Source organism: Simochromis diagramma, unplaced genomic scaffold (genome assembly GCF_900408965.1).
Source record: "Simochromis diagramma unplaced genomic scaffold, fSimDia1.1 OVJJ01000344.1, whole genome shotgun sequence".
Taxonomy (NCBI): Eukaryota; Metazoa; Chordata; class Actinopteri; order Cichliformes; family Cichlidae; genus Simochromis; species Simochromis diagramma.
In genome coordinates this window covers 1,693,408-1,955,433 of record NW_024387375.1, presented here as the reverse complement: position 1 = coordinate 1,955,433, position 262,026 = coordinate 1,693,408, and the positions used below count along the sequence as shown (strand labels likewise).

The following is a 262,026-nucleotide window of genomic DNA, read 5'->3' as shown; positions in this document are numbered from 1 at the left end:
TATGGACCCATGGTTGTTAACTGTTTGTGATTTAAGGAGTACGGATATTTTGATTTCGATTAAGGCAATGAGGGGGACATTTTTAATACCTGATCAAATAAAACTTAAATACATAACAAAGGTCAAAGAGTGTTTTCTCTCTGTAGGTAGATTGTTGCTCCTATGATCTCTGCTCACAAGAGTTTTTAGTCCACCAACTGATGGAACAATTAGACTTTACAAAAAAGCTTTCTCTAGAGTTCATGTTTAAGGTAAATGTTCATAGAGGTCTGTTCATCATTTCTACTAAAGTTTCTCTCAGAGTATTTTAGAGAAAAAAAAAATTGCTGACTATACATTTACCCACTCCGAAATGAGGTTGTTCCTTAAGTGGCTCCTTTTTTCCTGGCTGTACGATGGAAAATAATGGCTCCCCTCACATTTTCCTTAAGTGCATCCAAGGCTGTCTGCCTTTGTTATTTAATAGTAGTTTTTCCATTTTAGATTACAGCCTACTTTGCAAGAATTAGAAAGCGGCTGATTTATTTGTGACGCCCAGGATTGCAACATTTTGTGATTACTTGGACTAAAAATTAAAATAGGCAACTGTTATTACGAATGGCCAAGACTGATGGAGATGGGTGGTGCAGTGTTTCACGTGGAGTAGGTGTGCAAGCAAAGGAAGGCAGATCTGATCACATTGTTGCTTGGCATGATAGCACATCTGGCACGCCATGTGTCCAGTCCAGCTGCCTTTTCTTGTTCTGTGTGCGGAGGGAGGGGCGCGCGGGCTACATGCTTCTGTGGTCAGACATAACCAGTGGGAACAAATTTTCCTTGCACAAAACATTTATTATGTTTGCACAGTTATGTGCACAACGATGAAAACTGTGCATTTTTTGTTGATATTACTATTGTAATATAGAATTGCTGTCACAGCTTGCCTTGTTATCGTCACCTGTTTAAACATAGATTTTGGATCAGCAGGCTTATACAGCAGGCCGAAATAAAAACAGTTTCTTAAATTTCCACTGCATTTCTACATCTTATGTATGGCAAGATGTGGCCATGTGCCTGAAGGTTTGCCATGTGCTGGAGATTGTATGTTGTAGGAAAGCTATTGTTGAGTTGAGGCTGTATCAGGAATGTAGAAAATATCAACTCTATCTCAAGGCACTGACTTTAATATCAGAGTATCAGGAGGAAACTGCAATTTACCCTACAGCTTTTACAAACACCACATCCAGACTGTGCAAGATCACGTAAGATAGCAGTAAATATGAAGTGACAAGTTGAAATCTGCATTTTATCCTCTATTGGAAATGTGAGCCTGTATAGTTTTTATTTCATTTCATTTCTTACCAAAAAATGATGATGTTGGCAGACTTGGGAGTTGACAGCCTGTATTTAAAAAGTCTAGGAGTCCAAAAGTGCACTGTACTGTAGAAATTTTTGGGTCAGACATAGGTCAGTATGTCTGCTGATTTAAGAAGTTGGCTTTACACATCAATAAATTAGCCCCCTGTTTCCTGGTATTCAAGATTAAGAGGTTTTGCTCTTCGTCTCCCAAAAGTGGTTTCCAAGTTTGAGGAACTCATGCCTCATCTTCAGTAAGAACATTTGAATGACTGTAATTACTTTATGATCTATTTTAAATTATTTAAACTAATTCCTCAGCTGCCACTTGTAACTTGAGTTGACCTGACAGCATTCAGCTAAAGAGAAGGTTTAGATTTTTTTTTTTGTCAGTGAGGGAACAATCATCCTCTACACTCACTTGGCATTTACACTCGGCCAATAAAATGACAGCGGTTCAGTGCATTCGATCATGTAGACATGGTCAAGATAACCTGATGCTCGATAAATTCAAATTGAGCATCAGAATGTGGAAGAAAGGTGATTTAAGTAACTTTAAACGTGGTCTGGTTGTTGGTGCTAGATAGACTGAGTATCTCAGTAACTGGTGGGATTACTGGGATTTTTCCATGCAACCAGCATTCACATCTAGGGTTTACAGAGAATAGTCTGAAAAAGAGAAAATATCCAGTGAAAGGCAGTTCTGTGGGTGAAAATAACTTTTGATATCAGATAGATCACACTGCTTTGAGCAGGTAACAGTAACTCAAATAACTACTTGTTAAAACCAAGGTATGCAGAAGTCAATTTCTGAACGTGCAACATATTGAACCTTGAAGCAAATAGGGTACAACTTTAGACGACCACATATGCTGCAACTCCTGTCAGCTAAGAACGGGAAACTGAGGTTACAGTTTGCATGGACTAAACAATACTGGACAATAGAAGATCAGAAAAGCATTGCCTTGTCTGATGAGTCTTGAGTTCTCCTGTGGTGTTCGGAGGATAACCTCAGATTTTTGGCATAAACACCACAGATCCATCCATCCTGTCTTGGATCCATGGTTCAGGCAGGTGGTGCTGTAACAGGTGTAGGGGATATTTTGTTGGCAAAATTTGGACCCTTTTTGTACCAACTGACCATCATTTAAAAGCCATAACCTACCTTAGAATAGCTGCTGACCATGTCTATCCTGTCATGGCCACAGTGTACCCGTCTTTGTATGGCTGCTGCCAGCAGGATAATGTACCGTGTCACAAAGCTTAAATGATCTCACACTGGTTTCTTGAACATGATAGTGAGTTCAGTGTGCTCAAATGGCATCAACAGTCACTAGATCTGAGTCCAAAAAAGCACCTTTGGGATGTGGTGGAAAAGGAGAGTTGCATCATGTTAACATGCACCAAAATCTCAGAGGAATGTTTCCAGCACCTTGTTGAATCTGTGCCATAAAGAATTAAAGCAGTTGTGAAGACAAAAGAGTATTCAACGCAGTGTAGCAAGGAATACCTAATAAGGTGTCTGGTGTGTGCATACTTGTAGCGTATGTTTCTGTTATACCCATGCTGATTAGATAATATGTAACATGCAGCTTTATGCGGTCCATGACTTCATCTTTTGTTCATTATAGCATTATTTTTGCACATTGAATTGCCTTTCTAACAATTGCAGAGCAACTGCATCAAAGGATTTTTCCTCACAGCAGTCAGTTGTATCTAAAAGTAGGGCAGTGTATCAGCATTTAGGCCATTTATTTAAGTGATAAATATTAGTTCACTATAAGTTAGTTTAACAACAGTTCTGTTTGAAATGAAATGGAGACATGAGAGAGAACAGTGAACAAGGTGTTGCCTGCCCAGTGGCATGCTGAGAGCAAATGTGCCCATTGTCTGCTTATGAAAATCCATATTGAAATATATTCAAATATAAATTGTTCTGAGAAATGGTTTACCTGCTGAGAAGACTAGAAATTCATTTGCATGCTCTACTCAACCATGGAAAGACCCAATCATAAAAGAGTGAATGATACTCTGCTGCACATATGTTGGAAATCCTGCCCTCAAGAGCAAAATTAAAGCAAAGTCAGCACACTGTGCAAGCCACTGGTAACTACCAGGAAACCTTTGAATATCCTGTAGTTAGGAAGCTGAAATAGTTCCACATTTGTGTGGATGGATGGGGGTACCAATGCATGTATTTTTCTATTATTGTGATTGTACATCCAGTCTTAATTCATAAAGGTGGGCTTGGTATCTGTGACAGTGGCTGGATCTTTGGAGCAAATTTAATATATTCGGTTCTGTGTATATTTCTTCACATATTGCTACCAGCTGCTAGCAGGAAAAGCTACCCTAGCATGGAGGAAGATAACAGCAAAATTTTATTTTTGACAACTAAAAACTGTCAAGTGAGTTAACAGGACCGAGAAAGTCAGATGACAATGCTTCCCAGTTTACTGTCTTTTTCTCAAGCTCTTGGTAGACTAGTTTAGGGTATCAGGAGATATCTGAAGTCAAGGTGTCACTTTAAAAATCTCCGACAGACCACCATCAATCAACTGAGGAATGCTGTCGCTGATGTTTTCAAATGTGTGAAGTGTGAAAGAAAGAAAAAGAAAAGAAGAAAAAGAAACATGTCTTTTATCTTGTCTTCCTTCTCTCACCCTCACTGGTTGTGGCAGATGGCCGCCCCTCCCTGAGCCTGGTTCTGCCGGAGGTTTCTTCCTGTTAAAAGGTTTTTCCTTCCCACTGTCGCCAAAGTGCTTGCTCATAGGGGGGTCATATGATGATATGTTTCTCTGTATATATCTCTGTATATATTATTGTAAGGTCTACCTTACAATATAACGCATTTGGCAGTGATTTGGCGCTGTATAAATGAAATTGAATTGAATTGAATTGAAATTATTCCAGAACTATGCAGAAAATACTGTGTTCCCTGTGAATAAAAATGGTTTCATAAAACTAACCATCTTGATATTGTTTGGAATCTCTACACCCAGACCAGAAATGCTTTATTAGACAGTAAAGGTGAATTTGTAGATGGGTGATTCCAACCACTGCACTCTCACAGCACTGAAAGAGCTTTTTGCATGCTGATGTGCAGAACAGTTTGGATTTTTCTCAATGCACATTGCTTGCGTCTTGGTAGATGATGGAAAAGAAAGCTACAGATCTCAGAGGAAGATGGCGCTCTACTCTCCTGCACAATGCAAATCCCACTTCAGGCTCTTACACTAGAGTACATATACAAGATGTTGTAGCCACTGTGACATATTGGTTGTTGGACAGCTGCTATGAAGTCATCAATTTGTGCATTTTAACTGTTGCAGTATGGGTGGATCTGACTTGGAGCCAATGGGTAATGCATGACCAGGTGGTAAAGAGTTGTCAGTCACAATGCTGTATTAAAGAAGATCTAAGACTAGCAATTGAGGCCCTAAACTGACTTGTAAAAAAATTTTTTTTCTGAGGTGATAAATCTAGTGGGGCTTTTTTCTCACTGACTTCCAAGCAATCAGACTTTTGCAATCAGAGGAGTTGCTCTTTGAGGGTCATTCAGGTTTAAGGCTCGAGTCCTTAAAGGATTTTAGTGAAGTTAGAAAAATAAAGTTGTACTGTGATTTAGGTGTGGCTATAGACTGAAACGGCTCGTATCCTTTGAATTTAATTGAGTTGGATTTGAAGATGTGTCTGAAAGAAGAAAAAAAAGGAAATAGGAGCAAAAGAGAGAAAGAGAGGAGCTTTTATCCACTGTAACTCATCACTGTGGAAAACAGCTCATTGCACTGAACATCAGTCAAACTGTTTTTGAGGACTGTTTATTTTCTGTGATATTTTCATGCATTTACTATATTGTGACGTGACAACAAAAATATTCTGAAATTGGTATCAGGCGCATTACCCTTTCGCCTTTTCCATCGGCTCCAAGGAAAACAGTTCAGCTGATGGACACCTTCTTCAGTTTATTGACCTTTTGTGTAGGTGAGAGACGGAAAAAGAAACTCTTTAGTAGTAATATGGAGATGAAATACAGTGGACGTTTATGCATTTTTGTACCTAATAAATTATTGAGTAGATTTTTGTGCAATACAAAGCAAACTCTGCATATAGCATTTTGGTTACGTTAGTGTGTTCATGTTCACGGCTCTCCTAATTAATAATAATAATAATCATCATCATCATTATCATCATCATCATCACCATCATCGTTTTGTACAAAAAATTACCCACATTTAACATTTAAATAGGCTAAAAGTTGCAGATTCTCTGCTAATATGCTGGGAATATTTCTCAGAACATCAGTAGCTTATCATTTAAGTAGTCAAATATGCTAACAGACTCTGTCCCATTGAGTTTTGTTTGCTAACACCTAATACTGTTGTCTCTGGGCTCCAAACTGCAGATAATTATGGGGACAGGGTGTTTTCAGATAAAAGGTAGCTTTTAATGGGATAGTGGCAGTGTGATTCAATATTTAGCTGCCTCAAGGCATGTTTGCTGCTTATCTTTGACCTCTTGTGCTGAATTTGCATGTTGCAGTGTCCCATCAACACTGTCATCCAGCGGTTTGGATGGTTTAAAAGTGCTCAACAACGATATATATTTGAATGCTTGTTTGTTGCAGCTTCATGAGTGATTCTTTGCATCTTGCAATTGTTTTATCGGGGATTTAATGAGAAGGATATACTCTTATCTGAAAGGAAAATGAATGTTAAAGGACATTTGATTGGCTTTTGTAAAGATTTCTTGCATTTTTTTCTGTTTAAAAATGTTTTGAATACACGTTGTACGCAGATCTCTAGACAGCTTTTATTATTATAACAGTTTTTACCAAAAGGAAGTGAGTTCTTACATGATTCAAAGAAATAATTCCTAAATGATGTGCTGTCAGCAAAGCAAATTTTTGTCAACCATGTCTTAGTATTTGAATATACAGCTGCAACCAATACAAAGTCTATACCTCAAGTAAAAAACAAAAAAACTGTCACAGTTAGCTGCCAGATGGCTGGAATTATTTCCACGTTACACATCAAATGCACTGAATGATTCCATGGAAGATGACAAAATCTGTGAGTTGGCAGAAGGTGGATAAATTTGTTGCGTGGTGAGAACCACAACTAACCACTTGTGCACATGCCAACGTGGTGCTATGCTGTTTGAAGAGGGACTTGGAAATAAAACATCCCTACAGAAAGATACTTGATCTAATTCACACGAAAGCTTGCTTTAAAGTAGGACGACTGTGTGAAAATGTCTAATATGGTGATGGAGGCAGTATATATGCTAGTTGAGCTTATTGCAAAGTGCCAGGTCCAGATGCCACAAATGAACTATTAAAAGTGATCTAATAATGCAGTGAAGGGAGGATTGTTAATATGATAGACCCTATTTAGCACTTATATGAATCCAGGATTGCCTGAAGTGCAAAGGAAAGGCAATAACCCACGTTGCAAGGTGTTATCCTTTAATAGTGCTTTAATATTTTTCAATTAAATAGTTAAATTAAACAAAAAATGAGAGGCTTAAAACAAGGAGTGCACATGAAAAAGGTGAATTATGAATTATGCGTTTCATAATTCAAGGAACACTTCAAAGAAAAAGTCATATTTCCCATGGCGTACAGACACCCAGTGCTTCGAGGTAAACTGTGTGTGGTGTCACAGTATCCCAACCAGACTTAATGTAGTGAAAATTTGAAGAGTTGGGGACTGATTACATCTATTGAAAAACTTTGTGCATCATCTTATCTGATTAAGTTTTAACACATCAGATTGATATCTGTATCTTCAAGCTTTTATCAGGAATTGCCTTTGAAATTCCTCCTTTAAGAATAGTTTTTGAAGACAGGGAAATATATGAAGTGGCTCTGTTGGGCTGATTTGCTTTGATAGTGTGATTAAAAATGCGAGTTTAATCACAAAGATATTAAAGAAGTTTCAAAAGTGTATAGTTCTTCTCTCAATCAAAAAAAACCACTACATTTCTCAGTATCATCAGTGGCCCTCTGTAACACCACTGCAAGGTACGACATGTGTGGTGTAAAGTATCACTGCTCTTCAGTGACAAACTGATAAAAACATATTTTATTTAATGAAACTCCAGCCATGACCCTGAATTGGATAAGCTAAAGAAAATGGATGGATGGTTGGAAACTTTCATTGGTGAGGACTTTAGAGATCACGGTATTTATCTAGTACATGATTGCGTAGGCTGTTAGCCTGCAAGCAGGGATGGTCTCATTAAACCAGACCTTTAATTAACAACACTGTCTTTTTATCACGAGTGTCATGAAGCGCATAAGCACAGCCACATCCAACTCCTACACATTTACACACTGTCAACATGACAATACACCTGGATGGCTTCGGCTGTGATCTAAGAACCAAGACAGTGTTTAATTCAGTCTAAACTTAGAGCCACCACAAAGCCCTATTCTTCCTTCAGAAATACTGAGTGCCAGAGGGCCTGGTCACTTTCATTATAATAGACAGCTGAGAAGATTTGGTGTCTGCTGCAGTCACCAGGCAGCTGCAATCAGTAGCGCGGCCCTCTCACGCGCTTGCTCAGTAATTAGAAACAGGGAGGATGGAGGAAAGAGCTTGCATTTAACCTTCACATCTCCTTGTTTTATAGGAAGTGAATTTCCACTTCTATTTGGGCAGTACGCCTTAACACTCATGTCTTTTTTACTGCTTTTATCTGCCTCAGGTCCTTCTTCATATAGACACGAGAAAGATTTGTGTTAAAAGCATTTACTAATATTTGTTGTTCTCTCTATTAATACACATCTAATATTATAGGTTATTGATCTCTGAGCATTTAAAAGATTAAAAGATTAAAATAAATATATATAAACACTTTAAAAGAGTTCATCTTAATGAGTCGTGAGGTGTTTGCTTCTTATACACACCACAACTAATTGAGTATGCCAACTGGGATGTTTGGCTTGCTGCCCTCCACTGTGTGCACAGAGGGAATCCCAAATTCCTGTCGTAAAAGCACAGGAAGCTGTGACCTCTTTTGAAAGACTATGAATCATCCTGTTATCTCCATCTCTTCAGCGGCAGGGACTCTCGTTCCAGCGTATCACTGTCGACTCAGGGCTTGGTAAATGAAATGGGAAGGCAGTAGTAATGACATTGAAATGGCATTCTCAGAATTGTATTGAGGAATCAGATTTGCATGGCTTCAGGTATTTGAAAGCAATATTACACACCAAACTTAAGAGAAAGTCAATGCAGGAGGGAGCTTAAGTCACACAAAAGGTAGAATGATGGAAAGATCTGTTCAGTAATACCCTTTTCAACACTGTAGTCCCTGGCTGGAGTAATGAAGCGCAGGCAGTCATTAGTATGCCCTATGTGTGTCTAGTCAAATTACCTCTTTGCTTTGCTGCTGTGACTCAAAACAACCAGCTCTTCAAACCATCTGATTAAATGCAGCAAATCCCTGCATTGGCTTATTCTTTTTTTCCTCTTAATTGGTGGTGAAACCTCAAGCCAAGTTCACATACAAAATATTATTGTTGAAATTCCCTTTTAATATGCTCCATATTTAAACCTCGCCAGGGATCTAATTTATCAAGAAACTCTGGCTGTTAAATGGTGAATTTGAGGTTGCAAATGGAAAAAGTTCAACTATTTTCAGGGCTACACAACATTTCACTTACATTTATTTGATTTAGCATATGCACGCTGCAGCCTCATGCAGAGATTTGACTGTTTCACTTTGATCGGTTTTATTCTTCCCGGCATGCACATTAGGTCTGAATTGTCCCTCACATTCCTCTGAATAGAATGTGATTTAGACCCGTGCATATCTATGAAATGGAAAACAGTCACTGGCAAAAGTAGTTATTTGAGGCATGATAATGGGCATATTGCAATGCAAATTTTTCTTTTTTTTTGCTAATTACTTATGTTTTTGAGGCCTCAAAAAAGGGCCATTTGTGATAAAAGGATGAATTTATGATCCTTCTTCTAATCCGTGTGCAGAAACAGAATGGATTTCAAAGGTCATTTCCCTGCCTCAGACAGACATAATGGATATGTCACTTCGGTCCGTTTGTCGTAGCTATGACCTGAATGCATACACGCATCACACCACACATAATACTTGCATCCTGAAGCATGAAATTATCTAACTACCTTAAGTAAAACACTGTCACATGTTAAACTTGATGGTTTTGTTATGCTACCTAAATTGAAGTTTACCACCCAGAGACAATGTAGTTGTTGGCCAATATTTTTGTTTGCCTTACAAAAGCAAACTGAGACACTGTCTCTGAAACTGTCAAATCACGGTCAGAAATGTGTCACCAGCAAGCCATTTGCAGGTATAAATCACCGTGTTCATACATGCACCTCAGGGAAGGACATAGTAAATCACAGGCAGTGTTCACAAGTGGCATAATTCCAAATTGAATTCTCCTGCAAAAAATAGGTTGAGACTGGCCCTCTGCCAAAACACTAAGTAAATCTTGCTTGTGCCAAATTATGGTGTTATCCAAGCTAGATTTGATGGCTTATGCTGTGTAAAGATGGCTTATAATGGTTGTTATAGATGAATTACAGGATAGATTAAGAATTTGTTGAATAATGTACCATAAAAGCTATAATATCACTTCATGCATACCAGCCTCTCTTTCTCCACCCCAAAGATAGGTTAGGTTAGGGTTTTCTGCTGTTAATGACTGTGACATTTCTAAATGTCTTGCAAAATGGGCCACATTGCCTGTCTTTGAAAGGGGAGCTGGGACACCTGGTGGTCCAGAGCTGGCCAGGGGCCCGAGAGATGGAGAAAAGGCTAACCTTTTAAAATAAAATGAGATTAGGTCATTCATCCTTGTCTCAGCATTCGCATTGTACTGTTTTGTGCAGGGAAAAGATGAAATCACAGCAATCTCAAGGCCTCTCACACAAAGCCTAAACTGTAAGATTAGGTTTCATGCTACGACATAGAGCACAATACATATAGAATAGCACAATATTTGTTTAGCTCCTTTCTGGTATGACTTATGGCCTGGTCATCACCTGCAGTGCAAAGTCAATCCTTATCTCAGTTAGATATTGATTCTGTAAATTCAATTCAGTGTAAAGACTAGAATTATGACTTCCCTTTAAGTCCACTTCCAGGATTATAGTTGCTGTATGCGCAGAATGTTGCATACCACTTTATTGCCTTACTATCTGCTGGGTGGGAAATGTGTAGAAATGGTTGTCGTCATCGCAAATCACTAATGGTTATAGATTGGATTGCTCAGAAAAATGTGGATGATTTCCAGAAGTGATGAATAATTCTCCATAAGGCTCAAGAAGCTTCCCCATCACGGCGCAGAACCACCAGAACCGTTTTGTGTTCCTTTGACTTAATATTCATGTCTTTACTTTGATCAGCTTGCTGTCAGTGAGGTCTCTTGAAGTTAATATTCATAAAATTTAAATTCATGGCTCCACTGTGCTCAAATAAAGGACCTGACATCAGTGCAGAACTAGACTACAAATTTATGATTTTTTTTTTGTCCTGGCTTGCTTTTAATTCCCAAATGTGTCGCTTGGTGACTGCGGCAGTAATTATCACCTGACTAAATATCCCACAGTGTTGAGCTAATACTGAAATTTATAATATTACCTGGAAAAACAATGCCACCGTGTAGCAGAGATAAAACAATTCTCTCCACATCAACACCCTTGTTATTCCCCAATATTATTGCTCATCATGGATACTGAGGTCGCATGTTCTGTTGTATATATCAGTTGTTGCTCAACTGAAATGCCGTTTCTTTTGACATTATTATCGTTTATTAACTACTTTTTGATTCTGCAGTTGTTCGGGGGGTAGCAATTAGAGTAAATTGCTGCGTGAGAGGGAACCAAATATAGCTGGTATATTATGCATAATTTAAGAGAAAAAAAATAAATGAAAACTTTCTAAATTTTAAACTTGCAGCTCTGCTTTTATTCTTCAAGTTGCAGCAAAAAGTTACAGATTAAGACCAAGTTTGAGCTTTAATGCGCAAATGAAAATCTAAAGAGGAAGAAAATGTTTTTTTCCTAAATTTTCTACTTTGAGAAACCAAAACAGCTGCAGGGAGTAAGAGCCCTGGTCTGCATGGGTGAGTCAGAAGCATCAGAGCCTGCAGTCTTAGACCTTATGTCATTCCCATTTAATATTTCCATTACAGTGATTACACACACACTAACACACACACACACCTTTATAAAACGCATGTCATTGTTGTAGTAAATCTACTTCTTTGCCCTCAGGAAATTAACTTTGTGATGTTAACCTTTGGTATGATAAAGATAAATCTCCAACTTGGGTGATACTTCCTTTCATGAGGACACCACCATCCTAAAATAGAAGAAATCTTTTTATCGTGCTCCGGTGGTGTTTGAACAGTAAAACAATACTGCAGTTAGTGCTCGCTGCTCTGCATCCACCAGCTCTTTTTTCAATCGCTCTTCTTTTTCACTTCATAACCTACAGCTTTCGCCCACAGCCTGTCCTTATCTTGATAATCAATGTTAAATTCACATTAGGGACCATTGTAGTAAGTCAGGAAGTTGGGAGACACTAGAAATCCTGTAATAGAATCTTTGTAATGACCACTTTATTCAGTTTAAGGGCAATATAATCTAAGTAGCTTTAGCCTCAGTCTGAATGGTTTTCCTTTTCGATCTCTCACAGCTATATGCACTCTGGAAAAAAGTTTGGCCACGATTCAAAACCCTTTAACACTTTGTAATTGGGTTTCTTTTAAAGTTTCTTTAATTATTAAGTGAACTAAAATAGACTGAAATCTTTCTACTTATTAGTGTTATAGCAAGAAAAACCAACAACTGTGCAGGATCAAAACAATCAAAGAGCAAAAAACTGCACTTTCCTTCAAACACTTACGACCTTTTATAGTTAAAAAGCCAGAAACCACCAGTGTCAAGTATCTTTTAACACACGAGTCCACATGCTGAGCTCATTTGCTTTGATGACAATCTCATCGAAACAGGAGGTATCCAAATACCACATTTTCTTACTTCGGGGTCCCGATTCAGTCTTTTGTACCTTCTGAGCCAAGTTGCCACAAAGTTTAATATAAATAATTACAAGTTATACTGTGGAGACTGCACAATGGCAAAAGAATAACAAAGGCGACGTAGACAGGATGCTAATGCTATTTGTAATTTGATAGTTGGGTATGGTAATTGGCCCTTGCATCAGCAACAACAGCAACAATGAAAAAGCTGCAGGTTTATGATTTGAATTATGCTCCTGAAAATCTCCACGTACCTTTGCCTCCGACGCTGACCAAAAACAGCTATTATCAATTCTTCTCCATAAATGCAGAGGCTCATTACTGTGCATATCAACAAGGCATTTTTAAGCACATGAAGCCATTTTATCATAATTGCAGTTGAATTATTATTAGCAGGGTTGCAGCGTAGACAGTGGCAAATGGAATTATGAATATCTATTAGTTATCTACACAAACTATAGCCTATGTGGAAAGCCAGCTGACGGTGTGATTTAAATAAATGTATACATGCATCAGGAATTCCGCTTTTAATTGTACAGTTCGACCAAGATGCGTTTAATTGAAAAATTATCTTTATTGTACACTGTATAGTAAAATACATGTGCCCCATCTAGTTATTCTGTTATATGTTAAAACATATTAATCCCTTGTTTTATTACCAAACTGCACAAAATGCATAATTCAAACTCCAGCCTTGTACCAAATCACTGAGGTTAACCAGGCCATGCTCATTTTTCTCTTGCTGGCAGGAAAACCTGTACAGTAAATTAAATGCTTCCTGTCTAGTTTCTCATTACTGCATCACCCTTTAAAACCTAGTAAGTATCCTAAAGGAGGACTGATCACTTTTCATGGCAGCATCTGCAGTGCCTGATAAGGCAAGTCTAGCTGGTGTTAGTGAGTCAAGACCCTTGACTATCTCCATAAGCCCTGTTGCAGTGGCTGGCTCTTAGATATGGGTCTGGATAAGCTCTGGCCCGCACATCATTGACAGCTTTCGGACAAGGATAACCAAACGGACGAAGAAAGAAAATCAGTTATGATACATGTTCTACAGTTCACCACATGGACCTCCCCCTTCATTCAGCTACTTTGTATCCAGCTTTATAATGTGGCGTGCAGTCTCTGGGCACTGCAGCTGTAACATGCCCTCTAGCAGGTGTTATGACAGGACAGTGTAATACAGGATTTTCACTGACCTCAAACACTAGCTTGTTGACAGCATAATTCAAGGTTGTGCACATGAGAGGTCTAGTACAGAATGCCTGGTTGAAATATATATATATATATTTTTAAAAGCCTTGGTTTGTGGATAAGTCAATAACCCAAGTGTTGTAGCTTCCATCCTTCACAGACATCATTGTATCATAAGAGTAGATTTTATTTGTTAAATAGAATTTAAATTATTTTTAAATTCACTAGAATCAATATTTTTTTAAGGCAACCCAGAGAGAGACAATACTCAGATGATTGAACTGCTACACAATTCTTCTGTAACCATGGCCTTTAGGATACTTACACTCAAGGGACTGTCCAGCTGCTTGTTGACACAAATCTATAGTCAGCAGCAGCTTGAGGTTTATAGGCATGTAAACATGGTACATATGACCTGTTGAAGTTCAGATCAAGTATCAGAATGGGCAAAGAAGGTGATTTAAATGACTTTGAATGTGGCGTTGTTGTTGGTGCCAGGCATGACTGTATGTGGTGTTTACGGGGAATAATCCATGAAAGAGAATATATCCAGTGAGCAGCATTTCTGTGCATGAAAACACCTCGAGGTCAGAGGTCAGAGGATAATGGTTTGATTCCTTTGAGTTGATAGGAAAGCAACAGTAACTCTGTTTTAGACCAATTGCTTGGTCTAATTGCCATGTTCATCTCTAATGACCACAGTGTACCGATTTTCAGATTCCTGCTTGCAGCAGTATAATGCAAAATGTCACAGAGCTTCAGTCATCTCAAACTGGTTCATTAAACATGTGAATGAGTTCACTGTACTTAAATGGACTCCACAGTCACCTGATCACAATCCCAAGGTCATGTGGTGACATCTGGAGGAGCAGAAGATTTATATCTTGTATGTGCAGCAAGTGTGCAATGCTATCATGACAAAATGGACCAAAATCTCTGAGGAATGTTTCCAAGTGAAAATGGTTTAATTATCTTTGCACAAAAACTAAAGTAACAAAATTGCTGATTGGAATGACATTTCCTTGTAGAAAGCATGATAATAAAAATTATACTTAAGCTTTGCCAGCTCTTTCTGTTTCAGTCACAAGAATCAGAGGCAGACATTGTGTATCAGAAATAAGTGCTGCCATGGAATTCTTCTTTAGCTGTGGCCTTCAGGACACACCTGACATTTGAAAAGGTTGAGCTGTATATGACACCTCTGAAAAAGTTGAGAAAAAGACCTGAAAGTCAAATACAGGCTTTTCTTCTTGATTTAAAACCGAAAAACAGATAAATCTTTCTGTCACTTTTGTTTTGTTCCCGTCATGCCAAGTTTTAAGTACACAGCCTTCAGTCTTCATTAGGATGTTGTTTAAAAGAAGTGCAAGAGGGAAGATTTTGTATCTTGGTTAAAACATATGTTTAAGTCAGTGGAGGTAGAAAAGAAATGCTTTTGCTTCATATTGCAACTGTATCAGCTTTAATCACCGAGGTAATGTTTGCTGTTATTTTTGCTGGTATGAACTGAATTTCTCTTAGATTGGTTTTCTTTTTTTTTTGAAATTGCAGTATTTTTTAAAGTGTATTTCTATTTGGTGTTGCAAAGACTTGAGTAATAGTCCTATAACCCGCCATAAGCAAGTGCATTTAAAGAGATAAAAAAATGCACGCTTGATACTGTCTGTTTAGGATGCAATTTTTCCAATAAAGTAATGCTGAAGAACGGCTATGCGCAACTGTTTTCATGTGCTGAGCTGTTGGTGAGTGCGTATGTTTGCTAATGAGGAGTTAAATCATGATGCCTTTATCACCATTCTGTGAATTGCCTTAGTGCATGGTAGTTTGGAGCTTTTCTGCTGTCTATTGAGACTCTGGCAGCACATTGTCTGGTGCCATCTCTGCTTTCTATAAGGTCTCCTACTGAAAGCCAGATAAAGCACACACATTCGCACATCTGTTTATTTTTTGAGATGTGCTTTGCTGACAAAATTGCTTGAGCATCTGCTGTAAAGAACAGAGCTAGACTGTAAAAGATTTAACAGATGTTATTAGTGTTTCATCACAAAGGCATTTATGAATATTCATCTGCATATTTTTACAGTTATTAATAAATTATATGAGCAGTCACCAGAAGCATTACTTTCAGTAATTAGGCTAATGTTGAGCATCCGGTTTTTTTGGCTCTTTGGCCTTATGTTGTTAATGTGAATGTGAATTTAGTGATACTTCTATGAATTCTGGCATAGATGACCATTTGTTTTTGTTCTTCGGTTGCGTAACGAAATAATCACAGTAAGTGGAAGAATATTACTGTGTATCTCTCAGAGTTCCTTTGATGCAAGACAGAGAATTAGATCCCAGTTGGGAAAATCTCTTTTAAAGATTTAAGAAATATTTATTTGAAGCGGTGACTGGACAACCGTGCAACACGCGATTAGTGTTGCGTCACGAGTAGCATGTTGAAAAATGAAAATAGTGCATGATATATTGCTACGGTTTTGAAACTGAGAGATATGTTACCTCAAAACATTGTGCAGCTTTGGGCAGCAGGCTTTGATTATGCTTATCGTTTAGTGTGTGTCAGAATTGCACACAATGAATGAATTGTTTTAAGTGCAGTTCTTGGAGTAACAATGCACCAGTGTTTTCCAGAATAAAAGTTTTGCTGGTTTTAGTCTGGGCTTAATGCAGTGCTTTTCTCTTGGAGAAAGGTTTCTGATGTGACCTGTTGCTTTTTTTTTTTATATATCTAACTGTGCAGTCTTCAGAAAATTCTTTTTTTTTTCTGGTGAAGCTACACAGAGTTGTGTTACAGCCACACGGTAAGGCTGTTGAACTATAGTTTCACTTCTTGAAGAAAACTGGTCAAAAATAAACTTTGGCTCAAAACAAGCTGACATGTCTGTAGTTATTATTTATATATTTCATGGTATAAGTATTCAGTCACCCATCCAAATCACTGAGTTCAGGTTTTCCATTCCACTTCACACATGCAGACTGCTTCTACAAACACTTGTGAAAGAGTGGGTCGCTCTCAGGAGCTCAGTGAATTCCAGCGTGGTACTGTGATATGATGCCACCTGTGCAAGAACACCACTGGTAAAAATTTCTCACTATTAAATATTCCAAAGTCATCTGTTAGTGGTATTATAACAAAGTGGAAGTGGTTGGGAATGACAATATCTCAACCATGATGTGGTAGGCAAGTGGGATCAATGTATGCTGTGGCACATTGTCTACAGAGGTCCCCAACTTTCTGTAGGGTCAATAGCTACAGACCTCCAATCCTCATGTGGCCTTCAGATCAGTTCAAGTAAAGTGCGTAGAGAGCTTCATGGAGTGGGTTTCCATGGCAATGACAATCACCAAGTGCAATGCAAAGTGTTCGATGCTGTGGTGTAATGCACGCCTCCACTGGACTCTAGGGCAGTGGAGACGTGTTCTCTGGGGTGATGAATCACACTTCTCCGTCTGGCAATCTGATGGACGACTTTGGTGGTTGCTGCTACTTATGTGACTTTTGTAAAGTTTGGTGGAGGGAGGTGTGGGCTTAATGCTTCACCATACCGAGACATTTTGGACAGTGTTTTGCTCCCAACTTTGCGGGGAACAGTTTGGGTATTGCCCCTTTCGTGTTCCAACATTACTGTGCACACGTGCACAAATCAAGAATATATAAATGAATATGCTTTTCAACAGTTGAATATTTCTGTTTTGTAAGTCCTCTATAAATCGATGTCATCCAGGTCATTGTAGTCTAAGGAGCTTGGAAAGAAAAGCGTGGTGATGAGAGGTGATGAAAGGTGATAAGAGCTGAAATGTCTTCAAGGTGTCACGACTGCCGAGGCGAGCCGTGTGGAGTTGGAAGAAGGACCCAAGATGCAGGCAGTGGATGAAATGCTAGTGAGGTTTATTAACAAAGGTGTAGTGGCAAACAGGCAGTGGGGCATGACAAATAACTAAAGACACCTAAACTGGGAGAACTAAAAATAACAGACCTGGGAGCATACAACAAAGGGGACAAGAAGCAGAGCGACACAGCCGAGGAACAGGACACCATGGAACACAGGGTAACGCAGACGAACCAGCAACAGGCAGGAGAACACACAGGGCTTAAATACACACACCAGTAATCAGGGGATGAGAGACAGGAGGGCAACACGGCTGGGAGGAATCAGAGCTGACGGGACAGGGGAAACGTAAACTGAACACACTCACATCAGACAGAGACCTTCACAATAAAACAGGAAACTAAAAGACAGAGAACCAGACAGGACACTGAACTTGACAGGCGGACTCATAAGTAGACACAATAACACCATGGACAGACAGAGGGAACACAGAGAAGTGGGAGCAGGCAGGCAAAGAGCAGAAACCTAACAAATGGCAAAATCACAACAGAATACATACTCTGAATGAACAAAAGCATAAGGAAACACAAAACACTGAGTCCTAAGACTCAGGACCATGACACAAGGAAGACATTTCAAAGTCCTTGGACTTTTAAATCAATCTTGGTAAATATTCTGATAACTCTGAAAGAGTGGTGTCATTTATCAGCCATAATCACTGATATTGAAACGAAAAAGGCTTCCAACAGTTCACTAAACATGCAATGAATATATAATTTAAAATGTGAAAGTTTTGTTTTTTCATTTAAATTATTAAAAAGAAGAAACTATTACAATTTTCAGATTTTGGATCAGTGATACCACATGTAGTTTGAAGGCTCTGTGTCTTCAAACTGCTAGTTTGAAATGTGGCCTCATTCACTGTATTGTGGCTACATTATATAAAGAAGATAGTGTTGATTTTGAAACAATGACCAAATTGGTGACACAGACATTCAGTCTTGTTCCATGCTAGGACACCAACCACCTCAGCCCACTGCGCTGGTGCAAAGACCATGTGTGTAAATGTAGGATGAATAATAGCGGTTGAGAAAAAGCATATTTCACAAGTACTCATAATGCCTGATTAAACATGAAAGAATGCTATCTGGCCAAAGCTGTAATGTTTAAAGATTATTCTAGTAAAGAGTAATTTGAAAATACATCACAATAATGGAGTTTTGTTTTTGTTGACATTGTGCTCTAAATACTGATTTAAACCTATTTGGTGTAATCGTTTTTACAGTGCGGCTGGATAGATAAAAACTCTTATAATGAATTGGCTGCTATACTAATGCAAAACAAATTGGCAGAGATTTCTTATGGTATACCAATTTATTCACAAACAAACTGATGTTATTCATAAATGATACATGAAGGCAAGATTATATTGAAAATGTATTTTGCCCTGAGGATTTGCAATGCATTAGTTGTCAGCCAAACTGATCTTTAAGACCAAATAATGTTGTCCATAGCCATACTGTGAATGTCTGTTTTTTTCTGTCTGTGTAGAGTGATGCAATTATTCATACGGCTCAGTAACGCCTGAAAATGATAACAATCACTGAACCTTTCTTTTGTAGGTCTGGGCTGGAAAATAGTGCGTCACTCTGCATTTTCAATCTCATCAGGAAAGGTTCGAAGTGCTCATTCTGACATGCTAGATAAACATGAAAATGCATGCAAATTTCTGGAGCACTGCTGTCAAACTTAAGACTTTCTGTACACATTTGCTCTGCAGGGATGGATTCTGACCCTCGTGATTCAGTGGGTAAGTCTGAAGCCTCTATAAGAAGTCCTGTTGCTGATCTGATGAAACCAGAGATGAGAATGAGATGAGGGGCAGAACAAGGTTCTTTGATCTCCATCTGCTTGAATGAGCAGTGGCGTAAATTGCCGCATCTTCTATCAGCAGTGAAAATCAAATGTGATCTACAAAGCAATGGGCCTAGTTGGCTGATGTGCCTTAACCACCGGCAGCATCCAGAAAGATGCTGTTAACATCACTGTAGAAGGAAGACACAGATAAGACAGACAGATAAGACAGACTGATGCAGAAATGTGATAGCTGCTTGTTTATGCCTTTGTTTTGATTTTGCCTGTTTTGACTCACAATCTGAATGGTTGTAATGATTGGAAGTTTATCTGGTGTGTGTTGATGAGTAGTTAGGATGATTTTAAATTGGACGATTACTGAAGTGATCAGAAATAGACCACCAGTAAGCTCAGGAGCATTCAGTACTGCCATCAGTATCATCTATGTCAATGTTTAATACAATGTTTAAACTGCTCATGAATACATATTCGCTTCTTATAGTGTTGCATAACTTTGTCATGATCATGTTTATATTTGCTGGGCTACAGACTCATTGTACAAGTTAAAATGCTAACACAGCTAACTGTAACAATGCTAAAACAATCAAACACAGCTCATGCTGGTTAGTAGGGGTGCAACAATACTCTTATTGATATTGAATCGTTCGATACAGTGCTTTCGGTTCGGTACGCATATGTATCGAACAATACAATTTTTTTTATTTATTTTATCAACTTTTCTTCTGACGATGCTGTCTGTGTTGAGCGCTCAGTGGATCTGCGTTCGACTACTCCGCCTAGGCTGCACTGTCGAGTGCAGATCCACTGCGCAAACTAGCAAGACAGAAGCTAAGCTCGTTGCAACATGGCAACTGCCTCAATGCTACCCGAAACATTCAGAGGTTTTCATGTGAAGCATGATCCTGATGGTTAGCACGTCATGGACAAAAGTAAAACAATATGTTGGATGTGCCACGCAATGCTCAATTGGTGGGAACTAGTGCGTTAGCGTAGTTAGCTTGTTAACGTGTTGACGCTGTCCAGCCCCACGCACGGGGCGATCTGCAGTAACTTGTTAACGGAGATTTGCGGCGTTATGGCGTTAATGTCATTTTAACGAGATTAACGCAGCACTAGTGGGAACAGAACGAATATGACTGCACATTTACACCGACATCATCCTAGTGCAAAGACAAGTGGAAGCAGACAAAAACAACAAGCATGCATGATACAAACTTCATCCAAGTCATTTAGACAGCCGTTAACACATGATTCTCCTTATGGAGACCTGATATGTTTAATATGCTGCTGAGAATATAGCCCAGAAGAAGCATATAGTATAGCTTTTATTTTGGAAAGAGACATTTCTCTGTAATAAACTCTCTTTTCCAAAGATGAGTGATTTCTCGATCAGAAAGATTAATTTTATTTTATTATTTTGTTGTTTCAGCAACATTAAATTTAAAAACTGTACTTTTGAGTTAAAATATATATTTATAATTTTAATAAATGACAAATTAAAAAAGCATGAACATTTTTTTGTATCGAAAAAATATTGAACCGTGACACCAAAGTATCGAACTGAACCGAACCGTGAATTTTGTGTACAGATGCCATCCTCAGTTCTCCACCCTGGAAAAGTGTTATATAAATGCAGTCCATTATTATTATTATTATTATTATTATTATTATTATTATTATTATTATTATTACTTAATTATAAATTAACCATTTCCTCGTCAACAACATTTTCAGTAACAATAGTTGACCATTTTGCAGTTTTTCTGTTAGTCAAATTTTATTATGAATTAAGGAAGAAAATCAATAAGAGTACCAGTGATTATTGATACCTATAGGTAGTACTGATATTGGCACTTGGATGCTTAAAATCCTAATCTAGATATTTACATAAGAGCCACTGCGAGATAGGACTAACAAACATGTAATGTGCTTTAGAGGTCAGCACTTTCGCAGTAGTTTAACTACATTACACTGTCAAACCTTCACCATAAAATGTCACCACACACTTAAAAGATTGTTGGCTGATACACACTAGCCTCGAGCAAACACAGCCACAGACGGATGTATTATTTTCAGAGAAAACAATGATTTTTCCATGAGAAACCCACAACGTGGGCTGCCTAGAGATTTTTTTCCTTCTTTTTTTTGTAAAAGATGTAGCACAATCAATCTCTGCCATCGCCTTTCCCTGATGATGAGATCACTATCCAACTCTCTGAAATTTGGTTTGGGATTTATATCTTCTTCACATCAATAAGATATGTTGCGAGCGCTAAGTAATTATTCAATGCAAACTTTATGATTGTGACGGGGTAATACTCTTTTCCACAGTTATCTTGCGAGTTCAAGGAATCTCTTAAAGATGAAAATCGTGCAGATGAAAGATGAAAATGATGTGCTTTAATATGTTTAGGTGAGACATTGCTGCTAGAAGCTGAATTTAAAAAAATGCTCCACATGTAATTGCATAAAAATCTATGGTCCTAGCTAGAAAATGCTTTTTAATACGTCAAGGTTGAGTTGTCTTGGGTTTCTGTCGGATTAAACATAATAGAGCTTTTTAATTAAGCTTTAACTACTGCTGACCTGTTGGTCTTTAAGCATTCAGCGGTATTTTATCTCATCGCTGCAGTTTATCTTTGCGAGCAGGTATGCAGCTTGATATGGCTGAACTACATTTCAGCAACACATGAACGACGTCTGTGTTCTGCTGGTTGTGGAAACAGTTTCACAGTGTCTGGTCCTGCATTGAAATTCCAGTCCTGTAAAAGACACAAACATGGTGTGGAAAGATAACAAGCTCACTCCTAATCTCCCTAAATGTGTTTGAGGCAGGTGTTTCCTGTAAAATGGGGACAACACGCCAAGATCAAAGCGCATTGCTTCATAAATTCTGTCATCTCATTCCACATTCAGAGGGAAATGACCTAGAAGCCATTTTCCGTTTGGAACAGTTAAAAAATATAGAGAGGATATGTTTACATCTTCAGTTTGACTGGAGTCAGTGTCTGACACTGACAGGGCCATAGGTTTCACTTTAGGTTCGGGCTGATGGGATGTCTGCACGAGCCATTTACTGCTAGATCCAGTTAATGGATTACACGGCACAGCATCTGGAATCATTTACAGCAGCAGGAACAAAAGTTGTTTTCAAGAAGTTATCCTTGCCTTAAGAAAGGTCAATGGATAAATAAATGTGATGTTAACAGAAGTGGTGCTAAATCGTATCTATCAGAAGATACGGGCCACCAGGAAAAACAAAATTGAGTGTGTTGTTTTCGGTTGGCTGACGCCTTATCTGCAGCCACCACAAATCTTCTATTTGGGAGGAATGTAGCACTCTTCCTATGCCGGTTCCTTCCTCACTGATCAGTGTGAGACTACATATTCCTGTCTAGATGGGATATAACATCTTTGATCAAAAAAGACAAGGTACCAAGATGTCTCTGACCCAGTTTCAACCTTGCATTTACCTCATAATTACTGAACTCTACTGCAGTGAATATCTGAAACTGAAAGTCACCATGGTAAACTTTTAAATTCATACTGTATGTGTTTGGTCACATTATTTAACCCATTAAAATTCTCTTGTTGACTTTTGGTATCTGAAAAGTTAGTCTTTGGAGTCTTTTTCGCTTCCTTTTCTTTGTTTTAAACACAAAAGGAATATCAAAGAATGACTTCATTTGAAAGACTGGATATGCAACAAAGCATCTTTTTAAATAAAGCCTCTGTAATGAGAAAAAGATTTGATTTCACGCTACAAAAATTATTCTGGCATCGACTCATCAAATGCACAACATGTTGCTTTTTCCAAGTCACAAAATTAAATCAGTTCCTGTTTGCATTACATCATTGGTATCCGGAAAGCAAACGGTTGCTTTGAGGTGCTTTGCTTTGTAAAGGCATTACAATGATGGTGACAGTTTCAAAATTCAGGTCATGTCCCAGCAGACAGTATCGGAAATGGGTGACCATATGATCCTGTCTGCACTGATTACCTGCAGCATTGTAAAGTGATTACTTTGGTTAATAAGTTGTGTAAAGAGAACAGTGTGATATGCAGCGGAGTCATTTCTATTCCCCCTGATGGAGAGATCAACACAGCTGTCGGTTTTTACTGTTCTTGTTGCTGCTATCAGTGCCTATTTGCGCCGTGTTTATTAAGCTGTATACTGGTTTGACAGGAGGCAAAAGCCATGTGTCTGTCTGTGTTTGTAATTGTGTATGTTTGTCCTGTGTGTGTGCGTGCAAGCAGAGTGTAGAATTATGTATGAGTCTTGTGGTGAATGCTCGTGGGATTGCAGGATTAAATACGATTGTTGATTACAGATTCGACACCAGGTTTATGGGCAAATATGTGTTTGAAAATCCTGCAATATTTGTGGTCTGGACCGGTCGCCACAACATCTGGGATTAAGCAGGTAAATAAAACTTTATTCAGTAAAGGAGTATTAGTTTAGAAGAACAATACGGTACAAAGTGAAACACTTGGAGTTTTTAATTGTTATAATTGTTCTATACGGTTTTAATGAGTTACTGTTAATGCAAAGCAACAATAAAACTGCCATTGTCAATAATTACTAACAAGTACTCAAATTCAGTGGTTATTTTACCTCATTAGTGTTACTTGGTTAAAGTTGCATAACTACAGCTGGCTCCCATCTCAACTGGAAAGCTACTAAGGTGCTGAATAACTTTCAATTTTATAATCGTGTATTAAGAGAAGACCAAACGCTAAAACGATTGTGAGAAAAAGAGGCCACAGAAATTAGACTACTTCTACTTATAATGAACCCTCGACTTGTGGTAATTGTGATATTGTGTGATCTAATTTGCAGGTCTTCTTACTGTGCCATTTTTATTTTTAATTCTCTGTACACGGACTTCCTGCTTGATGACTTTAAAAAGCTGGTGTTCATTGTTGTGTACAGTTCTATTCTCATATATACAGGGAGTGCAGAATTATTAGGCAAGTTGTATTTTTGAGGAATAATTTTATTATTGAACAACAACCATGTTCTCAATGAACCCAAAAAACTCATTAATATCAAAGCTGAATGTTTTTGGAAGTAGTTTTTAGTTTGTTTTTAGTTTTAGCTATTTTAGGGGGATATCTGTGTGTGCAGGTGACTATTACTGTGCATAATTATTAGGCAACTTAACAAAAAACAAATATATACCCATTTCAATTATTTATTTTTTACCAGTGACACCAATATAACATCTCCACATTCACAAATATACATTTCTGACATTCAAAAACAAAACAAAAACAAATCAGCGACCAATATAGCCACCTTTCTTTGCAAGGACACTCAAAAGCCTGCCATCCATGGATTCTGTCAGTGTTTTGATCTGTTCACCATCAACATTGCGTGCAGCAGCAACCACAGCCTCCCAGACACTGTTCAGAGAGGTGTACTGTTTTCCCTCCTTGTAAATCTCACATTTGATGATGGACCACAGGTTCTCAATGGGGTTCAGATCAGGTGAACAAGGTGGCCATGTCATTAGTTTTTCTTCTTTTATACCCTTTCTTGCCAGCCACGCTGTGGAGTACTTGGACGCGTGTGATGGAGCATTGTCCTGCATGAAAATCATGTTTTTCTTGAAGGATGCAGACTTCTTCCTGTACCACTGCTTGAAGAAGGTGTCTTCCAGAAACTGGCAGTAGGACTGGGAGTTGAGCTTGACTCCATCCTCAACCCGAATAGGCCCCACAAGCTCATCTTTGATGATACCAGCCCAAACCAGTACTCCACCTCCACCTTGCTGACGTCTGAGTCGGACTGGAGCTCTCTGCCCTTTACCAATCCAGCCACGGGCCCATCCATCTGGCCCATCAAGACTCACTCTCATTTCATCAGTCCATAAAACCTTAGAAAAATCAGTCTTGAGATATTTCTTGGCCCAGTCTTGACGTTTCAGCTTGTGTGTCTTGTTCAGTGGTGGTCGTCTTTCAGCCTTTCTTACCTTGGCCACGTCTCTGAGTATTGCACACCTTGTGCTTTTGGGCACTCCAGTGATGTTGCAGCTCTGAAATATGGCCAAACTGGTGGCAAGTGGCATCTTGGCAGCTGCACGTTTGACTTTTCTCAGTTCATGGGCAGTTATTTTGCGCCTTGGTTTTTCCACACGCTTCTTGCGACCCTGTTGACTATTTTGAATGAAACGCTTGATTGTTCGATGATCACGCTTCAGAAGCTTTGCAATTTTGAGACTGCTGCATCCCTCTGCAAGATATCTCACTATTTTTGACTTTTCTGAGCCTGTCAAGTCCTTCTTTTGACCCATTTTGCCAAAGGAAAGGACGTTGCCTAATAATTATGCACACCTGATATAGGGTGTTGATGTCATTAGACCACACCCCTTCTCATTACAGAGTTGCACATCACCTAATATGCTTAATTGGTAGTAGGCTTTCGAGCCTATACAGCTTGGAGTAAGACAACAAGCACGAAGAGGATGATGTGGACAAAATACTCATTTGCCTAATAATTCTGCACTCCCTGTACGTAGTACATACACTACATACTATAATACATTATTAATAATATCTATCCATACAGCTGTCCATCCATCCTCTCCTGCTTTTCCAAATCTGGGGTCATGGTGTGGTTAGAGCCTATTCTACCCAGTCTGTCCAGTGATGCCCCAGCTGTCATAGGGATGGTGGCCGGACACACCCTGGATGGGTTGTTAGTCTATCACATGGGCTAACACAGAGTGACAGACCATTCACACTCACATTCACACCTATGGTAAATTTAGACTCACCATTTAACCTAACATACATGTCTGTATGGGATGACTTTAAGAGGAAACTGGATACTCAGAGTACCTGGAGGGAATCTAAACAAGCTTTTCTGATTTGGATACATGAGAAATTACCCAGCGGACCAAATGTATTAAGTTTAACCAGCTGTTCTGACAATACACAACCTTAATTTCTCATTAATATTTTTAAACCCCCTGTAGATTTTGACAGTTAACTGTGTCACAAACTGGTCATTTAATTTTTTTATTGGCTTTTAATTTTTTCTTTTTACTTATTTTAGATATTTTATTCTACGTTTCTAGTCAAGGCGTAGGACTGATTTTATGAGGTCATTAAAAACTGTTTTCAGAGATATTTGGTTCCTCACAGGACAGCCACACTATGATTAATGACCAAATCAAACATAATATAAATTATTTTAAATTAGCTCAGCCTTTGCAGCAGTGGTCACTTATTCTCCATGCCTTCATGTAAACGTCTGCGGTTTACATTAAAGTTTTGCTGTAGCACTGCTATATGTGGTAGTGTTGGTACAGTGATGGACCTCAGAGTAGAGGTGTTTGTACTTCACTACTGTATTTAAGCTGAAAAGTCTTTCTAGCTTTGCTTTGCTTGAGTATTTATTTTTCTGATCTTTGCTTCCTGGATTTTTTCACAGATACGTTTACTTTCTACTGCTTACTGCACAATTTCAAAACAGCTCATTACGGTGAGTTAAGTTATTATTTCACATCACTGTGCACCTTCCAGGCTTCAAACCAATTTGACCTTAAATGGAGAAAACATTGACACATAAAAGACAGTCCTGTTGCTGTATCCAGCTTGTTGACAATGTTAATACGCTGCAGTTGCAGTATCTCAGCATTTAGCTAATGCAACAGAAGAGAAGGAAGTATATAGGGAGTAACATGTAACAAGTGGCAAGTAATATTAAATCCATTGTTTCTAACAGCTCATCAAATCCCAGCAAACATACAGTTTCTGTGTATTTCCCAAGGCAGGGGGGGGGGAAGTGTTATAACTCCACTCAGAGGTGGAGAGAGATGTAAGAAAGATAGGACAGGAGAGATTATTTTTTTTAAAGGTAAGGAGTGCTCAGTGACATCCAATAAATAGCAGACTTAAAGCTTACATGCAATGTAATGTTAGAGTGTTGTTGTTGTTTTGACATACTGTACATTGTATGCATTCGTGAAGTGTTGCCAGGTTTTCTTGGCAGTGCTTCACATTCCTCCCTTTTCCTGAAACATTTTGTTATTCAAATGTTGCATTAAAATATCAGCCAGTTTAGTGCAGCCTTTACAGTTTTGTTAGTTAACCTGTAAAGCTCATTAGTTTGCAGTATTGTAGTTAAATTTACAGTAATGCAGCACGTTGGACTGGTGCAGAGCAGGTGTGCATGTACATGGTCAATGTAACAGTGTAACAGACACAAATTTAAGCCAATGTACCATTCATCAAATTTCCAGTTTTGATACTTTTTGTTTTGTATAATCTAGTCATGATTAAGCTGACCTCAGCCATGATTGCTCATGCAACATCTGCTTGTATTTGTTGAATTCTAAGTCCACAAAGAGCAGCAGCCCAGTTCAGCAGATCACAAATTATCACAGAAATTATTGTGACTTAAAAGCTATTTTTCCCCTTCCTGTACAACTGATCTTAGCTTTGCCACACCTGCACAATCCCGCTCTAACCCCGACTATATTTGTTTTCCTGTTTTGATGTGTTCAAATAGTCTTCAAATACAATAGAAACAGATGAACTTGCAAACAGCAAAATGAACTTGATTTGTACATGTGCACATTCATTAGAATTAGAATTTAGCTTGAGATAAAGTTTAAAATTTGTCTTTATTGATGTTGGTTTTTTACTATGATAAAAGAGTGGATTTTATTTTTATACTAGTTTGTGCCTTTTCATCTTTACTTGAGTAAAAGTGAAAGTTACAGGTCATTTTAATCTTTTTAAGCATATGACCCATGATGCTAGGTTAATTCAGTGAAGGAGTTCAGAAAGGTAAAGTAAGGTAGGAAATTATCCTCTTAGTCAAAAACTATAAATCTCTGACAATTTGTAAACTGAACTTATAATTCACATATGAGCAGCTCATGCACTGAATAAAAGCTTAAAGCTTTTCAAGCTGCAGTAAACATGTAAGATAAAAGTGATTCAGAGTATTTGTATTATGTTAATACATTTCCTGTCTATCAAAGATTCAGCTGAAGCAAAAGGAATAGTTTTGACAAGGCCACTTTACTTAACTGTGTGCTCGCCTCCATTAAAATTCATATATGAACATAGCAGTTGCTCTTTGATTAAATCGACATTACAGCATGATTTGATACAGAGAAGCAACAAATTATAAAAGAAACCCAAAGCCTTGATCTTTGCAGTAAGAGGAGCATCTCTGTTATGCTAAGGGGCATTTTGCTGGTTTGCTTGGTCTGGGCCTTTAAGAGCATGCATTTCTATGCTGACGGGAGTGGTCGCTTCTAGAATGACAATGCTCCGATCCATAGGCCATGGGTGTGATTTTTATTTGCCATGACACTTGCAGTCAGATCCAAGTCTAACTGAACACTTATAGCAGATTTGAATCAACATGTTAGACAGTGCTCCCGGCAATGGTGGAATAAAGTGGATAAAGCGTTTTGTTGCTCTGGTAGAGTTCCGGATGCTTAATGCCATCATCCTGTTTTATCCAACACCTTAGATAATTTGCAAAGGACAAGCACAAAATGGGAACATCTACAACAACTTGTGCTAAAAGTGCAGGTTACCTATGAGCAAAATGGAAAAAGGATGAGATTGATGACGTGACTGGCAGCATATGGTAAGATGTTTAGCTGTCTTTCAACAGATTCAGCAGTTATGTGACAGAATATTAACGGTAATAAAAATATGGATGCCTTTACTTTAATTTGCCTAAGTGCCCAGTGACACAGGGTTAGAGACTAGTAGGTGATCACTTGACAACAACCAGTCAATAGGGGAAAATGTATATTCCGCGACTTGTCTTAAATGGATGCTGGAGGTTGCTATCAGACATATACCAGTCTCAGATAAACTGGTATATGATGGTGCACTGAAAGCCTCTGTAATCTGTTTGCTGTTGTTGTCAGCCCAAGTACGACAGACACCAGACACTGTTCTTGCGGGGCGGCTTTCACTTTATTCACTTTATTTATTCAGGTCTCCTCCCCTGACCGGTTACTGAAATAGGAAAGGCATGATTAGACAATTGTCTCCAGCTGCTGCGACAGCCTCCACTGCACCACCCTCCTCTGCAGCTGAGATGCAGACCGCATCCCGCCACATGCTCCTTGCTGTGATTTCCTGTAGTTTGTATGGAAGATGGCAACTTGTCTGCAAATCCTCGTGTATTCTGCAGTGAAAACAGAGTCTGTTCACTTTCACAGTAAAAGTTACATGTTACTGCAGCCACTAGCATGTTTCAAATAAACAACTTTTGCTTTGAAGCTGAACATTGTCCATCTCTGCTTTGTATTGTGGTTTTTCGAGGTTAACTACTGCTTTTACAGTATTTGGTTTGTGTTTGCAGACAAATCACTGTTTTTCATGCAAAGTATGGGAGACAGGGACAATGTGCGACCAACCAAAGCATTTAAAAGGAGATGGTGCAGCACCTGCTTTGAAACTGATATCACTCAGGGACACCCATGAACCTCCACCTCGCCAACCAGTTGAGGAATACACATTTTTCCTTTGTGACTGATGGTTAGCAGGTGACCAGAAGTCACCAGGTAGTCGGAGATGGTATCTTGGCCTGAGGAAACAAAGAAAGCCTCAGAGCTAAACTCATTTATACCTGTGCTCACCCTCTACATACATCCTAAAAAATAAATATGCTGCACTTAAACATACATTCAAACACATTTCTGGTCACGAGGTGAACTTGTCACCAATTATGCCGCCAAATCTGAGTAAAACACAGGTTTTGCATATTTTTTGTGAATGTGCTACATTAAAACAAAGATAAAACAAAGGGAGGCAATATTTTAAAACAATGAAGTCCCCTGGGAATATTTTCTCCCAGAGAGACTGGTTGCTTTGAACACTTTTTGGTGTTTTTTTCTCCTTTTATTTTGTCGCCCGTATGTAACTGCCTTTGTGCAGCGGAGCATTGAAAGTCCTCATCTATGGGAAATATCCAAAATGGGTGAACTGAGGTGACAGCTAAGCCAGCTTGTTTACCAGACAGATGGAAATGCTGCTTTCTATTTATGCTGGGCATGACACACCAACCCCCTGAAGCAACTCAGAGAGTGGGAGAGGGAGTGGGGAGAGGAAATTGTTTGGCAGTGATTATTCTGTCTTAAGCAGAGGGGTGTAAGCATTAGAACTGTTTCACTGCAGCTGTTCAGGCCTCTCTCATAACTAGGCTGTCCTCAGTTATGAGGGGAAGTCCTGACACAGAGAAGCCCTTCTGACAAATTGAAGGAAATAAATTTGCAGTGGTGGCCACAGAGCTATGACATACTGCATGCAGCAAAACAACTGCCTGGTATATTACCAGTATTTGTGACTTTACTCTGAAGTTCATTCAAGCATCCGTTCAACATATCTTATCTCCAAAACTCCCTTCATCCTTGCCCTGGCTCCCTCCAGGCCACGGATTAGGACTGTTGTGAGTCAGGGAGCTCTTCCAGACCTGTCAGAGTTCTTTCACTAACTGACATCGGGATCCTGCCAAGAAATTCAAGATCTAAGCGGCCAATTTTTAACTGATACACGACACAATGGTAATTGGGCTTGACGGCTCATCGAGAATTAGAGAAAACTTGCCTTGAAATCATGTGTGTGTACAGTGGTTATAAGCCAGTAAAGCATTTGTGACACTTGCCTCGTGGGCAGTAGAGTAATACATGCATACATAATACACACACGAATGTCCTTCAAATGCTCATACTGTCTGTGTGTATGCCCATGGTGAAGTTGGTGAGCATCTGCTTTGCTTTGCTTGAGTGTCCTTGAGCGAAAAAGTCTGACCCTGCAGCAAGGCCTCGCTGAACTAAATGAGAAATAAGAAAAAAAATCTAGCCATGAAGAAAAAAAATCATATTTTGCAGTCCTTATTATCTGAGATGCAATAGTTATGCTCTTGTAGCCTAAGTGACCTTTGTAGTGTAGAACTGAGTTATTCACTTAGGAAAAAAGTGAAGGGACCCTGGGTGACACAACAGAAAATGTACAGACTTATTGTAGCTCAACCTACAGGAAAGGCTGAACAGAAATTGCTGTTATTGGTAAGCTTCATTTGATTGAATATTGGAATTTGTTTCCTATCAATAAAGTGGTGCAGCATTATTATCTGCAAGCGGACAAATTATAATATGTGTTTGTTCTGGAGGTGGATGGGAGTTGCTTCTGTGTGGAGAGTTTGTCCTTCAGCTTCGAGTGAAAGGGTAGTGAGGAAACTAGTGTTATGCTGTAGTGATTCATAGTGATAGTTCATGGAACCTGACAGCGTAGTGCTGCCTCCACACAGGTACAAAAAAATTGTAATTGTATAAAATTTTGAAAAACCAAATTGTAAAAGAGGGGTATTGATGAGGAGGTAGCAGTGATGGCGGATCTCTTTTCCTGTGGAAAATAAATCCACTTTAGGGGGATTTGACACAGGAAAAAAAGATTCTGAGATTTGAAGACAGATGAAAGAACCGAAAATGAATTCAACATGTCAGAGTTGAACACATGAAACCAAATCCTACTTTTCAGAAATGAGCAGATGCTGTACTGTGAATGCTCTGACCTTATTCCTCCTTCGTGAACAGTATTTTGTTGTATTAAGTGTTTTATTGCTAGCAGTGGCTGTGCTGACCCTTACCCGTCAGCAGTAGCCATTCATATTGCGGTCTTGTGTTCTAGTGTCAAGTCGCATTTTAAAATGTTATTTTGTGTGATTCTTAAGATCACATGCAGATGGCTATGCTTTTGTCACTTTTCTATGCCTACCTGTGAAAAAACACCTCACATTTTCACCATTATAAAAATAGATAAATGCATACTGACTGGCTCAGAGGTTATGTGCCTACTTTACTTTCTGTGGAAGTTCTTTTTTGAGGTGCTTTGCTCCACAACCAATCAATTAGTTGAAGAGTGCAAATGATTTCAGGTGAGATTTTCTTTGTTTGATAAAAAAACTGTAATGATTTGTCATGTGACCGTCTGGATGTTTAAACAAGAAAACTCATGCTTATTAGACCAAAACATATGATAACATATGGAAAGACAGTCATGGTCAGCCATAGAAAAAACTGACATGTCTGTTTTTGGCACTTTGACTAAGTTTGTGCTGTATCACCTGTAATGTATTGAAGAGAGTTACTATATATATATATATATATATATATATATATATATATATATATATATATATATATATATATATATATATATATATATAAAAAAAAAAAAAAACACCCAGCACGCCCCTGCGGGCGGTTTATCCTTCAAGCTCGGGTCCTCTACCAGAGGCCTGGGAGCTTGAGGGTCCTGCGCAGTATCTTAGCTGTTCCCAGGACTGCGCTCTTCTGGACAGAGATCTCCGATGTTGTTCCCGGGATCTGCTGGAGCCACTCGCCTAGCTTGGGAGTCACCGCACCTAGTGCTCCGATTACCACGGGGACCACCGTTACCTTCACCCTCCACATCCTCTCGAGCTCTTCTCTGAGCCCTTGGTATTTCTCCAGCTTCTCGTGTTCCTTCTTCCTGATATTGCTGTCATTCGGAACCGCTACATCGATCACTACGGCCGTCTTCTTCTGTTTGTCTACCACCACTATGTCCGGTTGGTTAGCCACCACCATTTTGTCCGTCTGTATCTGGAAGTCCCACAGGATCTTAGCTCGGTCATTCTCCACCACCCTTGGGGGCATCTCCCATTTTGACCTCGGGACTTCCAGGTTATACTCGGCACAGATGTTCCTGTACACTATGCCGGCCACTTGGTTGTGGCGTTCCATGTATGCCTTGCCTGCTAGCATCTTGCACCCTGCTGTTATGTGCTGGATTGTCTCTGGGGCATCTTTACACAGCCTGCACCTGGGGTCTTGCCTGGTGTGATAGACCCCAGCCTCTATGGATCTTGTACTCAGAGCTTGTTCTTGTGCTGCCATGATTAGTGCCTCTGTGCTGTCTTTCAGTCCAGCTTTGTCCAGCCACTGGTAGGATTTCTGGATATCAGCCACCCCCTCTATCTGCCGGTGGTACATACCGTGCAGGGGCCTGTCCTTCCATGATGGTTCCTCGTCTCCCTCCTCTTTCTTGGGTTTCTGCTGCCTGAGGTATTCACTGAGCACTCGGTCAGTTGGGGCCATCTTCCCAATGTATTCTTATATATATATATACCTACTTCATATATATATATATAGATATATATATATATAGATATATATATAGATATATATATAGATATATATAGATATATATATATATAGAGATATAGAGATATATATATATATATATATATATATATATATATATATATATATATATATATATATATATATGAAGTAGGTGGATACCTAGAGAACATAAGCAGAGGGTTACAATGTTTAACTGCTGCTTTGCTTCCTATACAGGGAGTGCAGAATTATTAGGCAAGTTGTATTTTTGAGGAATAATTTTATTATTGAACAACAACCATGTTCTCAATGAACCCAAAAACCTCATTAATATCAAAGCTGAATGTTTTTGGAAGTAGTTTTTAGTTTGTTTGTAGTTTTAGCTATTTTAGGGGGATATCTGTGTGTGCAGGTGACTATTACTGTGCATAATTATTAGGCAACTTAACAAAAAAAAAAATATATACCCATTTCAATTATTTATTTTTACCATTGAAACCAATATAACATCTCCACATTCACAAAACAAAAACAAATCAGCGACCAATATAGCCACCTTTCTTTGCAAGGACACTCAAAAGCCTGCCATCCATGGATTCTGTCAGTGTTTTGATCTGTTCACCATCAACATTGCGTGCAGCAGCAACCACAGCCTCCCAGACACTGTTCAGAGAGGTGTACTGTTTTCCCTCCTTGTAAATCTCACATTTGATGATGGACCACAGGTTCTCAATGGGGTTCAGATCAGGTTCAGAGGTGAACAAGGTGGCCATGTCATTAGTTTTTCTTCTTTTATACCCTTTCTTGTCAGCCACGCTGTGGAGTACTTGGACGCGTGTGATGGAGCATTGTCCTGCATGAAAATCATGTTTTTCTTGAAGGATGCAGACTTCTTCCTGTACCACTGCTTGAAGAAGGTGTCTTCCAGAAACTGGCAGTAGGACTGGGATTTGAGCTTGACTCCATCCTCAACCCGAAAAGGCCCCACAAGCTCATCTTTGATGATACCAGCCCAAACCAGTACTCCACCTTGCTGGCGTCTGAGTGGGACTGGAGCTCTCTGCCCTTTACCAATCCAGCCACGGGCCCATCCATCTGGCCCATCAAGACTCACTCTCATTTCATCAGTCCATAAAACCTTAGAAAAATCAGTCTTGAGATATTTCTTGGCCCAGTCTTGACGTTTCAGCTTGTGTGTCTTGTTCAGTGGTGGTCGTCTTTCAGCCTTTCTTACCTTGGCCATGTCTCTGAGTATTGCACACCTTGTGCTTTTGGGCACTCCAGTGATGTTGCAGCTCTGAAATATGGCCAAACTGGTGGCAAGTGGCATCTTGGCAGCTGCACGCTTGACTTTTCTCAGTTCATGGGCAGTTATTTTGCGCCTTGGTTTTTCCACACGCTTCTTGCAACCCTGTTGACTATTTTGAATGAAACGCTTGATTGTTCAATGATCACGCTTCAGAAGCTTTGCAATTTTGAGACTGCTGCATCCCTCTGCAAGATATCTCACTATTTTTGACTTTTCTGAGCTTGTCAAGTCCTTCTTTTGACCCGTTTTGCCAAAGGAAAGGACGTTGCCTAATAATTATGCACACCTGATATAGGGTGTTGATGTCATTAGACCACACCCCTTCTCATTACAGAGATGCACATCACCTAATATGCTTAATTGGTAGTAGGCTTTCGAGCCTATACAGCTTGGAGTAAGACAACATGCATGGAGAGGATGATGTGGACAAAATACTCATTTGCCTAATAATTCTGCACTCCCTGTAGAGCAAACACACATGAATTAGCCTATTGTGCAAAGTGTCTTAGATGACAAATTTAATAATATAGGCAATATTTTTCTGTCTTTCGGAACAGACACACATCCAGATGTGCAGCTGCTTAGTGATCTAGAACACTGCTATCAGAGAGCCGCAGGCTTTGTAAGACATTGGGCTGTCTAGCCAAAAAAGCTAACCAAAACAACATCATTATAGTATTTAGCATCATTATAGGAATGTAACCTTTTCAGGTCTGCAATGGAAAAGTAATCTTGTTTCTGTAAATTACGGGCCACCGTGAGCTGCATTAGTCACCTGTTGTTTTTATATGTTTGTCTCAAACAAAACAGTCAGTCATCACCGAGCCACAAATTTGTCTCTTATACACCGGCAATGGGAACTCATTGCAGAGAATAAAGCAAGAGACTCCTCAATTTAAAAGCTATTTGCCGTTCTCATTCTCAGGCAGAATAAACGAGTAAACATGAATAAGCTATGTGCAATTCACTGATATGACATTACATAATTTCTAAGTGCTAAAATTTTCAAATGGTTACATCACATTACCATTTGGAGCTGTCTCTGTATGATTGTGGGAAACCATTGTGTATTGCTTAAAATCACGTTTGCACGGGCAGCAAACTGAACACAAAACTGAACTTGGTGTCATAAGCTTTACCATGTGAAGAACTAGACAGTGACGATTACCAGCAAGAGGAACGATAGAACATGCATGCAAAGCATCGCTGAAAAATGTAAAAGTTTAATGTTTTTGTTATTTTGAAATAAGTTGGTGTCTCCAGCATTCTTAGAAGATACAGCACTGAATTTACAAAATTACATAGGCATCATTATCCTACATCTTTATATCTTCAGAATTTCCTTAATTCTTCATGCTATAGATTTAACAAAGTGCCGGAACATTCCTCATACGGTATGTGTGATACTATCATATTGACATGCAAGCATCACACATTTGCTCCAGAGCATTTTGAGTTCTGGTGGAATCCATTTGAGTAGTGAACTCAGCATAATGTTCAAGAAGCCAGTCTGAGATGATTTGAGCTTTGAGATGATTAACCATTATCATGGATGACATTAGAAGATGGGTAAACAGTGGTCATAAAGGGATGGACAACAATATTCAGGCTAGGGCAACTAGGGAGCTCAAAGCATGGTAAGAAAACATCCCCCACACTTTTACATCACCACTTACAGCCTGAACCATTAATACATAGCGGGATCAAGCCATGCTTGTGTGTTGTTTATGATACATTGTGACCATTTCATCCGAATGTTGCAGCGCAAATTAAGACTCATGAAATCAGGGAACGTTTTTCTAATTTTCTGCTGTCCAGCTTTGATTAGCTTGTGTGAATCAAAGTTGTTTCTGTTCTTAGCTGACAGGTCTGGCACCTGGTGTGGTATTCTGCTGCTGTAGGTTCAATATGTTGAGTTTTCAGATATATGCTCTTCTGCATATATATTTTGGTTTTAACAACTGATTATAGTCAAGATAACCACTTGGAGCCATGCTTCTCTGTTCTCTGGCATCAACAAGGCATTTTCACCTGTCACCCACCAGATATTTTCTCTTTTTCAGACTACCCTGTACACCCCAGAGATGGTTGTGGAAAATTCTAATAGATCAGCAGTTTCTGAAATAGTCAGGCCAGTAGGTCTGGCACCAATGCTACATTCAGTGTCACTTAAATCACATTTCTTCTGGCTCGGTTTGAACTTCAGTGGGTTATCTTGACTTACATTCATGCCTAAATGCACTGAGTTGTTGCTATGTCACTGCCTGATTAGATATTTGCATTAATGAGCACTTGAACAGATGCACCAAATAAAATGTTTAGTGAGTTTACACAGAAATTAAGCACATTTCTTTCACATTTTAGAAGTTCAAACCTAACATATGCCATATCCTCATCATAAATGACAAAATGTACTTATTTGGGATAAATTTACGTATTATCCCTTTTTCTGACTTGGGCTGCAGTTGACTGACAAGGGAAGTTCAGAGATAGCCCAAACTGACCCCCCACCCACCCCACTCCCAGATAACCAATTTTTCCTAATCGGTTCAGGCCAACATTTGCTTTAGTGAAGTTAAAAAAGCAACGAGTGAAGGAGGACTCAAGAGTAAGCAGCACTCTCACAGGACATCCTTATCATCTATTCTTTCATTTGTCCAAGTCGAATTTTGAGACCCTGAAATTCAGGGGATTAATGTCTGCTGTGATAACAGACAGGATGTGCCATGGGAATTGGAGCTGCAATCCACAGGACTGCTGGACCATGACGCCCTTGCAAAGTATTTCATTTATATTTTAGGGATGACATAAAAAGAAATAACTAAATCAAATGAGTGATAAATGAAAGGATGAGGATAATAATAAAGAGCACATTAAGTTTAACTTCAAATGCTGACAGTGTAAGTAAAGTAAAAATTGGAATTGCAGGCAGAGGTAATGCTAACTTTAAACTCTTTGCAAGAGCTGAGGCACTTGATTCATCAAAGAGGGGGTCAGGCTGCCCTCATCACCGCCAGGTGGGTTTCATTAAGTTGTCATCCACAGCAGCCGGGAGTGTGCTGTTTGTGTGTTGGTGGCTCGCCTGAGTGCTCAAATTTTTGACATGGGCTAACTGGGTTCAGTGCAGCATGCAGTGAAAATGTAGCTGACATGGTTGGATGTTCTCTTGCCACATGCTTATCTCCAAGTTTAGTGAAAAATTTACAATTATATTACTTATGCAAAACACTTTCCAGAAACACACACACACACACTCCTTAAATGAACATTCTGTAATTTTTATACTGAAATACAGTAGAAAATGTGTTTCAATTTTAAAGAAAAAAGTCTCTTACTCTGTATATTTGCATTTAGTTACCGCTCACCTATTTTATGTAGGTTTCCGTCATGGTGCCAACACACTTCCTGTCCTTCAACCCACGAACATGAGAGTATCTTGCAATGTCTGGAACTGCAATACTAGCAATGGATCCTTTGGGTCCTGTGCTTTGTGGGTTATGGCTTTGGTTTATCCAGCTTATTCTTGCTCATCCTGCAGATATTCAGTTCGATTGGGATCTGGGGAGTTTGGAGGCCAGATAAATTCCTTAGGCCGTCATTGTGATCGTCAAGCCATTCTGAGCTGCTTTTGCAGTATGGGGAGCAAGTGTCAAAGTAAAAGCCAGGACCCAAGGTTTTAGAGTAAAATATTGCACTGTAACTAGATAATCAGTGTCATTCACTTCTCCTGCCATGGCTTTAATATTGTGGCTGAGTGGTGTTCGTGTGTATGCACTTGAAAATCCAATGGCAATGCAAAAGCCAACACATGCCACTCAGGGTTCCTAAAATTGTGTGGTTGATACCAGAGAGACTTTCACAAAAAAGCAAAGATTTGAATGACTTGATGGGATTATTTTTAAATGTAGCTTCAATTTTAATTGTTAGAATTTCATTTACCTTGAACGTGCTTTCATTTAATTGTGATTTTAACTGGAATTCTGTGCACATCATTGTGGGTGAAAATATCCTCAGTTTATCCAGGAATATATATCAGTAATAGCTGCCCAATGCTCTAAAGATCCTCTCATGTTTGCAAGTTACCCACAATAGCATTACATATCAGTTTGAATTAGCTCATGAATTGTCTCTACAATGGAGATAATAATTTAAAGTAAAAATCAATTCCAAACACAGCTGCACTGATGCCTTGTTGATGTCAGTGATGACTATCTGACCTTTTCATGCAATTTACAAAAATCAGTGGAAACCTACACTCATCAAAAAAAAAAATAGAAAAAAAAAGAAACACAAGTTTTATCTTGTAAAACACATTTTCCATCTCTGCTCTAAAACCGTTTCTCAGTACATAATTTTACTTTCTTAGAAAACCTAAATAACTTTGCTAAAGTTGATTGGTTTCAGTGACTGGCAGGATTGGTAATTCATTTACCAAAGACAAATGAACTTACTTGTACACCTCAGAATTGGTTCAGTTTATTGCATTCTCAAAGCATTGGTCTCAGAACACAAAAAAACAGTCTGCACAACATTGTCATTAGTGTAACATACTGTGACTAACTAAAGTTGACTGAAGCATGCTGGATGCTGGCAGGCGTGTCTGGGATATTGCTTTATCCTCGCGTCTTCATGAGCGTACCATCTCTGATCTGACTGGTCTTGGTGGAAATGATCACTGGACAGTAGAGGTGCTCCGACCTGTACTTATCCCACTGTTGCAACAGTACCCCACCCATGGCTGTTTTAGTAGGACAACCCCCACCAACACACTGCCAGAGTAGCGCAGGCCTGAATCAGAATCATATCCAGACACTTTCTTGACCAGTATTTAGTCCTAGTACATCTGTTATGCTGGTACATCATAATTAGCCACAGCTGATGACCACTCACAAATGCAGCCTGCACCCATCCAGCAATGGAGAGAAATTCCTCACCAACAGATCTGGACACTTATGCAGTCCATGTGGACACAGATGACTTCTTGCATCATGTCCATGTCAAGGCCATACCTCGTTTTAAATGTCTGTGCATACATATGTTACAGTGTTTGTCTAGGAAATCTAGTTAAATTAGACAAACTCGTGTTTTTATTGTCTAAGTATAAATGTTAAGTAATGGCTTGCATAGAACTAAGTAATATTTTGTGGTTTAAGAGTAGTAACAATACATAAAATCTGTTTCCAGTGTGGATGAAAGGATTTCCTACAGTGTTTATACTGTATATAGAGATGTGCTTCTACTGAAACAGACTATATCTGCTCATGTTGTAACAAGAATCAATACCGTTATAGGATAAAACATTAACCTCCAGGGCAAAACACTACTTGATACACACTTGTAAATGAGTTTGACTCTTGTTTGTGATGTAATCTACCAACAAAAATATGCTACAGAATGTAGCTCGATTTCTGCTGGAAACCCTAGTGAGTGTACCACCTAACTCTTAAAAAAAATTAACAGCTAAAAAAATAGTGATAAAGTCTGTGCTCCTAATCTTGAATCCTTCTCTGAATATTAACTTCATATTTGGCAGACAGGAGAAAGCGATGCACACAAAGAAAAGCAAACAGTCAGCATTGAAAATACAGATTTTGTGGCTCAGAGACACTGCTAATGGAAATTTCATGCTGCCGTTGGACCCTTAACAGAAGATGAATATATTCCTGGCTGTGGTGCTGTGTAATAAATGAATGGTAAGGTGATGATTGAAGCAATTAGTGCCATTTAATTTAATTGTCCACAAATTCCTATTTAATTGCCTTGATCATGCATATCAATCCACTGGGTCTAAGAAAAGGAATATGCTTACAAACTGTGAATGTCACTTGAGCCTTGTATAAATTGATGGTAATATTGCAGTGCAGTTTCTACATTAAATAATAATGAACTATTTCTTTTTGCAGGATAAACCCATAGTACAAAGGAATGCCTGAATTTAGACAGTATGGATAAATATCTTTTATACAATAACATAGATAATATTGTCCTATGAGCAAAGAAAACACACCTTCCCCTTTATTTTTTTTTCAGTTTTCTCTCATTTTTGCATATAGTGCAAGTGCAGTTATTAAAAGCTAATATGCGTGCTTTATATACCCAAGTTTGTGTATGCCATGCTATACTTGCACAAGAAATACTGCACAGTTCATTAGGGAGCATTTGGCAAGGGGCTGCTGGCTTATTTCTAGGATCCACAGAGGCTATATTTGTGACAACACCACAGTGACATCATTTGATAAACTAAACCGCATCATTATAACAACTCTGTGCTCAGACTTGCTTTGTTTATGGGTTCTCCACTGTGACACACAGAAATAATGAAGACAGTGTTGCAGCAACGCGTTGAGGTTTGTCCGCACTAATCACACTGCCAAGACTGCTTATTACTTGCACAATAATCAATGTGACACCTTCAGTGGAAGTACATAAAGAATAGAAATTTGCACCATCTATGAAGGAGTCTTACCCGTAACACACTCACCGACCTATTGATAAGACAGGAGAGGGGTTATATTTGTCAAGACTTATAATTACATTTTTAAGCAGCAGTAAATCAGGTGTGCCTATGTTTGTGGTTGCAGCCACCTATTGGAAAGAGATCAGGATGAAATATTGGTGCTGCTGCTCTGGGCTCAGAAGATGCTTGTTTCAGCATGTTGTGCATGTCACCCTTCCTTCCACAGTTCGAATCAATGCTGCCTTGACAAATCTCAGCAATAGTGGGAATGATATTTTCAAGCATTTCAAGGGCTTTTGCTCTTGCTGGTCCTCATAGTGACCCATCTCAGCTCACATTTGCAACCATTTCACACCGCATGACACATATAATCCACTCTGTATTCACAGACTAACTCGAGGGTGTCTGTAGGGCCTGCTAGACTCCAGTTATATGATTTGCACATACAGTATGCATTAATAATCTATACAGTTCTATATTATATTATGTTTACTGGTGCCAGTGTGTGCCCACATGACTGACATGGCTTTACCAACTCATCCTACTCTGTACCCATGACTACTTCTGTAAGGCTATTTTTGTCTTCACGTCCTTTATTCTCGATCACAGTTGGATAACTTTAGCTAAAACCTTTGCTAGATGTATATTATAATCTGCAAATATTTCATTTTAAAATGACCAATTAACCTAACCCCACTAACTGAAGGTCTTTTGGACTGTGGGAGGACACCCATAGAGAACCCACGCAAAAAATGGGGAGAACATGCAAACTCCACATCAAACAACCTTCTTGCTGTGAGGGCAACAGTGCTAATCACCGTGGCACTGTGCTGCCAATGCAAATGTAAAACCAGAAAAAATTAAATCAATTAAATAGAAACTTAAATAGGAAAACAAAAAAATAATTAAAACGCAAAATATTCATTAGGAAAGTGATCTTCATTTTCAGAAATATGAAGAGCACTTTTAATCTGTCATGTCATATTAAAAGTTGGGAAGCGTCATGGGCAGATGTTGTTGCCAGTCTTTGAAAAGATTTCTGCAGTTCTCCTGGGGAAACAGTTAATGAGATAGCATGAGTTCATTTTACCCACTTAAATAAACCAAACAAAACAAGAAAATGAGATTCAAAATAGGAATGTGGATCATGTAAAGCTGTTATCAAGTCTATAAAAACAGAAGTTCTGTTTCATAATGACACAATGCTACTCACAACTTAGATATCATTCCACTTGTCATAGGTCGAGGACTGAAGGGTACCCTATTAGATTATTCCCATCAGAAAAGCATGGTTACATTATTAGTAACATTTATTTTACCCAGAAGAAAACCTTTTACATTCTAACTATCTAATGAAGTTTTTCAAAATTATAATACATTAAAATGTTTAGGAACATAATGCAGAAGTGAAGACCACATGTGTTATAAGCTGTTAACTGACTGGTGACCTAAAGGTAGGTTATCAACCATAATGCTTATGGTTTACATACAGCATAGCTTCAGCTCACTATACTGAACTGAAGGCTCATTCAAGGTAAATTAAATACTTATTGTGATCTAAACAGTTACAGCTGGCATGAATGTTACCACAGCTCTCACATCGGCAGTGGAAAATCTTTAAAACAATATTTCAACATGTTTATCAGGATATAATTGGTAGTTGTATCACACAAACAAAAATAGATTTTTATCAACCTGTCCTAGATGAAATATCAAGTGCTCTTGTAGGCCCCCTGCTGGTGTGGGGCCCCAAGCAGCTGCTTATGCCTCAGGCCGGCTCTGAAAAAAAATGTCTTTGTAAATTGGTATTTGACTAGTAAGACAACAGCAAGATAGAATCCAAACATCTAATAGCGTTATTAGAAAAATATACATACATAATGGTGGCAAATGTAGCTAGTAGTATTTTGCAAGAGAAAAAAAATTGCACCCAAGTGTAGTCATTGTCATTTGGGCAGTGTGTGGGATATTTTTTACAAATAAACTGAAATGTCCTGGATTAACTTGAGCTGTTTAAAAAGCCCACAAAGCCCCAAATATGGCTGCACGTCTCTTCACATTCAGTGTATTTTGACAGATACTGCAGACTTTTCACTGCTCACTCTTTGCACATGAATGCACCTGAAGTGCAAGCGTATAAGTGAATATTACAAACCCTCTGACCCATGATGATCAGCCAGCCATGTGAACCAGTTTTGATGTTCAAATCTTTCCTTTGTTGTTCCTTTCTCTTTTTTCATTTGTAGTGTTTGCCTCCCTATGTAATATCTAGCACATGCTAACCTTTGACACGAGAAGACCTTGGGCACTGGATAAACCTTTTCATAAGGGACCTACAGTAAGAAAGTGTTGCTACTACAGCACAGTAGGAGATGTAACACACAGGGATATATGAGTTGACAAAGGAAGCAGATAGGGAAAACTTGAGACTAATAGGGTGAAAGTCAGTGAATAATGATCAGTGTGTGTGTGTGCGTGTGTGTGTGTGTGTGTGTGTTTGCAGGTCAGATACAGAACAAGAAGAGGCTGGAGAGATGAAAAAAATCAATGCCTCTCTCTGACTTCATTTTTTGCCCGTTGCCTTTTCACAGAATTGCAGTGCATATGTTTACACACAAACTTGAGTTTCAATTGAATCTAACTGAAGCGCATGTAACAAATGACATGTTTCATATCCTCAATTATCTGCCAGAATTACTGACAGAAACACTACAATAATATTCATTTGCAGATTGCTGAATTAATGCTCTCGGCTTGAGATTGACAGATTGAGTTGCATGTTTTTATTTCTCTAATTACAGTATAAATGCAAGAAAGCACAGACTGAATGAGTTGACATATGTAATTAGTGAAAGCTTTTGTGCAAAGCGGATTTTAATCTTTTTAAAATCAAACTTCAAAGCAGATGCAAACATTTTTTATGAGACTTTGAATGACTTGTGATTGACAGGTAAGATTCACTCATCCGGCTGTGAATGAGGATGATTTTTTTTTTTCCTTTTTGCTTTTTCTTTTCATCGAGCAGTAACCAGAACATAATATATATATATGCCCCAGAACACGCACAATTTCAACAAGTGTAGAGGAAATACAGATAGAGAGGAAAGAAATGCTGTGCAGATGATTTCCACTTGTTTGTTTGGTTAGGGCCAAGTCAAAGGGTTAACAACACTGTTATATTATATTTTGCAAAATATCCTCATAGTCATCAAATATTAGTGGCCAGATGAAAAAAAAAAACATTGTTCACATTCATTTCTTAGACATATTCCTTCCTTAGTCTTTTTTCCACTCATGGACATGGGACCTCTGGGGATGTTCTGCGGTTCATTGTTAGTATAAAAATGCTTTTTTCACTACAGGTTTCATCTATTAACTAATCTTTACCACCTCTGACCAGTCACTGCGCTGCTAAAAATCTTCTGCACAGGTTTTTTTTTTTTAATGTGCTACATCTGTTCTTCTTCTGGGAAAGGTCTCTGCTCTTAAAAATGGTTATAGTGTAACTGCAATCTAATTTATCTTTTTAAAAATACAGCAAAGATGACCAAGATTAGGCTCTCGCATAGAGCCTGGGTTTAACATTTCAGACCGGCATATAGATGTTGCATTCACACAAAAACAATCACGCTTATCTTTCACTGAACATGTTTTATTGGCTAGCAAAACAACCTTATTAGAGTGAAGTAGAAATGAAAAATAAGAAAGAATATGATAAAGCCATCTGTTTCACAGAGCTTTAATATTGTTATGTTGCTGTTTCTTCAGTGTACACAAACCTGTGCAAATGTGTGCAATTTTCCATCTAAACACTAAATGTAATTTTTTACTATACTATACCCTTTTTTTTTAAAGTGTCAGACAGGATCCATTGTATCAAGTTTTGAGAGTAGAGCCAAAGGAAGACGAGAGGACAGAGTTGAACAAAAGATGAGCTTTATTGTATAGCTGATGGCTTTACAATAAAGCTCCCCCCCCCACCAAAAGAACACAACCTAAAAACAAGAGAGTTCACACAAGAAACACAGCAGGGAAGCATCAGACAATCTGACAAATAACACAGGAGAGACAGTCAAAATAGAGTTAAAATACACATACATAGACAGGCTAATCATGGGAATAAGACACAGCTGGGGAAATGAAGCACAAGTGAAACTAATAAGAGCAGCCCCACAAGGGAAGTAACTAAAACTAAAACACAGGAGACAAAATGACTACCAAAATAAAACATAAAATAAAAAAACAACATGTGAAACAGGGATGAAGAGGCAAGAACGTCACAGGATGAATAACTCTAAAGGACCACACAGAGGGAACAGTGAGGAACAAATAAGCTCTATAACTACTAACAGAGAATATGATAATAAGCCTGAATAAAGAATAGAAATCAAAACCCAAAGAATAAACACAATTCCTAAATTTCAAACAGTAATAAAACCCTGAATCCAAAGCCCCGGATCAGGACACATTATTCTAAATGTACATAGGGTGAAAACCTCCCTTGCTTCCTTCTTTCTTCACCTATCCGATAAGCATCTTGATTTCACATTGAGTGAAATTGAACTGCTCTTTGCTGTTATTTTTATTACTATGTCTATTTTGACTGTCTCTCCTGTGTTATTTGTCAGATTGTCTGATGCTTCCCTGCTGTGTTTCTTGTGTGAACTCTCTTGTTTTTAGGTTGTGTTCTTTTGGTGGGGGGGGAGCTTTATTGTAAAGCCATCAGCTATACAATAAAGCTCATCTTTTGTTCAACTCTGTCCTCTCGTCTTCCTTTGGCTCTACTCTCAAAACTTGATACAATGGATCCTGTCTGACACTTTAAAAAAAAAGGGTATAGTATAGTAAAAAATTACATTTAGTGTTTAGATGGAAAATTGCACACATTTGCACAGGTTTGTGTACACTGAAGAAACAGCAACATAACAATATTAAAGCTCTGTGAAACAGATGGCTTTATCATATTCTTTCTTATTTTTCATTTCTACTTCACTCTAATAAGGTTGTTTTGCTAGCCAATAAAACATGTTCAGTGAAAGATAAGCGTGATTGTTTTTGTGTGAATGCAACATCTATATGCCGGTCTGAAATGTTAAACCCAGGCTCTATGCGAGAGCCTAATCTTGGTCATCTTTGCTGTATTTTTAAAAAGATAAATTAGATTGCAGTTACACTATAACCATTTTTAAGAGCAGAGACCTTTCCCAGAAGAAGAACAGATGTAGCACATTAAAAAAAAAAAAACCTGTGCAGAAGATTTTTAGCAGCGCAGTGACTGGTCAGAGGTGGTAAAGATTAGTTAATAGATGAATATCATGACCTGAATGCGGGGCAGTGCAGGGAGGGGATGAAAATAAAAGCCTAAACCTGACAGCTAAGCTATAGTTTCCTCTTGAAAGTGATGGTGCAGCTGCACGCAAATGAAAACACCAAGGCTGCCAACCACACTCTTAAACTTTCAAGGTGATACCTGATCCTTTGTATCAGCAGGAAACTGTTGCCAAGGGAACAGAATTACTTGACTGTTGATAAAGAATGTCAGGCAATCAAGAGGGAGCTGGAGGCGCTGAAGCACACTCTGATAGGGCAGCGGCACCTCCACCTCTTCTCTGAACGAGGATTTCGGAAACCTGACAATCCATCAGCTTTTCTACAGATGCTGGTCAGATTCACTGTGATCAGCACTGTACCACTGTTGCAGTCTAAATGTCTGTACCTGAGCACGGCCGCTGCAGCACAAGCAATGTAAAGCAGATGCATTCATAATGATAGTCATTACCTGACAAAAATAGACCTGGGAAGGTCACCTGCAAGGCAGAGCCAGTTTTAGAGAGTAGTGCAGCTAACAAATGTTACTATGCTGTTCTCAGAAGACTTGGGCTGGATAGTCAGTTAAACCAGACATCTATAGGCTGACATTTTATCCTTTTTACAGTGTAGTTGATGATGCAGTTTCAGGGGAGGCTGTCAAATCTGCACGCACAAGCCTCTTGTCTTTACGTAACACGTCTAATTTAATGCTACTTGTTTCAAGTGGAAACCATCGTGTCCAACCAGTGCTCAAGTGCGTGTAATCGAGCTGAGAAATATTTTTCCAAGCTTATATATATTTTTACTTCCCTGGTATACTGCACTCCGGGGGCTCGATGCATAAACAATGCATAAGCACAAAAACCATGCTTACGCTATGTCCCACATATCACTTGGTATTTCTAAAAGTACATCTTATGCTAAGGTTAAAACCATCTGTAAACATGGTCTTTTACACCTGCTGCCGAATATGTAAGGTAGAAACCAACAGATGTAACCTTTTACTGTTACTTGTACACAGTAATTTGTGAAATGTCAACCGATAGCTTATATTTCAAATGTTTTTCTTTTGGTTTTTGTTTCTGTTTTTAATTCGTACTTTGTAAACTCTGCTTTAATATTTTAACCAGATCCCTGGGTAATCAGAGAGTTTTGCCTCAAGACATGGAGCATCACCAAATGAGTTTCCTCCCTTGAAATGGTCTGCTGGGCCTTTACTGCAGCCACCCGCAGTTGTTGCTTGTTTATTGGTGTTCCTGTTTTCCTTCAGTAACTAAAAGAACATGCTCTATTGAGTTGAGATCAGATGAGTGACTTGGCCATTGAAGAGTAACCCATTTCTTTGACTTGAGAAACTCTTGGATCGCTTTGGGTCATTATCCATTTGCTCTGTGAAGTGCTGTCTCATCAGTTTTGCAACATTTAAATGCATCTGTGCAGAAAGCATAGCCCTGCAGTCTTCAGCATTCATCATGCTGCATCTATCAGCAGTCACACCATCAATAAACACCAGTGACCCAGTTCTATTAGCAGCAATACATGACCATGCCATAACAGTGTATTTGACAGATGATGTAGTATGCTTTGGATCACACTGTGTTCCTTTCCCCCTTCTTTTATCTTCACATCATTCTGGTAGAAGTTGATTTTAGTTTCTGTCCAAAGACTTTTTTCTAGAAAGTTTCTGGTCATAAAATAAACAATATTGATGAAGTTGGATAAATGCATCGTGTTACTATTTAGTAGGGTCACTACTGAATCTGTTATCAGTTATGGTATCACTACATGGTTTTGCAACTGCTCTGTCAGGCTAAGATCCCAAGTTCAAAATTTGATTAAACGGCAAGACAGATAGTTGGGATGGTCCCCTCCAGGAGATATTTGAGGGGTCAGTGATAAAACCGGGTCTGAAAATTACTAAGGGCAAAAATCTCCTACTTTCTAATAAGTCAGTGCCCTCAAGAAAATTTACAGAGTATCAAACTGTAATTTTAATAGGTATCAATTTTATTTGGTGAAATTCTAAATGAGTGTTTTTATGTATGTGTTATTTTATATGATGTTTCCCTCTATTGTTCAAGATAAATCTCTCCCAACAGAGACCTCCCAAGGGAGGAAACCAATGTATTTTCATCACTGCAACATCCTTAGTAAATATAGTGTTTTAAGCTTTGAGAATTTAAATCTCAATCTTGATGTGTGACTTATTTCTGAAATTGTTCATAACATTGTAACCCCATTTCCCATCAAAGTTTTTTTTCCAGCTCTGCACAGAAAACACAATCAAAGCTTTGAGATCAGCAGCTCGAGGGGACTGTTACATTCTTACAAGGAACTCCACTTTCTCTCAATCCGCCTTTTCTTTAAAAGCTATCAGGGAATGTCAACATTATGTTTTCAATTCTCTTGGTTCTTTTAGATTTAGATATTGTTTTAATGTTTTTATTAATATTTATTTGCAATAGTAACAGATGTTTGAGATTTGGATACTGTGTTAGGGCTTTTCAAATAATTTAGCTGGTGTGTTTGGCCTGTTATTATTAACTGCATTTGTATTAGTTGAATTTGTTTGTTGATGATGTGTTTTTATGTATTTCTAACTATTATTTGACCTGCCCAGGAACTGTGGATAAAAATTAGCAAGCAGCTAAATCTGGTACAATTCATTTTATGATTCAGGCATTTTAACTTTTGCTTTACAAAAACGGGTAAAATGAAATGAAAAGGCTCTTTTCCATCTTCTCGGGCTTTCTAATTGGGCCTTCCTGTTCTTATGTGCAACCAGTGGTTTGCACCTTGCTGTTAAACCTTGGTAAACCCATTTCCTACTTGGTAGATGTTGTGAATGTGTTTCTTTTATTTATTTTCTTTTTGTATTCTTCTTTTTTTTAAACATAGAAATAATTCACTCATTAAGCATTTTAGTTGTCTTCTGTGGTTTTCCAGGCCTTGTGGTGTTTCTGAGCTGGTTGGTTTTGTTGGTTTTGGCCAATCTTAAAGGATTTTCTTTACTATTTTCTATAGTAGATTTATTTATTTATTTATTTAGTGTAATTATGCCCCATTCACTTACACTGGCATCTCTTTTGACTTCATACTGAGAGTTCCAGTAAAATGGTTCTAAATATAAGTTCAACACTTAGAAACAACTTCATATCTTTTATCTGGTTAGTTTGTCGTGGAATAACAAGCTAACAAAACTCACCTGGCCATGAAACTGCTTGTAAATCAATTGTCTGAGCAGGAATTATAATCAGAGGTTCAAAACTAACAGTTTTAAGAATAGTCCTGTTAGAAACTAGAATTAAAACAGATTTTTTTCTTCTTCTTATTATTATTATTATTATTGGGGGGGTTTTGAGTACAGAGACAATTTTACAAACTTTGCATCATTGTCCATAAACTTATGGAACTAACTGTAAACTGTTAAATCATCCGTTTTTGGTTTTTTTTAGTTATGGTGATAATTGAGAACTGATGAAAGGTCAAATAAAAAAAATCAGTCTGAATTATGTAAGGTGCTGTGCTCTACATTTTCATCAATGAACCTGTCATATGAGATACATTATTTAGCTTTCAGTATCTTTTATTAAACTCTGATTTGCATAGAGAGTAGACACATTGCATTGCCAGTTTTGTCTCTTCAGTCCTGTAAAAATCTGTATTCTTCTTAACAAGATGACGAAAGCTTTTCACTCCAGAGGTTCAGTAAGTATCAACATCCAGTTTCAGTCACAGATCAACCTCTGAAGAGTATCAAATTTTTTTTTTTTTAAAAACAGCGTGTACGTGGGATTTCATCAACTATTTTAAATTATGAGAAATGATACATTTATTATGTCTCAAAAGATACTTTCAGATTTATGAAAATGCTACAGAGGTCCACTTATTACAGATAAATTGGATTTATTGCCATAACCGAGTAACTGAAATGTACCGATCTGAAAAAGACCCTCCTTTTTTTTTCTTTGAATGTTTTTTTCTGAAGTCTGAAAAGTGATGGGAGCAGAGAGTGTTTGAGCGCTAACTGCATACTCATCTGAATCATGTTCAGTTCATAAAACTCCAAGCTGCAAATTGGAAGTAATTATGCTCCACTTACCACAGAATCACCTCTCTGAAGACTCTTACAAGCTAAAATGTTTGAATAACATCTGAAGACATTTTATTTCCATTTTGTTGATATAATTTAAAAAAAAACTAAATGATAACGTTATACTCAGTGAATGCTCTGGAAACAACCCTGCTTTCTCCTGCAGTCCTTGGATAACATGAAAGCAACAGTTTAGGTAATACTGGAAACTGGGAAAAAAAGAACAACTCAAGGATTTTTTGCAGGGAATTCATTGACAGTATGATGCAGTGCCATATTTCTAAGATTCTTGGCAGTACTGTTACAGAAATATCTGTGTCTAAGAGAAAACGCTGCCAATTTACCACCAGTTCAGAAACTGCCAAATTAATAACCTTGACTATCTCACAGTTTCTCAGATTTGGATTCATGCAGAGCTTAGTTGGGATAATCTAAATGAGGTGTATAACTTTTGTTACAACACAGGTATTAAATGACTAAAACTAACATATTGTCTCATGTGTATTTTGGGATTTTTGATTTTATGTATCTGTTGCCATATTTGGGTTAAAAAAATGCTATTATTAACATGCAAAGCCTGCCTTGTGGGAATAAATGAACATAAGGGACACTGTTAGAGTACACACTTAATAGCTAAAAGTGCGCACACACCTTCCTTTGAACATCTCTTTCTGAAACTCTGGGTAATAACATGGCCCTACAGCAGCCTTCACTCCTCTGGGACTGCTTTCCACTACATTGCCGAGATTTGCTCTCATCCAGACACAAAAGAATATATGAAGTCAGCCACAGATGTCTGGCGATAAGGCCTTGCTCAAAGTTGGTGTTTCAGTTAAAGGAAACATTTTTAATGTCACATTTCTTCCAGAAGGTCATGAAGGGGGTTGGGGACACGGTGTAGCTCCTCCACATTAAACTTGGAATGGGAGCTTTACAAATCTTTGTGTACAGGGTATTATGACGAAACTGAAAATGGCCTGATTTCCTAACCACAAAAAGTTATAAACACACTATGGAAAAGAGTGATTGAAGACTGTGGCACAATCAAAATTGCTGTGACTGTCTGCAATGAACTTGTGATCTTGTTGTCTTTGAAATGGTTGCTGGGGAACAGTTACCATCAAAGCAATGATAAAAACAAGACAGAGTCAGTCTGCTATCAGTCTGTGAGTTTGCAGTTGAATGGGTTTAAGTTGGGGAAAAGAACACCAATGTATTTACGATAAATTAGAAAAACAATCACAAATCTGTTTTTGTCTAAATACACAGAAATTCCCAGTAGAGATTTACATCAACCTCTTGTCTTCTTTTTCTTTATTTCTGACGAGATTACCACATTCAAATAGCACATAAATTTGTACACATAGTTCATCGATAAGAGATGAAAAGTTGGAGCATTACTCATGACAAACATTGGATTTGCAGATGTCCATCTTGGATGTCTAAGGAAAACTCTTAATGCATCCTGAAAAGCCACCTGCATTTTTTTCTTTATGGCTTTACTCTAATTAACCCACAAATGAGCTGTATAAAAAGAGGTCCAATAGGCTTGAAAATGGGCCACTTTAACTCTTATATGCCGACATATTCACTTGCATGTACAACTTACAGCACTGTCGCTTCATTTCATTATCATCATCATCACAAATATAAGATAACTTCTTAACATATGACCTGAGTATTTCACCAAATTCAATACTTTGTCTGCTAAAAAAGATGGAAAATGTAGCTTCTGGTCCTCCTTAGTTGTAACAATCACAATAACACTCTTTTTAGTGTAGGTTGATGCCTTTTTACGCATCAACTTACACCAGGTAACGTGCAGTTGCTACATAATGGTGATTTAACAGCAGAATAGCATGGGTGAAACCTTGGTTACCTTGGTTTTAAATAACCAGAATACAATCAGTTGGCAACCAGTTACTTACTGACAAGTTATGCTCATTGGCACAGACTTGGATTAATTACAATGTGTGGGAAACCTGTGTACATTTAAAAAATAGATGGCACGAATTTGCAAACCTTCACTGACGAGAGCAGTTAATCCAGGTCAGAGTGTAGGGACCTCCTTCCTTAGTTGGTTGCAAGTACGATGCCATGCTATTTTTAAACTAGTGGATGGATTAGGATTTCTCAGAAAAGCCTAAAAACAAATCCCAAATAACATCCTAAGACCAACTTATATATATATATATATATATATATATATATATATATATATATATACACACACACACACACACACACACACACACACACACACACACACACACACACACACACACACACATTTGACCATATCATGAAATACTAGTTACCAAAACATGAAAAAAGTCCTAGGAAGTGTACATTTTCTTAGATTAGCTTTTATTTTTCTAAATACATATGTAACTTGATCACACCGGAAGAATGTTGTTCAGCTGCAGCGTTGTTGATACAGTATTTGTTTTTAAATCAAGCATTAAGCATTTAAATAAGAAGATATTTTTACCCACATCTTGGCCTTTGTTTAGGTTCCTTGGCTGTTATTTACTTCCTAACAAAGATTCATGTGTAGGCAGATGAAGTATTAATTTTATGTCATCTTGCCCTACTAGAGGTGTCCCATTTTGTTTATTTGCCCACTACCAGTTGCGGGTGCTATCATTCGTTTGTTTGACTGCTGAATTAAATATAGCTCCACAAATGTTGCCGATTGCAAGTCAGAATAATGCAGGAAGCATTTTTTTTTCTGTTTCAGTTAATGTTATTACAGATTAAGCACTTAGTTTGAAAAGCTGTCTTTTTCTGTCAGGGTTAGTCACCCCCAGTTATATCTTATACCCAAACACTAGTTATAACCGTTGCTATTTATTTCCATAATTAATTTTCATTTTTCCCCTCCAGGGGTTCTACATAAAACTTAAATGTTTCCTCTCATATTAATTTAGAGGAATACCTGTCAAAGTGACTGGCTCCTGCTGTATGTTAACTTGGCAAAGCTGCTTGGAATTGTCTCTTGATTGCGCTGCAGCAAGCGCTTTTCAGCTGCGAATGTCAGAGTGAAACCGAAAATTGAATGTTCAAAAAGTGTTCATGCTTTCTAAATTACATTGCAAGATATTTTCAGCAAGTGCTACAATAATATAGTGCAGAATTGACAAACTTCCCACAGATTCGAAGTTAAGCTAAATCTCTCAAAGGGCCATATCAATTTTGCTGAACAAAGAGTGATATTTTTCTCACCAACTCATTCAAAAGAGGCAAATCAAGCATATTTTTCAAAACTATTCTTTTAACACCAATCCTGAAGCATTATGTTGTTTTTCCTGTTTTTAAGCTGATGCTGTGCCAGTGCATGAATGTTCTCGGTTTCATCTGCTGTCGTACGCTGGGGCACTGTGAGTACAGGTTAGTCGGTGGCTAAATGAGATAGCAATTCAGAAATTGTACTGAATTTGACATTGTTTCATTCATGTTGGCCATCGCCAATGAGCGAATGGAAAAATCAGTTAATGCGAGGGGTTGAGAATGAGGAGTAGTCTGAATCGAACACAGGCGATTTACGCCCTACCTGCCCTTCCAATGACTCTAATCTTGGCTGCTCTCCAGTAACTGGTCCTAATCACTCACTAACTCTGAAGCGCTCTGGTGCGTTCAGTTCTGCTTGAAGTTGAAGTGGCTGCTGCCAAGAGTCTTCCACACATCCAAGATAGTCTGAGCAACTTGGTTAGCAAAAACGATGAGTAACTGTTGCAGAATCAAGGAAAAAGTTGCTGGATCCAGACAAGATCACACAACTGAATTCCTCAAACTAAACCAAATGCGACACATTAGGGTAACTTGTACAAATGTTCTTAGTTCATCATATACCTGATGTAATATTAATTAGATTCAATTTCAACATCAGGATAAGTTGTAGTTTTTCCAAGGTTAGAGCTCAAACACCTCTTCACTCACTCTGCACTACAGATACTTTACAGGCATATTTTTTAACACTCTCTATCTGCAGTTTCCCCTTCAGAATTTCTCATTTCAGCCACCGAGCTCTCTCTTTTGTCACTTGAAGTAAACACCTTTCGTGCCAGCAATATTCCATGCATGATAAAAGCTCGAAAAGAATCCCTAAGTTCGTCAAGATAACACACGGAATTGATGATAGCCCTGCATGAGTCAGACCTTGAGCCAATAATTTTGCTGTGTGGAGCGCTCTCTCTGCAGATCTCAGGTCTGGGAGTATCATCAGTGGCCTCGCGGCACAGAGAGAACAAAGTACGATACTGTGTAGTTTTACTGTGAAGTAAAAACTAACGTGCTTCAGATGACTTTCTTATTAATTAAACTGTGCTTGATGCTCAGGCAAATTAATGATATATGTTGGGTAAATTCATTCAAGGCCCTTAAAGCAATACTGTGACAAGACTTTAAAATGTTCAGTTCAAAGAGGATCTTGTTTAAAACAGCTAGTATAGACTTTATAATGTGTAAAACAAGCAGAATTTACCCAACGCCTTGTCCAAACCAATCTACTTGAAACTGCAAACACATAATCAAGACCTTACCCAGGTCCAGACCTTTAAATCTGCTGATTTTTTAAGAGACTTTTCTGTGCAGCGAGTGCAGCGGGAGGACTGACAATTAGTCAACTGGGATATTTTAAGTGACCAGTGTTTGTTTGTTTTTCTCGCCCATGAGGCATAGCTGCTAAATACGCTAAACTGTTTTACTTCACTCAACTCTTCGTTTTAAACCCTGGCAAAACCAGTTTGTTGGAATGAGCATGCATCAACGCTGACGTAAAATCAGTGGAAATTTAGGCACATACACTAGTCTCCAGTGATCGGTTCGCACGCAGGGACTTTTAGACTGATATGTGCAGTCTTGTTATCAAGCTACCAAAAGGTCTTCAAATTAAAAAAAGAAAGAAAGAAGAAGAAGTTGTTAACGCATGCACTCCTGAACAAGAACCATTTTCTGACTTGTCGTTCCCATTTAGAGGATGACATTATTTATGAAATGCTTTTAAAGTCGTACAAATCACTGATATGAAGAAGCCGAACTACTTTCTAATCAAAAAGTTAAGATATGCATCGTGTTTGGGACTCTGTGTCCGATATCGTTCGCATGCTGTTGTTTCATCAATATCTCCTGTGCTCCAAATGAATATGATTTGTGATTCCCAGAGGGTTTTGACATATGAGCAGAAACAGATGTTGTTTGGAAGCAGCTGATGCTGTAATGTCTTTGGAAGGTTTTTATTTATTTATTTATTTTAATAAACACTTAAAAATAATGGACATTTTTAAGCAGCTGTGCTGGTACAACCACCCACATATAAACACTAAGGACACGGCACTTCATGGACTAGAATAATAACACTCCACACTGTGATCATATTTCCCACAGAAGCTTGGCAGCATATATACGTGACATATATCAGATCACATGTAGCTTTTAGGGGTTATTTTTTTTCCTATCAATGCATTTGTGAACATTTTAAACATTTCTAACGCTGTCATGGTGCATAATGAGATTTCAGTCTCTCAACCATCATTGCCAGAGTTATTTGCTCAATAGAGTCCCATTGCAGTTACGCAGTTATACCAAGACAGGATTAAACACCAACTGATCTTCCCCCTCATGCTTTAGACTGACTCCATTACCAATGAATGTATACAATAAAGGCACTAACAAGCATGAGTCGTGGTTTTTATTCACTCTTTGTTCTACAGAGCTACAGTTTGGCTAATATTTATTTTCTTTTTTTTTCTGAATGCAGCCCAACATGACATGTGTAGCCAGTAACTTAAACTCACCTTCTGTGTAAAACCTTGCTATTTGTGCCTGTACTTTATTTGACATTTTTTTCTTTTATTTAATTAAAATTAAAATTGAATTTTAATATCACTTATGCACTTCATTTTTGGTATTTGGATTGAGACACCAGTGTCTGCGTGTGCTTTCTCTTGCATAAGGAGCATTTTGAAAGAACATTTTGTGCATCATAAAGATGTCATTGCTAAACACACAATGAGAAAGATCAGCTCATTAAAATGGATCGCAGCCTGTCTATATTTTATCTAGTAACACTGTCACATTTTTCTCAATGTATATTAATGTAGAACAGACATATTTACAACCAGACTGACAACTCAAAGAGATACAGATTTTTTTTTTTTGAAACAAGGTTATTTTTCTGGCCTTAGTTTGATCTCATGATCCCCTCACAGAGATTGTTTTGAGCTCTGATGATATTGGTCAGGGGGAAAACAGCCTTAGTAGCTTGATCCACAGCAGGAGCTGCATAACACTAGGCACTGAATATTGAATGATCAGCCACTGGGGAAATTAATGGGGTATCACAGCAAACGGGCTCTATCACAAGTCTGGTTAAAATGACAGTGGCAGGAAGGAGGAAGAAAAAGTGCTTTGGGGGTGAAAACGCTGAGCATACTTAGTGTTATCTATTGAAGTTGCAGTGCTGTGGGTGCCCAAGGCTCGACCCCACCCCTCTGTCTCTCTCTCTTTCTCTCTCACTTACTCTCACTCTCTCTTCCTGTTTACATACTTGATTCCTCTGTAGAAAGAGCAACAACAGCTGTTTAACCCGAAGCATTATTGTCCAACTGAGGGGTTTATGGATAAAGGTGGAACAAAGAGAGTTGCTTCACTCACAACGTTCGATATTCCAATATAAAATGACAAGTATGGAGCCCGAACAGCTGCTCTCAAACTTACATTTTGCATAAGTTGTAAGATACCAAACAAAAGCATGCCCTGTGAGGAAGAAGAGTGAGTTTGAAAGGAATAATATTAAAAAGAGTTTGTGCGCTCAGGGATTTTTGGCTTTTTAAGCCTTCATTTGATCGGACAGGGAAGAGGGGGAAGAGAGAGTGAATGACATAAGTGTCCTGAAGTGACCTCAAACCCAGAGCTTTACAGTAAAGACTTGAGCTTTCAGTACAAGGGGCACATGCTCTATCAAGTGAACTGCATAGGTGTCCCGTTGAGGGTTTTGGTGTCTCCTTATTAGACTGCTGTTCTAGATAATGTATATCCTCCATAACTAAAAATAATTTTTGTGTTAGCTCAAAAACAAAACAAACAAAACGCTCAGTAATAAAATCAAATAAAACATCTCAATATACTAAAACCACTCAATAAAAAGCCCACAAAATAAAACAGCTCATTGTACAGAATAGAAAAATAAACACAGTCAATAACAAAATAAAAAAAGCTCCAAGTTGAGCAAATAGAGCAGAGTTTGTTTGATGCAGAAGTCTATAAAGCCAAGAGTTCTCTGTCAGATAGAGGTGCGAAGTTGTAAAGCATAACTGCTGTAGGCAGGAGAGATTTCTTGTAGCAGTCCTTGTGACAGCAACACTGGATCAGTCTGTCAGACAAAGTGTTTTGCTTCCTGTCTAGGAGGGAGTGGAGAGGGTGTTTAGAATTATCCATAATGGACAACAGTATGTTCGGTATCCTCCCCTGTACCGCAGCTTCAAAGGTGTATGCTTTGCAGCCAATTACAGAGCCAGCCCTCTCGATTACTTTATTCCATCTGTGATGCTGCTCCCCCAGCAGACTCCCACAACAGACTAGTAAAATATTTTCAACATCCTACTGCACAAGTATCCCAGCTTCCTCGGGGAAAAAAGCCTGCTCATCTCCTTCTGACATCCTCAGTATTGGTCTTCCAGTTCAGTATGTTTTTTTTCAGTGTGGGTGCCCAGGTACTTGCACTTCTGTTTGATGCTCAGAATACAAAAGAGTGGTGTAGCAATCTTATTCCTTCCTTGTGAAATCACCACCATCTCCCTGGCCTTTGTCACATTCAGCAACAGATTCACTGATCTGTTGATCCGTTTTCTTCCTCCAGTCCATCACTTATACATCCAGTGAATGCATAGTCATCAGACAACTTTATTGGATTCCAGCTTTACTGGAAGTCTGAGGTATTCAGGAGATGGTGGACATTTCTGCTCTAATTACTTGTTTCTTTCTCAGTGGCCAGAGTAAGTTCTTTCATCCAAAAGGAAATGTCTCTTTCACCTAAGGTCCAAGTAGGGTTATCAGTGGACTTCAGTTCTTCAGATCAATTCGGTTTTACTTATATGGTACTAAATCACAACAGTCACCTCGAAGTGCTTTATAAAGACACTTGTAAAGACACTACAATATTAGACAGAAAACCCAACGATCAGACGACCCCTATAAGCAAGCACTTGGCAACAGTGGGAAGGAAAAACTCCCTTTTAGAAGAAGAAACCTCCAGCAAAACTAGCCACAGGCAGGCAGGGGCAGGCATCTGGCGCGGTGAGGGGAAACAGAAAACAGATAACACAAAAAGTACAGTTTAATAATGATTAATGATTAGATGCAGAGTGGTGTATGAACACTTAGTGAGAAAAAAGAGGTACGTAAGAAGAAAAGGTCGACGCATTATAGGAAGCTCCAAGCAGCCTAGTCTATTGCAACTTAACTAGGAGAGGGTTCAGGGTCACCTGATCCAGCCCTAAGTCTAATCTTAAAAGTAGAGAGGGTGTCTGTCTCCTGAATTCAAACTGGGAGCTGGTTCCACAGAACAGGAGCCTGAAACATGAAGGTTCTGCCTCATGTTGATTAGGCTTAAAACCTTCCTTTTTTGCTAAAGCATATAGTTAGGGCTGGATAGGTGACCCTGAATCCTCCCTTAGTTATGCTGCAATAGGAGGAGACTGCTGGGGGGTTCCCATGATGCACTGAGTATTTCCTTTTCCGTCACCTTTCTCACTCAGCATGTGTTATAGACCTCTCTGCTGAATTACACTTGTAATTAGTCTCTGTCTCTCTTCCACAGCATGTCTTCCTTCTCTCACCCCAACCGGTCGCAGCAGATGGCTGCGCCTCCCTGAGTCTGGTTCTCCAGGAGGTTTATTCCTGTTAAAAGGGAGTTTTTCCTTCCCACTGTCGCCAAAGTGCTTGCTCATACAGGGTCATATGATTGTTGTTGTTTTTTTTCTGTGTGTATTAATGTAGGGTCTACCTTACAATATAAAGCAGCTTGAGGCGACTGTTGTTGTGATTTGGGGCTATACAAATAAAATGTAATTGAACTGAATTAAATCCCATTCTGGATTTAACATGAAGCCAACAAATAGAAGCTAATATGGGAGAAATGTAGTATTCCACTTTTCTAAGGTCTTGCTGTCACCAGTGGCCGTGAAGAAAGTGGGAAAGCCTGTCATCATGGGTCAGGTTAAATTGTGACCTGTATTACCGCCTACACTACATGTAACACAGAAAACTGTGAGTCACCACAGTGTCACAAGATATGCGGATGTTGATGGAATATGATTGAAACCACCAAGAAGGAAGGGAAAATACTGTGAAACTACTGTGTGAAGCTGAGGGAAAGTGGCAACGAACATGTGATATATAAGGAAACGTGTGACTCAAAAGAGAGCTGCATCAAAGATCACAGCTGCTGAAATAACAGTTAATATTAGTTTTAACAGTTATGGGAATAAGAAGAATATTGCTTGGGACCATAACAATAAACTTTGGTTTCTCTTGATGCCCTTTGTATTTATGTAGCGAGGGAGTTGGAGAAAGGTTTTTTGAAAATAAAAAGACTTGTCTTTTACCTGCTAAATGCCAAACTTGTAACCTCTACGGCTTATTTTTAAGTTGGATATACAATGTCTCTGCAGGAGTAACATATCCCCAACTGTCCCACACAACAACCTACTCTTTGCTGCACATTTTAAATGTGATTACTTTAGGTTCAAAGTGGGGGCAGCTTCTCAATAGCCAAATTGGCCTGGCTTCTTGGGAAGATGAACCATGCCAGACATTGTCCACGGCAGCATTATCTAATTCAAGCTTAAGTTCTAAAGGTGACTCCAGGTAGCAGACAGCTGGCTGGCACCAGTCCCCCAAACCCCAGGGGCTGATACTGCCAAAGTCTAAAGCCTCGCCTTAGTGGAGTCTCTCCAACATCTCCTAACCTGGATGGTCAGGTGGGGAAGAGTGCTTTTCAAAGGGTCAGGTCCTCACGGTTTGCCACAGGGGACTGAGGGGAGAAGGGCAAAATCATTACAGTGGAGGTGGGGGAGTCCTGGGCACTAATGGAATCTTGCATAGTCCCAGATTTACCCCCAGTAGAGACAAGACACTATGTATTTACAACTCTATTGCTCTATTGAGCCTATAGAAAACATGTGAGGAGAAATGAGTAAAGAGCCTAAAGGCAAATATTGTAGCTTATCTGTCAGTAGGGGAAAAACATACTAGAGCCAAGTCAAATGAGCTCAGTAATAAAATCCTACAGTATAAATTCTAGGCTGCCAGAGAGATGAGCAGTGCATTTAGATGCAAAATCTTGGTTGCAAAATCTTCATAGTAGTGGGCATTTTGTGTCCTTGAAAGTACACAAAGAATCAAAAATACTGACTCTGTTTTCTGTGCATTGTTGAAGGCACTTCGAATTCAACACAAAAGTAAGTGAATTTTAGCTCTTAATATTCTGCAGTACTGAATCTCGTCCATCCAGTGTAAGGAAGCAGGTAACCTGAGACTTAATCACTGGAGGCTCTGCAGTGATTTGTTGAAAAAACATCAAAGAGAAAGTGATGTGAAGGTGAGTCAGATAGTTCAGCCTTTACAAGGTGTTACAAAAAAGTTGTTGATGGCATAGTTACATCGTTTTTTTTTTTTTCTAACAAAGAAGCTACTTGCTGTCTTGCAATTGCTGACAGGCCCACAGAGACAAAGTAAGCAAGTGGTGAAAGTGATGGGGTTTTTTTGTGTCCGGTGGGTCTTCACTGTAAACCTGCACACAACACCTTCTTGACATGTCACAATGCACTACTGTCTTGTTTCCTAGCATCAACACATGTCAACTCTTAGAAAAAGAGAGAAAATATTTGCTCTCCAGACCCTATCTTACTATTTAGTTGGACAGCCTGTTAGTGTGGTGTGATGGGAGTCAAATATCACAGCCCTCGTTTTGCTTGCACTGAATGATAGAATGCAGTGTGAGTGTAGGTAGCATATGCCAAAACATGACGACAGTCGCCTCAAAGGGCTTTATATTGTAAGTTAAAGACCCTAAAAGAATATAATGAAAACCCCAACAATTAGATGACCCTATGTGAGCAAGCACTTGATAACAGTGTAAAGGAAAAAAACACCCTTTTAACAGGAAGAAACCTCAGGTAGAACCAGGTTCAGGGAGGGGCAGCCATTTGCCAGCCGGGGCTGAGGGGAGGAAGATAGGATAAAAGACACACTGTGGAAGAGAGCCAGATATTACTAATAACTAATGATTAAATGCAAAGTGGTGTGCAAACACAAAGACAGTGAAAAACTGTGAATGAAGAAGAAAAGCATCATGAGAAGCTTCCAGCAGTCTAGGCCTATTGCAGCATAACTAAGGGAGGATTCAGAGTAACCTGATCCAAGCTTAACTATATGCTTTATCAAAAGTTTTAATCCTTATCTCAAAGGTAGAGAGGGTGTCTGTCTCCTGAATCCTAACTAACCCTAACTTAATCAAATATCCAGCTTGAAAAAAATAATTATCTGCTTTTATAACCAGAGCGTAAAAGCACAAGGAACCCAAGTGGCCTCCGTAGATGACACACTGCTCATCAATAAACTGCTCAATATAATACAGTGTTGCACCATTGAACACAAGTAATGCATAAATCACAGCCTTACCTGGGGGTTGACTCGCCCTCCGCCCCGGAGCGTTCCCCTGTGATTCAGGCAGCTTTGACATTCACCTGCCTGCCTTCATGGGAAAAGAAACAGACCAGTAGCTTTAACCTTTTCTCAACCACTGATTTAGCCTGCCTGTCTGTACCGATAACGCACTCTATCAGAGCTGGCCTGAGAAGAGGAGATGAGTGTGGCTCTGAGGCGCCGTTATGCTCAGGTAGGGCCTTTAGTCACTGCCACCCATCTTCCGTGTGTTAGCCAGCATCCTCCTTTTATCTTAACCTTGGTAGCCTCTATTCCATACGCCCACTGAACCCCAACACTTGTCTATTCTACAGCACAAAACCACAGTGTGGAGCCTTGAAACTCACTTACATGAAATCACACAATGGCAACCTCCAGAGCCATCTAGTCAGATGTCCTTTCACAAAACTCAATTCATTTCAGCTGCGGGGAGATTTCAATGTGATTGGATGCTGGTATTTTGATGAGATTACTTCTTGATTTAGAGAAGAAATGCTTGAATGCTTCAGACATACACTAGACTTTACATTGATGGCAACTATAACTCTAGCAACAATGACACAATGCTTATGACTAATTTCTTGGTAAGTCCTGTCTGCGGTTCAGCACAGTAATAGGTGCTTTATATTACAGACCTTGATATACTCTGCAACTTGTCAGCAGCGCTTACAGCACCTTACAGACTTTGTGATTATATCTTTTAAAACCTAATTAAGATGTCAGACATTATTAAAATTCTCAGACAATGTGCACATTTTCAAAATGGCACCGAATGTCACTTGGATAAAGAAAACACATTAAGTGAACTTGTGATGGCTTTGCAGGTTTCGTCAGGCTGAGTGTCAGAATACGACTTTTAAGGATTTTCAATTACCAGTTCAAACTTGAGTGACATTAAATCTTTATGCCACTCCACATTTTCATGTAAAACATCCAACATAAATATTCATTCAATCCATGTAGCATCAGTGATTCCCTTTGAGTTTGCTAGTTTGCAAATTAAGTGTATGAGCACATATTTGTGGAATATTGTGTCTATGCAGAGCTTTCTGTCAAAGTTCCTGATGACTGGGACTTTTACATAATAGTCATAACCTAAGGTTATTTGTGGCTCTGAGTTGTGTATTCAGCACAAAAGGGTGTTCACCTGGAGTTTTTTCCACATTATTTCCCACTGACAGATGCTCACCGAATCTGTACTGAGTGATTATGTTTGTCAGGATGACGGTCTGTTTGCTGAGCACCGGAGAGTGAGATTGGGAAGTGAGAATAGCCACCTAAGATAGACAGCTGCAGCGCTGTGTTGATTGCCTCTTCCTCTTGTGTGATTTAAAATGGACTTTTTTTCAGGTTAAAAGAGTCTCTGCCTACCAGGCTCTAGCCTGAGCCCTTCATCTCCATGCCAAAGCACTATGACCGCACTCTCTCATCCTCTGACTGAAGGGTCACGATGGGGCAGAAAAGCAGTATTTTTTTTTCACTGTGGTTCAGATGAAGAAAACAACACAGTGATTGTGTATGTGTGCGCAATCAGACTGTGTTGCCCTTGCTGTTGAAGTAATAAATTGTCTCCCTTGTAATCAGCCTCTCTTTGCCTGCTGTTCTCATCAAAATTCTTTGAATGTTCTGTTGCCATGGCACCTTGAAAAATCTGCTGCTAAGATTTTTTTTTTGTCTTCCTGAGATAGCAATTCTCATTTTTCTCGCTGCTTACCTCACAGACAAAATCACTTTGGATCAATTTGAGACAAAATTAGTACATAATGTAAAAATAGATTGTTTTGAAAAAAATAAGAAATAACATACACTGAGAGTATAAAGGAAGAAATGTTTTGCTGTGTACCCGTCTGGATTTTTGTTGAATTAATTCTGTCTGAATGCATATACAAACACTAAGAAATATGGGTTTTCAAATTGCTCTCGGCAGGACTGGGGAAACTCCATCAGGGGTAACAGTTAAAAATTATGGTCACCTTACCCACAGCATCTACACACATCTTATGGTAAAGTATCTATATAAGGTACAAATATTATAGGTTTTAGCTCCCCCAGGGCTGAAAAGTAAAGCCAGCCTGAAAATGGGAAATCTGTGGTTCCTTGAATGGCCACTTGAGGCTGTCTCCAAGAGCAAGTCAGTGCCCTTGACGCTTTTTTTCTGTATACATTTATATGGCATATATATATTTATATGGCAGGCTTAATGTGGCATATTAAAACTAAGACTGGGCTAAATACTTCGTTTCAGTTTCAATTCATTGCTTTGCCTGAGATTACCACATTGTGAGGGCAGTAGCTCCCCACCTGTTGTTCAGACCTATTTGTGAAGGTCAGGCATCCAAAAGAAAGTAAGCTTAAAAGGTTTTTTTGAACAGTGAATCACACAAAAGTACTCAAAAAGAGTCAAGGTTTGGCAGTATGGTGTAACCCTGTTCATATTACAATCATAGAGCGGGTTTGTTGCCCGGACATTGAACTGTCTGCTGTTGGACTCAGGCTGTATTATTTGCCCAGGGAATATACCAATGTAATCTTGGTGGCGGTTTAAGTTCCTACCTCTGCTAACGCCACAGCTGCATATGACATTATCCACTCTGCCACAGACCAGTTACAGACTCAGCACCAGAGTGCCCTCATTGCTCTCTCGAGTGACTTCAACCATGTCACCTTGGAAACTATACCGCCAACTTTCACACAGTATGTGGTCTGTCCCACAAGGGGAAAGAGAATTTTAGAGTTAGTCTATGCTAATGTCAAGGACCCATACAGTTGAAGAGGGAATCTGTGACCACTAGATGTATTAGGAGGTGGTCGGAGGAGGCCTTAGCAGAACTATAGGGATGACAGACTGAGAGACACTCTGTGACCCTCACAGCAAGGCCATCAATGGGCTTACTGAGTGACTCCAGTGTCCCAGCTCGGACTGTCCATTGTTACCCAAATAACAAGCCGTGGGTGACTAAGGCTACGTCCACACTAATGTGTTTTAGTTTGAAAACGCATCGTTTTCTCTCCCTTTTTTCACCTCCCGTCCACACTGAGACAGCGTTTTCCCCAAGGAAAAACGCCGTTTTCAAATCTATCCGGGCTAGTGTGGACGTAGCCTAAGAACATCATAGCACTCCTCAATGACAAGAAGAGGGCTTCAGAGCGGAAGAAGGCCTCCTCTTCCGGAAGTGAGAATGGTTCTGGTGTTATTGAAGGGCAAGATCTGATAGTCTAAGGACAATTACAGGAGAAAGCTAGAGTAGAAACTCCAGCAGAACAGCATGAAAGAGGTGTGGAGTGGTATCAAGACAATCTCTGGATTCAGGCCATCCAGCAGCAGAGGACCTGGGGGCGGTGAGGACAGAGCTAATGGATTAAATGTGTTTTTCAACAGATTTGACACTGCAGTGAATGCTCACTCCTCTACTGACTTACCTGTAGTCAGCCTGCAATCCACATCCACACCACTCTGCCTCCCTCTCCACATTGCACCATTGCCTCCTGTGTGGGACACTGGAGACACTCAGTAAGCCCAATAATGGCCTTACCGTGAGGTTCACAGAGTCCTGACACCCTCCCTCACCTATCCCTTTCACTCATGACTCGCTTACGTCATTGTCATGAGACACTCTCGCAAAAAAAAGTCACAGTTTTAGTAACGCAGTAACGCAGCGTGCTTACGGGAAAGTAACAGTAATCTAATTACCTTTTTTGCAATAGTAAGCCCTTACTTTACTCGTTACTCGAAAAAAGTAATCAGATTATAGTAACGCGTTACTGCCCATCTCTGCTCATGACCAGGTTCAAAGACAAAATAGAATCCTCCACTCAGGCAAGTCTGCTGGCCCAGACAGGGTGAGTCCCCATGTCCTGAAGACCTGTTCCCCAACAGCTTTGTGGATTCTTTAATAAACTGTTTATGTTGAGTCTGAGTCTGGAGAGGGTCCCAGTGCTGTGGAAGACATCATATCTCAGTGGCCTCCAGGATTACAGGCCTGTGGCACTGACTTCCCACATCATGAAGACCTTGGAAAGACTCATCCTTGACCATCTCAGACCTATTGTTAGGCCACATCAGGATCCCCTTCAGCTTGATTACCAATCCCACCTCAGAGCTGAGGACGCCATCATCTACCCGCTCAATTGTGTCTATGCCCATCTGGACCAGCCGGCGAGAAGTTTGAGTGTCATGTTTATTGTATAATTTAATTTAGTTCAGTCTGTTACTGTTATTGTCTTGGAGCAACTTTGACCACATAATTTCCTTAGGGATTAATAAAGTATTCTGATTCTGATAAAGAGTGCAATGCAAACTAGAAAAGGGGATCATTTGCCTTCAGAGTAAAAGCTTTGCCATTCAATCACAACAAGGTTGTTGGTGCAGCATTCTCTTTGCAACCGATTTCACCCAGCAACAACCAGTAGCCTCCAGCAGCCTTCTGCCACCTCTAGCAACCACTGGGGGCAATGAATAGTCTCTAGTCCTGTCTGACTGGGGCCTTGGGTGGTAATGTAGGACACTACCCTTTTACCAAATATAGTAATTTTTACATTCAAAAAAATCGAGATGGCAACAGCCATAATGCTGCATTCAGAAGTTTCAAAATGAAACTAATCTTTCTTATATACACAGCCAGTTGGTCCTGAACAACTAGATTATTTATCAAAAATCCAGTGTTTTATAGTTTTGACTTTCTGGCCTGATTTGTTTTGAGTAGATATGTTTCAAAATAAGCACTTAAAACAGAATTAACCAGTAGTTTTATATCGCAGTGTTTCTTGTTAATGTGAAACCCACAGAGAACTGTCACCCCACTTTGAAGTTTCCCTCTGCTCATTGTTTTGGTTTTGCTGCCCATAACTTTAATGTTGTGGTTTCCTGTCATCTTTCTCATCAGCTTTGTTTCTAGATACAGCAGGAGGCATCATGTTTTCGAGCAAAAAAAAGAAAGCTTTGAAAACCCCATTATAAAACATCTGCTCCGAAACAAATGGAAGATCTAGTAACCACCCTGTGAATAGCAGCACAACAGTTTGCAACTTCAGAGTGAAATATATTTATTATATTCTCCAAGAATGGGTTAATGGTCATAATAAATGCTAATGTGACACCTGGATGTGTCAATAAGCATCTGCTTATGAACATCATGACAACCAATAATATACTTGTGTTGTGATTTCAGCTGTTTCTGCCTTTCCCGAAAGACTGATTATTAAATGGCTGGTGCTTTAAATTGAAACACTTTTTTGCACTTATCATCCAAAGGGATAGAGGGTCACAGGTCATTGATGCACATGTTGATCTCAGTGGTACAGATTGATACTAAGTATTCAGATTGTTGTTACTGAAAGTGTGGGTTTTGTTTGTCTGTGTATAACTTTACTTTTAGAAGTTTTGTTTGCTCTAAACAATCAGTATGAACTTATGTTTATTTTTATGTTCAAAAAACCCCTAAACAATCCCACTCGTCCCAATCTTGCAGCCCCTCCTACGCTCAAGATCAAAAGAAGAAGAAGAAGAAGAAGAAGACATTGCAGCTGCTGCTGAATAACAAAAGACAAGGCTTTAATGTCTAAACTGCTCATATTCAGCTTTCAGTTATGTTGTAATTTGACACTGTCATAACCAATAATGATAATTTTTTTCAAAGGACTCTGAAGCACGACCCACAGTGCTTAGTTTTTAAAATGTTTATTTTACAGGAATTCAGATCAGCAGGGGCAGAGCCTGGAGTTAGGAGAATCTCAGGCGAGTGTCTGTTCACTGAACAGAAGCAGACTTCTGCCAGAGAGGAGAAAGATTGGTTTTGGCCAGAGTTGAAACCAATATTGCTCTGTGAGTTCATATTTGAGTCTTTTCAGAACAGATGGAGGAGAGAGGAAGAAATATCAGGGAGTAATTTGTGTAGGAAGTAAAGAAAGCGGCAGAGGGTGGGCAGGCAGGTGAGTTTCAGGTAAGTTTCCTGTGGAAAGAAGCCTAATTCTTCTTTCCACAGGAACAGAGCATGTCAGGAATTCAGTGGAGTATTTCTTCTGGGAGATAGCTTCAGCTGACTCAGAGAAGAACTGAGAGACAAAGAGAGAAATGTGGTAATGACAAAATAAAGGTTTCACTAGAGATTGAGCAAATGCCAGAGAGCCTGATTACAATTACTAATAATATGAAAATCTGTCAAGGAGTAAAAAACAGAACAGGGATCACTGGTCCAAACTCCACGAAGAAGAAACTGATCAATACCCTAGCCGGGGCCCCAGAGGTGACCGAGGGATTTGGGATGAAGGAGCAAGCCACCCATGCCCTCCCTCTCATTGACACACCTGAACTAAGCAGGTGGAGGTTATCGGGCCAATTTCATAGAGATCAGTGTATCTAGGAGCCAATTTCTTGGAAACTTATTTCAAAGGAATGTCTATAGAAGATAACCAGAGTTTCTGATATGGAGAATAGCATCAGGCTGGAGTCCTCTGGTCTGTTAGGCAGTGATTGTGTCCTGCAGGGCAGCCTTGGTCTGTTTCCATATTCTGTAGCAGCGCTTTAGGCCATGTTGCTCAGAGGGCTCAACCATTTCTGCTTCAAGGGAAGGGAACAGAGGAGACCCGTGGCCCAGGTAGGCTTTAAGCGATGAAAGTCTGGTGGCAGAGGAGGTCACTGAATTCCAAAAGTAGGATTTAAGGCAATACTACAGTTTGAGAAAGGAATCTGGAGTCTAAAATTCCTTTATGATTATGTTCCTCTATCAGAAACTAGATCTTCTGCAATACCACACAACAAACATGCTGAACCAGGAGGTTAGCATTTCTGAAGCGACAAAAGAAGCTGACTTAGAGAGTATGTTGATGATTGTGAGAATGACTGTCTTTTCCCTCAGAAGCAATATTTTTTCTATTAGGTACAGGTAAAGGTTGAAGAAACCATGGCAGGGACTGGACTCTACTGTTATTTCTGGCACAGATGGAGCATCCAGCCATATGTTCTGTAACATCATTATCTAATATGGGTTATCAAAAGAAACATCTTGGAAAAGAGATTGTCTGACTTACCCCGGGGTGGCAGGTAAACTTGGTGGTGTGGGCCCAATGGATTACCTGTGTTTTTAGACGAAGGTCATGCGGTTGGTTAGGGAGGCCATTGTCAGGGTCTAGTTAATTTTGCAGTGCTTGACGAACAACATCCTTTTATTTCCAATACCAGGTTACTAACAACACAGAAAGATGTCTGTGAAGGTTCTCAGTCATCCAGGTCATCGTAGTCAAAGGAGCTTGCAAAGAAAAGCGTCTGGACTTCTTTAAGTTACTTGAAGACATTTCACCTCTCATCTAAGAAGCTTCTTCAGTTCTAAGGTCAAATGGTGGGGAGTCCTAGATATAAACCTAGTGGGAGTATCCCCCCACAGAGGGACAAAAGGACCCCCTGATGATCCTCTAATCGCCTGAGCCACTTCACAAGCGCATGGCACAACACAGAAGAGCTACCTCCACAGGACAAGACTCAGCTGTCCATCTGCATCTTAAGGATAAAGGACACTCTTTCGAGGATGCCAACGTTCACATTTTGGACAGAGAGGACAGATGGTTTGAAAGAGGAGTGAAAGAAGCCCTCTATGTCCACTGTGAGCGACCATCTTTGAACAGAGGCGGTGGTTTATGACACCAACTCTCTGCCATCTATAATCCAGTTTTGAGTTCCCTCCCCAGACGCCTTAACGCCCACTCACATCCTGGGCCAGCTGACCTCAGGAATTCGCATGATAAGGTGGGGCCAAGTTTCACAATGAGCTCACCCGAAACTCTGGCTGATTGGGACCCACACCCAGTTTCACACATTGGCTCAGGCGATTAGAGGATCATCAGGGGGTCCTTTTGTCCTTCTGTGGGGGGAAACTCCCACTAGGTTTATATCTGGGACTCCCCACCATTTGACCTTAGAACTGAAGAAGCTTCTCGGATGAGAGGTGAAACGTCTTCAAGTAACTTAAAGAAGTCCAGGCGCTTTTCTTTGCAAGCTCCTTTGACAACACAGAAAGATGGTAGGATTGTCTCGGAGAAAAAAAGATTATATTTCCTGTATAGAATGATATCATCTGGTTGATTGCAGGTGGGAAAGATTTTTATGATTAGTCTACACATTAAACAGCTGCTCAGCTTCCTCCAATCAATGCTTCCACTCCTCTAAGGCTAACTCACTGCCAGCAGCTCATGGTACTTCTGCTCAGTGGTAGTTAGACGCTAGGAAAAGCACAATTTGACCACTGAGAGAAGACTGCTCCACTCCTTAGTCAGAGGCCTCCACCTCCACACTGAACTGTAGTTTAGGATCAGGTTGAACAGGCGCTGGGGTGAATCTGTGTTTTAATTCCAAGAAAGCTGCAGCTGCTGGTGATTATCAATGTGACTCTAGTTCCTGATTAATCTTCAGTAAAAATGAACAAATTCTGTTACAGTTGTTTTTTGGAGGTAGGAGTTGGTCATTCTTCTGCTTTTATCTTCTACAGATCAATTTTTATTTGCTCACTATTGAATGTATTGTAAGCATTATGTAGCTCTAACTTCATTAAAATAGTGACTCCACAGAGTGAGCTGATCAATTCAGCAATTGTTTTATTAAAGTCATGGTAATCAGTGCAGGGTATGAGAGTTTTATTTCTCTTATCAAAAAAGAAGAAACCACTTCCTACTAAAGGAGAGACATATAATTCAAGCTGCTAAAGAATCACAGATGTATTTTTCCGTTGCTTCTCTTTTTGGATGAGACAGGTTATAAAGATGGCTGGTAGGTACCAAAGCTCCACGATGAAGGCTGATGCCTTGCAGTCATAAGGTCAATGAAGAGGGGGAGAGAGTGCTTTGTCCTTGCTGGAAGTTCGTTGCAGATCTTGATATTCTTTGGGGACCAAGGTTTTCAGGTGAAATATTAGCAGGTATTATGGATGATTGCAAACAATACAATTCAATTAATTCTTTTTAGATAGCAACAAATCACAAAAGCAGTTGGCTCAAAATGCTTTATACTGTAAAGTAAAGGCCCTACAATAATACAGTTAAGCAGAACAAATTCCAGCTCTATTTGTTTCTCATACTAGTTGATGTGAAGAATGTATTTTTCTAGCCACAGATAGCCTAAGATAATGGGAGTCTTTGGTGCATAAAATATATAAAACTCAAGGTACTTGTTTCCATTCTGTTTGTTCAGTAATGAAAACAAGGGTTGACCATTGAGTGCTCAGCTGAATCAACTCACCTGGACTTTTCTCAAAAAATCATGAGGTAGCAGATCCTGAAGCACAGGACAGAGCAAGCTGCAGAAGAGGATGGAAAGCTGTGTGTAGAAATTTGTCAGATCTTCTAATTCTTTTCTCTATTAAATTAACAAAACCAGTTATCAACTTCAATAGCTAGGGACACAAAGACTTAAAACTACATTGGCTCAACACAGGAAACCAACTTACTGTTCATTTAATCATTTAATAAGTGAAGGAAGACCCCTTGTATGGCTTTGGAATTCCACCCAGTCTCCTTAACAAAGTTTGGAATTCTGCTACGAATTCTGCAACGCTTTTATTGCTTTGCTTTTAATTCAGGAGACAATGGGCAGTGTCCTCCTCACAGAGGGGTGGTCACAAATTCTTTTAAACTCCTCAATAAACTTAGCAAATATATACGTCTCGAGATTTTTGAAGAAACAGTTCTATCCTTGTAGGCAAGATGTTTTCGAGGAGTCATCAGGAAAGGAATGGAATAGAGGAACTAAAGACTAGTGAGCACTGGAGCATAAAGTTCACTTTTCCTGTGAGTGGAACACTGCATCGGAGAATGCCGGGGACATTACAGGAGTCTTTGGACTTGATGACCAGGCAGCTAGTTCTGTTACAGAAGCCTGAGGTAACCCTGTGTGAATTGACTGAATCGTGCTACACATCTGATCAAGGCATTGATAGGTAACTTGTTTCTGCTCTACAAAAGAGTGGAGGACTTGATCATGTTGGCCGAGTAACAAGTCTTGATTAAATAATGCTGCATGGATAGCTGCTGGGTCTAAAGGGTCCATTTGGCCAGATTGTTCTGTCATTACAAATACTGGAAACTCTTTTCAAAGGACTCAGAAACAGGACAGAGACCACAGGGCTCAGTTTTGAAAAGGTTTATTTTAATGAAATTCAGATCAATTGGGGAAGGGTCTGGAGACAGGAGAATCTAAGGTGAATGTCTATTCACTAAACAAGAATCTCGGAGAGAAGAAAGATTTGTTATGGTGAGGGATATTGTGCTGTGATTTTGATGTGAGTTCTTACCTGATTCCTTTTCAAGGACAGTAGCAGGCTGGAGTTTTTCCAGAAAGTAAAGGAAGCAGTGAAGTCAGGTGAGTTTCAGGTAAGTGAAAACAAATTTTCTTTCTGCAGGAACTGATCAGTGTAGGATTGCAGGTGACTATTTCTTTTGGGTGAGAGCTTCAGCTGGCTTGGAAATTTTTTGAGAGGGAAAGACAGAAAAAATATTTAACTAGTGTTACATCCTGGGAGGCTGTGGGAGTGTGTGGGCGTGGTGTTGTCTTCTCCCTCTCCTCCTCCTTTGTTCTGGCCCCTCCCCTTGTCTCTCTCTGCCCCTGCCTTCTCCTTTAGGTCACACCTGCTGCTCATCTGCTCTCATTACAACCAATTACCCTCAGGGGTGATATGAGCTGGAGAAGAGCAGTGTGGAGGAGGAGGGAGAGGTTTCTGGTGGATTTCCTCTGTGCTGGTCAGAGTGTGCTACTGGCTTAGGTGTGGAACAGCCTGCTGCGTATGACCAGCCTTCTGGTGTGTGGCTCTTTGTGAGTAGTGCTTAACTGAGCAGTGATTGCCCATGAGTGACGGCGGCCTTCATTAGTTTGTGTGGCCTGCCTGGATATTGTTTGCTAGCAGCGTTGCTGTCTCTTTCTGTTGAAGCCTTATTGTTGCTTTCTTTGTTGAAGTGGTCATTACCACTTTGGGTTGACCTCCCTGATTTCTCATTAAAGCAGCGGTGCTGTCTCCTTTTGTTGTTGCCATTTATATGATTATTGAGGTGTTTGCCTACAATAAAGATCTATTTTATGTTAAATACCTCTGCCTGGCGTTCTTTTCATTCCACCTGGATCTAACTGTTACTGTCCCCCACCCTCATCGCCTAGACTTTTAAGTGGGGACGTAACAACTAGGAATTGAAACAAACATCAGAGATGACCAGATGAGTGAAGGCTCAAATTGGTCCTTACATACAGGGAGGTAATGAACTAATAGCAAATAGGTGCACTGGCTGAAGAGTGGAAAACCAGACTCCAGACAGACTCTAGAGGTGCAGGGCCCAAGGTGTGACCAGCCCAAACTCCCCCTCGGAGCAGCAAAGGAGACGAGCTGGAGACGGGGAGAAAGAGCGAGAGAAAAAAAACATCCGTCTGGATCATAACAGACATTTGATATTCAGCAACATCCAAAAGGTCTATCACCTTAAAATGACCATATACAAAAAATATATGGAAAACATTTCTGAGACTGCAAGCGTGCTGAGATTCATTAACTCTAAAACAACATGTGTGATGGATGATTTCATATCCTTGTGGAAAGAGAAACAGAGTGCTTTTTGAAAAAACTGAATTACTGAGTGTAGTAGCTCCATTAGGGAAGAGTGTGTCAAAAGTCATGTAGAAAGCCACTTTAAAGAGGCCAGACATCCCATGTCTGCTTTATTTTTCGCCACTGAGAAGGTGTCTCTTGGTCTAGGAGGAAGTGATTTAAATTTCATCAGAAAAGAAAGAGGATGACCTCCTGGATCTTTCCTTTTTAAAAAGTCTTAACCTGAGATGAATAAGTGGGGGGACCTGATTTTTAAGCATATCCTCTAGCTGTTTTGATATGGTACTGTGTCAGATCCTTAATTACACTTGGTGATATGATTTTTAATGTTTTCGAATACTTGCATCTAAGTGGCTGTTCTACATGTCCCTGGGAATTAATTATATATAACACTGATGAAAGCCTTCACAAGTGAAACTCTTTCATCTTAAAGCTTTGTCTTCTGTTTCTGAAGAGCAGCAGGATTCTTTTAAGATTTTCAGCCATAAAGACCCACCCGAAGGACCGCTTCTGAGTGAACTGCACCTCACACTTATCCAGATGGCCTACGTCTATCTTTAAGATTTCTCACACACGAACACACTTAAGAGTCCTCAACATTTCTGCCAAAAGCAGCACTTGTTTAATTTAAAGTAGAGCAAGCCAAGGCTGACATGCAGTACAGTACGAAACATGAAAGCATGATTGTACTTGCTATGCAACCTGAATAATGTATAATGTTTATGTCATTTGTGACACAGATGCTATGAGAATGACCCGTTATTTACACGCTGATCAAACAGCAAATGCAGATGATGCCTGATGTTTGTGCTACATGTTCTATGTAACATACACTATACATAATGTTTTTACTGAAGCTGAAAAGAGGAGTATTTTAAAGCATCATTTCTTTCTTTTTGTGTGTGTGTGTGGGTCAGAGGATAAACATGCTTGAATAAAACAAAGGAGCACTGAGAGCTCCATATAGATGCAATTCTGAAAGAAAAATCTGAACCCTTGACCCCTACAGTGAAGGGATCTGTGAGAGAAGAGTCACTGCAGTAGAAGGTTGTTCTGGAGATCGCCTTTATGTCATAATGGATCATCTTGACGAGAGAACTCTTTTCTAGGATGACAGTTTCACCACCCACAGGGCACGAGGGCTCACTGAATGGTTTGATTGGTGTGAAAATAATGTAAATCACATACTATGGCCTTCACAGCCACGATATCACAACCAGGTTGAACACCAATAGATTGTAGACGAATGTGTTGGAGCGCTCACCACTACAATCATTAAAGCACGGATTGTGAAAATATCTTGGCCAGACTATGTTGGCTTTGCCTTTAATTTGTCACCTGTTCGTGTCTATTATCTATGTAATTCTAGCAGGGTGACATCTGCTGAAACAGTCAGCCTCCTGCTGATGTCTGTTTTTTTATTCCCTTTCTTTTTCCTTTTTTTATACCATGCTAACAAAGCACTGCTCTTGTTAGAGACCTTATAGTGGAAATCACATCTACAGTGTTTCCGCTTTTGATGATGTGATGGAGGGTTTAAAGCACATTAAGAGGAACTTTTTGCACTGTGAGTGAGGGCACTAATGTACAGGGTGATTCAGTGGTATAAACAAGACTGCTCTAATCTGCACTGGATGTACTGCTCTGTAATGATGTTGCTGTTCCAGAGGATAGAGTTTTATTGTCTCTGTCAATGCACCAACTTTATTCCCAATTTCAGATACACATACACACGCGACATTTCTCTGACGTGCTAAACTGATGGCGCATCACACTTTAGATTTTCTGGGCTGAGTGTGAGTGTTTTACTGTCCATATGGAAAGTGATCTGCACAATTTGTTCAAACAAAGGGCAACTGTGTTGTGTTGGAAATGACATTTTCAGATGTGCACGTACAGAGACCATGTATGGTTGAATCTAAATTAAAGAACCTCAGTAAAATATTCCAAGTCATTAAGCACGCTGTCTAAGGGTATTAGTGGCTGGGTGGTACATTCAGGATCTAAGTGAAGACCCCCCACTCATGTTTACCATTTTAGGGAATGTCAAGTTTCCTGATTAGAGTGGATGGCTCACACTGACCTAATCTGCTATTATGCTTTCACAGACTAGTGTGCGGTAATTTCATCACTTTGGCAAGAGAGGAACGTTAAGATGGACAATATCTCAATAACACACTAATCAATCACTTTTAGAGTGCATTACTGCAAGAGGGAGCTTTGCCCCATGGAGTGCAGCCTGATATAAATAGCAGATTGTCTTCCTTCGTGGCTCTTTTTCAGTTTCCATCAGTATTTGCTGCTTGTGTCTTATGTACTCACCCACCTCGTTCAGACAGAGCTGAGAGAAATCATATCATAAAACCAAAATGCTCCAGCGCATACTAAAACACAATGATATTCTGAAAGACTGGCATCTGTTCAGAGGGCACAAAATTAGTTTAAAGATGTGTGAGAATCTGAATTCATATTGTTTCCAACCTTTCAAATATAACTGTTTTATTGATATTAACTGAGTTACACTTATATGCAGCACTGTGACAAATGTTTTGGGGGGTTTTTTTGTTTGGTTTTTTTCCATATTTGTCAGATTCTAGATATTTCAGATCAACAAATATACTTTAGTGTTACCAACTCTACGCTTGAGCCGAATTCACGGTACCATTAGTTACAGTAAGTCCTGCAGCTCCTGAAGCATCAAAGCAGCCAGCCCCAGACCATCACACTACCACCACCATGTCTGACTGTGTATATGATGTTTTGTTTTTTATGAAATGCTGTGTTAATATTATGATAGCTGTAACCGGAGTCAAACCTCCCAAGAAGTTCAGCTTCTGTCTCATCACTCTATAGACTAGTTTCCCAAAAGTCTTGTGTAAGATGTTTTTAAGATTTTTGTTAGTAATTTTGGTAGGCCAGCCCCTCTTGAGAAGGTTCACTCCTGTTCTATGTTTTCTCCACTTGTGGATAATGCCCGTAGTACACTGGAGTTTTGCAACCCTTACCAGACTGGTAGAAGTCAATGATTCTAATTGATTGTTTCATAATGTGTTGCTTTTTGAGATATTTCAGCCTAATTCACTTTGGCAGACACTTTGTCTATTTAAGTGATTTCTTTGTTCCGCAGGTCTGAAAGAAATCAGGCCTATGAATGGCTAGAGAAACTGAACTCAGCTTTTCAACTAATGTGGTTAATTGCAGTTCATTCATGATTTGAAAAGGGAGAGCTGTTACTTTTTCACATAGGGCCAGGTAGGTTTGGAAAGGTATTTTTTTCTCCTTAATACAGGAAATCATCGTATAAAAACTGCATTTTATATTTACTCAGGTTATCTTAGTGTAATATTAAAATATCTGAAACATTTACATGAGAAATATAAAAAAAGAAAAAGAGAAAAAGAAATCGGGAAGGCAGCAAATACAACAACCCTGTAGGTATAGTGTCTTCCAAAGTGAGCTTGTGTTACATCTCACTCTTCCTTATAAAACACCCTGGAGGTGTCCCACCCATTTTGAACTGCCCTTTAATTAAAACAGGCTGATGCTCTTGTTTTGAGTCAGATAATTGTGACACCTGTCATGGTGCAGTACCCAAACAAAGATGATAAAACGTGCAGCTGAAGCCAAGAAAAAGAATAAGTGTGGAGATTCACTGTTCTAATGCTCAAGACATTCCAGGTGTCTTTAGTACTCTGTGAGAATTAACCTTGTTATTTATTGTACTTTTCTTTCTCATACTTTTATTTCTTGTCATTTCCACATTATTATAGTTGTACATTTGGGGCCTGTTATGTGAGATACTTTCATTGTATCTTAAATTTTCTTATGTGATGGGATAGTTTTATTTGGTTAATCAATTCAGCCTGCAGAAGACACTTAAATCTGCTTTAAAGGTGAATCTCCTCCTCTGAGGTCTTGAATGCCAGGTATTTAACAGTCAACATTTAATGTATAATGTGTCCAAGTCTGTGCAGCACATGTGATGCTCCTGCAGCTAAATCAATAGGATTTTACAGGAACTGCCAAGTCCATCTTACAGTAATTCCTTGTTTCATGATGTCATGCAGCCTCCATGCAAGCAGACAATGCTCTTGGGGGATGAACACGGACAAAAAAGAACACTGGAAAACATGATGGCTTTATGTCGAATGGGCTGTCTTTGGCTTTCTTTTGCAACTCTGAGAGGATTAACTATTGTTTTTTTTACTGGTGGGAGGATGCTCATGTTATTTTTCTATAGGCTGGATATCCAATTTCTGCTGATCTGGGCTAAGAGGGGTGTTTGTCCCAACTGGAAAGCAAAGCAGTAGGTGCTGTCTGGGACATGTGTGTGGGCGGTCAATGAATTCATGTTTTTACTTATTATCATGCCCGTTCAAGACTGAGAAGGATACAAATAAAAAAAATAAAGGTATAGAGGGTTAGAAGTATTCTTTAGAGCCCAAATGCAAGACACTGAACACCTCCTACTGCCTATAAGGAGAGCGAGTGTGATTTTTTTTTTAAGTGCAGCAATGATCCAACACCTCCTCAATCCCCTCCCTCAGGGCTCTCTCCTCCGGTCCACTGTTGCAGTATCTTGTTGTGCTGGACCATGAGATACCAGCCCATCCCGGAGTATCACAAACAGCCCACAGCACCCCCTCTCTATTTCAAGCCACCTTCATGTTGAAACATTTGCTTCTCCTCACCACCACAGAAAAAGAAAAGCCTCCAGTGTTTCGTGTATTTGCTTTAAATGAAGCTCAAATGACATCACATTGCTGCAGTGCTGCACTGTCCATGAAAGGTGTCAGTCGTTTCCTCTGATATCAAGAATTTGTCCACTGGCCACTTGGCTCTGCTCTGCTCCAGACATCATGGCGTGACCAAATGTATTCTTTTATAGCGGGCTCGTGTTACGCAGGTGGACGCCTGCATGAAGAGTAGAGGCGCATTTTCAAAGGTTGCCTGTTCTCTGGGACACAGCAAGATTTCCTGCCACATCCCGCCCGAAGAAATCGACCGCATTGCTTTGTAGAAAGAGCGGACGGACCAAGTCGTGTATGAAAACTAATTGCTCGCATGGGTACGCATAGTGTTAGAGGAGAAAGAGAGAGAGCGAGAAAAACAGTATCAGTGCATGGGTGGGATTCCTTCATTGCGCTTCAGATAGGGGAAGTTATGGCAACAAACGTCTACAGTGAAGGTAAATAAATGTCAGGAAATTAGGCACGATAAGTGCGCTGTAGTGCTGTAATTAACAGAAACCCGGACTTTTCCGACCTTTGCTGTTTTTGATTGACTTGAAGCCCGAATTTGACGCCAACCTTCAACCGTGTGAGGCTTCTTTTTTCTTTTTTTTCAGGAGTGCAACCTATCGCTTCAAAAAGAGCCCCATGCTGCAGTTCTCCATCCCGACACCATCTGTACTGCAATTCATCACAGGCGTGAGATTTATTGGAAATTTAATCCATCGTTCCTCCGCGTTACAAACCCGTATGCGGGGGACCTGCTACGACCACGTACTCACGCTTTAACCCATTTGAAGACTGCTCGGACGCAACACTCGGACCCCCCTGAGCTTCTGGATTCAGAGATTTCAACCTAATTATATTCTGCCTGCCTTCGAGCCCTAATCGGATCGTACTGGGATTTTAGGTGGGGTTTTATCCCGATGCAGGTAACTGGGAAGGACTGTCTCTTGTTGATGACACTTAAGCAGCAGATTGTCGCTCATTGGGTCCCTTGGATTTTTGCAGCACAAGCCTGACCAGCGTAACAAGAAGGGTTTTACACCTGAATTTGGAATAAATGAACTCTCGTCGCCATCCGAGTTTCGTTGTGAATTTATCCGCTGAGACAAGTGTGTGGACAGCGAAATCATGTGCATTGGGATCAAGCCTTTGGCTTCTGCTATATTAGTCCCAGTTCCACTTCTGGTAAGTCTCTCAGACTTGGTGAGAAATGTAAATTAGACTTTTGCAGCTGTGACACATACGTGGGTGCAATGTGATGAGCTAAATGGTGTCCAGATCTCTGATGTGCGGCATGGATTGTGCAAACTAAATATAGAATAATAGGCCCCCGGTATCTATCTATCTATCTATCTATCTATCTATCAAATCATTTATGTATCTTGATGCATAATGTGCAAGTCTTTCTAGGCTATTCACAGTAGTCTGCTGGATAATATGGTATAAACCTGTCTGGCAGAGATGTCTTCATGTTACTTGAGATATCCAGTTCTCACGTGGTTGTTAGTGCTGTTATATATCTGCTAGACTGTGTCCGATGGGCTCACAACAGCTCTGTCATAGGGCTGACAGAGCTCCTAACTGCAATGAAGACGGTTTAAACAGTGACACAAGAGTTGAATTCCCACAGACAGAAGCGCGTGTGGAAATGGCCCGGGTGTGTCTGCATCAGCACCACTCAGAGACCAAGAGTTTTCATAAATTAGCAGCAGCTGCTGGAATTCTCCCATCAGGGTAAATTGCACTGATTGCTCAGAGAGTGGACCGTCTTACACTGGAGCCACAGAGCCTGAACCATCAGGAAACTTATAACTGTATTGTTAACTTGCAAGTTTAAAAAACATTCGGCCAGATGATGAATTTGTATAATGAGTAGAGGCCTTTTCAGGATGTGTGCACTGTATATTATTCTACTCCTGACCTTTGTTTTGGCAAATCAGCTAATCAGGTTTAGAAATGATGAAGGGATACAGAAGCACTGATGCAGCATTCTAATGATCTCATGGGCACTGTGAGTGAATTCTGCCTATAATGGTTGCAGCTGGAATTTTCAGCCCCTCTCATCATTTTCCAGTTACTTTATAATCACTGACTTGTTAGACTCAATGGAGTGGCTATCCCAATTTTTGCACAGTGCTTCAGAGGTCAGCATTTGTCCCTGAAATATCTATTTATCACTCAGAGGACATCAGTTACAGCTTGCAGGAAAAATGAGAACTCACGATGCCTGCATGGAGGTATAGAGGTTGTAAATCAGTTAGATTGAGGTGGGGTTAAATTGTCAATATCTTTCACTAAAGTCAAGTGAACATTCCTCGTATAGCCCCGCTTAATCCACACAATACCTTCTAAGACTTCCCCTGGGATACATGTAGACATTGGACAGCTGTGTGGCTACATTAGGGCAGGCAGTGAGTGTTACTGCAGCTTGCAGTGCTATTGGAAAACACTGACTGCCAGCTGTATCTATGGTATACACCCTCCTTTAGCATGTATGTTCCTACATGACAGAGCACCCACCTTTTTCACGGCTGTCAACTGCAGTAAAGTGAAAAAATAACAGTTGTCATATAGGAATTATACCATAGTCTGACAGATGACTAAAGGCAATAAAATACTGTACTGTATTTGTCATGTAAGGCTTTTATTGTAAGAAGAGCACAAACAGCTGTCTTAAGGGCTTGACTCACTCTTATTGTTTAGTTTGAAGTAAAGATTTAACCCTGTGTTTTTTGGCAAAAAGCAAATTGAAATGATGTTTGGTTAAAACTGTGCATCATACAAGTTTTGACATAAGAGACTTGAGAAGTCTCCTTTATCAGAGGTTAATGAGGTTTCTTCTTTGGAGGGTTGATACCCTTGAGCTTCATAGGATTTGTGATTTGAATTAGCAGTGCATGAAGCAGGGTTCTTATGTATTTAAATGCCTTTTTTTACTAGCTGTGTGTGTTGCAGTAAGTGGTGATGATCATGTTTTGTCAGTTTACTTGTCAGCGTGTTGCAGGATGTTACAGCAGAAGCTCAGAGCATTTGCTGTCATGTGTTTGCCTAATGAAATCAGACAGGATGGTCATTATCATTATCATGCATTATTGCCAACACTTCCATGTTCAGCAATGCTAATGCAGGCAGTAAACTGCTGCAGAACAAATTAATATCTCAGCAGGTAATGCCATAAAAAGAAAGTTACAGTGACATGTGTGCTGAGTTGTTTTTTTTTAAAATTTTATTACTATTTTGCTTTCTAGGTTGCTATATGCAGGCTGAGAGGTTAGATTAATGAGGTCTCTCTGCCTTGCCATTCTGTTGCATTGTGTTACAGCAGCTGCTCATGGTGCTGGTGTCATGTGTTAGCATTATGAAATCAGGACCAGTGGTGGGTTATCAGCCACTGCAGGAATGAGAGCAAACACAAGCTATTGATCTGTATTCAGGACTATAAAAGACTGTATAGGGCAGACATGTATTTGTTCTCTATACAAGGTATATTAAAATAGCCATTTACAGTGAGTCATGTTCTCAGCTTGACATTTTCAAAATGCACACATTTGCTGAAAAGATTACTTTTTCCAAGATACTCTAAGCTATCAATCTAAGAGTTAAAATAGTGGTGTAAGTAGTGACTTTTGGCATGATTTTTAGTCCTTTCTTTCCACAGTTATGTACCGTATCATGGTGACATATGATATTGTGGGCTGATTCCAGCATCGACTAACATGTTTTTCGACAAAAAAACTACCCAGTATCATAACATTTTATTTAAGGAAACAAAGAGCAAGAAAAGTTTTTGGGGGATAATATTGTGCATATCTCGAGAGAAATAAATGGTGTCAGAGAGTTAGAGAAAACTCCTCTACCCTCTTGATCATTTTTCTCGAAGTTTGGATTTTGCATGCAGAAAAGAACCAGTAAAGAAAAGTACCAATTAAGTTGTTATTGGTCAAAAGAATGAGATAGATGTTTCTCCCAAGGCAAGTCAAGTTATTTAGCACTCGAGATGCATGAAAAAGGTTCGAGAAATGGCATAATTACAACTAGCCACAAAGATCAAAGGAGTAGCCACCAAAGCACTGAAGCAATTAAACTAGAGCTGCTCTTGGATTTTATATTTGAGCGAGTAACAAAGTGACAAAAAAAGCAGTGGGGCTCTCAAAGGAGGAAACGCAGGTAAATAACATACAGGCCTTGAGATGCATAAAAGACTTTTGAACTTTGCGGCATGATGGATTTCAACAGGGAGAAAATACAAGAGCAAAAAAACATATTAAACTTAATGCCCACTGCAGTAAGTTGTTAAACAGCTTTTGGTGCTTATTTTAGATGTATAATTTATTCCGTAGACATTACTTCTTTTTTGCTCATCAGCACACGGTGTATTATGCTGCAGTGTGTTGAGGACACAAAACAGGTTTTTGTGCAGAAAGCTGATGTTCCTCCACTACAAGAAGGTCCTAACTCCTGGGTTTGTCTGCATGCAAGAAGCAAGATTTAAACATTACCTGTTTGAAGGTGAATGTGACTTTAGTAGTTTAGACGTTTGACCTGTCCAAAATGTACTCTGTGAATCTGCTGTTGCATGCTGGGATGTGTCCCCTGTGATTGTGAAAAGGACAAGCAGCACATATAGTCTCTTATTTGCTAAGTTAGTTTTTTTTTTTACTTTAGTTGTGTGACTAAAAATACATCACAATCAAAAGTTAATAGATTGAATTTGGAAAAAAAAAAGTCCTTTAAAAGCAGAGCAGGTGAAAACTGGCTAAAGCATTTCAAAAGCACAATTTAAAGGTGCAGAAGTCAGAGTAGCAAGACTTTGTAGCTTTTGCACTTGGTCATTTTTGATATCTCTTGAGAGCATTTGTATTCTGACTTGGTAACCTTTGGAAGTCATGATTGCGGCAATTCTCGTTTTACCCTGAAGGCTTTTAGCCTCTCGCATCTGCGTAGTAAGTCTCAATAAGAAGAGCTGTCATTTATTGTCAAGGAGTGTGAATCTGTGTCTGCAGTGCACTTGTTAACATTGCCGATGTTTTTTTCTGACAAATAACTGATGAAAAGGGTAGGTACAAGAAGCTCTGGTTGCTAAAGACTGACCTGCTTTGTGCTCTGTAACATGCAAAATGTAGTAACAAGGTGCAAGGGAGAAGATACTGTGGGTTGTGATATAGAGGGAAGCAGTGGATAGTAATTTTGAGGGCGGCTAACTGTCTAGCAGAGGCATACAGATTCATAAAAGAATTCATAAGGTGGTGAGAGAGCCAATTCCTTCAGGAATATTGTGGATGAATATGGTCAAGCTGATCCCAGTGGTATGCAGCAGTTATAATCCAAGCATAGCATATTCCACCTGGCTGGAGCAGCCAAATCCTGACGCAAACATTCAATTGGAAAAATGCTTATAACCTGCTATGGAGCACATGGCATCTAAACTGCAGAGGCGCGTCACTGCATAGTACCAGCCAGTTGCCCGTTCCTTCTGATGACTCAGAATATTATTGGTGACATCTATCTCCCTCAAGAAACAGTGCTGTGCAGTCGTCCTGCCACATGTGGCAGCCTTAAACTGTTGCACTCGACACTGCGTGTCAGAGCCTCTAAATGGTCATTTAGATGAAGAAATGTGATATCATTGTGCAAACCAGAAAAAAGCACTAGTGTAGAATAATAGCAAACCTCCAGCTTCTAGTATTTTGCTGTTTACCTGAAGGTGACATTGATTTAGATAATGCTTTCAGCAGCTGCATCTGGTCCTGTTGATCAATATCTTCTACTAGAACAGCATTTCACTTTGGCTCTCTTGAGCAAGCCAATTAAGGGAGCTACATGCTCTCATACAGAATTTGAAATGTGCACAAACACTATCATCCCCACAGTGCCATTAAATAATGCATAAGGACAATATATTATTGTGCTGTGCCTACTAACACAGGTCTTGCTGGTCCTGTTAAGACTTTCTCCTCTGAACTCAGAAACACTGGCCAAAATTTAGTGCCTTTAATGCACTATTCAATCTTGACCGATGATGCATTAGGAAAAAGACGAATTACTCCTCCCGAATATGCCACTGTGATGAGAGATCATTCGCTGCTTACTTATTGATTTGTTTGTCAGAAAGTCGTATGGTGTGCTCTTCATCAGCCTGCACCAGCCTCACTGGAGATGTGTGGCTGTGCTGCCTATTAAAGGCTGGAACACTACAAAAGCATTAACTGTTCTAGTGAAGTGATCGGTTAAGAGCCAGTGCAACAAAACAAGGATTCTGTGAAAAATATCTTGTCACTGACCATATTTTCTTCTAGTTGTCTTTTCCAAGTTTCTTTGCATGCTGTTCCAGGACAGATGTGGGTGCTGAATAAGGTTCTCTTCATGCGCTTTGATGATGTGCAAAATAAGAAATAGCATAAATCTAGTTTCTTTCATTTCCCCCCCTTTTTAATACTTAAAGTGCTTTCTGAGTTTTGAGAGATTTACGGTCACACATCTTGATTTCATGCTTTAATAGCTGACAAACAACAGCAGAAAAATCCAGCTCACCTTGACTAAATCTCTTCTTAGTCTTGTTGTCTGCAAGCAGAAATTCACAGGACTATTGCTGCATCTAACTAGGAGAGCTCATCACACAAAAGCACTGCTTAAACGAGATGGAAACTATATTAGCTCAAAGAAACAGCAGCAGCAGAACGTCACGAATTTGGCCTGACTCCATGAAATAAGTTTTACTTTGCTGCACTCTTTGGTGAATGTGTTATTTGATATTTATTTAATATGCACACACGATCCACAAACTGATAATTTACCGCCTTGGGCTTTTTGTGTGAAACAAAAAAATCAACGTAGCAGGTTTTTTTTCAAGGTGTGGTGCGCTATATTTGTGTAAAACTGCAGCTTATTGCTGTTTAAATCTTTGAGATCCTTGAAAGCTTTATAACGCTGAAATACAGAGAGCATTCCCAGCAGAATAGATTGAATGTACAGCAAGGCAGAATTGCTGCCCAAATAATTATTGATCATTGGTTTCTGAGAGTTTCCTTATGTTGTTTGTAGGTTAAATATTTACAATACCTGCTTTTATGTCTGACTTTTTTTATTTATTTATGTGCCTTTAAAAAAGAACTGTCAAGAATGTGTGAAAGAAAGACTTATCATAGTCTGCTTTCTAAAGTTTCTGTGCAGTGTGGTCGATTTATTTGGCCCTGCTTTTCTTCAAGTAAGCAGTATAACACTTTGATCATCACATTGTTGCACATACATGAGCAGAAGGACAGTTAAATAGTGTCTTGCTGACACCGAGTGTGAACTCTAGCCAAAGACATCTATTCCTCAAACCAACATTATGGGATCTTTCCATCCTTTCCAAATTATTCACTGAAGTTCACCTGTTAATTACAAGACCATTTGCTGCTGTACTGATTCCAACAGAGAGTTATTTTCAGCAACTTAATTTTAGTAATCCTCATGTGCTCCTTTCTTGTGACTGATTTTTCTATCTCTGGAAGATACCCAGCTTTTCCCATGAAACCAACTGACTGTTTAGTGGGCCATTTAAAGCCTGCAGAGCATTAAATCTTCACGTGTCACATGCATTCATGTGTTGCATGTACTGGATGATTGATCCTGCTGTGTGTAGCACAGAATAGCATATTGTAATTTACATGGTATAGCGCTAGGGTTTTTTTGTTGTTGGGTGAATCAGCACCAATTCTGTCTTTCTGTGGTTACAGCTATCTGCTATTTGTCAGGAGCAGATGTTAGGCATGCCTTACAAGGTAAAACTAAAGCAGTACTCAAGCAAGTTATATATGTAGGCTAAAGAATAAAAACATAAACTTGTGACTGAGAATTGACGCATATACAACATACAATACAATATACATAAAACGCACATTGTCCACTATTTTATGCAAAAACAATATCAGTTGACCCTAACTCTGTTTAATAATAGAAGATGACATGTTTTGTTCTCTTTGTATCAAACTGTGACTTTAAATCCCACTAGTGCCACAATTTTAAATTTTACAAACAGTGTGCAAAACAGTTTTTTTCTGAAAAGCCTTTTTTCCCCGGTTGTTTTCGAAGATATTTCTGAAGCGGTTCCACCATCATTCACAATTAATTTTTGTTTTATGCAGCTGAGAACAGATCCTCTACCTCCTTTTTCTTTGATCATTTCATTTTCAGAAAAGGGCTCAACACTGCACTCAAAAATCAAACATTTTCTAGTAGGCATTCAGATTCTTGTGAGTTTACCTCATTCTGTCACATTCCCGAGTATAATTTGGGAGTTCTTTGACCATTTATTGGTCCTAGTATTTTACTTTGAATTTAAACCATATGATGATTGTATAAAGCTTTAGTAATTCCTCCAAATGCCCCAAAATGTTTATAAATGTTTGTGCCTGTTGTCTAGATACTCTTCCATTTATCCTTGGCGTCTCTGCCACTCTAGTGCATTAGCCTGCTTTTGTTTATTTGTACATATTGGCATGACTAACTTTGGATAGTGATTCTTGAGACTATAAACACAACAGTAGTAAGTTTTACTCATCCCATAGTAATCTTTCAGAAAACCAAAACTTGCATTCGTGGAAAAGTAAAAAAAAAAAAAAAAAAAAAAATAACAAAGAGTATTTCTGTCAAAACCTTTTCAAGGACATTTCTAAGAGTACCTCAAAGAATTTTATTTCTTTTGGAACAAAGCCTCATCTTAAGTGGCTCAAGTGTACACTTCCTTTGCATAGTTACTGCTAAACAAAATGCAGCTCAGTCAAATATAGTATAGAACAGCCTATAACAGCACAATCTTTGTGTTTAAGGTTTGTGGAAGGGCAACTTATTATAGGTGTCAGGGGTTAAAGTAGAATTTATGCCAGGATGCTCTTTGGCGTAAGACCAAAAAGCAGCAGTGACAGGCAAAATATTTGCACATAAAAAGGCCTCCCGTTGAACCAAAGAGTATCTATGCTTTAAAGAATAATCCTCTGAATGTGACTGTAAGAATAGTGGAGTCCAGTCATTAAAAAAACACAAACATCTAAAGGAAATTCATTTAAATTCAGCGTTATTTTAAATACGCTCAGACATTAATGATGTTATTTATTGGAAATGATCAAACTGACAAATTTTAATTGCTTTCACATTCTGCAATTTTGACCTGAATTGGAGACTGACATGAAGCTCAACCTAATATATTGCTAGCTTATTTCAAATAGGCCAACGACGTGTTTGAAAAATAGTAAAAAAATTTTTATGTTGTTCCGGAAGAATATGTGACCTTTTGATATTGAGTTATGAAACAAAAAGAGGTCTATGTCCCTGCCCTATTTCTCTCGCTGCCTTGTTGTCCATTTATCAATATCTTATTTGGAGGAATAAGATCTGAAAGATTCGACCACCCTGTCCTACTGGCAATAACCAATACCACTGTCATTGGGGCCAAATAGGGGAAGGATAAATGTGCACCCCATTAAGGCAGTGTTGACTGTCCTCCATAATGCATGCTGTATGGACCAAATACAAAAAAAACCCCAACAACAGTGCTGTCTCACTAATGCCGGTGAGAGAGAAACCCACACATACACTAAGGAATATTTTCCTACTTTCATGTAGAGAAAGAAGGTAGGCCATATCAGCAGGAGAACCTTGTTCACATGCAATGACTTATTTAGCTGTAATTAAATCGTAATTAGTGGCCATATGTGGAGGGATATCAGCTGAACAGCTAACAAGTCATAACAGTTGCTGTGTTGTTGTTTTTTTAAAACTTGTTTTCCTCTGGCCTGTAGTTGTAGGAACGTCTCCCTTTGTTTTTAAATGTGTGTAAAATGGCTCACCTGCTTCTCCCCATTCCTCACTGTTCACACACAGAGTGCAGTCTTTCACTGACAAAGACAGACGCCCATTGAAGAAAAAAAAAGGGTTTAGGAGAGGAGATAAAGTAGTGCCTCTGCACGTGCACATTCATTTCAAAGGTTGCAGTGTTGCATGAATTAGTGCGCGTGTGCAAGTTCCCACACATGAGTGTTGGTTAAATGTGGAGATACTGACATGAGACCAGAGTGAGGCAGATTACATTTATGAATGTAAAAATAACAACAATATTCACTATATTAACAATAATGGCCAAACAAGGGGCGATAAGGCAATCACTCTCAGTATTTTTGATCCTTGAAATCATCAAGCCTAGCTACAACACCCAGCTCAAATAACCTCTGGATATAATAACTTTTATTATTAACCTTTGCTCACCTTATTTTTATCTCTTTTTTTTTTTTTTTCCCTTAAAGCTCTTAACAGTAAATCTAGTGTGTTTTGGGGGCAAACTGTTATCAGAACAGTTGACAACAAAACTTAACTAATAGTAAAGAGCCAGTCAAAGGAAACATTAACAGACAAGACTCAAAATATAGTCTTTTTGGCCAAAATTGTGGCATGCTTGTGGCACTTCTTCCCATCTACCTGCTACCGGGGGAAACACTTCAGGAACACTTGGGTTGTTTCATGCGTCAGGGACAAACAACATCGATTTGATGGCTTAGTTGCAGGTGTTGTTGGTCTACCCCGTTCATTGAGTGGCAAGCAGCGGGGGGTGTTTGCACATGTGCAGTATTGTTGTTGGGATTGTTACTAAGATGGAGACTGCATTGTTTGACAGAAAAAAATAGATGTATTGTAATTTTGTCCAAAGATGTTGTGGTTATAAAAACATGATCAGGATTAATGACTTTAATTAAAATTTCCAGAGTCCACAAAGTGTTTTTAGGAAAGCCCCAGTTGACTTACAGTTTCTTTTAACTATAAAGTGTGAATGTCAGTTGTGGCCTATATAACTTAAAATTTGTTCAAGGTAATGAGTTGAATCTAGCAAATCCAGCACATCGCTTGGACACTTGTAGTCACCTCAGTGCTGGGATGATCAGGCTCTGCCACTTGTCTTTATCTGACCTGATGATGTTGTCATATATATGAATGATGTACTCAGACAAAGGCTTTTCTTTCACTAAATATGTGCAGGGACTGATTTTTATCAATGGCAATATTGCATGCAAATCCTGCTTTCTTAAAATATTAATATATTTATGGAGTCATGATAAATCATAGCATTACCAGTGGACTAGTAGTGTGGTTTTTTTTTATGCTTACATAAGATGTATCAGCTGAAGGATGGGTCATTTGCGTGCCATTTTCTCAATTCAGTGTTTTGTGATGCAGGGAATCATTTGTAAGGGCCTGCACTCAGGGCAGGTGGGTGACATTGACTTACATGAGATGTGAAGTGGAAAAACAAAAGCTACACCAACTCAAACTTCACTGTTGGGCGAAAAACAGCAGTTGAATCACAGTCTCAACCCTCAGCCTGTCTGTCTGTCAAGATGCATTGAGACATGCCAACCGAACTCGTGTCAGAGAAAACAGTGCCCGGTAGAAGGTCAGCTGTATATCATGTTCATATGAGCGGCACTGAGACGTGAAACACGATGAAAGCTTTATGGTTTGATAACGACATCAATATACTATGTAGCAAAAATACCAAACAAACCAGCCCAGTAATGGAAAGTGATAATGTTCAAGAGTGATTATCTTCCATCTGGCAGTAGCTGTGTGCTTTAGGTCTTTCGGAGCCATCCGTGCATGCAGTTATTGATGATGCCCTTAGACGGGCTTCACCAAGATCAGTTGATTAGATTGGTTTGACAAACTACTTTATCCGTTGTGGGACTTGATAGATGATGACTGGATGTAGTCTTTGTTAGCTAGGTGTCTATTGACTAAAAGGACTCCATTTATGGTGGCCAAGATCAGTGCTGTAGGACATTTATAAAGTGTGTCAGCCTTCTTCTGGATTTTTGAATGGATGAATGGTTAAAGACTGCAGTCCTATCATCCATATTTGAACTGTACTGTAAAGACTTGACCTCAGGCTCACCATTCTGCATGAATGCACGCTTCAGAGTTTCCGAACACTTTTTACTGCAGAGTGAGTGGTTTTGCTTAGGAGACCTCAGTGGTAGTGAAAACTTTATTCAATAACTTATGTTGTCATTTCTTTACTCTGATCTGAACACTATGTCGATTTGTCTCACAGTTTGTTTGTACAATCTTCTAAGGATGCAGGGCTTTTGTGTGGTCAAAAAAGATGCAGCATCGAAATCATCCTTTTCTTCTGCCGATAGGTTTATATGATATTTATTGTCTTGCAAGACAATAACGTCTTTTCGAGCTGGACAGCAAAAACAAACAAACAAACAAAAAGAAAAACACCCAACACGAAAGACGAAATAAAGAAAAGAAAATATAACTTTTCAGCTTCCAGGAGTCTACAGTAATGAGACTTTTCTCCAAGGTACTTGGCTTAACATGATATGATATACTGTAAAGACAAACAGTCCTTTCAAATGTTTGCAGAAAAATTGCAAATAACTGTTTAGCTTTTTACATATGAGTGGAGTATTTGCATGCTTCTTATCTTGCATTGTTCAGCAAAACTTGAGGCCTTTTGTCCCTCCCCTATATTGAAAGCAATTGCTGATTGATCAGTCAGTGACTGAGGGCTGCTTTGTTCTTATAAAATGTGCATGGAAAAATCACACTCAGGCTCTAGTCAGCTTGTTTTTCCAGTTGATCAACTTTGTCAATCATTTTGGCTCTAAACGAAGTTACTAACACAAAAGAAATGAACCAGATCTTTCTAATAAGAAGTTGCTTATGTGGTGCTGAAAATTATTTTACTGATTATTGAAAAACTCTTCTTCTTTTATATCAAGAAGTTATACAAATATCTATTGTTAATAGCAAATAGGTTTGAAATCTTTGTTCTTATGCCAAACCAAGGAACGGCTCAGTTTCTTTTTTCAGTATAGTCTTAATTATCATAGCTGTAACTTCGGAAAGTAGACACTGAGACATCTGTCTCTCTAGTTTTAATAGCTTTGGAAAGATCATGAATCTCAAGAAAAAGATTGTCTTACAGAGGTAATATCACATGAATTTAAGGATTATGTTGCTGTTGGTGTATCTATTTATTAATCATCCTTTTTAATTTAACCTTTATTTAACCAGGAAGATCACATTGAGATTAAAAACCTCTTTTTCAAGGGAGACCTGGCCAAGATAGGCAGCAGCAAGTATCTCACATTTGCAACAATTACACAATTAAAAACAGGCAACAACATCACACACAAAAAAAGAAAATAATAAAATTCGATTTTGGAATATTTAGTGGTTAAGCTAAAAAAAAAAAAAAAAGGTCAATATCAGCAACAACTGTCGTCTCGGTTTGGCCTCAGTAACCTTCCCTTGCTCAGGTAAAGCTTCTGTATATGACACAAATCCAGTGCAGTTTCTAAGTGGTGAAATGCTGCATGTTAATATGACAGAAGGAGAAAGCTAAAATGCCCAGTCCTTTGTTTCATACTTTGTTTATTTTGCTGGATGATTGGGTGCTGCTTTGTGCTTAGTGCGTGTCTCAGAGGAAATAAAGCTCCATTTCAGGATGAAAAAGAGATAACGTCTAAGAAATCCTCAAACTGAAAGAGCTCATGGCATTCGCTCAGTAATAGCAGATGGATACCCCTTTGATCCACGGTTGGGGAGGAAAAGTCGATTGAGTGACTGTGATAAGACGTTCAGCAGTTAAGCACTTCTATTGTATCTTGACTTGACTGTATTTAGAGTACACGGGCATTTTTCTAACACTCTTGTTTAAATAGGGGATCAAAATGGAATTACAACGTAAAGTACATATATACTCATTGTCCAGTTTTTATTTGAAGTTTCTCTACTCTTCTTTTTCTCTTTAGAAATATCTCAAATTATTGTGTTATAGAGTCAGCAAGGTGCTGAAGAAGCACTTCTCAAAGAACACACTGAAATTGAGGAGTCTGAGATAATGTGAGCTTTGTGACAGGAGTGCCATCCTGCTAAAAGTACCCATTAGAAAATATTTCCCCTTAAATGTCCTAATCTGTGAGATACCATTTTCTTAGCAGTACGAAATAGGAAAACTGTTGCCTTAATATTTCTGGTATTAAGAGAAGAGCAGATAGTGTGAGAACTTATCATTACTCTGGTTTTATATAATTTAGCTCTGTTCCAGTTTAATGTGGGGCTTTGGTAGCAATCCTTAGTTTGCACTAAGAGGCCCAAAGTGTGCCAACAAGGTAGATATTAGATTAAGCTAAATTCCAACTTTACTATCTGAATACTGAATCACATTTGTTTAGTTTTTTTGTCCACTGTCCAATTTTGTTTTGCTTATACACAGCATAATCTCAGTGTTAAGCTGACAGTTATGGTACCCAGTGTAGTTTTCTGCAGCTGAAGACCATCTGCTCGAAGGTTTGATATGTTGAGCACTCACACAGAGGCTCCTCTGGATACCGTGACTGGTTATTTGAGTTACTGTTGGTTTTCTATCTCCAAACAGCCTAGCCATTCTTTTATGTCCTGTGCCATCAACACTGCATTTTTTTTTTTTTTACCAGTTTTTTCCCTTTTTTACACCGTTCCCACAACACCTTGTGATGGCTGTGTGTGAAAATCCCATCTGAGCAGCAGTTTTCGAAATAGGAAAAACCAGTTACTGCACAGTCAAAGTCACTTACAGCTTTTTTTCACCGCTATTCTAATGCTGGTTTGAATTTTAGCAGATACTCTTGAGCTTAATTGTGTAAAAACATGAATCGCATGTATCACATTACCGAGAAGATTTGAGAGGACCGTGTCTTCATCTGGAATGCGGAGTACGTTAAAACCTTTAACGGTCAGGTTCAATCATGAAATTACAGAATTCCTCATGAATATCTTTATTGCTGTGAAAGACTTTGAATTTTGACATGTCAGTAATTTTGAGATTAGACAGCCGAACAAGTGAGATGCTTGGCAGCTGGCTGTCACTTGTGCAGCTCTGCTGGAACTGACTTCATTATATTAGACAGTGAAATCTGCTGTGCATTGTACAGCCTTCAGTGGCTTTCCATTTAATCATAACAAATAAGCACCAGATCGTTTGGTTTGAAATCATACATTAAAGAAATCGTAGAGCTTATAATGCTGATGTCCACAGAATTCACTTATAGTGTGACCTGATAAAGATATTTTTTAGTCTGCTTGAAAAACTACAAAACTCCTATTGGAATATTGTGAGAAGCCAGAGCTTTGAGCAGATTTCCTTCCTGAAGCTCCCCAATCACTTGAGCTTGTTGACAATGCCATTTGCTTTTTCACTTGTGTTGCATTGTGGCTCACCTTCTCCGTTTCCCTTCCTTTGTAAGCTTGTTGATAAGACACGTTGGTCTTATTTGTTGTGTTGCCATGGCTGCAAACATCTCTCAAACCTATTAGGTATTCGTGGCATCCTGGTGGCTCAGCTGGATAAAGTGTGTGTCATGTAATCATCATATAGTGTGCTGGAGTGCAGCAAAATCACTACGATACATATATCTTTTATACTTTTCTTTCTGTCCATTCTTTTCCACTATATTTTAAACATAAAATGTTGCAAGTGGAAGTTGACCATATATGGAAAAAAGGCTTATTGTAGCAAACGCTGTAAGGCCTTTCAAAGTAGGTAATGCGTTGGCAAACCATGACACTTTAAATCAGCCATCCTTTTCAATTAAATATGCAATAAAGAGACTTGAAGGTATAAAAAAAGTCTTCTCAAAACAGATGCACCCTTGTGTTTGACTTGAGGGGTAGTGTTTCTCTCAGCATGGTTCTCGTCTAATCGGATGCCTAACATATGGCTGATGAGCCTACAGCACATTCTGATCCAAGCACACTTAATAGGTTCCAAATGATTTGGCTCTAGGTAAAATACCTTGTGTGGTAGCGAGGCCTATTACGCTGTAGATCACTTGATACAAACAGAGTTCTACTGTGGCACTGACGGTCCCTCCCACAGCCTCGCACTATAATGTTTCTGCTTAGTCAGTGAACACTTGCATCATCCTTACTGTTCATTTAGGTAACTTGATATTTTTCAAATTCAAGAACTGTGAATAGATTAATGAATTGGTTAATGTTAAACTAAGACTGAGCAGTATTGGAAATTCAGCAGTTGAGTGGGACAGCTTCAACAGCTAGGCAAAATTTTAGGCACCAGAACTTAAGTGCAGATGCCATGAAAAAAAACAAACAAACATCCAAGAGTAGTCACTGCACTATGTCTGTGTGGATTTGTGTATTGGTCTTATTATCAGTACATTTTATTAGAGTACAGTGCATTTAATAGCCTGTCTGCCATTTTCTTCTTGCATTCATTTTATAAGCGGCACCACCATGGGGCATTAAGTAGTGGCTCTTTTAAATCAAACTGGTGTCAGAAAGTCTGCATGTTTTAATAAAAATATAGTTATTTTCAATATTTGGTGCCAGTGTATTAATGATGTGTATCAAGAGGAAACCATATGATCAATTGCCGCGGGGATATTCCGTCCCGCCCGTACTTGACAGGTAGGTTGTTCCAAGCATCTTCGACAGATTGTGACAGTTGTCTGGATTAAATCTGTCTCAGTTCCGTCTCCATGCTGTCGATATCAGGGCTCCACGAGACCCATGCCATCTGCTGCGGGACCCCTTGTTCGTCTTGTTACTGAATATGACTCCGGGTCTATATCTGGGGTTGCTACCGTGCTGCAGTATGAATTGGAGCCTGATCAGATGGTGTTGTGTGATGGATATGAATCTAAATAGCCAAAGTGTCTGAAATATCTCTGTAATGTAATGTGATTTTGTTGATGTAAAATCTGCCGCATGTTGATGTTGTTACTGACAGAAGGCAGGTGTGTGCAAGAACCTGTAAACTAAACCAACGGAACACAAGTCTCGTAATATTCAGGCCTAATTCAAAGCTGCAAAAACGAAGGAAATGATGGAGAGCTTTCAAAATCATGTTTGAAATAATTTTTTTTCGGTTTTGAGTCGTACATAATTTAGCTCAGCTCAGACATTATTACCATCATTTGCCTTCAGAAAACTGAATCGTCTTACACAATGCATATAATGAATGCACTGTTCTGATGCACAGCAGAGAAAGGTGATTTTTTTTTTTTTTTTTTTTTTTTTTTTTTTTTTTGTCACTCTTTGGTTTTTTGCATAGTATTTACATCTAATTTGGCTGGCATCACCATAATTTTTATACATATTATATATATTCATACAAAGTGGTATCTTACTTATACCTAATTTACACCCCATGCACTGCGGCTTTCACCACTTTCCTACTGCCCCCGACGTTAGAATACGAGTACAGATGAAGTTCATTATGATTCCAATAGAAAGGTCTACCTGACTGTTATTCAAATCCATGATTATCTTCCCTGTATTATTTTGTCTTTGTTAGTAACTCTGTCAGTTGTGTTGCATTAGATTACTGTAGAATTTTACACAGACAATTATGTTTACTTTGCGCAACAGTGAACCTCAAAGGTGCTCCAATAGTCTTTCATAAATTAGGTTTTAGGTAATATGCTAATAACCAAAATGAAATTATAAAGTTGTCAGTATGGCAGGTGATGAAGTGGCTCAGCGAGCATTTTTCATACATGGGAAAATCAATGCAGATGTACCAGGAAAAAGAAGCTCGAGCAGGCTTTAGAATATAAATGCAATGAGGTATCTTTGCTGATGGTACGCTGTTACAGACCCATTTGTTATTTTGAAGCTTAGATGCAAGTGTATTTCAGCTGACGAGGAGAATTTCGATCAACTATTTATTTTATTATAAACACAGCACATGCGAAACTTTGAGAAAAAAAATCCAGTAACATGTTTTGCTCGTTATAGTGTATTACTGTTTTATCTAACATATTTACAGTCTTCACAAACTCGTAATAACTCCAAAATGATTTGCACAGCGAACCCATTTTCTGGTTTGAGTGAGCAACATAACTGAACAGCACAATCAAAGAAGGTTTTGACTTTGAAGTAACTAAATTAAAATGACAAAAGCACACGGGGAAGCCATATTAAGATGAATAACAATTAACAGTGTGAGTCAGCTCTTTGCAGACAGAAACCAGCTCTGAATTAGAAGACATACAAGAAATAACTGAAGGATGAAGATATAGTTACAAGACAGTTTAAGCACACAAAATATTGTGATTGACAAAAGCCCTATGTGAGACAACCTGTAGACTAATAAGCATATTGACACTTTTGTCGGGAGCAATCCATAGAGTACATACAATACGTTCCTGCAGTTCTTTTTGCTTTTCTTTACTAGGTAATTACACAGCTTCCATGTGTTGCACTGCCCAATTGCCAAATTTATGGTGCTAGGTTCTCATCCCTGGCTGCGTTCCATGAGACGGAGGTTGTCTCTGAATAATTAGCTCAATTTGAGCTTACTCGTTAAGGAGCTTAGGAGTGCTATGAGCTAAAGTATAAGCCGGCTTAGCGAGGTAAGTCTTGTACACTAACTATTGACCATATGTTCTTGTGGTACATGGATACATTTTCAGACTCTTTAATAGGTGGTTTGCTGTGGCCTGATCACCCATTGGATTGAGGTGCTTTCTGAAATTTAAAATTCCACAGACATACCAGGTACCAATCAAAAGGGCTGAACTGTCACCCACTACTCCTGGAAGGATTCCAACTTCCACATCCTATAAGAGCCTGAAATTATTTTGGTCCTGTAGGAGTAGTGGTTGGGATTAACACTGTATCAGCCTGCCATGCTCACTGGCAGACATCACTACATGAAACCACTACATGAAACTACATGAAACCTCTGTTTTTGACTGTACTGCTTATGAGAAAGTAATAATCTAGTGACCCTGTATCAGCTTGTCTAAGCTGTGATGGCAATGTCAGTAGGATAAGAAATGTATAATAGTCTTATAGTGCCTGTTGCTTTTTAAAGAGTTCAGATTTTCCAAGCCATTACCTTTGAGAGATGAGCTCCAGTAAAGAGTGAAATATCCTGTTTGAGTGGTGTGTTCCACACCAACATTGGCTCACTCAGAGGGGGACCTTGTTTTTGTCAGTAAATCAACATGGCCTGCGAGTCTTGTGGCTTGCGCACAAGGGAGAATCATTGGCAGGTCCCATCCTTCAGGTTGGAGGACTGTTTCCAATGGTTACCAGGAGTATCACAGACCTGCGAGGTGCTGCAGCAGAGGCCTAGTTACTGTCCATGAAAACAACCTTGTGCAATAGCTACATTTTGAATTTCTAATGTTATTGCAGATCTAATTTGTCCGCAACTACCTATTAAACGGATCAAGAATAGCAAACTTTCTATTTCCAGGAGATGTAGAATTAAGACTTTACCACCATTAGGGCAAATGGTGCATGTCACTATAGTGTACTTCGTAAAGCAAGTGCCAATAAATGGACTCTCTTGTAATTCAGGCAAAGACTTCTTCATCCACCATTTCCCCTTGATATGTTTTTTTTAGGATTGCAATAAAACTCCATCTGTTCTTCCATTTTCAAAGTAGTTCATACAGTGCAACAAAAAAGAAACTCGAGCCTTCGTTTAATGACGGCTGAAAAAGAATTGAAGGAAATATAAAGAGGTGCGCTTCAGACACCTCACAGAAGCAGCCAGTGTAGCAGAGAAAGAGAAGTGTATCCCTGGGTCATTTCATAAAGACTGAACTCAAAGAAAGAACTGGACCACTCATATTCATTTAAGACCCTGGGTTTATTAAATTGCTAAAATTTTAATGCACAGTGTGCCTTCATCAGCACTAAACCGTTAGTTAACAAGACTACTTTGGTGTCTTCTTTGGCCCAGATATGGTATCTCTTTGCTAAATTTTAATAGAGCGGTTCAGTTTTGTTTGATAATGAATGTTTAACTTGCTTGCTTTCTGTTTAAACTTTTGAAGAGATGTGAAAGGGGCCTCTCGCAAATACAGTTGGTTAATGTATTTGTTTTACACATAGTGTTAAATAACAATGTTCTGCAGGCTTGACTTCTCTTGCATTGCACTCAGGCTAAAATAAAATGTTTTTTGAGTACAGTCTTACCCTCCAATGAAGATGCATCGAAAGGTGGAATGACGCAGATGTTACTGGCTTGGTATGCAAAATTTTTTTCTGCACGTATCTGAATTAAGAGCTGAGTGTTGTAATAGTAGTCTAGCAACACATGCATATCACATCATCTCAAGGGGAGCTTTTGACTGAATTTGAATAGTAATTTGACTGGTCTTTAATTTTTTAATTTATTTATTTACATTTTGTTAAAATAGGATGAGAGTAAGGTAAGGAGTCCTTTGAGCTGAGCTTTGATGCTCTGAAAATCTACCGTGGCGTTAATCCACTGTATTCCTTCTGAAAATATCCCTGCGTAAATACAGTACGATTTTTCATTTATTTTATTTTACTGAGGGTGCCCATATTTTTATGAATAGATTTCACAGATGCATATTCTTAGGAACAGTTTCAGAAAAACGTGCTGTAGATATTTGTGATGCAGGCTCTGACTACATGTTCAAATTTCTCTGATTTCCCATATTCTCTTGCTACAGAAGCACGAGACAGGATCAGTTTTGAATGTGGAGAATTTAACTCTTATTTGTCCCAGTTAATTTAAACACACTCTATTCGAGATGTGGAGATGGAGAGAGGCACATTTTCAAACCCGGTGTTGCAGTTCACTGCTCTACAGATCTGCCCAGCCATTGGCATATAGTCACACTGTATCCATTATTAATCACACGGTTCTCAAGGACGACATCTGTGCAAATTAGTATGCAGAGAGCGTGAAGATCACTTACCAGCAGTGACTTCAAAATTAAGTATTAAAAACTGAATTCTGGCCTTTCTTTTTCTATGCCGAGGTCATATCTTTCTACTGCATGAATTGGCCTTGGGGATTTTTCTCAAAAATTTCAGGCTGTACCAAGTTTGCAGTGAAATACTCTGTGAATGACAGATAAAGATAATACTGTGACATTAATATTTTTACCTTCATCCTCTTGAAGGGCACAGGAAAAATCCCTCACTGAACGCTTTCATTGCAATAGATGAACAGCTGTATTATGATCCTTGCTAACAGGTTTTATTAAAAAAATTTACACTGATATTACAAAGGGTAGCTGTGTTAATGGGAGCATATGAGTGGGTAAATGCTGATGTTACTAGGCGGATTTAAAAAAAAAATCACATCTGGCAACCTTTAAAAATTTAGAATGGCTGTGAATAAAAGAAGCAGCCTGACCTGCATTGCAGAAAGTGTTAGATCCTTTAATCTTGGATAGACGCAAATTACTTAAAGTGCTTTGAACAATAAACTGAATTTTTAATTTTGTAAAATTTATCTTGACAATCGGGCAAACTCCATTTACTCCTGCTAGCTTGTTAAATATTGTAACAAATGAAGAAATTCATCTCACTCAACACTTAGTACATGTACACATAGGGCTGTGCGATATGACCAAAATCTCATATCCCGATATAAGACATTTATCGTCTTGACAACTATATTAATCACAAAAATGTAACATTTTCTGTGAATTCTGTGAATCTCGGGCAACTCAGCTTGCGTGAAGTGTTTCCAGCTGGGCGCCCTTTACCTGGAGTCCAGTCTTTTAACCGATGCATGAAACTATGCATTTTTAGACATAAGTTGTAATTGCCGCCGTTTTCTTTCACAGTTTGAGTCTAAGGTTTATTTTTTAGCACCTGACAGCTCTTTTTCGCTTCCCATCCGTAAACTCTCTGCATACTCTTTCACGTGATTCAGTTTATTTTGAAAAGTCTCAACAGGCTCTTGAGCTTTATTGTGAAAGGTTTACGTGGAAAACAAACAAGCGGACAGCGGAGCCACGTGATGGTTTTACCATCATTGTTGCTAATGACAACACGTAAAAACAGTGGCTTGTCCGTCAGTAGTGTGGTATATATAAGAAAGAGAGAACTTTAAGAAATTAATATAGCCACTACAGTGGCCATCAAAACCATGAAAAAATATTGCTGTAAACGGTTTATTTTGCAACACCACGAAACAAACGATAGCGTAATAGGAAACGATAGATGTTTTTATATCGTCATCCGATATATATCACTATATCGAACAGCCCTATGTACACATTACATTACCATTTCACAAAAAAGCACAATCAATAAAAATTTGATGTGAAAATATTACACCAGTAACCTAACAGTTTGGCTTAGTTGAATATTTTTAGATCTTTATAAATGCTATTACAGAGAGCTACTGACTCTGAAACACTGTCACTGTGTTATATGTAGAGATATGCACAGGTTTTTGTGTATAAATGTGTATAAAATTATAGTTTTGACTTTTTGACTGGTTTGTATTTGTTTATACTGTGTAGTTTAACTTTAAAGTAGCGTCTTGGAAGTTTGTGGGAGTTCGGCAATGTGTGAATTTTATAACTGGACCCTGAAAGTCCAAAGCAGGTGGTCTTGCAGACAGCAGTGCAAGAGAGCTGACACTTCTCTTACCTAATTTTAAGCAAATACAGGTATAAAAGAGCTTGGCATGCTGGGAAAGAGAATATAAAAGTATCTATTTGATTTTAAATCTATGATAAATGTGAAGCCAAAGACCTAAACAAAACTGTCAGATCATTGACACCTCTGCTCAGAGCTTTCAAATGAACACATGCGGAGGATAACATACCCTAGTAAATTGAATTCGGTTCGGTTTTCTTTATATAGTGCCAGTTTACAACAACAGTCACCTCAGGGTATTGAAATTTAAAGACCTTACAATATTAGAGAGAGAAGCTCAACAAGCTGAGAATCCCCATGACTAAGTACTCGGTGATTGTAGGGAGGAAGAACTCTCTTCTAGCAGCAAGAGACTTTTGGCAAACGAAACAGAAAGACATCATCAGGCATGAGGACAACACACAAACCCTAGGAGAGAGAAGACAAACGTTAATGACCTGCTGTAATGGCATAAACATGTAGAGAAATGCTCAGTGCATCATTAGAAGTCCTGCTGCATAACTAAGGGATACTTCAAGGTCACCTGATCCAGCCCTAAATGTAAACTTCATTAGAAATTAAAGTTTTAAGCCTAATCTTAGAAGTAGGCAGGATGCCTGTGTCCTGAATCCAAACTGGGAACTGGTTCTAAAAGAGAGGGTCCTGATAGCGGAGTACTCTACCTCCCATTCTACTTTTTGGAACCAAAAATAAGCCAGCAGTCTAAGAGCAAAATGCTCTTTCAGGATTAAATGACACCATAAGGTCTTTAAGATATGATGGAGACTGATCATTCAGGACTTTCTATGTGAGAAGAATGATTTTAAATTCAAATCTGGTAACCAACTAAGGGAATTAAATATTGGAGAAAACATCATCTGTCTTTCTAGTTCCTGTTTGTGCTCTTGATTCTTGTTTTAGATCAATAAGCAGTACATATATGCATTTTTTGGTCTTTATTTTATTACATTTTTAGCACAAAACAATCGACAAGCCTTAAAGACGTTACATGTTATACGACAAGCGAGTAATTCCTAAGAACTTTGGCAACATTAAAAATAGACTGTACAACCCAATCTAGGTGATATAATTAAAATCTGTGGAGCAGCTGCTCAATAGATATCAAGTTAAGACTGTTAGCCTTATACTGTAGCTATTTATGATAGTTCTTTGTTGTGTTCTAAGTTGTTTAACACATAAAATCCCTTTTCCTGGTTGCAGTCCATAATAAACTGGCAAAGATCCTTGTGGATCTGTGGTGTCTGTTGATTCTTGGACCAGCTAATATGAGAGGGTGGCTGCTCATAAACCCATACTCAGTCATATTCAGATAAGAAAATGAAAAAGATTCTATCACAGTAAAAAAAACAAAAAATACAAACCAAAAAACCCATCACTTTATAGAGGTCAAAGTGTCTCAGATTAAGTTTCAGCGAATATTCTTTATCTAAATACACAGTACTATTGTAGCAAGTTATTAAATTATCTTCTGGATGACTCAAGTATAACTCTGGGTCCTCTTTCATGTGGTGAACTATGGTTAAAAGGCAAGGCCCTGTCTGCGCACACATAGTGGTTGACATTCAGCTAATGAATCGCCATGCTGTAATATATTCATCCCCCTGCTGTTTCTGAGAACAGGTTGGATTTGGTTGCAGAAGGATTCATCATTTTCAGTGTATCAGCGGGTGAACAACATGAGCGAGAAGGGGCTGCTCACGCCATTGTTCAGAGGCAACAGGCTTACAACTTTTACATCAACAGCAGCGTGGCATACAATTCTCATTTTCACTCTCTCAGTGAAAATGAGAATCGACTTCTTCAAGAGGAAGGAAGGGATTTCATAAGTTCAAGTAGGTGAAAGTAATAGTCTGAAGTTCACTTTCCAGTGAAACTTCACCGTCCTCAAAACCTTTGTGGCACTAAAAGTTACTGACTGGACCTACGCAAGAACGAGACCATCTAATGGTGAAAGTATCTGCCCAGGATTGCTTCACCAAATTGTTTCTGCGCCCTTAGAGATGAGACGGGACTCTAGCAGCACTGTAACCATGTCACCTGTAAATGCAGTACGCTCTGCCGACCAATCTACCCTTGAAAATGGGAGATCTCCATATTTGGCATTGATGCAGTTTTGGAAGAGAAAAGTCTAAAATATAGCACATTACACGTCATTAGTCTAAAATTCGAATACACACTCTGTGGTAACTCGAGGAAGCTGCCATCTGTCACCTGACAGTGTGTAAGCGTGTTTCGAAGACTCACAAGAAAAAAATGCGCAATGCAAAAAGAGAAGTCCCCAGTGCCAACTCACTTAGGATCACAGTCAGCTACTGACTGAGATGTCTTTGAACTTGCGATTCAAATTGATTTCCTTTAAGTAGCTTTAATTGGTTGGGGCTGCAACCCTATTACCACCACCCCGATCTCTCCATGACTTTTTTCCCAACGTGCTCATTAAATTTGAATGTGAGTTGGGTGTGTTTCAATCCGAAAGGAATCATCACAGCATCTCTCCATCGCTCTGATGTGACACATTTCCCTCCATTTTACTCCCCAGTGAGGTTTGATCGTGTCCTCATTTTTTCCCCCCCTCTCATTCATTCATGTAGCCACAAACACAATCGCCTAATATGCACGATGTGCCACCAGCACCAAATTTGCCATGCTCCTCCTCCACTGATTTTGGAGATAACGTAATTTGTGGTACAGGCAACGCGATCCCAAGAGGTGGATAGTTTCTTCTGTGCCTCTGGTGCAAGGCGCTTAACCTGGCCAGTTAATCACCCATGCTAATGGTGTCTGCTGCGAGTCCATATGCTTTGCACGAGCAGCCAACAATGAACAGCTTTCATCTAAACCACAGATTAATGTGTACTGTATAATCGCTGTATGTGTCTTGTCAGATCAGGTGGCTTACTGTTAGTTAATGAGCTTTACCTTTTGACTAGGAAGAACAAAAAAAGTCTTTGGCTGTTAAATTGATTGTTTTAAACCCTGATTTTACAAGTCAATCGAGAAAGATTTATTAATTTGATTAGAATACTTTTATTGTATTATTGTATTGTATTATAGTATTGTTTTTTAAATGATTTTTTTTGGGCTGATTTGCATAACTAGAATTGGATGGATGGATGGTGTGATTTCTTCAGTCACCAATTATGATTTCATTGCCTTGATAGTGACAGAATGGATTCAGATAGGAGTGTGAAATAATGACGCGATGACTCATGTAGTGACCAAATTTCACATTTGGTTGGATACTGAATAAATATCCCTTTTTTATGTGCACCTCTCAGATTTGTCTGCAAGCGAGCTGAGTAGCCAAGTTTGGCACACAACTGCCTCGTATGCCCATGTTTGTATCCATATCCGATATTATCATCACTTAGCAATCGACTATAATGGCTTATTTCTAGCAGTTTTTTATGAAAGTATAGTATCATTTAAAATTCACAGCAATAACACCTAATTTATATCTGCGAAATTTATATTATGCACAATATATTTTGATGTTGTCATGTTGCCCGGCAACCACCTACCAATGGGCTACAGTGACCGTTTTTTAGCTTTCATGCACTTCCTGCACCTTATGAAAGTATCCTATCATTTTAATTTAATAGCAATTATATTTTGTTTATATCAACAAAAGCTGAATTATACATGCCTAGCAACCAATTAGCAATGGGCTGAAATTACCCATATTTAACATATGACCGGCCTATGTTTACTTTTCTCAATGTGATTAAGTATATCAGCTTTCGAACAGCATAAACAGGCCAAAAATAAAAATACTGTAGCAGCTGCATATACTAGCGGATGTGAAAAGTGGAATTTGCATTGCAGATAATTATTGATTCCAGGTAATAAAAATCTGACCTCATTCAAAGCTGATGGAATCCTTTTTTAGTTTTAATTGGATTTCTACAAAGTCATTTCAAAGGTAGTCATTAGTGTACCTCTAAATCGTTGCTCTGCATTGTTTGCCTAGTTGATCAAGTCTTATATGAAATCCTTTTAACTATCTGATCAGCTCAGAGAATCACTACGAAGAATCTCTCAAGACCTGTCATTACAGAGTTTAGATTAAAAATCCTCACTTAATCTGTCTTGTCTGCTCTCTTATTACGTGATTTGTGAAGGATTTTGACTGAATCGAAACCTGAAATAAGAAGCTTGTCGTATAATCGGATCTAAGTTTAATGCAGTTGTTACCCTTTAGTACAAAATATGCAAATTGCCATATTTCCACATGTGTATTGGGATTGTCTGTTTACTTTCTTGTGTATTTTTCGCCTTTCGTATTAAGTGTGAGAAGCCATTTCAGTTTTCCCTCTACTCCACTCTGCTTTAAGGCACTTCACATTTGTAGTGCAGTCATGTTTTCATTCTCCTGGTTGACATACTATCAAGGTCCTCGTTGTGCTTACGTTTTCTGTGGCATTTAGTTGGCAGGTGGTGATTTTTTTTTTTAAAAATGGTTTAGGAGAATTCATCCATTGTGTAAGTACACTTGTCTCCTATAATTTTGTTTCTACGCCCCTCCCACGCTGTGACCACCTTTTAACATCTCAATGACTCGTATGCTTTCTGTTTTACAATGCTCATGAAAGCCATTTAGAAAACCCACAGTTGTCTTGTGCTATACTACTCACACTTAATAGAAGATTTCCAGGAGCGTAACATGATGCCGTCAGGCCTTTACTGCAGAGGACTTCTCCAGCCCCATCCAGCAGCGTTGGCTTATACGCCAGTGCCATTCAAATTACTGTTTTAGGCAAAAACAGGAGCGTGCATCCCTGCGCTTACCCAGTGTCAGGCAATCATTATGGAGCACCGTTGTTCAATGAAAAAAAATACAATAAGAAAATTAGTCCAATTTGCCAGTGCATTTGTTCAATCATTAGCTTGTTTGGCCTTCCTTTCAATGCTGCTGAATGTCGGATTGGCTATTACAATAACAGAGGAGAGGACTATTTAAAAATAAAATGGACTAGGAGTGCAAAAACCTATGAGGAATGCTATTCTTTGTATAATAATAGTTATTTCCTCCTTTTTCCCATAAATGAAAACAAGGTGGTGGGAAGCTAAAGGTTAAAGCACCAGAGGGTCAACTCCCTGAATATCTATGAACATGTGGGTGAATAAGAAGTACTCTCCTCTCCCTCAGCAGTGACTAAAGGTGCTGTTGAGCAAGAATGGCAGCAGGGCAGCACAGCACAAAAAGAGTCCACTGAATATGTATCAGTTACATGGCTGCTTCTGTGTAGCTGCCCTTTTGTTCTGCCGTTCCTAAAGAGGGGAGAATGAGACTATGCAACGCCTCCATGGAGTCATGTGGGGACAAAGTGATTTGTTATCTGACCGAAGGAAAATCTATTGTCATTAATAATTTAAGGCATGCAAGCAAAAGTGGCATAACCTGGTTCCATCCTGGGGTTGGGCCTTTTTTACAATCTGTTATTTTTTTTATTAGAAATTATTATAAAGCAGTTGAACAATTAATAAAAATAGTTGCAGGCTGACATTATTAACATTATATAGTTTTATCTCCTTTTTATATTTCATATTGCATCAGCATTGTAACAATCTTCCATTGAAGTCTAGTCACATACAAATTGCTTGTAAGCGCTTTTCACAAACAGAAATACAAATTGTAGTTATAGTTGTGAATATTTGCACATTTCTTTAATTATGATGTTTAACATATATGTATGTGTTATGTCACTTAAAGTTATTTTGCAGGTAATTTTTATTTTGCTTACACTCTTGAGGCAAATGCATTCTTATGAAGTTTTAATCCCACCTTCCTTTTAGTGTTATATTACATTAGTAGTGTAAGATGAAACTTGAGTGCCACTTCTGTTTTAAAACCTCAGATGAAGTAGCAGTGATCTCCTGAGTGATTTTACTGCACAGTCTTTAGACTGATGATGATTTTTGTGGTGTTTCGTCTTCCTTGCTGTTTTTTGGTCAATCCAAATAAAGTCTCGCGTGCAGCATAACATTGCAATTACCACACATTCACTCCGGCGTTTCCTCCCTCAGACGCAGGCAGAAGCGTTAAATATCAGTAAAAATAAAGGTCAGTATAATTGTTTGTCTTACCTAAAAATACTTTATTCATTGAACTAGTTTTTCAGCTAATATTTTTCCCTTTTGTTATCCTCGCCCCACCTGCCTTGGCTCTCTGCCACACACTTTGAGTAGCACAGCACTTCAGCATGCATATGAAATGGAGGCTTTACCGTCTTGTTGTTATATAAAATGTAGCCATTGTTTTTTGCTTTCAAAGATTTCTCGTGGAAAATGTATTCAGCAGCCCCCACCCCTTTCCCCCTCCTCATTTGTCTCCCCTTTATTTCCCTATTGAAATTTTGTTTTTATTTTATCTGCTGACTGCAAAAGTTCTTTTTGTATAGAAAGCCCTCACTGATATCGTTTTTCTGTACAAAGCACGAACCACAAGCCACAAAATTGGATTGTAGCAGCAGAAATTCCTTTGAAGTGTAAAGACTTTACAGATCAGTTGTGACTTGTTGCCTCGATAGATGCGGGAGGCAGCGCGTGTTTAGGGTGTCATAGCTGAAATGCTGTCGCTCTGTAGGTGATGTGTAGGTGAATCGTGCATTTTAATTGTTCCTGTTTAAAAAAAAAACAAACAAAAAAAAAACAGCTTCCTAAAGCACTTACTGCTATTATAATGTTGCTGAGTTTGAAACCATGTGTGCTTGGTGTATAGATTAAAGGCGCTTGTGGGTATTGTTAAAATGGTGGTAATGATATATGTGCTTTATCATGTTTCGAAGGTAAAAGCCTGGCTGCAGTAAAATGTGTTGCATCTGACCTATTTGGCAATATAATAATGTCCCAGTGGAGCTGAGAGCACAGTAAAAATGACTTAACTCTGTGAAATGCCTGGATGTTATAGTGGCCTATAGTAGGAGAGTGAATCATTAAGTATTTAATTGAGAAGTGAGCCTTGTGATATTTGACTCTTGTCTCCTGAAAACTGATTTGGTCTACTCCAAGGTGTGTTAAATTTTATGGTTATATATGCCTGAATTTTTAAAGACTGATGGCTAGTTCTATATTTAAAACAATGGTGTTTGATGCAATGCAGCACCTTGCATTATATAACTTTAAGAACAGCATTGCTACGCTATTGCTTTAAAAAGAAATCCGTGTCGCGTCATCCTTTATCTCAGGAAAGGTGCCAGCACAAGCAGGACTTGATATATTTCAAATGATCACCTGCTGTCCAGTTCAGTTTAGCTATGGTCAGCCTTGCAGGGGTACCCAAGTTTGTTGTCACTGTAAATTCACTCTCCCTGAAGCGTCTTTGGCGTCATGACTTACACGCACGTTTTTTTTTTACCTCTCTATCCTTTTCACACCCCTGCATCTTTCCCGTCTGTCTCCTTCAGAATTTGGTGTCTGTTTATTCCTCATTACCAGTACAGCTCTTTGTTCACGCCTGTTATATCACCAAAGCTCTTGAAATTTTGACTGGGAAGAAACTAAACATCAACCTCCTAGTGTTTTTCTGGGTCAAGTGCAAAATGAAATACAGTAGGACTAGTCAGGGATGCACCAGTGCTGGTTTCTATGGTAACTGGAGGGCTGTATTTAGTGCAGTTGTTTCAGTGCGCCCAGCTCTCTGTTTTCAACCAGGCGAGGAGGGAAGAGTGAGGACCGTTCCCAAAGGGGCTGAGCAAAAAAGTGGGGCAACATCTCCCATCGCCGTCAAGCAAAATCTCTCAGCTTGAGGAGGGTTCTTGTCATAAATTCTTTACCTTTTTTTTTTTTTTTTTTTTCAGAAGGAGTTGATGCACAGAGAAGGAGAAACTTATAGCAGTCAAAGATGTAACAGACTTCACTTATCTGGTGACACAGCCTTCTGACCTTTCAAGTCAGCATCTTTTGTCAGTTTTCTGCTGGGATTAAAAAAAAAAAGAAAGAAAAAGGCTGAAAAGGTTTTTGTTATTATCATGCATGTCCACAAATGGCCAACTACTGCTGCTGTGATTTACTCAAATATTAACAGTGAGAAATGGAAAATATTATAATAAATACAGTGGCAGCTAACAACTCTTCTTCTGTTTAGTAATAAAAATAAGCATAAATAAAGGTTCAATTTTTCAATTAGAGGGTTGTTTGTAAAAAATAATTCCATAAAAGCACTTTATAGTAACCAGTGTTTCCAAGTTGTAAATGAACTACATTAAGTTTAGCAAGTAGTTTTTTTTCTTACTGTTAACATGCGATGAAATACTGGTAATATTTATTAATCATGAATGATTTTCTCTGTGTTATTAAAGCTGATACGAGATGAGCCTGGCACATATAAAATTTTATGAATTTATTATAGAACTCTTAATGACTCACAAATGTTATTACACTTTGTGATGAAGGTTTTATTACTGATTGTGAACCCATACTCAAATTTAATTGAAGCCATGTCAGAAAGTCATTGTTTGTTCACAGTAAAGCTGCAAAAGTAAAAACTTAATTTGCTATTAGTGATTTATTAGAAGTCAGATGTATTAGTGATACACAAACACAATTTATTTAAAGACTCTTTTACATATTTCTTGATCCCAAGTACTTGCACAGTGTTGTATGAGTGGGTTGCTGTTTCCTTTCTCTATTCCATGTGTGCCTTACCTGTTTGACGTGACTTTGATCTTCTCAATATTTATCATAAAAATATCCCCCAAAACTCAAATAAAATGCCCTAGGTATGGCAGGGATTTTCTCTTTTTTTTGAGATTGTAAGAGGAGTACAAACCAGAAGCAAAAGCTATGAGAACATGAACTTGATGGCTTTAGTAACGGCTTTGTTTTTAGATGTGCTGGCAAATTATTTTACCAAACATTACCTAATATGTTAGTAAACCTACCACCTAATTAACAGCATTTGTTTTATAGGTATTTATAAGAAAATCAATGAAAACATTTATTTGAACACGCCACTCACACTGAATAATTGCACTAATTTGCGGATGCTGAAAAGACCTTTTACTGAGCATTTTTCTATGCACAGTTCTTTTTCAAAATCACTGAATGAACACAATAAAAATACACTGAAAGTTGCGTTTCCAAGCAATTAGGTCGCTTTCAAATGATTTAGTCCCACATGAATGAATGATGTACAGCACATCTGGCCAAATGCATCACGTTTTCCCACAAGAAGCCACTGGCATAAAGACGCCATTTTCCACTTAATATTATATGGACCTGCTGCTCATGAGAAATGTGTCAAAACACAATAGCGCATTTCAGTGCCTGGTGACTGCGAGATGTGAGCAAACATGTGGAGAAAGTTCAAAGCGGGAGCACGCTGGGATGCAGTATTTAAATTAGGCTGCAATGAATGTCTAACTAGGGAAAGTCTACACCTGTTTGTAGTCTCACACTGTTTCACACACTTTGTGTAGCACCTATTTTCAGATCCTACAAGACCCCACAGGCATCTATCATAGACACACTGGTGTTAACTATTTCAACACATAATCAAAAATTAAGCACTGAATAAACCGCTCACAGCATTGTCATATTTTATTTTTTGACACAAGATCTCACTTTTATGTTGCAAAAATGGCTTATTTACCAAATTTGTTGTAAAAAAATTTTGAAATATGCCGTTTTATAAGAAGTTTCATGCAGCTGCAAAACACTGCAGTTCTTATACTGGTATTTATTGTTCCTTAATTAGAGCAGCAAACCTTTTATTCTAGTTAATTACTGAATTGTGTCCCATGAATCCAATAAACACGAATGATACCAAAAAAGTGAAATTTTGTTTGAATAACACAAAAGGAAGGTATAAAGATGAGGAAATAAACCATAAAGAAAAAGGAAGAAATCCATTGTGCATGCACAGGAACCAACTGTTAATGGAGAGGAAATGTACCAGACACCCCTGTGCATTGGCAAAAACAATAATCCCTATTTAAAAAAAATAAATAAATCTGGCTCACAATAAACGTAAACTGAAAGTTTTGTGACTTCACATGAGAGAAGAAAACTGTCAGCGCCTTGGAAAACCACGTCAAAGTCGGTGCTGTGAGCACAGCATGTGTTGCATGTAAAAATATATTCACCCCTTTGACTTTTTGTTCTGCATTTTTTGCTTCACTTGATTTTCCAAAAGCAGCTAATCAGGATTTTCTGTCAGAGACCAACTCTAAGTACAGTACGCTTAAAAAAGAAAAAAAAAGAAGAGGAAACTGCTGGATTCTGTGCTTTTTTTTTGTGATTAGAACATGAAGTTTTGAACATTTGATGGCAACAGCACATTGAAAAAAAAAAAAAGAAGTTGGGACGGGAGCAATGAAGGGCTGGAACAGTAAGTGGTGCTAAAACAAATTAGCTTTTTGCAACTAATCGGGTTAATTGGCAACTGGTCAGTAATATGATTGGGTATAAAAAAGAGCATCTCTTTAGGTTCAACAGTCTGCAAAAAACCAAAACTGCTTCTACATAAACTATGGAAAATTTTCAGAAATATATTCCTCAACATAAAATTGCAAAGACTTTGAATATTTTCTCATCTACAGTACAGGCTCAGGAACACTTCCAGAAATCATTGTGTGTAAACACAATTCGCCATGCTGTCCTCAAATGCACAAAAGAAGGTAAATGTGGATAAGATCCAGATTTTTCTGCCGTCAGACAAATTAAAATTTGGAATTATTTTTGGAATACTTTCAAATGATTCTTCTTCCTGAAGAAAGAGATTATCCGGTGATCAGCCCTGAATTCAAAAGCCTGTATCTTTGATTGTGTGGGGTTGGATTAGTGCTTATGGAATTAGCCTATGTTTTTGCTTTGTTGTGTTGTGTTTTTAAATTGTGCATTTTCTCAGTTTAAACCTTTGATATGTTTACATATGTTCTATTGTGAATAAAATAATAGAACATAGAATAGAACATCTTATAAATAGATTTATAAGATTTGCACATTTCTGTTTCTATTTACATTTTGCGCGGTGATGTAAAAACTTCATTTATATCCATTAATTCTCGACAGTTCAGTGCTAAATTTCTATATTCATCCATCCCGCTGCATGTTGTGTGATTCTGTCACACAAGTAACATTGCCCTTGGCATCGTTTCTCTCCATTTTGCAGTAAGCTAATTTTCCTTTGTAAGCAGCCATTGTCAGTTTAACGTTTCCTCCATTTGATTCTCGCAATGAATTTGTTAGAAGACAGTTAGAAGCCTTTATTATGAAGCCACTTCAGAACAATGCCAGCGAGATTTGCTAAAGTTGTGTTGACTTTTGGATCTCTTTAGAAAACAGAAAGGAGGAATGTTATCTTAAGAGCGATGAAAAAGTATGGAATGAAAATAAAAAATATGCAGGAGTTTGATTTTATTTTATGATTTGGTGAAATGAGACACTTTTAGGATCTTTATCCAGACCTCAAACTTATGCAAATATATATATACCTGTGCACATACAGTGGGCACCTTACTTCCAAGTGCATGACACATATCTGCACATGATAACAAGGAGGAGGTGTGTGTGTGTGTGTGTGTGTGTGTGTGTGTGTGTGTGTGTGTGTGTGTGTGTGTGTGTGTGTTGGATTTAAGAATGAAAGGATCACACATGCGTACATTCATATTTTCCAGTGTGACAGACAACATGTAGTAAATGATGTTTAAAAATTTCTATAACTAAAAGACAAGGTGTGAAAAATTAAAATAAATGTTAAATGCATCAAAAAAATGTATGAATGTCTTATTCATTTTGTCTTCCGTTAGTGTGTCTCAACCAAATTTTAGACAACCCTTTCAAATCAAATCTCACATACTACCATCAACACAGACAGCTGCACGGCTGAAAAACAAATGATTCTGTTGCAGATGTCATCTCACACTGATGCATAGCTTGGGGGGCGGTCATTTAGCAGTCTCTACAATTTCAGCATTCATATGACATTCATTTAATATTACAGGCGGCGGTTCTGAGATTAAAAATATGCCCCAGCGTCCAAGATTCTGTCACGGCAAGCGTTTTCCATATTGTGGAATTTAATGTTTCTAGAAGCACAGACGTTAGTCTAGGCTTGTTTTTTGAAAGAAGAAAAAAAACTGATGAATGCTCTGTATGCATTCTGCCGTCTGTGTTACTATTTTTAAGCTCATAGTTCTTTTTCTATCATCGTAAACCCTTTAAACTAACTGATGTTGTCAGTTGTGCGATTTAACAAAAGACAAGTGTTTAGGTGCTTCAGATAAATATCCGAATTTGATGTATATCGTATAATCCAATTTTAGCTCCACTATTTTAAACTGACAGCTAGTTACTCTGAAGGAATTTTTTTTATAGATCTAAAATATATTATGCTGGTTATCCTTTTTCTATATGATGTTGAGTTGTTGCAAAAATGAAGTAGCAGAAAATATTACAATTACTAAGTAAGGCACTGATGAGTTGTTTATGTGTTCAATATGAAGTAATAATCAGTTAACATAACAGTAATATAGCCATTTTTATACTGTGGTATTGCAAAGTACAGGGCTTCAGTTCCTCTGGCCTTGAATGTATGCAAATTCATCAGTTACATTTTTCATACAGGTTAACATATTTCTTTAAAAAGTGTTCATGAGTTTTAGACAAAGCGCAGATATTCCTGGAGATAATGTGTCCTGTTTGATTTATAATGAGTGAATTTGTAGAAGAGTAATCTGCTTTTCAGACGCTCGGGGCTGATGGGAGAGCTGTATTACTGCGAATACAACCACCTCCAGACTACAGAGCTGTCATTAATCAGGCCCTTAGCTGACAGTCCAATGCCTTCTGCTATGTTCCCTTCAGACCCCGTTGTAGGATATTTATGTTGATTGTCTGTACTCGCTCTTCCCCCGTCCTCTCCCTTCCACTTCCTCCTTGTCATTAATTAAAAGCATGTAGCAAATTTCAACTCACAGCTCTCTTAAAAATATGTAGACTAATTTTCCCAGTGGGCTGTTTGTGGCCCGTCTCGTTTTGTTCGGCATGCTGTCTTTCTCAGTCTGTGATGTGTGTCACACTGTAGTTCTTTCAGGTTGACTTTGGACAACACGACTACTTCATCAGCATATAACTTGCATCTATTTAGTGGCAGTTAAAAGGGACTAATTTTCCCATGTTGTGATTCTTGTTTAGGTTGTATTCAACACCAATAGTCATCACTATAGCCACTAAGCTCATGGAAAGTGTGACTTACTATGCTGAGCTGAGCAGTATCTGTCTCTGACAGCGTGTGGTGTTAAATAAGGGATGACAAAATACCCAATTTCTTGAGGAAGTGTTAAGTGGACGCTGCTGAATTATGCAGATTAGCCCAACATGTAACTGTTTTTCTATGGAAGAAAATTAAAAAATTTTGTGTAGGAGCTACAGCAAAAGACCAGACACACTGTACTTAATACTAACAGGAGTGATTCTTGGAATAAAAATCATACGTCTTTTCATGTTTCTGCAACCACAATACTCTACTCGGCTCACCTGAAAATGCAGCCTGCTTTCATAAGACAACTGTAAAGAGCTCCCTGTCAGAAGAGTGCTCCATTAGTGATACACCCACACTGCTCTTTTCTCAGACATACAAGGTGTATCATTTATGGATTCTGCCATTGTTTGCATATGCAGCGGCTCCTGTGGAATCTGCTGCAGAAATTGTCAAAGATGGGGCTCGTTTGATTTCTCGGCGTGCAGCGTGTTTTTTAACACTGCTGTTGGAGTGTGGCAGAGAATCTCGATTCCATGGCAGACAGATGCCAACATTCATCCTTTTTTAGTTCCCGTCACAGAGGCCCTGTGTTGACTGAGAACATACATTGAAGCAAGTATGAAAGTCAATATCATGGGGATTTGACAAATCATATATACCTCTTTTTGATCAGCTGAGTGGATTTGTACAAGATTGACATTTTGCCTACACTCGCCTAATGAGTTATTCTAATTTTTATAAGTATACAGAATTTTAAGCTACATGCAGAGAAGCTGGGCTGAAAGAGTTAGGCATTTATCCAGCGCATGTAGGTGCAGCATTGTTGTGGGAGGGGATGTGTGCACTCAGGGTGAGCATTAAAGTCATCAAACAAAACACACAATATACTCAAAGCTGGCCATTCTCCAGAAGTTTGGAGGGCATTGTGTGAAAATATGTTTATGGTCTGGTGAAACTGCCTGGATTTCAAGGAAATGGTTAAGATTTATTAAGTGTTGAGTCCATTCAAACTACGCAGTCATTTATCAGGCATGAGAACTTCTCACAGCAGCAGCAGCTCGACTGTGGAGTAAATAAAACAACAAAATTCACTCTGTATGCTGTTCAGGTCATCTCATGGGTCAGACAACAGCATGTTTTCAGAGCTTTGGCTTTACCTAGTCATCTGACTTCAATTCAATACACTCTCTAATACATGATGTATGTTTTTCAATTGTAGGGTGAATTTTCTCCTACGTAAAATAACTGTAGTGCTGTTTGGAGAGTGCTGCTACTGTACCATCATTTAAAATGAACTTAAAATGAACTTGAGCTTATTTGTAGCATGTGATCTAAGTTAACGTGCAAGTCTCACTAAGAAATTCATTAAATTACACAGGCATGTATGAATTACCAGGTTAAATAAATTATTTGTCTATAGAATAAATTCCATTCATCTATCAATCCGTCCAATTTCTGTTGCTCCTCCACCATGGGTAATGGGACGGGAGATGCTTTGACCTCCTTCTCCCAAGCCACCTCTTCTAGCTCATCTTGAGCAGAGAGATGTGATCTCTCCGGTGTGTCCAGCATGACAGGGCCGCATCCCAGCAGGACAAGCCTGAAAAACCTTGCCTCTCATCCAGGGGGCTAGTCACATGCCTTAAACACGTCACCTGACCCCTTTAACGTGGACGAGTAGTGACTCTACTCTGAGCTGTGAATGACCAAGCTCCTCACCCTGTCTTCTAAAGCAGAGCCTGTCCCTCTGCCACTTGCCCACCTTATCTTGGTGGAAGGGTTTGCATGTCCGCATCATCCTAGGAGCTACGTTACACTAGGGGTTTGGTGCGGTCAGGGGGCAGAGGTCGTGGCAGTCCAATGCCCGGGTGACAAATGTGCCTATAGCAATAAATTCCAAACTGTCAAAAAAAAAGTGTGTAGTGAGTTTCAAAAAATCATACATTCATGGCCACTTTGTAAGGTTTATGTTCCAGGTAATAGGTTTGACCCCATTTTGCCCCCACCAGCTCCTTAATTCTTCACGGTACAGTTTCAACAACATGCTGGAAACAGTTCTTAAAGAATTTGGTCCATATGGCAGATTTATCGGCTGCATTTTCTTGATATGAATCTCCTGTCTCACCACATCAAAAAGATGCTCTATCAGATTGAGATCTGATCACTGTCGATGGCATTTGAGCACACTGAAGTCATTGTCATGATCAAGAAACCAGTTTGAAATGATTTGACCTTTGTAACATGACATGTTATTCTGCTGGAAGGACTCATCAGAAGATGCACATAAAGGGATGGACAAGATCAGCAACAATACTTAGGTAATTTGTGGTGTTTTAAACGATGCTCAATTGGTACTGAGGGGCCCAAAGTGTGCCAAGAAAGTACCACCCACCCCATTATACCACCGCCTGAACTGTTGATACAAGGCAGGATGGATCCATGCTCCGTCAGAGCAGAAATGTACACTCATCAGCAACAGCAGTGTTTTCACAATCCTCTGTTTTCCAATTCTGGTGAGAATTGTAGCCTAATTTTCCTGTCCTAAGCTGACAGGAGCATCACCCCATGTGTTTTTTTTTGTTGGTGTAGCCCATTTACTTCAAGGTTCATTGTTGTTCATTCAGAGATGGTCTTCTGGATACCTTGGTTGCAACGAGTAGTTTTTTGAGCTTCTTATCACTTGGAAGCAGTCTGGTCATTCTCTGGTGTCTGGCATCAACAAGGTATTTTCACCCAGGGGACCGCCACACATGGGATAATTTCTCTTCTTTTTTCTGACCATTCTCTGTAAACCTTGGAGATGACTGCGCAGTAGATCAGCAGTTTTTGAAATACTGAGATCACCCCATCTCTCACCAACAACCACGTCATGTTCAAAATTCCACTTTCGTCTCCATCCTGATCTTTGATTTGAACTTCAGCAGTATACATGCCTAATTGCATTGAGTTGCTTCCATTGGCTTATTAGATATTTGAATTTAAAAACACGTATCCTAATGAAGTGGCTGGTGAGTGTATATTGTAATACTATATTTTGTTGATTTGTAGAATAAAGCTTTAAAAAACTTTCAGTCAGTGAGATATTTTCTGACATCTAACTCTGATGTTGAGTGCTTTTTGTGGTATTCTTTTATGTAAAGAAAAATGTGTCTCTCTTTAAAATACACTGTCATTTATGATGGCAGTGTAGTTTCCAGAGCACACTTGTTTGTTAGCGACTAGCAAGTAGGTTGGTAATTATCTGACACGAGCTTTTTACTTAAAGCTAGGTTTGGTGTTTTCCTAGCTGTTTTCACTGCTATGTATCCAGGCTTATTTAAAGTTTTCCTTAGATCTCATATTTTTAGACTTGGCATTATTAGGAGGCAGCTCGCTGCATTGTAATAAAAAGAAATTCATAAGACAATCTGTAGAAAGGCATTGCTAGGATCCTTTGGTATATGACTTTCAGTGGAAGAAGTTTTACTGTGTTAATAATAGATTAGTAACAGAGTCAGAATAACATTTCAGAACCCTTGTTTCTAGATATGATACCTGCATTGTAAGCTCTAAATTAATTCCTGCTCAGCACATCACAGTTTGAAGTGATTTGACAACTTATGCCTTTCAATAGGAAATACACTCTGTAGACTTGAAAAGTTTGTGGTTTGCCTCCTCACAGGCAACAAAAGCTGTGGTTTTCCTGACAGTTGGAATTATGGATTCCAGTATTAATTTTCACTGTGGAAAAAGTCCTCAGACATTTTCTACTTTGATGCACTCCTGCAGCATTATCACCATGCCCTGCAGGCACATACATTTTTTGTTTTTACTGAAAAGTTTATAACATATCTGAATTCTCGCATATTGTGGCTACAATTTTATGTGAGGATCTACAGTAAAACAAGAAACAGTGATGTGATCTACATATCGTCTACAAGGAGAAACTATACCGTACGACAGCTTGCTATCATGTGAACAAATAGAGACATTATTTCAATTTTAATTTTATGTAGTATTGATTACAGTGAGTGTTTAGGGCTGTAGTCTCGGGGTTGTTTATATAATTATCTGATTTATATGCTCTCCTCTAACAAGTGTCTGACTTTTTCTGATGCTACTTGTGCTGCTATTGACTGCAGGTAGATGACCTGGGAACATTTTTTGAAAATATCCCCATGTTTTCACAAAGTTGGACTCACTGACTGCAATGAGGACTGCAAGGTAATGTTTACATTGCCAAAACTTTTATTCAGATTTAAAATCAGCTTTGGATTCAGTTTCAAACTATATAACAACATGACGAAGAGATCGTTGGTTTAGCTTTCTTTTGTTTCAATTGGATTGCCATAAAAAATCAGTAAATGGAAAGCCGACTGTTTTTGTGTGTTTGAGGCTTTGAGTGTGAGCAGATCAGAAGTGTCATTGTTCACCCTGACCTGGTTTTTAGTGACAGGTATCTAACCACTATTTCACCTGTGTCAGAAGCAGCACTTTTATTACATCCACTTTAATCGTGATAGATCCAGTTGATTGAAGAATAGGTATTATTTTCATCAGTCTAGATTTTCTTTGGTGAAACTAAATAATAATTTACTATATTCTTAAGACAAAGCCAAGACACCGCCTTTTTTCTGTTCTTTTCTTTTTTTCCTTTACATCAGTGTACTTCCTTCCTACACCTATTCCTCCCTATGAACCAGGATAATAGAAAAGGAGCTTTTGGTCAGCAAAATCTACCTTTGCTGCTTCCCTATCGCTTCTGTGAGGGTCTCCTGAGGCCCACAAGTCCACTGCTGCCTGGGCATCTCTTCTCCCCATCTGCACCCACAGACCTTCATGGGGGACTGGCAATCTCTCTTAGGAAAGGTGCCCCCCCCCCCACACACACACAAATCCTTGAAACCATAAAACCTTAAAAATACATTTTAATTTAGTATTATTATCACTATTTTCAGTGTTGCTCATGCAGTAGTAATGTGAGCAAATCCAACCTGCAAATTCAAACAAACAAGCAAAAACAGTTTGCTTGCTACACTCTTGCATAACTACAGTGGGTTTCAAAATGTAATAGTGAATATGTTTATATAAATTTTTTAGTATTTTGCGTAGACCGGTACAACATTACCTCTGAACAACAGGGCTATTCACAAATATTCTTTGCAGCTGATTGTAAGCATTTCCAAAACTTAAAGCAGTTAAGTGTAAATCTTTGTTATGACTGTAAATGTTAGAGATCAGTTGAGATTATCATAACTCTGATGCTCAGGTCAGGCAGGTTATGGCCTTTCAGGCTTTACTTCCTGGCTTTCATATGACCTAGCAGAGTTTGACTAATTGAGCGTGTAAAGGGCCATTGCTGTTTCTACATGTTTTAGCCAATTTACTCTAAATAACATCTATAGTATTTTGGCATTACATGCATGCTATGTGTTTTTCCATCTTTTTCAACCTCACATTATTTTTTTTTCCGTGTAAAACCAACTTCTTACACGGGCTTATTTGTGAGCAATGGAAATCATATTCATAATTTCATTTTTCTCAGTCATTGTATTGTTGCATTGCTAATGCCATTAAATGAGAGGTTTAGTCTGAGCACAATGCTTGTGTCATGCATTGTGTTCGTGTGGGATGCACAGCCATTCAACACTGAGCTTCATTTAGATTCATAAAGTTATCAGCATTCCCCTTCAATCATTCATCTTCAAAGTTAGATCTTATAGTATTTTGTAAAGGAAATACATTTTCAGCTTACCAAGTCTTGAATGCGCTACCAGTGTAGCGCCAAGATATAGGACAAAAGTATTGGGACACACTTATTAATCTCTGAATTTGGTGTTTTCAGTGCCATTCCCACATTGCTTCACCATATCTTCTGCCTTTCAAAGCTCTTTGGAAAGAATGGGTCGTTCTAAAGATGCCTTTGAATTTAAGTGTGGTACGTAACAGGATGCCACATTTGGAACAAGTCAATTTTTTAACTTCTTCCCTCCTGGTTATTCCATAATCACCTGTAAGTGGTATTATTAACCACAGCAACTCAGCCACAAAGTGGCCTCATAGAGTTTTAGAGTGAAGTGTTGAAATGTAACTAAGTCACTTAATAACTGCAGAGTTCCTTCTTTGGTGTTAACATCAGCACAAAAACTTGTTAGGGTGCCTGGGTCGTCGACCCAGTGTTTTGTGTTTTTGGTTCTTTGATTTTGTTTATTTCATTATATTCTAGCTTTGCCTTGTGACTCATAGGATTATTCTTAGTTTAGGTTCTCTGTGTGGGTTTTGTTAGAGTTTTAGTGTTCTGGTTTTCTGTCTGTGATCCATAGTTGCTGTCTCCCGTCTGCTGTATTCCCGTGTCTAGTCTGCGTCTCTGTGTTATGTTTCCTGTTTTACTTTGAAAGTCCGTGTCTCACGTTAATGCGTCTAGTTTTGCTTCCTTTGTCTCGTCAGCCCTGATTTGTCCCAGCTGTGTTTCAGTCCTGTCTCTCATTCCCTGATTGCTCCCTCTGTGTATATAAGCCCTGTGTTTTCATCTGTCCATGTTGTGATCTACCCTCATCTTGCTGTGTTTGCTGTCTGTCTGCGTAAGTTTATTTGGAAGTTTGTTACTTTTTGAGTTCAGCATTAAAGCTGTTTTTTGAGTTCACCTTTTGTCTCCCGAGTCTGCACTTTGGGTCCTGCATATCATCACTCCTGCCTGCACACAGCCTTCACATGACAAAACTGTGTACTGGGAGCTTCATGGTTCCATTACTGAGCAGCTCTTGTAGGTGTAATGTGTAGCTGGCCCAGTAATTTTATACATATAATTTACTAAGAATTGGAAAATATTCTCCATGGTGCACACAAAGCTAAAATATTCTCTGAAATGTTATTCAGACTAATATTCTTTGAAATGCATTACAGGTTACTTTCATGATACAATACTCAGTAAAGATACAATATCGCCCATGCTTGCACAGAACTGCTTTTGTGCACAGATAATGATGATTATATGAAGATTTAACTGTTTATCTTTACTATTCCCATGAGCAGCACGCAGTGCTCTCTGGGTTAGACTAAAAGCTGTGCGGCACTCCTACTTGACTGCAAGTTCGTGGTATTTCTGTCGGAGTAAGTCAGTGAATAGAAGAGCTTGCTCTTTCTCGTCCACTGAAAGTGAAATGGCTGAGAACATTGATCTGAATAAATCACTGATAAAACCTGGAAAATAACGTTTGGAATGTGTGATTTTTATTTTTTTTAATAAGTAACTATCTTAGTAACATAAATACCATTCCTTATACAGGTATTCCTAAAAGGAAACACAATGTAAGTAATGGGCTTTTATGAAACTTGTAAAAAAAAAAAAAAAAAAAGTACTCTTCCTACACATATGCAAATATGTTATGAAGGAAAAGATCGGCACAGTAGATTACACCTGGTCCTGCTCAGTAATGAGCATCAGTGGTCACAGCAGAGGGATAATTGTTAGTACTAGAATTCAGCTCATCCAGAAGAACATCCATCTGTGTGCAACTCTGTTTTACCTCATAAATGCTAAATTGAAACTGAAAATAAGGTATAATCACACAACAATGATTTATTCATGCAGATAGTGTGGAGTAGCTACTTTAGAGCTCGCTAACTAAGCTGTTCTATGCAGTACATTTGAAATGAGACAGGAAGAGACTGTAACTTTCCCAATACAATGCTTCTTTCAATTAACATATGCATTCACAAAGTGTTGTATTCAACTTCTACTGACATCGACAGTTGTATTTTGTGAAAAGTACAACCTCGTTCAGACATTATTTCAGCTCTAAACAAGCAGAAAGAAAGGCAGTATCGCGTTCAGGAGCACATTTGGAAGGCGATGTATTGAGTCTTGCTGAACTGTGGATAAGGCCCAGTGACAAGGGTCTTGCTAAACTCCTCCTGTCTGGGTTATCAGTCTCTGACAGCCCAGTGCTCTCTGATGGCTGCTGCCGTCACAGGAGCATGCATCACACACTTGTCAAAGCGCCTCTCCTCCACTCACCCCCTTTCCGCTGAAAGTCAACACCATGGTCTCGCCACACATATACTTACGTGCTCACAGGCACCCTCACAAGGCTTGCACACACACAAACACAGACGCACACATATACAGACACATTCCCATTATGGTGACAAATCCTGCCTGAGCTGGCTCCCATCTGTGAGTCATGGCGTGGTGTGTTGTACGAGTCAAACTCCCCCGTCATCTGCCTTTCACAGATGGGTGTCCAAGGGCCTTGTCTGGTACCCATGATTGCAGGAGAGTTTTGATTCAAGCCCCCCATCCCCACCCCAAACCGGCAGATAGAGAAATGTGTTTGAAATGTATTTCTCAAGCTTTGAGTTGTAAGGGGGGAGGGATCTCCAGCAAGGGGGGTCAGGTTAATCATCATGGCTCAACTGGGTTTAATCCATTAAACCATGAGTTCACCCCTACATAGCTGCGTTGAGTGAATCTCTACACTGATCCCATTTTCTCTGTATACATATCCCTTCACCCTGGCTCCTGTTTGCCCCTATAATGGGATTAACTCGAGTGACACCAATCTGAAATCTCGCTTTAAAGCCTGAGTCTTATTTCACTGGTTATTCCCTTAAGGGATAAAATATTGCTTGAGTTACATAATTAGATTCCTCTCTCTAACCTAAATGTAAATGATAAGAAATTAATGATAAATAGCTTGGTGCATGCACTTCTTGTTTTCTGCTGGCACGGTCAAGATGCCTTCAGCAAAATAAAGCACAAATGACACACCATGTTAATTAACGTGTCTGTTAGAGTATGTAGGATGGTGTCATAAATAATGGATGCTGTCAGGCATTGCTCAAGTTCATTGCAACCTAACGCTTTGTCAATGACTTTGGTTCTATGGTGCAAATAATGCTTTGTCCAACAATTATTTATTTTGGTAATAAAGAGAAAATGCGTTTAGACCATGCATACGCCTAAAATACAATGTGTTCTCAGTTATTATTGTTGTACCCACCAGTAACTTTTGAAATACAGCTATTAAGCAATCCCATTATGAAGCTCTTTTCCACTTCATAATAAAATCAACGTGGAATAATTGACCTTGGCAGAACAAAACCCTTTCATTCTTCTCTTTCTCATTCTCATGGTGCAACAAGACATTAGTAAGCTGTTTCATCGCTCTGTCTTTCATTGCTCCCAGAGACATTAACGTTCAACAATGTTTTTTTTGTTTTTTTTCCACCGCCCTTTTGTCACGTTCTTTGTGGTCAAATGCTGCATAATACAAGGGCATAGTTTGAAATGTGTGCAACTGAAATGGGCAAAAAAACCATATGGTTGTTGGGAATTACTTGTGGGAAAGCAGTGAACTGTTACTAACAACATTTGACCTCTATAATAATATGCCTGAAGCTTTTTCAGGAGTACTTTAGTCCTTATTTAGGAGATATGATTTATGTAAGGACAAATGCTGTTATAGTCAAAGTGAACTTAATTGCCATTTACTATCATGAGGATTGAAATCAATTTTTTTTTCTTGCTAAATATGCAGCTCATTTTTTTTTTCTCTTTTGAACTGTGATTTAAATTGATTCATACACTTTGTCGCACATACATACTGATTCTGAAAATTCATCTCAGCTTGAGAATTTGCAATATCTTAGCACATATTTTGCCGGGTGTTCGAGTGGCCTTTTCCCCCCCAGTGCTATAATACAGACATACTGTATTTTAGTCACCACTTCCATATGCTGACATCACATTTGCATAAAAAAAGAAATGATGCAAAAACCATCACTAAAGATGTCAACACCGTAGCTGAATCGGGAGATAATCCGTTGCCATGTGGCATCAGTCTTAGCTTACATTGTGACACCATGGAAAACCAAAGAAATTTCACAAGAGCTTTTGAAAGGGAAAAATATGTGGTGTTGCCATATACTGTACACATTTTTCCTTTATGTGGTCACGTGTATGTGGGTCAAGCATCAAACCAAGTTGTTTATTTAGCTGGTATCAGGAGATATGCAGCGAAAAGCAGTATAGCATAATTTGTGGGTGCGCGTGTGCAATACAAACGCAGTATTATTTATGTTATTTATAGTTTTTTTTTATTTGTTATTAATCTAATTTTAGGCAAAGCAGGTCTACCGAGTACAGGACAAAGAATGGTCAGTATAAATATGCAGGGGCAACCAAACAACCAAAACAGAAACACTGAACATGAGTGATCTTAACTGTCACAACAGGACTGCACGGACTCACGCGCAGGCTCTAAGTTTTGAAAACACAACAACAGGTGATCTATTTATAAAGGTGAGGGGAAAGCCAGGCTCCGGGGGTCCACACACAAATGGGGAAAGACGCAGAAAGTCCACACACACTCCATCCACGCCTCACGCTCCTTCACACTCCACGCGCACTCGATCGCTCGGGAAACACAAGGGTTGGTCCAGGGAATCTGTACACAGAGACACGAAGGGATTACAAAGGAAGATCGCTGAGAAACACTCTAGAGTGAACTGAGCTGGGGTTACACTGACGAGGGTCGGCAACGGTCCAGCGACGAGAAACACAGAGCTGCCATCTTAAAAAGGAGCTGGAACACTCTCAGGTGATGAGCCACAGCTGCGTGATTGCGACCAGGTGCTTGGGCCAAGGGCAGGAGCCCACAGGAGAGCTCCGCCCAGGCAGAGGGAGGTGGGAGCGAGAGGAACAAAAATGAAAATAAAAACATATGTAGCCATACTGAGCCGACCAGGTAGGCACAGGGACCCTGACATTAACAGAGTTTAAAACAGGAGGATGAAACAGAGGAAAATACTCAGGGGACTCATGCATATTATTAATGCAACCTATAACTAAAACACAACAGGAACCCGAGGCCTCATGCCAAAATATGTTACTGCAATAACAGTCACTATATTGCTTTAGGTGAAAAATAATAGAGCAAAGATTATTTTATTTGACTATGTTGTGAGTTTACATTATTTCGGGTAAGACAAAAGAGCTGCTAGGAAGCATGCTCTTCAAGATTCATATTTCAACGTAAAGTCAACTCCCTTTTCAAATAAAAGCATGGCTATTTTAGGCATGTCTGCTAGTTTTACATGTATTAATTAATTCAGTGTTTATTATTTTGAATTTAATATATGCAAAATAGCTAACCTGGTAATTAACCGTGGATGTTAAATACAAATTAAGATTAATTGTAAATAGCAGCAAGTATCTACTTTTGAGTTAGAATGTTATCTTAAAGTGTTTAATCTTAGAAAAGCTTATGACAATCAAAACTCTAAATCTAAATGCTTTAATCTATTTTTAGAGCATTCTGAATGGAAGTAGAGGTATTTTTTTCCTCTAAGGCACTATATAAGACAATTTGTAACAATATGACTCTATTCAATAATTTTCACAACAGGATACATAAGTTACAGCTGCAAATCAAAACCAAAGTCTGAATTATCAGTGTAACGTGGGGCTTAGAGAGTTGTTCTGAGGCGAAGAACCTTATTTCTCAGGGAACTTGCTAGTAGCCTAAGACGAGTACTAAATCCACTGCAGTTGAATGACATTTGGAGGTCACCAGCATTCAGCTCAGACATGCATTACTTTCCATGTCATCGCTGCCTTCCACAGTGCATTACCTGCCTCCTCCAGCAATGCAGGGGGAACAGTTGCTGCTAATCTGGGTTAAGATAGACACATGTTCAACTTAACCATCTGTGTTCTGATCAATGTTTCCTCCTTTTCCAACACACAGTTTCCAGTTTTTATATAAAATATACAAGTGGGATTTTTTTAAACTATGCATTACATTTTAAAGCATTGTGGCTATTTCTGCACTTTTTAATATTAAGGCATTCTAAATTATTAATTCATTACTGCTATTTTTAATGTGCAATTACATTATTTAATCACGATTGTTGCTCTAAGTCGCTTGAGTTCTGTTATGACACTGATCCATCAACCAATCTGTACACCTCTCCATCCAACTATTTCGTTAACCGTTTGTCCAACCAGGGTCATAGTAGCTGTCAATCACAAGGCTAACACATAGTGAGAAAACTATTAGCGCTCATATCCACCTTTTTTTTTTTAAACTGCTATCAGTCTACCTGTTTTTTTGTTTTTTTTTACTGTTTACTCACTTAAGGATCACAGAGACACTGGGTGAGCAGTAGAGCACAAACCTGGTCAGATTGGCAGCCCCTCACAAGGCAAACAGTGAGAAACATCCATTCGCACTTATGTCAATTATATGCCCTATTATCCATCAAAACTGAAAACCAAGGGTCAGAGGAAACAAATTAAGTTTGCCAAATGAATTATGAACAGTAATTTTTTGCTTCGTAGCAGAGGTGTGGACTCGAGTCACATGACTTGGACTCGAGTCAGACTCGAGTCATTAATTTTATGACTTTAGACTTGACTTGAAAAAATGTTCTAAGACTTGTGACTTGACTTGGACTTTTACACCAATGACCTGGGACTTGAATTGGACTTGAACCGGTTTACTTGAAAAGACTTGATATTTTACCCCAAATATAAAATTTAACATGCATATTATATAGAGATTGAAAATGTGACGTCATTCACGGGTAGAACCGCAAAGGATTCTGGGAACTCGTGGCAAGCGGTACTAGCGCACGCAGGCTTTCAATTAAAATCAGTTATACAGCGATAAAAAGAAACACAAAAATGTCAAGAAGCTGTTGTATTATTAACTGCAATAGCCGGTCGCATGACAGCCACGGGAAACCGACGGGTAAAGAGATCGGTTGTTATCGGATTACGTCGTTGAAGAGAAATTGTTCAGCCATGTTTCCGAAGTAACAAAGACGCGACGGATGGCCTGGATTGCAGCCATTCAAAGATCAAATATAACGTCCCAGAACACTCCAGCTCACAGGTTAGTCTGCTCCAAGCATTTACACGAAGGTCAGTGTTTTTTAGTAGTTAATACGTCATTTTCATAACATAATTGGTGATATAGGTTACAAGCAAGTCTGGCGCTGAACAGAAAATGTCGCGCTATGCTCCTTTGTTTATTGTGCATAAATAGTGAATTGTCCTGACACAATATTGCGTTTCGCTTCTGTTATTATGGTACATTGACAAAAACATATACTTTTATTCACAGGGTAAAACAGTTGTTTTGTATCACTAATTGCCCAGTGCGATTACAGCATACAATATTATTGTCACTGCTACATTTCTGTGATGGGTACCAGAAATTACTTCCACTGCTAATTAATTACCGTTGAGCTCAAAGGTCCTATTAATAAACGGTTAAGGAATGTGTATTTATGACGACAATTTGTGAGACTGGTAAACTTATGATATGTACGATGGTCTTTCGTTCTACACGGTGCATTTCAAGGTCCTGTACCCATCCGTCGGTAAACTGTACCTGGGCTTGTTGCAGTGACCTGAAGTTACTAAACTTCATGAGTGTATGCACTCACTCCAAGAACCGTATGATTATAAATATGCATATAAATATGCTAAGATGAGATAGCTGACTTCATCTAACTAGCAAATGTTGTCCAGGCTACGTTGGTGATGCAGTTTTTTTAATGTGTATGATATTTTTGTCATGCGATTTTAAAGCTGGTCCTACAACCGCATCCAAGAATAACATGCAGCTTATCTCAGAACTGTCGGTGAAAATTATTCTTGGAGCTAAGTTTAATTGAGCTGCATTTTAAAGAGGTGCAATTTCACAATTTGTGTATATTTTCTAAGTTCACTATTTTGTCATGTGTTGAGAAAAACACAGATTTTAAAATTACATGGTCTAATATTTACATTTAGCATATAACTGCAACATGCTTTTTTCGTTTCGTTTTTTTTTTTTTTTTTTTAAAGACTCGAAAGGACTTGAAATTCAAAGTTTCAGACTTGTGACTTGACTCGGACTTTTACACCAGTGACTTGAGACTCGACTCTGACTTGCCTGACATTACTTGAGACTTGACTTGAGACTTGAGGATAAAGACTTGAGACTTACTTGAGACTTGCAAAACAATGACTTGGTCCCACCTCTGCTTTGTAGTAGTATAAATACTGACTATCGTTGTATTATATTAAATGTGGAGAAACTGAGGATTCAAAAGTAAATTCTGAAGCCTCAGATTGATTCAGGCAAACCAAATTCAACTTTGAACTTTGTAAACTGCTATAACAGCACGAATCGGCTCTAGCGCTCACCACCTGGTCGCTCTTGCATTTGTGATGGCTTCTTTGTACGCTTGGACAATGACTTCTACACACAAGTTGTTGAATTTACACGTGAAGATAAATGATATTATTTGCTTGTGATTATGTTTTATCTCTCTTTACATGAGCAGTTATGCTCCCAGGTGAACAGTTAGCTAGCCACTTTCAGATGTTTGCTAACCTACTTTAGAAACTTTGTTAACATCAAAAGAAACTGTGTGATCGAGTGCACTGGGCTTGTTTCATCTTTGAACTCCAGACTTCTAGTTTTTAAACTGTAACTAAAAATATGCAGTTCTTATTTTTGTATCAGTTATAACATTTAAGAAAACCCTGTACATGAAAGAAACTGAACCCATTAAGTTGCAGAGGACCCTGTGTTTTACTGTAATCTGTAGCCAGTCTATATATCAGACAAGATGAACTGTAATATTATCTACATAAATTTTGTAAGAGTTGAGGATAGTGTCCATGTGGTCTTCCTTCTCCACAGCCAGATGGATAGTACTAAACACTGCTGCTCAGTACATCAGGTTTTCCTTATGTGATTGTACAATTTTATCACTATGTACTGTATATGTTTTTTTTTTTTTTAAAGTAAGATCCTTTTTTAATACTTGAAATAAGGCAATATGTGTATATTTGCTTTAGTGCAGGAACATTGTGTGTACAGACTTGCATATTTAATCCCCGCATGTTTCGTCTGACCACTGTGGCTCTGACACAGTTCTTACATCTAACTTGAATCTGTGGAACATTTCTTAATAATTCTCATTTGTTTTGTGCTTTGTGTTTTGTTTTTTTGTTTTTTTCTTTTATTGTTGCTTGACTGCTTCAGAATTGATCTGTCTCTCTGTGATGGGCTCATTGTCCCAAAAGTCATTCCAGTAAATTTCAGTGGCAAGACAGTGGAAACATTAGCACAGAGCACCAGCAATCATCTAACCACGAAGAGTAAAGAACATATTTTCAATCTTCAGTTAGAAACTTGGGGATTGGTAAAGGTGGGGTACATGTCATCTACACGGTGGCATTCGAAGATTTATGCAGAAAGGCAAGCACTATATTACCACAAATGATTTAATATTAGCTTATGGTTAACTATCAATATCTACAGAGGGATTAAAAATATGAATGAAAAATGAGGGTGGAATATTGGCAAAACTGCTCGTTGAACTGTGTACATTTGGTCCACAAATGATTTCTCATAGATGCTAATCTGAAAGTGCAGTCTACAGCTGTTTCACTTGCTTGTTTTATTAAACTGGATTTGACGTATACTCTCCATCATCAAGGTTTTCTTTACAAATGTGCTAAAGGAGTTATTAAAAACTTTTTCACACTGCACTCTATCTTCACTACATCATGCAGCCTGGACAAGGTGGTTAACAAGAAGAAAATGATCTGTTATGATGATAAATCACAGAAGCCCATTTACTTGCTTGTTCTGTTGCCACCCAAAGCCCAGATGGTACCTGATCTCAAAGCTGTTATCTACAATGTGCTCTCATAAATACCAGTAAAAGCTACTGGTCTCTCAGCTGGACAATCTCTAGGTATTGCTAACGGCAGATGAACACACCCATGAAAAAGAGACATGCTACAGTCTCCAACGGGATCGAAAGCAAGCGGAGATTCCAGGGACAATGGCCAACTGCGGCCAAGGCAAGAAGCCTTGTGACAGTATGCTATTTGAGTTTAAAGGAGATAGACTGCTTCTGCTTTAGTATAGAATATTAGAGGTCTATTTTTAGATTTGACTAGGCAAGCAGCGGTTGCCTTGCTTTGTCCTGAGGGAACGCCACTGCATCTCCAAGTTGTAGCTGTCGACTGCCACTTGGTGGCAAAAATACGTGGAACAGCTGATAGTGTTGTTATTGGTCTTTTCCCCCTACAATGGAGGAGTCAGAAGTCACAATGTGCAAAGAATTTACTTTTAGTAGAGCGAAACTGAGTGATTAAAATCTATCAGTTGTCCACTGCTCTTCCTTCATGCTTCATTGATCTTTGTTTGTTGTACTTTTTCTTCTGCTTGGTAGCGAAATGTTTTGTGGTCATTCCCTTTTGCAGTTCCAGCAACTTTTCAACTCTACAAATCAATAACTGCTAACTGCTAACTGCACAACTGAACTGCAATATTTAGTTAGCTTTTTGAATAAATACACGCAAATGTGTTTCTGTAGCCTGGACACTGACTTGAGCCAAAAATGAAGCTTAACCCTGACTTCAGATAACAGTAATGCTCTCTGAGAGGCAATGTCATTGTAATCTTTCACACTGACCATACAAAGACACACACATGCCTGGCACAGTGATTGGATAGTTAAAGTATGTCAGCCTGAGCATCCCCCATTAGCATGCAGGAGAAAGTGTCAAATGTGGAACAAAATAATGTGAACTTGTTCATTTTGAATTTTAGTTTTAACCTGTATCTGTCCTTTATGTATTAGCAAATTAGAAACATTTGCAAATCTGTCTTCATTTGTCTACAATTTCTATAGCTTCTTATGTCTCAGTTTTTTTTTCCATATGCCTCTTCTCCTTATGTTATTATAAATAATTTATTTATAACATATTTTTTTGTGTTGGCATGTTGATAAATGTTAACTCATAAACAACAGGCAGAAAATCATTTTCTTTAGTGAAGAATTAAGAGGTGGACATGCACAGGGTATATTTTGGGGTTTCTCTTCATTCTTGAAGTTTGTTCTGTGTGTAGGCGCACTGACTCAACCTGCACTCGAGGGTATTTTGATTGACATTTCTTAGCAATTTCTTAGCAAACAATCTGTTTGACTGCAGTCATATTTCTCCGCCTTTCACTGCTCCTTCTCAGAATCTGTTGGGAGGTGTTGAGAGCATTTGGCCAGTAATGTCATTTATTCATGCAGATGCATGCCCATATTTCTTTTTCTTCTTTTTTCATTTTTGTCAGCCGCAGATGTCCAGAGAAAAAACCCAGCTTTACATTTTATGCTGGACTTATATATATATATAACTGAGAGCGTGAGTTTGCCCTTTACCGTGTAATAATGTTATATCAAAGAACTGGATCAGGCTAAATTCTGTATTGACTTCACTCAATATAATTCACTGTATGTAAAAGCAGGAGGTCTGGTTGTACATATAGTACAAGAAACAGCATTACTATCAATTGGTTATTGTCTTTTTATAAAACCCTACAGTAAATATTGTTTTTGTGGGCATCCCACCACAGTATTGTTTAATCTTAATGGAAATCTGCAGTTCTTTATAGCAAAGCCCAAGAGAAGCCTGAGCTGAATTTGTATAGAATATAACACATATACACAAATAGCAAATAAATTCATTTTATAACATGCCAATGCTGAATTCAAGATGAATGAATTTGATATCCGCTACAAACTGAGTCTCAATGTGTCATGTATGCCCAAAATCGCCACATGCCTTATCAGCGACGCCTTTTTACACCAGTCACTTTGAACCTTATTCATGTTCATGGCACATCTTCAGTGGAATGTGGGAAAGGTCTGTGTTGAGGCACAAAATGGATTGTGTGTGCATGGTGGCTAATTTTGATTCAAGGAATTGAGAGAGCTGTGTTAAGGATGTTAAGCATTAAAGAGTTGTCTTTTTCATGGGATTATCTGCAAAGGAGGAAGTCAGTAGTCAGACAGAGCTGACTGGCATGGCAAGATCAGCTTCCATCCAAGTAGAACACTTCTTCAGGCATGCAAAACATGCAGACTTAAGTCACATAATCCCTTTCAATATCTGCAAGGATGTCAATAGCCTGACATAAATGGATAGGGTACCATGGTTTATCAGGCTTACTGTTGTTTCTGATCATAGTGTTTGCAGTGTAGTTGTCAGTTTGCTATTATTATCAATTGTAAATCCACTGACACTGTAATAGCAGAGCAAATCTAAACTATTGATGAAATACTATTTCAGGCTGCATCCTATTCTTTGCAGCCCAGTGCTGTGGCATTTATGGAGCCCTTAGATACTGAAGTAAATAACAGGACATGCAAAGCTAGCACTCAAGTACATCACAGGACCCGAACAAACAATGGTGCTCTTTGCACACTTGATGTCTGAGTTCAGATAAGACTGTAACTGTGGATCAAAGCGGAGCACTTCTGATGCTTTATGGAAGCAATGTTCTGTCATAGTGACTAAGCAAGGCTGTCCATGTCCAGCTAACTATGACAGCCTGGGAGAGGTATGAAAACAATCACTTTTCAAAACAAGCAGGTTGAGGCAAATTCTTACACATTCAGATGCTGCTAAATGTTGGAAATGGCATTGTTTTTGCTTCTTTATTTTATTGCCAAGAATTTTAAATCCCATGACTAACATATCAGAAATGACACTCTGTGCCGAACAAAAAATATTTCTGGATGTTCTTATAATACCCTGTCAATATTTGCTGCGGCAGCAGGCCAGTTTCTCGTGGAACTCATTAAAGTTTCATTGTGTCATCTCATGTTACATTGCATTAACATGGACTTCAGATTTCATTGCCAGAATCTGAAGATTTGAAGAGGTTTAGACATCAGCCTTTATACTTCAACATAGCTGAAACTCTTTTGGTTCTTTCTTGTAATTTCTTTAAGCAGCTCAAGTAAAAGGCAAGTTGCATCTCTCAGTTCCTGTGTCAGGTCTCTGCTGTATTTCAATTTTATTTTTTCATGACTTTCAGATACTGTGCATCTGCTATAGATAGATAGGTTTTTTTGTTTTTTGGTGGGTTTTTTTTAGCTCTGTCGCTCCGTCTTTTGTTCCACACATGTCCATTGTCCTCAATTTTTAAAGGACACACTGCACAGCATGCAGATATGCCAGATTTTTACTCTTTCGGGAATCAACTTATCAAATCAAAAATACTGTTTTTACGCCTGTAAAAGTGTTATCTTTGGTATTTTACAGAGATTCAACTAAAGAAGCGGGACCAAATTATATGTTTTCTGACAGACTGCTAACAAAGTGGCTAAAGATACAATTCAGAATTGGTTCTTTGCTAAATTGTCTGTTAAATTGTGCAGATACAACACTGGTTCATCCCTTAAATTAGGTGCTTTTTTTAATGCCTGAATAATTCATAGGTCAGTGTTAAGTGGCTTAACACACACAAAAATATTCCTCTAATAAAACAATCAAAACTTTAAAAGACCTTCACAAAACCTGGAGATTTTTTTGCTGAAAGCCACTTTAAAAACTTATTGGAAGGTCAGCTCATTGGAAACAAAAGAGTAAAACGAAGACATTTGCACAGTACTGCATTAGTATTTTCTTTTACTGAATGGGCACAAACTTAAAATGACAACCAAACTGACGGCCTCTGCCCAGCAAAATATATAACTTGTGTTTTTTCTTTTATCTCTTTTGTTTTGTTTTGTTTTGCTTCTTTCTTTACTGGAACCTTGTAAATAACAGTTCATAAGTAACAGTTTTGTTTCCTTATAGGCAGATATGCAGATGATTAAGTGATAGTTTAACGCTTGCGCCAGACATATATTTGTTGGGGTCATTTTGTGGCTTCCACATCCCATGTTTTGACATGTTCATGCCATAAATTATACATACAGGCTGAAGATGTGTTAATAAAGCTCATGAGGTGAAACCTGTTTGTTATTCAGCTTGTATGAAAGTGCAAATGCATTCCATCACTAACACTTTGAAATTTTAATTCGAGTACCAGTAGAAAACACACACATCATGGATTCATTTTACCTATAACATCATGCAAAGTGACATATCAAATGTGTGAATGTCTTCCCTTTCAGCTGATTAAATAGCTGTAGCCATAATGTGGTGCATGTAACGGCTGTAGTCACTACTGTAACATATGTGCTGCACAGTTTCAAAGTAAAATTAAACAGTCTGTCAAATCTGTGTGGCTGTCTTTATAAATAAACCAAGCCACCTGACATGGCACCAGGCTCTACCAGAAAGTACACAAACTGAGCAGCTGCAAGCGATACGCATGGATTAAAAAAACATGTATCTCACACACACGCACACTAAACTACACAAATGCAGTTCATTAGTAAGAACTGTTGGTGCTATGATCGTGATTGAATCTAAAGCGAGGTGTCATGGTATACTGTGGGAAAACATTGTATTGCTGGTCAATTCTCCACTAATAAGTCTGTAACTTATTAGTCAAAGTGACATTTATAAGCTTAAGGTTAAATTATCCACAAGTCATTGAAAAATGACAAATTTTAAAATTGTATTTCAACAATGATTTCTCTTTATTATTGACTTTTTGGTTTTATCCTTTGTGTTAACATGAGCTTTGTAAATAAATCAATCACCATCCATATGACATTTAATAATCAGAGTAATAATGTGGGTTTACGTGTATATGTGATGAATTGGTGGTTTTATACTGTAGATATCCAGTATAAGCAGTATAAACAGTATAAGCACTGCTTCTCTGGTGTTGTTGAAGAGCGTCACGTTGGGAGTGCCAGTGCATCAAGCCTCCAGCATGATGCTGTGTAGTCTCAGCACTAGTGCTATAAGCTTGGTGCTAGCTGTGTTTGCAGAGCCTTGCAGACACGTCTACATACTGTAGCTGTCTAGTGTTACTGGGGGCAGTGTCAGAAATATGTGAAACAACTGGTAACGTTCTGATGTTTGTGCTCTTGTTGTTGCTTTAACTTTACTCTACTGTGGTAGGAAAAAAAGAAGTCATGACACACAAAAGCTTCTTTGTAGTCCAAGGAAATCAAGTAATAAAATAAATAAAGAAAAACTGTCCACTGCAGCCGAACCGAGCTGTGGTTTTTCCCTTTCCTGTCCAAGCCAACTCTTCAACAAAACCACTTCTCAACTTCTGCATAGCTCATTGTGCTCATTTAGTTAACTAATGGGTTTTTATCAGTCTTCTCCTCCCCTCAGCTGTTTTATAGACATATGTCAGTGCAACAATAAAGAAGCTAGAGATTTAAAAAGAAAATCTCCCCTTATGTGTTTTGGGGACTTTGCTGTCCCACAATGCTCCCTTTGTCCTCACAATGAGAGTTGCACCTATGCAGCTTGACTTTTCCATTTATTTCATGTCAATTCTTACTGTGTGTCTACATTTGAAAAATCACATCTAACACGATATAAGCCTGGAAGGATTTTTCTGTCACACAAATTTAAACAGGGACATGATGTACCCTTGGAAGAATATTTAAAGTGCTGGATAATCGTGTTTGGGGTGCAGTATTTTAGTGCTTTGGGGCTTGGCCCCTCCTGCATCAGAACAGTTTTCTCACAAGGAAGCTGGTCTGGATTCTCCTTGAACCCCTTGAGTAAATAGTCTGCTGCCTTAAATGGAATGAACACAGCAGACATTAGCTTCTGTTACCGAAGCGGTATATCTGTATCTTTCCGTGTTTATTTTTCTGTAAACATTAGTAGGAGATGTAAATGAAGGGCGTGATTATGTAGTACTGGCGACTAGACAGTCAGTGCAAGCAGTCTAACGAGAGAGACTGTATTCCAGAATGCCAAATTAACTGCGGGGCCAAAAATTCAATAGCATTTTTGGACACGATTTGTGTTTACATCATTTGTTTGCAGTTGTGTTCAAATTTGCAGCCATTTTTGCAGAAAAAATCGTGGGGTTTCATTTCTGGACTCTGTATACAGTCTGCCTTCAAATTAAGGGTAAAAAAAAGAGAGAAAAACAAAAAACAGTTCCACTAATGCAAAGTCCAGGGCTGAATAATAATACCAATAACAGCAAAAAAGGAGAAAAAAAGCAATACTTTGGGTACAACATGCTTCTGTTTTTATCTCGATTACTGTCATGTGCGCATATATATATATATATATATATATATATTAGGGGTGCAACGATACACAAAATTCACGGTTCGGTTCAATACTTTGGTGTCACGGTTCGATATTTTTTCGATACAAAAAAAATGTTCATGCCTTTTTAATTTGTCATTTATTAAATTTTCACGGCACATTCTGCACCACATCTCTGTGCGTTCATCATTTGTTTGAAGCCAGCTCACCTCCTGCAACTACTTTTCCGAGAATACGTGCTTCTTTTGTGGTTCGGACTCCTTCTGACATTTCTTTGGAGGTGGAGGAACATCACAGTAATTGCTTAAAGGAGCTTCTTCGACATCTTTAAGAGTTCTAAACAAATGTCTGTCCTCCTCCTGAAAATCTTATGTACGCAAACACAACTTCTTATCTTGTGCGCGTTTTTTATTTTGACAGCGAATGCGCACCTGCGGACCACTTATGTGCAGCCCTGGTTATTTAGCTTGTCATATTGCAGCCACAGAAATTCTTTTGTCCATGAAACCATAAAGCTGCACTTTCTTTTTGCCTTATAGTCTGATTTGTCATAACTTTTCCGTTTTGTGGTAAGCTTTTCTTTGGCTGTCACTTCTTCACCCTGACCTGTCTTATTTGGCTCAGCAGAACTAAAATATATATCCTGCTGCTTTTACACACGCACTCACATAACGCTCAGCAATTCTCTGCGCGATCAACCTCTCATATGTTTAAGCTTGCTGCGGGAGATTTCACTTGTCATGTTTGCATAGTAAGCTAACGATTGATAAGACGATGTCAGAGGAATTGGTGCACAAATTATCATCACTCACCAATCAGTGCTGTCGCTCTCTATACACAGTTCGCGCGATTGCAAAGTGAAAGCAAAAAACAAGCGCAAATTCAAACGCGATTTCAATATGTCACATATTGACAGTGGCTCACCGATGCCAATGACATAATTACCCAGCTACATTTCCGAAAGAATGCAAAAGCATTGACATATATTTTTCCTTCCTACGATAGGCCGACGGGCAGGGAAGAGATAGATTTTGGTAGCCCGACTGGAAAAATCGCTAGCCCCGGGACGTAGGGCTAGCGATTTTGCGAGCCCTGTATCTGATTGAGGAATCACTCATCTTTGGAAAAGAGAGTTAATTACAGAGAAATGGCTCTTTCCAAAATAAAAGCTATACTATACGCTTCTTCTGGGCTATATTCTCAGCAGCATATTAAACATATCAGGTTCCCATAAGGAGAATCATGTGCTAACGGCTGTCTAAATGACTCGGGTAAAGTTTGTAGCATGCGTGCTTGTTGTTTTTGTCTGCTTCCACTTGTCCTTTGCACTAGGATGATGTCAGAGTAAATGTGCAGTCATATTCGTTGTGTTCCCACTAGTGCTGTCAGCGTAAATCTCGTTGAAATGACGTTAACGCCACAACACGGCAAATCTCCGTTAATGAGCTACCACGGATCGCCCTGTGCATGGGGCTGGACGGCCAACACGTTAACGAGCTAACTGCGCTAACACACTAGCTCCCACCCATGTAATTGAGCATTGCGTGGCACATCCAACATACTGTTTTACTTTAGTCCATGACGCGCTTACCTTCAGGGTCATATGTCACATGAAAACCAAAATAGTTCCAAACGCCACATCTGAATGAGGGTGGAGAAGGTTCAATTTGCCATGTTGCAAGGAGAGCTTAACTTCTGTCTCGCTAGCTTGCCCTGCGCTCAGTGAATCTGCATTCGACTACTCCGCCTAGGCTGCACTGTCGAGCACAGATCCACTGAGTGCTCAACACAGACAGCATCGTCAGAAGGAAAGTTGATAAAATAAATTAAATTTTGTATTGTTCGATACATATGCATACCGAACCGAAAGCACTGTATCGAACGGTTCAATATCGATACGAGTATCGTTGCACCCCTAATACACACACATATATATATATATACATATATATATATATATATATATATATATATATATATATATATATATAAATATATAATTTTGTGTCAATATTTTGTGTCAACAATGAATATTTTGTGTTGTAACATGCTCATCAGCTAGTAAACCAAAAATGTTTTGTAGTGCTATGGTGTAGTAATTATTTTAGCTTATGAATGATGTATTCTTGTTTTTTATTCAGAAAACTAAGTGGCCAGTTGCTACAGCACACCTCTGCAGAGAATTTAAAGTTGCGCAGTGTCCTATTAGTAAGAAACCTGACATGTTTCTGATATGGAGTTTAAGTTCTCTGGCACCGTATTATGCTCCTCAGAAGAATCTATATGCCCATTAAAGATTATTCATTAAAAATGCCCATTATTACAGACAGTTGCTTGTTTATGTCTGCAGTGAAACCTCAGTTTCAGTTTTTAGCACAGAATGAAATAACCCGGGAGATGCAGCCAGAACTGTGTTGTTCCACACCTGGTACATTTCTCTGTGAAATTAGGAAGCCAGAAGTTGTTGTAACCGATAGCAAACCTATCCTTCTTGCACGCTGTCTCTCATACCTGCTGATTATTTATGTGATGCTAGTAAATGTGCTGAGTGTGCCTAAGTGTATAAATAGCATTACGGACATCATCAGAGGCTTCTGTTCGCAAGGGGGAAAGGGGAGGGGAAAGAGCTTACTACCGTAGCATCAGATGATGAGCCACGGAGACGATCCATCCTGACTCATCAAGATTTGAGGGGAAACTCTGATTCTTCACATGCTCTTAGTTTGCATGTCCAAGACACACCGCTGACCCTGCTGACCTCTTTGGCCAAGTTGTGCACAGCCGTGTTCTGTTTATAGTTTATCATATGAGATGACTAAAGGGTACTACTCAGTCACCTTGCTCTCTGTGGTTCACTGACTTATATATGTAGTACACAGTTTAGGATAACATAGACTTGCAAATGTAACTGTGTGCTTTTTTATTAAAAATAGCTGCATAACCATGGCAATTATTAGAGCGTATCTTATTTGATGTGATTCTCTCCGGCATCTTGTATTATTGCTCAGTGTCTCAGTGGTCACTGTCTGCACCACAAAGAGATTTCCTTCCTAACAAAGGAGTCACAACATCCTAGTCATGATAAATGTTATCGTAAAACATAAGCACATTTTTGCATTTGCGCATTCATGTGTCCCCGCTCTTTGCAGTTCAGCCCTCAGCTGGCCTTTGCCTTAGGTTGTTGCCTTTGTCTGGGAGCGCTCTGCTCTCTAGAGGTCACATTGGCTGCCCTAGAGGTACTGGTAATGGACAGTATGCCAACTGTGGGCATGCTAAGAGAGCCATATGCTGTCTGCTAAATCGGCTGTTTGGTGTCTGATAAAAATCACAGCATATTTAACATCCTCATGAGAGGAAAACACTGCAGTCAAACCATCACTTTAGCATGCATTGTAATGGCGTGGGTATTTGCATCTTTGAATCCTTTTTCTTCTCATTTCTTCTCATTATGTCGCTTCTTGCTCAGACTCCCTAGGCCTCTATATGCCTCTTGCCTCTTACTATTTACAATTCATCTGACTGGTTAGGTTCATAACCCCAATTTGTATATTAGAGGTGGGAATCACCATACATCCCACGATACAATATTATCACAATACTTAACGCACGATACGATATTATTGCAATTTTTTTTTTAAATATCTGCGATATTCAGATTCTGTACATAAAGGTAAACTTTATCAATATTCATTTTATCTAATATCAAAGTCTCGCACTTATTGTTGACAAACGGAACGGTTTGTATTACATACTAGTCCAACTTAACTGAATGCAACCATCTGGTACAATTATAGCTATTCTGAACTATGCAATTTATGAAAACTATGCAGCCCATTCAGCAACTGAAGAATTTGAAAGTAAATTAAAACAAAATATAATTTTACATTAAATAAAGTTTTAAACTTAATTAAAATAAAACATGTCTTAAATTAAAATAAGTAAACTGTCATGTTTATTGCTGCCAAAAAAAGTTAAACACATTTGGACAGTGAAGGAATGTCAGGATTCTCGCTCAGAAAAAGGATCAACATGCTCTCAAGTCAGAGCACAAAAACTTTTTTTGTAACAAAATATCGATTTCTGCTGTCCCTGTATCGATACATTATTAGCAAACAAAATATCACGATACTACACAGTATCGATTTTTTTCCCCCTGCCCCTATTGTATATATGGTTCTTTATTTGTTTTTAGATTTGCTTTTGTGATCACAACCTGGGCCACGGCCTTAAAATATTTACATTAACCTTCTGGCAAGTCAAGCAGAGTAATAGAGACGTATGTATTCTATTCGCTTGCTATTTTTAAACATATTTTAGACAGAGGTATAGAGATTTAATATTCCAGGGTCTTTCAATGTACTGCTTATCAAATCCACTTTGTGTGACCACAAGCAGAAATTTTGGGAGTTTGCTGGTCAGGAGCATGTGTGGTAACACAATAACACAATTCCGTAGGTCAGACCATCTAATGGTGGGTCTAATGAAAAAAAAATCCAGAGCGCTACATCTTAGACACTACAGACCTCAGTTAGCATGCTAAATGTTAAAGCTAATAACAGCAGAATTAAAGAGATGACTGAACAAGTCTGGCTTGGGGAGAAAACGTCTTTTCTCTAAAAAAACAAAACAGCAAAAAAAACATGGCAGCATGGCTTAGGTTTACAAAGTTGCATTTGAACAAACCACAAAACAGCGTCCTTAGAAAGATGAGACCAAAATGGAGATGCCTCACATTAACTGGGAGGCACGGTGGTGGAGGGGCGATGATTTGGGTGTGATTTGTAGCCACAGAGGATATCGTGAGTTGACCGTGAACTCTGTATATAAGCGACCTTTCTGCAATCCTCCACTGAACTCAAGCAACGCTGTAAAGAAGAGTGGACCAGAATTTCTGCACAGTGATGTGAGAGACTGATAAAGGCATAGAGAAAATGATTACTTAAAGTTATTGCTGCTAAAGGTGGTCCTGGTGCTATTACTGCCATCAGTTTGAGAGTCTGCTGAGTCATGATTATTACTAATGAAAAACACATTAGGAATTCTACAGAGTGCTTCGACTGATAAAGTTTCTATGGCTATCAGTAACGTGACATCATTTTGGGGGGATAAAACTAGAGTAGTCATCTAAAAGCTTCCATTTTGTCAGTATGCGGGGCGTGATTAAAATCCAAGCTTACCTCTATCCAAACGGCTGCCTCACCCTGTGTACTGAACGGCTGAGGTTCTCAAAAAGCGGTGAACAAAAAGCTGTTTGTCCTTGAGGATGGCTGCAGATGAAAAGCCTGGGTTGCTACGCTGGGTTAACAAAAGCAGGGAGAAGCAAACCTCCACACTCACTGCTGCAGTATCTAATGAATCATCAGTCAAATAGAAATCACCAGTATAACAATTATATAAGACTTTAAATGTATAGAATTTAGAGTCATGATATTATTTTTATGGCAGACAGTGTTGCTGGTAATTGATTAGGCAGTTATAGTACTAGAATTAGCTGGTATTTGGCTAAATTAGTCATTGTAGCAAAAATCTTTTGTGGTTCTGCATTGTGAATGTGAGCATATGAAATGTTACTTCTCACTGTATGACAGAAAATACTTAAGATATGTAGATTTGGGTGAATTAAATCATTAAAAATTTCAGTCTGGTAAATAATAATCAATATGAGTTACTTTTCTTTGTAACGACAGAGAAAATAAAGGCAAATGTATTGATTGAAGGGAATTAACGAGCTCTGAGCCCTATATATTTTTAGCCACAGGAGTCGAGCTTTAAAAGCTACACACACCATCTGTTTTGGCACAACTGAAGAACTGGCTAGAGGCGGTATATGAGTCTAATGACATCTGATCTCTGAAAGATGTTTTGAAGAAAAAACTGCTTTTGTTTTCGAGCATCCGACCTTTCTCCTCGCCACTGGAAGTCACACATCCCTCTACAGTGTTTTTAATTAGAGAAATAGCAGCAATCAGCCATATGCAGAGTAGAAAATCCTCGCACAAAACCCAATCGGCATGTCACTCAAGTGACGCGGATGCGCACGCACTGGATGTGTTTGATGTGTCTGAGTGGGAGTTTGATGAGTCGATGGAGGGGCAGGTAGCGTGCATTTACAATATGTGCTATGACGGCTTAAACCGTCTTGAAAAGCACTGGTGATATTTGCAGCTCGAGTGTGTACAGTATGTATTAGTCAAATCTTTAGTCCTTTAAGAACACAGAGATAAAATAGGCATCTCAGGGAAGAGCAGCAACCATGAAATTGTACTTTTCACATTGCTGTTTAGGTCAGGGAATGCTGGCTCTTTGACATTTTGTAATGTAAAAGAAAATAAGCTGTATTAGATTAAACTTGATGATTTTGGATTTAGCTAATGTTTGGAATATCACCCACAGTGCACGTTAAGAGAGCCCGTGTAGGCAGGAGGTGAGCCGCAAACTTGACACAGAAGAAGAAGTGGGGGCATGTCTCTATCTGATGTAATTGATTGCTACTGAACAACCTCTAAAGGTTGCTCTCAATGTCAGGGTCTTTTGTAGAGACTTACCTTGTTTACACTTGGTAGAATGGAGAGTTTGGGTTGGTAAATATTTATTGCTTGGACAAACACGCTTTCTCTGCCATGGCTGGGACTGATAAAAAGGGCTGTTGAGATTTTAATCAAGATGGCTGTTTTGGCAATTAAATTTGACAGAGGAGAATCAGAGCTATTCCTATGTTGTCATTACTCCTGAAAAACTGTTCCTCTTTTCCTTCATCTCCTAAAGCTTCAATTAAAAATGATAGCTCCATGTGCACATTTAGTGAACTGGGGAGAGACAGAAAGAAAGCTGCCTTGAACAATTTTAACCTATTTACATTTCTGCAGTGGCTTCAATGAGATTTGACATTTTCTTTGTGTATTTGGGAAAGTGTTTACACCAAACTTAGATGGTACATGCTGGGTTTATACCCAGTCAGTGCTTTAAACGTGTTAATAACAGATCATCTGTCTGCCAGATATTACCATTGATTTTTATGGTGGGTGATGTGAGTTAGTTGTTGTCAATTAAAAAAACAACAACAACAACAACAACAACAACAACAACAACAACAACACATTTTTACTCACTTGAATACAAGTTGATGGATCAAAAATATCTAGTGGAATATTTTTGGCATGCAGTACTATGAACTCAAGTTGGGACGCTTGTAAAATCTAAAGAAAATCAGAATGAAATAAGTTTTTTTTGGCAATTAACCACAGAAAACATATGAAATGTTTAAGCTGAGAAATTGAGCAATTTCTCATTCTGAATTTAATAGCAGCAACACATCTTTGTGTTTAATGGGCTGTGTTTATGATTGTGTAGCATCCCCTCTTCTTCTAATAACAGTATGTAAACATCTGGGAACTGAGGAGAGCAGCTGCTGGACTTTTGGAAGAGGAATGTTGTCTCATTTTTGTCTGATAAAGGATTCGAGCTGCTCAACAGCCCTGGGTCTTCTTTACTGTAATTTTCACTTCCTGGTGGTACAAATGTGTACAGGCAGGCCAGGTCAGCAGTTCAGGGAGTCTTCTGTTGTGAAGCCATGCTGTTTCAATAGCTGCAGTATGTTACTTTAGCATTGACTTGCTGAAATATGCAAGACATTGTATATGTTGCCCTATAACCTGTATATACCTTCTAGCATTAACCTCCTAGGACCTGGCGTCCACATATGTGGACATCACATTTTGGGTTATTTAGACCAAAATACTCAATTTTTCTCTACAGGGGCCTGATATCCACTTTATACTGCTAGTGTTCTATCAAAATTTTAAACGAATATCCTCATATGTGGCTTTTATTTTTCTTAAAAACAAAAATCAGGTAAAAAAAAAAAAAATCTGGTTATTCTTTGTTTCTACATTCATCAGGTCCCAATCAGCCCAAATATCAAAGAGAAATTAAAAATGCATGCCGTGGAAGAGTTCGGGTCTTAGGAGGTTATTGGTGTCTTTCCAGATGTGAAGCTGCCAGTTCTATAAGCAGTAATGCATCCTCATACCATCAGAAACCTGGGCTTTTGAGCTAAATGCTGATAACAAGTCAGATGGTTCCTCTTCTCTTTTCTGTGTAATCTGGAGGATGCAGATTACCCATGTTCATAGTTTTCCAATTGCCTCATATTACAAATGAACAGTGGCCCAAAGACAATGGTGGCATTTCTGTTTCATGTTCACATATAGCTTCTTCTTTGTGTGAAAGAGCTTCAGCTTGCACTTCTGGAAGTGATCCTGAGCCCATACAGTGATTTTAATGCAGGAGCTCTTGAGGGCCTGAAGATCACAGGCCTCTGACATTGAGTTTTGGCCTTGTCCCTTTCACACAGAGATTTCTCCAGATAATCTCAATTGTTTGATGATGTTACGTACCATACAGAGGTACGAGAGATATTCCCAGCCTTTGCAATTTTACGTTGAGAAACATGATTCTGTAATTTGTAGATGCAGTCTTTTGCAAATTTGGGTATCTTGTGCATCTTCTGAGAAACTCTTCCTCTCTAAGATGCTATTTTAAACCCAGTGGTGTTACTGGTTACTGTTGCCAATTAACCTAATTCTTTGCTAAATGATTTTTCATTTTTCAGTCTTTTCTGTTTAATACCAATTACGTTTCCAGCCTTGTGTTGCCATCAAATTCCAAATGAGCTAATATCTTCATGAATTCATAAAATGTCTTTTATTAAAAATTTGGAGAGAGGAAGCTAAAGCGATCTATCTGTAAAAACTTGATCCTGCTTTGACCTTTTAGCATAAAGGTAGTAAAAGGTTTTGGTATTGCTAATAAGAGGTTTAAGGTTGGTTCACAGCTTTGAGACAGTGCAGAAGAATCAGTGCAGATGTTGTTAATTAATGAAATGATTAGTTAGATGATTAATTTAATTCATTAAATAACTGTTTAACTGAAAAGGCGGGTGTAATTAATGAGCTGGGACAGATTGTTTCTGTGCCCGCAATATAATCTTTAATCGCTTGGTCAGTGTGGAGGCTGTATTGAATTAAAATACCTTACGGTATTTCTTTATCATTCTATTAAAGTTATTACCTTTACTGAACCTCTCGATTTTTCTATGGGTGACATCTTAATAATAAAATTTGCAGCGATAATGCAGTGTGTTACTTAGTGCATGGCACAAAAGAAGGTCGCAAAACCTCCAGAAACGACATGTTCAGCATTCAGCAGTCGGCATTCATTGAATCCATTCATCCTATTTAATAGCTGTAATGACAATCCAAGGTTAATTATTATATAGACTTGAGAAAAATATTAATTATCTATGTAAAGCTGGAAATCTTCTTTAGAGTAGGAGGCAAGTAGAGCGATATTTCTTCTCGAAAATTCTACCTGGGTAAGAGGCTCTGTAGGCAGAAAATTATTTGTTCCACCAAGACAGAAATATCAAATCATTTGTATTAAGTCTGGGATGGAATCAAAGATTGAACTATAAATTGAACCTTTTTACAATTCTGACACTATTACAACTGCTGCCGTATGGCCCCCAATGTTATTTGTGCCTGCACATTAAGGTGTGACCGTTTATTTCTCTCCGCAGGCTGCTTTGAACTGAACCCTGTGAGGAGCATCCAAAACAGCCCAGTGTTCTGGTGAGTTCCCAAATTGAAATTAAAACCCTCTTTACATTTGCATAACACTCTACAAAACATCCAGACTGTTATTGTGAGAGGAAAGTGATGGCGGCAGTCGGACAGAAAGGAAGAGGCTTTGATAACGATATGCTAAAGGAATATTGTCACCCTTTGACTCGATCGATCGCTCAGGGTCAATATGTTTGACTCATCATGTGAGCATATTCCCTTCACAAAGGCGAAGCTTGCAGTTTTACTCTTTCATTTTCTTTTTTCTCCCACACACTAGCTCGAATTGAGAAACGGAGCAATTCAAAAGCACAGCGTCTCATACTTTTCCTTCGCTTTGTCACATACAGCTTTAACCACATGTTCACATACAGAAAGGAGAGAGCGGCAGAGAGAGAACGAGAGAGAGATCCTCAGCTGAGTGACTCTGTTAACTATCCTCTCACATAGGCAGGGTTGGGCTGGCGCCACGGCTGTTTGCCTCATAGCCTGCGCAATGGGAGTCGGCTCCATTATCAGAGCTGCTGCTTCACCACCCTGCAGCAAACCCAGCATCCTCCGCTCCTGCAGATTTAATTTCTTATCTCAATAGAGAAAACAGCCTCTCTGATGAACGGCAGAAAACACCCTGGGCTGCTGCGAATACGGATTGAGAATACATACAATAGATGGTTTGATAAACTTATGAATGTGTGCAACATTGATTCCTCAGGAATTGGCGGTTTGTCATATATATTCAAAGGAATTTTCTTTATACAGTAAATAATGACTAAGGGAAGGAAGGTTGTCTTCACCATTATGTAATGAGTCAATTATTTATGAGCCTCCAATGAAGCATATATCACACCTTAAGCAGGATCCTTGGTAGATGAACACCTATAATGTGCCGCTGTTATTCTAAGTTGCCCTCGTGTTTCTGTTTGCAGATAGATAGAAGCTGCTTTTCAGCTGCTGTACTCTCACATGACATAAACTCGGCATGAACTCATGCCTCATGTGTGCTTCCTCTTGTCAAAAGTCTTACGAGAGCACATTATCACCGCTCAGAAAATAGAGCAGCTGGATGTTTCTAATGACAAGTTTTCCTAACTGCCTTTGTGCAAAAAAACCCCAAAAAACAAAGGATATGCAAGCTTCTTACTGCGACGTCGCTTTAGATTTTTTTTCTTCTATTGTTTTCGCATTTGCTTTAATTGCGACTAGTGTAAAAATGTCTTTCTTGCTCCAGGAAGAATGGACATGCTGTGACTTTTCAAGCTCTTTATTTACAGCTTCATCAATGGCATGAAAGCCACTACAGTGGTAGTTGTGTGCCAACATTCCCATAACAAACAAAAGTTATTATTTGAGAACAAAGAAGTAATATGACTGGATACACCCTTGCTAAATTAGTTTTCCTGTGTTTACAGTAATCACCTGGTAGGTCTGTACTTAAGGAGAGTGGTGCTGTCTTATCTGTGGTCTAAAGCTTCTAGAGTAATTTATTACAGTCATCAAATTTTCATGATCTTCTCAGCTTGTAGGAGGTTTTAACCAGTGGTGGAGAGAGTTTTCAGATCCTTTCAGGAAGTTGAAATTTGAAGGGGCAAAAAAAGAAAAAAAAGAAAACACACATCAGAATTTAAATATATCTCTCGTCTAAGCCCCCCTCCAGATGAGCACGCACACATACGCGCCAAAAACAAGTCACTGCTGACTTTTAGCTTCACTCAAATTGAACCTCACTCTCCTAGGTGAAAGTCATCTGTTCACCCCGTTGCACCCACACATCTTATTTCCCTGAATGTTGTTCTTCATTCCACTTTGTGTTACTCACCCAGGTTGGTCTGAAAAGATCTATGTTTGGGCAAAAGCTGCTGTATCAGGCTTTAACCTGTAAAGAAAGAGGATGTGCAGAGTTTTTTGTTTCTTTGCAGTCCTCTTGAGTCATAAGATGCGAAAAGGTTATTATTATAAAAGATGGTTTCTGCACCAGCTTTTAGCTGTTTTCACACATAAATGTCACACGTAACTGTCTGAATGATCAGGGACGCACTGTCCAGTGTTGCTCTTTCACACGTAGCATGTGTGTTTGACACTACTGGAGATACTCTTTGGTTTAGGCAGGGGCATGGGGAGGGGGGACACCAGGATAGAGCGTGCAGGTGACATGATAGAAATGTCATCAGAATGCACACTCACCTTTGTGAAATCTCTGGGCAATTACTCGCTCTGTTCACACTTGGGCTCAATCTGACATCACATGGACCTTACACAGATTGATTCTGACATTTTTTGTTCTCACATGCCGCTTTTCTGGGTGATGTCTAGTGAAGTTCAAGACTTCAGCGCACGTGTGAAAACAGCTTTAGTTTTCAGACTGTGACCCTTTTTAACAAGTTAATGTCCCTTGATCATGTATTTCAAGTTTCAGCTCTGGTTGTCATACAGAATATTATTAAATCTAAACAGAGTGTCAAGATCTAAGAGATGTTTCAGTGTCTGTAGCTTTAAATCCAGCAGACCCGCCACACACAGGTCTGCCAGTCATACAGTAGATAAGCCAATGGTAGAAGCAGCACATTCACCTGATATGGCAGCTGTTTGAGACATTTTGTTGTTTCACAACATGTGCAGGGTAACTTTGCCAAAAAACGTCTTTGGAAATGGCTTGTAAGTGACTGCTGGTTAACATGTAGTACACACATGCAGCACATTAGTCATGTTTTTCTTTTCACTAATTCTGTTGTCTGGCCACAGGAAGGAAAAACAAGGAAGGCTTTATTAGGAATTTGTCTGTGTTTAGTTTAAATAAGTTATGTGTAAGCACAGAGAGTCAGAGAGAAACAAATAAAAAAAACTCTACGATAAAAACACAATTTTTAGGTTTCCAGGTTTCCAGCATTTCTATCTGTGCCTCAGCATTACAATTTCGAAATATCTCTTGGCTGTGAGATAAGGATTTTGCCACTGTGGTGCAGACCACATTGCCATAAGAATAAAAGTAATCCACTTGTATTTAGTTCCCCAGATGCTGGGAGTACATGAAGACTCTTGTGTTCACTCTTACAGCCAACAACAGATTTGGTGTTCTTTGCTCCTGATTGAGATATTTTAGCTTGAAAAAGCGACTCTGGTGAGGAAATAGCAGTGGCTGCTCAGTCAACAGAGGGCCTGTGCCTACTCAGGCAGATCTCTTCTAGTGGGGGTTATGCTTATGTGGTTTTGACTTCACAGCCTGCTGCAAACTTCACTGGTTGGTTTAGAGGCAGACTTTCTGGTCTGTTGGGAAAGAATGGGAGGCTTTCATGATATTTAGTGTCTTTCTACATATACAGAGCACATCATCATTATTATTATTATTATTATTATTAGAGCAGGGCGATATGACCAAAAATATAAAAATATTTATCACGATATGCATTTGAAAATTTGCGATAATGATATAACTGACGATATAATTGACACTAGACAAAATGCTTTACAACTCCACAACTTTATTAGTGCAAAAAAAAACCCATCAATGTATTTTCACTTAAACAAGCAGCTGTTTTTTATGTGCATTAAAGTTATATAAAAATGTAACAGTGCAAATGCAAATTCCTTGCTGACAGTTTAACCAAAAGGCATTTCCAGTGGAAATTGGCCGACATATCCTCAGCATAACCATGTATAATATCCACAAAACTTAAAAAGAGGTTACACACACACAGTACGGTAATATTATGTTGAAGCACAGTACGTATCACTCCGCGAGGTGCCTGCCTACGATAGCCGTATTGCTCCAACAATCCATCAAGCCGTGCGGGTTCGTAGCTTAGCAAAGTCGTACTAAAACATTTGACAGATTTTCGAGCGCCATGTACCACATAAAATCGTTTCGAGGTCAGTAAACACAACCAGAATTTATACATAAGGCACACGGGATTATAAGGGGCACTGTCGATTGTCAGAAAAATCAAAGGTGATTTTAAGTGTGCCGTATTTTCCAAACAACACGCTAATAACGACGGTCCGCTAGTATGCGCTACCAAAAATAGTGCTTTGTTGTGTATCTGACGGACGAAAGCTAAACCAGTTCCACACCACTGAAGTTGCAGCATTTTTACAAACCAATTCCGGTTCATCAGTTTCATTCAACAATCTACTTTCGCCCTTCTCATTCTCCATCACCGCCATGCTTTTTCCGCCATGTGCGTATGAAAACAAAGGCCCTGCGCATGCGCGTTTTACCCATATTCTATTGCGATATTTCATTTTCTTATCATTGCCCGACATTATACCGGTATTACCGTGAACGGTATGATATGGCCCAGCCCTAATTATTATGTATTAAGTGATTTAGAAATCTTATTTCTTAATCACTTACTACGTTTAAAACTTTCAAACAAAACGGGAACAAATCTAAAAGCTTCACATATACTGTAATGCAGCAGTGCAAAAAAAAAAAAAGAAAAAAGAAATGTCCAAAGATTAACAACAACACTGCAAATGCACCATATCATGATATGTCAGTGAATGGCCACATAACAGTGCAAATATTGAATCTGATCATGTTTCTGATTGCTGGGGTTTATATAATGTGGCACTTTGAGAGGACATTGATTTTTTTTTTTCTTCCTTTGAACTGGCAGTTCTGCAGGATACATTCTGCACAAAGGGAGTGTCTCGTTGGAGCGCTGCACAGGAAAGCAGCTTTCAGTTTATTTGGCACTTGGATAGAAATAGAAAGTCTTTTAAAGGCAAAACACTTGCATTAGGAATTGAATTCACTTAGAAATACATAAAACGAGATGTAGAGCTTCTTATGGACTTTCTAAAACGAGCAGAATATCTGCGATTCTCTGAGTTGATTGAGTTCTTCGAATTAGTTTAGCAAAGAGAAGATTTGTCTGTGAAGGTTCTCAGTCATCAGTCAAAGAGAAGATTTAACTCAGTGGTGTAAATTAAAAACAACGTGGACGACACTGTCTCGGATTATGATTTATTTTCTCAGGGAGGTGATTTTGGTCTCCTTTGGTAGCGAGCTGAGTGCAGGAAATGAGTTTGACACCTTTGACATGTTATTACATGTGCAATCCAGGTTACAGTACTTTGGTTCATTTTACCTCTAAAAGCTGTTATACAGAAAGACTGAAAAGAACAGAGCTCAGCACAGAATAAGGCCAGTTCATTACTGTAGATAGTGGGCTTCATGTATTTGGTGAGATAGATAGATAGATAGATGTGGCAATACATGGATTGGGCTTGTTTGTCCATCACATCCCACAGATGCTCGATTGAATTGAGAACCGAATCATTTTTGAAATTGAGATTCCTGAACCATTTTTCCTTTGTGGCAGGGCACATTATCCTGCTGAAAGAGGCCACAGCCATCAGCTAATATTGTTTTCATGAAAGGGTGTTGCTGTTGTTCTGCGACAGTACTTAGGTAGGTGGTACATGTTAACATAACATCCACATGGATGGCAGAACCCAAGGTTTCCATAGCCAATTATTGCTCAAACATCACACTGCCTCCATCAGCTTGCCATCTTCACGTAGTACATCTGGGTGCCATGTGCTCCCAATGTGAGAGTTGCACTCGTCCCCAGCCATCCAAGTAATTCATTATTCCAGGCCAACCTCTTCCATTGCTTTGTGGTCCAGTTCTGATGCTCCCTTGCCGTTTATTGCCGGTTTTTGCGGTGGACAGGGTCAAGATGGCTGCTGTGACTATGCAGCCCCATACACTAAAAACTGCAATGCACTGTCTATTCTAACTAGGGCTGCCACGATTAGTCGACTAGTCACGATTACGTCGACTATCAAAATCGTCGACGACTGATTTAATAGTCGACACGTCGTTTGAAGCTTTGTAAGATCACAAAAGACGCAGGAATAAGTAGTAGGATTTAAGAGTGTAATAACGGACTGAAACAGAAGATGGCAGCACTGCATGTACAAGGATGCCAGCTGCCGTTAAACCCCGAAGAAGAAGAAGCAGCTCTGTCCCAGAATTCATAGTGCAGCCCAGCTCAGTTTCCAACAATGGCGGCAGCTACTTAGTTTTAATATTACTCTTTCTGGGTCACAAAATAAACGTTTAACATATTTTCAGGAGAGAATGTAACTGTGTAAACCTCAAATATCTGCTCAGTTTATCAAGACACCACATATTTTCAAAAGCGCTCCGACTTTTCGGAGACGTCTGTTACCCACTAGCTCGATAGCTAGCCGGGGTTCAAGGCTCACTAGAGCCCATGAGAACACTGGACTCCCAGCAAATCGTTTTCAAACCCACCGCCGTCTTTCGCTACTCAGGTTAAACATGATATATAAGTCACTTAGATAACTTAAAAATGTTATTGTTTGGCTTTTTTAATATTTTATTTGTTCCTGAGTAAATCGGTTTGGCTGAGATTAAAGTTAAAGTTTTTACACAGCTGAATAAACATCAAGCAGACAACTGATTATCAGAAGTGTGAGATGCTCGAGAATATACTCCAGTGTCCCATTATATTTTAGATAGCAAGGTGTTTATTAAACTTCACCGAAACAATCTGCAAATTTCATTAAAATTTAATAAACTACCATCTTGTCTTTATTTTTAGTTAGCACATACCTTAAACACTTAAAGCCGTAAGCTAATGATTGTTATATAAGAGCAGATGCATGCTGGTGCAATAAGCTGTGCGTTTTACGTCCAATGGATGATGATCTGATTAGTCGACTAATCGCAAAATTAATCGGTGACTAGTCGACTATCAAAATAATCGTTTGTGGCAGCCCTAATTCTAACACCTTTCTATCAGAGCCAGCATTAACTTTTTCAGCAATGGAAACAATTAAAGCCTGTTGGCTCAGACAACATGGCCGCCCATAACCCTGGCGTTGGTTCACCACTGTTGCTTCTTTGGACTGCTTTTGATAGATACTGACCACTGCAGACCAGGAACACCCCACAAGAGCTGCAGCTTTGGAGATACTTGTTCCCTAATCACATGTGCTATGAAGAAGGGATAATCAGTGTTATTCATTTCACCTGTCAGTGATCATAATGTTGTGTCTGATTGGTCTATATGTCATTGTTAGTGCAAATGTGTGTGATTTGTCTAGTTGCTTTTTTGTTTCTTTTAGAAATTTAAAAAAGAAAATTACAAACATCAGCAGCACTCTCCTTCTTTCCTCAAATCTTTCAAGAAGCACGGTAAAGCAAGTCAAACTATGGAGGATAATGATAGTGTTGAAAGCCATTATTTCTGAAAAAGTTGAAAACCGGATGTAATGTTTTTTTGTGTTTACTTAAAGAAAAAAGAAAAGAAAAAAAACTTGTGTTTCAAGAGTGAAGTGAAGATTGCGAATCAAATCCGTCAGATTTGCCAACAGTTAAAACAAATCAAGTTTATCTGTGCACGCTGCAATCACTGATACTGGGCTGCTTGCTGACAGTTTAAGGGCACTATTGGTGAAGAACACATTAGTTGTAAATGTAAGTTTGCAGAAAACGAAATAAGTGTGTAAATAAATAATCATTGTGCACTTTAATTAGTGCTGATACTTTGGGATGCTGGTAAAATGCTTATTTAACAGTTCTCTTTCCCTTAAGTTGACAAAAGCTTCATAAGCATTACCTCAGGTTATAAAAATTCGCAGAGTTTTCTATTAAGAATAAAATAATTTCCAAAGTGCTTTATTTAATTAATCTGCCCTAAGCAAGGTATTTATAGATGATGGACTAAAATCAACAATGTAGACGTTTTGGTATGTAGTGTGCAAAAGTCTTCATCCACTCCTCAGTTCTGTCTATTTTCCTTGGAAAATGGGAAATAGGTGTAATGATTTATTCAAATTTCAAAAATAGAGAACAACTCTAATGTATGATCACCTTTATTCCTCAACACAGCCTGATCTCCCTTAGGCAAGTTTTCTTGTAATTTCTCTAAGAAGTCTTCAGGAATAGTTCTCCGGACTTCTTGAAGGACATTCAAAGCTGTTCTTTGGATGTTTGCTGCCTTTTTGTTCCATTCTCCATCAAGATGGTCACACACTGCTTCAATAATATTGAGATCTGGGCTCTGGGGAGGCCAATCCATTGCTGATAGCAATCCATTAAGTATTTGTCTTTCCAGGTATGATTTTACTGCACTGGCAGTGTGTTTGATTTATGGTCATATTAAAAAATAAAGCTGGTGCTCAAAAATTTTCCAGATGGTATTACATGGTGGCTCTGACTGCACTTCTCTATGCTTCTAATTCCATCAGTTTTGACAAATCCCCAAACCATGACCGAGTCTTCAGTGTATTACAGATGGTTGTACACTGTTGCGCTTCTCTACTGACATCCTTCGTATATGCTGGTGGCAATTTGAGCCAAAAATTTAAAAGATTGATTCATCGCTCAATAAATCTTGTTACCACTGATTTTCAGTCTAGTTCTTGGCAAACCTCAGCCTTTTGTCCCTGTTTCTCTTTCTTAAAAATGGCTTCTTCACAGCCACCCCTCCACTGAAACCCTGTCAAGAATACAGTGAATACTAGATGAATGAAGGACCAGATATGCAGTGTCTTTTAAGTCCTGAATCAGGCATTTTTTGGATTTGTTTTGTATTTTGTAAGAACATGACTTTCAGATATTATTCATCTGCTGTGGTCCATTTTTCAGACCTGTCACTTCCTCCTTTTCCCTTCATTTCACCAGTTTCCTTAGTTGTTGTTTTTTTTTTTTTCTAAGGACACACTGCAGACCATGCCAAGATATCCCAAGTTTTCAGGTAAAAGTTTTTTTGGGAAACACCTTGATGGCTTTTGAAAAAAAAAAAAAAAATTCAATCAGACTGTGGTCTTATTTTTCACAAAGTCTTCTAAAGAGAACATGTTTAGTGACAGGCTGCTAGTAACAACCTAGTAAATTATCTAAAGGTACAATTTAAAACGAGTTCTCTCCTAAGTTTTATTGTGTGGAGACACAACAATGGTTCATCCCTTGAGTTAGGTGCTTTTTTTAAGGTTGAATGATTCATAGGCCAGTGTAAAGTGGCTTAACAAACAAAAGCCATTCCTTTGACAATAATCAGGTAGAAAAACTGGATTAAACAGAGTAAAAACCTAGCAACTTTCCAAAGAAAAACTTTTGTGTTTTTCTCATGTTAGCATACAGCAGAAAAAAAAGCTAAACAAGCTGCCATGAGTCTAGTGCTTTGCAAAATGAGAACACATTCAAAACGCCAAATATCAATGCACCAAAATATAGATTTCTGCCTCATTTTGAAATTGGGCTCCCTCCTTGCAAATAGCTGTTTCGATGGCTGCTGCTGCTTTTCTCAAGTTGCTATAATTAAACAGAAGGAGGCCGCGACCCTTCTTTATTCTGTGTCAGTTTGAGAAATGGCTGTTGTAAAATGCACTGTGTCAAAGCAGCACAAGCTGAACAACAGCGAGATTTCACACGCAGTGGGATCCATTTTAAGGAGTGTGTGTGTATTTAAAGATTTGTAAACTAATCCTCATTTCTGCCACCACATAGATATTTGAAAATCCACCAAAAACCCAGGTTCTGGCAATTTTTCTAAACAGCATTACAACACATATTCATCTTATCACAGAAAGGTGTATATATATATATATATATATATATATATATATTGCCATCTGTGAATCAAGACCCTTGAAGGAGCAAGTATCTTATTGAACAGCTTAGATCCGTGATAGTCGTGATAGTTTCAATTATAGATAAACACATTAGAAAATGGGGTTAATAATAATCAACGTTAAGGTCTATTTAACAGAGTTAAAGAACCTCAAGGTTCTCAAGAGTAGCACTTCATCACCAGATAATCTTTTTGAATCACAGAAGAAAGACTTTTTTTTTTTTTTTTTACCTCATCTCACCCCGTAGGTTTACACCCACAGCACAGTCCCTGATCTGACAACATCCTCAGGATAACTCTCATATGTCATCATTAGAAAGCACAGACCCAGGCACTTTGTCAGAGTTTGCCGTCCGGTGAAAAGGTACAAAGAGGGCAGAAAATAGATCTCTTTGATGAACAACAGATTATGATGGAGAGGTGAGCAAACATTCCTCTCATTCCCTGCCCACATATGCGGTGTAGCAAGACTTGCTATCATACACAGAAGCAAATTGATGTCTGATCCCAAAGACAAGCCACAAATGGGATGTAATCCTCCTGGATCTTTGATTAAAGCTACAGAGAAATCTCTCTTTTCATTTCAAATATAAAAAGACTACATAAAGTTTATAGCTGGGGTAATTTGGAGTCACTTTTTTATATTTTCAATATATTCAGTATTTATTGCGTGACTATATCAAGTATTTATAGGCTAGCTCTATATATTTATTTTCCAAACACAAGCTTTCTCTCACTGTCTTGCGTGCCTGTATTATCAGAGGATCAGCAGCTGCTCACAGCCCGAGTCTGATTGTTTTAATGTGACAAGTGAATATCTGACTTAAAAATTCCAACAGAGTTCTGTGACTTGAGAGCTCGCCCCAGCTGATTCTCTCCCAACTGAAGTGTGTGTTTTCTCAACTTTAGTTAGCCAACCTCTCAGGGAGGTGCCTCTAAATATAGAAACCTTTCTGACAACATGTTAACTCTCATGTGTGAGAACAGGCACTGGCTTACAGATGCCTGAGCACACTGCGAAAAGAGACTGAGAATGGAATATCGGGGCCCATTGATAGTTTAGACTTGATAGTTTAAACAGTTTTCAGTGAAACATACAGTGTAGCACGCTTTGTAGTGCAAAGGGAGCTACGACAGTAATTATCTTTTTACTCTATTGTGCAAAAATTTTGAGGCACTTGAGCTGTTTAGTCTCTTATTCATCATGAAATACCCATCAAGGAGACTTCTCAACATCCCAGATTCATTGTGTAACATGACAAAGAGCCAAAACACAGAACCAAACAAAGTCATAAAGAGCTATCTTTAGCGACGAGAAGAACAAGGAGTCCTGTAGCAGATGGTACAGCTCCCACAGTGCCCTGATGTCAGCAACATGCAGTCTGAGATTATACAAAAGATACAAAAGACACTGAGGTAACCTAAATCCAGAGAAGATTTCTGGTAAGTTCTACTACCTGCGAAACACTTTGAACTACTAGTGATATAAGTAATCGGAAGGACACACTTAATAATGATGTAATAACTGTTTTTCTCTAGATGTCAATTAAAAAAAATTGAGATTTCTAGTTATTAAAGTTATTAGTTATTATTATTATTATTATGTCTATTTATGTAATTAATATCAATTTATAGTGGAAGTTTCCGTGGCCTAAATTGTAGGAAACTCTCTGCAAATGTAAGACTTCAGATGGCAGTAAGATATAAACATGTGGTAACAAGGCACTGACTATATCACAAATCCATCTTCATAAAACAAACAAAACAAACAAACAAAATGTTTAGTTTGCTACCAGTCATTTCAACTTTATTAGGTACATCTGTTCAAATGCTCATTAATACAAATATCCAATAACCCGGTTACATGTCAGCGCTTAAGCATGCAGAGCATGAAACAAACTGAGTATCAGAATGGAGAAGAAAGACGATTGAAATGGCTTGGTTCATTGAGTCTTGAATTCTGCTGCAACCTTCAGGTAGTACGCCAGAATTTACTATAAGCAATACGAAAGCATGGATCCATCGTGCCTTATATCACCAGTTCAGGTTGTTGTTGGTGGTGTAATGGTGTGGGGAATATTTTCTTCACAAAAGATACTCAGATGGCCTCTGATGAGTCCAATAGAGCGCTTATGGGATGTGGTTGAAAGGGAGATTTGCATCCTGGATGTAAAGCCAACAAATATGCATCAACTGCATGATGCTATCATGTCAATATGGACCAAATTCTCTGAGGAGTGCTTCCTTCACCTTGTTGAATCTTTGCCACAGAGACTTCAGGCAGTTCTGAAGGCAAAAAGAGATCTAACCCGATACTGGCAAGGCTAATAAAGCGGTGTGTTTACTATAATTGTTTTAAAAGAAATCATGCAGTTAGGTCATCAAGGCTAAAAAACATAATCACTGACACACTTTATATTCAAATGATAATTGTATTCCTGGTGGCATTGGTTGTTTCTGCTGCAGGCTTTGCTAGTCTGATAGTGCAGCTGTGTGTGACAATATGTACTCTCAGAGCAGAGATACACAGGGACACTATTTCTATGATTTATAGAGTGTTGCAAAGTCAGTTCTATGTTATACTGCAACATTGTTTCAAAACCTGTCTTGAATGAAAAGCCTCCCTGCTCAGGGCGCCCTTGTTGCAACATTACCTGTACCTCAACCCATCCAACGTCAGATTGTTGGTACATGCCCACAAGCAGCTGTTTGTATGTTTCTGTCTCTATCCATATCTCTGTGTATTGTTGGTGTCTCATTTTCCAGTTCAAACATATATGAATGTATGTAAGACATTCACATTTTGAGTAAAGAGTATTTTAAAAAAATAAAAGAAAATCCAGCTACTATTGTTTGTCTTGTGAGCTTTGCATTGCCATCCTCTCTTAGCCTGCCAATCAGAACAGAGTGGGCTCATGGAGAGGAAGGATTTAAGAGACAGGACCTTAAACATAATTTTTCAGATAGAAACTGACCTGAAGGGCTCAATAAAGAGACAGACATAATACAAATCCGGAGTTTATGAACTGTAAATCATGCAAAAATATGCCATTAGAGCCCCAGAATAAAATTGTAGACCTAGAAATACACACTACATGCCCCCTTTAAAATGTTCCCTTTAAAAATAGGCTCAAAAGAAGCAGCAAGTTGCAGCAGGAAAACTAGAGCAGATGCTGAGTAAGTATTTATTGGCCACAGAGTGTTTTACATGATTACGAATGTGGTCACTTTAATTGGCAACTAATTAGCAAATCAATTAAAGAGATGTTTATTATTTCTGCTGACCTTTCCCATCCTTGCAAAAGTGGTGATCTGTCAGTTGTTTTTGCAAATTATACAAAACAATCCAAACCGTTTGTCACAAAACTCAACAGTAAAGGACAAACCAGGAATACAGATTGAGGGTACCTTCTGTTGAGGGATATGCCCTATAATGGCAGAGCCTTATGCATGCGACAAGGGAGACTTGGGTTTGTTTGGAGTTGCAGAATGGAAAGGATGGGAGAAAAGCAAAGCTCGCCTTCAAACGCAGAAGGCAAATCTGCATAACAGGTCTGATCTTTTTCTTTAAAATTGAAATCAATGTAACGTAAATGGATAAGTTGCTGCCAGTGACATTATCATCACTTGCAGTCTATGCAGGCTGATGCTCTTCCTTGAAAGCAGCAAGCACAAATGCAGCAAGAAGCCATAACAATGTCAAAGCATTGAAAGGAAGGCACAGCTGAAGCTAAAAACAACAACTAAAGAAATTATACACACACGCACGCGCGCGCACACATCCAGTGAGTCAAGACTTGACATCACAAAGCACTTAGGAATTATAGCTGTTTGTGAGTGGCACTACAGTCACAACAACAACAATAGTTATAGCAGCAACACAGAAAAGCAGTTTTAGCTTGCAGGCTGTTGTTTGTATAATGCTGTTTATAAATCCTATTTCTTACTTTCAATCTGTCTCTTTACTGTCTAACAAGAATAACTCAGATAGTAACTTGAGATTGTTGCCATTAAGAGAATTTGGATTGGGGGATCAAAGCCACAGAGGAACACAATATGTTGGTAAACTCAGTGCAAGATGTGGGAAAAAGAAATTATTTTGAACTTTTCTTTCATTGTGCAAATATCTCAATTGTTTGACTTTATTTTTTAGGATTTGCCAGAGAATGCAGAAGAGTTAATAAATGTGTTAAACTATGCTGGTGGAGTTGGTAAGAAATGGCAATCAGCCTCTCAGTATGATTTCTTACGAGAGCGCCATGTTTAACGGTTCATGCTGTGAGTTTCTCAGGAGAATAGTGTCAGTGAGACCTGGCATCTCCGGAGACTGACGTCTCAGGCTGCAGGAAAATGAGAGATAGATTGGATCAAAGATTAAGAGCACCCTGACATGCGGCTTTCTTGCTCTCCGACCCAAACCCCGACCGAGCTTTTTTTTTGCTTAGGAAGCATGTGCAGCTGCATCGATTACAAGTGCATGTCAGCAGTTTGATAGATCGAATGAAAGGAAATCAGATGCAGATGAAAATGCTGTATACAAACCTGACAGGGCGAAACAAAGCATAACAGAAATTCATAACAGACATCGTGTTCTCTTTGTTTGAAATAAGCCGCCTCTGTTTGTGCAGCACAAGAGGAGCTATAAATTATTCAGGCGCTCCCTTGACGGCCGCCCATTTACAGCCGCTCACCTGCAACTGACTGGACGTATTCTTCCTCCGTGCTCCTCAGCGATCTGCCTGTTTTAAAATGGCAGCAAAATACATGTGACCTCTGAGTAGATCTGTTCCTTCGCTCTAATGCTTAATTTATTCATTACTCTCTGCCTGCACTGTGTACGCGCTGCTAAGCCCCTAATCGTAAATATTGTAGAATATCAAAATGAATGTGAAGGGGAAGGAGCATGCAGGATTATTGCAGCTACATGTAAATAACAAGGTGAAGTATGGCTCCTTTTTCGTCACAGTGTTAGCAGAAAGGAAAGGGGGTGGGAGAGGAATAACAGAATGCAGTGGTCATAGATAATAACACTATTTGCTGTATTGTAGCCCATGAAGGACATCTCCTTCCAGAAAGCTCAGCATGTCATTTTTCTTCACTACCGTTCCTTCATTCATGCTGATGTGAGGTTTGCTGTAGTGACTGCCAGGAAAAGGGAGGATGGTTGAATGCTCTCTCTGTGAAGCATTTCTTTGGGTCTTAACGCTCACATCTCCACGACTAGCTGTCTGCACTGTTTGAGGGCTCTCTCACTTTCTGCAGATGTATGTTCACAACACTGGAAAATGGCCTATCACACAATCAGTTCTGGCCCAAAAAACGGAGGCTATCCTGCAGACTTTGTGACACTTATGACATACTTTGATACTTTAGGTAAAATGTGTAATCACACTCCATTTCCCCCCCCAGTAGTAGTCATTTATTCTCCTTCTATACAATAATTACTCCCTGTATAGTAATTTTTAACAGTAATAGTAGAGGCTGCTATTCCCCATGCTGAATACAGATTGTCTTCACACGCACAAATGATTCACAGGAAAACAATGCATGCATGTAATCCATCCAGGCTGTCTTCTCCTGAAGAAAGACGGCATCACTCATTTCAGCAAGTGACTCAATAGACATATGTTTACGTTTAAGCTACAAATTCCTCTTGAGACTGTAGTAATTATAATGGGAGCAATGGGAGAGATTGAGGTGATGTTATAATAGAGTGACAGTTTGCATTGGGAGATGTTAATGGGTGGATGGACCTATCAGCAAAACGCACGCTTTCATACTGGAGACTACATTTTATTTCACTGTCTTTCTGGTTCCCCAACATCTGACGTGGACCTGGTTACAGACATGGCAACACAAGACTAGGCCCTATACAACAGCATAGAGTGAGTAGTCTCTTTCTCACCTGACAGGACCCAGGCTGAAGACTGTCCAAAGGTGCCCCCAAGGCAGTACAGCACATAGTAGCAGGATGTAAGCTGCAAGCTGGGACTGTGTATATTAAAAGGCATGGCCAAGTGGCTAGAACAGTATACGCGAATATCTGTGCCTCATATGGATTAGAATTCCCAATGGGACATCTTTGAAGGCATTTCAGAATAATGGGGCTAAGGTCCAATGGGACTTTAACTTCCAGACAGACAAGCAACTGCTGGCCAACCAACCAGACATAATGGTGCTTTACAAGGAGCAGAATGTGCAGCAACATTAGAAAGAAGGAGCAAGAGAAAACTGAAAAATATTAGGGACTGCATGAACAACTGGACAAGATCTGGAAGGGAAAGGCCAAAGTAGTCCCAATAAGAGTGTTAGAAGCTGTAACTCCCAGATGATTCCAGGCACAACATCAGAAGTCTAAATATTCAACAAAATGGCATAACAATGGCCAGTGGAGACCAAAGTTATAAAACCATTTAGAGTTAGATCTAAACTAAGACCAAAATTCAAAGCTGAAAATTGTTCATGTGTCACATGACAAAATCTTAAAGATATTTTTGTTATTTTAAAAATTAAAAATTAAAAAAATCCCTCAGTGCTCATTATAACCCCAAAAATTTCTGCGTATAAGGAGACCACAAAGTCCCACAAGTAACCGCAAGACTTTATCAAAAAACTCTATAGGGCCACTATATAGAAATAACTCAGTTTATCACCTTATCAACTCATAGTTTCACCTGGGAAATATAATACAATGAAACCTTTGATGTCACAACCAATTATTCCAGCTAGCTGGAATAATTGGTTGTGCAGGCTGTAGACTACACGGTCCTTCATATAGTCCTGCCGTGTATGAAGCAAGTGATTTAGTAGTTTGACATTCGGAGAGGAAAATAAAACTTGATTAGATGAATTTTTTTCTATGTTGCTGTATGCATCTGATGTTATTAGAGACTAGCTGTGTAACAGTTCTCCAAAATGACAGTTGAGTACACGCTGTATTACATTTAAAGATACTATGTAGTTCATCTTTAGCATGGATGAATACAAAAATAATGTGACAACAAGATCATTGGATCATGACTAAAAATAATATGTATTTCCTGTTTACATGCCTCTTAAACAGTCTTTAAGCATTACATCTTTGACAGCTCCACGTGGGTATCGCAGAACTGGAACAATGAAAGTGCAGTATGGTGCAATTTTAGTCTCAGTGTCCGGATTTTTATATCCCTTTCTGAGACACGTGATTCCATAGTAAATTATAAAATACATAGGAAGAGATGGAAAAGATAAATAACATGCACGCACGTGATAAACAAGCTGTTTGCACGAGATAACAACTTGTGTGAAAGAAAAAAAAACTGTTACGTTACCTTATGCCGGGGTTTTAGGGGCTCCATATTTCCATAATCGGTCAGTTTTCTGCCTTATCAGTTTTGCTGTTTTATTAATGTGCATTTGCATCTCAATACATAGCGCAAGCAAAATCAACCATGAAAGAAATCCGTGGGATTACAGCTTTAGTTAAAACTTAAATTAAATCATAAACCAAATCGTCTATGGATTACAAAGCTTAAAATTGCTGTGTGTATGGTCTAAAGGCAATAAATCTCTGTGAAGTGCCATGCATACTGGGTGATAAATTTGATTTTAAATACAAAATAGTCCTCATTTGAATTCATGAATTTTTACCAGAATTACAACATAATAGCAGCTCGGAGTCTGAAAAATTGCATCTGTAATGAAACAAACACTATGGCCCTTCTGCTTCAGACATAATATGCCGCAGTATTTGTCATTTAGCTGCTCGCATCTACACTAGAGAATTACAAGTGTATATACCGCTGAAAAGGCAGGCTGCGTTCTGGCCAGCAGTTTTTAAATGTTGGTTGTCGATTTAATAGTTCACTGAGTGCATGCAGTCATCTGGGGACTTAAAGACACAGACTGAGGTGAAGTCCACTCTCTTTAAACGGAGATGTTCGCCCAAATAAATCGATCAATAATCCTTTAACCACTTTTCCCACTTTGATTCTGGCTGGCTGCAATTTTCTTTCTCTTGAATCCAAAATGAGAAATGGTCGCCCTGAATTTCTTCAAGATCCCCCATCTCCACCACCAGCACCGCAAGAGAATTGGTTTCATATTAATACCCAAAGGTGTTTTGGAAATACGATGAAATTGAAATGACCCCAATAAGCATTGTCGGTGCTAACCAAATATTTGTCCACAAAACTTGTCTCTATGTAATGATTGCAGTTTCCTTGTCACTGTCGTTGATCATTAGTCACGCGCTGCTGCCCATGCTTATTGTGAAGCTGCTTACAGAGCAGAACCAGGTTTCAGCATCAGGGTGGAGCTCAGATTATATTCTTAGTCTCTGCTTGTTGCTCCATGCCTTCTCCTTTTGGCAAATAAATTGAAGTGAGCTGACCTTTCGTCAGAGATGCACAGCAAACTTGAGCGTTAAAGCTTCACCAGTATCAGAAATGTTAACTTCAATTAGCCCTGAAAACCCTGAAAACTATTATAGCAGGTGACCTGCAGGTACAAGATGCTTCACTGCACCATGCACATATTTTACTCGTGACGATGACTATTACTTTCTGACTTTGTCCCAGTGGAGGGGGATGATTGCTAGCCTTTGCCATTCTCATCTATGTGTAGACCTCTCTGTCAGCCTAGTATTATATAGTTGCGTCTGCGAGTAGTAAGATATGAAAAAAAAGTGTAATTAAAGTGGATTTACTATACCTTTTAGATTTTCTGTCATTTCTATGCACTTAGACATTCATTTAAACATGGCCAGTGATTCAATTAATGAGGTCAGTGTATATGCACATAATTCCAGTGAGGCAAGAGCCGCTCACCTGTTATTTAAAGTTTATGTTTGTGAAGGGCACCCAGTCTGAAGAAAGTTGGGTTGAAGGAAGGTGGCCTTAAAGTGAAAGGAGGTAAAACAACTTGTTCAAATCTAAAGAAGCACCCTGACCCAGTATGAGCTATATAAGGAAGTGTAAATCATGAAATGATCGTCTGCAAGAGTAGAATAATGAAAAAGGGTCTGAAAATGAGGGGAAAAAGGTCCATTTTAATATACTTATGCTCTCATAAGGCATCAGATATTCATAAATGCCAGATTTAGAGTCCTGTGTATACATTTCTAATTATAAAGTTTCAAAATAAGAGGATGTTCAATTTATAAGTGTCTACATAATTACAAAGGTGTTTGTTATATGAATAGAAAATGTATTCTCTATTCCGCCTTCTGTTTTTACTTTTTCATTTCTTCCATTTCCAAGTACAAGTCTTGAGCTACACCTCTGCATTTTACTTGCAGGGAGCCAGACTTTCTTATATTTTTAGAGGAATTGGGTTTTTGGTTTGGTTTATTTGTTTGTTTCTTAAACCACTTAACACTGACATGTGAATCATTAAATCCACTAACACCAAGTGCACCAACAAGGTGATGCTTATGGCGCTATATGAAAACTTGGCCTATTTTGGCATGGTGTGCAGTGTGTCCTTAAAAGATAAAATATATAGGAAATCACACAAGTAGAGGACAGTATCTGAACAGTATCTGAAAGTCATGTCCTTAAGAAATAGGAAATAAAAAAGCAAGCAAACACCTGACACAGAAGTAAGAGATAGCTCTTGTCCTTCAGTTGATTCATGTAGTTCAAGGAAAGCAGGAAGAAAAGGCTGAAGATCAGTGGCAACAGCTCTTAACGAATGATGAATCGAAATTTTTACATTTTTGGTTCAAATCATTGACATCTTGCCTGGAGAAGGTCTGGAGAGAGTTTCTACAGACAGTGTGGATGCTGTGTCGTGGTTTGGGTCTAGTTTTCTTCAGATGGGCAATGGCTTCATTTTCCCAAACACACTGCCAGTGGAGTAAAAGCATACTTGGATAGAAAAACACACAATGGAACACTATCAGTCATGGATTGACTATCCCAGAGCCCGGACCTCAACATTATTAAAGCAGTGTGGGATAATCTTGACAGAGAATAGAACAAAAAGCAGCAAAAGTCCAAACAAGAGCTTTGAAAGCCCGGAGAACTATTCCTGAAGACTTCTTAAAGAAATTACAAGAACGCTTGCCTTTGTCAGTCTGTGTCCAAAATTGTCCAAATATTGACTTTCAAGCTCATTAAAGTTGTGCAAACTCTTTTTTTCCTTCACTATATGTCCATGTATGTCTGGACCATCTCTCACTGGATGCATTTCCCATTTTCTTAGCAAAATCTATAAAAATGAGGAATAGCTAAAGATTTTTGCACACCGCTGAAGAAACAGGGGGGATGTCCAATTTTCCATCTTTGCACCACAGTATATGAAGGTTTGAGCATGTGATGTGCATGTAATGTGAGCAGGTGATATAATTCAAGAAAAAAGTTTAACATATAAATAAATGAGTCCACTTACAAAAAAGAACAGAATAGTTTGGCTAAGCAGTAGAAAAAATCTCCTTTATTTTAGCATTTCAGATTTGACAATTACACCAAATAAACAAAAAAATATCTGCACAGGCTATGTGAAATCATGCTTTGCATTTCTTCACTATAATGAATGGGGGAAAAGCAGTAATGAACACAACAAATAGTTGTTTACAGTGTCATTGTTTGCACGTCAGTGCTTTGGATCACAACCCTAACACAGTATAATTAATACTAAAAATCATAATGGGAATTAAGTTAAGTCAATTAAGTAGTCAGAGACCGTAAAACTTAATATGCAAAAGTAAAAAAGGTCAAAGCAAGTCAAGATAAGTGAGAAGTATTTACAGATAACCAGGATGGGAAGAAAATGTGTTGCAGAGGTTAATTTCTCCCACATAAAGTCTCATACAAAGTTTCATTGTCAGACAATAGAGCAAAAAGTCACAAATTAGTTGAAAAGCTGAAGAAGTTCTACTATAAAAACACCAAATTATTTCTAATAAGATTCTGGCTTTTAGCATGACTGCAGATTTCATGCTGGAGATAAAAGTCAAATAAGTGGAAATGAGATGGAATTAAAGCCAGGATCATTTTTACTTACGGTTGGAGAAGGCGACAGTTTATTAAGAATGTTATATCGGAGGAAGCAAGACAGGAAAGTTTTTCTCTTTGACATCAAAATGTAAAAAAGATTTAGGTAAGAAAAAACAACTAGATTCTGATGGACACACCTGAACTTCCAAGTGACAGGTTTTGAGGGCTTTTTGGTTGTTTTTGCTTTAGTTGAATGAGAAAGCTAAGTGGGTGGAATTAAGCAATCTCATATTCATTATCACTGACTCGCTGAAAGTTTGCTCACTGCAAGCCAATCATGTAAATGAATCTGCAGGTATGATTTGACAGAGAATTTAGCCCAGAGTGGATATGGACATTTGTACTATTATTATTATTATTACTAATAAATGGAGATTTTAATAGGTGGAAGTAGTGGATGTTTCACCTGGGGAGATGGATATCCCGTTTGCAGATGATGTGCAAATATTATATATTGTGCAGTATTATCACCGTGCAGTGTTCCTTGCAGTATAGTACCAAGTATAATGCAAAATCAGTTTGGCTTGAAAAATAGGAGCTATTGTCAGGGGTTAGAGTTATTTCACATTTCTTCATTTGCAACAGTTTAATTGAGTAATTATGTTTGAGTGGATTCAGTATTGGCTTTTATTATATACTGATGGACGATTTCCTCTAAATAACATAATTATAGTCAGTGCCATTTTGCAAAAACTTACTGATTACTGATTAATGGGAAATGATAAAAAAGGGTTTAATTCAATCCATGGGAAACGCCAAGCAGGAGATATACAGTTGAGATCAGCAGCAGGGAATAATCTATCAGCATGTCATGGTCTGATCTGTTTGAAGGGCAGTAACTGCAACATAAACACCTTTTCGAGGCTTTCAAGCGGGATGGCCTGGCCTGTGGTGTCAACCGCCTCAGTGAGATCAAAAAAGGACTCAAACAGAGCATTCAAAAGCAAACTGCAACCAGGGCACCTAATAGAAAGCATCTCAAAACCCAGTTTAAACTTCCCTGGTTATTATTATTCACAGAAAGCAGCAGCTTGTGGAAACGGCCATTTTCGTAAGATATATAAAATCCGGTGTATTGTGATCAGTGGTGCGCTGCAAGTTTCAAAGTTTTGAAGAGGACTTAGTCCAGGCTATTAAATACTGACTGATTGCATGATGTCCAAAGTGACATATGTTTAAGGAAGATATTTCTTTTCTCATTGCATTGTGCAATCTGTGAAAGCCAGGCGAAGAGCGATTGACATTTTCATGTAGTTCATGGAATTGCCGAGCATATTTGGAGAGGCCGTTTTAACATTTTATGGAGTCCCAGTATCACACTAGAAATGACTTGTTCCATGCCGCATGGCTCCATATCCATTATAGATGGCTGGCCCAGCTATGCCAGTGGTATACATATGTTTACAGCTGTCAAAATGCACCAAGAGGAGCCACTGAGAATCCTAAAAAAACAGCTATCCATCTGAGCTGGATGGATCCTGAAGACTTTGTTGTAACATTATCTTTCGAGCATATCAATAATACATACAGAAATAAATGTGCCCAAGTGCACAGAATCAAAAGCAAAGCAGCCCCAGAATATCATGCAGCATGTTGACCGGGCTGCTGACATTCACACTGAATGTATTTTTCAAAGATCTTTTCTTTAAAATAGCCTTTAACATTTACTTGCACACGCAAAAATTAAGTACTGTTTCTTGTTTAAATATTTAAAGCACAGAATGAAAATCCATGATCTTAAATGCAGTGGTAATTCATTTTGACTCATTTCAGTTCGGTTCAAATTAGAGATGTAGAGATGAGACAGTTGTCTTGTTTTGAAGGATGAGAAATTCCGAGTTCCTTTCATGTTTGAGAGGTTAAATGAGTTATTTTTAAAAGACTGTTGCCCTTAAAATGCATTTTTCCCCCCTCAGTAAATACCGTTGATAAATGGTTTAAAATTTAAGCTTACAGTGAAGTACATGAAAGTTGTACTGCAGTTAAACTCTATTTTGGTGCAATCCCTTCCTTTGATTGTGTAGTTCAAGATTGTGGAAGGGAGTGGGGTGCCATGGGTATTTCACTTTGAGTACATACCTTCAGATATGATTAAAAGTTGATGTTTTGAAGCTGGCAGTATCTAGGCTCAGTAATTGTTTTAAGGAGCCGGGGAGAGTTTTTCCTTTTCCAAGATGTTCTTTGAGACTTTGTAGATCTTCCAAGAAGTAGTTTATTTTAAGTTCTGTGTCACTAATTCATCAGGAGTACGTGCTCCTAGATTTGAAAGAGACGCAGCACGCCAGGCAGGATTTTATTTACCCAGAATGGAGTTTTCTTGATAAATAACCTACATTAACTTGAATATGAACCCTGTTAAAAGAGATGAAGCTCCTTCTAACCTTATGTGAAGCAAAATAGTATTAAGTAAGTCATTGGTTTTGTAAAGAAACATCAGTAGACCTATCTGGGCTGCAGATTTTGTAGCACTACAAGAGCAGTAGAGCATACCCGTGAGGCTGTTCTTTACTGCTTTAACAAGAAAAGGTGAGCCTAGTAACATCCAGTAATTAACATCGATCACAGAGTTTAGCTACAGGTGATGGAAACTATATGCGTTTCAGAAATTAACAAAATAATTTTTTACATTTATCCTGTGAGAGATGTACTTGAAATTTTAAGGCTTTAATCTTGACTTCAGTCAATTTAATACTGGTTGAGATGCTGCGTGGACTCAGAGTACTGGTTGAATTGCTGAACCGGCAAACTGACATTGATCGGCTCGACTAATTCGGTTCATATTGCTAAAAACAAAACTTATATTTAATAACACATGACATTGTGGATTAAAGTTTGAGTGCCCATGTGAATTTGGCTGCGTTAGCTCTGACTATATAATGTTTTTCTAAAGGTAAGTTTTAAGCTTTCTCTTTGGCTCCTGTAATTCAGTGTCAGGTTGTAGGCGTCAAACAGAACAAGGACACGCAGGAAAATCACTGCTAATAAAAGCAGAAGGCTATGAATGTGCCACACAGGGAAACGTTTAGCAGCAGCACAACTGAACCTCTGCTCCTAATATAAGCCTGCACAGGATTCTTCTTGTGCTCCTTGGTTAATTTAATTTGCATTGTCGGATAACCAATAAGACAAATGAAATAACTGAATTTTTGTGATTCAGCAGCAGTGAAATGAGAGCCAGCCGAGGAAATCAGATAAGTTCCCTTCCTTTGACATATTGGAAATGATCTTATCAAATATCTCCTCGCCTATTTAGTCTCTTCATCCTGACATTTGTCTTGACAGACAAATCCTGTTACAGTAAGAAATGAATTCAAGAATGAAACACAAATTACAGACGTCCAAGTGTTTACCAGCCCCGCAGAGAGAATTGGGATGTTTTCGTGAGGGGAAGGAAATGAAGAGCACTTGTTTTTTTGTTTTTTTTAACCTGTTTTGTTGGTGACTGCTGCACCACCACCTCCACAACCTGACAAAGTGACAGCTCTGACAGCGCTTGGGCACAACTCTGACATTATTTGCAGATGGTAAATAAGGAAAAAAAAAATCTGGTGCGGTAGTATGATTCATAGTTAGTCCCAGCTCTTGTTTACAGACAGGTTGTCACATTCATTTAGCAAATTACATTCATACTTAGGGCTCTGTAACATGCTTTTGCCCTCCCACTTTATTGGAGGAGAGAGGATATTAAAAAGAATCAAATCTCTTCTTTTTCCACTTCAGTCATCAAATCTCCTGACGCTGAATCCTTCAGAATGATCAATCTCTGCAGAGGGATTATGCTCCACAGATGCCAGTGTTTCTAATGCACGTTTCTTATGCACTAATATGTACAAAATTTCCACCTTCTACAGGCGGCTCCATTACTTTCTCGTAACCCCGCTTAGAGCCTTGTATGTAACAGGATATGCTAATACTTGTCGTGCTAAGCCGTTGTAATCTTCATGCTTGAATTTGTGAGCAGAAAACCTCGCCTTTTCCACAAACTGTAAATACTGATGGCACAGTGTGGCTGTGTGGGAAAAAGTGGCATGAATTTCCCCCTTTTTTTCAGTGACCCCAAAGACTATAAAATGGGAAATTGTGACCATGCAGTGTGGATGCACAAGTACATGAACTATAACTGCATGATTACAAAATGAACAGTTACAGATTAACGTAATTCCCCTCTTTCTCTATAATACATTTTCCTGGAGACCGCAGACCATATGCTTATGTAGCAGTCAGTGAACCATGAAATCACTTGGTTTTCATGAAGCCAATTTGCATTCTCAGGTAAAAGCTCAATGGGCCAGAGGTAGTTGTAAAACCTTCATTTAGTATATCAGACCTGTCCTTTCTTATTATGGCTGCACAAAATGATCAAAGTGTCACTATTCCTGAAATGACACTGCATGCTAATGGCATGAGACTGCTGCTGCTTTTTGGACAGTCACACAAGGATTTTGCATCATCCTTCAATCACGAGCTGGTTTTTCCTCACTGCATTGGGCTCGGGTGAATGACTTGATATTAGGCATTAGAATATTCACAGAAAAAGTGCTAGTCTAAAACACAACACTGAAATTTTTAGAATAAAGTGTTGATTTTACTTTGAGAAGACCTGTTTGAAGAGAGTCTTTCATGCTATTTATATTGATCTCATCTCCTTATAGACATAAACGTGAAGAACTCTGATGATTTCTATAAATGGCGCTCTGTAGCCAAAACCAAGTCAGTGGAGTCCCCTTTAACATTGTACATAAACAAAATGAGAACAAATCTCAGCATTTTTGTGTTTGCGTGTTAGACAGCCCTGATGATAACTATGTGATGCGGTTAAAGGTACAGCAAAGACTTTATGTCTCCCACAGGATCAATTATTTTTTTATAATACAAGGTCAGAAATGGACGTTATTATTGCGCTGCATGTAGCTGAAAATGGCTTTTACTATAAAAATGGAGCCACACCAAAATACAAAGGTTCGTTATTTAGGTTGGCTTGCTGTATTCTTTAGCTTTAATGATTAATCATTTGCCACTTTCTTTGGATTAATATCATATGAGGATGTTTGATGTTTAGCAAGCGATGACCTACTACGAGGTTTTACAAGTTTTGGCTAGTATCTCCATCACTTGTCCAATCCTTCCCGAGGGTTCTCTCCTGTTTCTGCAGCCAAAATTATCTCACGGACAGCCTTTCAACACAATTATCAGATCTGTATGTGGTCTTAGTATTACTGTTTTACATCCTGTGTGGCTGTAGTTGTGATCTGAGATGTCAGTGTGCCTTTAGTATTTATCTCTTATGCAGCTAGGCCTAAGAGAAATGACTCAGTACAGTCACACTTTATAAATCTATCAACTGAAATCAATAACAAGAAAAATAAAACGAACAAGAAATGAATCCATGTCATGATTTCATAATCAGTTGTTGTAGCTTTACTTACAAATTGAGTATATTTCAAGCAGCAAGATATACAGCTGTGGGGATTTTCTTTTCTGTGTGCCACAACCTACTTCCCATTTCTAAAAAGACTCAATAAATAAAAAGTTCTTCTGTAAGTGGATACCTGGCAATTGTTTATTTTTTGCCAGCAGCTGTAACCTCTCCTGTGAATCACATGATTGATAACACAACTTAACACATCAGTCTTGCTATAATAGAAAATAAAAATGACACTGTAGGACAATAGAGGTTGATTTTTGAAAGGCCATAAAATGTCCATAGACAACACGGACCACCTCTTGCGGTCGCATGAGTAAGTGCATGTTAAATATTCTGACCTTTTCAGAAAGGCAGTAGTGTCATCACCACCTAGGGCAGGACTCGTCACCGTGGCAACAAAGAAATTGGAGAAGAAGGTTGTTGCAGATGGGAAAGGTTTTCCTTCCAACATGTGGTTAATGTTGTGAAAAGGTCTTTTTTTTTAACAAACCATTATGTTTTCCTAAACCTACCCATACAATGTCACGCAGGTAGCAACGTTTTTAATGGATCCTGTTACTGACACCACAGGAGACAGAAGGAAGATGGAAAAAGTAATAAAATAAATGGATGATTTAAAAAAGGAAAAAAAAAGAACAAACCAGGAGAACAAAGAGCGGGAACCAGTGTGGATGACAGGAGGGAATAAAGGGGAACAGAAGGCAAAAGACTTGATGTGCAGATAAAAAACCAGGGAAAGAGACAGAGATAAATACAAATGTGGGAGAAGAAGGTGGAAACAAACAAAGAGCACTATGTTTTATTTGATTTTCCTTTCTTTAACGTTTATATAACAAGTCTGGATTCATTATGTATTGATTGTAAATCTCCTGACATAGAGCAGGGTCAGAGTCCAAATTCGGGGGCCGCATCCTTCAAAGGCCGCATTTGATTATGTCACAGTGAAGCCAGCGCACAAGCACTTGGGTTTTAGTTTAGTACATGATTTAATTTACAAAATAAGTAAGTAATCATAATTACTGGTTTTAAAGCTATTGAAAGAAATGTTAATTGTGTAATACCGATCATTTCTACCCCCGTGTAATGTATGCAAAGTCTACTACTAATAATGATAATGTTTTATTTAAACATACAGTAAATCTAACCTTTTAAGTACTTCATGGTGCTCCTGTATTGTCAAATACAGTGATGGTTACAAACACTGTCAAAGCCTATAGCCATTTCCTTGTAGTCTCAGACATTTTAGCTCCTATGCGTCAAACCTAAACACTCATCCACTAAACCGTAACTAGTAGATCTGAGGGCCATACGCTGGTTACAAAGGCCAATGGGACACAGGCAAACTCAATCAAGACAATAGTCACAGGAAGAAAAGTAATAAAGGAGTAAAGTGAAAAAAGAGACGCCACATAAGACGTAAACCTTCAAAATAAAACGGGAGATAAGATCTAAGGGAGACCTAGAAGAAAGTCAATCAGATCACAGGCCTATACTAAAAAGCAGGATTGTGGCGTATCCAGGTAATTTCAGGGTTAGCCCTAGTTTTCTGTATAACGAAGGTGGTTCACTTCTTCCTGTATGTTGTCATGGTATGTTATGCTGTGAACCTAACCTGTTTAGGAGCAGGTTAAGATCTAGATTACAGATCAACAGCTATGAAATACCCGCCTACTGACCAATCAGTTTCCCAGAAAATAGAGTTGTTCCCCCAGACATCAATGTGCAAATAATAAGAGGGTGTAAAGTTTTTTTTAATAGCATCTAATGTCTTTGCTTCCCCAATGAGCATCAGTAATAAATAATATAGATTTTTAGACACAGCTTTCTTATTTTTTGACATATTCCTTTTTTTTCTATTTCTACTTTTTTTCTGTTGGCAGCAAACAGTTATACAATTTTATTGTTCTATTTGCATTAATATTTGATCCTTGCACTGGACTTGCTGTCCAGATATAGAGTTTGTGTATCGACTAAGATTGAATTCAGTTTTTACATTTAATCTTTAGAAAAGGTATAAAATGTTCTTGTAGGTCATTCTAATCTGCTACAAAGACTCTTTTACTCTGGTGGTATTGAGCTACTAGAACACAGAACACATACCAAGGATACCTTTTCAATCAATCAATTGAATTTCACTTTGTTCTGTGTCAAACTGAGGTGATTTTCAGTAATTTTCTTTTTTGGCTGTGGGACAGAAAGCTTTAATGTTTAAATGTATCCAGGTTAAAGTTTCAAAGCTCTAATGTGCAGCTGTCCCCTTAGAAATAGACCTATTGCATCACATTTTATCACCGAGAGCAGAATCAGTGATAAAATAATTACCTGGAATTAAAATGTTTATTTTACTTAATCACCAGCTAACGATTAACAGTCATCTCTAGTGCAGGGGAAACCCCGGGGACGCTTAGCTAGTTGATAACCAGCTTCGTGTGACCGTTTATTCTGATGGACAGTGTTAGAGGAAGTGAATCAGGATAAGAGAAACACAACCTGGGTATGTTGAACAAACTTTTTAGCATATGTCCATGAAAAAAACACATTTAAAAACACATAGAAACAGAAACCATAAATAAATATCAAAATAAATACTGTAACTACTGCAAACCCAGTTTCTCCACACAGTCTTTATATTTGTAAGTCTTTTTATTGCCTCACTGTGAGTGACACATTATGATATTGCAAAATGAACCACTCGTGTTATTTCTGCAAACACTCATTCATCTTGTTTTTTTTTGGTAGTCAGTCAATGTATTTTGTTGTTTAGGTATTAGGATGATGAATTTGTAATAACAGACTCTGCTCAATACAATAAAGAAGGCTGGGAGATATCCATAAAAGCTAAAATGTTCATTGACCCACTCCCTTGGTGGTCTGGGTGGCCTGGACCTCTTCTGTGTCGGGGGGGTTCTATTGGGTACCAGCGGTTCTTGAGTGGCCGGCCTCTAGCGGGGTCAGCTGCACATCGCCCCTGGTCATCTAAGGCCTTCCTCCCTTGTACTCCTGCTGGGTTGGGTGTACAGACATCACTGTGATGCGTGGCCTTCGGTCTTCAGTACTCTTGGGGGCTGTGGACGGCCTGGTTTTCCTGAACCCATCTCTGTCTGCCTCTGGCTCCTGGGGGGCATTATTACGACTTCCCATCCTCATTTTCAAGTACATTTCGTGACAAAGACACACACGCACACACTCAACACTCCTCTCTTTCTCTCACTCACACTCGCATACAAACACACGCCACAAGAAGATTGTTGATTTATGAACCCGTGCATTTTCTGATGTTTGGGTTCCAGGTGTTGTATGTTCGTTTTTCTTACAGGTGCGGCACTTGGCGATACATTATGCACGTCTATTTGTACTCTACCTTTTTATTATGTCTTTCCCTTGAATCCTTGAATTAAAAGATTAAACTTAAAGGGAAACAGTTACTAGATATCTGATAATAGATAATACACATTAATCTGATTTGACTATAGAAAATATTTAATTATTTAATGTTAAGTTCCGTGTTAATTGTCACTATTTGTTATATCTTTGAAAATGAATTATGTTCCAGTTTTCAGCTGTGTTCATGGCCAAATGAGCAATTAGAAGGTGTGATCTTAGACACAAAATGTGAGCAGTTTCCTGACAGACATTACTCAAGCAATTAATTAATGACAAAAATTGTCATTACGCACTGCCAAGTGGCAATTTCCAGGTTTGGAAAAATTAGACCAGGTGGAATAAACTTGAGTTGTTTCTAGTAGGCAGTTGAGGCTGTGTGCCCGTGTTAAAATGTTCAGTTATACAGCATTAAATAGGATGTTTATACATTGATAAAAACAAAAAATGAAAAAACATTTTGGTGTTTGGCTTTTTTATACTGTTTCCACCTTCATCACAACTGTTCTTTTTTTCACAACTAATCCGTCTGGATGCTGGAGTTAGGGGCGTGGTCCCTTGGATTGGCAGGTGTTCGGACACAGGCAGCTGTAGCTGATTGGCGTCTGCTAGTCCTCATTTCACCCCATAGTCACTGAACTTGACTTCTCTTTTGTTTTTCTGGAGTTGGTATATTTTAGAACATTTTGTTATTGTTTTACATGAACGTTCATAAAAAGAAATAGGAATGAGAAAATTGAACTGAAAAGATAATAAAATAAAATAACATTGCACAATTGCTTTCACATATTCGTGGTGGAAAAAAATATGTTGCGCACACAGACACACACCTTTTAGTGCTTTTTTGTGACTTGCCAAGTATTTGGGAGCATTTTAATAGAATTGTTTGAAAAATGTTATGTCTTGCTCTGTGGTATAACCATTCTAGAAGTTAATTCACCAGTTTTGGCGAATGAAATACTGCTTTATTGGTCTGTTTTTAACACCAGTTGCATGGTAAGTGTGTTTCTGTTTGGCACCCTTACAATTTATAGATGCATCTTGCTAGCATTTTCTGATAAAGTAGCAGTCCAAACTCTCCTCCAAATACAGTCAGTTCTAGCTACAAAGATTGGACATTAAAGTGCCAAAACACTAATGCTGACATTCAAAATGCAAGTCCAATGGGTCATGTCACATGTATCCTTTATACATAGCCCACAACCCCAGCTGCATTTTATTATCTAAGCCTTTATATTTGAGGTTAGATAGTAATATAAATTGACTCATACAGTTTGTTCTGACCTGTAATCTATGTGGGTCTGTTGCTTAGGCACTGGAGCAGGTTGTCTGCTAATTGCAGGGTTGTGTCCTTGAGAAAGATATTGAACTCCATGTTGCCCCTGATGGCAGGTAAGCACCTTGCATGGCAGTGCTGTAATCTTGTAAAGCATTTTATATAACAAAGTTAAGGTTAAAGGTGCTATATGTGTATATATGCAGAGCTGTAAATGATGGCATTTATATATTATACATATAAATATAGAACTTTTACCAGTGCACATGATGGGATAAAGTCTTTCGTCCCATCATTGAAAAGTTTGTCCATTTTCAGCTATTGCATTACAGATGACCTCACAATGTGATCCATGAGCCTTGTCTGATGGAGTCTAACCATAACACAACCAGCCTTAATTATCACTGAGAAAGCATTTTTTGTGATCACCACCTGCACTTTTAGCCGCTGACCTTCCTTGGTAACCTTGCCCTCCAACATTATTCAGGTTCAGGGGTATTGATTGGCTGTGAAATGCACACACACACCTTCATCTTTTCTTGACCTCCTATGGCAAAGGTTTGTAGAAGCTAATGAAAAGCTAATTATTCAGTCAAACTGCTCCTTAAAGCAATTTTCCTGGCAACTATTTTGTCTTATTTCAAGTAAAGAGCTCCGCTCAGTTTGAGTCAGGCAAGTGGGACGGTAAAATTCATTAAAGTCTGATGGTGTTTTAGATTAGTGGATATGACTCAGATAAAAACAGGTGTTCATCCTTAATAATCACCTTGCTTTTGTGGTTTCTTCCCTAGATGACTCTGGGTATTTTGCACCTAGTGAATAAACAGAATATATCTGATGTATTTAAACACATTAAGTCTACACATAGTGACACATGTTCAATATGTTCAGTTTCAGGGCATTGTTGTTCATGCACACCCATTAGTTAGATGTAATTAGGCTTTGACTGCAGCAAAACAGCTGTTGAAAATCCATGAATACATATAGCTCTGTGATTGATACCTTGCCATATAGTGTACACGATCCTGTGTGTAAATCACGTCATTAATCAAAATGCTGACATGAGGAGGAGTAAATGACTGTAAAGTCAGGGGAAAATGAAAATGGCCTAATGGGATTGAGTTTCATGGATCTGCTGAGGATAAGTTTGACCTCACAGTTATGACAGCAGTCGGGCTACACTACACCTCCAAACAGTATCGTTGTTTCCTGCACGAGTGGTTTTGTCAGCCCACTGCTGAGTCATGATGACATTGAGAGTGTCCTTTAATAAGCATGTTAAAGCTACAGCTGCTGTACTGCTTGTCTTTTTCTTGGGCGCTGTGATTCCTGCAGTTAGTGAAAGGAGGTGAAAAATTAAATTCGAACCAACATCTTTACTCCAGTCAGGCAATTTAGAAATAATTAAAGCTCGTACTAAATACACACACACACACACACACACAAACTCCTTGCAAGGCTATGGTGGAATTAATTCCCCATACTGCTGTGGTCTATTAATTGCTGTGGGTCCTTGCTTACCTGCCAGCAAGCTCTGAAATTGCCATCACTTCGGTTTACATCCACGGAATGGAGCGCAAGGAAAGGTGAATAGCTTCAGTATGAATGCATTCACTCAAATGTATAATTGATTGAAGCTATAAGGCTTGTTTTTGTCTCCCTGGATGGTCAGCAGGATCTGAGGGAAGGAGATGCCTGCAGCTTTTTGCAGAGATTTCTTTTTGTTGCTTTTGCAGAGCAGATGTCTGGGAAAGGAGGGAAGAAAAGCATTATCCCTAAGCCAGTAGAGAGATAATTCTGGCATTGTCTTGTAAATATATAATGAAAAGAGTATGAAATGACAGTTCTGTTATATTTCAATCTTAAAACACTTTAAAAATATGGGTTTTGATCTGCTTTTCCTCAATGCTGTAAGTAGAATTTTCCAGGGAAATCTCCAAGCAAAATTGTTATTTAGTTGAAATCTTGGTCCAAATAATGCATGCTTATAGTCTGATAAAATATTACTGCCCTGCCTTTGAGATTTTCTTAGCAAGCTTATTGATATTTACTAATGCTTCCACGTCAGTACATATTAGGCCTGCTCTTTTTAAACAATTTTTTGCGGTTAAATGTTGGTTTTTCAATCATTCTTGTATCTGTATGTCCTTTTTTTGGGGGGGGGGGTTAGTTTGTTTTTGATGCCACTCACATTGGGTCATCGCTGTGTGAGTGAGTGAGCGGCACAGTATAACTACAAAGAGGTAAAAAGGGAAGTCTAAGTCACCCCTGTTGCCATTTTGAGTATTGTAAGTAGTAAACCTGGCAATACAGGAGGACAACGGTCTCCCTAACAACTGTCTTTGTCTTGCATGGATAGGAAGGAATCACAGTGATGGATAATGACTTGACTGTGAATGCCCATTGGACCAAATAAAGGCCTGGGGCCAAAAAGAAAGTGGAACAGAGAGGTAAAGTGTTGCAGCTGTGAAAGGAAAATGGATCAGTGGAGTGGAGTGTTTGATACAGTGAAGAAGAGCCATGTTGGAGACAATGTGAGGCTGGGGTGTTCCAACACTAGACTTCTCATTTTGAGCCAGGCGATGGTATACTTGAAAGTGAGGATAAAATTGAAAAGTCATTGATGAAAGACATTTTTTAAAGCAAATTTACGAGTCCCATTGGTTTCTCGCTGTCACTGCAGTGATATTACTCTCTGACACACTGGCTGTGAAGAGGGGGAGGAGTGGCCCGTGTTACCGCCCTGCACAGAATATGCTTGGAATGACAGCCCATGAAATGTGTGACACCTACGCTCTTACTTTATTTCTTTTCTTCATTTCTTGAACTCTGACATGACAGTACACATCCAGCCTTATTTGAACTGGAGCTGGAAGAGGATTGAAATGACGTATCAAAAAGCAAAAGCTTGCGTCATAAATACTTAATTGGCTGGATGAATAGCTGAAGGTGACAAGTCTAAAGTCCTCCCCTGAATACAAATTGATGTACAGTAAAGCTGGAAGAAAAACCTGAGTGGAGAGTTCTGTATTTTCATGCATGAAGGCTCGCTGCAGACAAATGCGAGCGATACGGTAATCTCTCTTGGATTGCGTGCCGCTGTACTGCAAGCAGAGCTGTGACATGTCACATAGCTTGTTTTAAATTTTTGGGACAAGTGAGAAACTGAAGGCCTGTGACCTTGGTATTCATCTCTCTCCAGTGTGGAAAAAAAAGTGAATGTTTGGGTAAAAATAGCCTCTTAAGTGAGTTACAAACCCCCATGCGTCTTCATCAGATATTGCAGAGTGCAGCAATAACCTTGCGTTTAAGCATCCAGTAATTTTTTTGGAGGCATTTATCACCTTATTTTTTTCATCCTGAACCCAGTCTGTGTTTAGTACAGATAAATTCCAAGTTGTGTCAAAATAGGATAAATTTTTCATTATGCTCCCCTTTACACTTTGTTCTCCTTGAGCTACAATGATGCAGTGAAATATTAATGACAGGACACACATTCATAGTCATGGTATCTCCAACTCTGTTTTTCTGGTGCCTTTTTCTGCTGCTTATGTTTCTTTCCTGTTGTTTCATAATCAGATCAGCGTTCATATCGCACCCAAAGCTGCCAAGTGGAAAAAGGAGCAAGCTCAGTCAATGAGATTATGAATGTATGACTGCCTCTCTAGTGTGTTGAGAAACGTTGCCTCCTTCACTGGAATATTGTCTAGAAGTACATGATAAACATCCCAAAATGTGTTAAAACAACCACTTCTCTGGCAGGCTTTTTACTAAAGCTTTCTACAGCTGCATTATGTCCTAATTCTAACAAAATGCTAAAGCATGTTCCTTATTCCCCAGCGGTGTTTTCCCGTGGGAGTCGCCTGCCTCGGCCCTGAGTCTTTGACTGTTAGCTGATCAGGATGCTGATGTGGAACCTGTAATGGAGACCAGGGCTTGATATCTGGTGAGTTTGCCATGTTTTTCAAGTCACTGCATATTGACTCTAAGCAGCTCCCTGCTTAGTGGGAGCAGCTTTAACTATGCTGAAAATGTTGTTAGCAGTAATACATCAGCAGATTTAAAGGGAGTGCTATGTCAGAAGATTCAGTGGCACTACAGGGCCAGAGGATAACTGAGTAAAATATTAATATTTATTCTCCTCTTGTCTCCTACTGTTTGGCAGCATTTGATTTACACAGTTAGGCAACAACCGTATGCATAGAGTCTGTTGACTCTGAATCTTCTTTTTTGGCTTTATCTTATTTGTCTATTTCCAGTGTACTTGGGCAACGACACAAAATTGTCTTCTCCCAGAAAATCGTCAGACTGGTCATTTTTTAAATAACATGACTCCTGTTAACGTAGATGATAGGGCTGCACAATTAATCGTTAGAAAATCGCGATCTCGATTCATACTTATGTGCGATCTCATTTCGAAATGACAACGATTTAAAAAAAAAAAAAAAAAAAAAGAAAGAAAGAAAAAAAAAGATGACGATTGTGCCGCATTTTGATCCGGTGTCCCGCAACTATTTTAAAAATGTTGCACTACCTGCTCTATACACGCAGTGTCGAGCAACGGTGGAGACGGAGAATTACAAGCAGTACAACATTTTGCAGCAATGACAAAATGTGAGACATTTATTGTTTTTATGTTCAGTCTCAACTGTTACGAAGTTGATGTGCAGTTAATAAGTGCAATAAATATTTATATTGGAAAAGAAAATCGTGAGAGAATTGTGATCTCAATTCTAAGCAAAAAAAATCGTGATTCTCATTTTATGCAAAATCGTGCAGCCCTAGTAGATGACACTAACAAACGGCCGGTACAGTCGGTTTGCTGGAGGACTTGAGAATGACGATAAAAAGGTAATGATGATAAAGAAATAGATATACGTAGGTTTTACACTTTACACAGCAAGTCCAATGTCTACAGGGTTGCCATCAGTGCAGAAATGTGTGAGAGAAAGTAAAAAGATTGCTGGATAAATATTGCTTAGTCAAGAAGCTCTTATCCAGCATATTCAACATGCATATAAATATAGCTGCTATAATAATAAATAATAATAATAGAAAATTATTTGTTTTATTATTTGTTTTATTATTTATGTAATGTCATCTAAAAATGTCTAGCATTATTTTTGTAAAATTAACAATATTTTGTGTATTTGTAATCGAAATGTATGCTTTTCTTTAATACGACTTACAGTTTTTATCTAACTACAAGCCACATTATTATCTGAAAGCCTATTTACCAAACTTTGATTGTAGTCTCAGCTCTTAATGTATTTTTCTGATGAAGCCAATTGGAGTCATTTTGACCCCGATGCAAAATATCGAAATAAATACAAAAAACGCCAGGCAGCCCTGGGATGTAATCCCTCCAGTGTGTCCTGGGTCTGCTCAGGGACCTCTCTTACAAGTCCAAAACACCTCACCCAGGAGGCATCCTGGTCACATGGCCGTAACACCTCAGCTGGCTCCTATTGAAGAAGAACAATAGTGGCTCTAATCTGAGCTCCTCCTGAATAACTGAGCTCCACACCCTATCTCTAAGGCTGAGCCCAGACACGCGTTGGAGGAAACTCATTTCCGCTGCTGGTATCCACGATCTTTTGGCCACTGCCCACAGCTCAGCTCGTGACCAAAAATGAGGACTGAAGCACTGATCGACTTGTAAATCGACAGCTTCGCTTTCATGCCCTGCCCTCTCTTCACCACATCAGATCAGAACAGCTTCTAAATCACTACAGATGAGGCACCAATCTGTCTGTCATTCTCCCACTCTACTCTACTCTACTTTCCTTACACGTAAACAAGATCCCGAGACACTTAAAGTCCTCCACTTGGGGAAGCAACTCATCTCCGACCCAGATTCTGACCAGACTCATCCCAGATGCTTCACACTCAGTGCAAGCTGGAGATCACCACCTGATGAAGCTAAGAAAACCTCATCATCTGACGCACTGATGCCAGATCTCTCTTGGAAATGAGATTTGAATCGCAATTAGATTTATACCTGGATAAGTGAAGAGTTAATAATAAAATCCACAGAAATCAGGGACCACCTTACCAGATCCTCTCCACCCATTTGCTGTAGCTAGAAAATTTGTCCATAAATGTTCTGAAAAGTATCATGACTAAGGGCAGCCCTGGCGAAGATTATTATTGGCAGTGCAAACCAAGCTCTCAATGTGGTTGTATAGGGACAGGAAACAACTAAAACCAATTAAAGCTAAACACACACTAAAGGCAGTTCTAGCACACAATTTCCCTCATGCTATTCTCAGGGCATGCTGGCTTATGACAGGAGCAACAAACAGTTGTGCCCTTCCTGTCTGTGGTTCATGAGCAAAGGTAACACCATTTCACCATTTTCAAGCATTAAACAGTTGCATCAGCGGGTGGAGCTCCCCTCACTCCCAGGAGGGTCATTTCTGCTTGGATTAAGGGGTTCACAATCTAGCAGAATCAGCTCTCCTTTTTCATGTGTGGCATCACCAGGGCACGGCCCTGATCTGTTCTACCAATGTTCTAATAACTTCCACTTTGGCGAGTTATCATCCAGATGATGAATGCAGCAATGGAGTCATTCTTCTTTAAATTGACTGACAGAGCACCACTATTCCTCTTGATATTATATGATACTTTAATTCAGGGCTCATGGCAAAAATGTATTGAAAAAAGTCACAGAAGTCACAAAAGTCACATAACCTGAAATGGTAGCATAAAACTACTATGAAAAAAGTATACCTTTGGGGTCTGCACAGTAGGATGAGTGTTAAAGTTACTAATTGGTGAGTAACCTTTTCACACAGTAGGAGGTTTATGGACAGTCTGTGGAGCTTGCATTGATCTACATTTGACATTAATGGATATAATGTACATGTTAGCGCAGAGTCTGAATGCTAAACTGCCACATGTAACTGATAAGCACAGTGGGTGTTTTAACTGTTCACAAGTCTGGACTTGGAATACTAAGAAGTGCAAAGTTTTAAGAGTTAAGAAGTCATTCAGTCTTTCCATGCTAATGGCAGTTAGAAAACTGCAAATAAAAGCTTGAATAGAAACTTGGTATTTGACAGGTTTTAAGAGGTTAATGGCCAAAGTACCATTTTTAGCTTTAGCTATACACTGAAACAACCAGTGCTGAATATGATAGAAACATTCTATATGTCTAGCCAGAAAGGAAACATGATAGTATAAATTTAGTTTAGAAAGAAAATAAAAATGGAAATTGGAATGGGGTGGGGCTGTGCCGATTATCATTATTCTCTCGAGACTTAAAAGCAAACCCCACCAACCTGGCAGTTTCTGTGGTCTTTATATAACTCTGCCCAATATTTCAAATAATGTGACCCATGTGTAGTACAAAAGAAGGCTCTGTCTGGAGTCGTAGTGTAATTGACTGCAGCTCTAACTAACTCTTCAAAATGCTGCAGCAGGACATGAACACAGTTTCGTGTTACGGCTGTACATTATATAGCATGAAACTATTAATTAAAACCCAACACACAAGAGGATAGAGTTAATGGTGTGTGCTCCATGTTCAGAGGGCAGTCATTTGAGAATAATCGTGTGCATCTGAAGTGCAGAAGGTACCAGTATCCCCTTAGCAACTGTTTGGTAGACTCAAGTAGGTGTTCATCCTGAAAATGTCATAGCACTACATCAAGGCATATGATATCTGATCCGGCTTGCTGCCGGTAAGTGAACTCTGCTGAGGGCCTAGTTTTAGGTGGAAGTCTGGTTTATGATCCTGGCGGAATTCATTAAGGTGAGGAGTGGGAGGTGGAATGATATTGCCTGCCTTTGACCCTCTGTGGTCAGAACTCCTGTGGTTTCAGTGGTCAGGGGGTATCGCACAGTGCTGAGAACAAAGAAATATAATGGCTCCCACTTGTCCTCTGTGGGTTCAAAGGGAATGGCATGGCAATGCCAATTAGCCAGCTTGTGTTACAGAATTGAACATAAGTGCTGTTCCCTTCAGTGCCCCCACCCCCCACCCTGCGTTGTACTCCTAACAAGCAGCATCTACAGCAGACACCCTGCATAACTCTGCATATTTTGTGCACCGCCAGACATCCTGTTCTGTTTTGTGTCCCAAAAAAAGAAAATAATTCCCATAGTTTAATTAATCCTTTTTGAGAGATTTGAATTCACTCCTTTCCTGTCAAATAAAAGCAATTTGTGTTGTAAAAGTACAGTAATTTGGCCCGTATGTTTTCTTTTGACATCTTCTCCCAGCTGCTCTTTTGAGTGCAGTTTAATCCCGGTTGTCAAGTTTGAGGCCATTAAGAGGCGGAACAACAGGATTCCCCACCAGCTCATCTCTGCTTGCACAAAATTATGGCACTACAAACTGAGTGTTCTGAAAGTAGGTAGTGAATAATATATATTCTTTTTTTTTTTTTTTTTTTTTTTCTCTAATCGGGGATCGAGGGAAGAGTGAGGAGTAGGTCAAGTTGTTGCCTTCCCATATTCAAAATTCCAGTGCACATCTTCCCTGTCTTGTGTCTGGTGGTCTGTTTCTCTTTTCAAGGTAATGTGAGGCTTGCAGTGAGTGTTTCCTGGAATATCGAGCATTCAAAGCAGTGACAGGCAGTGTCAAGTAGCAGCTCAGGGTATTCTGAATGTTTACAGCACATATTACCATGCTGAGATATCCTCCTCTGCACCTGATTCTTGTTACTGCATCTGTAATCATTTGCACAAATTAAGCCATACACCCTGTGTCAAGCACATCTTGAAATTATAAGGGAAATTTGAGGTGGTGCAGCTGAAGCTTTTTTTGTTGTTGTTCTTTTAAAAAATAATAGAGAAAATACAGTAAAAATCAAACACACCTGCATGCGTGCGAGCACAAGGTAGATAAAATAGACGCGTCGCTCCAGGGGAGTTGTGCTCAGCGTCTTGGTGTTTTCTCTGTGCTTCGCTTTCTCTTTTTGTTAGTGCAGATGCAGTCAGGGTTGGCAAACACACTGAAGACTGAGTCACTTAAACATCCTCATTTTGGCACACGGCTGATTCATAGTCTATTGATTTCTTCATACATCAGATTCTTTTGTTCTTTTGTTTATTGTTATGCATGCATACAGCAGAGAGGGCATTCTGTGAGCTTCTGCAGGCACATATGTCTGTCTTAAAGCTTCCTCCTTTGCGCTATTATGTGATCAGAAAACGAGAGGCATCTTTAAATGAGACATGGAAGTACAACCCTATCATATAAACGTGCTCATTACAAGGAGCGTAACTGAGTAGAAGAATCAATTTACATTAATGGCCAAGAATAGCACAATCAGTGTTTGTGAGCATAAACAAGCCTGTCTCCCAGAGCAGCAAAACAAGAGAAACTCTGATCTCTGTTGTCATGCAAGTGTAAACCCTGGAGCTCATTCATTCAAAATAAAAGGTGCATTACACTTTGATGGAACTCTTTTTGCAGTGCCTGGATCCAAACAGGCAGGCTCTTAACCTAAAAAGGTATCTGTAACTACAGACAATATCTCTCTTCATGGTTCTCTTTCATGAAAAAAAGAAGGATTTTTCTTTCACTGTTGCGGAAATCAGCAGAGCATCACGAGAAATGGAGCAAGACAAACTCTTCTGTTCATTCTTGGCAGAAGATGCTGAAATTAGAAACCGTGGATAAAAGTTCAGTAATGCAGACAGAGGCATGCTCAAGTATTAGGAAAACCTTTTTGAAGTTAAATTGGTTTCTTTGAGGGAACTCGGTCTCAAAACACATCTCAACCAGGCTCAAGTTAATTATGCTTTAGAGTGTTTGTGCGTGTGTGTGTGTATATATATATATATATATGATATAAATATTATTATACAGATGTCTATTTACACACCAGGAAACTTTGGGAAGTCGTGGTATTCTCACTGCAACTGCTTTGATACATATAATATGCTGCGCTGATTGGAAAATAATGCCTTTTCTTTAAATTTTTTGTTTTGGTTACATCTTTTATGCAAATGGATAAGGCTGTTTATCTAAAGTGCTATCTATAAATACCTACGACAGCTCAAGGGAAAGATCTCTGCCACTTCCTGTGCAGAAACAGACAAAGATACAAACCCTAATGCTCTCCTTTCCCTCTCTGTCATCATAAATGTGAACGTCTTTCCTTGAGTTTTACCTACCGTAAGTGGCTTGTGATATAATGTTGCCAGTTTTGCTGTCCATCTGCACATTGGTCTAAACAAGGCGTCCCCCTTCGTTTCATATCATTTACCAAATACAGCGGATGGGAGGAGGCTGCGTGATAGTGGCAGACGAGAAGCTGGTTGCGAGCCACAGCTCCTCCATTGTCTACCATGCTGGAGAGAGAGTGGGAGCCCCTAAAGAGGCCTGGCAGAGTCTCTGCTTCCATCTGCCTGCATGCCTTGCCATGGAGCCCAGCTCGCACCACTTGAGATTATACTCACGTCCAAGCTGTTACTGTAATTTGCATTGGCTCATAGGCAGAGGAGAGTGAGAAGGAGGAGGAGGAGCTGCACATGAGGCAGGGATGTTATAAGTGGACCTGGCAGCACAATAAGCTTGCTTGGGTGTAGTATTATGGACAACTGGCATGGATGGAGCTATATTAAAGTTCAATAATGGGATTGAGCAGGTTGCCTCTGCTGTCCAAGATTATAGTCTGTGTTAGTGCATGAAGTAAATTATAGAAATGCAGTGTTGGGAACTACCTCAGTCGCATTCACTAATGGTGTCGTATTTTTTACAGCTACACATTTTTAATCTTTGTGCCTGGCTCCAGCAGCATATGAGAATTATCAGTCACAATATAACAAACAAATTAAAGGTATGTCGTTCTGACTATACCTCTTTGTTATGTATTCCGTTAGTTAGCAGGTGATTCCCCCCCCGTAATTCATTCAGATGAAAGATCACACCAGGAGTAAAGAATTAGCAAAGTCTACACAAGCAAGTCTACACAAGCAAGTCTACCAGCGCAAAGGACTAAATCAAAAATACAAACTCTTGCAGTGCCCCGTCTTTTTAAGATCATGCATCAAACCTGGGATGTGATCATAAATTCGTCTATGAGAATATAAATCTAAGGCAGCTGCTTTGTTTACATAATTTCCTTTTGCTTTTTCTTCTTCGTTGTTACATTTGTTTTGCTGTGGTTTTCAGAATAAATTGGTGTTTATTCAGCATCCATTTGGGAGAGTGGCTTATTCATGTGTAAAAATTTCTTACGATGGGATTGTAAATGTATATTTTTTTTCTGATAAAATGGAACAAAAAAAAAAAATCCATGCATCCCAATGTCCTGCTTTCTCAGCCTTAATTTGTTCCTAATGTGATAGCTTTTGGACTGCAATTTGGTTCAGCACCTAATTTATCAATTTTACTAATTAACTAGAGGCAGGAAAAAAAAGGGCAATTTCCTCTTTCATCAAATAGGTTGTGAGCTAATTACTTATGGTACAGCCACAACCGCAATGACCAGTAATGAACTGACTGTAGCTGGTGGCAAAGTTACTACATGTACAGTATGTAATGCTTCCTGTACCTTACAATTATTTCCATCAGTCTATTTTGTAATATTAACAGGAAATATCAACAATCATCCCCAAATCATTAGGAACGACTGTTCAGCTGCACGTATCTAATCAGCCAGTATCATGGCAGCACTCCAATGCATTTAGGCATGTGGACATGATGACCCATAGAATTTCAAACCTAGCATCACAATTAAGAAGAAAAGTGATATAAGTGACTTTGAATGTGGTATGGTTCTTGGTGCCAGACTGGCTGGCCTGAGTATTTCAGAAACTCGTGATCTACTGAGATTTTCCCACACAACCATCTCCAGGGATGGTCAAAAAATTAAAATATCCAGTAGGGGGAAAGTCTCTGAGTGAAAACGCTCTGTTAATGCCCAAGGTCAAAGGAGATTGGCCAGACTGGTTTGAGCTGATACAAAGGCAACAGTAACTCAAATAACCACTCATTACAACCAAGGTTTGCACAAGAGCAACAGATGGGATACAGTAGCACAAAGACCACTCTAAACAGGTAAGAACAGGAAACCGGGGCACACCAAAATCTAGAAGACTAGAAAAACATTGCCTGGTCTGATGAGTCTCCATTTCTACTGCAACATTTAAACAAAAGTGTCAGAATAGGCCATAAGTAACATGAAAGAATGGATCCATCCTGGCTTGTATCAGCAATTCGGGTAGTTGCTGCTGGTGGTGTAATAGTGTGGGGGATATTTTCTTGGCTCACTTGGGGCCCTTTAGTGGCAGTTGAACATCGTTTAAATGCTACAACCTACCTGAGTGTTATTGCTGACCATGCCCAGCCCTTTATGACCACAGTGTACCCATCTTCTGATGGCTGCTTCCAGCAGGATAACTGCCACATTGAAAACCTCAAATCATCTCATATTGGTTTCTTGAACATGACGATGTACTCAGATGGTCTTCACAGTCACCACGGTCTCAGTCCAATAGAGCGTCTTTGGGATGTGTTGGAACGTGATATTCACATCGGTGCTGTGCAGCTGACAAATCTGCAGCAACTGTTTGATGCCACCTTGTTGAATCTGTGCCACAAAAAATTTGAGTCAGTTCTCAAGGCAAAAGAAGGTTTAACCCGGTACTAGCACAGTGCACCTAATGCCGTGAGTGTATTTTGAAGGTTAAAAAAATTAAACAAGTGAAATTGAACGTATAGCTTAGTGGCTAATTGTGAATTGTATTGTAAAAAGATTTAAAAATTAAAGTTCAAATTTAAGAACAGTTTTTATCAGTTTAATTGCCTTTGGGAAGTCTATAAAAATTGGCAATTTTACACAGCAGGTAATCAGTTTTATGTAACAGTGGCTTTTCATTATAGAGAATGTCAATGACAGTTATATGGGGATTCAGTCACATTAACTTTGTGAACTTCCATGAAAAAAGAATATAGATAAAAAATAATTACGTAAGTGATCGGAAAGAACTAAATATGCCTTTCAGTCTCGAATAACAGGCCCGAAAGGTTTTTGATTAGGGACTCAGAAAGTGAAGCATGACTTTGTCTGCAATCATACTAAACATTTCACTCATATTATTACTAATTATTCTAATGTGTCACGAATGAAACACAGTGACCTGATTTAACTCAAACAAATGTAATTGGAGGAAAAAGTCAAACAAGGACTTGCTCAGAGAATACACATCAGACTTTATTTTTAAATTGCCCCTACTTAAATCACTGGCTACACTTACTGGATTGGCATGGATCATAATTATTTTCATTCTTTTACTAATGCATTAAAATGCAAATAATTTATTGTCATTGTGTCATTGTCATGTGAACTCATTTGTTCGGGGATTGCTGTATACCTTAAACCGCCAATGGGTAAAATTTACTCACTGTATTAACATTGATTTTCAAGCTCCATCAATCATTCAATTATTATTCTGTAACTTCAGGTTGTATCATTAATGGTTTGCTATAGTTACTTCACAAAATAATGAATAAATAACAGAGCTTTATTTATATAGAAATTTACTTATAACAAGGTAATCACAGAGTAAGAAATGCACATTTCTATGTCTGCATTTTATCACTTTATAAAACATCACTGAGTCATGAAAACGCTTCGTGCATTAAGCGAGTATGCTTGATTTACATTCAGAACTCTGCTTCTTGTGTCCATATTGAAGGTTTCCTATGATTTATGGCACAGCTCTGTTGTGCATACCAGTAAAGGAGAGCTGTTGCCCTTCTGTAGCTAAAAATGTGTATCTAAATGTGCAGAATCAATAATAGAAAAATTACCTTGTTCCTTGTTCTGTTAAATATTACCTGCTGGAGCTCATACTGTAGGTTTAAATCAGCCTCTATGTTGAGGACAGAAATAATGCTTTTCCAACTTTTTATTTGTTTGAAAGAAGTTTCATGTTCTGTGACAAACTTACAAGTCAAAGCATTCTCTGTGAATTTGTTGGTTGCATTAAACAATGTGGTGAACTGGCAGGAAACTGCAACAGGAAAAATTTTTATAAGACCCAACCTGTTTGGCCTATTCATGTACGTTCTGTGGCTTACATTCATGGACTGTATATAAATGATGAATTCACGCATATTTTATATGTACTCCATCCTTGTATATAGTATAGGAGTTGCAAGTTTTTAGGTTTTCTGCTTCATCTTTGCACATTTTTTATGTAGGAAGGAAGTGAACTAAGTGTTAGAGTGCACACAGTTTAAAAAAACCTCCCAGAGGTCTCTTTTACTTGATTGTATAATTAAAGAAAGGATGTATTAGCAACCAAGCATAACATGTTAAACTGCCCCAGGGGGTGAGCACAAAAAACTCTGAGGTTGTCTATGTGGCAATTACATAACTGTTTACATTTGAAAATCTAAACTTTACTTGGGAGTCTTTACACATAGTGTAGCACTGTGTTAATCTCTAGCTGTAGCTAACGGAGAGGACAAATGACTGTTCAATTTGAGGAATACATAAGAGAAAAGCATTAACATTTCGCTACTTTGTCACACTGCAACCAACCCCAAACAAAGTCAGAAAAGATATGGAGGAGGAAAAGCATGCAAATACACAAATGTGCATATGGCCGTGTGATACTAGTGCAAAAAGGAGCCGATATGTGGAATTCAGGTGTTGGTTGCTTTTGTTTCGTTTCGTTTCTCTGACTCTCAGCAAACCTATAATGCGAACAGGACATATTGACTGGTCAGTAGTAAGTGCAGCAATTGTTCACTTAAACTTATTTTCTTGGCACAAAGCCAACAGCAGATAAATCCACATCTTGTGTGAACTGCCACTCTCTGTGTATTGACACTGCAAGGTGTTTTATTTGACACCGACAGGATTAGTGATACCTTCAATATATTTGACAAAAGTTCTGCCTAAACCTGCTTTGCTCTGGCTTTTCTAGGAAGTGTGTCAAACTGAAGATGCGCAGTCCATTATTTGCAGGGACATGCAGTCGTAGCTGCCTCAGCCGAGGTCTAGCACACACTCATTACAGCCCTGAGTGATTTTGGGACATTGTCCTCTATATCAATTAGAGCTGCATGAATTTCCGATTATTGCGTCCAGTTATTACAGTAGATTTATTCAGGTGGATCCTGTTGGTAATAAATCTCGATTGTTTTTGTTAATTGAATTATACTGTAGTCAGAAAGGGGAATGTACACGGTGGAAATTTACTTAATATTCAACTTGCAAAAGTGATGAATGGGGTCATCTACATCACGTATCTACTGGAGTCTAATTGAGAAGCAACAAAAATCTCTCTTAGACTTAAAGTGTGAACTGGGCTGCATTGCGCTAATGTTAGCATGCTCACAATTTGCTAATTAACACAAAGAACAAAGCAATGCAGAGGCTAATGGAAATGTCATGCTAAATTTGAAATGAGTTCACTAGGGTCGAATTAAAGCATCTCCAGAGTCATTACAGTCCCTCCAGAAGGTATACTAATGTCTGTAGCGAATTTCATGGTTATTCATCTAATCATTTTTCAAACATGTCGCTCAAAACCACAAATGTCAAACTTATGGTGTCTCTGTGGGAGGAGTCAAAATCATTAACATCCCCTGTCCATGAATGTCAGTACAAAACTTCTTGGTAATCCACCCAGTAGTTGTTGGAATGTTTAAAATTGGGAGAAAATTCCATCCCCCAAAGACCCAAGCTGTGTTGTAAAATGAAGTAGTTTTATCCTTAGTGGCACTCTGCTGTGACAGTGTATGTGAGTTACTTTTGTATTTTAACAATGTTCAGATCTCTCCACATTTGATTTAAGGGAATTTTCCTGTGATTCTAGCATGTGTTTAAATGATGGTTTCCATTATTTCATTCGGAAATGGTTCTTTTAGTATAGAACATCCAGCTTCAATATGTGAAATAGCTTATGTAATGATAGATCTGTGCACGGCTACCTTTTTTGCAAAACGAATAGAGTTTATTTCTACCGCGAAAGGTTTAAGTTCAGCCATTTGGTACATTTTCTCTGCGGAGTGTAAATCGGCTTTTTGCAAGAGTCTGCTGTGGCAGTAAAGCATATAACAGGCATACATAATACCTTGCAAGGGTACATACAGAGCAGGATCAATGCAATATAGCAGCCTTGGGAGGAGGATTTCAAATCAAGTGTGGATTCCTCTGCATCACCCGAGCACAAAGTGGCATCACAAGGGGCCAATTCAGAGGGTCTGCTCAGCTCTTCTTCACAGCAGGAAGAAGGTATGGAGCTTCTATGTTAAAGAACAACAAGATAGGAATAAAATCAAGTGCAGGGAACAAACACGCACGAATGAGGAAGCAAACCTGTCACCACATGCAGAAAATGCATATCAGAGAGACAGCCTTGCTGTTAGAGCTTTAGTAAATCATCAATGCTTGTCACTGACCCACGTTGGATTTCAAAATAACTAAGCCTAGATATAGAAATCCCATAAGATGGATGTCGTTCAGATTCTCAGTCGGTCCTCTTATTGCTTGCTAGCAGCTTCTGCTTTTATAATGGCATATTTCTCTGTGCTCTTTTTTTTTTCTCCACCTTTTTCTTGACAAATACTTTAGAAATCTCTAGGAAGGTGTCAGTGAAATTGCAACATGGAGAAAAGAGTAACAGCCACTCTGTTTATTGTCAAGCTGTTTGTGGATGTCAGGACATGCTATCTCCTAAAATAACAGAAACAAATGTAGGCTGAGCCCCTATAGTAACAAGGTGCGTGTATGTTCATATATCTTTTATGTCACTCTGAGTACACCAAACAAAACTAAATTAAAGCACCAAATGTGCTATATATGATAACTTACTGATGACATAGTTTGCGTTCATGTACTTGTACTTGGGATTTTAGCTTTCATTTAATACAGTATTTTTTTTTTTTGTATCTTAGTATTGCTGCTTCACACAGTTCATCATTTTCCTAATCTAAAGCGTGAACAGAAAGCGTGGCTTCTTATCTGGGTGTGAAGATCTGTGAGATCTCTCTCATTACATCTAAAGTAGGCAAGTGGCCATTCTATATCAGAGGGCAATCAGTTGTCGCTGTTTATTCTATTAGTCATGACAGCTAACAGATGCAATCACAGGATTTTTTGCTTTTTATTTTGGGGGGGGGGGGCTGGGGGGGTCAATTTGTACAAAAAAGCATTTCATACAAAAAGTGAATTGACTAGAACAGCACCATATTTAATCATTTCATTATGCATCATGTAGTCAAATAATTGGCGAGTATGTATTTAAGCATTCTGTGAAGAAATCTATTATAGTAAATTGATTGTTTAGTATTTATGTAATGCTTTTCTCTCATTAATGATGATGCACTTTTACAAGCCAGGTTCACCAATTCACCCATGCTATTATTCTGTGCACTTTAAGGTTTTATCTGTCTCGCACACACACAAACAATGCTGGAGGCATGAGGGATGAATTGTAGTTTTGCAGGGTATTGCCCAAGATGCATGTCAAGCAGTCATGCAAACTGAAGGAGCTGGGGATCGAACCTCCAGCTTCGATAAATGAATCACCCGCTTCAACTATTGGGTCTGTGAAAGAATATAACCCCGAGCATGTTAATGATTGGTTGCATTCCACTGAGGAAGGTCCTGCTTTTTTCACCTGCTGGTTCATGATTACAGCCTGTACTTTCTCTACTTTGACTGGTCAAATGTCGAAATATCCAATGTCTGCTGCGGTAAAGGTCTACTTAAGGTGGATCGTCTGGCTGAGTGGTGCGACACAAACAACCTGCTGCTTAACACCGAGAAGACCAAGGAGCTCATCGTGGACTACAAGAGGAATGCTGACCCACATCCACCCATCCACATTAAGGGGACGGCTGTGGAGCGTGTGAGCAGCTTCAAGTTCCTGGGAGTCCACATCTCCGAGGATCTCACCTGGACGACCAACTGCTCCAAGCTGGTCAAGAAGGCTCACCAGCGCCTCTTCTTCTTGAGGACTCTGAGGAAGAACCACCTGTCCTCAGACATCCTGGTGAACTTCTATCGCTGCACCATCGAGAGCATCCTGACCAACTGTACAACAGTCTGGTACGGGAACTGCTCTGCCTCGGACCGGAAGGCGTTGCAGAGGGTCGTGAAAACTGCCCAGCGCATCGCCGGAGCACCACTTCCTGCCATAAAAGACATCTACAGGAAGCGGTGTCTGAAAAGGGCTGGGAAAATCATCAGAGACCCCAGTCACCCATCACATGGACTCTTCACCCTCCTGCCCTCTGGGAGGCGCTACAGGAGCCTCCGGACTAAGACCACCAGGTATCGGAACAGCTTCTTCCCCAAAGCTGTCAGACTCCTGAACTCTGCCTCCTGACATCTGACCCACGTTAACACATGGACTGAACATACACACACCCACAATGGACAACTGTACCCTCAAACACACAATAATAACATGGACTGAACCACCACTCACAACCACTAGCACTTTATATAGCCTCTGTAGAAATTATCCACATATCTCACTTATCTTAACTGCACTACTGTATAGCTCTGTGTAAATAATCATTCTGTACATACGATAATTTTTAACCCTACAACTGTTTACAACTTGCATAGTTCCCATTTCTGTATAGCTGTATATCTCAGATTTCTGTAAAGTTATTTATTTCATATTCTGTATAGTTTTTCATATTTATATCCTGTTCATAGCCTGTACATAGCTTGTACTCACTACAGCCTGTACATACTTATAGTTATAGAATATTCACAACATACTTCATACCGTGTACATTATAACATACCATAATAGACCCATTTCTGTAATATACTTACATATCTATATTATTGCTAATATATATTGTAGTATATCTATATCACTAAAGTACTTCTGGATGGATGCAAACTGCATTTCGTTGCCCTGTACCTGTGCATGTGCAATGACAATAAAGTTGAATTCTATTCTAATTCTAATTAACTGACATGATCACAGGAACGTGTCACTGGAGATCACTTACCCTTTGGTTGTTTGAGGGATTCTCTAATATAAAGAAATGCTTAACGAGGACTTAGAGCTTATTTGTGGATAATCCCAATTTGCAATTAATCAACTATTTGAATCAATCAGTTATTTCAAAACGGTCAAATTAAAAACTGATTTCCATTTCTGAAATGTAAATATGAACATTTTTCCCTTTTGTACTCTACTCTTTTTTTAACAGACTACTGTTAAAAAATACAATTTTGCCAACCTGACAATGATTTTCAGTGTTTACTGCTACACTGAGATTGTCCACAAATTACTTAGTAGATATTATGTGAAAACATTAATTAAAACCCTAATTAACAATAATTAAAAGGCATCCCCTCCAATACATTAGATTACTCTTTTCACATGTAAATATAGGCTATTATCATTTTGCAGTCAAAAATAATGCCCCACCAACTTTCATAATTAGTTGTTTTTTGTTTTGCTTTTTAACTTTGAAAGTTTAATATTTTAAAGCATATTTATTATCAATAAAGTATGTTGTAATTACAGGAGCAGCTATTGAGAGTTGATTACATCTCTGAGGGGAGGTATTCAAATTGAAAAGAACAGGTAGCAGGTAAAGGGTAACAATCAATCACCCAAGCGTTCCATCAGTAAGTGGCATCTATGACTATACTTGTTCACTCCTGGTGTAATAATCATGTTCGCTGCCTTGTTTAGGGGGGCGGTTACAATTAGTTCATGAAGCTGCAGTAGCTTGTGCTTCTCAGTTCTTCTTCATTGAAAGTTTTAAATGGGATGTAATTGAGAAAACTGCTTCTGCGTGCAGACGTAATTATAATATGCAAATGCTCCTCCTGTTTGCGACAACACCCACAAACCCCTCCACCCCCATTGATGAGATGTGACCAGAAATCCCCGGGGCTACGCAGCCTCGGTTTCGGCGTCCACTGGTGGAGACAGAGCTGGCACCAATGAACTCCGGCTGTCAATAATTATGCCTGCATCCTGACAAGAGTCACACAAGGTCAGCCAGTAGTTCACTGTCTGTATCGTCTAATTGGCATTTACGGTTTCCTGACAAAGTCATGTCCAGGAAATGTCCTTACAATGCACTGTCTCTGGGCAGATGTTTTTCTGAGGTAAGGACACACTAATGCATTGTTTGTATACCGTTGCTTCAATGTCACATTGACATAAATGCTACAACTAACTACTATTGTTATTGAAATGCACTGCTGCCACAAATACAACCTTAACAGCCGATTTGCCCTTTAGGAAATGTTTCAAAATACTGAAAAATTACAACCATAATTGCCCAGAAACATCGTAAAAAGATTTAAATGGTTTAGTAACAAATTTGATGATGGTTACTTCAATTTTTCTTATCTTTTCAGCTATAAAACATCAGAACATTCTATATAACCAATAGGCAATAGCATGTTTCTGCAAGATTTAATGTTAGTAGTTAAAACCTACATTATAGTCACAGAGAACGAGTATTATTGGAGCTATACTTGATCAGTATATTAAATTTTCGTGAAACTAGAAGGTGCGTTCACCTCATATGACTGTTCTGTGATTTATTAACAGCTCCGAGTTCTTAAAGCCTGTACCTCTTCCTGGCAATTTATGTAACGTAACAAGAATTCATGGAAGTCCTTAATTAAAATTTCCAGCTGTGTTATCGTGGACATACAACATGTGGTTGTATACAAGCAGGTGAAGAAGCAAACTGTTCCTCCCGTGGCTGCTAAAATTAAGATTCACAGCACAGTTTTCAAGTTTTATGACTTTCTTCAAAGTTGCCAAGATGCACTATGATCCTTGCAGCTGTTTTACTGAATATGTAAACCTGGGTGTAAGCATTAAGTAGGCAGCAGCGGGGACGAGCTACGCAGTCATCAATAGGAGATGCTGTTTAAGATTCTACCTCATTTCTGCTTCATTTTCACAGCAATCTCTGCACTCTTATTTTTAGCCATTTTTTAAGCAAGCATCTGAATGTTTAAGAAAATGTCAGCATTTGGGCTTTAACAGATCTGTGCTGTGAATGTGTGAAGAATTTAGAGCATTTTTAAGAAGCAACAGATTTTATCTGTTGTTCATACAGAGCGACATTTACTCCAGTACTAGTCTGAGCCAGAAAACCAAGCTGAAAATGGCACATTTGTTGATAATCTTTTCTCCTCTTTCTTTATTCCTCTTGAGCACTTACTGCTTTTCGTTGTTGTTGTTGTTGTTGTTCAGTATGCTTATCTTTGTGTTAATGTGTAAATGCATGGATGTGAAGACATGTAGTTGTGTTTTTGAATGCAGTGTCCTGTAACTGTGCGTGGGTGGCTGTGTGTTGTAGTGTACTCACGTGTGCGTGCCTGGTGCAGAATTATGCTTGCTTGTAAATGATATATAACGATGGGTGTATTTGTTTAGTGGCAGTAACAGATGTATGTTATTGTATGCAAGGCTAACTTGCATGTCTGATGTTTACAGCGATACAGTGATTGTTTGCGTGAACGCAGAAGATGAAACTAATTATTGTGCATATCTGGCTGAGTTTGTTACTTAGTGTCATGCTATTTTCTTCAGTTAAACGCCAAAATAATTAAGGTAATTATTTTTGATCTTATAGCGAGTAGGGCACGCCAACAAATAGCTGTTGAGGTTCTAAGTAATTATAAATATTTAGGAACATTGATCAAAAACTGTCAGGGGAGTCAAACAAACGTGTCATTTACAGGCGTAGAGTACAAAAATTATACTCACTTTTATAACAACTAAACAGAAGATGTGACAATTTGATGTGGATAGATAGACCATTGGTTCTTATTTTCATTCATATGTGGAATGTATTCTGACCTTCTGCGTTATTGTCTGGTGTCTTTATTAGTCTGTTAGCTAATAAGAACAAGCTCAATAAGACTGTAAATGTGTCCGATAAGATTTACAGGTCAGCAACAAAACAGTATGACAGCTTCGTGATTCCCAAGTGGTGGGAAAAGCCTTATAGCTCACTTTTGCTACAGTAAGGTATGAGTTATTAAGATCAGAACAGAGGTACAGGTACAGCATCTTTCCAAACGTCCCATGTTTTTAATGGGTGGCTGGATAGGTGGTTAAACCCTTAACCACTGCTTCTACTGTGTTTGCAATAGACCAGTTGTCTTAAACCATAAGCCATAAGTGAATGTGAGCACGAATGGTTGTCTCTGTCTGTGAGTTAGCCCTGCAACAGACTGGCGATCTTTCCAGGATATACCCTGCCTCTCGCCCTAAGACAGCTGGGTTAGGCTCCAGCACCCCCTGCGACCCTGAAAAGGATAAGTGGAAGTGAATGGATGGTTGGCTGCTTCTAATATAAATCTAACTTCTTCGTGCAGATCTGAATGTCTGTCTGTGGTTGCTTTAATTCTAATATATTTAATTCTTTAATTTAAAATTCTTTGTGCCACTGGGTTTTCATGCTGGTTATTCAGTGTTCTCAGTGTGTTTCTGTTTATCTATGCATACATGACCCTGTACCACAAAGCAAGTTCGGCATACCCAGGATATCTATCCATAATTTGCCTACTCTCGGCCGAACATTGGCAGAGAAGCTAAGTCATCACACAGAGGTTGTTATCAATTCAGTGAGTTAACTCAGGGTTTCACGATCTAGGTATGAGCGTGTTCACATGAAAGGGGTGGCAGTGACAGGATATAACCAGCCAGAAACATGAACAAGTCGACTGACAGTAGAGTGACTGCTTTTACAAAGAAAGGTTGAACTATGATATTATAAAAATATGAAGAGGTTAAACATATAATACAGGCTGAAAGAGAGTTTCGCAGACAAATCAACGGTGTGAGTGTCGGTAATAGAAAAAGCTTCCTGCAGTTGTATAGCATTAGAAGTGCTGCATTAATGTGTATGTGCCATATAAATGTGTGTGCGCTTGAAGCGCTTTGGTCGATAAAACTGTAAAAGACCCACTATAGTTATAAAGTCTTGCCTATTTGAAGCCAGGAAGGAAAACTGGCTATACCCATTCACAGAATTATAAATATTATAACTCAATCATCAGGACACGAGGGGATCTGACAGATTACGATTAATTTTCAGTAACATTAATATTTAGACGTACTGATGACCAGATTTTAGTCTTTTAGCTGCAGCCCTGGTGGTGTTTAACAGGCTGAGAGTGGAGAATAAATGCAAAAACATAATTCATATGCACGCTTAGTCTGCATATGAATTTGATAAAAGGTCCAAAATGACACATTAAGGTTTGTAGGGACAATAAAATTGTTGTGAAATGGTTTGCAGCCAACAGGAAGAAAAAAACATCAAGGGAAAAAGTTACATATGCACATGAAACGGTATCAAGTTTGTTAACTATACTGCATTTTGCTTATTTTTGAAAGATGGAAACAGTTTTCATAATTATCATTTGATAACTGAATTTAGAAAAAGAATTTAGTGATCAAAAAACTTGATGACTAATCAATTAACTGACAATTCCCTTCGACCCCAGCTGCCATCTGCTTTAATGTAGTGCCAACGGCAAGAGAAAAATCAGCCCACATGCACTCTGTAGAACCTCAATATGCTTTATTCAAGACAGACAATTAATTTATGTTGTTGCTTCTTCATCCTGATTTGCAGGATGAAGAAGCAACAACCATCACAAAGAACATTTCTCACTGCTACACAGGTTACCCACCCCCAGACCCAGAATATATGCTTACACAAGAAGATAAAAGAAACCTAAAAACACTCATCAATAATTCCTAACTGAAGGTCAGTCATTAGCATCTCCACCGACATGAAAGGCGAAAACTGGTGGTTTGATAATGCTTCTGAATAAACTCATAGTTTAATGAGATCTTTATATACATTGAAATCTGAAACAGAACATACCAGAATTAACTGTCAAAACATTACATAAGCATTTTAGGTTATAAAATTAAAACCCTTTATCTTCACCTAGAGGAGTCATCAGATTTCCTGATGCTGAAATGCTTTCCCTGGGTAACTGCTGTCACTGCTGGCAACAACGCAAGTTGCAAACAGGTCCCTCCTGCTTGAGCGTCATCAACAAAGCAGAATGTAATCTCACACATCCTCGAGCATTAAAATAAAGTTGGGTTTTTTATGCCTGTTTTTACCACCCACTCAAATACACCTCTAATACAGATGATTCATCAGTCATTAGTCTCCGTGTGGAGGGCTACTAGGCTGTACTGAATTTTCTTCAAAACTGGTGTGCACTGTATTATAAGATGTAAAATTTAACACAGTCACGATTAAAACAAAACTTGTACATTTTATGTAAATTAGAACAAAATTTTTTATTGCCTCTGCCAAGGAGGTAGTGTTTTTAGTAGCGTGTGTCATTCTCATGTTTTGAGTGAATTCTGGTATGTAGGGGTGTAGAGTGGGGTCGTGTTAACAATCCAGTCAAATTTGGCTTACATCCACCGAGGTCTTCAGGGGTAACTTAATAATTTATTGGTGAAAAAGTGACAAAAAGCCTCAGAACTAGGCTGGTGTGGTGTGTATTGTGAACATATTGAAAGTGAAATATAAAGATCTGAAGGTCAAAGTGATAATAAAGCTATGTAGAGATTTCTCACTGACATTGTTTGTATTGGCAACATATAGGCCTATAGGGAATGATATATGGGAGTTCTAAACATCGCATTACCATCAGTGGAAGTCACAAAAGGTTACATGTTATTATTTTGGACATTCTAGTCTCTTTGTATTGGCAACATTTATTTCATTATGACTTTAGTATGTATATTACAGTAAGATTATAATCATTTAATTACATAACATTTTGAATACATGTACAATGTTCCTGTACAAAAAAAACCCAAACTTGTCATTAGAAATTTTCAACTTGATATTTATTACTAAACTTTTTAAGGTATGTTTTTAAAAAAAGAACAAAGAAAAACAATTAATGTATACAAAATACAGCATTTAGTAAATACTGCTCAGAGAGTGATCTGCCTTAGCGGAGGTCCAAGCTCTCTGAGTGGTTCCTGTATTCGATATACATTTAAATTGTTATTTCTGAGCACAGGCTAAAATTTTATCTGTATTTCATGTAGTTCCCTGTTAGGATCTCTGATTGGTTTTCCACAATCCTGCCATTTAGACATGTAGTAGCTTAAATTTGTGGCCAAGGCAATGAATGTCAAGGCAATTTTTATGGATTTTAGATGATTTCTGGATTTTAGGCAATGGGAGTGGTCTAATTTTTCTTTTTTTTTTTCTAGAGCTATACACTTTTTTTCTTAACTGCTTATTCAATTACATAACATTCTCTCTTTTTATTGTGTTTGTTTTGGTGTCCAGCAGCCTTATTTTCCTTTACCAATTCAAAGTATAGCCTCTTCAATTTCTTTTTCTTAGTAACACAGCTAGCTAATTCGCTGTGAAAGGTTGTATTGCATCATGGCTGGACATAGCAAATCTAAACTCCGGTTCACCTTGTGCTCTCTGCTGCTGTCTGCATATCGATTTGGTGACCGGCACTTTTATTAAGCAATAAACCAAAGATAGAAATGCGAAGCAGAGCTGCCCTTTTCTTTCAATTTACGTTGCCATTCATACATCTGTTCACGTCCCGTCCAACCTTCTTAGCGGCAACCATTAAGATCGAAGCCTCGCTTATCGGGCAGCTTAACATCATCTTAATGCAATTCAAAGACCTACATTCTACACCAGAGTTGCCGTGGCAACAAAGTTTTCCCCCTCCCTGAGATGCTGAAAGATCAATAGAGTATCCTCGACGGTGTGGCAGGAAGTGCTCAGACACAGATGGTCCTCTGAGAAACTGTGAGCTTTGTGGCCTAGTTAGCATCTGAATACTAACACAATCAAGCAAGGTCACCACTATATTGAAATTTAACAAACGAGTGTGACAAGCTCCCACATAAGAATTTACAGTGTTCCCTGTTGTAACCTACTGCATAGTTTCAGCTTTCCCCACTGTGCTTAAAAAGAGAAAATTTGGAGAATTAATTTAGACGAGGGAGTCGCACAAAACAACATTACTATATAAATTCTCTCTTGAAGACTTGTCCACACAGAGTATGTGTTTTTTCTCCAGGAATGCGGTCTAACCTCAGTATAAATGTGACAGATAGCAGAAAATAACTGTGTGCATGCTGTAATTTAGCGACTCTGTCTTAGAATTAGAGGTAACAGCTACGCCTGCAGAGTCGAAGCAATGACAAAAGGAGGTGTAAACACAAATGGACCAAAGGTCTTGGTTTAGTATCTCACTTAAATACAATCTACTGGTCTACTGAAATGTAGTCTAAAGTAGCAGCACAGCTGTCACTGCTGGGTTAATTTGATCAGCAGTTTATCTTTGATAAACTATCCCACTGGTTTGAACTTGTGCTTCAAACTGTTCTACTTCCCTCAGATAATGACATCACACAAATCCAGATTTTATGAGTGCTCTGATTGTGCAGCGCTTTCTCATAGTTAACGAGGTGTCGTGTTCGCTGTCAGACGGTTGCCAGCCACCCGGCCAGCAGTGCGCGTCTGTGCACGCGTGTCTGTGTGCGTGTGTCTGTGCACGTGTGTCTGTGTGCGTGTGCAACAGACCGAATAGGAAAAGCAACTGAGAATGTCCGCTGGTGTCTGGCGAGTGTGCCACAGGTTGATGTTAAAAGACATCATTGCACGCACAATTTCTTACTCCTATCAGTATTTACATAGAACTATCAAAACATAACTCTCATCAGATCAGGTTTGATCGCTTTTAAGCAAAAGGGAGTGTTTGTGTAAAGCGTAAGGGAAAGCTTGAAAGGTAGAGAAAGAACACTCTGCTTTCTTTTTTTTAATGAAATTTGACATGTGGCATTTAAAATATTCTGTGAATTTCACCGCAGGCATTTTGAATCAAATTTAATTTAGGGTTGTTTGTTCTGTTAGCACTAGATGCTTTTGCTTTGGGCACAATGGGGGAACAAAAATCTGTGGTGTTAAGGCCGTCAGCACCACCTCAACATAGTGGAATGTAGAAAAAGGGACTCTAAAATTAGATGTGACAAATTGGATAAAGCATCACAAATTGTAAAAAAAGAGACATCATTTGTGTTTAAAATCCACAGCCAGCTTTTTCAGGATGAATTAAGATAATTATGCTGGACCCAATAAAAAGAAACATTGCTGTTGATTGACACACTGGATCTGGCTGGGAAGAAGCGTTTCCCTGTGGGTTTGGAGAGTGCTGGGTTGCAGTAACCCATGTGTCAGTCTCTAAACCTTGCTGGGAAAAGTGAGTTGCCATCCCTCTACTTTAGCAGCATTAAAAGGCTCTCATCAACAGTGAAACACAAGGTATTAGTAGTCAAGATGAATGCCAAAAAGGGTAAAACCACTGGCAATATAACATCAGCACGTAGCTAGTGTGCTCCAGTGGGCTTTTTATGGTTATTACTGCCAAGGACTTCTTTTTACTCCTGTCACCACAGGCGTGTTCTCTCAAAGACTGAAATCAATATTTCTAAATGGGAATCAGAGAATCTGAACATCCTCAAAACCTGGGAATCACTCAATAATGTTTCCATCGGATGAACAATGAAAACAGGCCGCATTTCTACTTTTTCCAGTTTTATTTTTCCTTGCCAAAATTTACATGACAGGTTTCTGTCTAATTTTGTTGTACATCTCAGAGGCATAGCGAGGGCAGAGAGTATGAAAAGGTTACAGAAATCACTGAGTACTCTTGACAAGCGCCCTTTCTACCTTTAATTCTCCTCCCTGATGTGGAATTCAGAGCAAGGAAAACACACAAGCCTTGTTCCATGATGGACATGTACATGGCATGGTTACCTAATACAGGAAAACTGCCCTGTGATCATTCAGGAAATTATATGGCCCAGTGGTGATGCAGCCTGGTGGCACAAAAAAACCCATTCTGTTATTTCCATTAAAAAGCTCCAGAGACATGGGCTTCTGACAGGGTTGGCGCAGCCTTTCATCATCCCAGGTGCCATTATTTCAGAAAAGCTCCATTTCATTTTGTGATTGATACCTTGCTGGCAGTCTCAGCAACCTTGGTCAGTCTGTGGGTTTTTTGCAGCAGGCTCTCAAAAAGCCTGGTACTATTTATTCATTCAAAGATTTCTGTTTTTTTGACTCTGTTTCCCCTGTTTCCCTTTGTCTATCTCACACACAGGATCTGGAAACCGATCAACAATGGAGCGGCTGGTTCTTTGCATGTTGCTGTCTGCAGCCCTGGTGAAGGGATACAGCTGCCCCGGCCGCTGCATCTGCCAGCACCTCTCCCCTACTCTGACTCTGCTCTGTGCTAAAACCGGTCTGTTGTTCGTGCCCCCCACCATCGACCGCAAGACTGTCGAGCTGCGACTCACTGACAACTTTATCACCATCATCCGCAGGAAAGACTTTTACAACATGACTAGTTTAGTCCACCTCACTTTGTCCCGCAACACCATCAGTCAGATCACACCCCATGCCTTTCTCGGCCTGCGAGCCTTGCGGGCGCTCCACATGGATGGAAACCGTCTCAGTGCTATAAAAAGCGAACACTTTAAAGGCCTCGTCAACCTGCGGCACCTCATCCTCGGAAACAACCAGATCCACCAGGTGGCCCCCACCTCGTTTGATGAGTTTGTTTCCACAATAGAGGACTTGGATCTTTCCAATAACAACCTGCGCACCCTTCCCTGGGAAGCTATAGCCAAAATGACCAACATTAACACCCTCACACTGGACCACAACCTAATTGACCACATTGGAGCAGGGACCTTTACACTGCTCACTAAGCTAGTCCGCCTGGACATGACCTCTAACAGGCTGCAGAAGTTGCCGCCAGACAGCCTGTTCCAGCACGCTCAGGTCCTGTCTGATGCCAAGGACTCCAGCTCGTCTACTCTGACCGTGAGTTTTGGGGGAAACCCCCTACACTGTAACTGTGAGCTGCTGTGGCTGCGCAGGCTAACAAGAGAGGATGACTTGGAGACCTGTGCCTCCCCAGAGCACCTCATGGACAAATACTTCTGGTCTATTCAAGAGGAAGAGTTTATCTGTGAGCCACCGCTAATCACCAAACATCTTACCAGTAAGCCTTTTGTGATGGAAGGGCAAGGAGTGACTCTTAAATGCAAAGCTGTGGGTGATCCGGAACCAGATATTCACTGGCGGTCACCAGACGGCAAGCTGGTGCATAACAATTCCCGCACCGTCTTGTATGATAATGGCACCCTTGATATTCTCATCACCACTCTGAAGGACAGTGGGTCATTTAATTGTGTGGCATCCAATGCCGCAGGCATCGCTACAGCTGCTGTTGAGATCAACATGATCCCCTTACCCTTGTTTGTTAACAACACAGGCCACATGCGTGAGGACCCTGGACTCTCAGACATCACCACCTCCTCCAAATCTGGCAATGACACCAAGGGCTATGACAAGCAGGACAGAAGGGTGATGGTCACTGAACTGACCTCCTCCTCCGCTGTGATCCGCTGGCCATCTGAACGCCATATCCCTGGCATCAGAATGTACCAGATTCAGTACAACAGCACGGCAGATGATACTTTGGTGTACAGGTAAGCTATGAAGCCGGGATGGATGAACGAGGGTAGATAGGGATATGAGGAAAGGTGAGACATCTGGATTGACCATCTGCTGAATGACACAGCTGTCCATTATGGGAGGTTGACATATCCCAAGGAAGCAAAATGATTAAGTGCGTCCAAAAACAAGCAACTCCTCTAGTGCAGTCAGGAGAGAGAGTTATACATAAATGAAAATGTTACTGTGCCGAAATTGTACAGTACGCTTAAGATATTTATATTTTCTGTAATTGCTTGTTACATTATGACAGAGCACTCAAGCAGCTGAACTGCTTATGAGTCCAGCACCCTAAAGGACTAAATAGTCTTTTCAGCATCATTAAAACATAATATGACAACAACAATAACACTGAGGCTAACTATTTCACTGCATGTAACTGTTTGTTTCATTAGCAAGTGTCTGCATTAATTGGTTGCAACACAGAGTGTGATTACATGTGGTTGTCTAATGATAGGCTTGGTTATAGCAGTGGAAGAAGGAGTCAGATCATTTACTTACTGTAAGTTAAAAGTACCAGTACAAGCACTACAAAAATATTTGTTTACAGATGAAAGTCCTCAGGGCTGCCCACAGTAACAGCATACATCTGAGGTGTCATGAGAGGATTAATATGCTTTTGCTCAAAACATTGTAAGCAATTTGGGATTTTATACTGTTTTTATGAGCCAAAAATGAGAGTCAGCGGTTTATATATTATTCATATCATTATTGACCTCATAGCTGATGTGATAACATGGAATGGCATATTTAGATGTTATAGAAAGTTGAAATAGAGCTAGTCATACCCCCCTGCCTAAACTTTTAGATCCATAAGTCTGTAACAGTGTATCATATTTTAGATACTCATATTGTTTTGTATCTAAAGTGAAAAATAATTAGCTGGTAACTGTAAACAGAATGAAGTGGATTGTATGAAATATGAAAGTGATTTCAAACTTTATTGCATTTGCTTTTGTTGTGTCTTGGTTACACAAAGAACATTGTCAGCGCAGGCAAATTGTTAACAGTGAGTTACATTATAAAGTATAAGATAAATTGCAGCTGCTGCTACAATTTTGTCAGTGCCACAGCGCCTGCAACCCATCCATCACCCCAGAATCTACCTGTGGGTTTCAGGGGGATACTTATTTAACACTTCTCAGTTGTATATGTAAAAATTTTGTAGAGTTTGGAGTATAGATGACAAGTGTTAGATATATGATACTGAAATGAAATGTAACTGCTAAAATCTTTTGCAGCTTGTTTGTAGCTGCTGGAACTAGAAGCTTAAGACTTACCTAGCTGAGCAACTTGGAATCGAAATCTTGTGTGTACATGTAGGTTATGCAGGATTACCCTTTGTAACTAACCATGTGGTGATGCCATCAAAGCAGTTTTTTTTGAAAATGTGAAAAATTCAGCTTTCTGCCAAGTTTCTATTTTGTAGCGCAGACAGTTTGTGAGATATTGTGGCCAATTATCATAAATAATGTCAGCAAGATGGCTTTGTGTACAGGGGAGTAATTGCAATGAATGAGTTTGTTTTGGTCTACTAGTTTGAGGTAATTTGAACCCATCCACAAAAAGAAAAAATATGCATAAACTCACAAATCCTCTCTGCCCCCTGTTTTATGAAGAGCTCATGTGAAAGACCAGGAAGAGTATGGAAAGTATGTCTAGCAACAATAGGCGTTTGCAAACAAGATTTGACTAATTACAGAAAAAATATTCATGATATCTGAAATTGAACATATGGATAATGTTCATGGTCAACAGTTTGGAGTTGTCTGTGAAGATTCTCAGTCATCCAGGTCATTGTAGTCTAAGGAGCTCGGAAAGATCCCTTCCCAGACGCCTTATCGCCCACTCACACCCTGGGCCACATAACCTCAGTAAATCAAACCTTGGCTGATTGTGACCCACACCCATTTTCACACCTTGGCTTGTGTGATTAGGTAGAGGATCGTAGATGTAGAGGATAGAGGGTCCATGACCCTCTTGGGGACACTCCCGTAGGGCTTAAAACCTGGGAACCTCCACCAATTGCTCTTACAACTGAAGAAGCTTCTCGGATGAGAGGTGAAACATCTTCAAGGAACCCTAGAGAAGTCCAGACACTTTTCTTTCCAAGCTCCTTACACTCAGTTTGGAGTTCTACCTATCTTTTTTGTAAGGAATCCCAGGACAGAACAGCACTTGAGGAAATCTACCTTATTATCTTCCAACAAAGTGTTTGAAATTTGAAGTAAACTATAAAAATAGTTGTTTGAGAATCATTATCGCTTACAGATGGTCTTGATTTTATTTCAAGCATAAAGCACAAGTACATGGAGAAGTTTTCCACGTTTCAGCATTGTAGCGTTAAGATTTCTTGGGCGATTCATCATTTTTTTAGAATTCTGATAAAATTCCCAACTACCACTAGTTTAAAAAATTAATATAAAAAAGTTGCAGCAATTAAAACGTTTTGCATGGTTACACTGGATGAGCTTACTCTTTAGAATAATGGATAAAAATTACCATTTGCAAACACTGTTAAAGTGTGAGAATCTGAAGTTTCACGTGTTTATTATGCAAAACGTGACACAAATTAACTGAATCTATTTCACTGAAAAGCATCCCAGGATTTATGTATTCACAGAGTAAGTTAATAATAGTGGTTGACTTTCTTTCTTTCTTTCTTTTCTTTCTAGGTTTTATCAGATATAATGAGTTGCTCTCCTGTATAATTTTCTCATCCCGTTTTAGCATGGAGCTGAATGTTGTTTTGTCTTTAGGTGGTACATTATTACCTACAAATGATAACCATCAAAGTCTTCCCTTAGGGAAAAGGAACAAGCTTCTAATTATATTAACGCCAATGTTGACCTGAAGACAATGCCTTTCTCCTTCGTACTTAGAGTCGTGTAATCTTACAGTTGCCAACAAACTGTGACCTTAGGTATTCACACATCCAAACTGTCTTCACTTCATGCGTCACTTGTCCTCCAGCCTGCAGCTGTTGTGGCATATACTCGAGACAGTGAGCCTCTCCTGCCTTTTTTATCACCTTCGCTGTCACTTTGTTAGACACAAACCAAATCGAGCAACTTCTCACAGCCTTTTTACAATATAATACAACATATGCACTTAGAAGTCACCTGTATTGAAGTGTGATGTTTTTTATGTCTGTCTACCAGAGTGATATTTAAAGTTTGTGGTAATGGCACTGTTACCTTATTCTGATGCAGAACTGACACCTCTGTGTGATTTAACACACCTTGTGCAAATCAGTGCATGTGGGTGTTGTAATTCTTAAGATTACTCCTCCACATCTTCATCACTGCGCTGTTTCTTTTCTCCGCAGAATGATCCCATCCACCAGCAAGAACTTCTTAATCAATGATCTGGCTGCAGGACGGGAATACGACCTTTGTGTGCTGGCGGTTTACGATGACGGCATCACTTCATTAACAGCTACCCGTGTGGTCGGCTGCGTACAGTTCCACACAGCCAGTGAGGTCAGCCAGTGCCGTTTCATGCACAGCCAGTTCCTGGGAGGCACTATGATCATCATTATTGGTGGTATAATTGTTGCTTCGGTGTTAGTGTTCATCATCATCCTGATGATTCGTTACAAGGCCTACAGCAGCCCGGAGGACAGCAAGACCAAGGTCAGCTGTAGCATGCACTCCCAGACCAATGGAAGCCAGCACCGGCTCCAGCGTTCTGCCTCCAAGCAACCTTCTGACGAAGGCCAGCATGAAGCCCTAGCACCCAAAGAGTGCATGGCACTGGTGCTGAGGGTGGACGGTGAGAAAAAGGAGGATTCAGCAGCCACAACTGCCATACTGGAGGTGGAGCTGCCTCCCATGACTGTAGACAAGATGAAGAGAAGAACCAGCCTGGATGGAGAGCGCTCTGGTCCCCCATCTGACGACACGCAGATGGACAATAGCCTGACAGGCTCCACCATGTCCCTGTGTCTCATAGGCCCCAATGCTGGCACCAAGGAGGCTCCCAGGCTCAAGGACAAGAAGAGTACCCTGGCCAACATGGGGTTGCTCCCTAATGAGCTAGCACGAACTAGGCACAGATTCTCGTTTGACGGCGGGGATTACTCCATTTTTCAGAGTCATAGTTACCCACGCAGAGCGAGGACGAGGTGGCACAAATCCACCAACCAGCTCAACATGGAGTCTTCGCCGCTCGCCAACAGGAGAGTTACATTCAGCAGCACTGAGTGGATGCTAGAGAGCACAGTCTGAGTAAAGTAGTGTAGCCAAAAGAAATGGCTCAGCCACATACAAACACACACATGTAAAAACACGAATATGTCTACATGCCATATGACACACTTTCCCAGCACACAGCAAGAGATAAACACAAGCACACATACTGAGACGAGCTTTCTGCGAGTTGCTGGAGAAGAACACGGTCTCGTTCATCCTGCCTCCCCGTCATGCTCCCACAGAAGTCTGTTGGCCATGTCCTTTCTTTATGCAGCAGTGCCTTATTCTAAAAAAAAATGTACGAATGGAGGATGCTGCTCACTGTAGTCATAAACCGTCCTCTCTACCACTGCTTTCCAATACTGAGAACGGGAAGCATTGTGTTGGATTTTTAATTTTCTCCTTTTTCTGTGATATGCCAAGGGGGTGTGGCGTTAGGATGTAACTGTTTAATTGTAAAAAAAAAAAAAAAAAAAAAAAAAAAAGAAGAAAGAAAAAAAACTTCATCATAACTGTAAAGTGAACAGCCAGGTATCCTGTTATGTCAATCATGTTTTGGGTTCATAAAATTAAAAAAAACAACAACAAAAAAAAAAACTTTTGCACAGAAGACACGAGATACAAGGACAAGTATCACCACCAGTCTATACAATAATGATTATTAAAAGAGAGCGGAATTTTACAAAGGCTGATTTCTTATGTGTTTGCATAGAGAAGATGGACCTGGAAACCTGCCATGGATTCCTCTCTGACGGTCGGACTGTATGATATTAAAATCGGTATTGTTGCAGATGTGACTGTATATTAATGGGTACTGTATCTGGCTGGTCTGGATAAAAGACAACAAACAAAAAAGACATATATAAGTATATTAAAACATTGGTGTATGTGTACTAACTATGTAAGTAAGTAAGTCATATGTCACATGACTTTTTACAAAGCATTTGGGTGTTGGCTGCAAGTTTTTACATTAAAAACCTGTGTCATCACACCTCTCCCTATTTAGTATGTCAAGGTTTGGACCATCTACTCCCTCACGAAGGGTATTAAATTTTTTTGTGTGGGTTAACTGTATCAGTGGCGTTTCCTTCTTGTGCTGCAGCAGTAGGAGGGTGCGCGCGCGTGTGTGTGTGTGTGTGCGTGAGTATGCGTGCGTGTGCGTGTCTGTCCACTGCAGGAAGGGACACACAAATTCAGAAGATAAATATTTGATTTCTCTGTGCTATTTATAAGGCTTCTGTGAAAGCTCCTCTATGACCACTGAGCAGAGTGGTAGTGGGACGAGGAGGGGACACGATAACTGGACGTGGTGCTGAATTCAAATGCAGCCAGCTGTTATTATCAAGGGTGTACGATCTGAGGTGTGCCACTAGGGGGAAACAAAGCTCTGCAAGGTTCCTAATTAATTGCATACTGCAGTGAGGATATATTAATAACCATTTGAACACGGCCTGTGTAGCATCCTGTTTTTAACTTGTATATTAAACAGCAGGAGAGGAATTTACTTTCAAACATGTAAAATCAGTACTGTACGTATCACTTAATAAATCATTATAATGCAGTTGTGAGTTATCAGGACGCTTTTAAGTGCTTGTTAATGTAATTATCAGCATCTATAGCTGGTGTGGAAACATAAAATCAGTAACACAAAATACGACAGCAGCAGACTATAGTCATATTTAATGAAATATGTTTAACAAATCCTCAAATTGAGTTATTAAAAATTCATTAAGTGTTTATACATATTAAAAAAAAATTACTCGGGCAGGTTTAAACTGCCGGTAAACATGTTCATTCATCAGTGGATTTTTCTATTACCCAAGTGCCATTGTGAAATATGTAATAATAATTAACTGTTACATTAAAAATTTAGATATGCCAAGAATTTATACAAACACCTGAAATGTCAAAACATCTGCTTACAACGGCAATATATTGTATTTTAAACCAGCTGTTTATGTAGTGCATACAAATGCATGATACAGCAGGCGAACTCAAGTGTTGCTAAAAAAAAAAAAAAGAAAAAAGATCGGACAACAGGAAAAGATATGATCAGAGCAGATGAGGGGTATTTGCTTGTTGAAATGGTAAACACCCTCTCCCTCTGATTACAGCTACTCGGAACAGGCTGAGATGAAACCGAGCTGCGTGGACAGCAGAGAGATAAACATGGAGCAGAAAGATAAGTCGCACTGGGGGTTTTTCCAATCCTCCCGAGTCTCCTATTTGCATCCTCGGTGACGGAGAGGATTGAATCCGAGAACGAGGTCATCCCTTCATCCTTCCTCATCACACTTAACCAATTTACAGCGCAAACATTCACATTTTACATAGCTTCAAGAAGGGGGATTTAACTTTTGGGGTGTAAATGCTCAGCTGTCAGTTTGTCGTGCACAAACCTTTTGAGCTGAATCCATCTCCTTATTACAGTAACTACTGATGCTTAACTGTCTGGAGCTGCGAGGCCGGCCGGCTCTCTAAACAGGAGAAGTGTTTGTGTGTGTGCTCACATCTGTAACCACTATTCGACACAAAAATCTGCTTAGGTAGGAGGATGAGGCTGAGACATCACCCTGCCTTTAAAAAAAATTGGTCTGGACTGTCAAACTAGTGAACACCAGGGGGGTGGGTTGTTTCTCATCAGCAGTTCTGAATAACTGCAAAAAAAGACCAACACTTGATCCAGGTTTATTTTTATTTAATAGTTTCCCCATTCCGTTTTCAAACCATATAATATGTGTTTTAGAAAAGTCCAATCTTAGCATAGTTTAGTACATATTTATATATTTTTTAATTTACACTATTTCTGTTCAAGACCTCAGTCACGCTTTTGTGTTCTTATGTGAAACTCCACATGTGGTTTTAACTAAATACTTATTGTCGCCCCTGTCCTTTTTCCGGTGCTGCCTCCACTGTTTGTACATGTTCAGGGGATCGGGGCAATAAAGATATCTCTGGACCGGAGTGGACTAACAGAATAGCTTCGTCCTATCTAGAATTACGCCACTCGCATGAATTAAAAGGTTTTCACAAGGGTTTTGATCATTTTCAAAACACTAAACCATCCAGAGGTCTGCAGTAACATGCATCAGCACAAATTTGGCTTAAAAAATGTAGGGTTGACATTAATTTCTATAATTATTACAATGATAACAGCAAAAACAAGCTTTTTCCCCCCTTTCTAAAAACAGATTGTCTTAACTATCATGCAAAGGTTCGGTTGTAATAGACAGTCATTTTTGGATTCTGCCCTTTTGCCAAAATGCTTAAAAACCGTGGCAACGTGTTTAAAAACCGCCGTCAAAACTGATTTGACTTGCTGAATTTCACTTGCTTTCTTCCATTTCCAAGATTCAGGCAGTTGCAGCCAAGCCGAACACAGCTCACTCTCTGCTGCTTAGAGAGAACACTTAGCCTATTGACACAGACTCAGCGAAGTGCTTCAGGCTTTTCCAGTACACACACTTTCAAAACGGTTTACCAACACTTCCCTTGGCATCAGATTATCTATAAATACACAGATGGCACAAGCTTACTCTTTCTTACCAGTCTGGACACAGACTGGTGTTGATATGGGTAGAACGGTGGTTTTCAGGAGTGATGTATGAAAGTGGTGTCAGCTGTGTACGGCATTAGTGAGTCGTCCTTTTTTAATCTTTGCATTTTTCTTTTACATTCAGGTGCCGTGTTAACGTTACAGAAACAATAAGACCACACAGGACAATCTGTGTTCAACAGTATCACAGACAAGACTTCTATAGCAGTCAAAAAGTAGCTCTACAAACACTAGACTTACTCACTTTGATCATGAGCAGCAGTGTCTGAAAGTCTGTCTTTGGTATCATGAAAAAACAACAGGACTGTGGCGAGGTCTTTGATCCATGTTAGTCCATGGAGACCCTCCTGACAAACAACTCAACAAATCAAGAGAATCACAAGACCTCTTCATCGGAAATGCAAAATTTTATATATGGTACAGCATATATATATATATATATATATATATATATGCCAGCTACTATTTCAAAATATTGAAGTAAGAATTATTAACAGAAGCCAGCTACTTTTACACTGCCATCTCATTATTTTTCTGTTTTGGGATTCAAACATGTTGCACACAAGAGCAATGGTTGTACTTACCTTTATACTGCAGCCTGCTTAGATTCAACGTACGTGCATGCACGTGCCTTCAAGTTAAAGAATAATTTCCTAATTTAAGGCTGTTGTTACAGATCCCATGGCAACAACCTCTATTGCTTTATCTGTAGCTCTTGTATAACGAAAATTTATTTTCATTTTTTAAAAACGGTAAATCGTTTTCTGAGAACAATTCATCGGTGGAGTTTTTGCTAATGTTACTGAAACCAGAGGAAGCAGTATATATGTTGGGGACTATTTTCAGCAGCGAATTGTTTATCTAATGAGTATTTATTACAGCAAAATGGTGCATGTGGGAATGATTCAGAATAAACGACGATGCCAGCGTTCAGTGCAATGAAAGGAGGTGTCTGCCAGTGACGGTGTGGCTCACTGATGTGTTTTTAATAGTATAAAAGTGGAGCTCTGTGACAGAGGAAAATAAAGTGCTATATGGAAATTGCTGGGGTGGGGAGGGAGGCCAACTTGATGCGTTTTTAAGTGTAAGGTTTATGTCCTTATTCTGGTCTTTACTTTCAGAAGAAAAAAAAAAAAAGAACAGGAACCACCCATGGCATTATAAATAATGTATCTGTTACAACTCATTTAAACCCTTGTGGATGCAAGACAATCAGTGTGTATGTTATTAAAACCCTGAGTTAGAACTGCTCTCCGGATGGCATATTTATGACCCCTTCACAATGTCATTCACACAGATACAGTTTTTGCTGTAACTAATAAGAAAAGAATGTGAACATTTCCAGAAAAGTTAGACAGGAAGACAAATACCCTCACGCTTTTCTGCCCAGATCTATAAACCTTTAGGCTTGTACTGTCAGAACCATGTCAGCTTTTAAGTGGATAGGCAGTACTTGTTAGTTTAAATGGATTAAAGGTTTTAGAGAAATCCGGGGATGATCATTTCTTGTTCTTTTAAAAACAGATAATACACCATTTTAAACACTAAATATAATTTTAAAAAATGCAAAATAGATGTTTATTTTATGACAACACGCTTTATACAAAGAGTGAAAATTGCAAAACATGAAAAAAATAAAATACATATTCCATCGGAATTAATTATTCAAATCGCATTTCCTTATAAATAAAATGAAAACACTGGTCATCTGAGGACAGAAGGTCACTATGTGAGGCAGACAGTCAGAGGTGAGTCGATCAATCAATGTGCCTGCAGCTCACAAGATACCTATTGAGACAGATGGTTGCTACCCTATCATCCTTCTTCATGCTCCCTGCTGTCTGTACTGCTGTACGGTGTGCTTCGAATCTCTGCAGAGGTGATGAGCTTCTGCCACGCAGGACGCCCACGGAGAGACCCGTAACCACAGGTTTGTTGATGTTAAACAAAGTGCAATTTAGAAGATGCCTGCAGTGAAAAGCCCTCAGCAGAGTTAGGAACAACAAAGGAATCTGTAGCAGTTTCAGTGGCCGTTACCTGAACTGTGCATCAGTTTTTAGCAGCGCACCTCAGTCGGCAGAGCTGTCCGAGCTCTCCTCACCCATTGCTTTCCAGTTTTTCCTCTTCTTCTTTTTTGAGTTTGGCCCTGAGTCGGAGTCTTTGTGCGAATCGTGCTTTCGCTTTTTGCGACTGTGTGACAGCCTCTCCCTTTTTATCTCATCATTACTGTCCTCTGTGCTGATGTCCACGTCTTTTCCTCTGGCTTTTGAAGCTTTCTTGTTTTTATGTCGACTTTTAGTCCTTTTTCTCTTCTGCTTGTCTTTTGTAGCACCGCTGTCATCGCTGCTGTAGTCACTGCTCGAACTGTCCACTTTCTTACGCTTTCCGTCCTCACCTTTCTTCTTTTTTTTCTTCTTCTTCCGTGAGGATTTTTTGGACCGTTTTGATAAGCATGCCTCTGTGTCAGACTTGGACTTTTTCATTTTGTGATGGCTCATCTTCTTTTTGGCACTGTTTTCTTCACTAAAGTAAAACAAAGTCAGAAGAATAAATATAAAGACACCACTAGTATGAATAGAAGTATGATCTAATGGCTTAAAGGGGAAATATACTGGTTTTTGATGTGGAGATCAGTCAAGCAAAGAGAACCATCTCTTCTGTGGCTTACTATAAAGAAGCTCTCTGTAAAGTCTTAGAAACATAATGTTTACGATGTAATCCTAGAGTTTATTTCAGCTTTGACTTGAAGACCTCTTCGTTTTTAAAAGAAAGTATGAGCGGTAGAGATTCATTAACAAGGAAGCTCGTTAATAACCAGAATGTTAACATCATGGAGGTGTGAATGTTTGAGGCTGTGTGAAGATTAAAATACTGTGTGTTCATCATCCATTAAATCTGGATAATAACCCATTATTACTAGAGTGACTATTTGCACGCAGGTGAGAACAGTTACACAGCAGCTATTTACACTGGGCCCCCTCACTCAGCTATATCAACATGGGTGTAAATTATAGGGATTTGTATAATTTTCAAATTCTCAACTTTTTAAAAATACTTTATCTGACTATTTCTTGCACATTTCCCCTCATTTTTTTTTTACCAGTAATACTCCTACAAATATCAGCAAAACCGTGAGCTCTTTGCAAACCACTATTAAACAACAAAATTAGAAGACCAAGTGTTTAAAAAGTGCTTGATGCCAGTGTACAAATATTAGCAACATACTTCACCAAACTAAAGTGGTCAGACAGTTCAGGGTAAAATCTTTACAAACACAAATGAAATGAAGCTTGCATATCATAAATCTAGCACAGCTATGGTCACAGTATTTCTGCCTGAAATATCCAGCTTTGTTAAATGACTAGATGGAATATTTTATCCCAAAAGCAATAATGCTGGGATGCTAATACCATCTGACCAGGTGCATAAAGTATTTTACAGTAATACATGAAATCTTTGTTTGTGAGCTCCTCTTACACAATCAGGAGCAATCAAAATTTGCACAGTTACAGCTCAGGTCCTCGAAGGCTATTATCTGTTTCAGAGGTATGCCATCATAATGGCCTAGCAACTGCTTAAAAACAGACAAAATGACTCATTTGTAGTGTTTATGCACCTGTAACACCACATAAAAACATTTTAATTTCATGACAACAACATGTAATTTATATGCACAAATTTTCTTTAAGAATGACACATTATCATCATCTAAAAATCACACACCAAACAATATTGTAGCATAGGAAAGTGCTGGAATCAAAGTCACAACCTGATTTTAACACTATTTACAACTCATAATTACAATTATTTTGACAAATGTTGAGGTAATTAATAAAATCTAAATAGTTAATGAACTACCTAATGCAGGGGTGGGCAATTCCAGGCCTCGAGGGCCGGTGTCCTGCAGGCTTTAGATCTCACCCTGGGTCAACACACCTGAATCACATGATTCGTTCGTTACCAGGCCTCTGGAGAACTTCAGGACATGTTGAGGAGCTAATTTAGCCATTTAAATCAGCTGTGTTGGTTCAAGGACACATCTAAAACCTGCAGGGACACCGGTGTTCTGAGAAACCATTCTACTCTGACAAAACGTCCTACCTGTATTATAATTTGACGGTGAGTTGCGACTAAACCTAAGCCTACCCCTAACCATAAGAAGTATTCCGGATGGGTGAGAGAAAAAGAAGTTAATTCGGCGTTGGTTTTGTGCGCATGCGCAGAAACATTGGGTAGGATGTTTTTCCAGGTAGGATGGATTCCCAGAACACCGGCCCACGAGGCCTGGAGTTGCCCACCCCTGATCTAATGGGTGTACCCTTTTTTCAGTGCAGGGGGCAAGTCTCATAATGGAGTCTCTTCTTACTTCTGCTACTTTGTTAACAATGAAATTATGTAACAGACTTCAGCCTGGTATCAGTTGGTCTTGCATTACTACAAGGTTCAGGGTTGAGAGGTTAACTCCATGGAAATGTGGTAAATTGCATGAGTGCCCTTTTAAAGTCTGAATATCTATTTGAATATATAATAACCCATTTGGTATGTATGAAATTTCTGCTTACCCATCACTTTCAAACTCCTCGGGATAAAGCTCCTTGAACCCACTATGTCCCCATCTGTGATGGAAATATATGAAATCACATATATTAGTTCATCTGATGTAGCACTCCAGCATTTCCATTACACACTGGAAGCACATGACCACTGCCACTTCATTATGTTTTGTTTTTTGTATAGTACCTGTCAGGATCATTGGACTCAAATTCATACAGTTTTCGAGTCCAGTATCGAGCCTCTCTGTCATCATGTTCTGAGGCACGCTCTCTGCTTCGGTTAAAGTCTCTACGTTGATCTGACACTCGGTCGCAGTGCATATGTCCTCTGAAATACAACCATTATCCTTAAATCATCAAGTCAATGTATAATCAAAATGACAGCTGCATTACAAAGATTCAAAAGTGCTGTGATTTCATTTGTGTTTAGGTAGATCAAATTAAATTGAGGTATTTACCTCACAAACTCTGCATCTGAAAAATCTTTTCGTTGGGATGTTTGGATCTCCCAGTCTCGCATTTTCCACATTTCAATTTCCTCCTGGATCTGCACAACAACATGCACACAAAGACAACACAGAGATGCATTAGTGTACACATGATACAAATATTTACAAATGTTATCCTTCCTGTGCGTGGGTAGAGAAGAAATCCTGCCAATCAGTGGGCTAACCTACCTACTTCAACATAGTTGGTTTGTTTTGGTATTTTATACCTGCTGTATAAGAGTTTAATCTGAGCAAGCAGAGACTGGGCTTGATGTATCGCTCTCGTACAAGCTTTGTAATTTTGTTCCTAGACAGGTTAAAGATAGACTATAGCTGCAGTGTACAGTCAGTTATTTTGTCTGACCTCATACAGACTGTGACAGCGTCTATACACAACTGACTACAATTGAATAAAATACATAAAATTATAATATTTCCTGCTAAATTGTTGTGGAAAGGAAGCCTAAAGGACCAAACAGAAGCAATGCATTCATTTAAACAAATCATCAACTCAGCTCAACTTTAAGCTTTAAGTAATCAATCAATAGATTAGTGCACATAAAAAAAAAAAAAAACCTCCACCTTCATCTTACAAACACTTGTTGAGTCTAAACGCACCTTGTTGTGGGCATCCGTGTGTCGGATTACATTCCTCAGCAGCGTTTTTCCCAGCGGCTGCTTTGACATGATGACACCTGACATAAGAAACATGTAAGTGATGGGCAGTAGAAACCGAAAGCAAGAGAAGGGCTACCAATAATCAGAATAACTGTTATCCCTCGAACACTCAATATCCCCTATTAGCTTAGCTCGTTGCTAATAGCATAAGAATAATGTTTAAACAGCAAAACATGTTCTAAAGTCCACTCCCCTCGGCTTCGCTTAACTGTATACAAGTGTCGGCATTACTACACGTTTACTGTGATTTATTTTTTTAAATTATGTCCAAACTGTACCTTTCAAAACAGAGCACCATTCAAGAAGAAGAAAATACAGCGTCTACTAGCGCTTCCGCTCTACCAAGTTACGTAATGGCGTCGCGCAATCTACGTCATTGCACTTTGAGGAACTCAACCGTGATTGGTCCAAGTGTTTGTCAGTCATCTCAGCAGCTGCTGCTAAACGGTGAGAACTGCAACTTATTAACGGCAAAATTAATTAAAGTAAGAATTATTTTCTTTATAAAACGTTATTTTTTGTACTGAGTACTTTCAATACCTAAAATATTTTCATGTCATATCTGTGATTTTTTGCGTTGCACTGTCTTTGTGGCTCTAGAAAAAGCATATGACTGGGTGCCAAGAAAGGAACAGTGGTACAGTAGTAGGGAAGTACGTGAGCATGTTGCAGGTCATTTCTGAGGACAGCAAGACTGTAGAAGTGACAGATGGGTTCAGGTTAGTGTGGGATTACATCAGGGACTGCCTCTGAGCTCCTTGCTTGTCATTTTGATAGACAGGTAGACAGATGAGGTCAGGCAGGAATCTCTGTGGACTGTGATGCTCACAGATGACATTGTAATCTGTGGTGAGCGTATGGAGCAGGTGGAAAACAGCCTGAAAAGGTGGAGGTATGCACCGAAGAGAATAAGAGTGGATTTCAGTAGAAGCGAGACAGAATAGTTGCAGGTGTAACGGTGAACTTGGAAGGAGCAAAGGTGGATGAGTTTAAATACCTGGGGTCAGGCATCCAAAGCAACAGACAGTGCATCCCTATCTTCAAGAGAAGTAAAAAAGAGAGTGCAACGAGGATGGACTGGCTGGAGACGGGTGTCAGGGTGATTTGTGACAGAAGGATAGCAGCCAGAGTGAAGATTTACAAGATCGTAGAGAGACCTGCTGTGTTGTATGGTTTGGAGACAATAGAACAGACAAAAAGACAGGAAGAAGTGGGAGAGCTGAAGATTTTAAGATTTTTGTTGGTAGTGACAATGATGCACAGGATTAGAAATGAGTAAATCAGAGGGACAGCTCATATTGAGCACTTTGGAGTTTTAGAAGCAAGGCTGAGACAGTTTGGACATGTGCAGAGGAGTGATAGTGGCTATATTGGACAAAGGAAGTTGAAGATGGGGCTGCCAGGCACATGGAGGAGAGAATTCATGGATGTAGTGATAGAGGACATGCAGAGGGTTGGTGTGACAGAAGAGGATGCTAGGGATAAAGATGAGATAGAGGTAGCCCTCGTGACCCCTGAAGGGAGCAGCTGAAAGATGTAGTGATTCCATCATTGTTACCATCCACTGTTCCTGCAGAACTTACCACTTATTCTTTGTTGTGCAGACAACAAAACAAAGCAACAAGAATATGTGACAAAGCAGAATGTATAGGTTATATCTGCTGGTTTAACTTTCAAAAGCCAGTTCACCTGTTTAGGTCATTGTAATCGCAATTACAATTGCAATGATTAATTTTATGTTAAGGATGGCTATATCTTATTTTTTAGAAAATGTGAACATATATAGCCAGGCTACTAATGTTTTGTACTGACCTATATCTGACCAAAAAAATAAACAAATAAATAAATGAATAAAAATAGCTACACTCTGCATAACCCAGTTTTCACTGAAGACTTCATAGCCCCAAGTTGTACATTTGGCTCTTGGGATCTTCCTAAAGTCTCTGTACCAATACAAGGCCTGCACAACTTTCAAACAAGATGGATCACTTTCTGCAAATAAATTAGCCTTATGTCTAATTTAAATGCTGCCACAGTTGTGCAAGCCAGTACTCCAAAGGCACATTCAGTTAGTAGATGTTATCTGCTTGGTTGGATGTATTAAGCTGCTCTCATTGCATAGTGGGTATAGTAAATTTTGGGAATCAAAGTGTATTTCTTGCATATTCATTAGACCTAATTATGGTGTTTGTAAGATATGGCGCAGAAAAATCAAACTACTATAAAGGCCATAAAGGTGATAGAAAGTAAATTCTATCATCATTATGACACATTGTTCATAAAAGGTAGAATTGTGTTGTGTGAATTTGTGCACTATATCTGACAAACTCTGAAATGCACATGAACCAGGTACATTTTTACATGAATGAGCACTTTGCACTTTAATACCACTTTGACAAAAAAAAGGTCTCCTGTTCAAACCTAAAAGCAGGGCTTTTAGACTTTGTTCAAGTCAAACCAGATTTGAAACAATTGTGTCAGAATAATTTAATATCCAACCTCTGATGCTCTGAAAGGTGAAAAAAGGTGCTGAAAACTAGTCTACATTTACCAGTGAGTCACAAACTCTTACAAATGTACAAGTATCAGTTTCGAATACTTGTGCAAAATGAATATGCAAAATGTTTCTTTAGATACAGTGCTGAACTGGTACTTTTTATTCCACTACACTGATCAAAAACTGTACATATTAGTGTTTCTCATCTACAAATTAAACATCTGTGGTTTCTGGACAGCTTTTCTGTCACTGCTTTAATTAAACTGAGGTCATGCTTTTCAGTCGTCTTTGGTATGATATGGGCAACATCTGCTGCCTATATGAATACATTTTATAGAAATGTTTGATTTATAGATCTGTGTTCATCTGATGTCTCAAAACCAAGTGTTTGGTGTTTACTTTAGATTTCGAAGTTGCACTTGACTGAATGCAACACAAATTAAAAACTACTCGAAGGTTAAACCCTTCCAAACTTTTCCTTTTTACAAGGATAACAACTTTTACGGGTCCAGCCTTGGCTGAGTACAGATTTTGAATGCTTGGTGTATATTCTTTAAATAATTATTTATTTAAAGAGCAAATCATTTTTCACATTGGTTTCAGTTATGTAGTCAATATGTACACAAGTGGTTTAATCTAAAAGATGCTGGCTTTGTTTTCACTCTCCAATGTTATCTCCCAAACAAAAATACTTCCTTCTAAATTGACTACAAAAATGCATCAACATCCTAGGGGGAAACTCTTATCAGCTTCATGGTTATCTGTTTGAAGGTCACTGAAATGAAGGGGGGAAAACATAGATAACTTTTGTTTAAGGTATGTTAGTAATTTGATATGAAAACCCATAGTGACCATGCAAGCACGCTCTATTTTATTTAGCAACTCATTTGATTTACAAATAGGCTGACTGCATGCTGTCTCTGTGGCAAACTGGCTTTCTTCTCATTGCCTGGATCCCCAGTGGTGGAATGACTTTGGCACCACACTTTGAACAGCAAAGTCATTGTTTATATATCATCCGTACATGAATCCAACAGTGCCTGATAAAAACACTTCCCTCAGTCACGTCTTGCTCTGCCAAATCATCATTGTCTGCCTTTAGGGCACCTGAGTTTGTCCTTGTTTTTTCAATATTGCGGAAAAAATATTCAAAGTAATGCCGAGAAAAAAAGGAATCAGCTCATGATGGAATACAAACAACCTTATAAGGCTGTTTCAAGAAAAAGGTTTCCATGAAGTTATTGAAGTCGCCAAACTAATCAGTGCACTTTCTGCATAATATTGGAGCCTCTTAGTGTTATTATTATTATTTGTAAACAATTCCATTTTTTCATCCTTGTTGACAAAGCTACTTTTGAATTTAGTTATTTAAGCCTGTGGATAGATGGGTGTGGGTGGATTTTCAGTCTGTTTTTCATTTACCTGGTAGGAAGTCTTCCTGCTTGCAAAATCAAGGTAGAGGACAGTCAAATAATGCATCTTAAATAACTGAAAGACCCAAACAGTGCTCACCAGAATTTTATTCATCTGTTTGTCTGTCTTACAACAAATACTGTTGTTAGACAGACGAACAGATGTCAGCCTACGACTGATTTGAATGAAATCCCACAGGATCCAGCCGTTAGGTGTTTTTGCTGACTCTTGATTTTAAATGCACTGAGATGTCTCATTTAGTCCACATATTGCTGCTGTGAAGGAAACCGTGCGCAGATTCAAAATTACAGCCACTGATTAGCCCATAAGTGGACGCTGACCTTCCTTCTGACCTGTAGCACGAAGCTCATTTGATGCTTGATTGTGTAGCTTTGGCCGATTAGGTGAGGTTCAGATGACTTATTATGAGCGTCATTACGATAGAATTTGATTTGCAGGGCTTGGTGGTCATGTTTGAGCTGTGAGGATGTGTAAACAGTGTTCATGGTTCGTGGAAGGGTAAAATCTTGAAAGAGTCAAGGACTGTTCAATAATGTATATTGGAGTTATTTTTGAAGACATAGGGTTGAGTTGAAAAATACATTTTCTTTTGAGAGGGCTTATAAGAAAATATTAACCTCCCCACCCCATCAGTATTTAATAAGAACAAATACATAATTTGACCTTTTGTGACCTCCATAAAGTGGTTTCTCATAAGCTTCTGACACCTTATCTGCTCATTCCTTGCATGCAGATGCTTTTAGGAACGGAGAGTGTAACAAACCTTAGTTTGTATGAGCATCACATTCTTCTAAAAGGTGACCTATTGTGCATTTCCTTACTTTCTGTTATATACCGTGGATTGATTACGTTTCCAAAATGCCAAATAATGAGCCTTAAAGTAAGAGGGCTGCCCTAAAGCCCAGTATCAGATAAATAGGGATTATTCTGAACTCTAAATTGTGCAAAGCTACTCTAGTAGAACAAAAATATGGAGCTGGAAAATGAGCAAAATAGGTCTTCTTTCAAAAGCTACTAAAGTATTAAAAGGTTGTTTTTTTTTTCAAATATACACTAGAAAAAGATAACCGCACATGGCAGTCGTAATAAAGGGATACACGGAATGTGGGACTAATAACACTTTATATTTTTGAAATTACAAAAATATATTTTGTGTGTGATTCAAACATTTTCACTTATTGTAGGTATCCCAACAAATTTAAATATTTTTCTCATTTTGATTTAGCACAAATAGCTGTCGGCATGACAGCTTGCTTTTGCCTCTGCTGTTTCTCTGCATAAATCTAATGCGGCATTTGTATGGTGGGTTACATACATATTCATGGCTCTACAGTAAAGTAGCTCATTGAAGCATGCATCGATGGTGCTCATAGGGAATTTAAGACGCTGTCATTTTGTTATGGGCAGAACTGCAAGCTGCCACGTTGAGACCTACTTCACGTTTTTTGGTTGCTTTTTTTTCCTTCCTGCTGATGACACTGCCAACACTTCTAACAACTTAATGACAGCGTAATCTGCCAAAAACGCCTTTCAAAGGAATACTTAACACTGGCTGTACATGTCAAAGAAATTCTTTTGTTTCTGCTGCCTGGTGTTCAAATTACGAAGCTGACACTTTTTAAAAATTTGAGTTTAATCTGATGCCTCTGATGTTGTAGCGCATTAGCATCGAAATGCTTTTCAGTACATACAAGACACAGAAGTGAGAAGAGCTGGTTTTCCAGGCTGATGTGTCCACTCTATAAATACCATTTTCTCCTTAAGTACCTCCCTATTTCCTCTGACTCTGTAAATATATAATTACCCTCTGGTAATGGCTTGGCCTGTATGGTATGTTGTTATACAAGCCTGTGGTTTTATCAACAAACAAAAGTCTGCTAATTTTCCTGTTTTTAAAAATCAGAATGTCATTTCTCATTTTAGCTGCAGGTATATGCAGTACATGGAGAGAAAAGGAGAAGGAGAACAACTCCCACCTCTTCCTCCTTCTGAAAGGAGAGAGCTGTAGGGAAAGCAGGGAGGAGGAATAAGGGAGAGGGGGAGGGTGAACACACCCAGACAGAGCCATGTCTGACATCCTCTCTCTCACCGAACGAAGGAAGGAGTGATACAAAGCCAGTTCGGCCAAGCAGAAGAAAAAAGAGGGGAAGGAGAGGGAGGGAGGGAGGGGACAGGAGAATGAATGCAAAAAGGGTGAAAAAGATGCACAAGAGCTGCATCAGTTCTTGTCCGTAAGGAACAAAAAACATTGTGTTCGTGAATGGGAGCTGGTGAGCTCCACCACAAGGCGAGTGCAATGAGAAACCAGGCAGATTTCAGTCACTGGTGCTGCTGAGCTCCAATCCTCTCTCTGTCTGTCTCTCCCTATCTCTCCCTGCCAGCAACGACTGAGCCTTGGTATGATTTAGGGGAAGGGTTTGGGGGCTTTTGATTAGGATTTTGAGCTTTATGTTTTAGGAATATGCTGTTGGAGAGGATTTAAACGTGCTGTTATTTCTGATTGAACACAGTGTGCGACGTGGAGACTCCTCTGCTTGCGGCTTTCAGGGCTGTTCCCCTCCCTGCTGCCTCTGGCTGTGTTTGGGCTATGGTCCTGACTGAGACGCAGGGCATCACCCAGATGTGGGGCGCGGACTGTATGGGAGGTTAAGCCTGTAAACACCAGCATGGGAGCCAAACAGATGAAATGGTAAGTGCTATTTTAATATGAACAGTACGGCAATTCAGGCTACTGCTATTGTTGACAATGCAGGGATGCATCAGTGGCAGATATATATATATATATATATATATGTATATGTAAGTCTACAATCACAACACTATAAAACAGATTTATCACTTCATCCGCATGTGAATCTCAGTCTTAGTCATGGAATTGCGTTTCATCCGAACAGCTTGATCTTGAAAGCCAAGCTGTGCAGGTTATTGTTCGGTGTTTACAGTGCAGTAGGTGTGGGTGTGTCCCTGTGTGTGTCTGTGTGAGCCGAGCTGCTATTGCCTAGCAACCTCTCTCTAACAGCTATTTCTGTGTATGCCGTGCCAGATATAAGTTTAAATTGATTAGACTGATTTACATTATTCTTTACTTTAATCTGATAACTTTATCTTCTTTTTCACTTTGCACCATGTTTACAATGACCTGCTTTATTTAACTGGTCCTTTAAGGTCAGTGCTGAACACATCAGTCAAAAAGATTGATGATGACACAAACTGTCACTGATATGTTATAAAAGATGAATAAGCTGCACTTTACTGTTGTAGAAAAATGAGGTGAAAGTAGTTTGGATTATTTAATACACTGTCATCTATAATTTAGTAGTTCCCAAAACGGGGGTTTGGACTTGACCGCTGAACCACAGCATTTGAGGGTTTTTTTTAAAAGTGGTGAACGTGAAAAAAAGAAAGAAGATACAACAGCTTTTTTTCATCTGATAATTTTTGTGAAAGGTTTGGTTTTACAAGTTTTCTTTCTTTTAAAAAACTCAAAGAAACATATAGAGAAAATCTTTCTTTGATGGATCGACTAAGTACTTGCACTGTCTAAAATCTATTAAAATGCTATCAACTAAATCTACTAATCTACGAAAGCTAATATGACAAGCAACAGTCGGATAAATACTGAGAAATAATAAGTTTTAGCAGTTTGTAGCAGTTATGAATACAAAGTAGCCAAAAAAAGTATAAATACTAAAGCAAAGTATCTAAAAATTGGAGTAAATGGAGGCCCACTCAGGCCACCACCACTGATCAAATTATGTTAATCTATTGCACAGAAGCTCATCTTTTGCAAATCCCAATGCTTAATCTTTGCTAAACCCATATGTTCCAAATCTATCGGATTGTACGTGTTCTCTTGTAGCGAGAGATCAGCAAAGAGCATTTACAATAAATGTGTTATTGAACTACTCTTAGAGACAATGATAGAGGGTATCCCGATAGTGTTATTATCTGCAGTGACTAGATTAGTAGGAGGTGCTTCTTTGATCCCTTTTTGAAAAACACTTAAGGATAATTACAGCAGCTTCTGATAAGAGGCTTAGTTCATGTTTTTATGTGACCTACAGTAGTGCAGAGACTCTTTCCGGGAAGTTGGAAAGACAAAACTAATCATAAGTTTCTCAGTATGGTTTGATATATAAAAAGAATAACACATTAAACCACGTTTAACCATTTTAGCATCCCAGTGGTGCTCTATTGAATTGAGATCCAACATTCCTCTAACCAATATATTTCCACCAGTCTGAACCATTTATACAAAGCGGGTTGGATCCATGCTTTCATGTTATTTATACCAAAGAGACCCTACCCATCTGAATGTCGGATGGGTAAGGAGAAATCTAGCAGAAGCAGAAATCGAGACTCATCAGACCATAAAACATTTTTTCAATCTTCTGTTGTCTAATTTTGGTAACCCTATGCAAAAAGCAGCCTCAGATTCCTGTTCTAACCTGAAAGAAGTGGCATTTAGTGTGGTGTTCTGCTTCAAGGTTTCACAAGTTGAGCATTCAAAGATGCTCTTCTGCATACTTTGGTTGTAACAGGAGTTACTGTTGCTTTCCTATCAGCTAAATTTCTGTGCTCGTTCTATGTAAGTGCTTCTTATCTAACATTCTCACACATTTATACTCAGATGGATGCACTGTAGACCAATTTGGGGTTAGGACCTTGCCCAAGGATATTTGGCCTGCAGACTGGAGCATTAGTAGGCGACCTGCTCTACCTCCTGAGCTACAGACACCCCTATCAGCTTGAAACAGTCTGTCCATTCTCCTCTGACCTCTGGCAGAGGAGATGTCCAACAGGGCATTTTTGCCCAGAGAACTGCTGCTCACCTGATATTTGCACTTTTTTGGACCATTCTCTATAAACCCTAGAGATGTGTGGGAAAATCCCAGTTGATTGTCAGTTTCTGAGACAGTCAGACCAGCACATTTGGCACTAACAAACCACTTAAATCACTTAAATCATCTTTTTTTCTCACCTTCCTAATGCTCCTTATACAAGGCATGACCTTGTATACATGCCTAATTTACTGAGCTGCTGCCATGTGGTTGGTTGATTATACATTTATATTATCAAGCAGCTGAACATGTATACCTAATAAAGCAGCTGTGGAGTGTATGCCCTTATACATTTGGATTGTAACAACTCTGCTATTCACTGATTTCCGATCGAGCACCATCATCAAGACAAAATTTACATGTCTGGTGCATTTGTTCATGACTCTTTACCTGCAAGACATTTCTCTCAGCCCCATCATATGCAAATATTAGCATGCTAACTTGCATGCTATAATGGTGAAATGCTTCACTAAGTCTGCTTAACATTAGATTCTTTGAGGTGTGTTTCTGATTCGATCAGTGGCTGATAAGCAGACGTTAACTATGATTAATCAAAGGAATATGTCCTTTAATCCTCAGAGAGTACTTTGCTGTGCTATTAGCTAGTGCTAACTATTACATAAGAAGAAAATCTTACCACCATACATATGAAGCAAATTCAGCAGGACATTCTTTGCTTTCTTTCCTTCATTCTCAGCTAGTTAGCCTGGGGAGCAGGGTGATGAGTAGTGATGCTTTTCTATGGCATGCTTGCACAGCGTTTAGATCTGTTCATGCAGTCGCAGGCTTGTCTTCACATGCAGACTCAGAGGGAAAAACACAGGGAAACTACCCTGTTAGGGACTGTGCATAATGCTATAGGTCACAGGTCATAGTAGCTGTATCCAATGTCCACAAACACAGGAGAGTGAAGATGACAGCTGGTCTGAACCTCAGGCTGCTGGAGATGCTCTCAAAAAACACTATATTCATGAAACTGCAAGGAAACAAGCTGTTCAGAAACCTTGCCAGCACTATGTTATGAAATTATGGCCGAAGGGGGAGCAAAATATGTAAAGAATTTCCTGTTAGAAAATGACAGTCTTGCAGGCATTCCTGCTCCTGCTGTGTATTTTTTGAATGAGTTGAAAATCTGTTCATTCAGTCTTTTCTTCTTTTTTTCCCCCTTTTCTAATAGTTCTGTTATCTACAAAATAATCTGTGAACTGCAGACAATGCTGTTTGAAATATCATGCATCATATTGGCATTATGAGTTCAAAAATGGATTTAGTTAAAATATCTATCCCAAATGGGATTAATTTACATTATTGTGCTCCTCTGGGAATTTTTAAAATTTCAAATCGCCATTTTATGTAGTTAGGTTTATTTATTGCTGCTCATTTGGCAGCATACAAGCACATTCATTCCTGCCTGTGCCCACCATCTGTTTCAGTCTCAGCTCAGCCAGCCCAGCTCACTCCCCCAAAGAGGAGTATGTTATCACCCAGCTCACTGACACCCCTAAAGAAGAAACAGTCCATGATCACCCTGAGAACCAGGGGGAACCTCAGGATGACAAATCTGAGCTGACAGAGAAGAAATCTGTCACAGGTTGGTTGGCTGCACATCAACTCTTGTAGAGCCAGATATGATGCAGTGAAAAAAAAGGTGCCTTGCCTCATTTCCCCTGTCCCTCTGCCACTTTTAGAGGAGGTGGCTCTCTGTGGATTGTGTCCTTCCCTGGGGCACGATGGGCAGGAGGAAGAGAAGTCCTGGGAGGAGCAGCTGGATGCACACCAGGAGCAGCTGGAAAAGGAGATGCAAGAAGCGAGAAGGATGGTGTTCCGGTTACAGGTAATGCACTTCAAAACAAACTGCTGCTCTGGGCCAAGGGATATAAGCGACAGGGTCGCTGCCCTATTTGCAACAAATCCACAGAGTAAGGAGCAAGTAGTAAAAAAATAGATTCTGAGAAAGAAGGATGAAAGTTTGGTCAGGGCATGTAAACGTTTTCAGCTCAGTTTTTATCAGCAGGTAAACCCACCATACCTCTGTTTGCTGACTTTATTGTTTCTCTGTTTCACTGAAACATTTTTAAAAGGAGGCTATTTATTATCTGTCCTTACAATAAAATCAGGGCACTGGGTTGTTAAATTAGAGCCATAGTGAAAAACAAAAATCACCATGTAGTTGGTCCTAATGCAACTAAACTGTTTGAAGAAACCTTAAAAATTGTTAGCATCCAGTGCTAGCGTAAAGTTTTTAAAACTGTTTGCATGTCTACAGCTGCTTTCTTTGTAATCTTGTCTTATCAGATGCTCACAAGTAGTTAGATAATTAACTGACAAGCAGCTCCATGGTTACGTGATGCCTGTTCTGTTTTTATTTTATGACAAACTGAGCAGAAAAAAGACTGGGAGTTGATTTAGAGCTTTTCACTGGAACTCTCAATGTGGGGTCCAAAAGATTAGCTAATAAAAGTGAAGGAGTCCATCATTAGGTTGTAAAACGTGCAAAAACCAAATAAAACTATCAAAGAGATGACTAAATTCTAGCAGTGGCCAAACCAACAATCTGGTACATTCTTAAAAAAAAGAAGAAGGGATGCACATGGACTGCAGCACCAAACACTGAAGCTGCGGCTGAAGGTGGAGAATCTAATCTAATCTGAAAAGAAAACACTGTCATTTTCTGCAGCACATCAACATTATTTACTCACTAGATCCCCACAGATTCCTACTAAAGTATCGATGACAAAGGACTGCTAAAGAAAGGTCGTCATATCAACGTTTTATAATCTGCTTACACTCTGTTCATGAGGGAGTTCACATTGTAAACCAAGTGCATGTAATGAAGATTGTATAACTGAAATCTCATCAGAGGATTGGAAATAAATACATGCCTCAGTTTAGTTAATTATAGACATGTATTCTGGCATATTTAGTTAATTTGCAATTATACAGCACTTTCCAAGTTAAATTGCTAAATAAAATTGTACCAGAGTGTCACTAGCAGTCAGTAAGATTACAAGATTTTGGGAAGACTTAGACTGACGTGTGAGAAGAGAATTTCAAAAGAAATGACAAGATCCAAATGCTACATGCTAAAAATGGAAATATATTTTTAAATGAAGTAATTAAAAAGAAACCCAAACAGATAGACCAGATGTAACACACTAAGCATGATAAAGCCATCCACTAGAAAGAATAACATGTGTTTTGACAGACAAAGATGAAAAAATTTCTCACCTGATTTATACTTTGAGTCCATTCTGTTACTTCCGTTTATCCAATCGGGGTTGTGGAAGGGTCGGAGCCTATCCCAGTAGTCACAGGGTGAATAGCAGAGTGCACTGTGGATAAGTCACTGATCTATTATAATTTATATGAAATGATTAAAATTATGTTGCATGAAAAAATGTGAAAGGGGGCGCTTTTATAAGAAAATCATAAAATGAGACTTGTTAGGCTTATAATACATATAAAACATAAACTCACTTGCCACTTTATTAGGCATTAATACCTGGTAGTACTGGTTTTTAGATTCAGAACTGTCTTAATTCTTCATGGCACACATTCAACAAGGTACTGGAAACATTCCTCAGAGATTTTGGTCCATATTGATGTGATACCATAACACAGTTGCTGCAGATTTGTCAATTGCACATACACAATTTAAATCTGGTCCACCGCATCACAAAGGTGCTTTATTGGAGTGAGATTTGGTGACTGTGGAGGTCATCTGAGTACAGTGAATACACTGTTATGTTCAAGAAACCAGTTTGAGATGATTTGAGCTCTGTGACGAGGCGCGTTATACAGCTGGGTGCAGCCATCACAAATATCCCTCACACCAATACACCACCATCAGGCTGAACTGTTGATACAAGGTAATATAGACCAATGCTTTCATGTTGTTTATGCCAAATTGTGAGCCTACCGTCTGACATTGAGATCTTCTATTGTCTAATGTTGGTGCTTCTGTGAATGATGAATTGATCTGCTTCAAGGTTCAACACACTGAGCATTTATAAATGCTCTTCTGCATACTTTTGTTGTAATACTAGCCTGACAGGCAACAACAACCATGTCACTTTCAAAGTCAATAAAAGGACCTTTCTCTTCCAATTCTGATGCTTGATTTGAATTTCAGAAGGTTGTGAAAAGCATTGAGTCTTTGCCATGTTACAACATACCTTCCATGAGCAAGATCCTTACAGTATAATGGGTCTTATTCAGACATCAATACATTCAATTCAATTCAATTTCATTTATATAGCGCCAAATCACAACAGCAGTCGCCTCAAGGAGCGTTACATTGTAAGATAAAGACCCTACAATAATACAAAGAAAACAGAGAAAACCCAGCATGAGATAACCCCCTATAAGCAAGCCCTTTGGCAACAGTGGAAAGCAAAAACTCCTTTTCAACTGGAAGAAACCTCTGTCAAAATCAGGCTCAGGGAGGGGCAGACTGCCGCAAGCGTTTGGGGGTGAGGTAAGGGAAACAGAACAAAGACACGTGTGGAAGAGAGCCACAGATTATTAGGATAATTAAGAATAAAAATATGAAAGACAAAGCTAATCCTACAAAATTTGCTAATCTTTGCCAGCTTCATTGATTTGTGCAAATAAATAAGTTTGGCACATGGTATTTAATTGGTATGTTTGGGGTCATTTATAGTATTCAGCTACAAATATCGGTGCAGCGGCAGCACGTCCACATACCGTTCATAAATTAAAAATAGATGTTTTGGTGACTTTTACAGTAATAGCCTTTATGTTTTCACTTTTAGAGTCTCTATATTACATTACAGTCTGTACCGTATATTTACACAGACTTGTCAGTGTAATTTCAATTTAATTTGGTTCAGTTCACTGACTTTATTAGCTGCAGTGCAAAAACGGAGGCATTTACAACCACAGAAACCTGGTTTCTCTATCATGCGTCGCAACTATCATTGCTTGCAAGTTTTCTTCAGATCTGTATGTGTTTTGGTTTTTAGGCTCTGCTGCTCCATGGCTCCCTCCCTGAGGAAGACCAGGATGGATCCGTGAGCTTTGGAGATAACCGGGCTAACACTGAGCAGCAGCTGGTACAGTGCCCTCTCTCTGCTAACTTGAGAAAACAAACAACACTTGCTCGCCACCGAGCTTGAAGTGTCCGTGTCAGCCCTTCTGTTCTGATGATGTTTGTAGCCATTACTCGTCTCACGAGTGGCCACTATAGAGCACAAATGAATCTCTCTGATCTGCCAGCGCACTGTCATGGAGGCCCAATGCCTCCTCATACGTTCTGACATTTTTCCATTCTCTAATTACCCTGCTCGTACCCTCTCCCTTTGAAGGTTCTCATCCGCAGTCGTCTGGACCAAAGCATGGAGGAAGCCCTTGATCTCAAGGTACAGTAAGTAAATGTAATTAGGTTTAACATAGATGAGCTGTCTTAGGGGCAGAGTCCTTTTCTCTAATGTTTTTGTTGTTCCTTTGTGTGGCTCTTAGAGGGAACTTCTGAGGCACAAACAGGAGACACGTCACATTCAGGCCATCAAGGTAAACCTCTTACTCTAGTTTTGGGCTTTATCTGTGAAGTAAAATGGATTAAAGGATTATATTTAACCTTTTTGACTATTGCGCCCTCCCAAACTGATGATTCTGTAAGTTTTATCACATACATTATACATTTATCATTTCTTTACAAAGATCAAAAAAAGTTTAGAGCTGGGTGGATCCTGTCGATGAGGCAGGTGGATGCAGTTCATCAGTATTCAGGTCTTTTCTGGACAATTCTTTGATCTCCCTCCTGCTTCTCATTAGGATGCTCTGCAGCAGCGCTTGGCAGTGCAGGAGGATGCTGTGCTGCAGCTAAAGCAGGAACTACTGAGGTGCAACATGGCCAAAGATCAGCTGGAGGGGGAAAATGTGAGACAAGTGATGATTTCCCTTTGACACGATGAAATATTCGACCTCTTTGACTCGTGGCTGCAGGTTTAAGTGAGAGAACTATAGCACTCATATATCACCTTGATATAACTGTTTGCAGGCAGAGCTCAAACGCAAGCTGAGTGAAAGGAACAAATTACTTAGCGAATATGAGGTATTGTCTTTTATTATATACACGTCAGTGCGTTCTTTTAGCCATAGAGATGCAAATAAAGCCTCGTGCCATCCATCTCTCTTGTCACAATAGCAGCAGCTCGGGAGGAAGGACAGAATACTGCAGCAGCAGCAGCAAAAGCTTGATGAAGCTCAGCACAAGGCACATGAAGTCAGCCTGGGACGGGTATGCAGCATGACAGGTTTCACATATACGTGCTAAATAACATATGTTTGAATGCAGGACTCATATATAACACCAACGTTTGTTTGTTTTTTTATCGCGCATCGGTCTGTGATTACATTGTACTTGCCGCAAGATAGCCCATATATTTCTTCTTACGAGAAACATTACTCAATAAGACCAAAAACTATAAATATATTAAGGCAGCATGATGCTTGAAGAAAACATTACATTTCCCACTACACCTCAGCGGTGTGGTCTTTATAAATTGTTACTCAGATCAGAGTAAATGGTGCATTTGTTGGAGACTATTTTCAGTGGCAGATTAATACATATTTCTTGCACCGGTGAGTATCCCTTGCAGCAGGATGCTGTATGTGAAATCGACTCAAAATAGACTCCTGTGCACGGTGTTCATCGTGATAGGAAAAAAACATGTCACCCACTACGTTGTGATGTTTTTTTTATAGTTTTTGGACAAAAGTGAAGCTCTTATTTAGATAAATAAGCTTTCTGGCTGTTTTTTTTAGCTACACAGGCCCAGTGTTTGCTCTTTGTATTGCAGTTTCGGAGCACATTTTGTAAATATTATCACACTTTTCATTCAGAACACTTTTCACCTTGGTCTATACTGTCTCTGTCTCTGATAGGCGTTCAGGAGCGAGGGCAGCGGGTACAGTAACTCAGTGGCTTCGACATCTCCTCCAGTGTTCCAGCACAGCGCACCAGTATGCACTCTTTAATTCTCTCATTAACCAATAATGTCTGTAAATGTCCATAGTTCAAAATGATTTCGAATTTTTTTCCAATTCTTTTTAAGTATCAGAGGACTGTTTTTCACAGGGTGAAGAGCTGCAGGTCGTCAGGGAAGCACTTCGCAGTTTGAGGGACAGTTTTTCCGGCCATGACCCCCAACATCACACCCTGGACACTCTGGAGCAGGGCGTGGCCACTCTCATGGACAGACTGCACTCTCTGGACACCCAGCGCAGACAGGACAGAGGGGTACACACTCTCGCTCTCACAACTCAAAGAGGAAATTTTAAAATGTAGTAGCTCGTCTGTCACTTGCCAAATGATGACTCAGCAACTGATAACATCCGACTGTTTGCTATGAGTAATTGGTTCTTCTTCTAGGAGGAATTCAAATCGCCAGGACGCAGAGCCAACTCGACAGACCGTGACTCCTGGCCGCCGAGCTCGAGTGAGACAAACAAAATGCTCGTTTTTGTTTAGGATTTGTCATCCCCCGCAACATCTCTACTGGCTGTTAAATCAAATTGTGCCATTCAATTACACTGCGCTGCAAAGAGAGGGCATGACTGAGTGTGAGGCTAGAACCCTTTCAGACTTTGGTTGTGGAAAAACAATGTTTGCTGGGTTTTTTTCCAGAAATGGCGCACTCACACAGCAGCCCAGGACTGGATACTGCCGTCTCCACTAAAGTGCTCTACTTCACAGATCGCTCGCTCACTCCATTTCTGATTAACATCCCAAAAAGGTGAGTATATAAACACTTTATGGTGGCTTGATACGGTGCTGTGTGTTGCTTCACTGGAGCATTCTTTATTTTTTAAGCAAATTGTTAGTTGGGTTTCGGTTGACCATAGCCGCATATGGATGCCTGGGCTGGTTTATCCAAAGCATAACGTCTGTGTGGATATATGTGTGCTTCCAGGCTGGGAGAGGTGACACTGCGAGACTTCAAGGCAGCTGTAGACAGACAAGGCAGTTTCAGATACCACTTCAAGGCCCTTGACCCAGAGTTTGGCACAGTGAAAGAGGAGGTAGGCGTGGGAGTAAAATTACAGCCCCTATTTCTCTTCACATTGGGCTTCAGCTGGCAAATATAAAACGGCAGTTATAGAGTAAGATATGCTAATAATAGCTGTGCCTACTGTGCACTTCAAAACACCATGGGGAGACTTATTTCCATCCCAAAGAATTGGATAACCTCAAGTATTCATTTTTACTTTCTATCCAAACCTTTTATAGTATAGATATGGGTCTCTCAGATATGTAAACACTGGATGCTGGCTTTTCAGGTGTTTCAGGATGGAGCCGTTGTCCCTGGCTGGGAGGGGAAGATTGTTGCGTGGGTTGAGGAGGATCACGGAGAGCGGAGATAGAGCCAAAAAACTAGAGATCGTCACTACAAACCTCAGCTGTTCCCACTGGACCAGGAAGCTACTGAAAATACTTCTGATGCCATAAGAAAGAATAGTGTTACGACACAAAACTGGGACCAATGGAGCTAACACCATTAAGGTACAAAACCATGTTTTAAAAGTGAATGTTTCATATGAAGAATCTAAACATTTGGATACAATTTTTTTTCATTTACGGACCGCATGTCGCACATTGTTTGCAGCTCATAAATAAGTTTGTGGGACTACCACGTAATGGTCAGTAAAGTCATACTTGAATAATAAAATAATGTTAGCTTTATATGAAAAAACAAGCTACGCTGTGCTTTAAAAAGCTGTAATCAGTGCATAGTATGCAAACCTCAAAAAAAAAAAAAAGAAAGAAGTGTTTACTGACATTTTCCACGTGTTCCAGATTGCCAAACACTGATGTTGTTGTTCTGCATCAATTTTGATGTTTTAATAAACATAAATTATTGCATGGTTCGTTTTGTTGTCAATTATTCCCCCCTGCATACGGTAATGACACCAGCTCGTAGCCATTAAACACCTCCACTCACGCGCCCACACATTAATAAACAAAATCCACAGATTGTCATTAAAGTCAATTAATTTTTTTTTTTTTTGGGGGGGGGGGGGGGTAGAATTAAATTTGCTGCTGAGCCTCAGCCCACACAGCACAAAGGGACACTGTTACATATTTGTTTCACAAACATGTTGCTCTTGGAAATGGATCAATTTACACGCAAGCTGTTTATTGTTAGTTAACTTGAATTCTGAGGCAGAATACGAGTCCCTCCACAGCACAATGCGCTCTCAGTGCTTTTTTCCCTTTTTTTAAATTTGTACATTGCACAACAGGAGTTTTGTTGTTTTTGTTTGAGGCATTTTCAATGCCAGTGTTTAGCTAGCTTAACAAACACTGCGCATTTGTTTCTTAATTAAGGAAAATAATCACAAGACATTCACTTTCAATGTAAGTCTTCGTTTCTTCTTATTAAAGATGGCAGACGCGGTGTCTTCGTTTACAGTTTTTGGGAAGTCCACAAGCAAATAGTAAAGATCCTCCACCTCCAGTAAGACGTCATCCTGCAGAGAAAAATACATCCAGTGTGCTACTAAGGCTCGCTACAGGTCGATTATGTATTTCTTATGACATCCAGCTACACACTGACACACACTGGATTCTAAAGTGCTTCGTTATAACTGTTCAAGGGAGTGTGTAACCACTAACCTTGGACATGCTCAGCTGGCATTCTGACATGGAACAAACCATTGGCAGCTCCACCGTCAGTTCCACGCTGTCAGGAACTCCTGCTGCATCGGTCTTCACCTCGAGTCGATACTCTGGCTTCTGAGGCTCTACAGAAGCGGCTGAGATGACCTGGATCAAATCCTTCTTTATTTTCTCTGCAGGCCTAAAGATAATTTGAGGAGCAGAGTCCTCTTGGTTTTCTGATCGTAGGGAGGAGATGTGCTGCAGGAGGGCAGCTGGTGTCTGACCGGCTGTAAAAAAAAAAAAAAAAAAAAAAAAAAAAGGACTATGGATTATCAGGAAAATTGTTTTAGGAGGTGAAAGGAGAGTGGGTAAAGAGCATGGGTTCAACATAAAGTGCTTATCAAAGCTTGTCAGGGTTGACAGACTTATTGCATTACCTGTGTTGGGTTGTTTGGGGGCACTGGACAACTTCTGAAATCCAAGCCGGCGGTGCAACTCATCTGGGCTACTATTTGGGCTACTGTTGACAACTCTGTACTGCTGTGATAACGTCATCCCAAGCTGCTTCTGGGCAAAGCTCAGGGCCAGCATATAGACCTGGTTAATCTCTGCTTTGTTCTCCCTACTTTCCTGCAGCAACACAGGATTTAATGCCACATCCAGCACAGTATACCAGCCTGTAAAGGAAAAAGTATGACTTTCTTGCTTGTGTCATGTAATACAAATGGCAGGTCTGCAGCTTGACACACACCTTGATCTTCATTTGTGCCTGTTTCCAGTTTTCCAGTGTACACTGGTAAAGGCCTGCTGGGATCCTGAGGCGCAGGCACACGTTTCCAGCCGCATATGTTGATGTACAGCAGGCCTTTCTTTGGTTTCTGTCACAGAAACACAGTGCTGTCAAAAGGATCTGTCAAAACAAACTCAATTTCAAAGTTCTAAGTGGATAAAAGTCTAGCATCTTTGCAGAGTGAAGAAAAAGCCTGTGTTTCTCGTGCAGCCTGTGTATTTTAGGATATATAAAGCAAGCACAGCTTACAGCTCCTCAGCAGAAATATTTTTAGGTTATTACTTTACTCTTGGTTGGATAAAAACAAGAAATTTGATGACAAAGCTTTCACAGCTTGTAATGGACTACACTAATTAATAGGACTAGAAGTTATAATCCCTATCAGTATAACACAGACCTGAGTGGGTTGGAGAAGTCCTCTAGATGGGGTGTTTGCTGCTGACCATATGGGTATGTATCTGTCAGTGCGACACATCATCAGCTTTGTACCCCAGCTTCATAGTGCATTTCCGTAATTTCTCACAAGATTCCCTCAGCCAAAGCAGACCCACCACAGGGTGATCAGACCTGGGTGTATTTCACATGGCACCCACCAGTAATTTGGCAGGCCACATGGTCTCCTTCTGCTTCAGCCAGCCCCTGTGACTACTTTCTTTTGACAAGAGTGGCAAGCTTTTTGATTAACTTGTACTAGGCTTCCCTTCCTAATGCCTACTTCCTTCGTCAGTCTTACTGTGGAGCTGGCTGCAAAGCCCCTACAGGCCACTTACACTGAAAGGACTTCCATTTTCCAGCCTTGGTCCTCTTCCTCAGCTTGCTCGTGCTTTTTTCTTGTCATATGCCTTATTGACTGCATCCTCCCAAGGGACGATCAGTTCTACAGTGAAGACAGACTGGCAGGAACTGGACCAGAGAACCAGAGCTGGGTCCAGGTTGATTTCAAGTGTAAAGGTATTTCAGAAAGATGGGGTTGACATGCTATTTCTCACCTTCCCAGATGAAGGTTGTTTGTTGCAGAAAGGTGGCTTTAACTTCTAATGAGCTGCAGTTAGTCTATACTCTCCTGACTAATAGCTACCGACAAGTTAGTTGGTTATGTCACCAAGTATATCCTCCATGTGTTAGACTGCTTTTGCAGCCCACCAGGATGTGTTTGAGGGTTGCAAACAAGTAACAGACTGCTGGAGTGAGCAGTACATCATATGTGGGCTGTTTTGTTTTCATATTCCATAGCTCACTACATTTGATTGTTCTTCCTTTTTATTCCTTCCCGCATCATTCAGCGGCCTTGCTGAAGTTAGGGGACTGCTGTTGCACATCTAGTTGATTCCTGGCAGTCCCCCTCCTCCACCATCAGATGCCTGTATTACTTGGGTGAGCCTTTTGCGGAGTAGGTGCTGTTCCCAATCCAAATTCTCCTGTAATGTAATTTCTTGTACCAATGACAGGACCTGAGACACTGAATCTTTTTTTTTTGATGATGGGTACTGAGCTGTATCCTACCTACCTACATTTTCTGATATGACAGTTAACTTTCCCTAATTTATGTTTGAATTTAGAGTATTAATTTATGATTGGAGGAATAAAGGTGGGCTTCCTTTCTAGCTGAACCAAAGAATGTGATGAGCAACACCTGTATGGACCACAGTATGGACTGGGGCCTACACAGGAAGGAGCCTTCACGAATGAAACTCACCAGTATTTCAGTGCAGAGGCAGGAGTCCAGCTCGGGCGGCGCTCTGAATTCAGCTCCTTCCTTTATCTGTTTCTCTATAAGCGTACGGTAGGCTGCAGGGTCATTTTCAGAGAGATCATCCAGCATGGACCACAGTTTGCTCATCTGCTGCAAAACATCCTCTGTACTGCCAGTGGAGCACATGTTAAGGTAACTGTCGTACTTTTATTACCTAGCTAACTCTAGCTAGTTAGCAGAAAAAGTTTGTGCGTCAGAAAACCAGCCGATCAGCAGTGTTATAGAGGAGCATGTGTTATAGAAACACCTTAAATAGCCGACAAATATGGAGCAGTATCACACAAATATTAATAATAAAAAAGCCCTCAACTAATTACGTTCTGTAGCTCATTAGTTGTAATCGCCGACACTAGTTAGGCCAATGTTGTCAGTTGCCATAGAAACATAACACTGTTGCCACCAGGCGGTGAGATGCGGAACTGCGGCTCAGAAACCACACATGACAATAAGAAGCATAATTTATTTTCAATACATGAAAAACATAACGTAAAAATGCATGTTGATGTTTTCAGTCTGTCTTTATGTGTACATTATATAACTGACATGTAAAATAAAAAGTATCATGTATAACTGTAGTTTTCTAACGTTTCCACCAGTTTCATCAGAAGCTTCCTTCTTTTTGTTGTATTTCATGAGCCCTCCTCAGTAATTCTGCAAAAAAAAGGAAAGAATTAATATTAGAAATCGCTGTTCTGTTTTACAGTTTCCATCTCAATCCGGCTGAAAATACAAAAAGAAAGAAATTCAAATAGCGGCATGGATGAATCTAATTAGCGCTTTCTGCAGTGTAGTGATATAAGAATTTATTGTAACATTTTAGATAAGTAAAAGTATTATCCCTGTAAAAAAATAAAAATAAAAAAATAAAAAAAATTCCATGATATGTAAATATCCTCAGTTCAAAGAGCTGTTACTAGCAGGGTACTTCTACAAAAACAAATGACCTATTTCACAGGCTTGCTTTGATGCATTTCTTTCTACATAATGTTTTAAAACTGGCAAAAGTGGAGCTAACTTAAAAAAAAAAAAATAATAAAAATAATAATAATAATATATATATATATATATATATATTAGGGGTGCAACAATACACAAAATTCACGGTTCGGTTCGATACTTTGGTGTCACGGTTTGATATTTTTTCGATACAAAAAAAAAAAAATGTTCATGCCTTTTTAATTTGTCATTTATTAAATTTTCACGGCACATTCCGCACCACATCTCTGTGCGTTCATCATTTGTTTGAAGCCAGCTCACCTCCTGCAACTACTTTTCCGAGAATACGTGCTTCTTTTGCGGTTCGGACTTCTTCTGACATTTCTTTGGAGGTGGAGGAACATCACAGTAATTGCTTAAAGGAGCTTGCTTCTTCGACATCTTTAAGAGTTCTAAACAAATGTCTGTCCTCCTCCTGAAAATCTTATGTATGCAAACGCGTTGCAACTTCTTATCTTGTGCCCGTTTTTTATTTTGACAGCGAATGCGCACCTGCGGACCACTTATGTGCAGCCCTGGTTATTTCGCTTGTCATATTGCAGCCACAGAAATTCTTTTGTCCATGAAACCATAAAGCTGCACTTTCTTTTTGCCTTATAGTCTGATTTGTCATAACTTTTCCGTTTTGTGGTAAGCTTTTCTTTGGCTGCCACTTCTTCACCCTGACCTGTCTTATTTGGCTCAGCAGAACTAAAATATTGTGGCGAGCTCAGACAAGGAGGAGACGGAGGTATCGTTTGGTCTTGCTTCCCGTGAGCTAGCCAGGGAGCACAGCCGTTTATTGACATCTGCAGAAGAACACTGCCGCTAGCTAACTGCTCAGCGCGGCAACAGCACAGCAACAACAACACACAGGGCGCCCTCTGACCCCGGAAGGACACACCGTCGCAGCGAGAGGGCGTCACCTGTCACTATGGCAACATAAACAAAACATAACTGTACAAACAGAACCCCGAACAGCCCTGACCCGCTACATAGCCCCCACCTAAGGGGTCAGTCGTCCCCGACGACCCCATTACCCTACACAAAGTCCTGCAAATGTCCAGGTGCCTTCTTTTGGCGCACCGGCCGGTCACGACCGGCGGGGGAAAAGTCACTCGGGTCAGAACATGGGATGCCACCATCATCCCACTTCTGACACCAATGTGGCGAGTTCAGACAAGGAGGAGACGGAGGTGTCGTTTGGTCTTGCTTCCCGTGAGCTAGCCAGGGAGTGTCACTACCCGATCCGTACCGGAAACCCGATCGGTACCCCGCATGCGCAAATCTTACGTCACTTCCTCTCTTTGCGACATTCAATATATTTGAATGATGCGGTTAGCGCCCAGTTAGCTCCTAGCATTTCTCAACAGCTCTGCCTCCTTTTCGACTGCCCGGGACATTTAAACAATGGATAATCCATATACAAAGAAATTCATGCTTTTCTCCTCAACAGAGAGCGTCCCCCGATTGAGCAACAGCGCCGTAAAATAAGAAGAATGGCGCCTAATTACAGAGTTAATAATGCAGACTTTGTAATATCTCACGTGTAGATTCATCAGCCAGATTAAGTGTTTACTGACAATTGACAGTGATAGCACACATCATCATCACTATTCCAACAATCCTCTCCTCACAGACAAGCATAAACACACTCGACTATCGCTAAATCAGATTTAACACACATTTGTAATGACGATAATTCAGTTTATAATAGGGTTTATTCGCTCGGTCAGCAGGTGGCGGTATCCTCGTACACTGGGGAGTAAACTGCCATTAAACGAACAGAAGAAGAAGAAAACATCTGCACATGCGCGGTACGGATCGGGTAGACCCGATTTGTACGGTCAGACTTTACACATGCGCAGTAAGGATTGGAGAGTCCTGATCCGTAACTTAATATTTATTTTTCGTTTTTGTATACATTGTACTGAAATGCTTCATTATTGCAAACATTTTAAGATATACTTGTTATTCTTAACATCTTAACAGATACTCTGACCCATAACTATTGTAAAACGCTACGACCGGAAGTAGAAACCTTTCGCGCATGCGGGGTACCGATCGGGTTTCCGGTACGGATCGGGTAGTGACAGGGAGCACAGCCGTTTATTGACATCTGCAGAAGAACACTGCCGCTAGCTAACTGCTCAGCGCAGCAACCGCACAGCAACAACAACAACAACACACAAGGCGCCCTCTGACCCCGGAAGGACACACCGTGGCAGCGAGAGGGCGTCACCCGTCACTATGGCAACATAAACAAAACATAACTGTACAAACAGAACCCCGAACAGCCCTGACCCACTACAATATATATCCTGCTGCTTTTACACACGGCTCAGCGATTCTCTGCGCGATCAACCTCTCACATGTTTAAGCTTGCTGCCGGAGATTTCACTTGTCATGTTTGCATAGTAAGCTAACGATTGATAAGACTATGTCAGAGGAATTGGTGCGCAAATTATCATCACTCACCAATCAGTGCTGTCGCTCTCTATACACAGTTCACACGACTGCAAAGTGAAAGCAAAAAACAAGCGCACATTCAAACGCGATTTCAATATATCACATATTGGCAGTGGCTCACCGATGCCAATGACATAATTACCCAGCTACATTTCCGAAAGAATGCAAAAGCATTGACATATTTTTCCTTCCTATGATAGCCTGACGGGCAGGGCAGAGAGAGATTTTGGTAGCCCGACTGGAAAAATCGCTAGCCCCAGGACATTAGGCAGGCGATTTTGCGAGCCCTGTATCTTATTGAGGAATCACTCATCTTTGGAAAAGAGAGTTTATTACAGAGAAATGGCTCTTTCCAAAATAAAAGCTATACTATACGCTTCTTCTGGGCTATATTCTCAGCAGCATATTAAACATATCAGGTCCCCATAAGGAGAATCATGTGCTAACGGCTGTCTAAATGACTCGGGTAAAGTTTGTAGCATGCGTGCTTGTTGTTTTTGTCTGCTTCCACTTGTCTTTGCACTAGGATGATGTCGGTGTAAATGTGCAGTCATATTTGTTGTGTTCCCACTAGTGCTGTCAGCGTAAATCTCGTTGAAATGACATTAACGCCACAACACGGCAAATCTCCGTTAACGAGCTACTGCAGATTGCCCACATGGGGCTGGACGGCCAACACCTTAACGAGCTAACTGTGCTAACACACTAGCTCCCACCCATGTAATTGAGCATTGCGTGGCACATCCAACATACTGTTTTACTTTAGTCCATGACGCGCTTACCTTCAGGGTCATATGTCACATGAAAACCAAAATAGTTCCAAACGCCAGATCTGAATGAGGGTGGGGGAGGTTCAATTTGCCATGTTGCAAGGAGAGCTTAACTTCTGTCTCGCTAGCGTGCCCTGCGCTCAGTGAATCTGCGTTCGACTACTCCGCCTAGGCTGCACTGTCGAGCGCAGATCCACTGAGCGCTCAACACAGACAGCATCGTCAGAAGGAAAGTTGATAAAATAAATTAAAGCACTGTATCGAACATATATATATATTGAGATCAATAAAGAAGTATCGAATGATACTAAACCTCTGTGCTGTCCTGTAAATAGTTAGTTATTGTCCACTGTAGAATTTAAAAATGCTGTTTACCTCTATCATCTCGTAGATCCAGCCCAAGAATTTGGCCACTTTGGTGTAAACTCCAGGATGATTGGGCTCAGCACAGCCTGTTCCCCAGCTGACGACTCCCACCAGCCTCCATACATTGTCATCCTGGCAAACCAGAGGGCCCCCACTGTCCCCCTGGAGAGGTAGACCCAAACACTGTTCACTGCATCTACTCATAAAAGAGAAGCTAAATCTAGTGGTCAAAACAAGCCTCTGACCTGACATGCGTCCACTTTTCCCTCTGTGTAGCCGGCACATAGCATCCGTGCTGTGATCTCTCCATTGTACATGCAGGAGCTGTTACATTTCTTTGTGCTTATTATTGGGACTGGCGCCTCTTTCAGGGTGTCGGGTGAATGAACTACGGGTGAAAGTTTCAATTTAGGACTGCTCCACTAATACACTTGGCTCACTCTGTCACCATCTGAGTTTGGATTAGATTTGTAGCAGAGATGCATTTGTTTAAGAGCAGAGCAGTGTAGTAACATCTTACCCCCGTCGGGTTGTGTGTATCCCCATCCAGAAATCCAGCATTGTGTTCCTCCTGGAAGGTCATAGTCGTGCTGAGGCAGGCAGATGGGCCTGATTGTGTCTAGTCAAAAGGAGGAATTTTGCCTCTTAATACATTTAAATAGTTACAAGAGACATTAAGTTGTACTGCGAATATGGTTGGATTCATAAGTCATGTTAAGGGGTGTTATAAAACCACCCTTCACTGAGACGTGTTTTACCACGTTTAGACTTCAGTGTTTATCACAAGAAAGCTGTTTTCTCTTTAGTCTCTACGCTCATATCAAATCACAGCTGAAAAACAAGGAAGCTTTTATGATAGAGAAGCCAACTGTGGTCCTGTATACAACATAAAGAAAGTTGTCTCCCACTGAGATCAGAGCAAACAAAAAGGTAGCAGCCATACAAACTCACAGAATAACTTAAATATAACCGAATCTACATAAAATGCATCGTGTACAAAAATAGCCCTGCGTCTCTCTCATTGGATTCTATATGATGGCCTGATTTTTTGTTTTTTTGTTTGTTTTTTTTACACTGTACAGTATTTGCATATTTATGTATTCTGTCCTTTGGAAGCTACATCTGTAATTCAGTTCATTTTTATTTATGTCAATTCAAAACAAGTCATTTCAAGGCTCCTTATGTTGTAAGGTAAAGAAGAAACAAAATGACAAAGACAGACCTAAAGATCCCTCAGGATGTCTCAAAACATCTGGAGGCAGTGCTTTAATTGTTGCTGAGACCATAAGCTTATGTGTGAACAGCTGATTCTGTGAGATGTTAAAGATATTGGGAGGCTTTTCATTTGAAGTGTATATCACTAGCAATACCACTTATATTGTTTATGATAAATTGTTATTAGCATATAAAAAGGTAAACTGAAGCCAAAGTACTTTTTTTTGTGTGTGTGTGTGTGTGTTTTTTTTGTTTTTTTTTTTAAAGAGTGCTGCGATGAGACTGACCTGAGAAATTGAACGGGGTCCGCAGCTTCATCAGTGCTATGTCGCTGTCGTGGGTCCTGTGGTTGTAGTTCTTGTTGTAGATGATCTTCTCCACCGCGTATCCTGCATGCTGAGCTGTTTTAGCAGAGCTGCGAGTCACAATGCCAGCATAGACCACCCAGCTGGATATCTGAGGTAGCCTGTAGCTGACATTTGGGAAAAGAAAAGAGAGAGTAGATCCTGATACTGCTACACCGGTACAGCTGTTAATGACTGATTTTTATCCTTCATCGTGGCTCCAACCTCTGACCTTTAGTACTTGTCAGGTCAGCAGTCTTACTTGTGTACACAGTGGGCAGCTGTGACTACCCATTGACTGGTGATGATGGAGCCTCCGCAGGTGTGACGGTTGCTGTAGTAAAGGCTGACCTGCCAGGGCCACCTGCCCAGCGTGGCCTCCACGCCCCCGATTATCCTGGGTAGCTTTGCTCGTGTGCCACACTCTAGAGATCCATTCATCAAAATGAAACGGAATTGGGTTGGTCAGAAAGAGCAGCAGCAGACGCCATCATTCATCCTGCTCCCATATAAAGCTTTTGTACAAAAACACTACTGGCCTTTGTGCGAGGCGCAAACTCAAATTAAAAGTTAAGTTTAATTTGCTCACCAAAACACTGCAAAGCGATAACCTTCCCTGTGATACAACTCCTCCTAAATGAAAATAAATTGGGTAACTAATGATGCATAATTAATGTATTAGCGGACGCAATTTTCCCTGCACCATTATGAGTGTGATGTCCTCTGACAGATTGCCTTACCTGAACTGCCACATATTTTCCAGGCTGCTCTTTTGTTCTGAGGTAATTTGTATGAAGCCGTCAGTGTAGTTTGGCCCGATATCAGTAAGGTTCACTCCTTTATGCTTGGTCAGTCTGGTAAGGGAGCATTTGAAAAATGGGTGGGAGTGAGTATTGCGATAATTTAGTCTCATGAGGTGTGAAGCAAGATTGTAAATGAGGTATTAATAGATCATAAATAAGGCGAGCCTTCAACCTAAAATTAAACCAAGTTAGAGAATGGGCTCTCAGCTTTTTTAAATGGTGCTATAAAGAAGCAGCGTGTGATCCTCGCAGACTGCGGAAAAGCATCACCTCAGATAACCCAGCTGTCTGCAGACCAGTGTTCCCAGCGAAGAGTTCCACCTCTCATAGCACACTGGAAGCCAGGTGGGCAGCTTCCCCAGCTGGATCTCCAGGAGGGAGTTCTCGGGACTGATTCTGTAAAACACTGAACCTGATTGATTGAAAATCCCTCCAGAGACAAGCTCTCAGTCAACGTTTATGATCAAGCCTCTTCTATGAGTAGGAAATGATCAGGGAAAACACAAGTATCTATGCTAATGTAGTCAGTAGAAACAGATTATTATGTGTGATGTTTTCATGTCGGTCAATGGGCATCTCTCAGGAGTGAAGAGAAGACAACAAGTAGCAGCTGCTGAATTTTAATTTTTGTTACTATTCAATTAAGAAACACTTCAGAGGTGACCCATGACCTGGTATAATGAAGCACATACAATAAGCTAAGCAGCCACACATTAACGTGCTGCATTATAATTCATAAAACAGTGAAAGAAACGCTACCACGAGGGAGTACACACAGACCTTTCCGCGAGTCAGATACGGAAATATCCTCCGTCACATTGCAGAAGGATGTCTCCTTTGTGTCCCCGAGCCCCACTGGACTTTGGGAGGACGATGGCCTCAGCAAAAGTTTGACTAAAAGTGGATTAAAAGAGATAATCTTTTAATCAGGCTGCAAAATGGGCAGCAAAACATTGTTGATTTTTCCTAATATTACCAGATTATCTGAATGAGAACCCAAAACAGACCAGCGTCTGGGACAGCAATAAAATGTCATTAAATATTGTTCATTTCTATCTGCAAATCCAGCTAATTAGAAAACAGCTAATTAAAAAAAAAAAAGATTCATTTTTCAAAATGCGTTTTCTCTATCTTAACTTGAATGTTGTCGCGTGTTTCCATCAAATTTGAGAGACTTCAATGCAGTGAATAAAAAATCTAAATTGGGGCAGCTGAGCCCAACATTGCCCTGATTTTTAGCTGGTGATTATAGTAAGGCTCCAAAAACACAAACCATTTAATGAATTATCAACTTTTCATGTTGTCCATTAAAATTGTTTGACAGTCCATTAAAAAAAGGATCAATTTACTTACACCAGAAGTCTGAATCAGGGAAATATCATTTCAATGCAATGATTTGCCAAACAATAAAAATGTGTGTTTAATTACTAGCTATACAAAGACATGTGAAAAGTTTATATTTTCTTAAAATATATTCTCACTTGATTTTAAAAGTTCTGATGAGAGCAACAAAACCCTGGAAAGGTTGTGTAAGACTAGATGAGAAAAAAAAAAACTCGAGAGGAAGATCTCACAGCTGATTAGTTTAATGAGTAACATGATTGGGGATAAAAGAGCATTCCAGAGAGGCTGACTCTTTCAGAAGAAGAGAGACGGGTTCACAACTCTGTGGGCAAATAGTTCAACAACTTCAGTGTAATGATTCTCAGTCTAAAACTGCAAAGGACTTAAGGAATGAGGTATCTGCTGCACATAATATCATTAAAAGATTCAGAGAATCTAAATAAATGTATGGAAAAGGGTTAAACAAAAACAATCTTGAGATTAAAAGCTGGTTAAAATAAAAATCAGTGAATGGGCTCAGTAACACTCGGGTATCTGCAAGTACAAGCTAAAAGATGAAGAAATGCCTCATGGTTCTCTGGGCCCGAGCTCATTCGAGATGGACTGAGGCAAATTCTGTGGAAAACTCTTTTGTAGTCTGACTAATTAAAAATCTGAGATTGTTTCTAAAAACCATTTTCCTCTGAGCTAAGGAGGAGAGGGACCAATGCACATCAATGCACAGCTAAAATGCCAGCATCTGTAATGGTATGGGGATCCATTAGTGGACATGACGTGCGTAAAAGGCACCGTTATTGCTGCATGCAGAGAAGAGGTTTTAGAGTAGCATATGCTGTCATGCAGCATAACAATGCAACAATGTGGTTTTCAGGTCAGATTTATGGGTGTTTCAGCAAGACAATGCCAACCCACATTGTACACATATTATGACCTCATGGTTCTGTGATATGAGTGCAGACATGTCAGCCAATTAAATCACTTAGGAAAAGCATTTAGGTACCGGGACTAAAGCTATTGGTCTCCTTGGTGTTGTTAACACAAAAAAAAAAATGATGCAGCCTGATCCCAAATTTTCTGAAACATGCTGGCACGTACTAATTTAAACTGCAGCATTCCAACTAATGATGTCTCCGTGAAGTTTTCAAAACTTTGACAAGCAGCTCCTGCTGTATATGTATCAAGAAAATAATTGAACCTTTTAAATGCTAATATTCAATAAGCTCTGTCTAAATTTACATTGACCTTAAGATTCACAGGCGTTTAAGTATCTCAAACTGGGCCGTTTGCGCATTCATTTCCACTTCCTGTTTCTTACTGCGCTCATTTAGAGATTCTTTCACAGACACAATGACTCACCTAGAAACCAGACACCTACAACTAATCCTCCGAGAAGTCCGACTGCACACACCGCTGCCAGCAGCCTCACCAGCCTGTGAGCTAAAGCAACAGTTAATACTGGAGTTAATGCTTGTTGAGCTCCGATGGGAGCCGAGAGAAACTGTTAAATGTCAGCCATTAGATATTGCACACAGATGCACAGCACAGAGACAGTTAGATTTATTCAACACTAAATCTACAGGCTAGGCTTTCACAAGAAATCGCTGCTGTACATCTTGGCACTGCATTGCAGATGTTGTGCAACAGTACAAAGTCTCATTATTCCATTTAAAGCAACGTGTTAGTGTTGTTTTTTTCTTTTTTGCACAAATGGAGCAAGATTGTTATTGAAGTCTGATGTCTGATGCCCATCGGGCAGTGCACTGCTGGAGCTTACCGTGAGTAGTAGACTGAAATCCTTTTAACCAGCCTTGCACTCCTTTGGCCCCTGCAACTCCTGCTGTTTTCTCAGAGTGAAAGGGATGACTGACAGCCACTGGGTTTTCAATCACTGATAATGTGTCTCCATCAAGACTCTGCAAGAACCCCAGTGGACATGTCAGACCTCAACTTCCATTCTATTCTTGTTTCATAAAATTTATGCTAAGTTTGCTTACTCAGGACAAAAACTGTGTTCTGACCATTTGCTCATCAGCAAGAGTCTGCCTGTCATGCTCTGTCAGGTTTAATTAAGAGGACAGGTGTTTTTTAACACCGACCGGTCCAGATGTATGGAGTCAGATTTGTACAGGTGTGTGTCACCTTTCTTCCTGGGTGATTAAAGTATAATGAGCTCGTTCAAGTTATTTTTCTATGCATTGAACTACACTTAATAATATGAGGCTGTGTTTTCTGTTTGTATTTTCAGAGATTTTCTTTATTACTTTGATGTCTGAGCGTCTGTGTGTGATTGTGGAAGTAGCATCTGCTTCTAAAAGCAACATATTGAGAGCACTGCAGTAATTATAATAAAGCTCTCCATAAATGTGAGATGCAGACTTGGAATTATACAATTACAGCACGCAGTCAGTCTAAATAAATCCCATACCATCTGCTGTCATGTAACACTGTGGTGTTTGACGCAAGCTAAACATGTGATTTTGGATATGTAGTTTTTGTAGTCCAGGACTGGGGGCGGTTTCAGAAATATAGATTTAGGTAAACCTGTGCTGTGCAAAGAAGCGTTGTCTATTTTAAGCATGACTGTGGCACAGTGAATTCTGGTTAAATTAAAACTTTTATCAAGCAACGATCAGCTCCGTTTACCGCGGCAGAAAATGTTTGGATCAAACAGACGTTTTACCACTGATGCCCCTGATTGATACCGTTGGGCTTATGTTTACCTGGGGCTAAGGTGTCATTTCAGTTAGACTAATCTATGAGTAAACAAGACTGGTTTCAGAACGTATCTTTGTGAGAACTATCACACGGCATTAGGTCAACAGACACATTATTTCGAAAGAGAGGAAGCATTAGAAGGAGACAAACTGCTGTTTGAGTAGTTTGAAGAGAAGGGTCTAGGTGTAAAGAGGAGGTAACAGTTATGTTGTTGTCAGGCATGCATACATTAGACGTAGATTAGGAAAGGTGTAGTGAATGTCGAGTTCCCCTTTTCTTACCATGTTTTCCTTGCATACGGTCCTGAAGAAGAGTCAGCAGTGTCCGTGCTCATCTGTAGGCCTGCGCTCGTGGTGCAAAGGTCTGTCCCGCTCGCAGTCGATGCACCATTTGCCATTTAACAGAATGCAACTCTGGATTTTCCCTTCACAAAGAGACAATGAGGTCAGCAGCGGTGGCACAGAATGAAGCTGTTGTTTGTCCAGGGGAGGTGGGGGTCGTGGGGCCTGTGGAAGCAAGCTGAAACGGGTCTTTGTAGGAGGGGAGCATCTCCAGCGAGATGCGAGGTAACACTTTTCACCTGTGCCAAGAGATTGTCTATTTTCACCCGAGACACGTTATTACCTGGCAGTTTGTAGGTTCTGAGAAAAGGTCATTATTGGAGATTGTTGAAAAGTCTCACATCACGTCAATCCGCATGATTTGAAATCCAAAGCTATCATCTCAGCACTCAAGAACAAAATGAAGTCTGTTCTGTCTGCCTGCTGACAGATTAGACTTTCTCTTCTCTCTTCACTTTTTAACTGACACGCCGTCAATTTTTTTCCTTGTTTTTCTGTATTTTAAACATCTTCTTTGTGTTATTAGGTGATTATAAGTGACCCCAATGACTCGTTTATTCCAAATATAGATGAAATAATTAACAGCGGAGATGAAGAAGATGTGAACTGTTTGAAGAGGGTGATAAAATATCTCGAACTCTCTCGGAGAGGAGCTCAGAGTCCGCCATTAATTCATTTCCTGAAGAGACATTAAATTCCTATTCCGAGGATACGGTGAATTAGACTTGTGTAGCTAAAAGAGCATTTGATACAGGATTACTTATTTCTGTCATATGGATGGTATGGGATTAGAGTCCAGGTGAAGCGAACGACTGCCAGGAAGAAAATTCCTCCTCGTCTGACTGTCAGGGCCAAATCCAAAAGATGACCCACATCTACTCGGCTCATCTAACAGGTGTCATATGGAATTATTTGGAAATCAAACACAGAGAAATGAGCATAGCGGCAGCACTGTAAATTGCATGTAATGGAACCGCGTCTGAAATTCATATTGGTAGGGCTGTGAGGTTAATAATATTTGATGATATTAGCGTTGAGCTGAATTGTTCTATTGCAGACTCAAACAAGAGTGAGGAGAGCGTAGCTGCTGTTTGGTCATTTTCACAGGGATTTCATGTCTCCCTCTTCTGGTGAAATTTGTTTTCTCAGACAGTCGAGTAAACAGTGATTTATATAGCTGCCATTCACTTGTGAGAAACTGTTTGCGAAGATGAATGAAGCCATTTTCAGTCAGGGATATGCACCTGCATTTGTTTGTGTTTTGTTTTCTTGCATGCATCCTCCTTTTTTTTTTTTTTGCCTCTTCTGGTGCTACAATATGCAGTCTATGAATTAGCTACAGTACAAAAATAGCTTCTGCTTTCATATTTTGCAGAAATTCTCCACGTGTTTTATGGTTTTCTTTATACTCTCTTCTAACCTAATATAACAATATAACATATCATTTAATAGAAGTTTTCCATTGTTCTGTTTTTCCATGTTTGAAAGTAATAGACACATAGAGTTTATTTAATCCCAAAGTGGGGAAATTCACTTGTTACAGGAGCTCAAGGGATGGGAAGAAAAGTGAATTAGAGCGATATTGGAAAAATAAAAATAGAAAGAAAAAAATAGATAAATAAATAAGAAAGATGAGTGTACAAAAAAGCCAGAATACTATGCTGTGTGCAGATGGTTACTATATACACCCAGGTAATTATTGTTATTAGTATTATTTGTATATGTACATAAGGTGCAGTGGGAGTGATAATGATGCACATGTATTTTAGCTAGTATTTATTCTGTGTGGATATTTTTACAGTCTGGCTGCTGTCGGGATGAAGGACCTGCGATAGCGCTCTGTCCTGCACCATGACTGTGACAGTCTGCTGCTGAAGGAGCTGCTCAGGGCCTCCGCAGTCTCATGCAGGGGCTGAGAAGTGTTGCCCATAATGGACTTCAGCTTGGCTAACATCCTCCTCTCACCCACCTACTCTAAGTTATAATAATAATAATAATAATAATAATAATTTAAAGAACAAGGAAAATGGTCTGGAAATACCTGTACCACTGCTTCCTTGTTTCTTTACTTGTGTGGATCCTGTTAAGAGCACAAAGAACAAACTGTCAGATTCCAGTTGAGGTGTTGTTTGTAGCTCTGTGTTCCGTTTTTGCTGGTTGTGTCTAATGTATCAGTAGTTGTTAAGAAGGAAAAAGCGTGGCCGTTAACTTTGATAATGGCGAAGTCGTTAAGAACATTTGTGAAGCGAACATGCGATCTGATCTGATGCTTGACAGAAATGTTTCAAACCAACCTCCTAATATGCTGAGGGATCATTTTCTTTATCCAGAATCCATTGTTCTGCCACCAGACGCATGCTTTGCCATCAGGATATATTAAGTGGATTTGTAGTTTGTTTGTTTTTTAAGGACTTTATTCCATTTTTTAAATTCTTTTCTTTTAACTGTGAGGTTTTGCTGTTACAGTTGCTTCTGTTATCTCAAATCTCAAAAGATTCTTCTTCTTCTGGCTGCTCCTGTTTTCTGCCTGAATACTACCTTATCCCTTTCATCCTCTTTGTCACACCAACCTGTCCTTCTTCACTTCATCCATGAATCCCATCTTCCTTTTGCATCCATATTTAACATCCTTTACCCAGTATATCCACTATCCCACCTCTGTTCCTGTCCAAACCATCTCAACCTTTCCTCTAACCTTGTGTTTTTTAAACTGCTCCACCTCAGCTGTCCCTCGGATACACTCATTTCTAACCCTGCCCATTCTGGTCACTCTCATCAAAAACCCTCTGATCTTCAGCTCTGCCACCTGTCGTCTTGTTAGCACCATTGTCTCCAAACCATACATCTTAGCAGGTCTCGCTACCATCTTGGAAACCTGTCCATCACCACTACAAACAAGAAGGGACTCAGAGACGCTCGCTCATGTAATCCCACCACCACCGTGGACCCATCTGTCACTCCAACTGGATTGTCCCAATGTCCCGCACCAACTTCAAATACTGATTTCCACAGTAGTACCACACTTCCTCTCTTGACACCTCATCATATGTTTTTTCTTGATCCACAAAGACAAAGTGCAATTCCAGGTTTATCCATTTTTGTTAAACTTTTGTAACAGTTAGTCAAGACATGATAATAAATGGGACACACGCCTCTGATAAACAGATCTTGTATTATAAAAATATAATCTCAATCACCAAAAGTTAAAGCTTCAAAGTGATATGAAGCTGAATCGACTTTCCTTTTTAAAACTATTTAAAAAATAATGATAATAACAATAATAATAAACACCATAATGGTTGGATTAATGTCTCAGTTGTCATATAAACAGCTCGACCACCACAAAACTAGATCGATAACGGATCATGACGACCTGGGTAGAACCTGGCTCATGCATCTCTCCATCAGGAATTTAAATTTATTAAGACCCCCTCACCCCCACCAATGCGCCCACAACAATAACAGTAGTCCCAGTGTTGACCACATTCATTCATTTATTCATGTATCACAGTGTGAGGCTCCACTGTGAGGACTCTGGCTGCTGCCCAGTTTGGAGCTGCATCTATCTCTCTGCTCTGCTCTGAAGGGGTGGGGGTTGTCTTTCTGCTCGGTGCACTGAGATTTGATCAGCCCCGCTCTTATCTCAGCCATTAGTATGTGTGCCTCTGTCCAATGTCCAGACCTTGAACATCAGATGCGGTCCCTCGGTCCCCACTCGGAAATCCCACAGTAGGTTCTAACTGAGCAGAAGAGAGGGATTGGTTTTTCTTTTTTGTTTTGTTTTTTCAAGGTTTAGGCAGCTTTTGTCTCAACTGCTTTTTACCCCCCCCCCCCAAAGTCCAGCCTACCAAGGCATTTAAAAACAAACTGTTTATGTGGGCTGTCAAGAGTGTTGTGCCAATAATGCTTTTGGCTGTGACCCCTCAGCAGAGACGGACATTAAAGGTTGGAGTGCGCACAGATCCAGGAAGGGAAGTGTGGAGCTTGTTAAGGACACAATCCAAAATGCAGCTCTGTGTGTGTGTGTGTGTGTGTGTGTGTGTGTGTGTGTGCGCGTGCATTAAACACACCTCCACAGATCTGTCAGGCACTTCTTGATTAACACCACCTGCCACATTTCCAGTGTGTACCTTTTGTGTTTTGTTCTTAAAGTAAGACTTATTTAAAGGAGCAGAGATAAATGAGAAAATTTATATCAGTCTATCTGTCAGATAAATGGGAGGCTAAAAATAGGAGACAGTGAGATTGGCTCCACATAAAGACTGGAAACGACGGCGAGAAATTGTAAACCTGGCTTTCTTTCCAAAATCTTCCTCCGTGCATTACAAAAATAGCATGTTTTATCTTTAAAACTTTTGGAAGCAGTATATAAAGCTTTTATAGATGCGGTAATAATCTGGGGAGAAGGTGACAAATTGGTCCAAGTCTCCTTCAACTGGATTAAAATCTGGTGACTGAGAATAGCATAGCAGATCATTTACATCGTTTCATGCTCACGTTGAAATTGATAGAAATTTTCATAATAGGATAAAGGTGATCACGTAGAGCAGTGTTGTACTGATTTGGGGTCAGGTTTTTCCTGGGTATCTTAAACATAATTAAGAATCTTGCTATGAGGATGAAATAAAGAAAGACAGAACATGAATGTTGTATCATTGATTGTGTAGAATACTTGGATCTTTACAACATTTTTCATCTACAGTATGCAGAAATGTGTAGCATCGAGGCAGAATGAGAAGAAGGCAAAGAGGAGAAAATTGGGCTATCTGGTAAAATATGCACATTAATTCAGATTTCTCCAATTTTGTAAAAAAAGAAAAAAAGGAGACAGGTTTTCTCATAAGCCTGGAGCTTCATGCAGTTATTCAGCCAGCATTTGAGATGATGGAGCAGTCTTTTTCCACTTGAACAGCAAAGTAGGGTGGAGGAAGCCTCAGCAAAACATGGCAGTCGCAGGGGTAGGATCAGTAAGTGTGCCACATGCATCTGAGAGGGCCTAAAAAACACGGGCCAAAAATCCTCCTCCTGCAGACAGGTCCAAAGCATCGGGCTCTGCGGGGGCATCGGATGAATATATTCAGAAATTACTGAACTGAACCTTAACTCTGCTAAAGCATGCCTGTTGGCTCCGTGCGTCTGCAGTGTCACAGCACAATCACATGTTGCCACTGTAAGCCGCACAGGTAATGAGGCAGCACGAGGTGAGGGCAGGGTTTTGAATCCCCAGTGGCCACACACACACTTACTCTTACTGTCAGCTTTTCGCTCCCTCTGTGCTTCGATAATTGTACTGCTCTACTGGCTGCCAGTGAGCTCTGCCTTCTGTGGAGCAGTAAATCCTCTGAGCTCTGAGCCGTTCCCGCAGCCAAAGCTAGACGTGAACTGTAGTAACACACTGCCCTCTTGTGATAGAGTTGAAGACCTCCATTTAGGATCCACTAAGGATAAGCTTGCAGTTAAATCAACGTAAAAGCTGGATTAATTCTTGTGTAAAGTAATATCCGTATGCAAAGTGATAATAAATGCAGGAAGATTACTTTCTCAGTCCGATTCCTTGGCCTTTCCTGTATATTAAATATATAGGAAGTCACAGCAGGAATGCCACACGCTCCTTTATAAAGCTCCGGTGTCTGTGGCTTTTATAGTTAAATTTCAGATTTGAGGTTTTGTTGTGCAACATATTGTAATTACAGGACAATGCATTTATGACAGGTCTAAGCGTGAGTATGGCCTCATCATGCTCTCTAAATGGTATGCAGCATGCAGTCTGTATTGAAAGTGGCAGGATGAATAAATAGCTGTCATGTATGTGTTTGTATCTTGTCTTGTAGAGGCTAATGATAGTGAGAGTGGGTAAAAGCAGAGATGCTCCTCACCAGATGGCGGGTAATGCGGTTTGCTTTAGCTGCCCACCACGCTCACTCTAATTAAACAGAGGAGATTACATTAACACTGCTCCCACTCAATCTGCTCCTCCACTGAGCGTGGCCTCGGACTGACGACGGAGGTGGAGGGGTTAGGGAGGTGATTGTCATTTTTTTTCTTTTTTTTTCCGAGGCAAACTTGTGCATTTGCTTTTGAAGCTAAATTATTTTCCAGGAAATTAAAGTTAGATAAGGTTAGAAAGACCAGATCCACAGAGGGAAAAAATAAGAACATCCACCTGTTACCCATGAGCAAGGCAGTCAGACCACCCCATCTGCTCTTCTGAAATGAAAAACAAAACTAATAACCACTGAATGAATCATAAAGCATATTATAAACATAATACATACATATTTAATAATTGGAATAAAATCATTTTGTCGCTAAATATTTAAATCCAGTCAGTACCTGAATTAATAAAAGAAGAAGTACTAAGAAAATTACACATGGTCGTCAGTTTGATTTACTAATTGAGGTTGTTTGATCGCCCATTGGTGGCTGAACTTTCTGATAATGCACCTGGCTGGCTCTCAACCTTTCAATTTATCAAAAACATGTATTCCAGTATTTTAATAGTACCACTTTAATGTGCATTTTCACACTGAGTCGTTCATAAGTAACTGGACATCCACCTGAAAGTCTAAAAGTTTCTCGTGCTGTTGTTTCTGCATTAATTCATGAACAACAGAGTTTGCATGTGGCACAGAGCTGATTGATGCGGAGCTGTCTGTCAGTTAGGAGCGGTGAACCAAATGACAACGTAAATCAATCAATTTACCTGAGGTATATCAAAGGTAGCTGGTTTTCCAGCAGCTGGTTTCAGTCAATAAAGCAGGAGTAAGCAGGAAAACTAGGAATTGATAAATGAGCTGGTAGATGGACGATAACGAGTCTTGAGGATGTTTTAAAGAAAAAAAAAAAAGAAGGAGCCAACACCATCAGAAAAAAACTGTCTCATCCCAACGACGAAACACCCAGCACAAGCTAAACAGCTTATTATATGCCGTGCAGTGAGGAATCCTCGGACTTATACATAGGACAAACTAAACAGTTACTCCACAAAAGCGTGGGACAGCATAGATGATTGTGCAACAGTCAGCTGTACACCTGGACCTAAAGGACAAAAGACATCTTTGGAAGATGGCAATTCAAATTTGGACCAAGAGGACCGATGATTTGACAGACTAAAGAAGAAGGCCATCTATGTCCACTGCGAATAACCATTATTTAACAGAGGTGATGGCTTATGACAGCGGTCCCCAACCTTTTTTGCGCAACGGACCGGTTTATGCCCGACAATATTTACATGGACCGGCCTTTAAGGTGTCGCGGATAAATACAACAAAATAAAACTAGTGCCAGTACCGAAAAAAAGAAGATTTATTCATAACACACATGAAAAGACCAAGGAAAACAGAGTAAACGATAAAAACGATAACAAAATAACGCCGAAAACCGATAAAAACCCTGAAAACTATACATTTCACACCTGAGCCTCAACTCTCGCGGCCCGGTACCAAACGACTCACGGACCGATACCGGTCCGAGGCCTGGGGGTTGGGGACCGCTGGCTTATGATACCTAAAGTACACTGTTGAGTTCCCTTTCCAGGCGCTTCAACCTCCAATAACACCTTGCCTCAGGTGACCTCAATAGGTCACATGGTGGATGTGGAAAAGTCACAGTAGTTTCAGCGCTGTTTATTCCTCTTGTGCATTTCTGTTTTTTGAATGTATCAGTCAGAGAATCACAATCATCATCTCAATATAAGAAATAATACCATCAATGCAAGGACTTACAAATGTCAGCAAATACCTGGAGGTAGACTGAGGAAACTAGTCGAATGGATGTGAGGGAATGTTGAAAGAAGTGGAAAAACTATAGGGACAAATAGTCTTAGCCCTGGAAAAAACACTTACCACAACAAAAAATGAGGATCCAGGAGGGAGGGAAAGTATTTTTCTATTATCTGGCACCGCTTGTGAAACATCAGGACATGACAGCATGGTAATTAAGACGTAATGGATCACAATCGAGCATAAATGTGGACAACAATGTGAGCCCTTTATGTAGGTTACATCGTAGACCCTACAAAGGCTCCCTGCAGAAGTGTAAATCGGGTATCAGCCCAATAGTTTTTTTTTTCCCCACACCTTAGCTCATATGACGACTCACACGTGGACCGTCACTTGGGGTTAAATACCTTGGCCTCTCCACAATTTGTAAAACACAAAAAACCTTTGGGATGAGATGTGAAACGTTTTTACAAACCTAAAGACGTTTTGTTACCTTCTTTAGTTCATTTTCAATGATTAACAGATCACTTAAAGACCCTAACCTCAGAGCATTCACAACAAGATGCAAACCATTGGTACGCCTGAAAAACAGAAGAACTAGATGGAGTTGGCAAAAACACACAAAGAAACCAGCACAGACCTGGAAAATCATCAACCCCTGTCAGAATGATGGAAAGTGAAAAGTTTAGAGGGAAAAAATGGCAACAGCTCATGACAAAAAAAAAAATGTCATCTATCAAACGCTGTATGTTTGCTATTGCTTGGGCATGTATGGGTAGTAGTGGAACTGCCACACTGGCATTTATTGATGTGTTCACTGCTGATGCAAGCAAAAGATAAAAGGTCTTTACAGGATAGTCCTGAGTACTCAGGCACAGTCAAAGGTACCACAACTCATTAAACAACATTTCAGCAATCAAAAAAGTCTTCGAGGTCAAGAGGTCAACCCAAGTCAGTAACTTGATCTCAGTCCGATTTAGCTATATTCTCCTTTATTCCACTAAAGGCAGAAAGACTCAACAGTTAGCACGAGATGAAAATAGAAACCGTGGAAGAGCATCACCAGTTAGTTGCAAATGCAACTATCACACTACATAAAACACAATATCTAGATCTCCTGCCATAAAAGATAAAGGTTGAAACGGTTACAGTCTGAAAGTTGTTTCTTGTTGCCAGTCCATGAAAGGGCTACCACAAAGAGAGACACAATAATTCACTCACCCTCACTACCGATTTGGAATCATCATTATCCTAACATGCGTGTCTTTGGCCTGAGGAAACAGGCACAGGAAGAATATGCAAAGTTCTCTGGAAAAGGCCTCTGGCTAACCACTGCACTACCGTTCAATTTGCTATCCCACACAGTTCTTTTTACAGAGGACTGTCTGCAGTCCTGTGAAAAACTTGCTTGCAGAACCACCTTTAGCAGCAATAACTTGAAGGAATCGTTTTCTGTATGACTTTATCATTTTCTCACGTTGCCGTGGATGACTTTTGAGCCACTCTTCTTACAGCCTTGCTTCAGCTCATTGAAGTTTGCAGCCAAAGCGCTTCAATCATGCTGAAGTTTGAACTTTGGCTGGGAAATTGCAACACCTTGATTCTTTTCTTTTTCATTGTGTTGTTGTACGACTCATTTGGGACAAGCTTTAGCCGTTGGACAGACTGCTTCATATTTGACTCTAGAATATTTTGGTAATATAGAGGACTTAATGGTCGACTTAATGACTCCAAGGTGCCCAGGTCCCATGGCTGCAAACCAAGCCTGAATAATCACCCCTTTCCCACTCTGCTTTACATCTGAGGAGTTTGTGCTGATATGTTGTGTTTGGTTTTCGCCAAAGTGTTGCTGTGCATTATGGTCAAACATCACCACTTTGGTCTTCTCAGTATAAAGGACATTGTTCCAGAAGTCTCCGGGTTTGTTCAGATGTAACTTTGCAAACCTTGGCTGTGCCGTTGTGTTATTTTTAGAGAGAATTTGCTGAGATGTCCACTGCTGGGAATATTGATGCGTTGTGTTAACCCACTCCTAGGTGCTCCAGACCAGCAAACTGTCAAAACGTCTGCTTTTATAGAGGTGGTCACACAGCACCTGGATGCTACTTACAGTCTTAATTCCTATGAAATCATTGAGAGTGCTGTTAGTTATTGTCAGGACTTCAGAGTCACAAGAAGACTGTCCTTTTCACATGATCGATATAAACTCCAATTAAAGCTTGAACATGGTACCTTCAAACTGAATGCACTGACAATCAGAGCCCAAGAAAAAGAACAAGATAGTTAGCCCAAATACTTATAAACTGGTCTGTATGTCTACAATAAGTGAGCAGTTAAGTTAGAGAGAGTTGCTACTATTTAGCTTAAATTAAGATTGAGATATCCATCAGATGAAATTCTTTCACCAGAAAAACAAACCAAAGAAACACTGTATAACATGTATCTTTATTTCATCCGTTCAGCTGTTAATATCGCACTTCCATTAACCCCAAACCTCCGTTTA

The 262,026-nt window shown here is 39.2% G+C and overlaps 5 protein-coding genes and 1 long non-coding RNA gene across 10 annotated transcripts; 2 read left to right on the top strand and 4 right to left on the bottom strand.

Moving 5' to 3' along the window:
* Positions 1 to 73,303: 73,303 nt before the first annotated feature.
* LOC120719490 lies at positions 73,304 to 92,769 on the bottom strand. The gene is made up of 3 exons (XR_005692707.1): positions 92,758 to 92,769; positions 78,064 to 78,077; positions 73,304 to 73,452 (listed from the first exon to the last, which is right to left on the bottom strand). It is a non-coding gene; the product is annotated as an uncharacterized LOC120719490 (long non-coding RNA).
* Positions 78,508 to 211,288, top strand: lrfn1 (leucine rich repeat and fibronectin type III domain containing 1). Of its 4 annotated transcripts, none has more exons than XM_040008682.1 (6): positions 78,517 to 79,059; positions 79,219 to 79,792; positions 145,802 to 145,853; positions 180,357 to 180,462; positions 204,632 to 206,027; positions 209,381 to 211,288. In XM_040008682.1, exons 5-6 carry the CDS (start codon positions 204,652 to 204,654, stop codon positions 210,279 to 210,281), a joined length of 2,277 nt encoding a protein of 758 aa, XP_039864616.1. In that variant the 5' UTR covers positions 78,517 to 79,059; positions 79,219 to 79,792; positions 145,802 to 145,853; positions 180,357 to 180,462; positions 204,632 to 204,651; the 3' UTR covers positions 210,282 to 211,288. The 4 variants fall into 4 exon arrangements, 3 of the variants coding, with proteins under 3 accessions (XP_039864616.1, XP_039864618.1, XP_039864617.1); XM_040008684.1 differs by having other exon boundaries at positions 78,517 to 79,511; positions 79,613 to 79,792; XM_040008683.1 differs by having other exon boundaries at positions 78,517 to 79,533; positions 79,613 to 79,792.
* A 4,064-nt stretch (positions 211,289 to 215,352) lies between these two features.
* nkapd1 (NKAP domain containing 1) lies at positions 215,353 to 219,920 on the bottom strand. Its single transcript, XM_040008685.1, has 6 exons — positions 219,799 to 219,920; positions 219,461 to 219,537; positions 218,813 to 218,901; positions 218,542 to 218,682; positions 218,364 to 218,417; positions 215,353 to 216,324 (listed from the first exon to the last, which is right to left on the bottom strand). Exons 2-6 carry the CDS (start codon positions 219,527 to 219,529, stop codon positions 215,871 to 215,873), a joined length of 807 nt encoding a protein of 268 aa, XP_039864619.1. The 5' UTR covers positions 219,530 to 219,537; positions 219,799 to 219,920; the 3' UTR covers positions 215,353 to 215,870.
* A 5,607-nt stretch (positions 219,921 to 225,527) lies between these two features.
* Positions 225,528 to 237,114, top strand: dixdc1a (DIX domain containing 1a). Of its 2 annotated transcripts, none has more exons than XM_040009125.1 (16): positions 225,528 to 225,848; positions 225,962 to 226,140; positions 229,726 to 229,883; positions 229,981 to 230,126; positions 233,278 to 233,367; positions 233,620 to 233,673; positions 233,774 to 233,824; positions 234,089 to 234,193; positions 234,315 to 234,368; positions 234,465 to 234,554; positions 235,202 to 235,279; positions 235,395 to 235,556; positions 235,689 to 235,755; positions 235,944 to 236,052; positions 236,230 to 236,338; positions 236,597 to 237,114. In XM_040009125.1, exons 2-16 carry the CDS (start codon positions 226,118 to 226,120, stop codon positions 236,678 to 236,680), a joined length of 1,380 nt encoding a protein of 459 aa, XP_039865059.1. In that variant the 5' UTR covers positions 225,528 to 225,848; positions 225,962 to 226,117; the 3' UTR covers positions 236,681 to 237,114. The 2 variants fall into 2 exon arrangements, with proteins under 2 accessions (XP_039865059.1, XP_039865058.1); XM_040009124.1 differs by having other exon boundaries at positions 225,530 to 225,848; positions 234,462 to 234,554.
* Positions 237,115 to 237,312: 198 nt separating this feature from the next.
* On the bottom strand, positions 237,313 to 240,967 carry pih1d2 (PIH1 domain containing 2). The gene is made up of 5 exons (XM_040009127.1): positions 240,404 to 240,967; positions 238,669 to 238,795; positions 238,355 to 238,594; positions 237,933 to 238,204; positions 237,313 to 237,787 (listed from the first exon to the last, which is right to left on the bottom strand). The coding sequence occupies exons 1-5, from the start codon at positions 240,584 to 240,586 to the stop codon at positions 237,653 to 237,655; spliced, it is 957 nt and encodes a 318-aa protein (XP_039865061.1). The 5' UTR covers positions 240,587 to 240,967; the 3' UTR covers positions 237,313 to 237,652.
* Positions 240,968 to 241,082: 115 nt separating this feature from the next.
* On the bottom strand, positions 241,083 to 251,897 carry tmprss5 (transmembrane serine protease 5). The gene is made up of 13 exons (XM_040009126.1): positions 251,743 to 251,897; positions 250,521 to 250,659; positions 250,103 to 250,183; positions 248,183 to 248,296; positions 247,673 to 247,808; positions 247,340 to 247,453; positions 247,189 to 247,232; positions 246,862 to 247,024; positions 246,543 to 246,727; positions 245,561 to 245,659; positions 245,286 to 245,428; positions 245,050 to 245,202; positions 241,083 to 241,111 (listed from the first exon to the last, which is right to left on the bottom strand). Exons 1-13 carry the CDS (start codon positions 251,743 to 251,745, stop codon positions 241,103 to 241,105), a joined length of 1,383 nt encoding a protein of 460 aa, XP_039865060.1. The 5' UTR covers positions 251,746 to 251,897; the 3' UTR covers positions 241,083 to 241,102.
* Positions 251,898 to 262,026: the final 10,129 nt, after the last annotated feature.

What these genes read in the sequence shown, in the direction of transcription:
- lrfn1 (XM_040008682.1), top strand. Translation starts at nt 204,652, where the DNA reads ATGGAGCGGCTGGTTCTTTGCATGTTGCTGTCTGCAGCCCTGGTGAAG. An exon ending in GATGATACTTTGGTGTACAG is followed by an intron (nt 206,028 to 209,380) that starts GTAAGCTATGAA and finishes TTTTCTCCGCAG; the next exon opens with AATGATCCCATCCACCAGCA.
- nkapd1 (XM_040008685.1), bottom strand. Translation starts at nt 219,529, where the DNA reads ATGTCAAAGCAGCCGCTGGGAAAAACGCTGCTGAGGAATGTAATCCGA. An exon ending in ACACGGATGCCCACAACAAG is followed by an intron (nt 218,902 to 219,460) that starts GTGCGTTTAGAC and finishes GTTGTTGTGCAG; the next exon opens with ATCCAGGAGGAAATTGAAAT. An exon ending in GAGTCCAATGATCCTGACAG is followed by an intron (nt 218,418 to 218,541) that starts GTACTATACAAA and finishes TTTCCATCACAG; the next exon opens with ATGGGGACATAGTGGGTTCA.
- dixdc1a (XM_040009124.1), top strand. Translation starts at nt 226,118, where the DNA reads ATGGGAGCCAAACAGATGAAATG. An exon ending in AGGAAGCCCTTGATCTCAAG is followed by an intron (nt 233,674 to 233,773) that starts GTACAGTAAGTA and finishes TGTGGCTCTTAG; the next exon opens with AGGGAACTTCTGAGGCACAA. An exon ending in GTCACATTCAGGCCATCAAG is followed by an intron (nt 233,825 to 234,088) that starts GTAAACCTCTTA and finishes GCTTCTCATTAG; the next exon opens with GATGCTCTGCAGCAGCGCTT.
- pih1d2 (XM_040009127.1), bottom strand. Translation starts at nt 240,586, where the DNA reads ATGTGCTCCACTGGCAGTACAGAGGATGTTTTGCAGCAGATGAGCAAA. An exon ending in CCCCAAACAACCCAACACAG is followed by an intron (nt 238,205 to 238,354) that starts GTAATGCAATAA and finishes TTTTTTTTACAG; the next exon opens with CCGGTCAGACACCAGCTGCC. An exon ending in GCCAGCTGAGCATGTCCAAG is followed by an intron (nt 237,788 to 237,932) that starts GTTAGTGGTTAC and finishes TTTTCTCTGCAG; the next exon opens with GATGACGTCTTACTGGAGGT.
- tmprss5 (XM_040009126.1), bottom strand. An exon ending in ATTTCAGTCTACTACTCACG is followed by an intron (nt 250,184 to 250,520) that starts GTAAGCTCCAGC and finishes CTGTTGCTTTAG; the next exon opens with CTCACAGGCTGGTGAGGCTG. An exon ending in CGTATCTGACTCGCGGAAAG is followed by an intron (nt 247,809 to 248,182) that starts GTCTGTGTGTAC and finishes AATCAGGTTCAG; the next exon opens with TGTTTTACAGAATCAGTCCC.